This window comes from Phasianus colchicus, chromosome 2, assembly GCF_987193195.1.
Source record: "Phasianus colchicus chromosome 2, bPhaCol1.hap1.1, whole genome shotgun sequence".
NCBI lineage: Eukaryota > Metazoa > Chordata > Aves > Galliformes > Phasianidae > Phasianus > Phasianus colchicus.
The window spans coordinates 70,951,732-71,219,580 of NC_143437.1; the positions used below are offsets into that span (position 1 = coordinate 70,951,732).

The 267,849-nt window shown below is 41.2% G+C and overlaps 7 protein-coding genes and 1 long non-coding RNA gene across 20 annotated transcripts; 5 read left to right on the forward strand and 3 right to left on the reverse strand.

Annotated features, from left to right (window-relative positions):
- Window positions 1–70,309: 70,309 nt before the first annotated feature.
- On the reverse strand, window positions 70,310–75,935 carry PRDM13 (PR/SET domain 13). The gene is made up of 4 exons (XM_031610807.2): window positions 75,592–75,935; window positions 74,334–74,465; window positions 74,133–74,253; window positions 70,310–71,766 (listed from the first exon to the last, which is right to left on the reverse strand). The coding sequence occupies exons 1-4, from the start codon at window positions 75,730–75,732 to the stop codon at window positions 70,310–70,312; spliced, it is 1,851 nt and encodes a 616-aa protein (XP_031466667.1). The 5' UTR covers window positions 75,733–75,935.
- A 7,631-nt stretch (window positions 75,936–83,566) lies between these two features.
- Window positions 83,567–87,347, reverse strand: LOC149919100 (uncharacterized). Its single transcript, XR_016464764.1, has 4 exons — window positions 87,090–87,347; window positions 84,965–85,100; window positions 84,133–84,491; window positions 83,567–84,012 (listed from the first exon to the last, which is right to left on the reverse strand). It is a non-coding gene; the product is annotated as an uncharacterized LOC149919100 (long non-coding RNA).
- A 43-nt stretch (window positions 87,348–87,390) lies between these two features.
- CCNC (cyclin C) lies at window positions 87,391–106,039 on the forward strand. 2 transcript variants are annotated; one of them, XM_031611054.2, is made up of 12 exons: window positions 87,391–87,523; window positions 88,169–88,275; window positions 93,709–93,793; window positions 94,024–94,093; window positions 95,602–95,653; window positions 98,399–98,454; window positions 99,736–99,771; window positions 101,003–101,094; window positions 101,779–101,846; window positions 102,153–102,232; window positions 104,094–104,212; window positions 104,721–106,039. In XM_031611054.2, exons 1-12 carry the CDS (start codon window positions 87,492–87,494, stop codon window positions 104,773–104,775), a joined length of 852 nt encoding a protein of 283 aa, XP_031466914.1. In that variant the 5' UTR covers window positions 87,391–87,491; the 3' UTR covers window positions 104,776–106,039. The 2 variants fall into 2 exon arrangements, with proteins under 2 accessions (XP_031466914.1, XP_089992093.1); XM_090135967.1 differs by lacking the exons at window positions 87,391–87,523; window positions 93,709–93,793 and adding an exon at window positions 87,690–87,706.
- Window positions 106,040–108,516: 2,477 nt separating this feature from the next.
- TSTD1 (thiosulfate sulfurtransferase like domain containing 1) lies at window positions 108,517–111,505 on the reverse strand. Its single transcript, XM_031611057.2, has 4 exons — window positions 111,314–111,505; window positions 110,977–111,147; window positions 110,176–110,335; window positions 108,517–108,900 (listed from the first exon to the last, which is right to left on the reverse strand). The coding sequence occupies exons 1-4, from the start codon at window positions 111,402–111,404 to the stop codon at window positions 108,837–108,839; spliced, it is 486 nt and encodes a 161-aa protein (XP_031466917.2). The 5' UTR covers window positions 111,405–111,505; the 3' UTR covers window positions 108,517–108,836.
- Window positions 111,506–111,544: 39 nt separating this feature from the next.
- Window positions 111,545–164,209, forward strand: USP45 (ubiquitin specific peptidase 45). Of its 7 annotated transcripts, none has more exons than XM_090135960.1 (19): window positions 113,401–118,511; window positions 119,314–119,524; window positions 120,599–120,708; window positions 121,732–121,901; window positions 123,493–123,596; window positions 124,358–124,458; window positions 133,016–133,161; window positions 134,288–134,383; window positions 136,539–136,669; window positions 148,712–148,799; window positions 152,399–152,480; window positions 153,484–153,575; window positions 155,632–155,688; window positions 156,413–156,556; window positions 159,343–160,006; window positions 160,986–161,083; window positions 161,442–161,528; window positions 161,990–162,143; window positions 163,079–164,209. In XM_090135960.1, the coding sequence occupies exons 3-19, from the start codon at window positions 120,609–120,611 to the stop codon at window positions 163,210–163,212; spliced, it is 2,448 nt and encodes an 815-aa protein (XP_089992086.1). In that variant the 5' UTR covers window positions 113,401–118,511; window positions 119,314–119,524; window positions 120,599–120,608; the 3' UTR covers window positions 163,213–164,209. The 7 variants fall into 7 exon arrangements, with proteins under 7 accessions (XP_089992090.1, XP_031466908.2, XP_089992092.1 ...); XM_090135962.1 differs by lacking the exon at window positions 119,314–119,524 and having other exon boundaries at window positions 113,401–115,862; window positions 118,358–118,511; XM_090135964.1 differs by lacking the exons at window positions 113,401–118,511; window positions 119,314–119,524 and adding an exon at window positions 111,545–111,807.
- A 4,426-nt stretch (window positions 164,210–168,635) lies between these two features.
- PNISR (PNN interacting serine and arginine rich protein) lies at window positions 168,636–193,578 on the forward strand. 2 transcript variants are annotated; one of them, XM_031611109.2, is made up of 12 exons: window positions 168,636–168,772; window positions 179,792–179,901; window positions 181,159–181,344; window positions 182,977–183,200; window positions 184,851–185,037; window positions 185,332–185,522; window positions 186,002–186,139; window positions 187,134–187,233; window positions 187,915–187,968; window positions 189,228–189,398; window positions 191,882–192,986; window positions 193,232–193,578. In XM_031611109.2, the coding sequence occupies exons 2-12, from the start codon at window positions 179,823–179,825 to the stop codon at window positions 193,260–193,262; spliced, it is 2,466 nt and encodes an 821-aa protein (XP_031466969.1). In that variant the 5' UTR covers window positions 168,636–168,772; window positions 179,792–179,822; the 3' UTR covers window positions 193,263–193,578. The 2 variants fall into 2 exon arrangements, with proteins under 2 accessions (XP_031466969.1, XP_089992085.1); XM_090135959.1 differs by lacking the exon at window positions 168,636–168,772 and adding an exon at window positions 169,113–169,278.
- A 2,792-nt stretch (window positions 193,579–196,370) lies between these two features.
- On the forward strand, window positions 196,371–201,800 carry COQ3 (coenzyme Q3, methyltransferase). Its single transcript, XM_031611111.2, has 7 exons — window positions 196,371–196,491; window positions 196,976–197,078; window positions 197,275–197,457; window positions 197,574–197,673; window positions 198,781–199,023; window positions 200,034–200,193; window positions 201,516–201,800. The coding sequence occupies exons 1-7, from the start codon at window positions 196,425–196,427 to the stop codon at window positions 201,710–201,712; spliced, it is 1,053 nt and encodes a 350-aa protein (XP_031466971.2). The 5' UTR covers window positions 196,371–196,424; the 3' UTR covers window positions 201,713–201,800.
- A 6,591-nt stretch (window positions 201,801–208,391) lies between these two features.
- On the forward strand, window positions 208,392–231,102 carry FAXC (failed axon connections homolog, metaxin like GST domain containing). 5 transcript variants are annotated; one of them, XR_004169308.2, is made up of 7 exons: window positions 208,392–208,759; window positions 209,434–209,569; window positions 212,950–213,146; window positions 219,365–219,582; window positions 222,372–222,488; window positions 224,098–227,931; window positions 228,071–231,102. XR_004169308.2 is itself a non-coding variant. In XM_031610861.2 (6 exons), exons 1-6 carry the CDS (start codon window positions 208,485–208,487, stop codon window positions 224,379–224,381), a joined length of 1,227 nt encoding a protein of 408 aa, XP_031466721.1. In that variant the 5' UTR covers window positions 208,392–208,484; the 3' UTR covers window positions 224,382–231,102. The 5 variants fall into 5 exon arrangements, 2 of the variants coding, with proteins under 2 accessions (XP_031466721.1, XP_089992095.1); XR_016464436.1 differs by having other exon boundaries at window positions 224,098–224,569; window positions 224,739–231,102; XR_004169307.2 differs by having other exon boundaries at window positions 224,098–224,463; window positions 224,739–231,102.
- Window positions 231,103–267,849: the final 36,747 nt, after the last annotated feature.

A 267,849-nucleotide genomic window follows, 5' to 3' on the forward strand; every position in this document is an offset into this window, starting at 1 on the left:
CTAGCAAATAAAAAACAAAATAAAATTAAGCCCTTTTCATTGCCTAGTATTTTAATTACTCATATGGTATAAAGTCAATATTAGTGTTCATGTCACATTCAATTATTTCCCTACTATGTCCCCCCCCATTTGCTTTTCCATGTGTTGGTTCATCACACAATGCTAATTAGGTCACTTCAAATGGACCATAATTGACAATGGCACTTTTGCAGGTTTTTATTTTCACACAGAAAATCTGAGAATAAATTAATGACCAGCAATTTTGACAATTACGGTCAATTAAATTTGTCAACATCACAATTGACAAAATTAATCTATATTTAATATTGAAAACTTGACATTAAGAATGCAGCCTTAGAAAGGAAGTCCAAAATAACCAGATTTAAGTGACAAATACATAACAACGCATCAATTTTTCAATCTCATATTTAAATATTAATATATTTTAGGTCTAATACTCTAGGAGTAGGCAGTTACCAAGCTCAGGTATACAAATTAGAGAAAAAAAGTTGTACATTGTACTATATTCTGGAGGGGGCTTAGGGGTGGCCTTATCACTCTCTACAAAGGAGGCTGTAGTGAGGTGGGGGAAGGCTTCTTCTCTCATGTAACTGGTAATAGGACTAGAGGGAATGGCCTCAAGTTGCTCCAGGGGAGATTCAACTTGGATGTTTGGCAATACTACTCCCTGAGCAGCCCATTCCAGTGCCTAACCACTCTCTTGAAGAAAATGTTGGATTCAGTGCCCCTGGAGGTGTTCAAGAAACATTTAGATGTTGTACTGAGGGATGTGCTTTAGTGGGAAATACTGGTGATAGGTGAACGGTTGGACGGGATGATCTTGGAGGTCTTTTCCAAGCTTGATGATTCTATGATTCTGTTACAATGTAGGTATAGAAAATTCCTATATTGCATTTTCAGTGCTTTAACCGTATGTATATTTCATCTGAAACTTTATCTACTATAACAAAGATCTCCATGATGTGCCTTTTCTCATTCCTAGCTTGATTACAAACAGCTGTAGTCAGACTGCAGGATGCCTTGGCAATTAGTACTGACAATGTTGAACTTTAATGTTATACTTCTGGTGCCATGCACTAGAATCACAGATTTTGTTTGCTTTCTGTGCAAGATAGGTACACTGATAGTAATCCTTCCTTCAGGCTGCATTTCCTCTACAGTCATAACCAAAAATAAACCAGAATTAATTAAATGCAAAAATAATTAAATCAGAGTTTAAACATCAGAATTAAGGTGAACCCATAAAATACAGTGCCATCAACAGAGCTTGTGATATACGCATGCAAGAACCAAATGCACTGCAAAGTGTTCTTTCTCAGGAAGCTGTGGAAAGAAAACTGTACCAAACCAAAACCAAAATTTCCACCGCTGGATTTGGAAATAAATCAAAAAGTAGTTTAATAGTACTTCATGTCAGAAAAAAAAAAAAAAATTGCTATCCAAAATCCTGTTTATTGTTACTACCATTTGCTTGACTACATTTTGCCCCAGGGATATACACAGGTCAAACAGTTACATTAATGCAATTCAGACAGGCTTTTTGAAATTAATCCCCCACACTTTGCAACATCCAGGAAGACTTCTGTCTTCTGTGGTCATTTGGAACTCATTAGTCAAGCTAAACAGCCATGAAAAGCATTGATGGGACATCTTAGTAAAGCAGACAAAAAATCCTTATTATCCAAGATGTATTAACTATATGTTTAACATGGAGCTAGTGTTTTATCAACTGTAAAGCAAGATGGCTTGACAGGCATTGATATAGTTGGAACTGTATTATCATAGTCAAATGCAAATTGAGGATAATAGCTTGCAAATCTGAGAATAGACTTCATTAGCTTCCTGGGCATGTGCTTGTCTCATATTCAATGAATATTCCCACATTCATTTTTACCTAAAGTAGCTAAGTTGGTACTAAAAAAAAAAAAAAAATGTAACAATTCATTAAAGCACTAAGTTTCCCAGTTGAAGTATGATGTCTGAGTTACTATTTTCACAACTTAGGCCTGCAAGGAGGACCAAAGTAAATGTAAGTGGAAATTTGAGTTAAAAGAGGTTGAATTCCTACATGTTTCTCCTTGTATTTCTTAAAATATAAGGCAGTATGTGACAACTACCATGATGTCAGAGCAATACCTACTATTTGAAGAGTTTTGTAGGAAATGCTTTCATCTTTCTCTACCTAAACAATTGTACTGGATAGAGAAAGTCATCATGCCTTAAGGATAAAAATTCAAGGACTTCAGTTTTAATATTAGTATTTACATTTCTAGAGTATTGAAGTAGTTCAAGCAGAGATAGTGCTCTGGATGAGGTAGTATTATGCCAGAATGGAAATAATCACAGAATGGCCAGGGATCGTGAATCTCCAACCCCCCCTGCCAGATGCAGGGCCACCAACCTCCCCATTTAATACTAGACCAGGCTGTCCAGGGCCCCATCCAATCTGACCTTGAACACCTCCAGGGACGGGGCATCCACAACCTCTCTGGGCAGCCTGTTCCAGTACCTCACCACTCTCTCTGTAAAGAACTTAAAATAAGATTTTTTAAAATCTATTTTAAAGCATCTTTAAGAAAAGACAGCTGGAAAGAAAGATAACAAGCAAAGAGAGTAAATTAAAACCTGTTACAGGCAGAAATAAACATACGAAAACCAGACGTTCAGAAGAGCTTCACATGCTGTGTCCCACATTTGGGTACCAACACAAACTGATGGATATTCCTCAGTCTTGAACACTTCTGACAATCTGTTTTCTTCAGTCAGGTATTTCTTCTTGCCTGTTCTGATTAAGTCAGATCAACTGGAACACAGAATTCTTCTGTCTATATCTGCATCATGGCTTTTGACAAATCAACAGTGGTAACTGCATGATGTCAACTCATTCCCTAAATAAAATGCAAGAGCACAATCACTGCAAACTAAAAAGTGAAATATTGTAAATATTTCAGTGATAGTAGAGGTTTCACAATGAACTATGCAACAAGAGTGTGACAGACTTCCAGCATTAACTGAGACCTTAAACCCAACGTTTTTTCAAAAAATTGTTTGGTTTTTGTTGTTTTGTTTTTTTTTTTTTTTTTTAAACAAAGTACAGAATCCATCCAAAATGAGGGAGGCTTGTCTAAGTCTCCAAAAAATCCACTTGACTCTTTCCACATACAAGCCTCCACATACAGAAAGTAGGAGCAAATATCAAAGAATTTCATAGGCTGCTTAAAAAGAAGCAAACATCAGAGGCTGCCACTGGGGACCCAGCTAGGTAGGCTAGCTTAGACACTGGCTTTCAGATAATTCAATTTAGTGGTCTTTTATTCCATCTTGATTTTTCAATAGAGCATGCCAATTTTATTTATTTGCCATTTATGTGTGATGTTTTGCATTGTGTTAACAGATATCTGCAGCAACCTGGCAGTGACCTGAGGGCCAGTGAAACATGAAGTACATGGAGTCATGACCACAGGACCCATATGGCATCTGATGTTACCAGTTGCAGAGGACAATATATCTGACATTGGACTTCCCTGCTGAGGAACGTATCTCCCTATATTAACTTTAGGGCAATACCAGCCTTTCCAAGATAATCTTTGTTTCTCCAAATAATTTCAATATTATCACATGTTCCTATTATTTCTCAGAAATACAGGATAAAGGAAGGATCTTTACGCAGCTGAAATACAAAATACACAGTCAGAGCAATGAGGTTCTGTTCCAACAATTTTGGTGTGACACTGCATCACTTTCTCAGTGATAAATCCTCAGTAACACCCACATCTGATTTGGGGTTCTGTAGCGTTGTTAGTCTTTGGAATCAGGTTTGGTCATCAGCTGAATCAGCATAGCTGTTTTGGCAGAAAACTTATATTTCCAGGAGTCCTTTCCAAATGCTCCTTTTAGAAAAATCAGCTCTGGCAACACTTCACTGAAAATGATTATATTCAATCCAGTTCATCAATGTTTGTGAGGTTATGTTAAACACTGAAATAGAAGCTGCAATCAAGAAGTACAAATAAGATGTTTTTACCTGAATTCATAAAGAATCATTTAACTGCTATATAAGAGTATGTATTCATTTATTTTTTAAACAAGAGACTGCAAATGAATAAACTCATGATACCATGAAAAGTGTAATATCTATGCCAAGGGATGAGGGGGAAGCTTTGAAGTTGTTGCCACAATTATACAAAAGACTCCTCAGTACCTCCGTGAAGTTGTACAAAGGATGAAACTGAATATGCTTTCATATAGATAATGTTTCTTCTGATAGAAAAGAGCACTTTGTAGACAGTGTCAATAAGATATAAATACAGCCTCTTGAGCGACACAAACATATAGACGAAAATTACAGAGAACTGAGACCTTTAAGGAAAGGTCTACATCCGATGTTTTTACTGCACGGTTGATGCAGCTCAGCCATTTTATTTTCCAAAGAGTCCTTTTCTTTTGCTGTTAAGAGCCTTAGAGAGCACAGAGCAATTCTCTATCATTCCCACATGGTTGGCAGGAACAGGAATTCCGTCAGCAGACCCACATGCTTTGAACTGCCCTCACCAGCTGAGCTTTTCTTTTTGTGCTCCTACTTAGAAGCAAGCAGCAACAGAAAGATTCAAACAGCGAGGGGCCCAGGAAAAGTAAGTACACATCAACTGTACAGACAGCTCAGAGGTGACTCAAGCTGCTACCTGTATACACTGTGTTTACTACCACAGGCACAGAGCCTGTGTGAGGGGAAAGAAAAATCTTGCTTTGCTGGTAAGACTCGTTTTAGAAGGGCAGTAGCAACTGCCCTATGATTCTATGATTCTAACTGGATGTACTGGCAGAAGAGATGCTTTCCCAAATAGCATTCTCATTCTTTTTGTTCACTAGTCTTAAACATACTGACTCTTGCCCAGTTCAGGAAAAAGGACATTTTATTATTCTTTCTTGCTACTTTCTCTGTTCTTCTCTACTAGATGTTTATGATATGACAAAAACATAGCAAGCAAAAATAGTTTACCTAAACATTTCAGTGACATAGAACCATGCTTATCTGAAGTTGCAAGCAGATATAAGCTATAATAACCAGCTAGAAAGGCAGGACAGAAAGCAGAAAGGATTCACTTCCAACCACAACATAAATCCTACTCCTACATTTTTTAAGTGAGCACCCTCACAAGTCATAGTTTTTCCCCAAATTCAGCTGTCCATACCACATACATACATTGCAGAAACAACAGCTATAATGTTGGTCCTCTTAAGCAGTAAAATTGCTTCTGAAAAGTTCCTTACAGCACCAGGCAAAACGTCATTCAGAATATCGGTAACCCCATACAGGAAAAAAGTTACCTCACCCAGCTGGTGATAGGGTCTCTAGCTATAGAACACTCCCCCTCAGAAAAAGACCTTTGTCCAGGAAACACTTCCCACGTGAAAACTAGCCTTTAAATGAGCCCAGATCTTAGGCCCTCCCCTTTTGGTAACGTGGGAAGCACAGACGAATCACTTGCACCTATGCTTCCCAGGCCAGCCACCCATTCCTTCACCAGATGGTCAATCATCAGTTCACACTGTGACATAACAGTTGCCCTGTGTATAGGAATTCTGTAGGCAGGTGTAGATACTTACACGCTTAAAAAAGTTATAACAAAAGATAACAGAATGAAGCTTGGCTTTCTTGATTAAAGAAATACAAATCTGGAAGGCTTCTTATAGTTTCCCCTAGTTTTTCCTCTTTTAATTTGAAAAAATTCTTGAAAGAAATTTGGGCTGCTCATATTTCAGTTCAGTAGAAGTAATTGCACCCAGTAGCACACACACAGAAATCACGGACTAGACCTTCAACAGTATGTGAGTAAAATGAGATGAGCAGGTTATAGTAATTTTTAATTCTACCTCTGTTTCTGAGGTATTTAAATACTCCTGAGGATTTCAGGTTATTTTTCATTTTTCTTTCTCCTCCAAAGCATTGTATGGGACAGACTTCCAACAAAGGCCCCAGACTTGTTGATATGGGAGTTGACGGCTGTCAGGTTTTTCATATGTAGACATGCAATAAGACATCAGATCAGAAAGCTTCTCTGATGTCTTAGAAATTCTGATCTTTTCTCCCACCTTGTTGAGTTCTACTGGATATAGGATTGCAGGAGACTGAAACCATTGGACATACAGGAAAAATCATCAAAGTCTGCATGTTTTGCTCATTCTTTCCTTCTCAAGCAACAAATGAAATATGCCAAATAGCATAGGAGAGATGTTGAGGATATGAGTGAATTCTGGATTTTCTTGGGACTACTCAGATGGTGTGAGCTTGTCACAGTGCAGTGGGAAGGGGCACAGTTTTCTTCTGTTTGGCCCATATGGCCTCACTGAAATCAGAAAGTTTCTTTAAAATGATGTTCAAACAAGAACTGAAAGATATGACAAACTAACATCAACTATGAACTGTTCTTGCATCCTACTTCCCCATTCTGAATTTTGAATATTAACTTTGCCACATGGAACTTTTCCTTTAACTTGCCTGTATTAATGTTATTCAAATAAGAGAGGTTTACTGCATAGCTCAAAGGAGGAAAAGCTCCTTTCTACAGCTATGAGTTTTAAAATCTTAATTTGGAGATGATTCCATGATGTAGTTTCAACTTTGCCCATGAATTTTCTTAAATTATACTTACAGCTCTTTGCTGTAGTCTCAGATTGGTGGGAGGACAAAATTTTGTCTTTCCTTACAATACATAAATAAACACTGTTAATTAACATATTTTTTTTAATTGAGATGTCTTACTCAGTATTTTAGTAGTCATAACTATTAGCATTTGTTACATCATGGCCTCCACAAATACACAGTTTAACTGTAGCTTATATCTTTTATTAAAAAACACTTTACTCTGAAATACAGTTCACAGGACTTCACTTAAGAAAAAAGAAAGAAAGCAGTAAATATATAAGAGAAAAAAAAAACATAATTTTAATGTGCATAGCTGTTTCTCCAAACTCATTACTAAACCATTCATATCATTTAAAAACATGCAGAAATAAGGTCAGCTTCTGGTAGATCATGTGATTCTGACTTCACTGAACCACTGTTCTGTGATCAGCTCCGTATGTGTCATCCTTCTGCTGTGTAATTTTGCTTTCAAAGTCTAAAAATGTCATTAAAGTGACATGTCTGCGGACCACTATAAAAGACCAAACACTTTGCAGTTGAAGATAAAGCAAATCACAGATCTGTTAACCATTAACTATTGCTTTGTAATTACTATTTTATCATCAGAAACAACCTCTCCCTTGAGAGAATAAAGTTTCCAGGAAGATACACTGTACACACAAGAAAACACAAGAATAAAGCAGACATAGAGCTTCAGGTTTACCTTAAGTTTTCCCACAGCTCTCAAGTTTTCCATGCTTTTCTTTTTTCTTGGTATATTCTTCATTCAAACACCTTGCCTTCTAATTTCATAAAAGAAAACTAGGTACAATGGTTTTCAAATCACTGTCCATTGTAACGCAAGGAAATGAACTACTTTTAGAAATGTAGAATACAGGTTATTCAGACAATACCATAAACTTGTAAATTTTGAGTTAAGTTTCTCAGATTTGAAAATTACAGTAAATTTTTAAAAATAAATTATTAATCTCCTAGGAATTATGAAAAAATTAAAAGTGCTTGATACTCTCCTTTACTGCAAAAAATCTTAATTTAAAATATATGTTATGAAAAGAAATATTTACATTAGAGATTATACTTCTATAATTCAGTATATATTAGTATATAAAGTAGTAACTGGATTCTTGGCTCATAATTTAGTGTGTTCAAAAAGCATTGTTGAATGAACAAATTCGAAATGAAGAGTTTCAATTTTGCATCCAGCCTTTAAAAATTTAGATCAAAATAGTAATTTAGGGAAGGTGATAAGTGGAGATCGTCTGGAAACCATCCAGGAGATAATTTCAGCTAGTACTGCCACTGTGTTTAAAACAAAGTTCAATATCATGTTGTTAGTATATTCAGATATGATATTAAAAAAAAGGGCAATTCTGATGTGACAGTGTTTACTGAATGACAAAGGTGTTTAGGAGTGTAAAAGAGAGTTTTGACTGTGCAGGTGTTATGATAGTTAGCGACTGGAAAATAAAATGGAAGGAAGGTTCTGTTTAAGTCAAAAGGAACCTGGGGGAAAATATCTAGCCTTATTTATAAAGCAATGAGCTACAATCTGGCTAATAACTCTTAAAGCAAAGTCTTTGCACTATAGCAGATAGTTCTATGGGAAAAGAAGTGTAATGCTGAGTATGGTTCAAACAAGGGAGTCTGAGAGGAGGGAAATATTAAAAGAGGATTAGAAAACAGAACACAGGTGATCACGCTTCTAAATAAATGGTGTCCCAGGCTGAAAGAGCATAGAAGGACAAGTGAAGGGACAGAAGGGGATTAAACATGAAGATAAACATATAGATGGATCTTCCTTCTCAAAAAGAGAAAATAGAAAAGAAATAAGACTGACGTATTAAAAATTACAAACAGTCTAAGTGACTGTAGCAGTGTTTCTTTCTCTTTCTTTGAAACTAAAAGTAGTAGATTCAAAACTAACTAAATAACTAAATAAGGCTGTAATACACAATGTTCCTTTAAGCTGTGGAAATCTGTGCTGCAAGATTTTTTAATTAAGAAAAATAAAAATCATCCAGAAAAATCCAGGAATAAAATAAGTTTAGAGCTATTAATATTTATTTTTAAATGTTATTCCCATATTTCTGGAATTCTCTGGACCACAAATCATTGCAGAAAGAATACCCTAGGGCAGTATTGCTATATCCTTTGTTCTCATCCTCTCAGCTAGGCACAATCTGACTGTAGTAAACAGTGTTAAATGGATACTTGCTCGGATCTGATGGAGAATTGTTATGCTCTGAAAGGCAGATGAGTTGAGATATACATTACAGATTTGCAGCTCAGATAGCAAGTTGTTTTGAGGCTCCACTGCTTTGCACAAGGAAGTTTTGGAGCTGCTATGATTTCACAGCAGCCCCTTGACCACCTTGGTGTGCAGTACTGGGTGTTCAGAGTTCAATTCAGAGCCTGCATGGAAAACCAGAACCAAAGAGTTCAGCCAGCATCTGCTACAGGCATTGAAGTCAGTGCAAATGCTGAAGCAGAAGTTTCCCTGTAGTTTGAGCCATGCAGAAGGGAGGAAGCCACTTCTGGTCTCTCCAGGATTTGTGCCTTGTCTTCGTATTAAGCTTTAGATGCAGTTGGAATAATCCAGCCCTGTGATAACAGATACTGCTATATCTAAAGTAGAGAAGATTGCACAACATCTACTAGCTTGCAGTCAGAAAAAAGGAGGGTCTTCATCTGCTTCCTGAAGCCGAGAGAACATTTGGGGAAAAGCATCACACTGTACTTACACTCTTCCTGTTGTCCCTGCTCTTGGTTACTCCCATAAACAGGATGCTGACTAAAGAAACACAACTGCTCTCATGTGGAGTTTTCCATTTTATCTGGTCACATTTAACAAATTGTCAAACATGCTTCACACAAAAGTGTGTTAAAAATAAAAATTGAAAATTAAAGAAACTGTTAAAAAGCTAAGGACTGAGGCACAGCTTATTCTTCAGAGCACTTCTCTCTACTACTAACCAGCATGGCTTCATCAGTCCAACTGAGCCATTTGTTTTCCACCTAACAATTGCTTTCTTATGGATGCTGCTCTTTTGCCCATGGCAGCAGTTGCATTAGCGATGAATGAATTTTACAGGCATGCTACAGATGGTACCTAGATTGTGATTCCTACCTAGATTGTAGTTCCTGTTTTGTTTTGTTTTGTTTCTGAGATGGCGAAGAAACAACAATATAAAACAAATCTCTGCAGAAATCTCAAGATAAGAGCCTTCAAAAAGAAGAGGCAGGGACATATAGTTAGTCCTCAACCACCTGGTCCCATGATGTCCTTTAGACAGTTACTTCCTTAATAAATCTCATTTTAAAAGATGAAACCTTTTAATACAAGATGAAAGTCCATCTACATTACACTTCTTTTTTATTATTATTATTTTTTAATCAGGATGTTGTTAAAAGGTTCGCATTAACCTGGGCTAAGTTTCACAGTAGAACTTCTTGTCCATGGGCTTTCTTAGTCACATCATTCTGTCCCACTCGTGGCCCATGGTACCTCAAGTTTAGTAATATTCAAGATCTGCAATTCAGAGTCTATACTTTGTTTTTTGGTGTAGGAGATTGAATAAGGAATTTTAGCAAGACTGAGCCATGGGACTGAGTACTAATGTACTCATTTTAACATCCATAAACATCCAACTGTTTTATGCCCTCCATACATACAAAGCAGAAGATAAAAAAAAGTGTTATCAGCACGTGAAATAGTTTTCAGTGAATACTGATTCAATACAAATGCGGAAACCTGAATATTTTTCTTATTTTTGCACAAAAAAAAAGTGTTTGTGTAGGCAGCTGGAAGCTAGCAGATAAATTGAGATAAATATCTGGCTGCTGATTATTCCAAGCAGCTTTATGAGAAGCATAATGAGGCAGTTGATAAATCTGGATTAAAATCTACCTCTAGGAGATTTTTAATTTAAAATTAATAAAAGTACTTAGTAATGTATGATAAATCTGCAGAAATGTGTCCTTACTTTCAGCAACCACTATTATCTGGCTATTTGAGTTCTATTTCAAATATTATCTCTCTCACTTTTATTTTATACATTTGATTTTATTTTACTATAATGGTCTCCCTTCAGCTAACAGCAATCTTTTTTTTTTTTTTTTTTTTTTTTCTGAGTGTATTTAAGCTGTCAGGTAGCATTTGCTGTGATATATTTTTTGTTAACTCTTCATTAAAAGCATATTTTCAGTAATTACTTGAAAGAAATATATATATCTCATGATTGCATCTAATTTCCTGACCTTCAGAGTGTCAAAATGTGTAATTAGTACATTTATAATTGGTAGTTCATATTTTAGGGACAATAAGATAACATTCAAAAAATTGCGTATAAAATTTTGCTTATGATTTATCTATCTGTACTGGCTTTATACATTTTATTATAATTATTTACCACCAAAATATGTATGTATACTTACAGGAGAGTACTTTCATTTCATTCCATATTTCAGGTAACCCATCAAAAACTGCATTTCCCTGTGGTATAAATTCATGCTATCTTATAATGAATTTTTCTTTGAAAATACTTAAGGAGAGTTAAAGTGTAATAATATTTCTCTTCTATAGAAATCTGTAGAAAATGTTTTCCTAATTTATTAATATTTTTTTAAAAACCTGAAATAAATTGAAAAATTACATACTTGCATTCACATACACTTGAAAATGTTATCACTTGACCTAAAACACATAGTAATGCTAAATTGGGACAAGTGAATGCGTTAACCAAATGAAAAACAGAAATTTCTCTACTCTTAAGCTTACAAATAAAATGAATTAATCATCTTTATTCTTAGTATTAGAAAATTTTAGAAATATTGATTTGAAAAGCAGCGTAGTAAAACTTCTTTAGAAATGCTTTGAAAGAAAAATAAAACATGAATGTCTCAAAAGCTCTTATTTGAGCAGCAGTGTTCCTCTAACTTTGAGTAAACAGCTATGGATAGATGAGAAAGAATTGATATATCCCAAATCTACCACTATACAAATGTGATTATTTTTTAATGCAATAGATATATTTTAATGCTTCTTTAAATAACAGCAAGTTTTAACAGTCTTTGTCCTATATTTAATACTTTTATGAGTCTAATATGTTCTAAATTCCGTCAGTCAAATATTTATTAATGTGTTTTCTTATAATACTGAAACACATGGTAACTAATAGTTCTCATTTATGCTAAATAACTGATAACACTTTTCAATAAATTTCACTTATTTAATATCATCAGCTAAATAATATTTGTATTTAAAAGATAATTTAATCTCAATCATAATGATATGCTAATGTGAAACTTCAGATAACATTCTTAAATACACACAAAAACATGAAAAATAATTATTGGTCACAGAGTTGCAGCATGGAATTTTGAATATGTCTACCATTCTTTTTAATCAGTCTTTAGAAAGAAATACTTTGAGCTTTCACTCAGGTATGTTATCAAGAAACCACTAAGGTTCTGTTTCATTAGTTCCATAAATGACAACAATCAGAGTAGAGGAGTAACGCTATACTATAGAGGTAAAAAAAGTCTGTTTTTATCCCAGTAGAATGTAAATTATACCTAGCTTAAGAAAGGTAGAGGGACATACCATAAATGTTATTAGAATCAAAATATTATATTTAATATGAAATATTTCTAGTTCCTTAACTGAATCTGAAGTTTTAAAGCAAATAATTCAAAATATCTGACATTTGAGTACATTGCTTACAATTACCCAGTTAATTATTTCCTGTTCAATCATAACCAAAGTATTCCTTATCTCCATAAACAAATATGTCTTCTTAGCAAAGAACGCAACGCAGTACCCAAACAAGTACTTTGCAAAGCAACAAAAAATTGCATTGATTTAGCTTTACTGAGTCCTTTCTTTTTTTTTTTTTTGGCTTACCTCTGAAATGAGCCCTCCAGTTCATGTTCTTCTCAGATGCTTTTGTAGTACACTTCAACTCAGCTAAGACCATACATACATATGCCCTGGCTTTATTTATATCATTCATACGGGAATACATTGTATTAAAGACCCTCAGCATAGCAGCGTAAGAAAATTGTGATGGTAATGAGAACACCATGTTCCTGAAGAGCTTCATAAAGCATAAGTTATTAAGTGAGCACCGTCTTGAACCCAAATTCAGCTAAATAAAGATGAAAGCCTGTCAAAAAGTAGAAATGATACCCTAACAAATTGACAAAATTAATATATTATTATAATCCATGAATAGTTTAACCATAAAATTAAATGGGCAGATGTACTGCTGTTCTCACTTCAATAGAATTTAAAAGTCTCTCTATTGCAGGCACAGATGTGTAATCATATTTTCATAAATAATTGTTTAAATGACAATCTAAAGATTCAAATACTGTTAATATATAAAATGCATTCATTGATGTGGTGCTGTAGTGTAAAACAAAAAAATATAAATGCTGTCATAGGTAATTATTAGTCATTTAGCTGTCAGTTAGTCAAATCAACTAAAAGACCAATTACTCTGATGATACACATGTTGAAAGGCTGGTTAAAGTAGAGTTCATTGTTGGCATTAGGTCATGTTTGGCAAATTCTGATTTACAACAGGTTTTCTGTTTTGTTTATGCCTTTTTTTTTTTTCCTGTGAATTATTGTAATAAGGATATTTTGCATTTGAATTCATATACAGTAACTTGTCCTCTAATCTCTTAATCTGTTTAAACCCTCAAATACAAAATGCACACTTTCTATATTGGACATTCTTTGTAACATTAATCTTACTAGGAAAAATACAAGGTTTAAATAAAGGTGCAGATAACGACACAAAATGTTTCTCACAAATCTCTCTTTGTTTTGTACATGACTACAGAGAGCTGAGTAGGTCACATAAGAAATTCTGACTCCGAAAGACAATGAATTGCTCTTAAAACTTCTACATCCTGAGTACAGTCATACCTATCATCATGGAAGATGCTTCCCGTCAGAAACATCTACTCTGAGATGCTATTTCAGATGAATGGAAGTAGTCTGGGAGAATATATCAGTCAGCTGAAAAGCCTGATATTATCTTCCGTTCTTGATTTGCTTACAGAGGACAGTCACCATAACATATATTATTTCTCAAGACCCATATTAACTAACCTCTTTACATTATTTTTTTTTAAGTGTTTCATGGGTTGTCGTGGTTTTTTTCTAACATCCATCATTAATCTATCGAAATGAATTAGAGAACAATGGCAGGGTTTCAAAAATATCTCCCTGTTCACTCTAAAGAATAATTTCAATTTATTATCATCTGCGCATACTATGCACAAAACCAGAGTACCTTAAGAAATCTCAGGTCTTACTCTTTTCAGAACTTCCTGAAGGTTTGATTTGGGAGTATTTGTATTGGGTCTTTGTCTTGTTTTGTTTTTTTGTTGCTTGTTTTCTTAGGGTACACTGCTACAGAAAAAAATACTTCTACTTAGTTTCTAAAGAAACATTATACAACTTCTGAAGAACTGAACTAAAGAAACATCATACAACTTCACTATTATATACTGCTGAGAAGATAAATTAGACTGGCTTCTAAAACACTGAGAGAAAAGGAATCTGAATGTTTTGAACCAAATTTAAGTATTTAGCACCACATTTCTATATCCTTACTCGGGGTACCTCCACCAATGATCCTCCCTCCTTAAAAACAAGTAGCACTATCAGTTAGTTCACATTTAGTAATCTTATTTCTGCTACAAAAGATTTAGAAAAATCAAATATCTACTCATAATTGGTAAGAAGAAAAATAAATTATTTTTAATTCAGTGAGATTCTGCATCTATCAAAAAAGAAATAATGACTGTGTGAATTCCACAGCACTTTAAACTTTCTGTCAGAATACAACCGAGACTATATGGAAAACAGTAAAATTAATATGTTCATAAGTACCAAATAAATCAGAGACAGTGATTCATGCTTGGATGCTATGTATGTATATAAACAATAAAAAACTCTTAAAGAAAATGCCTCTTGTACACAATAATTGGCAAAATTACACTTTCTTCTATTACAAACTGTAAACACTTGCAGTTTCCCTTGTCCATCACTAACTTCCTGAATTGCAAATTAAAAGCATCATTATTTAGCATCTCTATTTGCTAATTTTAGTAGAGTACATGAGTTTTAAGCATCCAATATGTTAATATATTTTGCTTATAATGTCTCTGACTACTGGCCTCCTTAAGACTGAAAATCTTTTCATCAGAATATGATTGGATTGTAATAGAAAACTAAAATTGTCCTAATTTATAATGAAACATCGTTACCACTGACGGAGCACTCCATGATGTGATTTGACTTAAAATACAAGCTTAGATTAACTAGTACTTGCAGTTATACAATAGCAGAAATTTTATTTGGTTCAATTTATTACATTAGAATTATTTACATACAAATGTACATTACAAAGATAATGCTGAGATATACTTCCACCTCATTTTATGTCAGGAAGATAAACACTACAGCTTCAAACTGTTTCACCATAATAATAACCAAAAAGATCAGTATGAAATTTGAAATCAGAAACTACTAGTAATGTAATTTATTTAAATGGGGAGAAAACTTAAATAGTAGCTGCTTAATTATCGCATGGGTGATGTTCTGCTGAGTATTGCAATTAAAAATAAAACATTAACATTCCACATCATTTTCCAGTAAAATAAATAAGTATGGGATATATCTTTTTATAACAATCCTCATGACAATTATCCCTTATGGGATGAAATTGTATTAAATAATTATATTATTTTTAAAGCACAAGGATTATTTCAAAGTGATTACACAAAGGGAAAATATATTTTTTAAAAATCCATAGCTACATGATCCAGGATTAGCAGATTCCAGGCATTACTATATTTCCTTAGACTGCAGACCCTCAGGAGGATTAAGCAAATATATATATATATTTTTACTGTTTCAGGATACAGTCTCTTCCGGGAAAAAAATTACTAAGCCTTTTTCTCCTAACATTTTATACCAAAAAAATAATTGGCAAATAAGAAGAATTTAAATTCTGAGAAATGAATAGTAATGAACTGATAACTAAAATATTGCTTAAAGGTTCAAGTGCAGAAAGATTGCAATAATAATACTATTCTGTTAAGCTATGTATACTTCATCGAAGCCAGCGGAAAGGAAAACATACCATATCACCACCATACCGCAGGCATTTTCAAACAACCTAGTGCAAATTCAAAGCTTTCTACGGCTGTGCCCAGTAAAACAGCCACAACTATTTTTAAATACATCAGGAGTCCATGACCCCATAAGTAGTAACTTCCCTTTCTTGATGGAGCGCGCATCTCACTTTTGTAAGTGTCAACGGTTTCTGGCTGGCTGGCTAGATACCACGGCGCACTCTGCTTTTCTCCCAAAAAGGCCATGTCATTCTTATACAACTTAATCAGTGACTACATACAGGAAAGCAACACTGCAGCCTTTCTGATCATTTTAATGAGGACCCCTGGCTATTCAGTCATTGAAATATAATTGACTCGCTCTTCTCTTATTTTCATAATAGACACTCCAACCTAGACCACATTTATTTTGCTATAAGAAATGTCAAGAAAGATTGGAAGTTTTCTGAGTGTCCCCATTAAAACTGAAAACATGCCACCCTGTCTTTTGCATTAGCTGCAATCATTTTGTGTAGAACTCATTATGCAGATAGAAGATGCAAATGTTTCATCTATCTCACATCTAACCAAACTGCAAGTGCCAAGAAAATAAGCACAAGGAAAATAATTTTCTCTTCTTATGTATGTGCGTGCGCCTGTGGTGTTTGCACTGGGTCACAGTGCCAGTACTCATGCGTGCATGTGCACATATGTGCTCACAGGGAACATATACGCAGCTCCAAGACCTAATATTTTATTTCAGGTAAAATCAAAATCAAGAGGTTGTGTAGTACATGATCATCACAGGTGAGAAAGAACATTTTCCTCAGCTGAGAATTGTTCTATATAACAATAGCTATCACTTTAAAATCAAGTGAGTAGCAGAAACCAATGAAATGCAAAGATATCTTGCATTGGAATGCATTCAGTGTTGTATATTAACTAGAATAATGTATGTCTACATTTCAGATGTGTTATTTTGAATAAATCCTAGTCACTCAGTATGACCACTCAGTTCACTCAATAAAATACTATCTTGCCCTGTGCTAAGTTCCACTCATATCTGGCTAGACCGTGACAAACTCATTTCCCATTTTAATACATTATTACATAGGATACTTAGCATGAGAACTCATTCATTGTCAGCTTAAATATGCAATTTTCATTGCAGAGCAGAAGATATCTTTACCCATCGATCATTAATATACACAGCATCTCAGTGTATATATCCCACCAGTAAGTACTATACTTATTACTGTATTTCACTTTTCCATATTTTTAAACACGTGACTACACAGGTATCATTTCTTAGCACATTACAAGTCCCTTTGAATATGATTCTGTCACGCCTCACTTTCCTTGATTTTCTGGTTAGGTTTTCAGGCATCTATATTCCAAAACCTTCATAGTTTCAATTAATCATGGCATCGGCTTAACAATGAAAAAGATAATTAATATAATTATAACATTTGTGATCTGTATTTGAATAGGGAAAGAGGATTATTTTTTCAAGACATAGACAATTCTGTTCCGTCATATTATACAGTGTTCCAGGGGGGACAAAAAATCATGCTTTACCTCGAAGAAACAGTGTAGTAAAATAACAGAAAGGGGAGGCAAAACCAATATTTTAAGTCAATATTTGATGTCATGCGTTATAACCTTTCCTCACATGACAATTCCCTTGCCCATTTCCAGAACAAAACCATGAAAATATCATTATTTCTGGCATATTTTTCACAGATGTGCTTACACACAGGGATGGAGAAGGAGCATTTCTGGGTCCCACATTAACAGGGTGCTGTGCACCAACCAACCACGGCCACAGTGCAATGGGGCAGTGCTCTTTCCATCTGCCCCATGCTGTCTTCCCCTACAACTCAAAGACACTGCTGCACAGCACCTTCAGGAAAAAAAAGCTTTCTAAGCATCATGCAAGCTATCTATTTGCATGTACAGCCTGTCACCAAGCCATGGCCCCCACGCTCTTGCACAGATTACTCTAGGCCTGGCAGAAATAATCAGCATACAAGAGGGAAGAGAAGAAGCCCTAGGCTTCCACTGGATCAAAATCACTGCACACGTTACTGCTACTTCAGCAACATATGGTTGTACCTCACCAAGTACATTATGCACAGCAGCAGTGTTTGGAGTCTAGTAAATAAAGATTTTTGTAATGAAGGCATAAAAATGAAGTATTAATACATTGGAATAATGTTATATAACTTAAATGCCTTAAAACGGCATTATTGAAATTATGTTTTTTTTTTTCCTTCTAGCTCAAGCTGCTCTTGAGGTTTTACATAGAAAATCTCCATACATTAAAATTTCCACCAAAATTATTTTTTATGGAAATTCTTTAAAACTTCTATCAGTTTTATCATGATAATTTCATCTTTAAATCAGAACTGTTGAAAAAAATATATATAAATGTTTGTTTCTAGCCTTGCTAAATATTCAATCAGGACTATAGTAAAAGAATGAAAAAAAAGCAAAGTTTTCCTTTCCTGCCACATTGGTCAGAAAGCACCAACCTTCACAAGCATTTTGCTTGAATCATCTCAAGTAAAGATTATTCACACAGAGAAGGCAGAAGTCACCCACACATGGAAAAGGCCAACTTCGGGAATTGTGGGTTTGATTCTGTTTCTGGATTGTTTTCTCCTGTGTCCTGGGGAAGAAAAAGACAGTCAGCTTCCTTATGTCTTGGTATAACAAAGCAACCTTCAGTCAGATCTACTCAAGACAGTTCTCCTTCAGATGATGAAATTTAAGGACCATATCTGCTTCCCAGTGCTGGAAGTTCGTGTTGTATTCCACAGGGAGTACAATTTGGAAAGGCTATTGTGCCAACATGGACAATACATGCTTCCCAAGACAAAGACAAAAGCACAGTGACATTCCCCTCTTGCCTTTCATCACCAAAGCTCTCAAACAGACTAATGGAAAGGAGAAATTATATTGCAGCCGAAGCATAAATAAGGAACATATCACTTAGACAGTCTCTGCTGAGTGTCCAAAAGATTGAATGGATTCTAACAGGAATTATGCATCACATTACTACTGTGAATCTGAGTCCTACCATTCATTTGACAGTATTTTTAATAAAAAGCCAGCAAAGGCTTCAAGAAGGTTTCAATAAGATTGTTAAAAACAAATTTGGAGGCTGGAAACAGAGATAGCCACGTGGTCAAGATACAGTGACATATTAATCCTTCTTTCTCTGTTCCATAATTTACCAATGGGAGAGATAAGACCCATTAAACATGCCTCCCTAAGCTTCAGTATTTGTCCATGATTAATTGGAATTGCTGGCCTCAAACAATAATACATTGTCCTTCTTATCTTTTGTAATGTGTTTAGAAATTGGAAATATCTGTATGCAAATATATGTATACAGATACACATACATACACAGATGTATGTGCAAGCATCAAAGACCATTGTAGCAATGATACAGTATGGTCAATATCAAATAGAAATTGTTATTTTTGCCTTACAAGTGGAAAATATAGTTCTTGATAAAAGGATCATCCAAAAGTGCTGCTTTTGAGGAATTTTCAATCAATCCATAAATTTGAATTGTTTTGTTTTGTTTTGTTTCAATCTAAAAAAAAGCCTCTTTCTAGTTTTTGAGGCAATTTTTGTGGTTTTTTTATACTTTGTAGTATTTTGGAGCTGCACTCTGTCTTGACTGATGTTTTTTGTTTTTCCTCATTTGAACAGGGAAAGCCTAGGGCAGTGAATGTCACTGGGAGTCAAGGTGCCACACAGACAGACATGCCTGCCTCCAGCTAGTCTACAGATCTGGTCCCTGGCAACTCTTTGTATATCCAAGGAAAAGTGGCAACTAAAAAAAGCATTCTGAGTATCCACATTACTGATGTATAAACACTTACATCCTTCTGCAGCCTTTAATGCCCTCACACAGGATTCTTGTTTAAGTATCTACAGTGTGAACATCTAAGCTCATCTCTCTAAACTTTTTTTTGCTATCAATGGCACTTTAAGAAAGAGATTCATCTGATATAATTTTGATATCTCAAGCAAGACAAAATAAATTATATCTAGAAGTTCATGTCTCTCCACTGGCTCTGAAAAGTGTAGGGTGACTATCTGGGATTTGAAAAACTAAACTGTACGTGTCTATGTTTTCTTAGATGAATCCCATAGCCTGTTGCTCATTCAGTTGGGAATTTTTGCATGCTCTATCCCTGTGGGGATAGTGATCACAAATACATCATAAATACATAAATTAATCAGTGATTCTGAAACAATGACATTTCAGATACTGTGGGAAAACATGCTCCTTAAGTACGGTTGTGTTAAAATACAAATGAAAGTATCTTCCAGATAGTTGTAGGCAAAAGGATTTCCTGTGAAACATATGGCACAAATACAGGTCCACAGTCCAAGTTAATGGCTCACTATTAGGATCTCAGGAATTTTGGCTGCCTGAATACAGCCCCTCTGACTTGCCCCTGGTATTCATGTTCAGTAACACTTTTCTTTGCCACTTGTCACACAGAAGGCACTGTTGGAAGATGGCCCTTAACATCCACAGTTCCTAAAAATACAGAAATGCAAAAAAGAGACAAGAATGCAGAAGCAAGTTTCCTTACTGAAGGTATTGTGAGTGTCTCTTTATGAAACTAAGGTCAAAGACACATACCAATATGGTTTGGGTTTTCAAGTATAATCAAGTTGACATCTATCTACACTGATTACCCTTCAGAAGGGGAAATTCTGGAGGTGGGAGAGAGGTTTTTTGCTCTCTGGTGGCCTCAGATGTATCCTCCACAGTGAAGTTTGTGCCTTTGGGCACAGCCCTGAGAAATAGGTGATGCAAGAGAAAACATTCTGGAGGCCTTATGCCTCAGAGATGCTCTTCCCTACCCTTGCTTGCTCCTCAGGGAAATAATTTGTTGCTGGTCTATACCAGCAGCAAATTACAGCAACCCCCTTGCCAATTCAACTTGCATCTGGGAGCTGGAAGAGGCAGGAGAGTGAGGGACAGAGGGCTCTGGCCTTTGCCTGACCATCTGCCTGGTGAAGTACTGGTACTATTTAGTCAGCTCTCCAGCCATTTCCCAGTACATGATGCAGGGGGAGCCACAGCTGCTCTGAAGCTTCATAGCCCTGACTGTGCTGTCTGTCAGGCATGCCTCAATCTGCCCTCTTATTCTGACTTTTACACAATTCACACCTTTACGAGAATTTACAAAAACACAGGGGCAAGACCCCTGTCCCCAAAAACCCATTTTGTGTTTGAGGAGCTTTTTATGGCTCTGCTCTAAGTCCTTGGAAAGCCAATCAGGCCAATCAGAGAAGAAATGCAGACCACCATTTATGTAGTTTCCCAATGGGTAAATAAGATTTTTCTTTATTCTTGTTATGTCTTTATTACATTACTCTTCAAAGGACACTGCTATGGTAAGATACATCAAGCAAGGCTGACAAGTTACTAGGAAACCTTAATATAGATTGCACTTTTGTTTTCCATTTGTGGTGGTGATTTATCCAGATCCTCATTTTCGACACTATGTGTGATAATTCAGCTGTTTTACGCTGCTGTTTGGTTATCAAAGGGGTTTAAAATCATTGTTACAAACACAACTCTGTTCTCATTGCTGAAGGCATTAAATAAAGATCATCTTATTAAGAGGAGGAGCGCAAAGAAATTGCTCTTGTTTTACTGGTATGTACCCAAGGCAAAATCCAGAGAACCAGGAAACCAGGCTCTATAAATTATGTGCAAGTGGTACCCTCTGACCTTGAATACACCTCCTCAAAGACTGTTTCCCCTGTCCGCCTCCCTAATTTTGCCAGTGGTGTTAGAAAAGGGAGTGATGTCTCATTTTTTAACATGTTAATTCACACAGCACAGCTACATTGCTGATCTAAACCACATAGAAAAAACTTCTCACATCTTTCTATTTCTACTTTCCTGGTCTCGGTAAAGAAATTTGTTTTGATCTTTGCCTTGTACTTGCATGTGAATAAGAGATTAGTAGGAGACATTTGGACGTTTCTGTCTGGGAATCCTGCCGTCAGCTATCACACTTGATGCAGAGCTAGTGCATGGTCTCTTGGCTGACTTCATTCACCCCCATCTGTTCAGCTGGCTGTGTGCCTGCTCACAAGTCAGTCAGCCTGCTTCACTAGGACACAGGTGCCAGCAAGGATGGACAGCACATGCAGTATTGCAACATGACATGCCTTCTTTAAAGGAAAACTGTGATTTGTTGCACTAATGTTCTTGGAATTTCATCTCACATTGCACCTCTGTTTTCAGGTAAGTCACTGAAAAGGAAAACTTATCATCCACAGACTAACAGAGAAACTTCCGCATGCATCTCTCTTCATCACCCATAATTGAAATCCTTCTCTCAGTTTCTCATTTGAAAGAGAAGGTGGTATGTAGCAATTTTTCTATTTTCTTCATGCTGGCTTTAGTGTATCCACAGAGCATCCTTGTATGACAAATTAGAAGGAGCCAGTAAATCTGACATTCTTGCCTGAATATCCTTATTCAGGCTTAGAGTCATAGAATCACAGAATCACAGAATGGCTTGGGTTGAAAAGGACCACTATGATCACCTAGGTTCAACCCCTTGCTATGTTCAGGGTCGCCAACCACCAGACCAGGCTGCCCAGGGCCACATCCAGCCTGGCCTTGAATGTCTGCAGGGATGGGGCATCCACAACCTCCTTGGGCAGCCTGTTCCAGTGTGTCACCACCCTCTGTGTGAAAAAATTCCTCCTAATATCTATCCTAAACCTCCTATCTTATTTTAAAACCATTCCCCCTTTCATTTCTTCAGTGCACCAAGAAGAGATTTGGATAATAAATTGTAAAATAATTTTGTACTATGAAGTTATATGCAGCAGAATGTTTTAAAAAATATTTTTTTTCCATGGCTATGAGCTAAAAGCTATCCACTTAAGGCACAGTTTATTAGATGACTAACTGATCAGTAGTCTACACCAGTTAGATAACAACCTAACACCTTTTTTTTTGGTCTTGCATTCCAGATTAGAATTTTATTTGTGGCTGCTGGTGAGCTGAGCAGCTTCTCTTGATGCCTGACATCTGGTGTCCAGCTGCTTTCTCTTTTCCTAGAGCATGCCTATGTGGTCATGTGCAACAATCATGGTCCTTTTCCCCAGAATGACCACTTCACATGTTTTGATTGCAATTTGCACTTTATATGACACAAAACTTTAGTTAGAGGCTCCATAAAATTAGAGGAGAAAAAGTAATGAGCATAATAATCTGTATTTTTGCATACTTAAATTATTATACTTACCCACCAGAGTGTTCACACTTTTGGGTATCAAAGTGGCACATATCCATGGCAATTTATTGTTCTTATGCCAAACCACATTACTCACCTTTGGTCCCTTCATTCACGCATGAATATAACTTTTAGCTGTGTTGCACCGAAATTTTAATTCAACCAGTTTTACTTAGTCATTGCAGACATATACAGAGAAACAGAACAGTGACAATATCACCCAGATGAGTTACAGGCTGGAGACATTAATGATCAAGTAAAGCCCAGTTTTGCACTTATACTGTAGAACTCAGTTGGAATCCTCGATTACTTAAATAGAAAAATACAAAAACAACTATTTTATATTGTCATACATCACCTCTGATCTCTATTAAATAACAATCTCTCTGAAAATATATTATTCTGTTTCAACATCATAAGCTAAATTCTTTCATCTTTAGTCAGATGAGACTCCGCATTGGTGAATTTGGTGTTATTAGTCATAAAAGTACTGTGAATGGTACAGAGCTTGTCTTTTTGGAGAGTTTTTAATCCAATGGTTGTGGTAAGCTAGGACAGAACTCTATGCAAAACAAATTGACTGTAACGGTCAGACTACAATCTATTAAGACATAGTTGTTGATATGAAGGGCTCCTTCTCTTCCGTGAGGTCAGGGCAGAAGGAAAACAGGATTTCAGTCAGCTAAATGGCAGAAGAAAGTTGATCTTCCCCTCCTTCCTATTCCCCTACCTCAAGGACATGAGCAAACTGTAGTGTCAGCTCCACACTTCTGCAGAGACCAGAGCTGCTGCCATCCACGACTGATGTGTCTGACAGACACACAGCAACATCAGCAAGCTGGCCAAAGCCATGCCCAGCAGTAGACAAAACTGAAAATCTTTCTCTCTCCCAGAAGAGTGTCTTCACATAAGAGAACTTTCAAGTTTCAAAGTAAGATAGGCAAGTTCTGCAGCTTGTGTCAGTGCAGACAGAATTCATTTGGTACATTACTGTGGCCAAGATTCAGGCACAAGTTGGGGAAAAATGGTATTAAGCTACCTTACAAAATTCTGTGGCAACCAGTTGAACTGCATCTCTTTATAACTGTGCTTTGCTCCTAAGATATTAAAAGGTAAGAACAGAAATATCTCCTTGAATAAATGAAGAGGACTAGGCACAGAGAAAAAAAAAATGTATCTAACAAGTGAAATAGCTTTTATAGAATAATTTCCAAGTTACTAAACCAATGGAGCGGAATTAAGTTAGAGGATGAATCTTGGGTTATACTACAAAAATGGTGGTAAAACAGTCATACCTTTTCATGACAGTTTGGAAACTGGCAACTTTCAACTCCACATTCCCAATTATTTTGTGAAAACTTGCAGCAGTCCTTCTCAGACCCTGTTTTATTGTCTGTTACTATGTTTGCATTCATGGACGAGTAAGCACTCCGAAGCTGTGAAAAACTTTAACAGCTACTTTTCCCAAATGTCTATTGAACATCAGCACCAAAAGATGAGAGTTCCCATTTGCTATGACCTCTCTGTAATTTAGCCATGATGATCTGTGTATTTTAGCCACCTATAGGACATAGGGATATGCTGTCTTCTGGGAAATATATTTAATGTTACATATATATATATATATATATATATAAATACATGTTATTGGTACACATACATACAGAAAATCAGCTGCTCTGTTCAAACTGGCAAGTGGCTTCCCAAGTCTCCTATGTATTTATACTGAGAGCTCTAGAAACATAAGCATTTCCAAGCAGCACGTGGAAGAAGCCAGCAAAAAAAATTATTTTCTTTTTTCCCCTGCAATTAGAATTCTGTTTAGATACAAATGACCAGGGAAGTAGTATCTGAAAATTCACACCCGCAAAAAAACAAAAACAAAAAAACAAGACAAAAAAAAAAAAAAAAAAAAACACAAAAAACCCAGAACTGAGAAGAGTTTTACACCCTCTTGAGAAAAGGAAATCAAGTAGACAAGCTTTTGTGTTACAGTTCATTCTGACATAATTTGTAACAGCCAGGAAATTAACTCTAAACAATGATGCTCATAATGAAAACATTGTGAGAGAGAACATTAACATAATACAGAGATCCTTGCTGCTGGTCTACCCACAGCTAAGATCCAACCCCCATACACAGGATGCTCAAGTTAGAAAAAACAGGCCAGGTTTCTCACTACTAATCATTGTTGAAAGAAGTGCAGTGTGCAGTAGCAGAAGAAAAAGATGAGATTAAATTGAATATTGCACTAATGAGCATGCTTTCTCTGATGAAAGATTTTAATGTAGTCTGTAAATCCCTTTCTCTCTTCCACATGCTTATCACAAATGTCTCTGTTTGGTAAACTCAGTAGCTGAATTACATGAGTAGATGCCAATAGACATGTATTTAGAGCTGTAACTAAAAAGGATTGAAGCGCTTTGGCTCCAAATCCTACAATACTCAGCTTCAAAGCACCTGCCCCTTGAAATTATTTCCAATCCCTGTGCCCATCTACAGGATAAGCAGGCCCTGTTAGCCAGTGTCTATATTAGCAAGTAGTTCTGCCCAATGGAAGCCGACCTGCAACTCAGAATTGTTGATGCTAGAAACCCAGCAGAGCATGAACATAGGGGGATTTACTTCAAAGCATCTCAGTCTGCAATAGACTGAATACTCCAGTACCAGAACATGCCAGCAGGATGCTCCAGGAACTCAGCTTCAGATTTTGTTTCTTGCAAAAGAAAACAGACAGACCACCCTGACAATTCTCTGCAAATGCTTAACAAGGACTAGGAATGAGGCATGAGTAAGAGAATCAGCTCAAGAATACACTCCTGATCCAAATGAAAACATTAATGCAAATGAGGAAGGCTCTTCTTAGTGCTGCCCAGTACCTGGACAAGAGAAACAGGTGCAAACTGGAACACAGGATGTTTCCTCAAGCAGCACTTATGTGTTATGCAAGTAACAGAGCCCTGGCACAGACTGCCCAGAGGAGCTGCAGAATCTCTTCTTCAGAAAACTTCAAATGACACCCAAATATGGGCCAGGGCATTTTTCTCTGGGTGTTTCCACTTGGTCAAGGTTTGGGCCAGAGGGCCCTTCCCATCTTAAGCCTTCTGTGAAACATCATTGCATGCCCCAGAGAAGGGCATACAAAAAAATCTGCACCACAAGCAAAGAACTGTGAGGAGCTACACAGCACAGCAAGCAGAAAACATCAGAGTACCTTACATCTATCCATCTTTAGAGATTATGTGTATGACTGACAGCCAAGTCAATGCTTCTAACCTAATTCAAAGCCAGGAGCTTCCAAAAAGCATGGTGCTTCATTCTGATGGAAAGTGCAGCTGAATCACTTCAACCCCTTTATTCAGTGAATCTTTAAGGCAGAGAATCAGCATCTAGATACCATCAGTGCACACCTGCACAATCACACTCACTGACAAGCTGAAGGATTTAACAGACAGCTTGTGACCTATTTTCCATGTTCTCTCAAGGTACCAGTAGATGTACTCATTGGTAGAACAGGGCTCTGAGTCTTCCACTGTTCTGTGGGCTGCCCAGGCCCATGTCTTACAACCTCTACCTATGAGAAGATACAATTTCCTATGAAGTTATTCTGATATATATATTAAAAGAGTTCAAAATGTGTTGAGGTTTAAAAAAGCAAACAAAAAAAATAAAGGATAGACAATAGCCTGTAGGTCAGCTACCTTTATAAACTTTTTGGGAAAAGCATAACAAAGCAGGATTAAGCAGAAGCAAGAAGACAGCACCAACAAGAAACAGAAATCCCATAGCAGATTTTCATAGATGTGGTGAGTAGATTTGCACTACCCAGAATGATCTCTGGAGTGCTGATTGTTCTGTAGGAGAAAAAGGAGAAGAAACTGAACCTAGTCCCTCTCTGCTCTGCCTGAGCATCCTGCAAGACTGAGCACTTCTGCCTAAGGGAGAACTGTGATTTCTCTTTGCTGTGCTTTAAAGCCAGATGTTGGTGGCTTCGAGTGGAATTCATTACGTGGGTACTGTTGGCCATGCCCTGGGAAGGCTCAGCGAGCTCTTGTTGCTAAGGTTGTGGAGGCAATGGACCACCTGGAGATCCCTGGAAGGCTTAGGAATGAAGTGAGATTGAAGAGAGAATTCTCTATGGTCTGCAATTCAATGTTGGAGAAAAAAATCTATGAATTCAAGTAGTCTTCAAAAGACTTTAAGGGCTGCAAGTTTTAGACAAAAGACAAGAGGTCAAAACTGCAGCACTACTGAAGAGATTTTTATAAGTTAAATTGGATGTTGATTTATTTTTCAAATTAAAGCATTCATATATACCATAAAATTATTGTCCTCTGAAGATGTAATTTTAGCATCTATATCCTGCTTATTTCTGTCTTAATTGTATTTAGCGATAACTCTACAAAGACTACTAAGCATTCTGCATTCATTAATCTTTTCAACAGCTTGCCAAGAAAGCCTGAGATTCTCTTGGTGAGTCTGAGAAAGGGGAAAAATAAGACAGCAATTAGTCAGCAGCTATGTTTCTATCTTTCTTGATCCCACTAAGAGGAAAAAAAGAAAGCAGCTGTGAGTAACAAGGGAGATATTTGGTCCCAGCATGATTTACAAGTGGGTAGAAGTTGCTGTAATTCCCCAAGATGCACTCTGCTAACTAACACGAGATTTATTGTGCCTTACAAGAGGCAAGTGACTCTGCACCTTTATTGCACCAGCAGCAGTTAGCAAGTTCCAGCTTGGAAACAATTAAGAAGTGACATCTCAAATGCTATTTGGCTCCATAGGCCAATTTTTGTTCCTCTTATACTCTTTCAGTACCATACAGCATCTAACCTACTGAAGTTTTATCCAAATTGGAAAGTACTGATGTAAAACTGGATGAAGTTACAAATTCTGAACTAGAGAGAGCAGGTAGCAATGGAATAGCAACTTCTGTTTTTGAACTAGAAACCTCAAGATCTTTTTCTATTCCATTTTTCTACATATATAATAAATACTCCAAAAAATAACAATTCTAAGCTTCCTACTGTCATCTCTGCTACAAAATTATTTTGTTTACAGATTCTGTAATAAACAGTGGACTTTGGCCATGTCAAAAATAGCAATTAATTGACTCTTATTTTGAACCACATGGTAGTTTACAGATAAAATTGTGAGGCTGTGTGACAAAAAATAATGATAAATAAAAATAATACACAAAGGAATTGATGCAACTAGATATCTAGCATTCTGTACAAAGAATCAGGAAAACTATAAGATCATTGTGTTAGAAGAGCTACATAAAATGCCATCTGCAGTTGGCAAGCACTAAGGAAAATATTTTTGCAACCACAGTCACCAAAACAATGCTACTTATCTGAACCAGCCCTGAAGACTGAGTGCAAACATGAAGAAAAACAGACATTGCTTGTATGCTCAATCCCAATGTTGATGTAATTGACAAAGATATTAAAGAGTATATCAGTCCTGTACAGACCCCTGAAGGACAGCACTTGTCACTGATTTCCATCCAGACACTGAGCCATTCACTGCTACTCTCTGGATATGATGTTGCAACAAGCTTCTCATCCATTGAACAGTTCACTCATCAAATTCAAATCTTTCCAATTTGGGGAGAAGGATGTTATGGAGAACCGTGTCAAAGGCCTTACTGAAGTCCAGATGGATGACATCAGTGGCTCTTTCCTTATCTACTGATGCAGTTACTCCATCATAGAAAGCAACAAGGTTTGTCAGACAGGACTTGCCCTTGGTGAAGCTGTGTTCTTCCTTTTTTTTTTCCCCCCAGCCTATTCTACACATGAGAGAGTTTGTTAAATCAAGTTTCTTGCTGGAGAATGGTATCATTTATTCTGCTGGCTGTAACACCTTTAATGCTGTTAGTAGCTTTAGCAGGTTTATATTAACATTCATTGTAATAATAAATTTTCTCTAATCACAGCAACAGTGCAGGATTTCAGGGAAAACTTGAATAGGAGCCAGGAACCGTACCCACTTTTCTGCCCAACTATAATACCTCCCCTCTACATGATATCTCTTCCCACATTTTGTAGCAGTGCTCTCAGCTTGCTGGCACTGGTCGGAGATAATTGGAAGAGGCAAGCCTGCCTCTTGCTGTGACTCCTTCAAGCAGCCCTCCAGGTCCCTTCTCCCTGTATCTGCTCCACTCTAGCCCTCCCTACCTCCCCAGTTGCTGCCTTCTCTGCCATACAGACAGAACTGCTTGGCTAAATGAGATCTGGTCAATGTTCCCATCCCAAACAAAGCAACACAACAACAACAACAAAAAATCTTCCTTCTCTCAAGTGCTGGGGGGTTAAATAACCTCATTGGCAGATCCAGCTGAGAGCCTGGCTGCGGAAACAATGCCAGGAGCTGTACTGAGGGAGGAGGGTGAGAACACACAGCTGGGAGAGGCGGAAAAAGAGGTGGAAAGCCCTTCAGCCAGCCCTGCCTGCAAAGGAAACATAAGGGAGAATTGCAGGTGTATTTTAGGGGCTGAGAGATACAAGTTAAATTCTATTAGTAGGCAGGTCAATTTAAATTAAGAGCGAGTGATAGAGAAAACAATGTAACAATAGATGAATAGGAGATGTGGGGCAAGTGTTTTCTTGGATTGGTTCAGTAGATGAATTATTTTCTGGCAGAAATACAAGAGAGGGGTTTAATTTCATATGGTTTCTTGTTCTGAGTAACTACATGCCCGATGTGGGTAAAATAAGAAATAAAATATATTATCCTTCTTTTTTGTTCTTTCTTCCAACTTTGTCCAGTAGTCTGTCCTTTTTTCTTACTGGAAAACTAAGAAGCAGATGAAGACAGCCCATGTAAAATTGGGTGTTGACAACCAAGTGAAGCTGAATACTTTTTACAAAATACAAATACAGTTACAAATTATATTGAATAGGAATAAAATATATTTGTGTCACAATCTTATTCTTGTTTTTTAATTAGAACTTTAGTTTGCATGTTCTCTGTACTGTGATCTCCACTACCCCTTTTTTTTTTTTTTAATGCAAACCAAACACTGTGTTAGCAACAGAAATCAACACCACCGCCCCCAAACAGCTTTTAAGCAAGCACATGAAAAAGCAACAAATGTGGTATGTTTGACTGAAATTTAGAGTAAGTTGAAGGAGGGATAGGGCAGGAGAAGTGTGCTAACATTACGTGGTGGCTACTTACAGCTACTCACAGGCAAAATCAGTGCAGGGCAAAGAAGAATGCTCATTAGAATAGTGAAAGCACTGTGCAGTTCGGGATTACAGAGGCCTCAGAGGTGAGAACAAATTGTGAAAATAGCCACAGGAGCTTTAGCCCAAAAACATTTTTCACATGGCCAGTTAGCTTATACCAAGTACGAGGAAGAAGACTGAAAAACAACTCTGTAAACATCAACCAGCTGCCTCCTACCTCTACCCAGCAGCCCACAAGACAAAACATGCACACCTGTAGGTAACCATAAGAGTTGCTTCCAACAAAATATTTATTTTACCACATGGCTAGAGTAGTTTTGTCGATCAATCTGCAAGAAGATTTAAACTGTGCGTTGTATTTCCTCTTTCAAACAAAGAGTGAAGCTGCTTGCTATTGACATAAAAAAACGACTATGGCTCTGTCACAGAGCAAAACTGCTCCAATAAACAAGCGTTAATTATGCACATTATGCACTAGATAATACATGTGAGCCTGTCAGCCGGCACACAGCTCCATCTTTGAATAAGATCCTTTTCCAAATTAGGAGAACCAAATTACACAAGCTGACAGCTGTTTGCTGACCCAACTAAAACAATTTGGTGGTCTCAGCTCAGCTCCACACGAACAGGTGCCTGCCTCCCAGAAAACATCAGCCCCATCTGCAGCAGGGCCAGGCAGCCTCAGCAGGTGGACAGAGCTGCCCTTCAAAAGCTTCTCCCAGCCCTGGGACTGATCTCCCCACTGCAGGCTGCAAGGGCAGGCTGGGCTGCCTGGCATGGCATGGCTGTCAGCAGCCACCCAGGGGCTCCACTAAGGATGCGAATTTCCTGTCGCCCCATTCTAGCACACTTTGGCTAATATAATAGAAATCACTAATCACCAAACTGATGGACTTTTAGAGTGTTTGGGATGTCATAGCCCTTCTTAGTGCTAGCCTAGGTTTTGTCTGGCCAGAAATCCCTTTCTAGATTCACCATCCCTGGAAGTGTTCAAGAGTTGTGTGGATGTGGCACTGAGGGATGTGGTTAGTGGGCATGGTGGGGATTGCTGACAGTTGGACTAAGTGGTATTTTCCAATCTTAATGATTCTCTGATTCAGAGATAATGGGCTTGATTCTCCATGCATTCCCAGTATATTCATGCAATGCATGAGTAAGAAATAAAGATCTCACCATTTGCTTGAGGTTTTCATTATGCTCTAGAACAATGACTTGCACTATGCTAGGGAATTAAGCCAGCTACTTTATTTATTCTGCATGCAAGAAAACTTGTGCAGAAAGTGCTTAAGTATTCAGCAGAATCCAACTATGTATTATGTATAACTAGTATAGAGACAGAACTGAGATATCTCAAGCAACAGAGTCTATACTTAAAGCAGTAATGTAAAAATTCAACCATTTTCCACACTGTATTTTAAGATGTCAGAGCATCTTTCTTCACAATGAATTTCAGAAAATTTACTTTTTTCTCTAGCTTAGGACAGAATACATAAAAGAAAGACTCACAATATTTCTGGAATAGATTCTCAATTCTCAGTCTTTTCACTAGCTGGCAAAAAGGAGCATTAGGACCACTGACACTCTGAAATGATACCTTGTCTGGAGAATCAGTAATTAAGGAAGCAGCTTTGAAGGCATTAGTATAAAATCTTGTTTGAATAAAATTACTTGTTTGAATGCTGCCCTATGCACTTTACTGGTGTCACTACCACCTCTCCTTGCTTCAGAAACTCTGAAATTGAATGGCAGGAGCTTTTGTTTCTGATGCATCTGTAAATAATTAGCATTTCTTTGTTGAACACTAATTGTGTCTGCCATGCAGCTGTGCCAGCAAAAGTCTCAAAATAGATGTCACAAACAGCCACAGACCAAATTGTCTCCTTATTCCCAGCTGACCCCAGCACACTGGTGCTGTAAGTTAAAGAGCAGCGTGGCCTCAGGGGCCAAATTCACCTCTGGGTGAATATCTACTATTTGGTTTTATGAGTGGTACATTAATTAATCAGCCTTGCACAGTGAGAAGCTGCTGTTTGTCAGGACCACTCATGATAGCTGGTAACCTCTTCACCCAGCCCTAGTTTTACCATGTGACTTACCACAAATATGATGAGCCTCGCAGCACTTGCTCAGCAATAGCATCATATTGAGTTTCTCTTCCGAAAAAGAGGACACTTGTGGATCTCACTGCAATGCTCCTTTCATTTTCAGCACTCTGGATATTCTAATTCTCTCCTCTGTCAAGCTCATACTCCCTATGTACCATAGTGAATACTTCAGCACCAGTAAAAGAACATTCACCACACCTGTTACTGTCTCTGTCACTATGTAACTCCAAGTGTTTCCAAGATTTTACAGCTTCCAAAGCCTCTAGCTGTCCTATCAATATCAGCTTTCACTCTTGCTCTTATATTCTCCTTCCTTCATTTGCCTCGGGTTTGCTCTTCAATTACTTTCCAGCTTCCCAAACTATCAACAATGTATGTCTACAACACCACCCACCTCACCTGCACTCCTCCCACATACCACACACACACAGCCACTATCTTTCCTCCCTCTCCGATTTCAATTCCCTCTAATATGAAATCTTGCATTCAGGTGAGACAGATTATTTTTGGTTCTAATCTAGCAAAAAATTAACACAATCAACCTCTTCCATCAGCTTTTGAGATTACAGAATGGTAAGAACATGAAGCGTTCGAGACATTTGTTGTTATTATGTTATTATGTTCTAAATACCTTCTCATGTTTTTTGTTTGGTTGGTTTTTATTTATTTGTTTGAAATGACTGTTAATTCATGGATACTGAGGTCATTCCTCAACTCAATATTTCCTTGAGAAATCATCTTTGAAAGAAAACAAAAAGGAGTCCTTTATCTTCTAGTGTTCTTTTCCTGGCCAATCTCTGGACATGAAACTCTCTCCTAAGCTACCAGCACTTCTACTTCCTCAACCTCTGATTTCCCTCAAGCTTTCAAACACATCTTCTTTTGCTTCACCTTCCAAACTAGCTGTTACTGGATCATCTCATCTGTTGAATCCCTTTATTTCTTCCTCAGCCCATTAAATTCCCCTCAAGGTTTTATTGATCTTTTGCTTTATTTTCCTCTTTTCTCCAGCAAATCATCACCATATGCTTGCTCTATTGCTGTTCATTTTTCCCAAGTGACATCTTTTGGCTGTTGGTCCAACCAATATACTTGGCTAGGTCTGACTCAGTATGGCCTTTCTCATGTTAATTTCAATTGAAAGTACAGCCTGACTCTCCACATCTGTTTCCGTGCAGTACAATATCCTACCTTGTTGCTGTGGAATTCTATCCACGGTATTTTTGTTCTCTGTCCTAAGTTTAACAGAATCAAAGCTGAATTCCTGCACACAAGCTCTGAACCACAACTTTACAGTGCAGAGATAAACCATGTCCAGGCTTTAGATCTCATTCAGACTCTCATTTTAATAATTATATTAAATGCCTTCAACTTGTGAAAAACAGTGCAACTGAAATGATTCATTCTCTATCACTTCGACTGTCATTCCCATGCATTAACTTGCTGCTGCTACTCCTCCTGTCATGTGAAGCCTCATACTTAGCCCTTCATTCTTGTCTTCAGGAACTCAGATAATTTTACTTCTTTCAGTATCCCCATGCCTCTTTCTTAATAATGCCAGGGAAGAGAGAGGACAGTGCTGATGGTTTTCACACCCCTTTGTTCCATCTAATCTGTTGTTGGCACGATTGGTCCTATCAATGATACTGCCTCACCTGATTAAACTTAACTCTTTTCATAATGCTCACTTTCAAAAGTTCATACTGTTCATATTTGGAGAGAAGTATGCATAGGAGAGGAGTGCTGAAACTAATTGCTGCAGTGCAGTGGAATTTTGGTATTGAAGCAAGATTGACCAATGAATGGAGGTGGCTTAGCTAACATTGTTTAAAATGAGGGGCAGGGTGGGCACCACATGAGCTCACTGTTGAGTACTGAGATGAAGCCTGATGTAATACCTTCCTTCAATTTGTGGATTCTTTTTTAGACTTAAGAGGAGAGAGCGTGCTATACCTACAGGTAACCATGCAGCTGACAACCTGGCTATAGCATTTATTTAGAAAAGATGCAGTCATGCTAGTACATAAACAAAGAATGCTGTGTAATTGGGACCCTCAATGGATTTTGTGATAGCTGTCCTGAAGTGGCCTGTCTTCTCACAGCCACAGTAACTGATTGCTGCTGGCCCTACACCACTTGTGGATACTGTGGAGTCTGTATGACCTGGAGCCCTGGCCAGCCTTTCCTCTTCTGGAGTTTGAGTCATGCCTACTCAGCAGCAACTTCTGGATACAACTTGAGGAGAGCTAATAATGCAGCTCAAGCAGAAGTTCTCTATCTGCAGCAATTAGATACTAACATAAGGCAACATTGTTGGATGAGTTTTAATTTAAAAGATTTTTTTTAAGTAGTGAAGACAGGAGCTAGAGAAGGTAGAGAGATGCATAAGTGAGGAATAATCATGCAACATTAGAAAAACAAAACATTCTTTGTAGTAATAACTTGAGGACAACTAGTATCTTTAAGAGCCTACACAGCATAGAACTAGCTAAGCACTTACCAGTTTAGAAAAATGAGTACCACTGGAAAAGTTGATTTGCTAGACAACAGGTTGTATTTTCTACTTAACCCAGGTGAACCAACTAGGAAGAGAAAAGCCCAAGAGCACTTTCCTGCTCATAGTTAATATTCCCATTCTCAGTTATTTCACAGATCTGAAATGTTCAGCTGCTCTTCATTATTCTTATTCCATTTTTATTTTTATTCCTGCTCATTCCCACATTATTGAACTACAAATTAGATTTATTTAGCTTTGAGACAAGTGTTCCTATGTTGGCAACGTAAGCATTTTCTGACACATTGTACATAAAACAGGATAAATACTCTATGTATTTATACTTCTGTATATATATATATATATATATATATATATATATTTTTTTTTTTTTTTTTAATAGCCAAATGTAACCATGAATACTAATTCATGCTACTTTCTTTCCATGTCAGATTTTCCTCCAAACATTTCCTGAATTCTTCCTTATATCTGAGTCAGGAGTCTGATTTTTAAGTAACACTTTACAATCCAAGTGACTAATGAATGAGCCTATCACAGCTCCCTGACTGCTTGTGTCAGGAAGTTGTCATCAATGCATCCTGAAAACATGGCTCTGGGCAGCTTGGTCTAGTGGCTGGTGACCCTACCCATGGCAGGATACAAATAGAATGGCAGAAGTACAAATAAAGCTTTTAAAAAGCCCCAAAGAACATTTAATTATGAGCAATTTTTTTTTTTTTTTTTTTTTTTTTTTTTTTTTGGTAGCAGACATCAACCAATTAGTGATCAATTTAACAAATGATGCCCTACAAAAAATTACTTTCATGAAGTGGTGAATAATATTAATAGGAAAAGAATATGATGGAAAGAAAGAGTAAAACTGGGATATGGCCGAAGTCTAGACCTTCTTGGCCTTTGCTATGTAGTCTATAAAGTGGTTGGGGCTTCATGATTTATGAAATGTTTATGCTTACATATAAATCAATGCAACAATTAATACAACAGTGACTATATGATATGCAAATAAGATTTCTATAGATTACATGAAGAAATGAAATATTTGATCTCCCACCTGCAACTGTGAAAAAATGTAAAGTAACCATTGAAGCTGTTGCCTTATGAGTGGTTGAAACCACTCATAAAGCAAATAACTCACCAACCAGAATATTAAATGCCAAATATTTTTTTAGTCAGGAAAATTTGTTTGCGTGGTTAAGTGAATTCCAGGGAAATTCCAAAGCCTAAGGGAAGGAACTCACAAATGGACTCACAAATGGAAAACTTACTTATAGGAGAAGACCACTCACTAATTATACAGCAGAATTTTAATATCTGTTTTAGGCAGAACCATGAGGAGACAAGTATGGAAGTTAATCAGCGTAAAAAGGAACATAAGTAATGATAATCGATAAGATTTTGTGAGAAGGTGGGTCTCAACACCTGTAAGTACACTAGTGTTTTTTATGTAAGATGTTTTTTGAGTTTTCCTACAAGCTAACTTGTTCCAACATAACATTTTGATTACATAAAAAAAATAGATTAATCTGCAAAGTGGACAAAAAGCTAGTAATACAACATAAAAAATATTTGTTAACAGGAAATCATGATCTAGAGAGAATATTTATTTTCGTGTACTGCAGGGATTTATTCTTAAAAGTAGCTAAAATCATAAGGAGAAATAATAAAATAACCAATGATAAACTTTGCAAAGTGAATATTACTTAGACAACTCACATATACATTACTGGTTTGCTTGCTATAATGAAATAATACTCAGGGAAGGAATTTGTGGTAGGATGCAGTTCCTTCATGGAACAGATCAAGGTACAGTGAAATATTACAACTCAAATCAGAATTAGGGAGGAAATTTTTAACAGCAAAAGATGCCAAGCCCTGAAACAGCCAAACGTCGTTAAATTTCATCCCTTGAGGTCCTCAAACTAGAACTGTATTTCTTTTACAGACATAAGTCATAGCTCAAGCAGGTATTACAGGATTATTTACAGACTACTGGTTGAGGATTTCTGCATGAAGTACACAGTATGTCAAACCATGCTATTACCACCAGATTTTAAGACCACAGAGACAAAATGTTAGTGATTTACACAGCTGAACACATAGAATGAAGATATTTCCTTGTAACTGTGATTTCTCACCAATTTATTTGTTGTGCATTTTATACTCACACATATTATTATGGAAATACCCTATGATATTGCTTCTGGAGGAAAGGATAATTAGATTTTCTTAGGTTTTCAGCTGGTGACCAGACTTGTAACAGAGCCACTAACTGTCACTGGATCATATACATGGATTTTCCCAAAAGAATCCAAGAATGTCTTTCTCTCATTCTGAACTGCAAGAAAACTACATATTTTTAGATCAGGTCCATACAGTACTGTACCCATACATCCATATGTACTAGATTCATATTAAAAAGCAGCAGAGGCCACATGATTGATGTTTTCTATATGTAAATATTTTCATGATCACAGGCTAGCAGCAACTCTTTACTGGCATCAGTGTACAATACGTTTGCACAGAATACCAGACTCAAAGTTGAGTATTTCAGTTGCTGGACAAGATTTCAGATCAATATGTTGTATCTGTGGAACATATGCTGCCCCATCAAAAATGCAGGTAATTCTTATTCAGACATCAACATCTTACGTCTGAAAATAAAAAATATCTAATATCATTAAGTAGCAGATAAGATGTAATCCATCATAAACAAAAACAAGCTGGAAGAAATACTTCTGGTTGCCACAAACATGGTCCAGTGCATGAAGGGTGATAATTCACTGGAAAGCTGCAGGATCAGAGGTCTGCTCTGCACAGAACTCAAAGAAGATCACTTAAGTATAATCTACCATCCATGTGGCACCCCAAATCATGCGCATGTTCCCATAAATCCATCAGACCTATATCTTAGATAAGCAAAAGAGTATTTCCTGGATGACTTATCTTGGTCAACATTCTTTTCTGGAAATGTCCCATGTGCAAATAGACTTTTATGAAACTGCATTTGACTGCCACTTGAACAGACTTATTTCTAAAACATGGAATGTAATTCCATCTTTCCTCATATTTGATTTTTTTTAATTTATAAAATGTTTTCTCACATAAAGACTTGAAGTAGAATTAAAATACATTAAATCTTCTTGCAGAGTGTTGATGCATTTTTTAACTATTTACATTAGAACATGTGCGTTTTGTTTTTTCTGAGACTTGATTCTGAGAAACTGTAGTTTTAATCCTTCACAAGAAAAAAAAAAAAAAAAAAATCCCTACTGATACCAACCATGGGGACGATTCTTCTGTAACAACCTGTGGCTTGTCTGCAGACCGTAATTAGTTAGAGAGATCATGATATAGAGCCTCTCCAAAGAGGATAAGAGTGGTAGTTCTCTATGGAGAAATAGAGCAACCTTTTGTACCTGGTAATTTAAGGAACAGCAACAGGCTAATATGCAGACAACGCCGGGTGTAGCATGTGGTGTGGTTCTCAGCAGAACAGCAGGCCCCTAATGAGGTCTAGTAGTGGATAGCAGCTGGTAAACTCGGTGCTCAAGCAGGAGGCTCAGAGAGCCTTTATTTGCTAACAAAAGGCTGCAAATTGCTCAAAGGCCTGAGTAGGCAATGAGAACATGCTCATATGGTCAGCCAGTATATAAATTTTGAAAACAAATATTACAATATATGTATTTTCACTGCAGTGATTTGTGGTGGAGTTTCTGGGTTCTGGAAGGTTCAGCTATAATTCAGACACAGGATTATTGCTAAATTTTGTCCCCCTAGAAAGTGAAGCAGTTCTTCTCTCCACTTTGCAATGACTGGACTACACACACACACATTAATGTATTTGCTCTTAGTTTCCAGCACACAATAATTTCAGGTGAGCACTGCACAGATTTGTAAATCAACAAATATTTTACTGTATTCCCCTGCCACTAGAGTCTGAGATCTTCTGAAGTGTAACGGTTGGGGAAAGATGAATTACAAACTAGTCAAAGAGCTTTGGCAGAAGATTTCATAACCCTTAAGTTCAAAGATCAAGTGTTTGAACAAGATCAGAAGTTGAAACTTGCTTAGATTTAGTTATGCATCTGACTTTAACCTCTGTTCTCTTTATAGAGTTAGTATAATTCCATTTATACAAAATGTTGTTTAATTACATGTTATAAGCGTGTTCCAAAACTATCCAAAGATACCAGAAGATTAGTCATTACTGCCAACAAAGGGCTCGCTGAAACTCAGCCCATTGCTGGAACATGAAGGCTGCTTTCCCTCATCACAACAAATTCTGATATAATTGATTGGTTGTTTCCTGAAAGTTACATAGTAGGAAACAAAATCAGCTTGTGATTAAAAAAAAGAAAGAATTGTATTCCTCATTATCATAAGAAAAATACCAACAACATTATAGGTAAGTGACCTTAACTGCTCTGATGGTAACAGAAAGCCTGCAGACAAAATGCACTCAGAGGAATCTGGTCTTTAGCTTCCCATCTGCCATGAATAAGGCTGAGGTTCTATGTTAGAACCTTAATTATGCCAAACAAATGTCTTCAAGACACTTAGCTCATCAAGCTTTGGCTCAAAACTTGAGCTCAATCTTTTCTTGGTTTGTGAGATTGAAAATTACTTCAAACATAGCCTGAGAGTTTCTTTTGCATTGTTCCTATTAGTTAAAATCTGGAAAGCACCATAAAGTTCCTGAGCCTTGAAAATGAGATGAAATGATTTCCAAGCAATACATCAAATACAATCACACCAAGATGGTACAATCTATTTCTCCATTAAATCCTGGACTTTCTGGTTTCCCATCAGCTTCAGCAGAAGCAAAGGCTGTTTTCCTCTCTGTACTGCAAAGTAGTTCACATGCCATGTGCTGGGAAAAAGGGGGTGAATGGGGCTCCCTCAGAACTCCCCTAGATATATAAGGTATATAAGATATATAGATATATAAGGTGGGCTGCAGCTAGACTGTCCCTCTTAGTCACTTTTAGCAGGTACATTGTAGGCACTAAAGGAATCAGTTGATACAAAACAGAAGTAGCTTATTTCTATCTAATAAGTATGGCAGTTTGCTTGGTTTTTTTTTAAAGTACAATCTCCTAAACAGGATCACAACATAATATTCTATAATCATCATAGTGTAAGAAAAGGAAACCCAAGGCAGAGCATAATTTAACTAATTCTTTTGCAGGAAATTATGATTATCAGAACTCATTGAAGTTAGACCAGTGTGTAATCATCCGCAGCTTTCAGAAAAAGGGTGCTACTTTAACTTTGATGAACTTAATTAAATAGCACACCTTCTGAATATGTTCTCATTTGTGAGTATTCATTACATATTCAAAGAGCTTTTGGTGCAAACCAGAATTTCAGGGCTGCTGATCCTGACTTTTAATAATGTATTAACAAAGGCAAGGTGTTTGTCATGGTTTCCTTCTTATCTCTGTATTTAAAAGCAGAAAATTGAAAGATTTTATGTTGTCTTTAACAATAATGTAAAGCAATTGATAAATATGAAAAACAAATACTCAAGAATGTCTAGATATGAAGAAAATGATAAGTTGGGTGTGTATTTTTGAGTTAGAGGATTTGTAGACCTAGGAGCAGATTTCTAAAAATAAAAAAAAGAAGATTGCATTGCCAGATTACATCAACATCCATTCAGAAATATGGGTACCCCAATTTAAAATGAAAAGCTGGCCCACAGAGACCTTTCAGTGAAGACTTCTGCAGGTGTATGCATACTTGCTCCTGCACCATGGAAGTATATATATTAGGATTTTGCTGATGATTACATTGAGGTCAAAATTAAGTCCTTAAAGGTTATGTAGAAAGGAATAAAGTAGCTCAAGCTTGCTTTGGTAAAAACACTTATTATTAACTACTGTGTTACTTGAGATATAAAATGCTGAAAGATGTATAGTCATATAGATCTGTATTTTATATGCAAAATAAGTTGTTAACTTCAGTTTAGTTACTGAAATAATGGAAGCAGAATTTAATCCAAAAATATGTGTGAAAAAGATGGAAGTAAAATCAGTCACTTTTAAAATTCACATTTGTGAATTTTACATCTGTAGGAATATAAAGATCCGCAGCTTACTTCATAATTTCAATGTGTAAGAAAAATGTTTAAAAATCATATGCCTTTTATTTATATCGAAATCTGGTATGAAAGATTATTGTATTACTGTAAAGGGGCACAACTTATGAATAACTGCACTATAATCTTCTTATTTCCAAAATGAATCATGGGTGATATTTTCATAATAAGTGAAAACAATTTCAGTCATCTCATACTTAAGAACTACTGAATCACTACTGAAAGTCTTCAAATTCCACAGAAAAATAAATAGAAATTACAAGGTCATTTTAGCCTTTTAACTGTATTAATCAACTTTATTGTTTCTTGTGAGTAATCTGTCTCATTCAAATAAACATTTTGCAGCACTGCATGGCAACTGGGATATAATTCAAAGGCAATGGCTCCCTGGAGGAAAGTTTGAGATGGGGCCAATTGCCAGAGAAAGCCCAGGATGAATAACAGGGGTGAAATCCTGGCCCTATTGACATTACTCCCAATTACTTTAATACGACAAGATTTCAACCCTGGGGAGAGAGAACAATTGCCATCATTGTAGTAAAAGATACACTTTACTGCTTGTTTTATCCCTTCTTCCAAAAAAGAAAATATTATTTAGTCTCAGTGAGGTGTCCTCAGTGCCACTGCTTTTCAGTGCAATACGAGACTCTTATAAATAGAAGAAGTATTGTGCACTTTATGTATTTATTTTCCCTCCCCAAAACCTTTCTCTGAAAGGCTGTTGAATCAGAAGCACTGCAGCAGACTACTGATGATCTCATATGTTTGCAGTTTGGTTTTTGGGGTTGTTGTTTAGGTTTTTTGGTTCTTTTGTTTTGTTTTTGTTTTTGTTTTTTTTGTTGGTTTTGTTTGGGTTTGCTTGGGTTTTTTTTGCCTTTTCAATCGATAAACCGGTTTCAGATCATCTGATGTCAACTGTGAGCAGCTTTTTTGTTTGGTTGGCTGGCTTTGCTGGAGGCTAGTCCTAAGGACCTGGCTGTATAAAAGCATCTCACACTCAGAAGGAGCCTCTCAGCCCTGTTGTGGCAATGGCATCTGCTTTGTGTGCGAGGATGTGCAGAGAAGCTTAAGTAAGTGTGGGAAAACAGCAACTGCAGATCAGGATTTGCCATAAGGCAAGACCTAACACATAGCTCTTTCTGGTTCACCACAAACAGATGGAAAAGCATATAATAGGCTTCAGCTAAAAGTCTTCTGTTCTATTCTGTTTCTTATGAATATACCACTGAGGAATTGGCAAACTTGTTCAAGAACTCAAGAACACTCATAGAGAAAGTAGCTGCAGACCTGCAAAGCCTCTTTCTATTATAATTTTCATATAGATATAGGAGATTCAATGATTTAAAGGGAATTTTGTAGTTCACAGTGAGAACATTCATTTTTACATGCTCCAATTTGTAATCAACACAGTAATTTTTAACAGCAAAAAGCAAAGTTAGACTCCTCAAATTCACATCCTAAGAACTCAAATGCAGGAAGGGGGAGGGGAGAGGGTGTTCTTCTGTAGAACAGAGCTCCTTCCACCCCCATTTAGTTTTCCCCAATATTACATTATGGAAAGGGAAGCAAAACAAGTAGCAGCAAGAGACTGTCTATAACTTGTGGTTGCTCAATGAGTCTCAGGTAAACTCCTTACAGATAAATACCAGCCTATAGGACTCCTCTTTCCAGCTGACTGATAAGGGACTTTTCCTTCTGCCAAAATCAGTAGTTTAATTTGCTGAGGCTGATCTCAAATTCTCCTGCATGTACTGTTTCCTGTGGGCAGTGCACATTTTTTGGGATGTTGGGGAAGGAACAGATGATAACAAACAGAGTTCTTCCTGTAGTAAACTGTGCAGGGTGGGCTGTTGTGTTGGTTTACTCCTCCTATGGTCCCCTAGCATTTGGAGAACCCGGGGGAGGGAGAGGGATCTGAGAAATAGGCTCAGAGAATATACAGCAAGACAACTGTCTACAACAAATGTTGACAACACACAGGAGCCAAATCTCCTTTAGCTCCCAAACCATAGAGATAGGAGGGGGGAGAATCAAAATATCCAGGAGGATGCAGTTAGGCACCTTAGCCTAATTTCATGTCACCTAACCTGAGACCTCTACAACTTTAAACACCTACATCTCAGTTAGTCACCCAAACTGTATAACTCACAGTCATAAGTAGGCACTTCCACATTACATCTCAGCTTAGCATAGACAATAGATTTCAGGACTATATTCTAAGAGACCTATTTCTCTTTCTATCAGTTGTGAAGGAAGTCTATTGCAGCTAACTCAAACACAGATATCTCAATAGGTATTGTCTCCATTCTCCCCACCAGTGCTGTTGTATCCCTGCACATATCTGGACAATTTGAGAAATACTGTGTGCTCTTTCTGCCAGAGGTACCTTGTGTTTAGTCTGCAGTGGAGCACTCAGTAGCAACCTACATACATCTTCCTCCTTGATTAGCCCAGGAGCATTCTGCTTGCCCCCACATGGGGATCGAAGGCATACTCACTATTAAATGCCAACTGTGCTGCATTCTGTATCACTAGGGTACAATGCAAGCAGCAATCAAGTTAAAGAATTTCCCCTCATTTTGTCTTTCCCAGTGTGTCTGGAGAAATGAAGTACACACTGATGCTTGCATGCAGACAGATGAGGAGCCTGAACATCCTTCTTCTTACATCTACCTGAAGCCACTGGAGCCAGAGGAGTTGCTATGACTTTCATGAAATGAAAGAGAATTTGGCCCATTGGTAGTTTCTCAAAGCTGTAGTAAAGTAATCAGCTTTCAGAGGCAAGCTGGCCTCTAGAGGCAGTTGTAGAGGAGCAGAGAGATCTGTCTGCCTGTCCTGGTGCCTAGCAAGAGAGCACAGACGGAAATTTTAAGTTTGGTGCCAAATGGCAACTGTTCACTTATTCACGTGTGTGCTTATTATCCTGCATGGGAAGAAATTAAAGGAAACCTACCATGGGAGTGCTGCAGTTGTGGCACAACTGAGTGCCAAGCAGTGGGAGTAACAGCAATGGCTGAGCCATCTACTGCTGAGCTACAGAAAGCGCTGTGCTTGGCCTGCTTTTGCCCGAGGAAAGGTCTGGCGAGCAGATGGAGAGATGGGTTTATGCTCTGCCACGTTCTGTATTATGGCAGCAGCCTCACTCTATGTGGTGTCTAGCCACTGTCAGAGGCTTTGAGAGCCACACTACAACCCAGGGAGGGAGCCCAGCCAACCCAAACAAGAACCACTGCAGGAGTCAAATTGCTAAGGTCTGAGTGCTATAAAAGCAGAACAGTAAGGTAATGCAATTCCCTAGTAAAAAGGCAGAGTAAAAGAGCAAATAGCAACTTCCAAGCTTCAGTATTAGAGAGGATCAACCTGAACTCCATAAAAGCTACAGGTAAAAAGAGCCCTCAACCCAGACTCCCAGGGACAGGTAGCCCATGAGGTAAAGCCTTCTGGTTTCAGCCACACACTCCCCTAGAGCACAGGCTTAACCACAGGTGGGCACAGCTAGAAGATTGAGCACAGCCAGTGGCATGATCACAGCTGGCTTCCCACCCTGCCCCTTGTAGCACAGCTGGATGGCAGGGACTCATGCTCTGAGCTTTATGAAGTGCACCCACTGCCCTCCCACCACATAGATGTTACAAAAAGCATTTCTGTATGCAGCAGAGCAGGTGAGTTGCCCAGATATTAGCACCCCATGTCTGGCAGCTCAGCTGAAGCTCTGCTAGCCATAGGCAATGGGAGCAGCCCTTTCTCAAGCAGGATCCCTGGTGCCCAGAAACACATAGGATTATTCTTCAGCTTCTTCCCATCAGAAATGTTCTCTCCTGTTCCATTCTCTGTTTCCACAGATTACTCAGGAATTTAGATATATACCCATCCAGCAAAATTTGTCTACCATCACTTAATGGGTTTAAAACTCATGGGGGAGAAGGTCTATGCAAATGTGCTCACATGATTGTATAAATATTTTTCCCATGTATAGCACTGTCAGGACATGGGAAAGTATGAAAGAGTTTTCTTTCATGGAACCAGGTGATAAACTCTTTGTTACAGTGAACTCTTTCTTCAGAGGAAACAAAAATATGTTTTATATACTAGAGTATCCACTGGCATGTTCTTATCTATACCATTTCCTTTTGTCTAATTGCAAATCTCTAAGCAATTTTTATTTAGCTGATCTTGATCTTCATATTTTAATTATATAACAATATAAAATTAACTAGCTAATACCTTAAATTAGTGTTGTGGGTTTTCAGATACTTACATGGAAAATATACAGGGCTGTCTCCAAGAAAAAGCTGTGCTAAAGTATAGTAATCCAGTTCTCCATGGAGCATGTAAGAGGCTTGTAACGTGTTCTTTCTTATATTCTCTCTTAATGTTCCTAAAGATAATTACACGCATTTACAAAGAAAGCACATAAACTCCTTGAAATAATATGAATTTTAAGTCTAAAAATATGGTTCAGGAAAAAATTAATGACTGATCATACAACTGCTGAATATCCTTAAGCCCTTGTTTCCCAAGAGGCTGATAGAGTTTAATGAAAATAAATAACATGCTGTTCTAATTAAGCAGCAATTAATAACTGAAATTCTATTTAACAAAAGATAATCTTGTTTTTGCTAAGCAGTCATACTTGTTTCAGCAGCTTATAAATAGACATTAAGACATAATCTTTTTTTCTTAGTTATTGCATAACCAATATGCTAATTTCTAATTATGTCTTAGTTTCAGCTGGGACAAAGTCGTTTTCTTCAGAGTATCTGATATAATGCTATGTTTTGATTCTAGGAGAAAAGCAATGTCAGTAACACACTGCTGTTTAGTTGCAGTTCAGCACTGTTGTACGGAGCCAAGGTTATACACAGCAAAGCACTCAAGAAACTGGGGGGGGGGAACAGAATTAGGACTGCTGACTTAAACTGGGCAAACAAATATTCCATACCATAAGACACGCAGGAGTTTTGAAGGGAGTAGGAGCTCATCTCTTCTCTTCCACTGCTCAGGAGTCTAGCTGGGCATCGATCGGGAATGGTGAGCAATTACTTGTGCGTCACTTGTTACGTACATTCACACATATGTATACACATATATGTAGTCATCACTATTATCCTTATCCTTTTCTCTGTCTTAGTAAATAGTTTGATCTCAACACAAATAATCATTGTGCCCTACATTTTTTTCCAATTCTATCCCCCATCCCACCAGGAAGGTGGGGAGTAAGTGAACGGCTATGCGGTGTTTAGACAGCTGCTGTGTTAAACCACAACATGGTTAAAGTTCATATTTCCTTGCACGCTCATTTTGTCTTAATTGAAGATCAGCAAGGGATCTATAGAGTTCTTATTCTCATTTCTCCTTCTACTTTGGCATGTGTGGCAAATCAATAAAAAGAAGACCTGGATTTGGCTGACGTTTTCAGAAGTGCAAGGTAGAAGAGACCCATCTGTACACAGGCAGGCATGGGGAAATTCTGTTCTACAGAGGCTCAAGGTGTTATTGTAGGTATTTCTTTTTAATTTACTATTGAAATGTGCTATTAAAACTCAGCCATAACCATAAGACAGGTCTTTCAGTAAGGATTAAAAGGAAGATGCATCAGAAACAATGAGCACTGTTGCTTCTTGTGTTTATTTCCCCATTCCTCCCGACTGTAGGTTCATAAAGTCAAGCACCAGCTTCCTTGAGCAATTTGCACACAAGCAGAAATCTGCCAGTTTTCATCAAACCTTCCTGTACAAATACAGAGGTGCATGCAGGTCCATGTAGATCTACTTGTCACAGCATAATATATTTTAACTCTTCCTTCTCAGCAAGATTGTAAACCTGCAGTACGTGGGCACTGCATTTCCAAGAATCAACATCATTCACAAGAAGCGCCACACCTTTCTGTGACTGGAGAGACAATAATGTTTTGTTTGAGCAGCAGAAAATTCATTTTCAGTAACATCCTGTGACCACCAAAACCTCAATAGGAATTAGTTAAATATTTTTAATACAGATTAACTAGAAATATGGTCTGTGAATTTTTAAATTTTCTTTTACAAATTAAAATGTTAATGCAAATGCGCCAGGTTCTTTTCAGCAGTGCCCAGTGCCTGGAAGAGAGTAATGGACACAAACTGGAACATGGGACATTCCTACTGAACACCAGGCAGCACTTCTGTGCTGTGATGGAGCACTGGTACAAGCTTCCCAGGGGCTGTGGGGTCTCCTTGGAGATCTCCAAAAGCTGCCTGGACATGGGCCTGGGCACTCTGCTCTAGGTGTTCTTGTTGGAACAGAAGTTGGGCCAGATGAGCCCAGAAGTGCCTTTCAAACTCAACCATACTGTGATTCTGTCACATTTACAACTATAGCAAGCAAAGTAGAAAATCCTAATTTGGATTAATTTGCCACAGGATGTGGCAACAAGAATTCATACAGGCAAATGAACTTGAGCAACTTCTAACTTCTGTCTGCCAAAAGCTTTAAGTGCAAATATAACTTCACTGAAGAGTCAAATTTGCCTTAATTTGAGAAAACATCAGGTTGTGTTGCAGTTCTGCTAAAAAGCTCAAAACTCTAGGGCTGTAAGCGGGTTTTACAATGTTACCCTCAATGTTATGTTATGCTGACCATCTAAAACTTGAGTCCCAGCAAAGATAGTCAGCAGTATGGATAATAATAATTGATGTGGGAACTTCTAAAAAATGGAAATGAAGTGCTTATTTCCCCTTTCAGTAACTTGTTTTTGTCTCTTCAGCACTCCAAGATTCCTTTTAGAGGTGTCTTCAGCAAAATGAATTTGTTAAGTTCTCTAAGGTATTACAGCATAACTTTATTTTGAGTTTGAGCTGTATGAGATCTCACAAATCTCCTTGTAAAGCACAAATTTTTGTGAGTAATATCTTCATATGCTACAGTGAACAGTTTAACAAAGTGCCCTGAATACAATCAACAGTTTTTAATACATCTTAGCACAAGAGCCTTTACTAGAACTTTGTACTTAAAGATGCTCCATTTCTTGAAAGCTTGTTTTGGTTTTATTTTAACCTTGCTACATATCAAAGTACAAGGATGAAGCTTTGTTCCCGCTGTCAAGACAACCACAGCCTCTTCAGCAGAAAACAAAAAAAAATCAAAGACTTGTAGAATGCCAGTTGAGTTTGAATCTGAAGGCCACAGTCTCTGAGCACACCTGGTACTCCCCACAAGAGCAGGATACTCAAGAAAATTGAGGCTTCAAATGAGCTTCTATCTAACAACCTATAATTTCTCTTTAGGGAGTGGGGAAAATGTTGAAGGAATATTTATCATGACAGTCCATTTGCTAAAGCGTGAGGAGCAGTTCAAGATGATCTTCAAAATGCTGCAAGACAAAAGCCTCATTACACATAATTACTGCTTACCAGTACCCCAGGCTGATAACAAGTTTCTTCTGCCAATTTTACTCTATCATTATATGAAGAGGTGACTAAATTATGTGACAAATCAACTTTTCTGTGCAATTTGGAGTTTTTGACCTCAGGTAGAACAGAGCAGGGTTAAACAGTGAAGTGGCACTGTAACTTTAAAATTGCAATATCCATCCAAAAAATTAGCTATAGAAGGTAGGAAATATTCAAGGTAATCACTGAGCTGGTATGTATTTGAAAACAAACAAATGTACATTGTGGCAGTAGAAGGTGTGCCACATCCCACAGCCAGTGAGTTTCCTCCTTCTCCCTCCCAGGTAGAAGAGCATTCCCAGATTCGATTGTTCCTGATCTTCCACATGTCCTCAAAGTAGCCCAGCGTGCTGATGAATCTCAGGAGTCTGCTCAGACTGATCAAGACTGCCCAGGTGATTGACAGTGGGTTCCTCAGAAGAAAGCTGCTTTGCCCCTCTCAAGGCATCTGCTACAAGGCAGCACTCGTGGGCTAGAGATGCAGAAGCTGGCTGTGTACCCTGCTCCTGTTTGGTTTGCTGATGCAGACATTGTGAATTTCTTACACCTCATCATTTCAAAAGACTTTTTTTCCTGTAATCAGGATGTTGTCATTGCCTGCTTACCCATTTTTTTTTCTTCCGAGTAGCAGATGGGTTATGTCAGTCACTTAATTTTTCTTGCTGGAAACCTTTGCAATGTCAAATTTTGCAACAGAAAAATTTGACAGAATGAAAGAGTTGCCTGAGTGAGACTACCTGAATTTTCTTTGTTAAAACATTTCTACTCAAGTGAGTGTAACTAAGAACTACTTAGGTTGCCCAAAATGTAATGCCTCCTATTTGTTTCCATGAAAACTACAACAGATACAAAGTGTACAATAACAGAATTTGATAGTGCAAATTCTCAGCTACAAAACACTATTATTCAACACAATCACCACCATTACCTATGAATTTTCACCAACAATGAACAAAAGCCTGCATGCTGCATTTATAAAAATCTGCACCAGTGGAGGTGACCCACTGTTTCACAGCTGCTATAATGGCATTATTGCTAGGAGAATGTTGCTCATTTTCATCAGCCCAAACAGGTGGAAGTCAGAAGGTGCCAAATTCAGAATATCTTTTCCTATCATAAGACTGTGCACATCACTTTACCCACTGAGCACTGCATTTTTAGCTTTTTCTTCAATGGAGAATTCATGTCATCACTCCATGGGCTGCTGTTTTGACTCCAACTCATGGTGACACTACATCTCATCACTGGTAATGATGCGATCCAAGAAACTGTCACCTTCAGCCATTTTTTTACTCATTAGGTCCTGACAAACCTGTTCTTTCTATTCCTTTGTGAACATTCATCAGACCTACCTACTGCAAACCTTGCGATATTCCAACATTCCCACCATGTACTGAAGCTGATATTCAGTTCTGTACCATCTCCATATTCATAATCCGCCAATTCACACAGATGAGCTGATCAAGGTGGTCTTCATTTTGTAGTGTGAGAGCTGTGCATGGCTGACTGAAACACTGCTGTTGCCACTGCTGAAACACACCACCCACAACCTCACTGTGCTCACATACACTGTTTGGTCTCCATAAATATTCACCAAGTGTCAATGAACGTCAGTGGGTATAACTTTTTCTGCATAGAGGAATTCAGTTCCACTCCATTGCTTCATACACACTTTCCTGTCAGACACCATTGTGTCAGACTGCCCCTCTGCTGCCATCTGTCACATGGCAACAATTTGTAACACAATATTGACAAGAAGGTTCCACCTCTGCTGCCATAAAACCAGCATCCTCTTCTGATGTCGTGGACCAACATACTAAAATAAGAAGAATTACTTACAGGCCCTCGTATAATAATCAGTATCTGAAGATTAAGAATTGCACGTAGCTCCATACATACAGTTCAATATGTTTTAAAAATTTGGTCAAAACTCTTGCCACCCTTAAGAAAAAAAAATAAATGACTGAGAACCCATAAGTGAAGGGGACAATTGGATATCGAGCAAGTTCCCAGATGATGATGAATACAGACAGTATTGCAAAAAAGTACTGCCAGATTCTGTTGTGGTTATGGTGTCCTTTGTTGTTAGTCTGTGCTTCAGAAGCTGAATACGTTCGTTTGTTTTTTGCATTTTCCTTCTGTTTCGTTAATCAGCAAGTCTGATTAATGTTACGTTCTTCTACATGCTAGGTGCTAGAAGAAAGAAGGAGATTTTTGCATGCAAACCTTAATCCGCAACATCCAAACATCTATCTTTTTTTTTTTTTTTTTTTTTTTTTTTTTTTTTTTTTTTTTTTTTTTGAGCTGCTTTTACTCTGGGCATTCCTGTACAATGTTGTAAGAAGAGGGGAACTTGCTTGCAGGACAATGGACAGCTCCTGTCCAGGCACCAGGCTGCAGGCTTGACAATCCACCAGTGGTTTATTCAGAGTTGAGATGCTGGTGAAGTGAAAATAAGGCCACACATGAAAGTCACATCAGGTAAGAAGCCCAACTTTCTATAAAGTCACCAGAAGGCACTGTTTCAGGCATGGCTTCTACACGACACTGGTGTGCATTACTGAAAGAAACAAACTGCCTGAGTATGAACTAGCAGTTTGGGGGGGCTTAAGGCAGGAAAAAGCAAAGGTCAGACAGATGGACAAGTGCTGTGACAGTGTCCTAAACTAAACTGCATAAACTACCCAGCACAACCTTATCTGAGGCACTGTTACCTCCACAATCAAAGGAACACATGGCCCTAACTACAAAGCTGCTCAACAGATCAAGCTGCCACTTCCTTCCACTACACGATATCCTCCCAAGCACCCACACTGCCTCTTCCACTTTGTCCTTCACCTCAGCTGGTGAGCAACCACCACCTCATAGAGGTAGACCTTGTAAAGAAAATCATACTTTTCCTGACTCATTTGCAAGAACTCTTGGCCAGCCAAAACAAAACTGCTATCCAAAGCAGGTGTTGGCAATAATTGGCTCTTTCTAAAACCCCTGGGTTGAGTGTGAAATGGTACTATGGATGCTAATTTCTCTAATATGTGCATGAACTATTCTCTTCTAAATCCTTTATTTTGCCACATGAGTGCTTTGTATTGAAAATCCCACGCTGTGCAGTTTCACACAGGCTCTGCTGTGCTCTCCTCTGTACTGTGATTCAGTGCTGGTGCTTCCCACCACTTTTTATTTGCATTGCCATAACCAATCTACGACTGTACATGTGTACATTATAAAAGCAGATTTTGGAAAGCACTGTTCACTAGCAGCTTTTTAAAAACACACTGCTGAACTAGAATGTCCTGATTTGCTTACTGGTTTTATCTAAACTATTCGTCTCAACTATATAAAGTATAAATTGTATTACTCACTTGCTCTAAAGCATGGTTCAGCAATTAGATAGGTTACATGGGAATCTTTCTTATTTCTTTTCTCTTCCCTTATTTAAAAAGGTACCAGAAAAGAGTCAGATTTTATAGAAAAATTCTAATTCTACCCATAAGCTGCCTAACACTAATCTTTTGCAAGTGGCAAATATGTACTACCATGCACATGATCCTGCCTGTCAGAGGCTACCAAGCTCATTTTCTCTCTTGTTGCTAACATTACCACTCTGATCCAAGGGTAGAAACTAACATTGTCTACTTATCTAACTACTTAAAAGTGTTAAGTTAAATTTAGGCAAGTTGTTCTCTAACATTCTTAGCTATTTGTGTTTCTAGAATGCACACCAACAGTTTTCATCACTTGCAACTTTTTCATTCTCTCCAACTCCGTACACTGCAGTATTACCTTGTTCTACAATTGTAGTTTCTATCATGTTTATGATGTCTGGAATCCAACAGAAAAAAAAACATATATTCATTTTCAGGTTTATGTTTTGAAAGTATTGCATAGATCTTCATTGAAAAGTAGGACTAAAATGTCAAATATGCAATTATTGTTTCATGAACAATGTCCCTCCTTAGTAACTCGGCTTTCTTCAGCATTCTGTATTAACAAATTCCTATTTGTAGAGATTGCTTGATTTCATTAAAATAATTTCTGTTGAAGTATTTGGCATACTGGATAGGAATGTTATATGAGTAATGCACACACATGGTGAGACGCATTTACCATGGTAGTTGGAGAAATAAACCCTGCACACATGTAATTCTTGTTTTGGATTGCAAGGTTGTGCCATGACAGGTTCACTCAGTACTTGCTGGGTTGTAGGAAGTTTGTTCTTGATGACAAGTTTGGTGAGAATAGATGTGCCAAAGCTGATGGAGGAGAGGTTGAGAAAATATATTTCAATCTATAATCTTCTTGGAGTACAGGCTGTTCTTGGGCAAATGATTTTCAATACATATCCCATATTCGTAGGAATATATGACTTAAGGAAGAGTGCTTTTTATGATCCTGTTACTATGTTGTGTATAGGTCGCACTGTTAGAGACCCAAATTCTTCATCTGGAGGTATCCGTTTAGGGTGACTTGTGCTTTTTAGTCTTATGAGATGAAAAACTTTTTCAGGACAAATCTAAGGCCTTCACAATGTCTCTGAGAATTCAGCTGTAAATTAGAATTTTGCATATTTTAAGAGAACTTTGATTCTATGGGATTAAGTTTGTTACATTTTTTTAATATGATCATTTATATTCTACCATTTTCTATAATGATCACAATGTTTAGAAAAAGCAATTGGATGTAAGTGCACTCTAGTAAAAGACTGATGAGATTATGACTATGTGATGGTAGAAAACTATGAAGTCTGTATTTTTAGGGATTTACTATGCTCCGATTTCATCCAGAGTGCTACACTTCTACTAAGAAGTGCCTTCAAAGAATGCTTTGAACCTCATCCCAAAGTATCAAGACTTCAAGACTCAGATCTTATTGATTCAGAAGTTTTCAATCAATTGATCAGTTCCAAAAATCTAACAGTTGAATTGCAATCTACTTTTGGCTCTGGCCCTAAGCACCCCATTTATGGCAGAAATGTCTGTGAAACTGAGTTTCCTTCTCCTTTCTACCAACTTCTGATTTCAAATGCTATTTATTTTGTTGTATTCACGTTTTAAGAAGATAATGTGAATAAACTTTTCCAGGTAAGAGCACAGCAGTTCAATACAGTAATCAGAATGTAGGTCAGCCTTTTCTTATTAGTGAGAGAAACATTAATAAGCTCTTGGCATTTAAAGAAACAATCTTTTCCCTTTCTTTCCCTTTTTCTTTTTTTTTTCTTTTTTTTTTTCTTTTTTTCAAGTTTATTTGAACTTTTTTTTCAGCTTTCAACTTGTATAAGAAAAAACCTTGGAAGAAAATTAAAATTTCTTTTTTAAACACACTACAATTTCTTTATATTTTCAAGCTTTTCAGTATAACTGCATTCACACACTGAATGTGTGTGCTGTTTAATATTAAACAATTGTTTTAATGCCATTTCAAGTGTCTGGCTGCTAATTAAATGTTTTATGAAAAAAAAATGACAGCCCAAATTGTGTAAAACTTCATCTACATCTGCTTTTCCTATGAAAAGGTGTCCTTGGAATATCTCCAGTATATTAAATAGAAAACTGTTTATTACAAATAAGACAGTCATTTACCTGCAGGCTTTATCATGAGTTACTGTGTGTTATATTCACCATTCACTTGCTATTTAAGGTAAATAATGTGATAAAAAGAAGGTATTATTTGAACTCTACTTAGAGGTGTTATTTCCTGGTGGTTTTGATGATTGGTGATAGACCAATACTTCTGTTGCATGTTTAAAGGATTCAGAATGAACCAAAAAGTTGCCACGTGTCCTACCCACATTCAGCAGAGGGTCATCACAAGTGGCAACATCTGCAAGTTTCTTCAAGCCAAAGATCATTCTTCCATACTCAGCATCATCCTGATAAAGTCTCCGAGGGAGGTGGTGAGACAAGGTTCTGTAAGCACCAAAAGAAGGCAGACAATAGTAATATTTTCAGATTACCACTTCATATTGTGCATTAACCATTCTGCAGCCTTCTCAACATCTTTAGGGAGAGCATCCTATAGCGGAAAACCAATTTGAGGGTAAAATTATTAATATTTCATGTCGGAGAAGTCCGTCCGAGAAGTGTGTCCTAAATAAAAGAACTTCCCTTTCATTGAAAAGATAACAGCCTGATGATAGTTAATAATGCATCTGTCTGACCTGTTCTAAACTTACTTCCAGTTTACCTGGAGCCTCCCTGTGCTGTAACCTCTATATCTCCCACAGTTTGAAAAAGAGAGAGCAGTCATTTCAATGCTAAAAAGGCCAGATACCCCTGAGAGGGATGGATTCCTTAAGCAGCTTACTCACTGCCATATTTTTAACAAGGAATCAGTGAATGGCATGGCAACATGGAGAGCTGGCTCTTGGTGACACCTAAAGGAGTGGGACACTGCAGCTCAGAAGTGGGGAGTTGGAGACAACCACAGAAGGCTTTGAGTTGAAGGAAATGTTCTTCCAGTTTGTATAAAATTCTCAGACAGACCTCTCAAATCTCAAATAGTAATAGTTTTACCACCACACAAAGGATATAAATAGAAGCAATATGGAGTTGACAGTGTTAAGAGCAGAGAAAGTACTGTGGAAAACCAATCATGTGGAATATCCTTTGCAACAGTGTGATGCACCTGCTAGGAAACTGGAGGGTTTTATGTCTTCTCAAAGCTACAAAAAGCCAAACTGAACCACTTAATAACAGCTTCCCAAACTGGTAATTCTGATGCATTTAAGAAATAAAACTTTATTCTATGCAAAACAAGCCAAGAAAAGAAGTATAGCAGCAAGCATATCATCTCTTCTTTCACAACATTTTATGTACGTTTGCTAAAACTCTGAAACTCTGAACCAAGTGTATGAAGCTTGTAGTGCAAGCAGAAGAATACCTGGCACTGAAAAGACAAGAATAATGCATATATTTATTTTGCTTTGTTAGCTTTCTCTCATTAAGATTCTTTGTTTAAAATATATATATATATAGATTCACAAATGTACTTGTTAATTAAACACCCAGAAGTCCTTTAAGGTAAATTTTTCTCAAAGAGGCTGGAGAAAGGCTAAAAGAAAGCAACTGGAAGACTTCTATTTTTAAGAAATAGAGCTTTAGGAGTCACCAAATAGCTAAGTGTTTGATAGAGGTGACATAGAATGTCAGAAGTGTCACATTTATTCTGACTGATTTTCCTACCATTATTTTTATCCATGTCATTTCTACAGTCAAATTTCTTAGGATACTCAAAGCAAAGCACGATCACAGGAAGCATTGAAAACCTTGCTCCACAAACTGCAATATGCTGCAAGTCTTCCCAGTGTTTCAGGAAAAAAAAAATGCAGAAATTGATGTATGTTTCCACGGGATAAGCTCTTCCAGAGCTGGAATCAGTTTTGTACAAAGTGGGTGAAAAAGGCTGAGACGAAATGCAGTATGATTTCCCCTGAAGATATAAAAGACTTTGTCTACAAAGTTAGAAGAGCAAAGCACAGCACATCTGGCAGTGCTCAGTGAAGACAATTGTCAGCTTTTCTCAAAGGCAAGTCAGAAACATAACTCATGTTGGCATAAATACCCTTTAAGTTTGAATCCATTAAAATGTGATAGCTTCAAAATCTAAAATATTGCCAGAGCTTTTCAAGAATCAGCTAGAGACAGTTGGATTTATATTGAATTTTGGAATAAAGAAAATGTTAAGACTTATTGTAAACATCAAAAGTAAATGTAAATGTTGAGAAGTTTCTTCCAAATGAAGTTGAGTGGCATTTTTGCTGTCACAAGTTCTTGCCTCAAATAATTATTTTTACACATTTATCAAAATAATACATGTAGTTCATTTGGAAGGAGAACATTCTGCTACTTGCATCACAGATTATCACTAGGAATAAATTCTGTCTCACAAATACCCTGATCATTACACAGTTCCACTTCTCAAGCCATAGCCAAATATAAAATGTGGATTGCTGACAACAAAGGAGATTTTCAATTATATATGAGGTGGAAATGTTAAAGTTTTAGTGATTCGATTTTGCAATACTGGTTTTAGTTTTAGCCTCAGTAGAGGTAATTCCATCAGTAGCAGAACAAATAAGCCAATACCACTAGCTGATGTTTCCTTACCTTCCTGCACAAGTCCAGTGTGACAAAAAAAAAAAAAAAAAAAAAAAAAGCCTTTGCACAGTATAGTTCAAATCACTGCTTTAAATTGTTGCATCCCCTCACTGAACTCACTTCAGAGCAGGTATCTGCACACTGGCCTGGACTTAGGGCTCTCACCACCTTCAGGAAAGGTTCAGACAAGGCAGGGGAGAGTTTGTTCCACCTATCAGACCACAGTGCTTCAGGGCAGGGGCTGCCTTTTACCTTTCTGACAGACACCTCAACCAAACAATACAGAACTTTAAAACCTCTAAGTCTGTACCTGCATGGGGACAGATTAGGACCCAGAATCAAATATTCAGTATTACAACGTTCAGAATTAATTGTTTCTTAGGCAACTCAACTTCTACTTATTTCACTCCTCTGGCCTGCCATAACACTAATCTGCACTGATGAAACACTGCCCAGGCTGCTTATCCTTTGGAAAAGCACACTGTACACAATAAAGTTTGGAAAATTCAAAGGGCAAATAAATTTTCAGAGCACAGATTTTGAGAAATTTTCATGAGAACAGCAGAACAGCCAAGTTAAGCTTCAGAAATATTTATTCACTCGTGTTCTTAATTCAAAACATGGGTTATTTACAGCTTGGAGGAAACAACACTGTAGAAAGACTTTTGTTTTCCAGTTGTCCACCTTCTTAGGAATATTTCTGCCAAAGCAGAATCAAATCTGTGAAAACGCCGAAATATGGAAAACATCTTTTTTGTTCCTGTGTTGGGTTTATGTGTCAATGTTTGGTAGCGGGGGGCTGCAGGGATGGGCTTTGTGAGCAGAGCCCAGCGCTGCCCGTGTGAGAGCAGAGCCAGCTCCGGCTGCTCCAAAGGGCCCGCCGCCGCCAGAGCTGAGCCGCGAGCGACGCCGGGTGCGCTCTGCGACAGCAGATGGAAGGAAGGGACGAAGCGCTGCGCGACGGCGGCCGGGAGAGGGGAGCCGAGACGGGAGAGAACGGCCCCGCGGGCGCCGAGGTCGCGCGGGAGGAGCTCCGGGCACACGGCAGCGGCTCCTGCGGCACGGGAGAGGCCCACGGAGGAGCGGGCCGTTCCCCCGCGGCACGCGGTGCTCGAAGGGTTGGCCCAGCGGAACCGAGCCGTGCTGGGGTGGTGCTGGGAGAGCTGCAGGCTGTGGGAATGACAGAATCAGAATCCTCAGAGTTGAAAGGGACTTTTGAAGGCCATCTAGCCTGACTCCCCTGCAATGAACAGGGACACCACAGCTAGATCTGATCCAACCTCACACTGAAAGTCCTCACGGACAGGGCATCCACAACATCACTGGGCAACCTGTGCCTATGCCTCACCATCCTTACTGTGAAAGAGCTTCTTCCCTGAGTCCAATCTAAATCTCCCCTCCTTTAGTTTGAAACCATTTCCCTCATCCTGTCTGTCCTCTTCCTTCTTGTAGTCCCCTTTTAGGTATTGAAAGGCTGCTTCAGGAATCTCTGGAACCTTCTCTTCTCCAGGCTGAACAGCCCCAGCTTTCTCAGCCTATCCTCATAAGAGAGGTGTTCCATCCCTTGGATCATTTTTGTGGCCCTCCTCTGAATTTGCTCCAACAGATCCATGTCTCTCACAGAGTGGCTTTTGCTTCCTTCCCTGTGGAAGTCCTCAAGGCCAGGCTGGATTGGGCTTAGAGCAACCTGGTTAGAGACAGGTGTCTATATCAGGGGCGTTATCTTAATGGTCCCTTCCAGCACAAACCTTTCTACGATTCTATGATTCTATAACTCCATACCTGGACACAGTACTCCAGGTGAGGCCTCACCAGAGCAGAACGGAGGGGCAGGATCACCTTCCTGACCTGCAGGCCATGCTTCTTTTGATGCAGACCAGGATACAGCTGGCTTTCTGGGCTGCAAGGGCACACTGGTGGCTCATGTCCAGTTTCCCATCCACCATTACTCAGTCTTTTTTGTCAGGGCTGTGCTCAGTCTTTCATCCTCCTGCTTGTATTGGTTGCCTCAATTTCCTCAAATGCAGCTGCAAGACCTTGCACTTATTGAACCTCACAAGGTTCACCTGGGCCCACTACTCAAGCCTGTCTAGGTCCCCTGGATGGCATCTCATCCCTCTAGTGTGTCAGCTGCACCACACAGCTTGGTCATCTGCAAACCTGCATTCAACCCCACTATGAGGAGGGTGCACTGACCACACTGAAAGGCCATGTGGGATCAGTTGGAGAAGGATGGTATAGTGGGAGGGGCCCATGTGGAGCAGGAGCAGAGAGTGACTGTGGAGAAACTAACTAATATACTAAATTCTGCAGACATTTGATCTCATTTACAGTTGGGATCATGATAGTCTGATAGATGCAGATGTCTTTTTTGTACCAGTTACTCACTGTGCCTGCATGTCATGCCATCACAAAAGTGATAATAAAGAGATTGCTGTTTCTGGCTGTTCTCACATGTTATGGAGAACAGTTATACAAGTCACAGTTATACAAAATTACCGTAGGCTATGAAGACTGATACCCAGCAGCTCAGCTACCTCCTGCTCAAGCCCAGCCATCTGAGAATCCTCCACCTTGGAATGGTGTGCCAGACTGCTAGTGAACACCAGCTCCCACATCCTCACCAGGTTTATGTTGAGCATCTTCCTTCTGCCTCAGTAATTACAATTTAGGTGCAGTCCATGGCTGTGTCATTTACAGCAACCACCTATAGCAGTACTTTCCCAGTGCAAACAAAATAAAAAAAAACAAAAGTATCATTCTCCTCCAGCAACAACTGAGATACAATCAAACAGGGAGCTACGGTCTTACCCAACCATAGTCTTTTACCTTCTGTCCAAAAAAAACCCATATATTTTGTGTATATAAAAACACATATATAGCATATATATAGAGTATATCTCATTCTGATTATAAATCTTCCTGTTATAGGAAGTTAGTAGTTAATAACTGTAATAACTGAGACTGAAGAGCGAGTCTTGTGTATTTTCTTTTAAAATATTTAATATGCCTTCACAAAAGGACCTCAGAGCATCTCCAGTAGAGTCCAAAGGAAATGTAAAAACAGCACATGCTGCTTTATGTCATCTGCATGCTCTCTATCGTACTACTCTTAAATTGTAGCAGTTACAGTAATTAATAATTGCTCATTTCTATTAACATTAAAAACAACATCAAGAACTGCTCTTTTTAACAGTGGCACATTTCAACTAGCTTGCTGAGAATTCTTGTTTCTATGGCCTGGGCTTGACAGACTGAGAATACACCCAGCTGGTTGTCAAACCAACACTTTCAATAGTCTGAGGAAGGGCTGTGTGACTTGTCATGAAAACAGCTGCCTCTGTCTCCCCAACCAGCCAGGAATAAGCTGAAGAGAACAAAACCTTGAATGAAAACACCTCGACTTTTCATGCAAGGACAAAAGGTGGTCATTACGCATACCAGGAAGGTTCTTTTATAGCTGGTAATTACATATAAATTGGAGAGTTATAATAAAAAAAAAAAAAATTATTTCTCTCCTCATTTACCTAAAATGTGGTTTCTACAGTCATTATATAATTACTGGTATTTTTCAGTAACATTATTATGAACAAATGAGCTAGTGTTTCTGAAATAATCATAAAGATGCAAATAGTGGAAGTTCTTTATTAGAGCTGGTTGTTCAGCACGATGCAAGTGGCAAGAAAAGAATCTTTTCTTGAATACTAAAAACTGAACTTTTTCAACTTCTGTTGAAAGGGATCAATTTTTATCTTTCTACCATCAAGAAATAAATTATCCTTATTATCTCTGACACATTATTTCAAGCTCTCCATTTCTCTCGGTTTCTCATTCGTTCAGAAAATGCCTCCTGACCTCCAGCAGTAAACCTAATATAAGAGGTAGAAGGACCACATAAAAATCCTGAAAGAATAGGAACAGCTCCCTGCTGTCACTGCTGTTCTTTTCCAGAAAAGGCCAGTCCACCATGAAATAAATGTTATTCATTACATTTAGTCAGGTACTCGTCCACATGTGCAACTATCAGATATTTGAGTGTAAGCAACCACAAGCAACATCTCAATAAAAGAATAGAAAAATAAATTATAAATCTTTCTTAGACAATATTTCTCCATGAACGACAGTCCAGAGAGCTTTTAGACAACGTGACATATCTGAAAATGTGGTAAAGCAGAGAGAAATCCACTGTGTGGCTCAATGGCAGTCCTTCAGACTTGTGTCTCCTGTCTCCCAGCCCACACTCTGCCCGCTGTGTGCTTCTGCTCCCGTGGCAGAAGCCATTCCACTTCCAGCAGGAAGCTATAGACTGGGTCCAGAGCTGAGGAGAAGAGATGAAGGTCTCACTTTTGGGGCAAGGCAGTGAGCAAGACACGTATTTTTCAGGACTGGAAACTTCAATTCCAGATCACTTTATAGCAGAGATCAGAAACACTAAATAGAAATGTAACTGTTAAGCAACCCTCACTGAGATTTCTAAAGGTTATAGAAACAGGCTTTAAGTTTTAAAGGGGAAATAGACAATGGGAACAGAAAGACAAAAGGAAGAGAAAGCACTGCCCTGTCCATACACTGCAAAATCCATTGTCTGGTGAAGAAAGTAAGACTGTATCTGACACTAAGGTAAAGTCAGCATCAATATGACTAAGCAGTGCTGAACGCAGAGAGATCATTTCTTTTTGTGATATACTAAAATAAAATCTGGGGTTAGACTAGATGATCTCTAGAGGTCCCTTCCAGCCCCTACAATTCTGTAATTCTGTGTACAGATTCTTGAAAATCCCAAGAATATAGTATTAGTAAGAATTTTAGGAATGTGAGCATTTACTTTCATGCTGCAAATGTACCAGATGTTAAATCCTGGTGGCAATTTTAGTATTATTATGAAGTTGTCCATTTGAGTTGTTCCTGTGAATGCATCCAGGACTCCCAGTCACACTTCTTCATCCATGTTGCCGGGTCCTTTGGCATGTTTGTAGACTCCCAGTCATGTCTGCACTGTCCTTAACATGTCTCACCTGTCCTGAGAGGTCTCGCTGCACACCTGACAAGCCCTCTTCAGAGATTTCCATGGCCCCTGCTGAACCCTGTGAATCCTTCACAGCCCTCCACAGCCTTTACAACGGGTACATCCTTACTTTGTAAACCAGGGGCTAGTATGGAAGAACACAGGAAACGGGGCAGCTCAATGAGTTATCACCCTTTTCTACTCCTTTCCCGTGTTTTGGATTATTGACAAGCATAATACAGTGCACAGAACATCTGCTCTGTAGGACCGGCTCATCTCAGCACAGGAGGAGCCTCCAGGGATGCAGCACACTGTCACATCTCATGTTGTCCTTTGCCATCTCCCCAGCACGTGTCCTCAAGCCTGGGCTTTCTTTCCTTGGAGGCAGCCCGTGAGCCTGGCTCTGCATCGGGAGCGCTTGCTCTTACCCAGGAACACGGCCAAGGCTGGTGGGGAATCAGGGGCCTTCTCTCATGAGTGCATGTGCAGTTGAATCCTGAAGCTAAGGTCCTTCCCCGAGGCATCGTTTCAAGAGACAAGACACACGTCAACAAGTAAGATGTAGGTTGTTGGGTTTATTTTGCTAAAAACCTCTGCCACTGTCCAATATGATAATTTGTCTTCAAAGAGATAGTGGAAAAAGAGCAGGCCCTCTTAACACCCTTTTAATACTCTGCGATTATCTAACTTTTTTCACAGAAGGCGATCTGCCTCTCCATTTAAAATACTCTGAGGTCAGAGTCAGGCTTTGGGCTGAGGACAGGAGACTCAGAGAAAGACAGAGATGTCTCTCAAAGGAGACAGACCCCAAAAAACCCAGCTCTCTCCTCCTGAGACAGTAAGACTGAGGACTAATTATCAAGGTTGGCAGGAAAAAGTCAAGGTGCCTTCTTAAATAATTCTAAAACAAAAAAAAATGATTTTGAGTAAAATATTCCCTGAGACCTTCAGACTGTTTTTTCCAATAGATTCTGTAAAGCAAAATGGGCATCTCTTCATGGAAAGAGGAATGGTCCTGAAGCAAAGTTTGGAGCTGCAAGAGGACCAGAAGACAACTCACTGAAGTACAGAAATGCTTATTACTGTGCACAGTGCCTGACACTTTCAAACACTTTTCTCAGTAAGCTCATTTTGAAGGCATCTGAGAAAAACAGAATTATGACTGAAAAAGTGGCTATAGCACATTGACAGTGAGATTCCTGTCTAAACAAAAGTTGCTGTAACTCCTCTATAACATCCATGCTATCCAACATGAGTGTGCTGTATGTGCTGTTGAAAATTTTACCAGGTAGAGTGCTGTTACTCACACATAGTGCATTCTCTGTATTCAGGTAATGCTGATAGAGAGCACACAGAGCAGGAACACTATAATTTTCTTTCTTTCTTTCTTTTTACACTTTCTAATCTTTTCCACTAAAGAAAATGAGATGTTTGTGGTCCAATGAGACTTTTTAATTATCATCTTGCAAAAGTAAAAAAAAAAAAAAAAGAAGAAGAAGAAAGCCAGGAAAGAAATCAGAAATGGGGACTAGAAACAGGGGGCAGTTTAAGCCAGGCAAAGCAAGCAAGAAATGGACTAGAAGATTGAAAAGAAAGACAGATGGGAGTTAATTTGCACAAGACCTTGAAGGAAAGAATGAAGAGTCTGGACTGTACTGTGTGTGGAACACTAAAATTTGAAGGATTTCTCCATAAGTGTTCACACTGAGGGGGATGACATTTGAAAGCCTTAGCAAGATATGAATTTGGACAGCACTTTTATTGTCTTTCTGAGAGAATGACTCAGGTGATCTAAGCCTGAGGATTGTTCTTCATATTTTTTTCCCTATCTGTGGAGTCACTAAATAATTATGCCATTATTCTGATTGAAATCTCACTTCTGAGGAATTTCAGCAGCACCTGGATATAATGACATTAGGTCTTCAGTGATTAAATTTTCTGTGGCTTCATTAGTAATCAATTCTTTGATAAGATAAAAGAATTCTGCCACAGTCACTCTTCTGACAACCCTCCTGGTCTCTGTTTCACTAAACCTTGATTTAGTTCCTTTGCTCCTCCACACCCATTCTTACCAACGTGCTGACCACCAGACAACAGCACTGATCACAGGATGTGCCAGCTGAGATGACAGTTGAAATGTGTTTGCAAATATTCTCTCAGTTCTCCTCAGTATCTAAACAAGGTTTTTTCTATATTGGAACCAAGGACCCCAAAAGGGTCTTTTCCCATTCCAGAAAGATGGAAAGGTTGGAGTGACACTGCCTCCTTCACTCTGTAGGTCTTGGATGAGGTAAATGAGCTTCACATCTCTCTTGGTCAGTGCTTTCCTAAAAGCTCAATTGTCTTTCCAGGGTTATAAGCTAACTGACTTTAAGGAGGGTTATTGCAATTGGATGTCAAATCAGCCTATTTTGCAAATTATCACATATGGAATTTTCAAAAGGCCCAGAAAAGTTATACACCAAATGTCCATTGTAATCAATCCCTCAAGAGTCAGACATGGAGCTCCTTGAGTAAGGACTCAGCCAGCAGGCTCAGTTATGCTGAAATGTAGCTGATGTAACAAGAGTTGACTGAACTCCAACAACTCATTGTGGATGTGGGCAGGATAGCACAAAGGCAGCATAATGTTAGAAGCCATGTGACAACCTCTGCTTTCCTTTGTATGGATGGCCACATTTGCAGCTCTTCTACCTCCAGCAAGTTTAAGTGCAAGACTGCAAGTGCTCAGGTGAGCCCGTAGACCTATTGACAGGAAGACTGATCACGGGTCTAAGCATGCATTCCCCTATGGATGCTCTTTTTCTTGGAACAGCACCGTATGGCCAAGGTACAAGCAGCAAATTCACGCCAGAGCCCACTGTACACAGGGTCCTGTCACATGCCAGAGGAGTAGAAGGGATTTATAGGCAGCTGGACTCTGGCTTGCTTTTGCAGTGGCATTGTTCTACATGCCAAAACCACATCCAGTGCTGCTGACATACAGACTTGGAGTGGGAAAATCATGATGCTTTATGCATGCTGTAGATGGAGAGTCTATCACAAAAGATACGTAAAATCTGTGTAAATTCCTATTACCTCTGTCTCTGCTACCCATTTTCTTTAGGCAGAAGATATTCTTTGGGACTAAATATAATTGTGCCACTCAGCTCCTCTTTAGTTTTGGCATCTTTCAGAAGCGTTGCAGACAGAGGCAAATCTGACTGTTGGAACAGTGCAGAGGAGACATCAGGCAAAGCAGGCACACCACAGAAGACTGTGCCAAAACAGATGAGTTTATAAAGATCACTTTGCTACATAGTCTATTTGAACATTGTACATGCCATGTCTTTCACCATGCATTCTTCAAACTATAAATAAATCAAATTGACACATATTCAAAATCTAGCACCATCTGCCGCATAAAAGGGGAAGACATTTTAAAAGCATAAGAAGGACCTTTTCCTTTACTTACATAATACAGCTTAATCAGTGAAGTGTTTCTGCTTTTACAAATTCCTAGCTTGACTTTAACATAGCAAGTATTCCACATGAACTATTTCAGGAACCCTTCTAAATGCAGATCCTCATTCACTGCTACTTTCTGCACTTGGATTCTTAATTCATTTACTTCCAAAACACAGGGCTGAGTACAAGCAGCAGGAATGCCTCCTCTGGCAGGTGGTGAATCAGACAGACTTACGTGGAAGGGATGTACATAACCACATATAAGGTTTGTGTTTTAGTCATAAGTTCATCAAATTTAAGATGAACTTTTTATTTGCTAACTGGGACAAAAAGTTCCCTGCATGTTGTACAGAGTTTGTTTCTTCTTTTAATTTATTAATCACATTTTTCCACTGTTTATATATATATATATCTTGACAGTAGGTTATTTTTTTTTTTTATTAGCTATGACAAAAGCATGAGATGTTACTTGAAATACCTTTAATTCAGGAACAAAAGTTATGCATTTTCTTCTGATTTATTGCCCCCAAATAAAGACAAGATTACTAAAATGCTAAGTGTTTTTATCTCACTCTATAGTTCTTGGGCAATCATGACAAATATTCTACAATTAGTACAGGCTGCCCTGAAAAACCAAGCATAAGTGCCTTATTTCCCCCACTTACCACTACAGTTTACTCATTCATCCACTTACCTTTCACTCAAATTCTCCAGCAGCTAAGCTGTCTCATTTGGCTTTAATAAATAGTCTGCTATGGAAATACTGAAATCACTTAATGTGACAAACTTGTTTACCTCTTCTTAATTTTCTTACACTAGCACACTGAAAAATGATTCTGCTTTGTCCAGAAGACATCAGTCTCAGCTACTTGGCTGTCAACAATACAGACTACAGGGATATCAGGATGAGATTCTGTTTTAAAAACAGAAAGGAAGGAAAGCAAAACAGCCCACAACACATCAGTGCGCTGATGTGATGAATTCTGCCCTGTGCAGAGCTGAAGTAGATTTCTATGTAGGCTGTGACCCCTCAGCAGCTCCCACCATGGGCCATGGGGAGCCATGAGCCCCAGCCTCAATCCTGCCTCAGCTCTCAGCACAAGCAGAAGGTGGTCCTCAGTGTTCTTTCTCACCACCAGAAATGTCTGTTTTGCTTATTTCTACAATGAAGGCCTTCTCTATTGATGAAAAAAAAAAGTACAGGCTGTAGGTCAGCCATCATTGCAGAGCTATTTGGCCACAATCTTAAACTGCTGCTTAGCTGCAAATAGGCATTCTTAGGAGGGTTCTTTAGCCCTGTGCAGTAGCTGGCAGGTGAAGTACCTCTGAGAACCCTGAAGTACCCAGCCTCTTCAGCTTTTCAATCAATATACTCAAAAATGCACTGCCTTTTTTTGTTTGGTTGGTTTATTTTGTCTTGTCTTGTTTTGCTTTGTTTTGCTTTGTAAGTTGCTGCGTAGTTTAGAGCAGAGATCTGCAGGACTCAGAGCAAAAATGCATTTTTTTGTACTTCAATTTCTTGACTAGAGCTAAAGCACATTGCTCACACTACAAGAACCAGAGATATGCTTCGACGTGAACCTCCCCAGCAGGTTTTACACCTCACACAGCCGTGTGAGGAGTGCAGAACAGCATCTCTTCCCCAACTCTGCCTCTGCCCTTCCTTCCTAATGCTTTCCCCTTGCAGCTGTTTACTTGTTTGCAGTGAAGCTAAAAAGATGCAAACTGAAGAAAAGGGGAGTTGGGGAAAAGCTATTAATTACTTCTTAGAACACGGAACCAACCGTAATTTGTTGACATTGTTTTTCTAATTCACAATTTCCCCATTTCAAAACAGGACTTCAAATCACCTGGTTCCAAATCGCTCTAATCAGGGGCAAGTAGTCCTTAATTTCTAAAAAAGAATACAGATCCAAGCCCTGACATCATCCTGGAAATAGAATAGTATGTTGTAGAACAAGAAAGATAAATATATGTATATGCAAAACATGAAACATAAAAAATAACATGTTCAGGTGCAGGTTTACAGAAAGAACTTGTGAACTTTGCTCAGTGTTCCATAACATTTCATAATATCAGTGCTAAACGTATCTGAATACACGCCTCAGATCTCGTAATCTATTTCTTCTACTGTGTTTTTCAGTTGCTAAGAATCTTCCACCTCCTGTTTCCTGAAAAATACAAGGTTATAGCATCCGACATGCTGTAGGGAATCATTCCTCATTGGACTGACTTTGAATATACCTGAAAGCATTTTGCTGCTCCCAGATTTTATCTGCTATGGTCCAATAACCCCAGCAAGCTTGAACCTGGCCTTGACATGCTGCTCTTTACCTCCAGGTGATAATTCAGGAGGTAACTTCTCTCAGCCAAGCTTAAGATCATTCTTTTCAGACAGTTTGGAGGAAAATAAGAAGATCACGAACAATCCCTGAGCTTCTCCATTCCCTGACATAAAGTCACGCACATATTTTCTCCCTTCCCCACATCTCCCTGTCACACAGGCAGTCTGAACCCACAGCTTTCTGCTCAGTCCATCAGGTAAGAACTTGAAGACTCTATTAAATATTGGAAATAGAACCTAGAGACAAAGCAACTGGTTCAAAGCACATTTCCAAGCACTCAACTTCCAGTTAAAACAGAAAACAGTTCTGTGGAAACGCGGCCAGCATTTATGTACATAAGTCAACTTAGAGGCTTTTCTGAGCCTATATTTTGTTTCTTGTCCGCTTCAGAGCTACATCTTTGGAAAGACATCCTTAAAAAACATTCGTGTCCTTATACCTGCAACAGCATAAGGCTCAGAGCTTTCTGATCAGATCTTCTCTGTGCAGGTGAATTTAGACATGAGCTTAGCGCAAAGGGCTTTGAAAACACATCCCTCTGTGTGTGCCAAGCTGCTGCCTTGCTCAGAAGTGACTGAGTCTTCCTTGAGAGCTGCACCAGCTCCCAGCCCCACACCTGAACTCATCTGCAGTACAACAGGCTGCATTCACCTCTTTCGTCACTTATACTTTGCCACCCGTATGTCAAAGAGTTCAACAAATCTTAAATGATTTTGGGGAGCACTTAAACGCTGTTTTCTAAAGCATTTATATTCGTTTCTATTTGTGTCTGAATGCCATCCCGGTGTGTGCACCCCTCCTTGCTCACAACATCCAACAAGCACGTCATGTTCCATGATTCACTCAAAAAACAGAGCGTTGCGTTGTTCTTTGTTCGACTGTACTCCGAGAACCTCTGAGCTCTCCCATTGAAAAACAAAACATGGAAGCCCCACAATTAATCTCTGCGGCCCCTGAGCAGACAAATGAGCGATATTCAATCAGTGATATTTTAAAGGAGGATTTTTCTTCGGCCTCACCATCATTCTTTCCGCCTAGACTTGACAAAGAGGGAAACGTTTGGATCAAAATCACGTTTATTTCTCACTTAAAGAGCTCTCTTTTTCCCGTGAACGTGGAGAATTCTTTTCTCCGTATTGGAAGATGCCTCCGACCTGCCTCTCTCCTGCGCGGACTCGCCTCGGGCCGCAGGGGCCGGAGGCACCGCCTGCCGCCTTTGTCTCTTCTCGCCCTTTCACGCAGGATGGTTGCGATTGGTGTTACCGGCTGCGCTCCCGAGCTCGCGAACCGCACCGATTTTTTGCTGGACGGATCCCGTTCGCAGTGTGGGCACTGGGCCACTGCGCTGCTCTGATGTCACCGGTGTGACGTCGCGGCGAGCGTGACGCGTGATCGAAGCCGGGTGCTCCCTTCGCGGGCACGGCAGACACATATCGACACGCAGCCCGGGTCGCCCGAGTGCGGGTGCCGCCGTCGGTGCCATAGCGGGACCGAACTCGGCCGGAGCGGTGGCGGTGGAGGGACCCTGTGCTGCCCGGAGCGCTCGGGGCAGAGCGTCGGTTCGGCGCCCCGGTGGATATATAGCGAATAGGCGAGTGCCCGGCCCAAAAATAAAAATCCTAAATCCTACGGTTTTCCTATCTAAAACCTCTATATGGTTTTAGATAGGAACCCAAGCCCTGCATGTGAGTTTTCATTTCCTATTGCTGTTGGGCATGTTTAGCTCTCTGCGAGCAGAGGGGGAGTCTGACTGCAGCTGGGATTCCCTCACCCGCTGGGAGCAATTCGTGTTTACCATCACCTCAGCCTGGGCTGAAATAAGGCCCGGCGCCAGGAACTCAAGGGTTCATGATGTCCGAATGGGTCGCGAAGGTTCGTCTGCTGCCCGGGGGCAGCGGGATTTACATAGAACGGAGAATTTTTTTAGCTGAGCGCGTTGCCGGATGCCCACCCGAGGGAAGCACAAGTTGACGGATGAGCATACCAACAGCGGTTCTAAGGATTTTTTTTTTCTTTTTTTTTTTTTTCAGTTTTACAAATCACTAATGAGCGAAGCAAACTGATGGCACGGAGCCCTTAGCATCTCCGCACAGACTTTGCTCAAATTATATATATATGTGTGTATTATATACACATATATTCGAGCCGTGGGCATAGAGAAGAGCGAATCGAGCAGGTTTGCTCTTTTGTTTTCCCGGGTGAGAGAACGAAAATATTCGGAGAAAACATTCATGGCCAATTGTGTAACGCCCGACCCAAGGAAGCTGCGTTCGGGGGTTCAGCCGAGCTGCCCCCTCGGGGCGTTACGCAGAAACCTCACTGACAGCACCGACAGTATTTTGCCTGCAACTTTATTTAAAAAAAAAAAAAAATAGAAATAAAAATACTGGCATGACAAACCGGAACCAGAACCGAAATACTGTACATCATTCGTTAAAAAACAAACATACAGCACAGTTGTATTCTACCAAACAGAGAGTGTGTATTTCCTTTGAAATTATATAGTGCGTGCTTTAGATTCATGCTTCTCGATATTTATTTTACATTTGTTCCTCAAATATTATCCTTTATAAATAACTGCCACTCGATCAGATGGTGCACCTGCTACGTACGGACCTCTCCATTGCTGCGAGTGGGGCTTTTTGCCGCCTTTTCTCTCCCTAGTTTTCGATTTCGCTGTTTTTTCCCCAGACAGCAGTCGGTATTTGCCCACCGTAATCGCAGCAGCGCCGCTCCGTCGGGACCCGAGCACCGCGGCGCATCCCACAGCGGCACTGCAGAGCCGGCACCGCGACTCCCGCCGCCGGCACCCGCGGGAGGAGAGGACGCAGAGAAGAGCCGTTCCCCAAAGGCACAATTCCCTCCACGCGCGGCGGGACAGCAGCGAGGGGCGGTGCGCGGCGCTCGGGACGCGCATCGGGGCTGCACCGGGAGCCGGGGCTCGGCCCCGCCCCAGGGCTCCGCGGGCTGTCGGCGCTACTGCTGCCGGGTCCTGCCGCCGCTCTCGGGCTCGCTCTGGTCGTCGGTGAAGCAGACGTCCACGTCGCTCTCGTTGTCAGTCTTTTGGTCGCGCTCGGCGGGCGCGTAGCCAGAGTCACTGCGCTCCTCGGCCGCCTTGCCGAGGCCCTGCCCCGGGTGCCGGGATTTGACGTGCCGCTCCAGGTCGCGGCGCCGCACCAGCACCTTGCCGCAGTACTCGCAGCGATAGGGCGTGTTGCCCTCGGCGTGCAGGCGGATGTGCTTGTTGAGGTTGCTGGGGTCCCCGAAGGGCCGCAGGCACACCTTGCACTTGAGCGGCTTGTAGCCGGTGTGAGTCCGCATGTGGATCTTCAGCCCGTACTTGCGGGAGTACAGCTTGCCGCAGTACAGGCACAGGTGCCCGGCCTTGGCCTTGCCGCCCGCCGTCCCCGCCGCTCCCGCGGGCAGCGCCTCCAGCCGTCCGCGCCCCTTCTCGGCCGCCAGCTCGGAGAGCTGCTGCGTGTGCATGGCGATCTCGCGGTCGATGCCGGCCAGCGAGCCCAGCTCTGCGGCGTGCAGCCCGGCGGCCGGCCCGCCGAAGTAGGGCACGGCCTCGGGGTACTTGAGCAGCCCGCCCAGGTGCAGCTTCAGCGGGTAGTAGGGCGCGGCGCCGTACAGCAGCTCCCCGCCGTACACGGTGAGCGGCATCACGGGCAGTCCGCACTCCCCCGCGTACGCCTTCAGCCCCTCGAAGGGCGGCAGAGCGAACCGCTCCAGCGCGCCGCCGGGCAGCGGCGGGTAGCGGCCGGGCGGCAGCGCGGCGCCGGGCAGCCCGCGCTCCAGGGGCCGGAAGGCCGAGGCCTCTTCCAGCGGCGACAGCAGCGGGAAGGCCCGCAGCCCCCCACCGCACGCCAGCCCCGCCGCGGCGGCCGCGGCGGCGGCGGCGGCCGCCGTCGGGGGTGCGGTCTCGGCCGGCAGCGCCCCGCACTTGGGCGGCGGCTCGGCGGCGGCGCGGCCCGCCTTCAGCCCCCCCAGCAGCTTGGGGAAGCCCGCGGCCGCCCGCGCCTCCTCCCGCAGCGGCCCGGCGGGGCGGAAGGCGGAGCGCGCTCCCGGACACAGCGCCAGCCCGTTGCCGCCCGCCGGCCCCAATAGCGCGCCCGGACCGCGGCCGGCGCCCACGCTCATGTCCAGGGCGCGCTCCTGCTCCTCCTTGCCCGCCGCACGTCGGGGCTTGACCGGCGGCGGGGAGGCGGCGGCGGCCTCTCGTTTGACGGCGTCCCGCGGGCCGCAGCCCGGCGGAGGGGGGCCGGCCGCCCTCGAGGCGAGGCCGAAGGCGGCGGCGGCGGGGCGGCCGTGCTCGGAGTGCAGGAAGGGCCGTCCGTGGCTCAGCGCGCAGTGGAAGTGGACGTGAGCCTTGAGGCTGTTGGGGTACTTGAAGGTCCTCCAGCAGTACCAGCAGATGTAGCGCTCCTCCCCTGCGGAGGGAAAACGCAGCGCCGTCAGCCCGCGGCCCGCAGCCCCGCTCCCGTCCCGATCCCGTCCCGCTCCCTCCCCGCGGCACTGCGCGATGCGGCCCCGGAGCTCTCCGGCCGGGCGCGGGGGGGAGCAGCTGCCGCCGGGGTCGGCTGTCGGGGGTGGGGGCCATCTGTTGGCGCTCGCAGCAGAGGCGGCGTATGGCGGGGAGCCGGCCGCGCCGAACAAAGGCCAATCTAATGATCGTGAGCCCCTCATTACGCGGCGAGACAATATCCGATATGTATGGGCCATATGTAATCGTTCCCTTTCAGAGGACAATGCCCTTTGTGCCCCGGCTCCGAACATTTCGGATCCTCTCAAGCGGAAGAGACCCCGGTGGCCGCGGCTGTTCGCTGCCGGCCCGGCCCGGAGCGCCGCTTCGTTCTGCGCTGCCTGCGGGGGGCATCCGCCGTGCGGACGTCTTCATCTTCTCTGTACGTGTCCTTTCTTCCTGCCTTTCATTCTTCTTTTTTTCGTTCTTTCTTTTTTCCTTCCTTTCTTTCCTTCCTTCCTTCTTTACTTTCTTCTTTTTTTCTCTCTCCTTTCTCTCTTTTTGTCTCTTTCTTTTTCTTTCTTTCTTTCTTTCTTTCTTTCTTTCTTTCTTTCTTTCTTTCTTTCTTTCTTTCTCTTTCCTTCCTTCCTTCCTTCCTTCCTTCCTTCCTTCCTTCCTTCCTTCCTTCCTTCCTTCCTTCCTTCCTTCCTTCCTTCCTTCCTTCTTTCTTTCCTTCTTTCTTTCTTTCCCTCTTTCCCTCTTTCTTTCTTTCTTTCTTTATCTCCCTCTTTCTCTCTTTCTCTCTTTCTCTCTTTCTCTCTTTCTTTTCCCCCTCTCTCTCCCTAAACCTTTCACTTTCTTCTTCTCACTCTCTTTCCCTCCCTTATTCCCCTCCACCACCCATACCCATTTCCCCATCCCTCTACCATCTGAGCTGTCCATCTCCAAACACCGCTCACACATTTTCAACGTCCCCAAAGTTCCCACAACTGCTGCCCGCCCCACACGCTCCCATCCGCTCCTCTCTCAAGGCTCCAAGCACCGCAACGACCAACGAGCGGCCGAGTACCGGACAACCCCTGAAGCCGCCGGGTGCGGGGCAAGACGGCGGCGTCGGGGCGGGCGCGGAGCGGCGCAGCGCTCGGACAACGCTGTGCCCGGCTCCGGACGCGCGTTCCGTTGCCCGCTCCCAATGCGCACTGTTGGCTCTGCGCTCCTCGGCAGCGTGGTTGCGTGCACGGCTGTCCCAGCCCAGAAAGGGAAGGGGATAAAAAAATAAAATTAAAATTAAAAAAAAAAAAAAAAAAGTATATCGAAAAAGAAAGAAAATCGGCTTTATCACATAACGTTAAGATCAGTTCGATTGGGTTTCGTTTGTTCAAGCATTCGAAATTATTAAAAGTAAAATGACAATTTCTTCCACTCTGTGTTTTGGTTGTATTTCTTTTCTTTTTTTTTTTCCCCCAGTTTTCGTTTTCCATCCTTAGCTTAAGAGCTTCAGCATTCGAATTCCGGCCCCGCACCAATCGGGTTGGGAACGGCGGGGCCGTGGGGTCGGCTCCGACGTGAAGATGCGATGGGGTGCGTGGGGAGGGGCGGTCCCGCTGCTGTCCGTTGGGGGGTGCAGAGCCGGGGCTGCCTCTCCGGGTACCGCCTCGGCACAAGGAGCGACGCGAGAGTTCCTGCGCGTGTTCGACGGCAGGCCGTTTTCCAGCGTCAGTTCTAGCGGTTCCGGAGCGTCTGTGGTCGCGTCGGGCGAGGCTCGGGCGGACGCTGAAGTTCTCCAACTTCTTTCCCCCCATTTCGTGCATTACCGCGTTGTCACTGACTCTTCACAGTGTAAAGGTGAGGGGTACAATTCCAGCTGAGAATCGGTTTGCACATTGAAGCGAATGGTCCAGGGCCAATATCCTCCCATTCCGGATGTCCTCGGGCATCTCAGGGCCATTTAGGGCCGATTTGAGCTTCACCGAATGCATCCACGTTCTCACTGACCGCGGTTCTGCCCGCGTTACACCCCGACACGCGTGTGCGAGGCTCCGGCCGGGGCACACGCGAGGGGGAAGCGATATTTCCACCACCCCCCATCCCAGAGGCACTTAAGCCGCAGAGCTGTTTCCTACAGCCCCAACCGAGCGCCCAGCGATATTACATTTCGGGCCGCTGCCGGAGCGCCCCGAGGGGTGGGACCCTACCGTACGCTACCACGGATCGCCCTTCGGAAATCGGCAAGAGAGGTTAGAAGTCCCCGTACCGACATGCTGCTCAGGGGGGGTTACCTCACACCCACCCACCACCCGCTTGCACGTGGGGACCCGGCAACGTGTCCCGTACCTTTCTCGTCGTGCGTGGGGGTGGCGGTGAGCGGGATGTCGAACCACTGCGCCAGGGGGTTGGAGTACCACACGGTGAGCTCCTCTCCGGGCTGCACGTCGCGCAGCGCCCGGTAGAAGATCTGCGTGGGGGCAGAAGGGGCACTCGGTCAGAGAGCCGCGGGGACGGCGCGGGGAGCGGCGAGGGACGGGCGGGGTGTACCTGTCCTCCCGGCAGGTCCGCGACGGCCTCCAAGGTCTGCTCCTGGGCGTTGCGGGCGGCCCGGATTAACCCTATCCACTCCAAAGCGGAGCTGCCGGCTTCGTCCACCAACTCCCCTCTCACCATTCGCACCTGGAACACAGCGTCGCCGCCGTCACTTCCCCCGAACAGGGGCGGAAAGAGCCCAAAGGTGCCCCCCGAGCCTACCGCGGCCCGGCCCCGTTCCTACCCATCGGTGCACCGTCGGTGTTTTCTTTAGCGCCATAGAACCTCTGGGACCGGCCCGGAGCGAGCCCTGAGGATGGCAGAGCCGGGCCTTGCGCTAGTCTGCAGCCGCATGTAGCAGCGCTGCTCTAAATGCCCCCAGGTACGGTGATACCGGATACTCGATACTTTTTCCTTCCCCCCCCCCCCTTTTTTTTTTCCTTTTCCCCTCCTTTTTTAAATTTTCCTTCCCCCCCCCCCCTTTTTTTTTTCTTTTTCTCCCCTTTTTTCCCTTTTTCCCCTTTCTCTTCTTTCTTTTTTTTTTTTTCTTTTTCTTTTTCTTTTTTTTTTTTTTCCTTTTTTTTTAGAATCTGTGCAGCCCCTGGGTCCACACAGAGAGAACGCGCAAGGCACGGGGGCGGGGAAGGGGCAGAGGGAGAGGGGAGCGGGTGCTGCGCAGCGCCGAGGTCCCGGCAGAGCCATCCTTCATAACCTGCTTACCCGTACAAAGGGAAAATAAAGTGCCCATCCGCCGAATGACCGTGCAATAAAAGTCATCGGAACAAAGCGCTCTAGAGCGACGAACTGAGGGAGCCAGATGAGAAATAAATTTGAGCGGGCTGGCAGGGCGTTTAAAAACAATTAAAGGACATTAAAAACCCGAGCGGAACGCGCAGGGGTGGGAGGCGGTCTGGGCTTTCCGCCCGCACCCACAGCCCCGCAGACGAGCATTCCCCGTAGGTCCGAGCTCGGGGCCCGCACCGGGCGGTTCTGAGCGCTGCTGCTGGGCACCTGACCTTCCCCGCTCCCTGCTGTATGCCGTGGGCTCCGGGGAGCGCAGTTCCACGGGACGGGGCGGACACCGAGCGGCTCCGAAGCCGGGTGAGGGCTAAGGGGTAAAGGTGTAAGGAGTAAGGGGTAAGGGGTAAGAGGTAAGGAGTAAGGGGTAAGGGAGTCCGGGCAGCGGAGCGGCAAGCGAGAAGGGAAAGCAGCTTCTTCTCCCAAGCTGAGCGCAAAGCGAGGTCCGGTGGTGCGGCAGACGGGAGGGAAATACCTTTTTCTTGGGTCCCGGCTCCCGGCGGTCGGACAGGTACTTGCCCAGTTTGAAGATGCCCGGCACGGGCCCCAGGCGCAGCCCGGCGGGGATGCAGCTCTCGGCGCTCACGCTGATGGCCGGAGCCCGGCTCGCGTGCATCGCTGCCTGTGGGGCCGAGCGCTGGGGACCCCGAGCACTTAACGGGGCGGCGGGGCCGGGGCCGAGGAGGACGAGCGCGGCGTATCTCCGCCCGCAGAGTGACGCGGCCGCGCGTGCGGGGCGGCTTTTGAATGGGCGCAGGAGGGGGACCCCGCGGCGGGCGGGTGCTGCGGGGCCGCGGTGAGAGAGTCGGCTCCTCGAGCAGCTGCGGGTCCCATCCGCGAGGGTCACATGGAGCCGTTCCCTCACCCTCCCGCATAATCAGGCGCTGTGAATGGGCGGCGAACAATGGGCCGGGCGACCTTCCCATTCCTAAAAATCCAATTTGTCAAGGGCAAAGAAAAGGCGCTGATGAATCAAAGGTCTGGAGGGACCATTAATCCTCAGCATGGGGTATTGTCCCCGCGACAGTTACGATATTTTAAGTGACAAATCCACTGTATAATTTCCCCATAAATTTTGCTTCCTTTTATTGTTCCCCGACAAACCAGTTTTGGAAAATAAGTGACTATTTTAAGTCTACTTGGCTGAGCCCTTTGAGGTTTAATATACTTCAAAGATTTTTAATTCTCTCCCCTCGGCTTTATTGTAAAGGCGATTAAACAAAGAGATGGGGAATGTTTGGAGGACTTGTTAACTTCTATTGATCCCCGGCGTGTGCCATACAGAAGTTGGGCAGGTACTTGATGGGAAAACACCAGAAAATACCTACACTTTTTTTTTTTTCTTTTCTTTTTTTTTTAAGGACGACCATATTACCATTTCAGTGAGTCGGGTTCAGGCCGGTGATCCCTTTAGCTCTGCTTCGATCCTTAAGGGAACGGCACCAAATGTGAGCCCTGTGCAACACGACGCGCTGTTCTGTGGGCACCGTGGGGCTGCGATGGGGAAAGGGCTGCGCCGGGAACAGAGCTGGCATCACCGGGAGGCAGAACCCGGGCCGAGGGCACCGCGGAGCAGCGCACGGCCCGAATGTGCGGCAGCCACAGGTCCCTTCCGCGCTGCGGTGTCCTGCGCCGGCATCGCCTTGGAAGGTGAAACCCGACAAATAGCGGCTGTGAGTACAGCCAGAACGAAGCAGACCGAAAGCCTCCTGCTCTTATCGGGGCTTTAATTAAGATCAAGAGAAGCGCTGGGGTTAGGTGGGATTATGGCTCGGGGCGAGCAAATCGCAGGGATTTCTCAGGAATTGAGGAAAGTGCGCGGGTTTTGCAGTGTTTTAGCGCACACGCAGCCACCCAGGAGTGAGGAATAAAGGGAAAAGTGAGATTTCCCACTCTTTCTCTTTTAGCCCTGCCTAATTCACGGCTGCAAATGTTCTCTCTCCACACTCCCCAAAGGGAAAGTCCTGAGCATTTCTCCTTGAGGAGAAGTCGCTGTCACAGATTTGATCCACTGATTTCTGAAGAAGCTGCAGCAGGTAGAGCTTTTTTTGTTCTTTCCTGCTGTGTTTTTAATAGTCACGCCGAATAAATCTCGAAAGCGAAGGGAAAAAAAAAAAAAAAAAAAAAAAAAAGAAAAGAAAGAAAGAAAGCAGCGTATAGAGGTGTATTCGGCAGTAGGAGCCGGGTAACTGAGCCGGCTCCTCTTAGGTCCTTAGGCTCTCTGCAAGATACAGCCCGGCAAGCTGCTTCCCACAACGCCCATCACGCGGCTTCCATCGGAATTTGCTCACCGCACTCAAGGCTGTCACCTCTCAGAGGCCACAGCTCAACGCAGAAAATTCCCCGAAGCGGAGGGCTGAGCTCACTCTTCTCCTGCCCCACCGAGCCGCCGGACGGGGATGGACGCGGGGCGGTACCGAGCGCTGATCCCTCCGGGCGCTGCCTCCCGTAGCCCCGCGGCAGCAGAGAGCGGGGATCTGGAGGGCACCGGGACAGCACGGGAAGCCCCGGCTCTGCGGAGGGGTTTGCCCGACTGGACGGGATGGGAGAAGATGAGGAAGGATGGGATGCGATGGGATGAGATAGGATGGGTTGGACGGGTTGAAAGGGACGAGGTTGGAACAGTGTGGGACGGGGTTGGACGGGACAGGGTGGGACGGGGCAGAACGAGACGGAGCGGGGCGGGACAGAGCGGAACGGGACGAGACGGGGTGGGGTTGGACGGGACGAGACGAGGTTGGACGAGGCGAGACGAGGAGAAGAGAGACGGGACGGATTGGGACTACGGGACTAGACGGGATGGGGGACGGGACGGGACGGGACGAGGCGACGCGGGACCGAAACGCTGCCACCGCTGCTCCGGGCACTCTATCAACGCGGCCCGTGGGTGTGCGTTTAATAATGCTCCATCTGCGTGCGCACGAGATAAATGTCGCGCCTGTCCCCGGCGGCATTGATGATTATCGATCGCGGCTCGCCGGGACCGTCCCAGGAAAGGGATAGATTCCTTTTCACTGCAGCGGGGATGGACGACGGGGGGAGAGGATGTGGGGAACTGAAGATGACCCCTTTGATCAGCGGCGTGAATGGGGCGAAAAGGATAAACAAGAAGCGGAGGGCGATAAATTTAAGCCATGAACATGTCCCCGTAACCTCTGGCCCAGCGGCTTTGGGATGAGACCCGCGCTGAATCCCGGAGCCGCGGCGGCGGCGGAGGGCTCCGGGCGGCCGAGGGACCCCACTGCTGCGCCTCGGGAGCCGCCGGGCCGGGCCTTAATGAGTCAAAGAGCGTGAACGACACGCGAACAATTTTATCAATAGGACCATGTAAAGGCCGGCTGTGAGGAAAGTTATTTATTAATATAGCCAATTGTGGCTGGTTCCCATCCACTCGGCAAAGAAAAGCCCTCGCTCGGGAAGCATTCACACCAGTTCTCCGATTTTTATTCTGTCCCGTGGCTCAAAGTTGAAGTTCCCCAAGTGAAATAAATTGTCCACAAAAGAGGAAAGGAACCACATTTTCTTTTATTTTTCCTTCCCTAAAAAGGAAGGGTGAAACCGATCTAATGTGCCCACTGGAGCAAGCTGCGGCATGAAAGGCCGGGTGTTAAAAGTAAAGGCAGCCTTTGGAGCAAATGGGATGGAAAATTAAATGAAATTAAATAGCTTGAACGGCCGTATTGTCCCTTATTAAAAAGACACATTAATTACATGGTTTCAGCTTTATTCAAAGACAATGTTTAGACTCAATCAAAACATTCCGCTATCGCTCTTTATATACTCAAACCGGGCTGCCGGAGACGCCGTTAAAGCGAAATCACTTTTGCCCAGAGCCGCGGCGAAAGTTCTTTTCCGCGGCGGCCCTTATTTATGCCCAGTGCTGAACTGCCGGTGCCCCGGCGGAACACTTTGGCACACTGTTCTCCGCCATTTAACAGGTTGCCCCGTAATGAGGCATGAATGTTAAGGAACAACAGTCATCCAAAGAGGCACAGTTGCGGAGAGCAATGTCCCACCAGGGAGCTCCATTCAAACCATCAAACCGCTCCGGCACAGAGAAGGTTCAACACTACATTCAGACCGGAATGAATGCCTGTATACAGGCCCGGCTCATTATGCGGCCGAGCAGCGCGGCGCGGGCTGTAACGAAATGCTGCAAGTTCATTCCGTAGGCGGTGCTTAGGGCCCGCAGCGCCGGTCCCGAGGTGACCTTCGTGCGGGACGGCCGTGCCCGGGCTCCGCTCGGGTGGCTGCGGGGTGGCTGTGCGACGGAGCTGCCGGGACCAGCCCCAGGCCTGGCCGGTCTGAACTTGTTGCTGTTAAGACTTTTCCTCTTGTATCCTTTTTTTCCCCTTCCCTTCCCTTCCCTTCCCTTCCCTTCCCTTCCCTTCCCTTCCCTTCCCTTCCCTTCCCTTCCCTTCCCTTCCCTTCCCTTCCCTTCCCTTCTTCCCCTCTTTTCCCTTCCCCTTCCCCTCCCCCTTCCCCTCCCTCTTCCTCTTCCCCTTCCCTCCATCCCCTCTCCCTCCCTCATTCCCCGCTCCCCCCCAAGCCCTGCCCACCCCACTCCCTCTGGCCCCGTTCCGCCGTTCCTCCCGCACGCGGCTCCCCGCTCCGTGCCGCTCTCGGCCCCAGCCCAGCTGTGCGGTGCAGACGGGATGCGGGTGGGATATTAAAGCAGCTTCTGAATGGTGATTGAGGTTCTATGGGAACCCCGGCAGATGACAGGATCTCAATTTGGTATTCTTATTGTTAATGGCGAGCAGCAGCGGAGATCGGATTCAGACACATTTTGTGCTACTTAAAAATTCCTGCGTAGGGGCCGAGATTTTTGTTTCCTTTCGGCCGGCCTCAATTGGAGGCGCAGATCGCGGCACGGCGCATTCAGCGGCCGTCTGAAGCCGCCTTTTAACCGGGCTCTCCCCCCGCAGCCCCCGGCGCATCTCTCGGTTCTTTCGGTTGACATGGTGCAAATAAAAGTCAGTCAACTTGTTGCTGAATTGCAATGTTTCGGTGTACCTTATAAATTCATACCTTTTCTCCCTCGATCTCCTCAGAATGAGCCCCTGACTCAATTCGATTTTCCTTGCTGCTGGGCACATTTAGGAGAGGGTCTATTTGTGAAGTTCATTTCTAGGCAAATGTATTCAAGAGCTGATTGGGATGAATAGGACCGTGTGTCAGCCGCCCCTAATTGGGATTAAAGCACTTCGGACCATATGCAGAGAGTGACAGAAATTCTCAGGTTTCATTGTGCTCAGACTTCCACCCGCCTGGACACTGCTCCGGGAAAAGCAGCGTTTGTGAGGGCTGCGGAGAGGAACTGGGAATGGGCAGAGAAGGGCAGGGAAGGACAGGGCAGGGTAGGGCAGACAAAGGAAAAGAAGGGAAGGGAAGGGAAGGGAAGGGAAGGGAAGGGAAGGGAAGGGAAGGGAAGGGAAGGGAAGGGAAGGGAAGGGAAGGGAAGGGAAGGGAAGGGAAGGGAAGGGAAGGGAAGGGAAGGGAAGGGAAGGGAAGGGAAGGGAAGGGAAGGGAAGGGAAGGGAAGGGAAGGGAAGGGAAGCACCCTATGCCATGCACTGAAGTTCTAAACTCAGAGATGTCGAAGCCTATGCCCACTCCTCCTCAGCTCCACACAAGTGACCCTGCCGCTAAGTTCCCTTCTGCTGCCTGCAGCCCCAGAAGAAGCAGCAGTGAGGTTTATGAGCAGCCCGCTGTGGGTGCCTTGGACGCGGCATAACTGCATACAGTATCACTCGGGTTAACGACTTAAAAACTCCGACGTCGCTTGTAAAAAATACATATCCTTAATCCCCGAGGAGAGAACCCTAACCAGACGAGAAGCCCGTACCGCCGGCAGGGCCTTTGTTCCCAAGGGCTGCTTAGTCCCGGGGAGGCACAGGGCCGGTAGCAGCTGCCGCCCATCACACCCCTGGGCACAGCGGTGCGGTGCCGCGCAGCGCCTTCGGTCCGCGCTGGGCACGGAGTGTGGAGCTGCGGCTGCCCCGGCGGGGCTTTCTTGCACCGCCTCGGCCCTCCCTCCCGTCCTGCTGCACCGAAACCATCCCCCGGGGCACAACGCGTGGAGACGAGCTCTCGGTCCGTGCGTTTTGGTTAAGGCGGTGGTGGCACCAAACCGATCGCACGGTTCTTTGGCCTTTGGGAAGGCGCTGACCTTTCATTTCAGCATAGGTTATATTATTATTATTATCTTGATTATTATTATGAATTATTATTATTAAAATGGAAGCTCCAAGGAGCTCTGCGGTGCTCACAGAAATCATCGGCAAGGAAGGAAGAGAGAAGGATGAGCTGCTGGGAAGAAGATGTCAGTGCAGCGGCACCAGGGAGCAGGGCAGGGCTGGCTGGTAGCGATGTACGCGAGAGGGAGATCGGCTCTGCCCGTGCAGAGGAGAAGGGCTGCGGGGGGAGCAGGCTTCCTAATGAGGGCATCTAGTGCTCTAAAGGCTTTCGTCATCTTCTGCATTTCGAGATACGACTCCGAGCAGGAAAAATATAGAACTTTAGCAAAAATGTGCCCATCAGAAAGTGTTGGTTACACTCTAATAAACATCCCCTCGTGGTGAAATTGGTGGTGGGGGCGAGAGGCAGAAGAAGATAACTCATCTGCCCCCACGGTGTATTCTAATTAGTGCGTCTGACAGACTGAAAGGTCTTCCCCTGGTGTCTGTTTCAAATGACTTCTTCCCAGTAAAGATATTCGAAAGTATATACAGAGGAGCGGAGCTTAAACTCACGCTCACATGGACTGATTTTAAAACACATCACGAAGTCCTTCCCTTCATTTCGGCACTGTATATTGCAAAGCCGAAATATGCGTCAGCTCTGACAGCTTCAGAGTTATGAAACCAAAGAAACGTATAGGTGTCAGCTGTCGGAAATAATATTTATTCGTTACAGTCTGTGGGTTTATTTTATGTTTTTCCTCTTCATTGTTTGTGCTATTAAAATAAAATCTAAATAAAATTATTCCATATTTCTGCGCCGCTGCCGCTGAGCGCTGCCCTCGGCTCCCTCGGTGTCACCGTCTTTGGGCTGAAAAATCAAGAGTGCGTTTGAGAGAAGGCGATGGATTAACCTCAGAGTTTCTCTCTCGCACTGAAAAAATGGGGCCACACATATACAGAGGGATTGTCTCTTCCCAATCTAGCAGGAAACAAGCTATTTCTATTTGAGTATTTGTATCATGGATTTTTTTTTCTTTTTTTTTCTTTCTTTTTTTTCTTTCTTTTCTTTCTTTTCTTTCTTTCTTTCTTTCTTTCTTTCTTTCTTTCTTTCTTTCTTTCTTTCTTTCTTTTTCTTTTTCTTTTTCTTTTTCTTTTTCTTTTTCTTTTTCTTTTTCTTTTTCTTTTTCTTTTTCTTTTTCTTTTTTTTTAAGGAAAGAGGGGGTCTTTTTAATTAACTAGCCTCTCTAAATCGTTCCCAGAATGAACTCTCCTAAAAAATGGGATTTGATTTAAACCGCAACCAAAATATCAGAGTGAAAGTAACTCCTTGTGTTAAACTGCACAGCTACTTCTGCCCTAGAAAGGGCATTTGTCACCGCTGTGTTTAAATGCGTACCCCGAGGGGTTTGAAGCCAACCTCGGGCGCGCACATTCCGCTGCCTGCAGGGAAGGGTTTCCCGCAACCGCGTTGTCCCGAGCATCCCCGGGGTTTCGGGGCTCGCCCCGGGTGCACGGATACCGCTCTCGGCTGCGTGCCGTGCCCGGAATGGGGGAAGCCCCTGGCACCCACCACGACTCTCCTTGCAGGTTGCACTGTGCCGAGGTTTACCGCTGGTGCAAAAAAGAAAAAAAAAAGGGGGGGGGGGGGGAGGGCGGGGATTGAGAGAGACAGAGAGCACGCTTTTGAAATTCCGGGAGAGCAAAAGTCCCTCTGTCTCGGGGGCTGCGCTCCCGGGAGGGGCGATATCGGGCTTTTCGTCACGGAACACCTGAAGCTGTCACTCCGCACCGCTGTGCGGCGAGCACCGCTCCCCCCGGCCCTCATTTCCTATAAAGATCAACGTGATCGGCACTCAGCCCCGGGGGAAGCCGCCCTCAAGCTGCGCGCAGAGTTGCGCGGAGCCGCTGCGGGCTGCCGGCGGGGAGAGGGGATCGGGCTGCGGGCTGCGGCCGCTCCGTCCCTTCCCTTCCCTCGGCTGGGACCTCGGAGGCGGATAGCGCATCGTCTGGGGCCAGAGGGAGGCAAACGGCTAAGTCCTCATTCAGCGGGTCTGCGTTTGGCGCCGGGAACTTGCTCTTTCCAGGAAGGAAAGCCCTCCTCGACGGGACGGGTGCCCCTGAGAGCGAAGAGCCGATGGGTGCCCAGCCGGCAGCCCGCGCTTGTCGCTCCTAGGGCAGCCCCGGGGACCACGCGAGCCCGGCTCCCGTGTGCGGCCCCGCACCGATCCCCTCGAGCCGCCGGGCCGAGAAGCTGTCCCCAGGCGAGCATCAGTCCGACGTAGGGCTGATGCGATCCTCCGCGCCGCATATGTTTCCTCTGTGTGCGCTTTAGTGAGAGGAGGTGGGGTTAAACGCCGTGCGTTCGTGACCCAGAAATGGAAACCCCCTGCAATAACAGGCTGCTGCTGCTGCTGCCTGGGAGTGCGGGACATTTTTTAAACTGATTTTACACGCAGGTGGCTCCAAAATAGCTGCCTTCGCCAAGGAGCTCTCACCACGAAGCTGAGGGTTTTAATCATGACTGTCTCTTGTTTTTCTTTCCTTGTGTGGCGATCTTTTCATCATCTAATGAATTTATCCTGAATGTCTTCCACACGAAATATCGAATAGTTGCCTTTGCTAGGTCCTCTTTTTCCCCCTCTGTGTCAGCGTGTTGGATGTGAGGGTGCTCCAAATAAAGGAGTCTCCAATATAAATCATTCTCGCCTAAAACTGCCGTTTAAAAAACAAAACGAAACAAAACAGGACACTGATCTTCAGCTATGTGCGTTACTGAGAAGCTGATTTTTTGTTTCACAAATATATATATAAACATTATTCATAGATACTTACTACTGGTTTGACATGGAGTCACATCCAGAGTCAGCACTCCTCAAGTCCACCTCCTTCACTGCAAAACATAGCCTAAAAGACCACCATTATTGGGAAAAATAGCAGACAACTGTCACATTACCTAACTTAGTGAAGTCGTAACAAAGGCTTCCATGAGAAGTGACATAACAGAAGCTGGAAGGGGTTTTCAATTCCACTTACACTTCTTTTGCAGTTTCTCTTTCCTTCCCCGCAATGTCTCACATTCTCGGCTTGTTCTGTGGAAGCTTGATTAAAGTCAGGAAAGCTGAGTACCACTCATTCATTTCCCGAGGGGGTATTAAACAGAAGAGAGCAGGCACGAATGCTTATTGTCAGATCTGTGAGGAGATACAGACTGTTTTCAGTTATTAGATGAATACGTAAACATGTAGAAAATCCTGAAATCCTGAGAGCATTGGTGACAATGTTTTTGTGTGTGTGCAACTAAGGGAAAGTGCTAAAGGAAATGCTGTGCTCTTTTTTTATTATTTTTTTTTTATTTTTTTAAATTTTATTTTATTTATTTATTTTCTTATTGTGCAGGAGGAAGGAGGACCTATAGAATGGAACTATAGAAGGAATCATCCTTCACTCATTTTTATGCTATTTACCACACATGGGTTGGAAGGAGCATGGATTTTGTCAGAAAAGAATGTACCCAACTGTTCTGTGTATTTTTATATCCAGTGATGGACTAGTAAGCATATGCAATGTGTTTGTGATGGGCTTTATTCAGTGGGAAGGCAGGGAACAGATCAGCCAGAGCTGACAGATAATTTCATCTCATAAATACGACAAAGTATAATTTTACCTGCAGGTTCTTGGCTGTGCTTTCTTTCATCCCATGTCTGCCTGTCCCTCAGAGCAGCAGCCAGGTCGGGGGCTGAGCTGGAGACATCAGCACACGCAGCAGCACTGCACGTCTGTTTCATGAAATCTTCGTTTTCCTGTTTTGACAGAAACACACGGAGAGGACATGGTAAATAATGTGATCTCCTAGAAGAGAAAGGCTGCAAAGCATTGTCCTGTCTGCCCCTCGCAATGTCCCTTCCCAGGCATGAACTTCCCAACTGGGCCTCCAGGCACACAAAGCAGTGTCAGCATCTGTCTCCTCCAAGAAACATGGATGGAAAACTGTATATGGCTCTCAAGAGAATCTGCACCATGTTATATGTCCTCACAGCACCCATGTTGCCCTTTTGGGATCCCCTGCACCTTTTGAGAGGGACACACTGGAGGGCTGGGAAGAACACCTTTCAGCACTGGGAATGCTGGGTGCCATGCTTCATTGTGGTGGGATGTCCCTTTGTAGGGCACCAAGAGGGAGGCTGAGTGGGGCTGCTCTCTGGGTCTGTGGGGCAGGGAGGGTTTGCTCCTCCATCCCTCAGTGCTGATGTGGTTTGCTGTAGTGCTGTGAGATGGGGTCAGGCAATATGAAGTCTGTCCTGCTGAGAAAAGAAGATTGGTAGAAGAGCTGGCAAAGTGCTGCAGCACTCCTGTAGCACTGTGCAGCTAGGTACAGAGCAAGCAATGTTGTCCTCTATTCCTTGGGTGCGGCATAGCAGTGATATTTATAGCAGCTGTGGTAAGTCTTCTGCAGTCCCTACTGTTTATTTCCTGCAACACTGCAGCACACAGAAGCACAAATCACCACCATGAAGTGGCAAATCACAGGTATTGGAGCAGAGCAAGAAAAAGGCAGGTAGAAGATGGTGAGACAGAGATGCCTGCTTGATGTGAGAAGCAGCAGCATGAGTTCTGCTGCTATTTTTGTTGCTTTAGTGTGTTGAGTGAAGCAATGGCAGGCTTCCCTCTGTGCTGTTTCCTGGCTGCTGTGAAAGGTAGGCATGATACAGCTGTAGGTGGCTGCAATCAAAAGGCACGTGCTGGTGCTGCCAGTCTGGTTTCCTTCTTTGTAGTTGTGGTGCTGGAACAGTGAAATAAGGGCTTTCCCACTTGCATTTTCACATCCTCAGCAGGATCTACAATGTCTGGCTGGCTTTTTTGAGAAAGGTGTAAAGTCAGAGAGCCTCTATAGAAAGCCTGTGGAGCTCAAGCTTCAGCTTTCCACCACGTCTACTTACACAGTGAAGGGAGAAGTAAGGGAAATATGGCCAGGGTTGTATGCAAATTCTGCTTCCTTACCTAACTCCTCATCTACATTCCTACATTAAACAATATATCAATTTCAGACTCTTTCTGACATATCTAGAAACGTATCTAATTCCCAAGTGAAGCCCAGAATTTGGAAACATCACTGTCCTTGCAGTGACACATGCACTGCCTTTCTCCACTTGGTAGCTCCTCAGGCACCTTCAGTACCTCAGCTATAAACCAGAAACAGAGCAGTGCACAAACTGGTGGGCCTGGGCTTTCAGGAGTACTAGGTCAGTGTAGGGACAAACACTGAATTTGAATGAATAGGACTATCCCCCAGATACTCAGAAACACATTTATTATATTCTCAATGATTTGCACATTGTGAAAAGTTTCTGTTACATTTCATTGAATGAAGCCACTTTCTGAAGAAAGGTGGTGGTACAGAGATGTTCAGCTGTGGCTCTGCAAACAGCTTCTCAGCTCGAGCACGGGGAGATGTTTCAAGAGGTAGATGGAGATGGAAGAGAGTGCTCAGCATGAGGAGAACCCCTATGGTGTGCACACAGCCAAGGCAGACTTAATTTTTTGAACAAATAAGTTTTATCAGACCACACAAAGACAGTCTCCACGTGCTTGTGGGTCCTGACAGCTGTTAGCAGCACAGAAGACCAGCCAGGAGTTCGCCCGCGTTGCTGGGGCCCCTGACAGATGTTCTGCCAGCTTCTGTGGGCGCAGGGACAGGCCGAGGCTGCTGGTGGACCAGGGAGGCTCTCCAGGCTGCTCCCAGCTGCTGTCCGCCTGTCTGGTGTCCAGGCATCCTTCCCCCTTGCACTCACCCTCAGCCCTGGCGCTCGGGCTCGCAGGAGGGACGAGTTTATACTCAGGCACACCCGCACACTGGCTGGGCACAGGAAATAACTCCCCAAACACCTTCCAGGCTCTGAAATCGTCGCTCCCCTCCCCCGCGGCCTCCACCACCGTACCCACGCTCAGGCCCAGGCCCAACCACGCTCCCCACGCCGCCCCGGTGCCGCCGGGCACGTTGGGGCCTCCCAGCGCTGCCCCGCCGGGCGGAACCCGCGTTCGGGGGAACGCTCCGCAGCACCGCGTGTTGCCGCCCGGCGGCGGCGGAGCGGGCACGGGGCGGCAGCGGCCGCCTCCTTCCTGGTGCCGGCGCGGGGGCGGCGGCGCGGCGGGGCCGGGGCAGCGCAGGGCCCGGGCGCCTCCCACGGCTCCTCATGGCCGGGAACTTCTGGCAGAGCTCGCACTAGTGGGTGCCGCGACCGAGGGGCGGGCGGGGAGCTGCGCGGCGCCGCGTTTTGGCCGTTCGTTGCCCCGGCCGGGGGTGCGGGGCCGTTGGGGGCCTGCGGGGCGGGCGGGAGCCCGGAGACGGGCCCGGCTGTTGAGGCGCGGCGGTGGGCCCGGCCTGCGGCTGCGATAGCCTCGGCTGGAGGTGGGGGTGAGGGCGGCCTGGCTGGGTGGCGGTCAGCGAGGGCGGTGTTGGAGCGGTGGTCGGTGCCAGCCACGGGGCAGCTGCAGACGGCGGGTGGGATATATTTATCTTCAGCTGTGGCACGTTGAGGGTTGGGCTGTGACAGAGTACCGCGTTCTGAGTACGCTGGGATTTGAATGGATGCCTGGGGTGGACTAAATATAGCATAAAGCTTTCAAGTAATCAGCAGTGCGTAACTTCTCTCCAGTCGGTTTGATTCTGTACAGCTAAAGGCCGATCTCAGTCCGTGCTGGTGTTTTTGTAGATGCCTAACTTGTAAACCCCTAGGGATTATCTGCTTGAGGAGGTTGCCCACAGCTTGGCTAAAGGTCGCTGGGCCTTAGCTCCCAGCTGCAGTCTGTTGGTGCAGGAGGCAGTGTAGCATTGATAAGCAGTTACTGAAGTTATTTTCCTTCCCTTCAGTTTACAATGGATTTTGGATAAACAAGATCTACTGAAGGAGCGCCAAAAAGACTTGAAATTTCTGACTGAAGAAGAATATTGGAAGCTACAGATATTTTTTACTAATGGTAAAATTGATTTACTGTTATTTGTGCCATATTATTGTATAGTATCTGCTGTGTCCAGATGTAAGTGGCTTAGAGGATGTGGTTTTCTTTAGTACACTGCATATACTTTCACAATGTGTTTTAACAAAGAGTTGGAATGCCCACAGCATTTGTTGTTCAGTTAACTGTGTTAGCTCAGGAGGAATTACATATAACCTGACTGCATATGTAATATGTTAACCTGTGGTAGGGCAAAACACAGTACAGTTCTGATTTTCAGGACATTCTATAAAAAAAACAAAACTAAGAGAAGCAAGGAGAAGCTGCTAAGCTAGCATGTTAAAGGTTGTTGATGAACAGTAATAGTCAAGCTGTGATCTGTGAGTTTCTGGGGGGTTATGTGGTAATTATTTTAGCCAATGTGTGCAGTCCTGTTAAAAAACAAAGCTTGGAATCTTGTTGTGTTCAGTTATACTCTCTGAAACCTGCACGGTAGCCCATGTCTTGGCCCATGTGGCTGATTCCCCAGCAGTGGGTGACTCTCAAATTGCACAGTGTTGTCTGCAGCCTGTTCTCCTAAAGAGTCTGGGGCTTGTCTATGAAGTTATCTAAGACTTGGTCCTGCAAAGCATTTAACCCTATGAATAGCTGCATTGTAGTTTATCAGGTTACACAGACACTTAAACTCTTTCCTATGCAATTGTCTGACATTTAAGAAAGAAAAAATATCTCCTTAGGAGAAGGATATTGCAAAGCACTAGTTTGCTTGCAAACAGCTGTTTGAACACTTTTCATAGCTGTACATAGGAAGTGCAGAATGCTTATCTTTTCAGCTATCTAGTCAGGCATACTTTAGACAGAAAAGTTAAATGACTTTGCCAAAGCTACTGGAAGAACTTACCTATATACTGAATTGTAACTGTGAAAGACACTTAGCCCAGCTTCTTTCTTAGGTTAATGGTTTCTGCGATAATTGAGTATGCTCCAAATCTGATTGCTGTTGATATATTTTCATTATTGCTTATACAGCATCAGAAAGTCAAGCAAACAGTGATTTATCAGTTTGATCAATTCCTGATGTTCCTTGAGGTTAAAACAGTTTCATAGCTTCCTAATGCAAAAAAAAAAAAGAAATAAGATACTGATATTTTTAAAACTGTATTTGTATTAATTTTCACAATCATTAATTATGAAACGTGTCCTCTTTTATGTTCCACTTCAGTGATTTTCACGAGTAAACACTTACAAACTGCATAGGTCATTCTGAAAGTGATACCTCCTATTTATTTCCACAGAAACTGCGACAGATACAAGGAGCACAATAACTCTATTTATAGATAGCTAAGAATTTGCTCTACAAAACATTGTTTTTCAACAGTCACCACTATTAGCTATGCATTTTCACCAATGATCAACTAAAGCTGGATTGTCACACTTGTAAAGATCTGCACCAGCAGAGATGACCCACTGTTTCACAGCTGCTATGATGGCATTGTTGCTAGGAAAAATGTTGCCCATGCAGTCCATCTTTCATCCATTTGAACAGGTGGAAATCAGAAGCTACGAAATCCAGACTATATAGTGACTGTTGTAGGACAGTCAAGGCTGGCAGTATGCTACACAAAACTGGTATGGGACCTAGCATTATGGTGTTGCAAGAAAAAAATTGATTTCTTTGTCCTGGCTATGGAAGTTTGAGCCTTCAGCTTAGTTAGCATCACAGTATAGCAGTCAAAGTTGATGGTTTCTTCAGGCTCCAGGAAATCCATGAGGATCACCCCTTTCCTATCCCAAAAGACAGTGCACATCTCTTTACCTATTGGCACTGCGTCTTGAACTTTGATGGGGATTTTATATGTCACTGCGGGAACTGTTAAGTCATGGCCTGAAGCACTGATTGAGCACCTGGGGAAAGGACTGGTCAGTCCTGGGAGCACAGGTGAAGGCAATTCAGCTGTGTGACCGGAAGGGGTGGAGCCTGGCTGCACCTCTCTTAGACCTCATTTAAGGGCTGACTTCCACTGTGGAGGGACTTCTGATTGGAGATCCCTCCCTTGTGGAGTTTGCCTTGCAAGCCTAGATCTTCAGAGATAGGTGAGCACTTTTCCTTTTTCTTTGTAATGCCATTTCATCATGTTGATCTTTTTGATTGTTACAGTCACCGCTCCATGGATTTTCATATTGACTGTGGCTTGTAGTGGTGATACTACATCTTGTCACCAGTAATGACACAATCCAGGAAATGGATGTACCCTCGGCCTCATGTTGATTCAGTAGGTCCTAAAAAACTTGCATATGGTGCTCTTTCTGCTCGTGTGAGCATTTGTGGGACCTACCTGGTGCTAATTTTGTGATATCACAATGTTGCCACCATTGTTGCCAGTGCTTTGAAGCCAATATTCAGCTTTGCACACCGTTCCCTCTTTGTAATCTGTCAATTCATGTGGGTGTGCTGATAGAGGTGCTTTTTTTTTTTTTTTTTTTTTTTGTGGTGTGACAGCTGTACAAGGCTGTCTGGAGCATGGCTGATCGTAGAATCATAGAATGGCTTGGGTTGGAAGGGACTTCAGATATCATCTAGTTTCCAACCCCCTGCTGTGGGCAGGGCTGCCAGCTGCTAGATCAAGCAGTAGGTCCTACACTGGACCTATCACTGCTGAAATGTACCAGCCACTGCCCACGCTGTGCTCACATCCACTGTTTGTTCTCCATAAATGTTCAGCAAGCATCAGTGAATGTCAGTGGGTGCCATTTTTTCTTCATGGAGGAATTCAGTTCCACATCTTTGCTTCATACGCACTTCTATGTCAGATGCCATTGTGTCAGAGTGCCCCTCTGCTGACATCTGTCACGTGGCAACAACATGTGACAGAATATTGTTGGGACGGTTCAACCTCCGGTATCATATCACTAATATCTACCTTAGATATTACAGGCCAAGGTAATAAAATAGGAGAAGCAGCCCTCATAGATAAGTTAAATCGTTTTGGTCCTCAGAATCTTTTTCCTTGGTTCTCCTTGCCTTCTCTAAAGGAAGGTTCCTGACCCATGGTAGCTGGAAGAAGGCTTTGCTGCTGTCTGTCATGTGCATGTATGAACATGGCATGCCCTGAAGGGGATGGTGATGCTAGGCTGTCACCCCTTCTGTGGCCAAGAGGGATACTTTCACAGAGAGGGCAGTCTGGGGATGTACTGTGCTGATGGGAACTCATACAGCAGTTGCTATATTTGAGCCCTCAGTGTGTGTTGTTTCTTCACCTGCCTCTGAACTGGGGATCCTATTTTAGAGATATTGAGCCTCCCCCCTGTTCTGCATTATCTTGATGTGGCTGTGACATGTTGATTCTGCTTCAGGCGATGGTTGTTTCCCAAAGCAACCTGAAAATTACCTGAAGGGATAATTTCCTGCTGCCTCCCCATTTGAAAACAGTTGCTGTAGATCAGTAACTGATTGTGTGGCCATTAGAGCTATAGAGAGGGAAAACTATCATCTTCTAAGCCAATTCAAACATTAGAAATTAATGTTGACTTCTTTCTTTGGATCACAGAGTTTTAATTGAGTTTTTGGATGAAAAGCCTATTAAATGATTTCTCTTTCTGGTTTGATGCAGAAGCTGTAATGTTTGCATTACTGGCTACTCAAGACTTTTGAATTGAAACCAACATTTTTAACTTAAAAACCAAACAAATAAAAACCCTGAAACTACTTATTTGGTAAACATGAGAGAATAAATAATCTGATAGCTTCCTTCTTTTTTTTTTTTTTTCCCCCAAAATTTATTACAAGTACTGGAATTTTTCCTGGCATATAGAAGCTTCCATTTCATTAAATCTCTCTAGGCTTTTGTCCATTTTTTTCCCTAAGCCTCACTTGATTTTTCTCTGACAGCAGATGGCCTAACTGCTCCAAAAAATCCCATGGGAACAAGAAACATATTTGGAGAATTCTGTTTAGCTTAATGTTTGGATTTCTCTGATGCCCTAGTAGTAGGACAGCTTTGTAGCCCTGTGGTCAAATCAAAGCAAAAAATCCTTTAAGACCTCCCAGGGTGCATTGATAAGTATTTTAATATTTGTACAGGCATTCCGTAGCAGACTTAACTTCCTTTTTGCAGTGTTGCTTGTGAGTCCTACTGTCAGTGGCAAGCTAGTCTCAATTTGGCATTCCTTATTTTTAGGAGAAGAGTGAGATGACAATGAAAGGGACTTAAGTGGCTTTGAGTAATTATGGTGGGTAACAAATTTAATTTTTGTGTTTTTAAAAGAAAAAAGAAACAACAAAAAAAAACCCAAACTATGTTGCCAATAGTCAGTGTTGGTCAGGGTGGTTCTTCCACATTGGTCTGTTTTCTAACCAACAGTGCCCTTGGTATTTGAAATTGCTGTGTTTTAAATTGCTGCAGTGCTCATTAAATGAGAGCGCAGTGTGTACCTGGATATTCCCAAGGAGGAAACAATGGGTGGGGGAAAAAAGGACTTTTAGGAGTTCTTGTATGCTTAAGGGAAGACTAACTGTAGTGTTTATTGATAATGGGATTGTTGCTTTTTCCATCAGTGGTTGCTTCCTGGAAAGATGCTTGCATATACACTTGTATACTTGTATATTACTTGTATACTTAATTGTATATTCAGTGATCTTTTTTTTTTTGTTTTTGGACATTTCTGGTGAGGAAGGAAAACGAGTCTTCACACAGCCAAGCCTTTCTCAGTGTAATGGCTGTGAAAAAATATGGGAAAAATAACAAGTAACAACCTTGTGTTTGTCTGTTTCTCTCTGTCATTCTCTGTATCCAGCCCCAGCTCTTAATCCCAGCTTGATGCATCTAATTTGCTTGGCACCTTTCCTTTGCCTGGGAGGCCAAACAAGAGCTACCTGCACAGATGACACCAGGATTGTTTCTTGGCCAACTGGCAGAGGACCACTATGATGGAGCAGCTGACTGCATCCTCTGGTCTCCCACCCCCTCTCCCTAGACTAAATATGTCATTTCTTTAACACCTGCTGCCTCTGCCAAATTTAATGACCATGTTTGTGTTGGCAGCTCTAGTTGTTTGAAAAACACATCCATTTTGCATGGCCCTGAAAAGCCACAGACTTACATTTCAAGTATTTGGATTTTTTTTGCTATAAAATGAAATACTCAATATTTTACCCTTTTAGATTTGTATTGCCATCTACTTAAAATTCATGCTCACTTTGTATACGATGAAGTCAAGTCACTTTTCCTTTTTTAAAGGTGTCCACAAGCTTCACGATGTGGTAGTACTTCTTCACCTGCAGGTCTGTAGGTTTGCAGCAACATATTGTCTCACCCAAGCAGTGTATCAGAACGCAAAGAGAAGGCTGTGTTGCTGCTCCTTAGAATCCTCAGTACTAGCCATGCTTTGAAATCCTTTGCTGTTTGGTGTCAAATTTTTGTAAAAACACAACTCAAGCTTTTTTTTTCTTTTAAGTTATCCAGGCTTTAGGTGAACATCTTAAATTAAGACAACAAGTTATTGCCACTGCTACAGTCTACTTCAAGAGATTCTATGCCAGGTAGGACTGTTTATTATGATGGTACAGGAATAAAACGTGTCAGGCACATTTTGGTAGCCCTTTTAAATTTTGTATTAAAAAATAGTGCCACTTTTGTTTTCTGGATGGTGTAAAGCTTTTATGCTAGTAAAAGTTAACTTAAGTTTTCAAAAGGAAGTGTGGTGCTCTTAATAGATTAATCGTTCTACGTGTGTGAAACAACATATTATAATTTTGTTGTAACATTTCAGATATTCCCTAAAAAGTATAGATCCAGTATTAATGGCTCCTACGTGTGTGTTTTTGGCATCCAAAGTAGAGGTATGAAGTATTACAATTTTTTAATGTGAAATTATGTGATGTATGAGAGTGAAAAAACATTCAGGACTTGCAGAATTTTTTGTCATTCGTCATGCTGTGGGGGTTAAACCTTCTGGGGATTTTTTTGTATGGATTTCTATCGCAATTTAAGAAAAGGAGACAGAAGGCCTTCAACCATTTTATTTAATATTTGATCTTTCACGTTTTTGTCTGAATTACTAACCCTGAAGAGCCTCTGGAAATTGGAAAGATTACTTTAAATGTGTGTTCTGCTGTCAGTGCTTACATATTTACATACAGTGTATCTTAAATTGCGCAGTTTTTGCTTGAGTCTCCTTTCTCGTGTGCTTTTCCTTCTTATGCTCGCTCAAATTTTAAAACAAATTTGATTTTTTTTCTTCCTAATTATCTTTTTCCTTTTCTTATAGTGAGGGATCTTCAGAGTTTACCACACTTTCATTACTTGAATTAAAAGCATGTTGTAGTTCATGTGTGGTGTTTGAGAAAGAACTGGTCCATTAGGGATAGTGGTGAGAGGGCTTGAGTCTTCCACCAATGGAGGGTAAGGTCCACTTTGAAGGTGGCTAAAAGTTAGCATCAGCTAGGCCCTGTTCCTTGTTTTCTAAGAAATGGGAGAAGCTTTTCAGCAGTTTGAGGAGGGTCTGCATAATGGAAAAAAAAAAAAACAAAACATATTGGCTAACCTGTGCTATATTAGCACTTATGAATTTTACAGGAGGAACCCAAATATCTAGAAGTGGTCCTACTGAACTGATGTTTATGTGTGGTACTGTTATCTGTACAAAAGCTCTGATAGCTTCCAGTGTTTGAAAGAGATAAAGGAAAGGAGAAAGACACAGAACATTGGAGAGAGTATTTTTTTTATGAGCTTGTTGATTAAGCCTTTGAAGTCTACTCGTGTAAGGAAAATCTGTATTACAGCAAGTATTAGAAGGCATTGCAGCCTTCCTGATGCAAAGGCTTCTGCATCTTCAGAAGGCAGATGTAGCAGTAATGATTCTGGCATGTGCATCTCTAAAAGAAAGTTTGAAGTAGAAATTTTTGACTTGCTGTCTGCCTCGGTGAAGAACCAAAGGCTTCATGGAAACATAATTAGAAAAGTTAGTTAATAACACCTTTATAAACGTGGTTTTCTGTCCAATTGGGATAAAACCAGCACACCTTATTGAAGTCTTTTGACTGTTTTATGTGTAGGTTGTTAGCAAACTAATCTTCAGGTATTGTGGCTGTAGTACCTTTCATATACGTTTACTATTCTTCATTCTTCATAACTCAAACAACAAAGTAATAAATGGAAAAAACTTTTTTACCTAGATCATGTAATTTACTCTGTTTACTTTAATTTAAAAAAAAAAAGAAGGGGGTGGGGAAAAAATGAAATACTGTATAAAGAAGCCCATTTTAATAAGAGGTTATTTTAATTTGATAATAGTGTGGATAAACAGTATTTCTGGTGGTTCACCTCATTTAACCCTCTTTTTCTTCAGGAGTTTGGTGTTGTTTCAAATACAAGGTTGATTTCTGCTGCTACTTCTGTGTGTAAGTATTAGTGATTTTCATCATAACATAGTTAGGTATCTCTGTAGGAAGGTTGGACTTTTTTTAATGGTAGCTATTTTTATTAAGTCATGGGTGGTTACACGTTGGCTGCTTGAAGCCATTTAAATCCATTTAGCATAAATAACTTCTGTTTTTAAATATGGAAACAGAAGGCCCTATCCTTTATTAGTTCTTGTTGATTCTGATTGGAGCTTGTAAGAAGCATAAATAAAAATAAAAATTAAATACCGAGGCTTATAAATAAGTCTAGAGTAGTGAATAGACTTCTGAGCTACTCAAAGATAAAACTGGAAACTTAGGTCTTTGTTTATTCTATCAGGTATGTTTCCATGGAAGTACCTGTTTGTAGAAGTTTTGGTAGGCTTCATGCCTCCTATACTTTTTAATCCTTTTTTTCCCCGTCATAAAATAAAATTTCACACAATATTTATTTCTAAATATATTTTATAACTTACATATTGTTCACAAATAAAGATGCAACAAAATCACGCTGTAGTTACTTTATTTTTTCTCCTTCCCGCTTGCCTTATATTTCCCACGTTCTGTAAATGTCATGTCAACCACCAAGGTCTTAAAGCAATGGCTTCCTTAACTGAATGCTGTAATTTGACCCAGAAGGTCCAGCTGCTCTCAAAAGGCAATTCCTCATTATGCTCTTCAAAATGTAGGTCAGTGCTTTCAAAATAGCTCTTAGCTGCTGAGGGGACAGGTGACTGGCTGCATCTGTAGCCTCCACATGCAGTAACTGTATCAATCCATGGGGCTGGCTGTATGACAATTCCACCACCAGAAACTGAAACACGTCTTCAGTGCCAGCCTGACCAAGACCAGTACTAGATTTAGCAAAGTGTTGCTATTTTTACAGCAGAAGCATCTCCAAGCACAGATTTGTGTGGCTATTTTGATGCATGAATGAGGAACGTAGATGGATTTTAGTTGATTTTACTTAGTCTTCTACTGTTCATCTGTGTTGTTTCTGAAAATTCCAAGGCTCAGAGTCCTGTAGAAATTTATCCTCATGGTTCTTCCTTCAGACCTAGAATTCCTGTGTGTCCTGATGGGCACTTGGCATTTCTTGGAAGTGGGGACAAAAAAGCAACAGGCTTTTTCCTTGCATTTTTGTGCTTTTATTCTACCTACTCTTCCTGTACTACAGCTGCTTCATCAGTACAAATCCTTTTTTATTTTTAACAGAAAAGGAGTAAAAAGATGAGAATAGTCAAAGGAAGCTAGCAAAAGGGAAATCAACATAGTTGATGTTGATGTGCTTTTTGTTAGGTAAAAACATTGGAACTAGTAGCATATGCTTCCTTTGTAAGGAAGATATCTCAGATTTCTTGCAAGCTCTTCAAAAGCTTTACCCTCTGTTTATACAGCTGACTGAAAGGACACTTTCATATGGTTGTATCTCCAGCTTGCTGTATGGAAAAAAATGGAAACAAAGTAGTTTATTTTTCACTATTTATTTCTTTAACTTGCATGCTACTTAAGATGTCTGTTTTATTCATTCTTCTGTTATCATGAAATAATGAAAATTTCCAACCAGTGGACTAGTCTTACTGCTCCACAGCAACTTTTCTAGTAAAGTCCACCACAGATCCACATGTTGAACTTTTCCATCCAGAAGACTGATGTTATCTTCCAAAGTGGGTGGCATATGAATTCCCTGGAAGTAGCATCAATTCATAGTTCACTGTCTGTCATTGACATAAGCAGTACTGTCCATTTCCAGAATGCTAAATGTTACTTGATTTCTGTGAAGAACAGGGACTTGAAATCTTTTTTAAGTTTCACTTGTTGAAATCTCAAATCTATGTCTTCAAGAGTACTTAATTTTCTTTGCTTGGTAATCTGATTTTACTCTGTTTTTGCCACTTAACATAATTCTTAATAGTGCACTGAATACCTATTTTTGTAAAATGCATGAGGTTACGTAAGTATCTAAATGATCTAAATTGGGGATCATCATAAGCTAGAACACTGAGGATATAGATGTTATTTGGGCTTGTCTTGCAGGCAAGAGCTTCTTGAATTGTGTCATATGCCTAAATAGCTGCTTTTGTGTGGGGAAAACTCAAGGAGAAAAACATGCTTGAAAAGTGATAGTCCAGTGCCTAAGGCATTTATCTGCAGTGTGTTTAATTGGCGTTTTGATTTGAATTTGAGCCTGTTTTTTGCCTATGAACATCTTTCTACTAGGCGTTTACAAGATCTCTCTTGGCTGGGTTCCTGTTCTCCTTCTTTCTCCATATCCCATCTTACTTTCCTAAGACTCTGTCACGTGGTTTACAATCTTGCTTGTTGAAGGATCAAAAAAATTGTAAAGGGAAATTCCATTTGGATTTAGTCTTGGAGGTGAGATCCAAAAGTGATCTTTAGATTATAGTGACATTGTTGGGCAGGCAGCCCTGTGCGAATGGTAACTTGCAGGAAGTTAGTGAACTCATACACCTAGTAGGTGTAGACCAGAAGATATAGTTGTGCCCAAAACATTACACAAATGTCTGGCTGAGTACCTGTGAAAACGTGGGTTTGAGATCTATTTCTCTTGCCCTTTTAGAACCTTAAAACTTATGACTTAATTTTTATCTTTCAAAACCACGTTTTTTATATTGCAAGCAGCTGTGTTTCCAGGTGGATTTGAAGGGCTCTATGCAGGTGGATTAATAGAATGGGAAAGAAGTTAAAGTGCATCATTTTTAACATGTTTTGTCTTTACTGTAGTGAAAACTAGGTTTTCATATGCCTTCCCGAAGGAGTTTCCTTATAGGATGAACCATGTAAGTATGCTGTACAAACTATCACTTGATCAAAATGAATTAAAAGAGGAGGAACTTACAATTCCTCCTTATTCTTAGGAGGAACTCCTGTCCTTTTAAATTCTGAGAAGGAAATATTTTCACACTAATATATGGAGTTGCTTGTAATTAATTTTGGATAGATTATCAAGAAAGATATTGTAATAAATTCTGTATGACTTCCTTTCTTGAATTTGCTGAAAGAAATGCCATAAAGTGACTGAGTATTTAAAATACCAATGTTATACAGTGTGATGATAAGAGATTTGGTCTTGCCTCCCTGAAATATTCTTGTTTACAAGTACATTGCTCCAGGGAAGATAAATAGTCCTTGCACCTGAGATGCTTCCAAGCCTATATGCAGGAACAGTTGGCTTACAGGAAGCTGTTTTGTTTTTGCCTGTAAAATGTAATGCTTTTTGAAAGATAACTTTTTATCTATTATTCAAAATTTAGATTTACTAGTGGTTTTTGAGGCGTTTTCAGTCTCAGTACTAATGAATTCTATACAGTTTTTCTTGAAACCAGTATTGATTTATGTCATAGTGTTGTGGAAGAAAATACTTCTAATTATTCTTTAGATTAATTGTGACAAATGCTACCTGTTTGTGATTTTGCTTTTCATTCTATTTAGAAAGCCAAATAATGTTTCAGGATATAAAATATTTTAACTGCTTTCAGTAAAACCACATTGTTTTTTTACAGATGAAGGCAAATGGAAATACATTTTGGAATACTGCTTTTCCATAGCAAAAACAGCTCAGTCTTTTGCTCACTATCACTAACTCTTCACTGCCTCTATGGAAAAGGCGTGTTTTTTTTAAATTGCTACAATTGGACAGAATATTTCATATGAAATTAACTATGAAAATCTATGAAAAGGCCATTTGGCATGTTAGTAGCCTGCTGAAGAGACTAATTCTACAACAGGACTACTTGTATTGCTCTTAAGTATTTATAAACTGAACAAATTTCTGCTGTCATGTGTTAAAGCAAGTCAGACAACTATAGTCGTTCACAGTAAACCTGATATGAAACATTCAAATGGATTGTTATTATGAGTGGGGTTCCATTATAATGGCAATGCATAATCATAACTTCATTTTGTTTGCTTTTGTATATCTAACACTCCTGAATGCATTTCATATAAAACTACAGGTGCTGAGAATTCCTTTGCATTCATGATGTTAAACTAGATGCCAGTTAGTTCTTTCTGCTGTCTGAAATATGCTGCTGTTTAATTGTGATTTTACTTCTTTGCAGATATTAGAATGTGAATTCTATCTCTTAGAATTAATGGTAGGTGAGTTTATTTGTCTTCACTGACACCTTGGTTTACTCTTTATTTAAAATGTTTTTAATTTTTTACCATGGAATGTGCATTGTGCTGTCATCTTTTTTTCTTCCCTTTTCTTTTTAGAATGGTGCTCATGCAAGTCTAACATTTATAGCATTCTGATGAAAATGTAATTGCTCAACAGAAATAATGCAGATTGTAGTAGTGGGGATAGGATATGTGTTGCTCACTTTTGGGAAGAATAAAATGTAAATTCTGTTTCCAGAACTGCTTTTTATAGAAGAGAGGTAATTGTATATTATGAAATCCTGGAACAGAGACCAGGATGTTGGTGTCAGTATTTGCCTAGATGAATGGCAAGTCAAGAGCATAGAGTTGTATTCCTACTGTGCCCACTTGCTTGGGGAAAAAAAAAATTATGCAGAAGGTGTGGGCAGTTGCCACTCAGGCTGGTCTATAACTTGGTAATCAGAGTAACCTGCTAGCAAGTCAGATGCAGGTTTGAATGCTGTGAGCAAGAAAATGAATGTAGATCCTCGTGCTTTCTGAGGTGGTGCTGTACCTATTAGTAGAGCAGTGTTTGAAAGGAGTACAACATTACGTTTTCTTGCAGGCACTTTAAAGGAAAGGAGCTATACCTGCTTTTAATAAGGGTTACTGTCCCATTGCTCTGTTTTATGGGAGAGCTGAAAGGATATGGCCCAGACTTAGGGGGCTCAGGTAAAGTAGCACCAAGTTTCCACAGTTGGATTTGAATGCAGCATTTCCCTGTAACGTGTGTACAGTTGGCTGCTTTCAGTGAGGGTTATTCCTTCTTGCATACACCAACATGGGCCCGGAAAGGAGGAATTCAAAGACCTGGAAAATTTTTTTCTGCTTTCCAAACTAGTGTCAATTATTTTGGCATGCTTTCCATGTATGGTATTTAGCGACAGACTGCTTTCTGGCAGTGTTTTGTATTTCCAAGTGGGAATTACGGGTTTGTAAGCAAATGAGGTTTCACTGTGCTGCAGATGTGGCTTTCTGTGTCTCTTGGGGAAAAGACATTGACAGACTGGCATCCGTGCTGTATAATGGTATTCTAGAGAGAGCAGTGCCCTCATTATGGTAGGGTTAGGTGTCATAATGCTGCTTTAAAAGTACGGTAATTGATTTGTAAATCAAATGTTTTTAACGTGAACTGACAACACATTCTGCATTGTAATTTAAGTTTTATCCTGACATTTTCCCTAGGACTGCTGTTTGATAGTGTATCATCCTTATAGACCTTTGCTCCAATATGTGCAAGATATGGGCCAAGAAGACATGCTGCTACCTCTAGCTTGGTAATGAAGACAGCGGTTGATTTTAGTGCTTCCTTTCAGCAAGAAAGCAAGTGTTTAACAGTTATGCCTCAGAGATGGCTAAGCAGGCTAAATAATACAAGGGTATATGAGTTAACCTATGCACGTAAATGTCACTGGCTTAAATTGTTGTTTTTAACACTGTAATGGTTTTTATTTTGAAATGGTCTAGTTCTTATTTTTAGAACAGCTCCAATAGCACAGTTCTTTACACTGCTAGATGATGACTTCGTGTAGACATAGCTATTTTTCTGTTAACATCAGCTTTTGGTAAAAGCAAAAGTTTTGTTTCTTAGATTGGTTTAACAGGACTCCTTAAACATTTTAATTGTTTCTCAAATACAGACAATAAAAATACTGCCTTTATTTTTGCTCTAACTTGCTTATTTATGAAACAGGGATAAGTATTTTATGATGGAGGTAAACACACTGAAAGATTACATTGATGATGTTATAATATAGTGTTTTCAAACAGACTTCTGCTTTGACTACAAAGAAAACAATGGATGTCTTTAATAGACTTGGAAGAGATCTCAGTTTCTCTGTTTTGCCCTGCAGACTCACTGTTCCTACCATTTGGGTAACTGATAAAATGTTCATAAACTGGCAGCAGTTTATGAATCATGTAGTCTTAAAGAGGTATTCTGTTCTCTTTGTTTCGCACAGGAGGATAGTGAATGACACATATAGAACTGATCTTTGTCTGCTGTACCCTCCTTTCATGATAGCTCTAGGTAAGTAACAAAAGTTATGTCTCTGTCACCTTTAAAAAGATGCCTTCTGTACTTTGTCCCAATCATGCAGTCAACAAGCATTCCTTAAAATGCTCTCATAAGCTGCTCCATTTTGTATTTCATACAGTACTGACATTATAACCTTGCAACTTAAATCAGATTTATCTTTTGAATACTGCCTGAGATTGTTTGCAGAGGAAGTGAAGAACTCTGAACTCTATAGAAATTCGCCTGACTGACAAAACTAGTGTTTCTAAATGTATGAAGAGTGAATCATTGAGTGTCTGTGTCACCTGATATTTGCAGCTTGCCTACACGTGGCCTGTGTTGTCCAGCAGAAGGATGCAAGACAATGGTTTGCTGAGCTATCTGTTGATATGGAAAAGGTACTCTCTTTTTACCTCCTGCTCTTTGCTATGGACTGAAATGTTAGCCATGGTTAAAACCTGTTTTGCATGTGTGAGATACTGATTTGAACTTCATTCAGCAATCACCTTATGGACTATTGAAATTAGGTAGGGAAGAGGAAATGTCAGATCATTTGGGTATCACCCTGCACTGAAAGACAAGACTGAATCTCTGCATAAGGGCAGAGTATTGCTGCTGTTGCCATTTTACAGACTGAAATAGAAAACCAGTATCTTGCGGTTTTTTTTTTGCCAGAAGAAAAAGAATTCCCAATATTTATCATTCAAGATCGAACTATATTATAATTTTAAAATTTTAATGCACATAATTTTTTGATTTGCCTTTCAACATTGTGCCTATGTATTTTTCTTCCATTGTATAAAACATTGACACTTTCAGGATGACAGAGACTATGACATTTTTCAGTGTTAAGCACGGGTATTCCAAGATCATTCAGATGAGTTCCCTGACCCTGCAAGTTGCATGCCAAATAGTCCACTTCATAAACTTATCAGATTTTGAAGTGCAGTTGTTCTCATACCAATAATGTTCAAGTTAACTACCTCATTTTAAGTCTTTAGTCGACTTCCTGAATGCATACATCTGTAACCTACGTTTTGCTCATGCAAGAAAACAATACTCAATATATGCTCATTCTCATTCCCCTTATCACACTGTGTCACTGTGTATTTTTCAGTCTAAGTCTACCTTTTTTGATCCTGAGTGTTCAAGATGGAATGGCAAACTTCAGAGAAGGTTTATGATAGCTCTCTGTGCCCTTGGTTATTGCCCTTCATCTCACTGGTGATATCCCAGCTTTGGATTTGTATTCCAGAGTTTGCCTTGTATTTAAGCACAGTGTGAATGCTATGATGAAACAAATTTCTGTGAACTACACTATCAGGCATGCGAAAGCAGAGTGGTAATAGATTGGCAGCACAGGAGAAACAACCTGTGTTTGACATGTAAGGTTACCATAAGCTTGATGTTGAACATGTTTGAATGTTTAAATATCTCTGTTCTCATACCAGTGATTACAATCGAAGTTCAAATTTTAATATTTTTATATTATTATTAACGTTTAATACCATGGGCCCCCTAGCCAAATGTAACTTCTGTTTCAAGGATATATATATATTTTTTGGGTGGTCCTGTATGAAGCTGGAGTTAGACTTGATCCTTGTGGGGCCCTTCCAACTGAGGTTATTCTGTGTTTATCCACCTTCTATGTAAAATATTGCACTGGAAAATTAATGGGAAATTAATATAGCCTCCAAACTGGTAGAGAATATTTATACTTCTGGAAATTGAATTTGAAAATTCAACTTTTCTTATTATAAAGTATTGAGACACTTCTTAGCTCTTGATTTCTTTCTTTCTTCTTTTTTTTGGAAGTAAAGAATTCAGAGCAGTGTTGATTTCATTTGTTTTTAACACTGTGCCCCTGGTCGGTATAGAACACAGGCAATAATCAGTTACTTCATTTGTAATCCATGATCATTTAGCTACAGACATGTTGCCAAGCGTTCTTGTTTTCCCAGTAGCATAAAGTATAAGCAGCTGTTCGACTTCAGGAGGAAAAATGGTTGATACAGTGGGAGGGAAATGGAGTGGGAGAGAGAATGATTCTGTTCAAGCTTCAGTTCAACAGTTAAGCCAAAAAACTCTTTACAGAAATGGTTGACTGGCTGACCAGATATGGGAGGCAGCTCTGTTTCTAATGTGAAAATTGTGCTTCTTAATTTGAAGAATGGTTAATTAACTGTACACTGCAAATGATGAGATAGGTCAATCACAATAGTGATTTTTGTATTTAAAATCTACTTTCTTTCAAATCAGATTTTAGAAATAATCAGGGTTATTCTGAAGCTGTACGAGCAGTGGAAGAACTTTGATGAGAGGAAAGAGATGGCTACTATTCTTAGCAAAATGCCTAAACCAAAACCACCTCCAAACAGGTACTGTACCTCCATTACTTACTGCACCTTTCATATGGAAAAAATAAAATACTATCATATGTATGATGATATGTTTGAGATATAGTGTATGATAGTGCACTGCAGGCTTTTCTGTTGTAAGCACACAGTCTAATTGTTCAGGGGGAGAATATTTATTCTTTCATGGAAAACATTAATGTAATTAGAATCTGATCAATACAGTTTAAAAAGAGCAGTGTTAGGCCTAATGACAGAGCCTGATTCTTTAGAATAGTGCCTGTTTGATGTCATGTTTAATTAATGTGATTAAATATCAGTATTTGGAATGTGCACATGCAAATTCCTATGTACAAGCTTCTGTTATGGGAACTTTGAAATGTTGATTTCAGGAGTAAATTCAGGATGGAGCTGCATTGGAATATTTTGAAATTACTGTTCAAATACACAAATAAATGTTTTTCATTTGCAAAAGACAGAAATGCAGGATGGTGCTGTTGTTTTGAGACATGTCTGTTTTTCTTCCAAACAGTGAAGGAGAACAGGGTCCAAACGGTAGCCAGAACTCTAGTTATAGCCAATCTTAAGACATTCCAAAGAATTTCTTTATGGACCACTTTGACTCAAGATATCCTGGGATCTTTCCTGTGTTCATGAAATGGACAGAGTTTTTTTAATAACATCTTTGACAAAGAACTTGAAGAGTAAATAGCTTGTTTGTGTCAAGCATTTTGGAAGTTTTTTTCTTTAAAACTGCATCATTTTCTCTGACGCTGGAGCAAATGTACTAAGATTTCTCAGTGTAAGGAATCAAATGTTAAACCAAGCTGCAAAAGGGTAACACTATCCACCCAAAACAAATAGTTCATTACTGGTTTGGTTTGCTTTGAGAAAATTGTGGCTTGCCATTAAAAGTGATTTTTTTTTCTTTAAAGAGTGTTCTTGAAACCTAAATGTAACTATATTAATGACCTGTGTTGTCTTCATTTTGTTTGTGACTGAAGGAGGATAGTGCACTGTATGCTAAACCTATTAATTACCTAGGGTTTTGGTGATTTTTTTTCTCCCTAACATCTGGATTTTCTAATAAGTAAAACGGTGCTTCAGGAGCAAAGCACAGAAGAATCTGCAAAAAATGGTGTTAGAGTTTTAATGAAAACTGCAGGGAAGAAATTAAGTTCATTTTTGGGGGTTAGAAAAATGCTTGTTTTACTCAGTAGATGTACTTGGATGTTTTTGCCTTGAAGCCTAGAAACCCAACTTACCAGGAAAGTGCAATATGTATAGTGATTCTGCAGTTTTCCTAAGCATTTCAAGCATTTGGAATTCAAAAAAAAAAAAAAAAACCCAACCAAAAACAAAACACCAACAATGATTTTTTGCCTGTACTGTGTAGTACAATTGGGGTATTTCACAAACAAATACAAATCTGCCTATGATTGGTATTTTTTTTTCGTTTGTATAAAAGATATACACTGTTAGTCTGCCTTCACTGTTAGTGTGAATTTGTGTGGCTCGTTAAAGAGGTTATTTAAGAGGATCAAGCTTTTGGTGAGCTTCATACTGGCTAATTTTAATTGTGATCTTAGGAGCAACTCTTTAGAATAACTGAAATGGGATTCCTTGGTTGACTGCGTGCTGGAGAAAATGAGATTCCTTCAAATAGAAGGCCATATCCTGTGTTCCTTACTCAGGCAGATATCCCACTGAAGTCAGGAATTGGCCTAAGTCAAAAGTAATGATTTTTAGATGACTTCATTTCTAAATAATTTCTGTACAACTTCATTTTGAATAAGAATGTTGATTTGCTCAAGTATAAAAAATTGAACAATAAAATAAAGTGAAGTACCATTGTTGTCCAGCTCCTCCTTTCCTGAAATACCACATCTCACTGGTTTAAAATGCGGGTTCTACAAAAGCTTTTGTGATGTCTTGACTCAAAAAACTGACCCATTAAAAAAAAAAAAAAAAGACTGTTTTTTGTAGTTAATATCCCTCTGCAATTTGCACCTCATTCACTGAAACAGAAGTGTATTTGTATGCAGCCAGCTAGGCTACTTGCATTTAGTACTGTTTTAGTCATTTTTGTAAAAGATTAGGTTAGTAAAATCCAAACCACTTTAAGATGGAAAAAAACACATTGTGGCCTTTGCTACTGCTGTTGCCATTCAACTGTATCTTTATAGACACCTAATTGATGAAGTGGGTTTGGATATTTGGTCTTTGGTGCTTGAAGCCTAAAATGTTCTATTTGTAATGTGCACTTGGCAAGTAAAAATAAATGCAAATTGACTGCTGTATGGAGCTCGTAACTATGAGCTGTTCTTCAGTTAAACATCAGTCTTTTCACATCTATCACGTATTCCTCAAGCATTTATTTATTTATTTAATTGGGAATTCTATACAATTAAGAATGGTGGACAGAGTGATGAAAAGTTTTCTCACTGCTAGAGAGCCTTTGCAAACTTTTCCTCACACCTTTATTATCAATATTTTAGCTCTGAGATTTAGATCATACAGGGCACTTCTTGATGATAACTAGAGGCATCTGAAGTAATTACTGTCAAGGTGACAATGGTATTACCATCTCTGATTCCAGTGTAAGCAGTGAAAGGCAATTGAGTGAGGTCAAAGGATCTGAATTCAGTGATGAGAATTACAAAAGCTGTTTAGACAGCTTGGAAACTGTTAGACTACAGAGAAAAAGGTTGGTAAATCTATTTCAATATCTTAGTTGTATGTTTTCATTGTTTTAAATTGCTTTTAAAAGGTGTTTAACAGTTGAAATACAATCCACTACTAAGCATCAGAAAACTTATGTTAACATTTCTTAATGCACTGCATTAATTAATTCCACAAACCTCCCACTCAGTTTCTCATCATCATCCAATGAGGCTGGATTCTGGGAAAGGCTTTCTTCAGGAGCAAAATGCTTCTGCCCTTTGTGCTCTGTCCCTGCCTGCCACTTAGTGAAGTAACAATGTACTGAAGGACTCCACTGTGCAGCTGCTAAAATGCCAACTGGTCTGTGCCAAAGAATGTGATTTTTTTTTTTTTTCCCCAATTGGTAACAATTCTGCACTTACTAAGTGGTTTGTGTTTCTTTTAGCCTCTCTCTTCTAAAGTTTAATTTCTTAATAGAATATAGTTTTCTAAACCCAGAGAATATAGGATCTCTTGTTATGATTCGTTTGGTCCCCAAACAAAATTTGAAGGTTTTACCATATATGGAATTGTCCAAGAGTATATGAAGAGTCAAAAATACTCAGAATTATTCAGAGATGCCAGCTGAAACTGATCCTCTCATAACAGGCACATGAAAAACTTGGTGGATGGAAGACACCCAAATTTGTCCTCAACAAATTCCCTTCTAGGGGAACAGGATAAATGATGTGGGTGGCAAAATGGTGCTTTGGGAAAGCTGAGTTAGAGTTTAGGTAATGGAAGGGGCCCCTTAACATAGGTGGAGTTCTGGTATAGAACTACATTCAAGTACTACATATGCATGAACGTGTGTTAATGGTTAATGAATCCCTGTGTAACTCTATATTACCAACAGCTTCAGTTGAGTAGCTGAGGCTACTCAGAGTCATACAGAAGAAATTTGTAAACAGATGATGCTACATGAACAAATGTAATTTACCACCATTTAGACACACACCTGCCACAGAGGTGTGACAGTTTGTTGCCTAATTCTCAGAGCAGAACCAGAAATCTTGCTCCTTTTTTCCAGACATCCCACAGAGTCATGGGCTTCTGTAGTTTTCTATAGGCCTGAGTAACTCAGCTTTGCTAGTTTCCTTGAACTGCTAACAGCATTAAAATGACAAACAAAAAAACCCAATCCTTAGAATTATAACTATGCAACTTCATAGGTGGGGGTGGGATTTTTTTTTTTTAAACATTTCAGATATACAAATTAATATACAGAGAAGAAAGCAGGGAGTTAGGTAGCTTCCTTAGACACTTCAAATTTTCCAGCCTAAGATGATTACATCTCTGTAATAACAACTTCAAGTAAATATAGACAAGTTCTCACTTGATGCTGAGCTGCTAAGGGAAAAGAACAAGTTGACTGAGTGCTATTGCATTTTGTGCTCAGAAGAAGACCTGTGTATATAAATGGACATACTTCTAAAATAAGGAATCACACATTTTGAACAGCAAGTCAGTTTCCCATTGTATGCTCTTGATAACGCGGCAAAAACTTAAAAATACAGCTATACATGAAGAATAATACACCTGTGCTTAGGACACTTACACTAAGTGTCCATTAAACTGCAGTTATTCTAAACAAGCTACTCAACAAAGTTATTTGGGAAGGATAATTTTATGCATACTTTCACCATTTATTTAAAGTCATAAAGCAAATCATGCAGAAATCCTAGTAGCCAAAAACATTAAAATTCTTGTCACTTTCTTCCAGCAAATAACGTAGTGCAAATTAAAGGCTGAACAAATTTAACATCATCTGTTCATTTCATAGTCCTTAATTTAAACAAAGCAGTTAATATGCATGGCTAATGAAATGCCCATTTACATGAGGAAAGGGGAAAGGTTTGTATTCTGAAAGTGGAACGTGGGTAGTTTGAATGCTAAAATCTACAAAGCATCTTGAAGGTGGGGCAGGAGCTGGAGGATGTAATCTTCATTTTTTCTCTGGAGATTCATGTTTTGCCCAGTCTTCAAGGCCACCAGCATAGTGCTGAACTCTGAAAGTATGCAGAAGATACATGTCATAAAGGACTCTCCTTTATCAAGGTATGCAGGAAAAGATAGGGAAGAAAAGTCACAGAAAAAAAGCACAAAGAAGTTTATCTTAACTACACTTGTACATTATGCAATGAACCAGCCAGAAATAAGGGAAGTCAAACACTGCCTGCATCTAAACAGTATATTCTGTAAGCCATTTCTTCCAAATAACGCAATGCTGGAGATCAAACATCAAGCAAGCAGCAGCAAATGGATCAATTAAATAGTTTGCCAATGAACTCACTGTAGTGGGACATTATGGGATATTATGCTAATACTTCAGATGTCATGAAATAAAAGCATACAGGTTTTAGTCTCTTGCAATACAGATCTGACATAATCCTGGGAAAAAACAGTCGTGATTAAAAAAGAAACACCATGCAAAACAGTATAGATTCCTTCAGTTAGGCAGTATGAAAAACAGGCGATGAAGGTTATTTTGCACTTATTTAAACAGCAGATTTATAAAACAAGAGCATGGTTCCATACTTTTGACTATAACTGGCAGGGATACTCCAATTCTTGAATTGCTGCTCAGTGAAAACTTGGGCAAATAACCAGTTTTTGACATTTCTGCAGCCTTCAAGTCAGCGAGACACCTTCTGTTGAGACCCTAACAATTCTACCACTCAAATGCTACCCTTTCTTTCACTCTGTCAATCTTGTTGTCTTTTTCACTAGTCCCTTCACTACTTTGTAAACAACACACTGCTTTACTGAAAGCAAAGTCATATTTTATCAGTGGTGAACTGTACAGCACTGTACAGAACTGGAACAGCAGTTTCACAAAGGATATGGTTTCATAAACTGTCTAAGATTTTACTTCTACCAAAATAAAAACTATTCTACCTTTCCAGTCATCCTGCATGTGAAGATTAGTGTTTATGATGCTGTACAAACGGCATCTCAGCAAGGCATAAGTAATAAATAGAAAGTCCTTCCAACACCAGTGTGGTCCTGCAGCACATGGAAACCACCTTCAGCATAAAAGCAGAGTTGCTAGGGGTTGTTTTACAGGACATCTCACTTTGATGTAACACCAAATACAATCTTTCAAGGTTCAGTGGAGACATGAAAAGGTACTGTTTGGCAGTTCTCTACCTCTAAGATTAATCTCTTCATTCATGTTCCATGTCAACATTATTACTCACATCTATTGGAAGTTGAGAGACTTCTACTGTATTTACTGGGAGAGGTCGTAGTAACTTCATCCTTATGCATGATTTCATGCTTACCTGCTGAAACCCAGGGATTCAGCAAAACTCAGTGCTTGTCTACTTCTTGTTCCTGCAAAGCAGGAGAAAACCACATGGTCTGACTTGGCAGGCATCTTCTGATTGTACTGCTCCTTAAAGTCTGCTGGATTCATCTGCAGAGCTTCCACTAATTCATTCACTGGGAAATACAAAAATAAAACAATACAGAAAGTCTCACTTATTCTCTGCCCACCAGTAGACCTACTGGTCTACTAATGTTTCGAATTCCTCTGGGAAGATCTGGGTTCCACTGCTCAAGGAAGATGGGGATTTTCTAGACAGAATCCAGTGGAGGGCCACAAGATAATTATGGGCCTGGAGCACTTCCCTTAGGAGGAAAGGCTGAGAGACCTGGGTCTGTTCAGCCTGGAGAAGACTGAGAGGCAGTCTTATCAATCGTATCAACACTTATAAATATCTTAAGGGCAGCAGTCAAGTGGATGGCACAGGATCTTTTCAGTGGTGCCCAGCACAATTGGCACAAACCAGAACACAGGAAGTTCTATACAAACATGATGAAAAATTCCATAACTGTGAGGGTGACAGCACTGGCACAGGCTGCCCAGAGTGGCTGTGGAGTTTGTTTCTCTGGAGAAATTCAAGACCCACCTGAACTCCTTCCTGTGCCACCTACTGTATGGAACCTGCTTTAATGGGAATGAGACTAGATGATCCAGGTCTCTCCCAAACCCCGGGATTCTGTGATCATGCATTCATAGCCTTGCTCGCCAGCCAAACGGCACCAACAAACATTTCCAGGCAGCAGTGCGAGTATCTTACGTGGTATGTTGATGGACGCCGGGATTTTCCCATCTCTCTCAATCTCCCACTTCTCTCGAACATCGATGTGGAAGACGTTGGCTTTCTTCAGGTCCTTGAGCTCCTGGTAGGACACGCTGCTCTCCCTCTCGGAGCAGAGGCTGGGGGAGGTGACATGTACCGCCCTCGGCTCTGTAAAACCAGCACAGCCCGTGAGCCCACGCCGAGCTCCCCCCGGCTACCGGCAGCAACAAAGCGTGAAACGCTCCCTCAAAGCTCCGCGCCTCGGGTGACCCCGGGCCCGGCCGGTCGCCCCCGCCGCCTCGGTCCGAGCCCCGCGTGCCGCGCCCTGCCTCACCGGGTGCCGCTCCCCGCCGACCCCAGAGGCTGCCGCCCGCCGCCCGCAGGGCCAGCGCCGCCCGGCACCGGCACCAGCCGCAGGCCGCCATACGCCCGAAGATGGCGGCGACGCCGGCCCGCCCTGCCCTGCCCTGCCCTGCCCGCTCCCTAGGGCCCTCCCCGCCGGCGGCCACCGCTTTGGTGTGAAGCGATGAGGGACCCTCTCTCCTTCCACGTGTCTTTGTACGTACAGCCCGTAGCGGTGGTGCCCGTCCTCAGAGGCGGGCGTGCTGATCATCCCCTTTCCTAAAAGAGGGCTGTGTTTTGAGGGCTACAGTCTTCGCTAAGGAGAGTTTTCTTTTTCCAAACGAGAACAAAGTGTTCCTCAGAGCCGGAGAGTGTGACAGATCGAAGCTGGCACAAGAGCTGGTTCCCCAGCCGCCCTTCTGCCGCCTCCCATATGGCCCCGTGACGGGCATTCGCAAATGTCTCTTCGGAGCACGATAGCTATACGTGAGTTAAAGCTTTATGCGCTTTCCGTTTTTAACAGAACACAGGGGGATGGAATGCTTCCTCTTTTGAGTTGTGTTTCATGTGTGTACTTCTAAAACAGCCGCCCAGGTTTCTCTCTGTGAGTTGCAGTTAGGACCGTAGGTACGAGTGGTGGTGCGTCAGAATGGTTTGCGCACGAAACACAAATCCGCATCGGGTTGTATTTGTATGAATTAGTCTGTATGGCGTTAGTGTGACCCAGGATCACAAACACACACACAGAACACACTGCCCTGTGTGCAGCAGCTGGAGCAATCCAGAAGTTGGCTTTTGCAGGGCTCAGCTTGAAGTCAGAGCGGCTGAAGGCAGGCACAGCCCCATGGTTACTGAAGGGACAGGAGAGGGGATAGCAGTAGCCCAGCCAACGCTCCATGCTGTGGTGCTGCATGAATCACCATTTCCAATAACTTTTCCATCTTTTCTTCAAAAGCAGCACATTTATTGTCTTTTCACCTTCATGGTACAGCCATTAGCACGCACCCACCAAACTTACCCACCTTCCCACACTCCTTAGCACCACAATCGTGCTTTACTGTGTGCTCTTGGCGTTCCCTCTCTGCTTTCTCTTTGCTTTTCTCTCTGGCTCTATGGCTGGTGCTGTCCACGTTTCATCCTTCCTCACCCTTGGCCTTTCATTTTCCCTCGCTACATGGTATCTATGACAAGTCTTCCTACCGCACAGCTGTAACTTACCCGTGTTTTTCCTGGGATGGGCATAAAGCCTTCTGACCTCAGTGCACAGAGTTCAGTCTGCGCTTCTCTAACCATCCCCTCAGCCTGGGTGCAACGCAGCCGCTGCAGGTCCTTGTTTTTGAAGAGCCCCACAGCACGCCCCTTCCCCCGGTGCCTCTAGAGCCACATTTCTCGCCCGCCGCCCGCCCCAGGCCGGCTCCTGCCCCGCTCACCGAGCGCCGAGCCCGGCCTCCTCCGGCGCAGGAGGCGGCCGGGCCGGGTCCGGGGGCGGGCCGCGCCGGGCGGAGCGGAGCGGCGGGGCCCTGGCTGCGGCCCAGCTTCCTCCGCCGCTTCCTGCCGCCGCCGTGCCTGCGCGCCCGCCGCTCGGTGAGTGCGGGCCGCGGGGTGGCGGGGAGGCCGCCGGCCGAGCTCAGGAGGGCCGTGCCCGCGAGCGGCTCTTCCTGCCGAGCGGGTGGCGCGGGGCCGCTGCGCGGGTGCGGACCGGGGGAGGCCGGGACCGATCCACTCCGCTCCGCCATGGCGGCGGCCGGCGCCGAGACCGCGGCCTGGGGGAGGGAGAACCGCGGCCCGGGGAGACGGGGCGTCGGGTCCGCGCCGCGGGGCCGGGCCCCAGGGCGGCCGGGCGGAGATCCCCGCTCCCGGGGTTCCGGGCGGCGCTGTTCGGCGCCGCTCTCGCGTAGCGGCGGAACGCGGCTGGTGCGGGCTCGCGGTGCCTCGCCAGCTGCCGGCTGCTGGTGTCCGCCAGCCGTCAGCGGCCCGAACGCGCCGAGCGTGCAAGCGAGGTGAAAATAGCGGCGTCGGGCCGGGCTGCCGAACTGCGGCGAGCTCCTCGGCGAGATGCCTGCGCGGTGAGAGGGAACCAGCCGCCGCGCAGTTGGTCGGGCTTAAGCATAAGCTGCGGTCACTTCGCATTAGGCGAGCGAGCGGGCGCGCTCCGCAAACGCGGCTGTGACACTGCGCTGCGGTCCCGTATCGCGACGCCGTCGGGCGGGCTGTGCGCGGCACTGACGGCGCGGCGTGTGCCGGCCCGGGGGCGGCGGGGAGACGGCCGTGCGCACCGCCCCGGGCCGGGCCGCCTGGGCCGAGGTGGGCGCTGGGGGCCGGGCGGCAGCCTGCCGTGCTGTTCGTTCGTCAGGGTGGGCTGTGGGGCTGCAGACTCTGTGTAGCAGCGGCTCTGCAAGGGCATATTTGGATTCGTATTTCGATTTTTTTTTCTTTTTTTTTTTTTTGATGCGTGGATATTCGCAGAACTTCAGTTCTTTGTTGTCTGTAGGCTTTACTTCAGGATCTAACCTTGTTCTTGTGTGGGAGTGTTGCCACTAGTAGGATGTGCATGTGGCTGCATATTAAGCGCAGAGCACGAGAATAAACGCGTGCAAAGTAGGAGCTAATAGCATTCACTTCAGGTGTACTGTGGCATGTTGTCTTTAGGTACAAGTGAATTCCATTAGACAGACCTTTAGTACGTGAAGACTCAAACATTCCACCCCCCCAATTTTCCAGCATTTTAAATGGAAGGGCGGTGGTGGCACGCACATACACCAGACTGGCAGCAGAGCATGCCTTGTAAAACTGCTCTGAAGCTTACTACGGTTGTAAATATTTTGTCAGATTTCTTCATGAAATATTGAGGAACTTGCATTCTGTAGTTTTGTTTTTGCCTGATTCGCAGAAATGCAGCTGGCATCTCACAGTTCTGCTGTGGTACATCAAGGACAAGTCGTTCTACTTTAGGTGTGTTAGCAAAACAAACTGGGGCAATTTGTATGTAGGAGGGAAGTAGAATGAAATGCTTTGCTCTGTGCAGCAAGACTTTGATTTTCAAAGAGCTCAGACTAGTTTTTCATAGTCCTTTATGCTGTCTATTCTACCACATCAATTAGCTCACTCTCACAACTTCCAAGGTAGATGGAAAGCTTTGCGTGGTCTTTGTCTTCTTGGGATCCATTCCAGCTCAACCCTTGAGGTGAGGAGGCTGCATGGCTCTGTGATACCAAGGCCTCTTAGCTTGCAGTGTGGGCTTCAGTCTGCCCTCTCAGGCAGTGTGCTACAGCCACAGTTCCTTTCTATTATGTGACTTTAAAAAAACCTATTTTTTAATTTTTCTAAGACTCCACAGACATTTTATCACAGTTCACCCTTCATTGGTATTGCCCTTCATTTTTTCTTTATGACATCTTGAACCACTTTTTGCAGTTTTTGTCTCACAGCCCTGCCAGGATGCCACGAGCTCCCTGTTGGTTCTCTGGCTGTTTTGGCAGTTATTCCTCATGTGTTTGTGATGACGACACTGCTCACGTCGCTGCTCACACCACGTGGCTGCTGGGGCTGTCAGCGCTGCCAGCACGCTGTTGCTTCACAGGGGAAGTTCTCTCTGGCAGGCCAGCATAATGACTTAGAAGCTACGGCTCTTGCTATGACACTTATGTATTTTTATTTCTCAAGGATATTCATGGATCTGTTGGAAAATCCATGTTAGGCCCTGAACGTGTCAGCCCAGATGCTTTTCCCTCTTGGTGTATTCATTATGAGGCTGGATATTGGCAGGAATCCCTGATTTTTTTTTTTTTTTTTCCTGTCAGGCACTAGCAAAACTTTTGGTATAAAATGCTAGCAAAAATATGTCATCAAAGAACTGTTCCTTTTACCCACACGATCCTTTTATTTACTTGAGTCATAAACCCAGTTTTGGGCTCTTTCTGTTCCTGTTCCAGGGCACATCTTGTTTCTCTCCATCATTAAAAGCAGGGTTTTTTTTTGGTGGCAGTTAGGTTTCAGTGGTGCATACATGGAGGATTGTGTAGGAGGCAGACATGAACATTGACGGACTATGTTTGGCATGGACAGATGAATAAAAAAGATTAGTAAAAATAAGAAACGCCATGGGATTTTCACTCTCACTTGGGAAGTTGTATCCAGTGGTCAGAAGGCTCTGTCCATCTGATGTGCAAAAAGTACATCTGTGTCTCACTCTGTGAGGACTCCAATCTGGTGTCAGGACTGGCGTTTGAGCTCCAGTGATGGTGTAGGATGTGTGATGTGCCTTTGGGCTAGGAATCTGGGAGATGACACTTTGAGAATTTCAAACGACGTTTTCCAGGGGAAGAAGTGTTGCTGCCACTACCAGTCAGCAGTTCTGGTCCTATTACTGCTCCAGCAGGCAGCGAGGGCTTGTTTGCTGTGAAGGTTTTGGTGGCTGTCAGAATGCACGATGTCCTGGCGGCTGATTGATGGCACTGCCCAGTTGCTGAGCGTGATGGATGCGGTTCTCGCTGCGATTGGGTGACGTTTGATCTAGCAGTGAGTGAGCCAAAATGCCACAGGTAATGCTCTGAACAGACATCCAAAATAGATCAACTTGCAGCTTGCATCAAAACATGTCGCAAATGTGCTCGCAGGGAATCTGGCATTACTGTCCTGGCCAAGTCAGTCATTTTACAGTTAGAAGGAAGCTTGTAAAGTGCCATTTGCAAATGTGCTACAGAGCATCTTGACCTTTTGGCTTAATCTGATCAGCGGCCCCGTGCTTTTGTGATAGGCTGCTGTTGGCAGCTGTGCTATGAAAGCCCTCTGCTGATTTTTGAAATGCTATATTTAGTTCCTTTCCAGTCTAATACAATGTTTTTTTTTTTTTGTGCTAGCAACATAAAATTATATAGTTTTAATTGGTAAGTTTGAGCACAAATGGTGGAGCAGTTGGCATTTAGGATACCTGAGATGAATTGAGGTCCCAGCTCATTTGAATTCAGGTGCTCACTGTTCAGGTAATTCACTGTACTCATTTCACAGTTAATGGCCAGTTCTTCTGGGAGAGTCTTTTCCATATCCAAAATAGTACCTGGAAACCATCTGGAGACTCTTGGTTCTATTTTATAAGTGTGCTTAGATAAGCTGACGGTTATTAAGTCATTTTTATCTTACTGTTTACACTCCAGTAATGCAAGTGTTATTCTCCCAGGTAATCATGAAATAGGAGGAGCGTGGTGATAGGCGTTATGCAGATAAGAACACATAAATACAGCATTGCCTGGAAGAGCTGGCACATTAATTCTAAGATGGGAAAAAACATAGATCTTGATGGATGGAATGGAGCATTGGTATGGGAGCCGGCAGTGTCAGGCTATTGCTGACTTGCTGGTGTGCTTCAGCTTTCTTACAAATGCCATAGTGAAGGTACAGCATAAGAAAATACACTACCAGTGCAGTGAGTTGTAGGAGTTGTGTGTGGGAGGACGTACCAACTGCTAAGTTTGGTGTGCAAGATAAGATAGGAATAAGTTTTGAGGAATATCAGCAACGAAGTTGTTACCTCTGTTACATAAAGGTCTTGTGGAGAGGGGTGAATTGTTTGTTTATTTTTTCCTAAAAGAGAAGTGAAACACTAGCCTGATACCTTCTATTGGTCCTAGCTCTACTGAGTTTCAGTAAAACATAACATTTAAAAAATAATATTTATTTTAGGAATTATATCCAACTCTTTGAAGTTTCTAAATATGTACTTCATTGAAAGGGCTATGCTAAATATAGACTATTTCAGGCATACCTTACATTAAAAATAATCTAGGCATACCTGAGTTTAAGTCAACAAATTTAGCACTGTTACCTTCTGTTGCTTGTTGGCAGTTTATCAAATCTGAAGCTTTTAAAATTAGGCAGGCAGATTGTTCTGCTGCTTTTGAAGTGTTTTGATCTTTCTATAAAGGTGGAAATTAACAGTTAGAGAGAGGTGCTTTTGATCTTCATCAGCTTTTTGTAGGCAGACTGCCATTACGAGTCACTTTAAAAGTAAAAAGTAAACCAAGAATAGCAAGCAGTGATGGTTACGCTTCAAACTCTTGTGTGCTGAGCTCAAAGTGTCCGAGCGAGTTTGGCAAGAACTAGTTCTTAGATTTGTATGGAAGGATTATTTAAATGGAAGTGATTTGGCTCTGTCTGTATTTATTTTTTATTTTTCCATGAAACTGAAATATTTTTATTTAAGAAGGCTGAGTTGGAAAGAGGCAAATTGTGTGGATATTGCCAAGATTTTAATCCTCAGTGTTTCTAGTTCATTTTGTGTTTACTTCCCCTCTGCCTACTTGTCTTGAATGGATTGTGCCTATGATCAAAAGAAACGTGGAGAGTTTCTTTCTTGCTTTCTTCTTAGCTATATTGTATGGTTTTTTTTGAGGGGTTCTGTTTTTCTTCAGGATTTTCACTCCTATTAATTATCAGTCTTTTGTTTCACGTACACGGATACATGTCTGAGGAATAATTTCTGAAGCACCTTACCACTCTTCTATCTCTCAGCTAAATACAATAATCAAATTCCTTGCACAATCACTTTGGTCCAACATTGTTGGTTGTGATTTAAATTGTTAGATTCAATTTTTTTCTTGCAATGTTTTTAGTCCCCAAATGTGTAGGAAGAGGTCAGGCAGTGCTGTGTATGTACTGGGCTACTTGCATCTCAGACACTTGCTGAATGGCTCCCTTTTCTTAGCCCTTCATCCCATTTCTGTGCTATTCAAAAGACAGACACAAGGCCTATGTGGCCAAGTCCTGATATTCTGTGGCTTTTCCAAGAGCTCCAGAGTCAGTAAACATTGCCTGATGGATGCCTGCCTCTCTGTGTGTGTTTGTGAAAGGTGGCTCATCTGCTTGTCCTTGTTACCTTTTGTTCTGCCTGCTCTTACTCAATGAAGGCAGAAGAGTCTCCAGGTTGGTTAGTGGATTGCCAAAATGTGCATTGTCAGTACTTGGATTTTATGTCAGCATTTGTTTCTGATACCACATTGATTATATTTTGTCAGAAGTGCCTCCTTTCCAATTATTCCAGGTTTGATGCTCTTCCTTCCTCACATGTCCCAAAGGCCTGCTGAGAGCAGGTTCCAGCAGCGAGCTGCTCCTGTCTGTTCCATGTCGTGTCCTCCGGCCTGTTGGCCACAGGGATTCAGAGGTGGAAGAGTTGTGCTTGCATTTCAGCTAGTCAGGTGCATAACTGTTCTTTCATGAAAGTATCTGGGGCTTGAAATGGACCAATTTGAGCATGACCATCATTTGGGTGAAATCTGTGGTTTGGGCAGTCTTATACAATCTGTCCAAACAGTTAAAAGAAATTCTCAAGCTGAAACGAAGCAGTAGATAGTTACATCAATGTTGAATAACCTAAGCACAATTGTGTTCCTTTAGGGAGGACATCTTCTTGTCTTCGTTATTGGCTCTTTACATAATGTAGTGTAAAATCAGTTTTCTGACAGCAGCTGGATCAGCCTTACTGTCTGATGAACGTCACAATGAACCTTGTGCTTGGTTAAGCCACACTGCAACAAGTGATGGTGTGCAGTTTCACGTGAAGCTTGTTTGAATATTAGACGATGACAAGGTAGAAATGCACACTTGAAGTTGCTTGTCTTGAAAGCACCTTTCTCTGTTCTGTGACATCATGTGTTGATGTACATCAGGGATTTTAAATTTACTCAAATGTAAGTATTCAAGAGCTGGAATAGTCAGATCTTTCTTACTGCGTGAGCACAAACTGCAAATCTGCCAAGTCAGCAACCTGAATTTAGTAGCACTGCTTACTTGAATGTCTGAGCATTTAAAGTTTTATATTGTTAGGTACAGAAAATTCAGAGTTCTATCATTTAAGGTCTTGATGGCGTAAATTAATTGCTGTTATATATTATATATTGCTGTTATATATTATGGCCAATTACAAAAAAAAAAAAAAAAAAAAAAAAGAAAAAGAAAAAGAAAAAAGAAAGAAAAGGAAAAAAATGTGTGTTTTAACAGGCTGAAGAGATGTGAAGTTACCCGTGCAAGGAAGCAGAGAACAGAGGTTATTCTTACTCCACAGAATCCCAATTCTTCCAAAATACTTCTGTAATTGGTAGTGAGATGTTTCTGCAGGAGATGTCCCAGTTTGTAGGAAGCCTGAAAGAGTAGCTCTAAGGCATACTTTGCTTACTTCACCCCAATGAGTGCTGCTTGCATGCTAACAGTGGTGAGTTCCAGTGGCTTTCAGTGTTGCAGAAGTATAGAGAAGATTTAAAAACTTGATTAGACAGTGGCAAACGTATGTAGTAGATCTATAATGAGATTGTATCTTTTGCTGTCCCTAAATGTAAAGTGTTGCAGAGGTTTATTACACGTCAGTGTGGCAGCACAGCTAAAAAATGTTTGGTATTGGTGGACCAAGTGACTTTATTAACCTGTATGTGGTACCACAACAAGATGTCATTGCTTTTCCAAGCAGAATGCCTCACAGATTTGCTGTGTTTGAGTATTTGACCGTCTCACATTGGTATGCTTTTGTATCTCAAAACATACATTTATTTGTTTTTAAGAAGCACGTCATTAAAAGATGAAATGAAACCTGCAAATGAAACCACAGAAGCTGTGTGATGCACTGCTGTGCTGACTCAGTGAATTAAGATTTGGATTTTGATTAAGTAGCTAGTGCACTGAAATCTCCGATGAATTTATTAGTTTCTAACTCTCTTATTAAATTCTGTGAGTGTTCATTTGTGTGGATTCTCTGATGTTTAACAAGGGGGTCAGCTCACATTGTAGTTGGTCCACACTTACAGTTGATGACAGTTTTGTAAGAATTGGAAGACATTTGTCTTTTATTAAACCATCTGAAATTGCTCAGAATGTTTTCAGGAGCATGCACAGGTAAATGATGACAGAAGCCTTTCTTACAGGAGGTATGTTATGGAAGAGGTATTAAGGAAGGAAGCTTTTCTGATAAGAAGTGGCTGGAACTCTGTAGTAGTTTAAAATGGCAAAAATAAATAAATCTCAGTATCTCAGATATTTAACATTGCTGCCTGGAAACGCATGTCCCCTTTGCTACAGATACAGTTTATAACATTGTGTAATATAACTGATCTTACAGCATTCCTTAGAGTTCATTCCTGACACATTCATATTTTTTTATTACAAAGTAGGTGACATTAGTCAAAGTCTAAAACTATGTTCCTGAGGCTTGAATACATGACGTGTTCACACGCTAATAGAGTTTAAACTTAACGATATATTTAGACAATAGGTAATCCCTTTTTATCCTTCCTAGTAAGTAACAGATGCGGGTGAAAGATCCATCAAGAGCTAACCCTGAGAAGACAAAGAGAAGCAAAAGGCCTAACAGGCCACAGGATGAAGACTCTTCAGATGATATTGCAGGTAAATACATGACGTGATGTTTTGCTCTGAGGTTGAGGGCTAATAATTTCCATGTTGACTGATGAAAACCACAACTCATTGGTACGAGGAAGTACTTTTATTATTTGAATTCATAACAGAGCATCTTCAATCAAGTCTTTACTTTATGGCTGTTACACTGCATGACTGTCCTGAGGGGTTGGTCTTCCATGACAATCATTTCAGAACACAGTGGCGGTCTTTTCCCGTGCACGGAAGATCAGATGCATGGCAGAGGATGTGTGGCTGAGCTGGGAGGCAAAGGTGAAGCACAGAGGAAGTAGAAGGAGGTTGAATTGCAATCTGAGAGGCTTTGATTATGTAGGGATGAGATTGGGTAAGCCTACATTGGTTAGAGTTGAATCTGATGCAGGAAGCAATGGTTGAGAGGGGCTTCTTTCGGTATTGTGACATCAAAATGAAGGCTAAGATGAGTGTGAATGTGCAACTTGAGGGTGCAGAGCACCTAGGGACAAGGGACGTGGAAAAAAGCTGAGGAACCCAATCTCTTCTATGCCTGTCTTCACATGTAACAGTGTCTGCACTCAGTTTCCTCTGGTCCTTGAGCCTAGTGGCAAGCTCTGGATTGAAGTCTTATCTGGAATAGAAGACAATTGAGAGCTGTTTAGCAAATTGGACATATGTGAGTCCATGGGATCGGGTGGAATGCATATGAAGCTGCTGAGAGCTGTGTGATTTTCTTGTGAGGCTGCCCTTATCTTCATAAATATCTTGACAGCAAACTGAGGAGAGGAGTTGATATAATGGAGTGTAGGTTGTCTATTGAGATTGGCTTAGACTGCTGGAGAATTGAGCTGACAGAAACTTCATGGAATTCAGCAAAAACAAGTGGAGGGTCCTGTACCTGGGCCAAAATAATTGCATGCAATTACAGTGTAGGAACCTTTACTGTTGCTGAATTGTTAAAGATTGTGCTCCTTTAATGTACATATGCTATCCTTCCTAACTGTTATTTTCAGTTGCTCAAAGTGTCATTTTCTTTAGGCTTAACCTGCCAGCACGTGAGCCAAGCAGTGGATGTACATCATGTGAAGAGAGCAGTAGCTCAGAGCATTTGGTCAATATGTTCAGAGTGTCTGAAGGAAAGGCGGATGAGTGATGGTGAGCCTGTGGCACCTTCAGACATATGGCTGTGTCTCAAGTGTGGCTCTCAGGTAAGCACCTGTTCTGAAGTCAGGGGTGTATAGGCCCTGATTTTCTAAAGGACATTACAGATACAGATGCTGTTGGCGTGGCATCTCATTACTTTCAGTGAAACAGTGTTACTTAAGTGCTTAGTTGTCAGAATCCATGCTTCAGCTTTTAAAATAGACTGGGATGTAGCCTTGTGTTCTTTGGTATTTTTTGGCAGTATTTTGGGGTAGCTTTATTTAGGTGCAGTTCTGCACCTACAGGTGGTAGTTCCAGCTCTTCTCTGTATTTCATCTGCGTGCTTTTGCCACATATGGAAAATTAGCTCCAGGAACTGTACAGTTGCAAAATACATCAGTTGAGCTGGCTCATCTGGCAGAAGGTACTGCAAATACAAATGAATGAATAAGTGAATTTGCAAATTGCTGAATCAGTTTATGCTACAGGCACTCAATTGCTAGATTTGATTGAACCCAAGAAGAAGGAACTGGGTGGAAGTGAGAGTGTTGCTTTCTGTTAATTTTTGGTTAATGCTGATAGTTTGGATCAGTTACAATGTCACATTGTGGCCTCAGAGTTTAAAAGTGAAGGTCCTGGCCGCAAGAGCTTGTGTAGGTTTCTGGCCTGTGACTGAAGTAAAGGCTGATAGTAAAAAATGGAGTTTACAAGCAATGTCATGCTTAGTTCAGCTGATAGTTGCCTAGAAAGAACATTTTACAATTTTGTTAAACAATCTACAGATCTTTCTCTACAGTAAGGACAAATGCCAGTTTCTACTGGGATTATCTGAATAAGTTTAATTTTGCAAAGAAGCATGCTGTTACTAGGCTTTGGAAGACAGTTAACTAGATCTGAGGAGGACTCACAGATTATCTCTGAAAAATTGTAGCTAAGGAGATCTTTTAAAGGAATTAAATAAATGTGCTTTTTCATGTTTATGCATTCAGTGGCCTCTAAAATTCATGTCTTATTCAGAGACCAGTATTCCTCCTTACTCTTCTAAGTTCCACTCTGTAGATACTTGAAAAACTGCACATTTTCTCTTGAATTTGTTGTACATGAGTGTTTTATTCTGAGTAGTTTTTAGTGGAAAAAAAAAAATGAACAACACAACAATTTATATGCCTTTTGCATTTGTTGTTTGGAATGCACGAGCAATCTTGAGCAGTGAAGGTTACCTTGATATTCCATGGACCAAATGAGCTACACAGTTATTCACTTTTTTTTTTTTTTTGGTAAACCTTTGTAAGTGGCATAATTGGCTTTATACTGACAATACTCCTTCAGAACATAGGAGTTATTTCTCTTAATTCAAAACAAGTTTATAATTTTCCTAAGTAGAAAAGATGAGGTACTATTTTTGTGTTGTAATGAGTTTTCTTGTATTTAAAAAAAAAGAAAGTGGTTTTTTTTTTCCCAAAAATGTTAATTGATGTCTTTGTCTTGCTGGATTATTTTGAATGTTAAACCCTCTCAGTTGTTCAGAATGAATATTTTTATGCATTATAGCTTTCTGCTTGATTTTGAAAAGTAAAGTTTTTATAGTTTATTTAACAAATATACTCTTTTCCCACTTCTCTTTTGTTCTCACTATATTAATGTTTTCATTTTTAGGGATGCAGTAAGAACTCAGAAGGACAGCATTCTTTAAAACACTTTCAAACGGCACGCACAGAACCTCATTGCATTGTTATCAGTCTCAGTACGTGGATCATATGGTAAGAATGAATAAGAAGGTGTTCGTTTATGCTTGCATATAAAGGTTACTCCTAACTAAGAGCAGTGTCTTTTCATTATAAAGAATACTTCTAGAAGATAAAATAAACTGTTTACGTAGGTCTCTGAAGAGCAAAGAGGCAGGTTTTCTGTACAGAAAATTAGTTTGTCCTTAGGTATGTAGAGAGATCACATACCTAAGAGTATGGAAAAGAGTAAAATAGAAAGCAGTTTCGGTAAGCTTCCATCCTGCCTGTCCCATGAGAGCTTCTTTTTATCTTCTTCTTAGTCCAAACACGGGTTTGTTCCTGTCAAGCGGTATTCGGTCACATCACCCACTTTTTCTTGTTTTTGAGAAAATGTCCACTGAGTTTTGGGCTGAGATGTGTTTTTTGCAGTGGGCAGTGTACTTTATTGCCAATGAAGAAGATTACAGCATACTGGCATAGTAGTTTGAGAGTCCATTGTGTTGTGTAGAGAGTTGATTGATTTTAGGAGTTTACCTTTCCTGCTTGTTTCTACCTGGCTACTTGCAGGGCTTTTAACTGACATTAATTAAATTTGTTAATATTGAAGTGAATTAGGGCTGATCTAAAGAAGAGTGTGTATGGGATGAGGGGATTTAATTTTTTCTCCTCTTTTTAGCTCAAAGATTTGAGACCTAGAGCTTAACTAGTTTGTGTAAGATGTTTTTAAAGGTCAGTTAAAACTTGAAAGTGAATGTAGATATCCTGAATTCCAGTGCATTTCCTCTTTTGTTTAGGTGTTATGAATGTGATGAAGAGCTGTCAACACATTGCAACAAAAAGGCTTTGGCTCAGATAGTTGACTTTCTTCAGAAACATGGTTCCAGAGCTGAACCAAGTAAGTATACACAAATAACTGAATCTGGAACATCTGTAATGTACTGTCTCTAAAAATGAATATTTCAAATTTTGAGTCATATTAAACATTTAATTCAAAAAGTATGTATGAGTATGGGAGTATAATGCAGCTTTTAACTGCACGGCTATTTGGGCAAGTTACGCTTATCACTATAGTGGTTTTTATGAACAACTGCATTTTTTTTATTCAGCACAATTAATTTTTTTCAAGTATTTGGGGCACTATAAGATGGTTTTCCCAAGTTTTATCTTTAATGAGGAAGTCCCACTTTGTTGTAGAGAAAATATTATACCTTAAGTAAAAAGCCATATGAATTAATGCACAAAAACTATCTGGAGGAATTAATGAATTGAATTTTTATAGTGTGGATGTGTAATATCTGAATTTTTTTTCTGATTCTGATTTGTTTTCTGTAGTTAATTAAATTTATGTAAGGAGATCTTACAGTACTCTCTTGTTGAACATAGTGCTTTCTGTTCTTTGATGTAATGCTTTTTTCAGTAAATAGAAAATTATGTTAAATTATTTTCTTGCTTTAGGAGCTTCCCTATATTTATCAGTATATATGATTGTAGATGTGTAGATGAAGTTTTTGTATGTGTGGCCCTCAGCTGTCTGCTCTTGAGAATCCCTATTGTTCATCCCTATTGTAATACACACTGGAGCATTTCTGGCTTTTGACTTTTGAGAGACATCAGATTCCAAATTATACACACACACCACCCCCCCTCCCCCCCAGTCAACTGGTTGGAAGTAAGATTGGAAAAGAGTGCCTTACTGGATTGGACTATGTTCTTCTAGCTGCATGTGCACAAATCCTGCTAGTTCTAATAGGTGATAGGTAATTCTTGAGGGGAAAAAAATCTAGGTGTCACTCAGAAATTCATATTTTGTATTTTATCTGGTCACAAGTTCTACACTGAGTAATTTATTTGTAATTTATGAATTGCTCCTTTTTGCATCATTTTGCCTGGAATGATGAAAATGCAGTATGTGATTTCACTTTCATTCATAGCTATAGTTCGAAGCTTTCATGTGGACATAAATTGGTGTTGCAGCTCTCTTGCAGATTAAAATGGAATGTTTGTTTCAGTTAATTTAATGGAAACAATTTCATTCTAGCTTAGAACTTCTGGGTAAGACTTTCAGAAGTGATAGGATTCTTTGTGCTTCGTGCTTTGGAATGTTAATTTATGAAATTTGAAGACATCTAAAGCTTTCAGAGTTGGGGGCTTAGAAGATTACTTTTCTGTGAATTGTCTTAAAGTAAGCAAGCACTATTCCAAACTAGTTCAGAAGAAGTAGGGTTGTCTTAACAATCAGGGGATTGTATTAGAGCAGGGCAGAATGTATTTCCTCTCTGTATGTATTTGCGTTTCATTTTGGTAGAAACATGTATTGTACTAAACATCTACAACATTTACGTCATACATCTAAACATCTACAAATATTTCTACAAAACATCTACATGTTTTGTAGAAACGTATTTCAGTTCAATATCTGCTAGATACAACTGGAAGGAAATAGATTTAAAGGAAATAGATTTAAAGGAAATAGATTTAAAGGAAATAGATTTAAAGGAATCTGTTAAAGGAATAGATTTTTTTTCTAATTTTTTTTCTGTTTGACTTAAACCATTTTTTTTCCAGTTTCCTGAATCAGGGATTGAAATTAAGATCTAGTCTTTGTCCAGCTTCAGTCTTTGGTTACATATGTCGTGACAGGATTGTACGGAGTCCTCCCTGCTTGCTGTAATGCCTTGAAACACAAGGTGCTGTGGCAGTGACTGCTATGTAACTCTAGTAATCAGTATGACTGGTGAGGTCAGGCTGGCTTTTACTGTGAGCACAAGGCAGTGAGCGATTTAGTGCAGTTTTACATCATTGACAGCCTAATGAGTCTGCATTCTTGCTGCATCACACCACGTCCGTGAGGTTCTTGTGTCAGTGCTGCCTCAGAAGCAAGACACCACTGCTTGTTCCTACTCCTCCTTTCCCAGTCTCCTTCACTGGTCCAAGCCTAAAATGGCACAGGGAATTGGTGTAGAAAGCTGAGAGGGTCAGGATTTCTGCTGGCTTTGTTCTGGCCTGGGTCAGTTCCCCGGTGTACCCCTCTGCATGCTCACTTCTGCATCAAAAGGCTGCTCCATGTATGGGGATGGCTGCTGGAGGGTAGTCACGTTGCCTGTGCTGTTCCAGACAGGCTGAGGCTCACCTGCAGTAAGCTAATGCAGAAGTAGGAAAATATGTGCTCTGAGCTGGGACCTTTGCAGCCTTCAGTCAGGAAGCAGCTGTGCCAAGCTGATCAGTTTGAGCTTTGGCAGTACTGGCCCAAAGGTACTTTGTTGGGCTTCCTCAGGCAGCAATTAAAAGAGGAAGAAGCTCTTTAACTGACATAGTTGGTTGTTTTGGTCCCAGCTACCCCTGGAAGATGCTAGGAAACATTGATGCGTGGATGAATAAGTAACAGGTGTGTAAGCAGGAATTTCCTAACAGATCTGATGTTCTAGTTTTACTTCCATAGATTAAACAGCATTCTTTTACGTCACATAGTAACTTGGAAGCACACCAGGTGCTTGCACTAGAGAAATGTAGCTTAAGAGTTATTTTTTTAAAAAGCTAGAATACCTTCACAGAATCACAAATATGTTTTTTAGTAGAATCAGAAATCAAAGCATAATTTGTGCTGTTCAGAAAAACAAAGGACACAGCAGACAGCAGTGAAAATTAACTCTACCATTCATGACTTACCTTTTATTTTGTTTTAGGTTTAGCATTTCATTTCATGTTACAGTGATATTTTCAGTGTAGTTGTTCTTTAAATTCTTTTTGGTTTAGATTTAAAAGATATATATATATATATATAGTATATTAGTCAATACTAAACTACTGATTTTAAACCTGGAAATACAAACTATTGTCAGTTTTACAGTGCTTGTTTCTCACAACTTTTTTTTTTCATTTCTTTAAAATTAATCTTATGCTTCATCCCATTTTTTGGGGTTTTCTGTTTCTGCCTTCAATTAAAAAAAGCTTATAGAACAAATTTACTTGCTTTTCATACCCCAGTGTTGCACTGTAATAAAAATGCATCTTATATCTGGATTTCTGTATATGCTAATGACTGGTTGGCGTGGTGCTTCATTACAATTCAAGTAGCGTTGTGTAGAAAATTCTACAGAAATGCAGTATGAGCATAGATATAAATAACAGATGAAGGTTGTTAGGGTTTTTTCTTTTTTTTTAAATTCTTGAGAGCACGGTAGTCATTTAAAGATAAATTAATCAGCTTCAGTGTGTAAGGGAGGGTTATATAGATTTCTTAATTAATGCAGCCTGGAAAATAAACAAAAGCAAAATGCTTGTCATTTGGTACTAATGTGGTGGAATAGTGTGGCAGCAGGATCCCTGCTTTTCACTCAGCCTCTCATAAAGATTCGACTTCACTTCAGCTGTAAAAATGTGCAAATTACATTACTACTACATGACTGACTTTTGTAATTACATTAAGCGATTGAGATAAATCCCAGTGCTGGGTTCCCAAAAGAATGCTTGCAGCTGTGTGATTTTCGCATCTGATCCTATGGTTTGTTGTACCCAGCCATGCCTGCTATTTTTTTTTTTCCTTTTTTCTTTTTTTTTTTTTTCTCCCCCTCTCTGTAGAGGAGTTTGTTTGGTTAAGAGGTCATGTTGGGCACAAGATGGAAGAATAAAGCAAGATTGCTTTCTAGGGTGTACCACCCAGAAATTTGTTTTGTGGAAAAGGTTAGCAGGCCATGATGATTTTCACAGAAAGGCAGGTGCAGTATTGTCAGTGTGGCACACTTGTGAGCTTCACATGGACATAATGCACATGTAGTACACAGAAACCATGCTGAGACATTGCTAGCTGGGTGCCTGCTCATTTGCTGGAGAAAATAAATTGTTCTGAGGTTTTAAAAATGCATATTTTCCTTTATAAAAGCCAAACTAGACATTGGTGAAGACATAGGATTGCATACTGAATTTCTCTATAAAGCAGTCAATTAAATTTGTTTGTGTGGCAATAGAATGGGAAGGAAGAATATCTGTTCTAAAATTCTGTAGTTAATTTTGTTATTTGGAAGGTAAAGCAGAGGAGTAAGATTTTGCTAGTAAGTTCAGCTGCCCAGCCTTTGCCAAAGGATGAAAGCTGAAAACTTATATTTGTTTTAGTGGATATAACTGATGGAGAAATTAAAAATCTTTAACTTTACAGTACGAGTACTGGGTGTTAACATGCCTGGAAAAACAAATGGTATGAAAAATTTAAATGTAACTAGCAAAATAATGCAGAATATGTTGACTATCCAAATTTGAAGTACACCTCAGCAAAAAGACATTTCTGTTGCCTGTCCTAAATTTTTCACATCTATTTAACTTAATAAATTTTTAGACACTGCCATTTTTAGCCATAGGTTTTTCCCTTTTCTGTCTGTGTGCTTGCTTACTTGTGAGGTGTAGCACCAGCCATCTGAGCATGGAACATCAGCTCTGATGGCTGAGTAGGTTACTCTTTCACTCTATGTGCATGAGTTTTTTGGTTCATAACAACCTGGCAGAATCATAGAAATAAAGTTGGTAGGACAGTAACCCCGCAAGAGGAATCAATCCTTTAGAACATGAATCTAGTGACCATTTATGATTAGTACAATGCTGTTTTTTCTAAGGGTTGGATTCTCATTGTTGTACGGTGTTGGAAAAAAACCAAAATTTTTAAATGAAAAAGGAGTGCCAGACAATTTGGTAGCATTTTGTACAACATGCATGAGGAGAACTTGGTAAAAGAAAAGAAATCTATTAACCTTGCTTTTGCTATGAAGACCTTCAACTGAAGTACTGCAGTTCTATTCAGTGAAAAAGGCTTGACCTTGAAATAAAAGTGCATATTCCTGGAACCCTCATTTTTAATTAAAAAAAAACACAACAACAACGCAGCAAGAGTTATATTGAAAAGATGAGCAAAAATGCTTACTCCCCCAGCTGAAAGAAAAATTGGATGTCATTTACATTTTTGCTTGCATACCATCTGCACCCCTAGGCACATTTCACTTTCAGAAAGAGAGATATAAAAGTCTGCATAGGCTGCAAATGTTTGTAGTGCTGGAGAACAAATATAGGACCACCGATAAGTTTTCTGAACATCTTTTGCAAGTGATTGTGCCAGCACTATGTTGCTTTTGCACCTGGGTTGATGACTTGTTATTCATGAGCTGAACTGTTCTCTGCATCAAAGTAGGGCTTGAGCTCTGTCACATATCTGTAAGGCCAGTGCCGTGCAATTGTGATGTTCCCTTCTCTCAGAGCCTACAAGGTGAGATGTAGATGAGCAGAGGGAGCTAGTAAAGCTGAAGAAAACAGTAGCACAATATTAATTGTCTGCTGTGCTGTAGGAGAGGAGCAACCCCTGATGGCTGCTCGGGGCCAATGCCCACCCTGTCTGAGAAAGGCAAAGAGACTGAGGGGACCTGTGTCAACTCTAAAAGATGTAATAGTGAATCGCATACAAAAATGAGGTGATGAATTTCATTACACGTGTACTTTTCACCCACCTTGCTCTTCGTAAGGCTGGCAGGAGTTCCTCTGTAACAGTTACTGCTGCCCATTCCTGGGTGGATGGCAGTTCTTCCTTTCACAGAATGCAATTCAGCCAGGAGTTGTAAGTCCTTGTGTACAGCAATAGGTTTTTTTGATAGAGTCTGTATCTTAAAATTCTTTTATCTATACTGGCTTAAAAAATCATTTTTCATATCCCAGAGCACTTCTGTGAAAACATTACAGAATTGCAAGATTAGGTCAGGAAGAATCTGAAACAGTTCAGTGCAAATTCACTTTAAAAAATTACGTATTGGTCTTTTGATTAATAACAGGCTTGTAGCCGTGGGTTAATATTGCAGAAGGACCCTCCAGCCCCAAGCTGTAGAAGTACTAGCTATCGCAGGCATCACCAGCATCTTCTATTAAGACTGGCCAACTCATCACATGTCAACTAAACATTCAGCTTTAGGCCTGTCTGTCATCTGTCCTCAAACAAGGGACGCTGAACAGAGTTTAATTAAAAACCGCTGTCCTTCCTCTGGCTCTTCTTATGTCCCTAAAAATGTCTGTATGGAGGGAGCTAGATGGCAGATAGTGATTGTAATGGCAAAGCACTGATTTTTTTCACAGATACAAAAAGCTAGTGAAATACTGTGTGGAATTAGCTTGTAAAATGTACGAAAAATCAAGAGACGATAATTAAAGCCTTCTTAATGAAAGGAGGTGCCTAGATTTCTGTAACAACATACAGGCCTTTTCTTAATTTATTGCTCCTTCTCACCCCTGTGCTAATTATCCAGCTTTGTGACATCGTATGGCTGGTTCTCATGCACTGTGCTTTGCAATTGCGTTTTCTCTCAGCCCTTATCACAAAACTGGATGCTGTTGCTTTGTTTTTCCCCCTTAAATAATTCATATGTGAGATTCAGCAAATGGAGCCTTGCTACTTGTGTGAAGTTTCCATTTAACCATGAAGTGAAATGCTTTTATCGAGTTTGCCCTGCAGATATGGTCCGCTGTGGCAGTGCTGTCCATATTTGGTGGCTGTGCAAGGAGAGCCAGGTGGTGCTGCAAAGCGTAGCACAGTGAAGCGTGGACAGATCTAGGTTTGACATTTGTCATCCTGTACTGCTGAAGGGAAGAGAAAAATCTGCTTTTCCATATGCTTATGCTTTAATTTTTGCCTGCAGTTTTGTCCAGATGGCCTTGTGAACATTGTTTACTTTAAGATGCCGTCCCAGATGTTTTTGAATGCCGATGGATAAATGCAACAACTGTGGTATACTAATACACAAATTATTTACACAATTTTGGCTTTTTTTTTTTTTTTTCTTTTTAACCATCTCTTCTCTCCAGCACTTCTCTGTGTGCACACTTTTCCAAAAGGAAAAGGTCTCCAATAATATTATCAGATTTCTGAGAGTGACGAGTGCCTTCAAGCTGCATATACTCGGGGCTCCCTTTCTCCTGCTAAGATGCTTTTGGAGCTCTTTGTGGATGAAGGAGCATCAGACACTGTAGAATAACCCCTTGCAATGTAAATTAAAAAATGTTACTGCACATAGTCCACGAAGCAGAGACTGTTTTTGGGTGTGCACAGCTCTCAAGCCATTTGTTTTTTACTGCATTCAAAAGCACATTGCTTTTCCAAGGACAATTTAGTCTCTTTCTTTGCCCTTCTCTTGTGGAATGAAGAGTATTTTAAAGCCGTGTAAGCAGTGTTACTAGGAACATTTAAAAATATCTTTAAACAGCGAAGCACCTCTTGCTGCATTTTGACAAACTCAGATGCAATTCAGAGAAATAATTGTGCCTTGATGGCGCTGCAGGGTGCAGGCAGACTGCATCAGAGGCTTGTTGCAGATAAAATATTTTAATGACTTGGTTTTTATTTAATTATATTTTTTCATCTTGTAAGCAAGATACTATGCAGAACCTACATTAAAGAACCTTTTGGCATGAGCATTTCATTAACGTAAATAGGGTGGTTAGTTATTTCCCAAGAACACTTTAATGAGATTTCGATGTGAAACTCATTAGAACAAATATATGAATTCATATGTCAAGGCATAGATTGCAGCATCACAGTTCTTGGCATCTATTAAGTCCATAACTCGTTTACATTGACATGCATTGTTAATCAATATTTAAGACACTGCAGATGTCAGTAATGTTCATATTTAGTCCTGCAACCATGACAATATGAAAGTTGCTAGTAGAATTCCAGGCTAAATATTGTTATCTCAAGTCTTTCCATTACCTCTAGGCTACAAGTTAATGACTGTCTAACTTTGCTGCCCCAATCTATTTAAATAATAAGTGAAATAGGAAAACGCATGGATGTTATGCTGGTAGCATATTCCATTGCAGTTTTATCAAATTCTTGTGGTTTGAAATTAAAATAACGTATCCATTTGGGTTTTACTAGCAACTCCTCAGGCTGTTACAAAGGGAGGTGGGTGGGGGAGCAAACACAGCATTTGAGAAAACTAATAACAACTCAAATTGAACTGCCTTGGCCAAGTTGTACCAGACAATTTAAGGAAAGCGTAAGGATTGGTAAAGATGTGCAGTATTCAGGTGGTAACTTTTGGTTACCTCTCCATAAATGCACCAAAATACAGCCCTTGTGTGGTGTTTCCAGTGCATCTAAAGAACATACATTAAACTTCTTGTTGTTAATAAACTAACAGAACCTATTTTACTTCTTTATTTTTTACATAACGAAGAAGCTAAAGTCTTTGGAGATGTTCTAATTATTGTGAAAGGCACTCATTGGATATATGTAGTTGTGGGAATTTTTTTTCCCAGGGTTTTAACTGCTGATGTCTCATGTTTTTTAAAGACTTTATAAAGTGGCTTAGAGTGCCACTGGGATGTCTTTCAGCTTATATCAAAAATAATAAACATAATCCAAAGAAGGACTGAGTTGTTTTAACTATCCAATTATCAAGTAATGCTAATCTATAGTTTAATTACAGGTTCATCAAAAATCATACGACTCCGTGATGAAAGCAGTGAAACCAGTGAAATTCTGAAAGGGAAAAGTTCTGGTAATGGTACATCAGTTCCAGTTAAAGGAATAAATAATTTAGGAAATACGTGCTTTTTTAATGCTGTCATGCAGGTAAGATGGAATGCTCATACAGTTTTTTCTCTTTATAGACTTCAGAAATGTTAATTTTTATAAACCATGGGCTTTGTGAAAGGTTCTGGAGGTTACCACTTTCTGCTTTCAGGAGGCCCTTTTCAAATTCTGCTCCTTTCTATCTAAGCAATATTTCCTTTTATTAAAAAAAAAAAAAAAAGAGTTCCTGGATCAGTAGCATTTTTCAAGGTATTGAGACAAATGAAAATGTCGTGTGTTACACACTGCATATGTGTGTGGGTTGTACTCCAGCATATGGTTTTATTTGTAGTTCAGCATCAGGCACTCATGAGTAATGCATGGTATTTAACGTACTGGTGGGTGTGAAAAATGGTACCTCATGCATATTTTTATTGATTATAGTTTTTTTTTTTTTCCTGACCAGAATGAACTATCTGAGTAAACTTTTATTGATTTGGATGTATAACGAATCCAACATCCTAAAAATAGCAGCAGCTTTACTAGCATTTATATTGGAACATCTTAATGCCCGCTGGTTGGACAGAGATATGTATATCTGCAGTCAGGAGTAAGCAAATGAAATTAAATTCATTTCATTTCAAAGGTGTTCAGAACTGGCACATTTCACTTAACATTTATGATGGAGGCTATTATAAGTAAATTTTTAAGTGCATAATTACTACAAATTTTTCTCTGAACAGACATAGGGCACTGAGGAAATCTAAGTCATCTGCAGCAAACATTAACCAAAATAAAGGAAAAAAAAAAGCTGTGGCGCTATGAGAAAGGCTGCAAATTTTAACAGAAACAAATGCTTTTTCTTAGTAGTGTACTCGCCATTAAGGAAGCAAAAGCAAAATAAACAAACTAACAAAAATGTTGTTCAACAATAACAATGTTATTAATAGGAAAATACTTGGGAATTGTGAGAACAGAATTAGATACAATTTTAGAAACAGTCTGAGATTAGTGATAGCTCTTTTAAGGGTGATATCTGCTTTTTCTACTGATTTAAACCTCAGTTGCACATTATTAAATATGTCTGGTTTTGTCTAACCCTGAATATAGAATTTGTAACTGAAGAGAGCTGTGGAGTAAAAAAAAATGGGTGTGTTTTCTTGGATTTGTGTATTTTTTCTTTCAGAATTTGGCACAGACTCACATACTAAATGAACTGATGTATGAGATGAAGGAAAAAGGAACAAAGTTAAAAATCTGTCATACTTCAGACTCCCAGTTGGTAAGTATGCAGTGAGAAATACAGATTTGGGCAAGTGTGGGAAGAAACTGGAGCTAGGAAATCACATCTCTGTTAAAGACGAGCTCTTACTCTCCTGTTTCTTTTTGAATTATAGACAAGATCAGGTGTCAGGGTGATATGGCTGTCTTTTAGTAGTTCAGCCAGTTTATGATGTCTGTGAATCAAACCTGTTACAAAACAGGTTCTGCCCTGAAAGAAGGAGAATAGTCACTTCCTTTCATATTTTCTAACACTGAAGTAGCAAATAATGCTTGACCCTAAGAAAGAGTGGCTTATGTTTGTTTCCCGTTTTGTTTCGTCAATATGTGTGTATAATTTCTGGCTCTATAAAGTGTTGATGAAATATTTTTGTTCTGGTCTGCCTCAGCAATACGTTGATTGGGCTTGTAAAATGTAATGTATGCTTCCCAGATGGAGTGTTAAACTGAGGGTAACAGAATTCTAGTGAAGACTAAATGTCTTGTCCTCAGAGGCATATGGGAAAGAAACTATTGTCATTATGATCAACATGCTGTTGTTCCTTGTTGTTTCTTAGAGATGCTCATTTTCATAATATATTGTTGGCAGGTGGAGTAAGGACAGTGTCCCTTTCCCTCTGCTAGTTAAAGAAAGCAGTTTGCAGAGTTTTCTTTCTTTTTTTCTGCTGGTTGCTGGGAGCTTTCTGGTGGTGGTAAGGATTGAGAGGTGGGAATCTTTCAGACACTGCTGAAATTACAAAGATTTCTGTATATTGTTCTCAGTGGTGCTCATAGCTTCTCCAGGCAAGAGCAGTGTGAAATTCATTGCACTGCTATCTTTGTTACCGCTAATGGCAGTTCTGAACAGCAACATGTTTCACCAAGTTATTCCCCAGCCACAACTGAAGTCTGGAGCTTGTTTGTGCCTGGAGGCTTAGAAAAGCAGTGGTATGTTGGCTTATGTGTGATGTGAACCTTACACAGCCATAAGGTTGAAAGATTTATTTTCTCTTTAATGACAATGCTTACAAAGTAAGCAAGCTCTTTGGAGCACAGAATGTATTTTGTGGTCTGTGTATGTCAGCAGAGGATCAGGGGACTCTAGTAGCCTAACTGATTGTAATGGAGAAACTGCTAGCTTTGTGCTTTGGGTATTTTTCAAGTTCTGATAGTGCATGTAATGTGATGCGATTACTTTATGTTTGTCCGTAGAGTTTATGTTTTGTTCAGTTCTGCTTTTAGAAGAGGCACCCTTTCTAGTTGTTTGTCTGGAAATTGTAATCTGTTTTTGTGAGGATCAGGAGGCCAGTAGACACGGGGACCAAGGATGAACCTAGGGGCATGTGAAGGTGTGCCAATGGCCTGCAGATTTCTGAACACAAGTAGCCCCAAAGCAACTCAGAAGCATCTTTTGCTCTAAGACATGGCTGCTGGTCAGTTCTCTGCAGCCCTGGGACCTGCTAGGAGGCGTGAGTCTTAACCTGGAGAAGATGATGCCATGTCCTGCAGGTTGCCTCAAAAATGGCTGGTCAACACTGGTCTGCTGTCAGCATCTTGTGAACTGCAGCCCTGAGCCTTTCTGGTGCTTGATTCCTTGGGGAGCAGGGTGGGTTTCTGTGGCTGCTGGATGTGTGAAAATTTTGGTATGCAGCTCTCAGCTCAGTATATATAGAAAGAAGAGTAAAACAGATAGACCAAGGGGTATATGAGGCAAACTTCCACTTGACATTTATATTCTGAAAAACAGATCGAATAAGTAAGTTTTCATTATGTTTGTTACTAATTAGTTTCAGAGAAAAAATGGGAGAAAGTTCCCTTATGGATAGCTTTGATGAACCATAGCCTGGCAAAAAGACCTCACTGTTTAAGAACTCATTAGTCTGTAAGCACTCTTATATTCCACTTAATTTGGGGAATAATGGACATGCCTGTTTAAAAAAAATTACTGGTTAACAGCCAGTTTGTTTGCTGAGAATTTCTTGGTATTGTTACTACTACGGTTCAGTTAATAAGTTTGCTCTTTCACTGTTTAAATCTTTAGGTGATATCAAGCTTTTTTAAAAAGAGTAAAACCATCTAAGACAAAACGTTACTTTGTTCTTTGTGGTAAAACCTGAAATAAGACTTGTATGTCACTCGTTTTGAAATCTGATACATATTTTGCTTTTACTTCGAAGGATCCTTTGGTTGTAAACCTCTCCAGTCCAGGACCCTTGACTTCAGCGATGTTCTTGTTCCTTCACAGCATGAGAGAGGCTGGAAGAGGTCCTCTTTCTCCCAAAGTATTGTTCAGCCAGCTTTGTCAGAAGTATGTATTGCCAGTATCTTGTCAATATCTGTTTTTTTTTCTTCTCTAAATTTACTAATTTACTGTGATGTGTTTCTAAGTGTACCACTGTCTGTTGTGCTTTCTAGTACGTTCTTAGCTTTTTACTGAGTGGTCCAGAGAATATCATCTTTGTGTTTTAAAGTTGCTGGATACCTTGTTGCACTCCAGGTTGTAATTGCTTTTCATGAAATATATGTCTCAGCCCTTAACTGCTGACATGCAATGGGCTTTCACTGGGGTTTAAAGAAGCAGAAGAGGACTTGCTAAAACCAAAACTAATACCATTATCTTTCAGGTTTTGTTGAAGGTTGTATATTAGATTAAAGTTGTGCTGTGAGAAGTTCATATGCTTTGGGAAAAAAAAAAAAAAGCCAACTTTTAAATGGGAAACCTCTGCTATGATGTCTGTCTTTGGCATCATTTCAAAATTAAAAAGATTCTAACAAGTAAAGATGTAAAGCAGTATACTGAAATGGCTTATGACTCCAGATTGCAAAGAGCTTAGAAGCCCTAAAGAAGCCCCTGTTTCTTGGTGTGGAAAATGCTTACAGCGGTGCTTTGTAGGTATCTTCAATTATGATGCAAAAAGTCTTGCTTTTTAAAACATCTGTTGAGGACCAATTTAAAAGCTTTTGCAAATATTTTAATATTGGCTTTACAAGCAAAATAAGCTGTAAAAACAGCTTAAACATAGCTGTGCAAACATGAGTTTAAAATACGCAACAAAGAAACATTAGCTTTTAGGCTGGAGTGGAGACCATTTAATTCAAAAACAGAAATCACGTAATACACTTAATTTATCCTCCTTAATATCATACGTTTTTTTCTGTTGTACTTAACTTATTTTTGGTTCTTTTGAGTTGTAAAAGGAAGTGTATGTAAAATGTCCTTATAGTGACTTTGAGTCAAATAGTAGTGTTCTCTATTTAGCGTCATCTGCTTGAAAGGAAAATATACAAGGAAGTTAAGATATGTTCTTTGCTCTCATGTTTTGAGGATGACTCAAAAAAGTAATTATAAGTGCAGAACTTGGTAAAGAAGTGGAAGGGAAATTGTTAAATAGGAATAGTAGCTTTTTCTTTGTAAATACTCAGAGTAGAAGAGAAAGGACAATATTAAACATGTTTCAAAGCCCAAGTCAGAAGACTGATTACAAAGTAATAACAATGCAGTGCACTTCAGATGACACTGCACTTTTGAAATCACAGCTGTTTTGTATTTGCCCTCTGTGTTTATATTTATGTAGTCATCAGGTGATGAAACATTATTAAATTTTAGATATCTATTTTTTCTTTTTATTTGATTATATTTTGATCTTTAAGATGAGCATACACTGTGTGGTAAAAGTTCGATGTTTTTTATGTGAGCAGCAGACTTGCTGTTTAGATATCTATGTGTCAGCTTCTGCCATCTCATATTTTTATCCCTACTTCTTACTTTCATTAGCCTTGCAGAACAAACCTAACTGAAATGAGTCCTTTCCTGACTCATGTATCAGTAATGAAGGCCACATCCTGTTAGCACAAAGTTAAGTGTACAGAGACTGTAAGTGCCTGCATGGTTAGGATAGAAGGTTTTGATCTCTTAATTCTTTTGTTGTTGATGGTGAGCAAGAAAGAAAAAAGGGAGAAATTAAGCAAATTCAGCAGTCTGCATTGTTAGTAGCAGAAGAAATGGGAGTCTTTACAAAATGCATACATTTACTGTCTATAACTAAAACAAGATGCATGCAATGTTCTGTCATGCCATTTTTATGAAGTCTTTTTTCATTTTTTGAAGTTTGGCTTTCTACTCCTTAGCAAAGCTGCAGTGAAAGAGATAGGATAGCAAAATGGTGGGAGTCCCAGCTAGGAGGAAGTCTGCATTGCTGCAGCATTCTCCTCAAGGTGTTTTCTGAATCCTGCTAAGACACTGTGTTAACAAAGCAATTTTAAAGACCTGCATTAACACTAACTCTTTTTACCTAACAAGCAACTGTGTGAGCAGCAGTGTTGTCCTCCTGCGTGGATTCTCTGCTGTTTAGAAAGGTTCAACTTGCTAAAGGGATACATTATTTATAGTTTCCCTTATGTTACTAACTAGACTCTTACTTTCATAAACTTTAAAGAAATATTTATAATTGTTATCAGTTTTGCTTGAATTTGTCTATTAGCCTCAAAAGTTACGAAGACCAGGTGAGGGGGGCATACATGTGCATGTTCTCACATGGATCCCCAGTGATGCATGTTAGAAAACCAACTGTGTGGGTGAATGGATTGTCCTTCACTTCCTGCTCCTGACAGAATCCTTAACAATTCTCATTAGAAATATTATTTCTGTTGTTATTTAAATGTAACGCATTTGTCATACAAAACTAAGGACTCAGGGAACACAGACTGGTGTAGTGGTTGGTGACCCTGCACATAGCAGGGGGGTTAAAACTAGATGATCACTGTGGTCCTTTTTAACCCAGGCCATTCTATGATTCTGTGATTCTTTTTGGTCTAGAATTTAGGTTGGACTCTGAACTTTATCTCTCCTCTGACCACTTACACTTCTTATATGGTGACTGCTAGGTGAAATAATTTGAAGACTTCAGTAAGAAGATATTTTTACCTCATTTTTACTTTCTCTCTAAAAAATACCATTATTTGTACTCAGCAGATCTATATAAAAAATTCATGTGTTTCATTTCAACGGAGATTTTTAAAAGTTTTGTCTACTGTATTTCCAGCAAGTTTCCATTTTCAGTTACAATGACCTGTATCTGTACATCCTTAAAATAGGAGCAGGGGTTACATTTTGCATCTGGGAGCTAAAAGCTTCCAGGAAGGTAAAAGCTCAAACAACATCTCTAAAGAGACAAGAGGATGAATGTGAAAAGAGAATAACTGCACTGAAAAAATATATTGATATTTCAGAGAGAGTTTTCAGAGAAAGACACATCAGCTAATGCCAAGGGAGAAGAGCATAAGTGAAGGACATCTAATGCTGTTGTTTTAGTTTTATATATTGCACATAGAAGATTTCTGAGTCCAATTGCAGCTTGGTTTAGTTTTTTTAACTTCTTTCCCCATCAAATATCTCACTGTCACAGTTTCACTATGCAGAATATGACCTTTCTTCAGTAAAGAGTTTATGAAATACATTAAAGAGAGTCTAAGATGCACTTGTCTGTGATAATAGGAGTTGGAGTCAGTGACCGAGGAATTCTCTTTCCAGTCCTGTATTTGTCTTTGCCATGACATTAGTTTGAGAAGTTGCTTATAGTGTACAAAACAGGAAGACACACTGAGTGATTGTGCAGAGTTTAGACTTTTTAGTACGACAGTGATTTTCCATTTTTATCATGTGTTGCAGAAGACTGGTCCTTCAAAAATGATTGCTTTTCCATAGTAGCACAACTTGGATATTTGTAATTATATATAAATTATATATAAACACACTGCTTTATCTAGCTATCTAGATACCTCAGGTAAAGCACTATTGTGCCTGGAAGATTGGAGAAGAAAAGTGTATTTCAAGATTTTTAAACACATCTATATTTATACATATTGAATAAATCTGTTCTGATGGGTTTAGGATTTTTTTTTTTTACACTTTCTTGTTGGATCTATTGATGTGAGATAGAATCATAGAATCCTTAGAGTTGAAAGGGACCTTTGAAGGCCATCTTGTCCAACTGCCCTGCAATGAGCAGGAACACTGCAGCTAGACCAGGTTGCTCAGGGCCTGAGCCAGCCTGGCATTGAAAGTCTCAAGGGGTGAATCATCAACCACATCTCTGGGCAACCTGTGCCAGTGCCTCACCGCCCCCACTGTAAAATACTTTTTCCTTATATCTAACCTAAATCTACTCTCTTTAAGCTTGAAAACATTACCCTTGTTCTATCACAACTTACTAAATAATCTGACCCCTTCTTTTCTGTAGCTCCCCTTCAGATATAGAAGAGGGATAGAAGAGATATAGAAGCTGTATAGTTTAACACCTGACACTTGCCCTCATTTGCAGTTCAATTCCTGAAGAATTTCTGAATTTGATATCCAGAATAGCTTTTTTTATTTTTTATTTTTTTGGGGGGGAGGGGACTTGTCCTTGTAGGATTTCAAGAGTTTGTCTGCTTTAGCTGTTCCAGGATGAGTTTGAATGCCAGCACTTGAGTTGGACATCCTTACCCAAATTATTTGAGATGTTCTCAGCGGGAAAAGACTAAAGAAGCAGGGAAGGAAGGAAGAACATAAAGGAACAGGTGAAGGCACTTAGAAATGAGACTAGATATGGCCAGGGAGCTTGTAAAGAAAGAGAGCAGATGCTGCCTTGTTCAGTTGACAGCCCTGTAATGACACTGAGTGGAATCCCACAGCCCATAAGTGGGAACACGCTGCAAGTGGATGTATATTTTCTGCTCAAAAGAAGAGAACTGGGGACATAGTGCTTTCAGCTGCAAGCTGCGTCTTTAAGAGTCTAGGGAGATCGCAGAGTGAAGTTCATCATCTTGTGTATGGAAGGGTATTCATGGTGCATTTTTTTTAAATAACAAAGGGAAAAAAAAATGATACTGAGTGTTAATTTTGTCAAGTGGTGGGGTAGCCAGGTTGAAGAAGAGGGGAAGAAGAAAAGAAATGGATGAGTCTTTCTATAGCAACTGTTTAGCGTCTGGTACTAATTCTTCCACTGTTAATTCTGTTAGTGTTGCAGCTGTCAGATGTTTTGCTAGGACAGATTGCGAACATAGCTACAGGGCCCTTCTGTTTGTTTTCCACTATTCTGAATATTAGGATTGCAGACTTCTGACTTATCTGGAGACTTAGTGACTAATGCAACATTTATGCATTAAGAGGACATAAATTTTATTTCCCTTATTTGTTATCAATAGGTACTTTTGTTGGTGGATGAAAGCGTAGATTTGTGTAGCAAGTAAATCTTGTAGTATATAAATTAATAGTCTAAGAAGGAGTTACGTAATGTTAGAAAAGCTGCTTCAAATAAAATAGTTATTTATGGTACTGTGGTACTGTATTGCTGCATTAACATTGGGGAAAATATTTTCTTAACAGAGATTTTATTGGTGATGACTAAATCCACAGAAGTTTAGTTTTTAGTTACTTGTTTTTCCTAATGAGTATTAATCATTCCTTCTCATGCACAGAAGATAGAACTCACGGTAGAGGTTTGTATGGAGCTGACAGAGCTGAGATCATAGGATTATTAGGATTATTGATTAGTTTTGAAGAGAAGCCTAATAATGTTTGGAGCATTTCACATTTGTCACTTCTGAACATTTCTGCTCAGAAGAAACAGGTAATTTTGTACCAGACTTAAGAAGTGAAGAAAAGGAGACTTACTAGCTAGAAATCTTTTTGATACTTTTCTTATAATACTGCTGTAGAGAAAAATATTTCTTAAAAAAAAGTGTCCAACTTACTAATTTTTCCCATTTGACCGTTGCCCTTTAAAGGCAGTAGTAGCAGAACACCAGGTTCGTGTTTTCTTGACCAATAGTGAAGAATGACTTTGGGTGCCAGTTTTACCATTGTGTTCCCTGCTGATAGTGCTGCCTCACTTTCTGGGTCTCTCTGACAGAGGAGTCTGCATTGCCTCCTGCAGCAGAATGTGAGAGATTGCACGCTTTCAGTACAGTTTGTTGGTTTCCACAATTTCTGAACACATTAACAAGAGAACATGGATGAGATTTATGACTGCAGCATAGACTAATTGCAGAAATAAGTCGTGTGCATTGGTAGGGTTCATCTGCTTTTGCTCCTCAGTTTTGGGTTTGCTTCTTCTGTTCAAGAGGAAGAGCTGTGCAGCATTTTGAACAGAAGTGTTTGTATCTTGTGAGGTCTTGACGAACTAAGTAAGCACTGTTTGTACATGTAGTAAAGAAGGAAAAGAATAATGCCAGAGGTGTATAAGCAGCTGGAACACCCATGTTAACCAGAACAGAACATTGCAAGATAAGGCCCTTCCAGAGCCTTATGGAGAGGTGACAAAGATAGCAACACTTCATGTGAAGAGGAACTTAAATATCAGGAGGTCAGACAGAAGAGGAAATGAAAAAATGTTGCTGCAAGAGAACACAATAAATGATAGAAGATAAATTAGCGATACTTATTTAACTGCCCTCATAAGAGTTCAAGGAGCTGCATGAAACTGAAAGGCAACAGATTTAGAGCCAGAGGGGGAAAAAAAAAAAGTCTGTGGGTTTTTTTGTTCATTTGTTTTTTAGGTGTTTTTAAAATTATTTTTTGACATTCTGTATAACTAACCTGTACAGTTTGCTATCATGAAATGCTATTAAAAGTATAGTAATTAAAGGAAGAAAGAAGAAGGGGATGTTCATATAAAGAGAACATTTTTGTAAGGTCTTATAACTTTATGCATGGACCTCGTGTATAAAGGCATTTACTTGGCTACCAGCTGGTAGACAAGAAGAAATTTCTACAGAAAAGGAAAAGAAATTTCCATTACTTGGTAAGAGAAACTGAATTTTCTCTCTGGTGGTCAAGTGGGAAATGGATCTGTTCTGACATGTCAGCTATTCCCTCTATTCAAAGATAGCTGTAAGAAGTGCTTTTTGCTCATATATTAGAGTTCTTGGTACACTGTAGTAAGGGAATGATACTGCATTTCCTTTGAGGGGAATGTAAGGCAGAAAAAGATGAAGCAAGTCACATCAGAATGAAAGCTAAATCCTGTCTGTTCATGCCATCAAGATAAGACAGGCACATCTCTTGTTTTTTATCTGGGTTACATGTGCCAAGTCTGTGTTTTTTTCCTGTGCAGCACCTCATGGTAGCAGAATGTTTGCAACTCTGTGTCAGATCTGAGATAATAACTTAATTTCCCTTAGCAAATAGAAGATAGGAATTAAAAGTATAAATATTTAGAGGACTTTTATTTTTCTTTAGCTATGTATGTTATGGTGTAGTTTTTGTTATTAAAAACGTTATAGAAAGTTAGGTCATCATGAAAAATATTGTGGTAAGTGCTAAGCAATTATAACTTGTCTCCAGATGAGTAGTGAGAGGATAGATAAGTAGCGTGTATGCGGATGTCACAGTTGTCCTTCAGCACTTATGGCCATTAGCAGGAGTTCAACCTGTTCTGTCATTATACTGCTGACACTGTACAACAGGTTGTATCGCATTGGCACTGGCTTCCATATGTCAGCACATCTGTGAGCGGTCAACTCAACCAACCATCTTAAAGTCCCCCACTTTTGCCAAGGATCTTGCTTGAAGCATATTTTCAAGGAGACAAGAGTGCACATCTTTTAGTTGTCAGATTTCTATGTATCAACATGGATTAATTCCTTTTTTCTCCCAAATACTAGTTTATAAATGTAGGAATTTTCCAGTAAATGCATTATGTCATATGAAATTCCCTCCTTTATACCTCTTGTTGTTTTGTTTATATTTTGTGGCTTCCTCCTGAAAACAAATTTACTAGCATGAGATGTCTTTCTATGGAACATTGGATATTTAGAATTACATATGTTATGTAGAATTCAACAGACACTAATGACCAATTAGCTATATATCAGTACTAATAATGACATCATTTTTCAGTCAAAATGAAGGACTCATATCTTACATAGCTTCTTCACAATCACTTTCTCTGACATTTAAAGTGTCACATTCCCATCATCCTGTCCCCATTAAAATCCAAGCATGTAGATTTATGTGAGGTTGGATGAGGATTTAGTACAAGCACAGAGGATGTAAATAATCTTGCCCATTACAGATACACTGTGTGCTAATAAAGTGAAAGATTAACTAGTGCTGCTCCATTGAAAACAGCTGTAGTTGGGTTCATTTTTTTCCTTTCATACTAATAAAACTGAATGGAATATACAGATTGACTATTTTCCTTCGAATATCATTGAGGAAAATACTTTTAATCAGAAGTGAGTATTATCTGGTGTTTATGTGTGGAAGGTTATACTGTAAACTGTAAACAATGATAAAAGGCATTTGTGTGGCTTTTTTTTTTACTTTGCAATGTAAAATTAACTTTGTGATGTGTTCCTACAATTAAAAACACCAACAAAAGCTGTCCTGTAGGTGTGATAGAGTTTTTCACTGCTTCTTTATCAAGTAATCATATATTTATCTCTTCGTTTGCTATGTGTTGTAGTCCTGTAGCTCTGATTCTGTGACCAAAAAAAAAAAAAAATCCTATTAGTACAAAGATCTAGTTTGTGTCAGTGCAATAATTTATTCTGTCACTATATACAGGAGCTATTAATATGGATATGTTGGAGGAGATATGCTGAATATGCCTTTTAATTCTCATTGTGTCAGGAAGAGAAGACATTTCTCATAAATAAAAGAAATAATAATAATGTGTATAACCAGGCTTGTCAGACTTGCACCGATCTCTACAAAAGGGTTTTTAAAAAAAGATTCATTGATTTCTGGCTATTTAATGAAAGAAGCAACGAGAAGGCTGTTGTAATCAATTGAAAGGTTAAAAAGTGTGCATGTTCCTTTAAATATGTGTGCAAGTTACTATCTCATTTAATTTTTTTAATGTAAATTGAGTGTTTTATTGGATCCAGTGTAAAGGTTTAGTGCTTTTAGGAATGTTTGACTTCAATAATCAAATTAATTGGAAAGAAAACATTTGATGTGAATAGCAGCAAAAGGCTGCATTTAGTAGTATTAATCCAAAGTGTTTCATTTCTTAGGAGGAGCACTTCAAGTTTGAATTTAGTGATATTTTTGAAAAATTTGGAATTAAATCTTTAGGTTGACCTGCATATGCTTTAAAGATACACCTGCTTTGCTGTGTCCAGCTTTTGTTCTAAACCTCTTCATAAAGCAGTGTCATTAAGTCATTTTAACTATGAGTATTGACAGCCTTGTCTCAAAAAGCAGATACAAATGCAGATATGCTTTTTGTAAATGTGAACGTGTTGTTTTGCTTGTGCAAGACCAGATTTATTGCACTTAATTTTAGGCACTGGCCTTAGGTTCCCAGCCACTGTAGCTCCTTCTCCAGTTACCTCCCACAGTGCTTACAGAGCGCGACTCAGGACTTGGACCCTTCTATCACTGTACTGCATGGACCCTCAGTCTGCTACACTTCTAACATGACATCTTACCCAGATTTAAATTTTACTACTGCAGGCATGTTGCAAGTCTGATGCAGTTTCTTATGGTAGCCTTTAATTTCTGCTACCCACGAGCACGAATTTCCAAAAGCAACCTGAGTATCTGTATTGTATAAGTAGGAAAGAAGCCTCATCTGCAGGAACCCTAGACCAGCTAGAGCATGGCTGCACAAGAAAGATTACTGTGTGTTGAGAAAATGCAGATAGATATTTACAGCTCAGTGCACTCATTAGTCAGAGCATGCAATCTGGGGCTGAACGTGAAAACTGGCTCGAGATGCATTTCATAAAATTGAATAACCGAGTAAGTGGTTGGTTTTTCTGTCCCCTCTGCCAGTTTAAATAAAATTCCTGCTTGAGCTCTGCACAGCCAGTTGTCTCCTGTGCTAGATTTTGGAAGATTTTTAGCACATGGCTCAGCCTACATGTCTTCTTACTGTGCAGCAAGGGACGCAGCTGCCATTTGGTGGCATTACTGGAAATAAAACAAAAAAAAAAACCCACTTCCAAATCCCGTTTTAGATGAATCAATCCAAGACTTTAATGAAAAATCTGAGGATTAACTTGTTTGGAAAGACAGGTGTGGTTTGGCCAGTAAATTATTGTTAATGTAAATAACAGATTATTTATACGGAATATTTGCACAGTCTCATGAGGGATTGCAAGAAGCTAGAGATCCAAATTGCTGCGAAAAACTACTGTCTCAGTACAGGTAACATCTGAAGTGTCTATCCCCATACTCATAAGTGTATTGTATAGTGTTTATGTAATCAATACCTACAAATTGTGGTACTTACAGTGTATTTAAATACTGTGAGCAGTACACAAGGAATCAGCAGTTTTGAATACTGGTGATGTAGACTACTGAATGCCTGTGTCACAAACAGGCACAACATCACCCCGGTGCAGTTGACTGGTGTAAGTGTTAGTAGAGTCTGAAACAGATGCTTTTTCTCTTTTGCTTTATGAGAGCCATGTGGATGCTGCTGGTGGTCTTTTTTTTTACTGGAATTGCCTTTGCTGTGTAGTCTTCAGTTTCCATGTGTCCAGCATAGTGAAGTGTAACAGTAAATAACGGGCAAGTGCCAGTGTTCCTTCTGCGTCCTTGGGCTGACTGGCAGGCTGGCTGGCCTCTGTCAGTGCTGGTGCCAGGCACCATCAAGGAGGACAAGCTGCTCCAAGGGCAGAGGAGGCTGAGGGAGCAAGGGCAGCACCAGATGTATGTTTTCTGGGGCATATAGATCCTTTCTGTCAAGACTTTTACTTTCTAGAGATGAAACATACTGAAGTGTGCTCACCTTTTTTTAAGATGATTTGTTTCTCTTACCTGAGTAGTAAGCTTGTATTATTCTAGAAGGTGGGCAGGACATTTCAGACAGTCAGTATCGTCAGTCCAAAAGGTAGTGGTGTTACTATTTATGGAAAAGCAGAATCTTCATCAATTGCAGCTCTAATGCATTATAGCTAGTGGGGATTTCCAAAACAAAAAATCTTCACTTTGTCCAGCTACAGTGTAGGAAGGAGGGCTATAGCGCAGTTATGCAAGAAGTGCTGTCATGCACCCACAGACAAGATCGCAGGACAGCTGGAGAGTTGAAGCCCTGCAGCCTTCTGCTGTGAGCCCTGCAAATGCTCGGCCTGAGAGGCTGCTTGCTGCTGTGCTGGGGGGTGGCCACAAGGAGCTGCCCTGCAGGAACCAATTCTGGTGGGCTCAAGGCTAGCACATGTGCCATCCATGCTTACAGGTGCAGCATGGGAATGGGCTTTAAGGGGTTTTACCAAGGGTTGTGAAGTACTAGAGGAATGTGTTCCCATTTTCTAAACTTGATTAACAGGAAGATAAAGAGCTTTGTATCATGATTTTCATTTTAATGCCAGCTATTCAGATTAATAAAGGAAACTCTGGGTGATAGGAAATACAGTAGCGTTAATAAATGACAGTAACAGTTTAGATTCTTCATGATTTTCCATGGTTTGTACGTATAACTTCTTTGGTGCACTCAAGAATTGCAAAAGAGCTAAAATTTGTGATGTTTTTGTATTCAGTATGCAATGGGAGCAAAATTCCTGATACACTTGGTTGTTCTGATGGATGCTTAAGAAGGGTTCCTTTGAATTAGTGTAGACTGGTGCAGTTTGAACCTCCGTCATCTCAGTGTTGGTTTGTTTTGTTTTTTTTTTTCTCTCAAAACCAGTTGGGTATACAACTCCTTAAGCAGCTCTGGGGAAAATTATCAGGTGTGTGCACTGGTTTATTGCCTGCTTTAGCAGACCTGATAATTTTTGTTACCTGGACTCAAATTTAACTTTGAAGAGATTGTCCCGTCATTGTCAGGCTTTTTCCATTTTAGGTCTGAAGCTATGCTTTATTTGCTCCTAGTCATGCTGTACATTTTAATGCGAGTTTCAGATATTAAGTATTGCAGTTTATTAGACTATAAAACAGAAGTTTGAATGGCTGTGGTGTAGTTACTATGACATGTGGTTCATGATGTTAAAAGGTCATTGTGAAAACTTACGTGGAGCAAATATAAGAGAAACACAGCTAACTCTTACGCGGGGAGTGTAAGCTACAGATTAATAGTGTGGCTGGCTGTGGAGCTGTTCTGAAGAGATGGCTATAGATACTTTTGTTTAAGAAATTAAGATTTATTTTTTATTTGGATTCTGACTTTTGCTTGTCTGTGTGCAACCTTGTAACTTCCCTTAGATTTCAAGGTAATCTTTTTCCATTTTAGATTATCAGGCTGCTTCTGTTTTGCTGTACACAGACTTCATGCACATCTGCTGTGAGTTTTGAGATGCATGAGATAGCTGGAGTCCAGTAAGGATTGCACCTGTTTGTACCTCAGCATCCAACAAGAACCTAACGTAGCTATTGTCTCTCAGTGTAACTGTAAATTCCTTACTGCTTCTTTTGCAGGGCTCCTCGATTTAAGGGATTCCAGCAGCAGGACAGCCAAGAGCTTCTGCACTATTTGCTGGATGCAATGAGGATTGAAGAAACAAAGGTAACACCTTTGTGTTGTGTTTTTAAAAAAGTCAGGAAATACTTGACTGTACTGTAAACTAATCGTCATTCTTCAGTATTCTTTGTGTTTCCATTGTTCTTCATGTTTTAAAGATGTCCTTTATAATGAATGTGAGGCTATTTTTGTTATCTTGAGAAAAATAATGACTTTTTAGGAAGATGATAGAATCGTGTTCATGTTGGTATCTTAAAATTGCTGATTGGGGTGAAAGTTTCGATGAGCAATAGAAAGAGTGTGGCAAGTAGATCATGATAGCTTTGGGAGTGTGAATTGTTCTTCATTTATTAAGAAACAAAAGAACAAAAAAAGCCCCTTCTGAGGATTCAGGAAAAAATGCCTGTGAGGATAAAGTCTTGGGACAGAAATTAGCAGCTTCAAGAAGTGAGTCAGCCCTCAATTTTCATAGAAGCCTATTTCACTGAAAAAAGTAGAACAAAAATAAAATCTTGCAGAGTTTCTTTTATCTTAAGAAGGTGTTAAAAACTACTTATTTTATAAATAACTTGCTGTGTTCTATTAAAATCTACATCTGAGTATGCTAAGTATATAATTAGTTCTATTAAATGAAAAATATTCCCCTTGTATCTTTTTTCATATTTCTTTCCCTTCATTGTTTCTGCCTCCTGCATACAAGATAGTGTTTTTTTTTGCTTGCTTGACTGTATCTGATTTCATCTGCCTGACTTAGTCTTGGAACCTTCCTTTCAGATGATATTGTGGTAAATAACCTTTTCTGAGTCTAGTCAAAAGAAGGTCCTTAAACATTGTACTGACCAGCGTGCTTCTCTTCCGTCTCATTTGATAACACAGGGAATGTAATGATCCTAAGCTGAATTCTTCTGGAAACAAAATATAAAGCTGTAACAGAGCCCAGTTTGTGACACTAGAGTAACACTGAATGAACCCTGACATCAGTGTACTTAATAATAAGCAGAACTGAACTACAGGGAGAAAGACCTGACCCTTGACATTGCCACGGTTACAGGGCGGTGTGTCGGTATAGGCACACGGTGGAAGCAGGTGACTGCTGCTGCTTTTCCTATTCAGTAAGAGCAGTAGCTGTGCTTTTACAGAAGAGGGAAACTCTTGTTGCTGTTTGTTGATTTTCATGTAATGAAAGATGGAAAGTACATTTGCTTCACAATTGTGGATTTGCATCCACTAAGCTGCTTCTCTAGTCACCGCTCTTTCCCCTGCCATCAGTCTCTTGGCCCATAAGTGAATGTGCCATCGTTACAATAACCTGTGTTTTCAGTTGTCTGCTGAGTTATCTGTTAGAGCTGGACAGCTATTGAAGTTACCATAAAAGGGAAAAGGACATGTTGTGAATTTAAATGATGTTTTAGGCATTAGAGTACGTCTGCCACCCTCAGCACTGTGCACATAAGGGCTGGTCCCACCCTTTCTGCAATTACACCCCTGTTTGCCTGCAGTGGTGCGTTACAGCTAACACTGACTCCATCACCTCGGGCTGCTCACCACGGGTCGTGACTAGTGAAAGCTCTTTTTTTTTTTTTCATCTTGTATTTGGAGTCTGTAGATTGTGTGACACAGAGCGGGTCAGGGCACGTTCTGCTCCGTGCCAGTAGGGAGCGGCATTGTCAGCCCTGGGAACTCTGCAGCTGCCAGCTGCCCGTTGCCCAGCCCCACGCCCCCAGCCCAGTGCTGGGGAAGGCTCACAGCATGCTGCCTGCCACCAGAGCCAGAAGCATGTCCAGCAACTGCCTATTCTCCTGGGCACTGCTTGTAACGCTGTCCTCCAACAGAGGCGTGCATAGGTGGCAGCCCCACTCGCAGCGTGGCAAGAGGTGCTCTGTGCTCCACCTGCCAGAGGCCTGGCTGAGTGCTGCAGGCTGGCCGGTGCCCTGCTGGGAGTCTTGCATTGACTGCCAGAGCTCTGAGGAGAGATGCGTATCGTACAGAGCATGACATGAGTTATAACCACTTACGTAGCTCCCACAAGTCACATCCCACTTTTGCTTTTTATCTGTGTTTTCCTGCTTCATAAAACGGCCTTCTCAGGCCAGTGTTGAACTTTTTCCTGTCCCCATTAGTGTCTGTGTGCACACAAGTGGGTTTTTAAGATAAAAGGCTGTCGATACGACGATAAAAATTACATCCTGACCAGCGTACCCAGCAATGTGGGCTGGAGATTGTTTCACACCAGGGCCCGAAGTAGCTGAACCCTGCTGCTAATTGATTAATGTCTGCTGCCATTGTCGGCAGCACCCTGCCCATTCAAAGACTGTGTTTTTCTTTGACCTAAATAAATGGTTCAACGCACTAATCCCAACAAAAGGGTCGCTTATGGCCCTAGACCCATTTATGGTGTTCAACTTTGTGAATTATCTATTGATTAGCCCTTTTAGTATATTGTTGGCTTTAAGATGAACAAAGCTGAGCTTGGGGCAGCGGGAGTTAATTCACAAGCCAGGTCACATACTCATAAGGTAGGAGTATGACTTACCCTGATGGGTGCCTGAACTGGAAACCAGACCTCTGGGGCTGCCTGCCATCGTCACGCTGTAATCGATGGCTTGAAAGTGCACTTTGCTGTCTGCAAACACAAGTTATTTGTTAGCTTTTTTCTGCTGGTGCACAGGTTTTGTGTTACTCGTGGAACGGTTGGTATCACCATTTGTTCCTGGAAGGGTGCTTTGCTCTCTAGTTGTGACTTCGATACCGTGTTTCATTGTAAATGTCATTTGCACCCTGACATGGGAGGCTGTTAGTGGAGTTTCTGGATTGGAAAGCAAGTACGTTTGCCAGGAGAAGAAAACTGGGATCAGGCATGCTGCAGTGTTCTCTGGTGGTGGAGTTAGCACAGTCCTCTCCTTCCTTCTTCACAGCTCATCACAGGATGGGCAGAAGCACATTTTATATGAGCAGGTGCTAGCAGCATACACATCCAAATGATTCATAAAAATACCGCTTTATCCCAGTTACAAATTCAGAAATATAGGGGAAGACTTCCCTATTTCAAGCTGCAACCACTGCTCACAAGTAAGGATATATTTCTTTCTGATTCTTCTTTAAAAAATGTAACTTTCTGGGATTTTTTTTTAATAGCGTTGCTGAATTTTATATGGATTCATAGAAAGTTTTGTGTATCTTTAAAGATTTTCTGACATATCTTTGAAATGTACAGTGTTAGAAAATAAACAGAAGTAATAAATGGCTGAATAGAGTCACAGAAGTCTGGCAATTGAAAGGCTCTTAGCGGCCCTTAGCTGCCTTGAAGTATTTTGTATCCCAGTCAATCAGTAATAGATTGTTCTTCTGGTAGTACAGTGTTGTTTTTTTTTCCCCTCGCTGTGGAATAAATAAAAAGCATTTATTCACTTAATCTTACTGTGTGTTGATAGCCTCTACAGCTGCTCCTTTTTGTGGAGAGGGAATTTTGAAATGGTTACATACTGAAGCTAATAAGCTTGTGTAGCTTTGACAGTGTTAATGAATAACAGTAGTAAGTTATGCTTCTTTTAATCATATATTAATCGTGTTTAGAATGTTTACACTGTAAGTACTTGTTCATTTTATTTTTTTTTTTAATTCTATTGCTATCCTTTAAATTACAGCGTATACAAACTGGTATCTTAAAAGCATTTAATAATCCAACAACTAAGACAGCAGATGAAGAAACTAGAAGAAAAGTCAAAGGTATGAAACGCTTTATTGAATCACTTTTAAAATGTAGAAGTTTTAAAATACCGTTTTCTTCAAAACTAACTATAGCAAACATGAGTCTCAAAGTACTGTAGTGTTAAAATGTTTTATTATGTATTATTCTAGTGCCACCTAGCGCATATCTAAAGTATAGAGAGCTTTTTATGTACAGACTGTAGCCAGAATAAAAGTTTCCACTGTATTAGTAATGCCTTCTGTAATGCTATATAGAATCTAGTTTTGCTTTCTTAAATAGCCTGCTGTTTGTTTGTTCCATATCCACAGTTACTGTATTGCTCAGAGAGGCCACAACATAAGCAGAAGTTATTTCTATCAGGTGGCTGTTACTGCGAGCGCTCAAAATACGATTACAAAACCAAAATGGGAAGCTGTTTCAAAAGAATGCTTGTTTTTTTTTTAATGAGTTCAAAATTATTTTTCTTTTGTGTATATTCAAAAAGTGTAATAATTTTTGCTTTAATTAAAGCATTAATTAAATAACGATGAAGCTCTTTTGAATGTTGACCTTCCCAAATTTGCAACAGTTGAGACATAGAACTGACGTTCTTCTGTTTTCTTTTTTTCTGTTTTTTATTGGCTTTTCTTTTTTTTTTTTTTTTTTAGTTTTATCATTTTGAAGGCTGTTTAGAAAAATTGACAGCCTGTCTGCCATTGTAGTGTCTATATCAAAACAATACAATACTGTATATATATTAAAACTGAGATTATATTTAAAGGCTTCTTCTTGAGGGATACTATATGATTATTTTGTTATAGTAGGTGGGGAAAGCAAATATGAAGAGAATTGTATCACTGAATAATAGATGTTTTTAAATACTGAAATACAGTATTTGATGGCTTAGTTACTGTGTTGTGTTTAAAAACTTTTGAATATGTTTAATAATTGTGCTTTCGAAATCTTAGAATTTTGTTGTACTTATAGTGTGGCATTGGATCTGTTATTTTTCACATTTAAAAAAAGGCAATGTTTTTTCAGCATATGGAAGAGAGGGTGTGAAGATGAACTTCATAGATAGGATCTTTGTTGGTGAATTGACTAGCACTGTCATGTGTGAGGAATGTGAAAATGTAGGTATTTTGGAATTTGGTTTGATGTGGAATAGATCACATACTGGTTTGATTACATTGTCTTGAAAGTATAAAATTGTATTGCCAATTTTATACTTGCTTGTTTGTCTGTAAAAGCAAGACTATTGACAGTTTCTCATTTATAATAACAACTTACTTACGCTTCCTTAAAGCATTATCCTCTGCAAACCTAAGAAGAGGGATCATTTGAATTCAAAGTGGTTGCAAATAGTGGGCTTCATTTTGTATCTAATTTAAGGCTGGAGGTTCCAAATTCTGTAATTATCTGTGTTACACAAAAATTTTTATTTGATATTCCTAAAATGCTTACGTATCTTAAAATATAAAACCTCCTGCCTAGTCTTGTGGGATATACCTGAAAATTGGGAATTACTTGCTTTGAATTAGTATGAGTGGGGAAATGCTAAAATTACTTTCTTTTCTTTAAGTGTTTTTCAGAATTAACGTAATATCTCTAATGAACAGCATATTCCTTTCATAATTAATATTACTGACATTTCATCATAAATGCTTTCCATTATCCTTATGATTTTCTTTAACTTTGGAAAAGAAAAATCTTACTTGCATGACTTTTTAAAACTGAATATTACATTTGTGTTTGGTTTGGTTTAAAGCATTATATTTAATATTATAGAGATTAAGTAAATCAGTCAATCTGAATACTTGAGCACAGTTCTGCAGTGCCAGGTAAACTTCCCTGTGTGTGATGTGCAGATTAAACTTCAGTGTGCTTCTAGTATCAATGAAGAACTTCAGCTGTGTACCAAATAGGCATCGTCTGTGTTTTGTGTGTACCATTTATTTTTGTTGGGTTCTTATGTTCTGCCTGCACAGGACTCAGGGCTTGGCTAGTGGTAGCTGTATGAGGACAAGCTTAGCAGTTGCTTTCCTTTGCTTGCATTGGCAAATATCTTTCTGACTAGTGCTTGCTCCTGAAAAGTCGGTCTCTAGAGGAACCCTAGTTTGAATATTGCTCAACAGTCAGCAAGTCAACACAGTTAAGACAGTTCTAACCTCATTTATTGTTTTACTGGAATTTAAATCATGCTGAGTCCCTCACACAACGGATAAATGTAAGCTTTTTTTTAAGAGGAGCCTCTGGTCCTTGTGTCACAGATGGAAGATAGGGTCATAGACATCAGAGAAGGGCAACAATGTCAGTAAGTGGAGGTATGACTCTGTTTAGTAATTATGTACACACTGTAATGTTCTTTTTAAAGGCTTTGCTTTTCAGTCTTTCATGAGGTAAGAAAAATTACTTTTGGAAGGAATGTGAGAATGGCAAGGGAGAGAGGGTAAGAAACAGGCTTGGTCTAGATGTTGTAGTCAGAAAGTCGTATTTCCAGTTTCAGCTTAGAATTATGTGGCTTATAGAACGAAAAATAATACTGCAGAACAGACAATAAGGGATTTTGCTGAAAATAAAAGTACTGCTTTTTCCCATTAATTAGCTTTATTTTAATAATTCCTAGTGTATGTTGGAATATGAACATTTCTAATAAAACTTTTGTCTGCAGTCAATAAGCCTGACATCATCTTCCCTGTGAATGCCAGGCTACAACTTGCCACCTAACTGCCATTAACCAGTTCTTGCTGCTGAACAACATACAAGATCAGTGCCTGCACAGAAATGTCCAGGTTCAGGAAACACATAAAAGTTAGTTTTTTTTCTGCTGTCCAGAAAGTTGTGATCCATCTAGAAGAACCACATGAGTTGAAAATCTGTCTAGAGCTCAAAGAATCTGAGCACCACAGTGCTTCTAGGTGTGGCTTGTGCCTAGAGGAATGGCCTTGCCTTTGTGTCTATGTGCTGGAATTCCATGCAGTGTTAGAAAGAAAATAAGAACTATCTTAAAATTCTAAAAGATAGGAAAAAAGCTTGTGGGAAGTTCTTCATTGTAGTTTGATACAGCTTGTAACTGATTAGCTTGTTGTGTAGTTTTGGATGATAATCTGGTTTGAAAAAAAAAAAGGTATGTGCTGAACCTGTGAATAGCTCTTTGCACTCAATATACTTTTTCTCTTTTCCTTCAAGATTTCAACAGTAAAAGAACCTTTCATTGATCTTTCACTTCCTATAATAGAGGAGAGGGTAAGATACAGAATACATAGTAACTTGTTTTCACTGGATTGCTATATGAAGATGTTTCTGTATGCATATGTACAGGTTTGACTTCAAATCTAGAAATGCACGTTCGTCTGTAAACATGTGTGCGTACTGTCTGCTCATTATGTGATTTTTATATACATATTTATAGAGAAAAAATCATTTTTTGATTAGACCAAACTTAGGACGAACGACAGTGTTATTTACAGTATATAGATCTGAGATTAGTTTAATAGTTACTTTTAGCATATAAATTGATTATAAAATTCTTTAGAAAGGTCCCAAAAGATAGATTCTAGCTTACTGGTTTGCAAGTAGGGAGCTGAAGCGCAAGGTTGTAACACACAGGATGTATGAATCGGGGTGAAAATGGATAAACTTTGAAAATATTTGTTCTGGTGTTTTGTCATTTTAGGACATGTACTTTGTGTGGGACTTGGAATTTTTATTTGGGAGTAAGATGATGGATTGAGAATGGTTCTTCCCTGTCTCTTTGCATGTTCACATACATTTAAGGAAGAGTATTTAATGTAATATTTGGTCCTTCATAAAATGTACTTGTTTCCAAACGCCAGTTTGGTTCATAGCAACATAGGTTACTGTTTTCTAATGTACAGAAAACAAACCCACCTACATTAGTCACTTTCGTGCCGTAAAGGAATGAAAAATAGGCATATATCCTTTCCGAAATTCCTGTCTCATTTCTTAGGTTGCAAAACCTGTGCCTTTGGGAAGGACAAATAAAAGTAAAAGTGTGCATGAAGCAGATCTTGGACAATATTCGTGTTCTTCCATCAGTACACTGAATAATCAGCCCAAAATTGTCAAGAAACATGCTTCAACAAAAGATAAGGTAAGAACTTAAATACTCTGACTAGCCAGCCATTTCGAGTTTGTTCTGAAGTTTCTATGGCAACAGGAGAAGGAATATTGACACCTGCAATTGTTTGTTTACCTAGATGTCAACTACTGATGTATGTCAACTACATAGATTAGTTGAAAAATATTTAGATAACTATTAGAAATGTGAGAGAGTATAGTCATTGAGAACCATTAGATTTTCAATTACGGGTTGTATTTGCAAGAAAAAAAAAGATCTGCATGTTAATTTCAGTTGGTGTTGGTTTAGATTTTCTGTTCAGCTTTCCTTTTATTGTCCTACTAATTTGTTTCTGGCTGCAGCCCCATGAATTGTAACGCTAGCTCAGAGGGCAGGCAGGTCTGTACTACAGCCATCAGAGGGATTAACTGCCAACAGGCACAACAAAAATAGTAGCAACTCCAGAGATTCTTGGAGGCTGAGAGTGGGATTTCCATGGAGCATTTGGCCTTCAGTAACCCAAGGGGTTCAGTTCAGCCTCTCAGTACAGTCCTTCCTGATGGCAGCAAAAGGGTTCTGCAAATATGCTAGCTGAACAGAACTGTCTGTTTGTTTTACAGATTAAAATTAACCTGTAGTAAGTATTTACTTACTATGAAAGTAAGTGCACTTTCATTGTTAATGAAAATGGGGAAGGCTTTCAGTGTTTATTAATATTATTTTTTTATAATTTTTTTTTTAGTAAGCCTTATAGTCCATATAAAATTATGGACAAATAGATTCTATACTAGAGGAGACATGGAAAATTCCAAAATAGAATGAATAATAAAGTTAATGTTGTTGCATAAAAACATGATTACGGGATGGCATCCAAAATTAAGATAAAACACAGTTTGGATTCAACAAACTAGGCTATAAAGGAGGAAACAGCTCTGCTTTCAGTAAGAATTGATAAAGTGATCAGTGAGGTGGCTGTCTAATCAGTGATTCTGTTCCCCCATGTTTCTGGACATGTATTTGTCATGACTTTACTCATCTTTTGAATGAATTTTATTGTAATAAAGCATTAAAATTTCTAATCTAAAACAAGCAGTGTTGAATTCAATTAGCGTTTCTTGATATTCTCTGACTTTTGTTAATTGCTCTGTAAGTTTGCTTGTGAAAATCCAGGTGTCCAGTGGGTGTTTGTGCAGGTAACAGAGTATCTGAACATTGGTTGTTATGTTTTCTTCCTGAAGCGAGGCACTTCACAATTTTAAAAGTTGTAAGAGTTGTGTAACCCCCCTGAGCACTATCAGTAATTTCTGACAAGTTTCTCTCCCTCTTCTCTATGAAGAAAGTAACACAGCCAAGACAAGGAGTCCTGGCAGACAATCGTGTTTGGGGGTTTTAATGACTTCTTCATTTGGATTTTGCTAAACATTGCTACTTGTTTTTAAGTATAAGGACTTTTGAATTATGAAGTAGTGTTCAGTGTGACTTTAAGCCCTACTTGGGAAAACGTTTAAAAATATTATTTGCCTTTTATGTTCACTTCATTTGGACTTAGTTTTAAGCTTTAGGGATGAACTTAAGTAACTGCTGAAGATTCGTTGTGAATATATTTAAGGAATAGTCTTAAGATAAAGATCTTATATGGCTTCAAGTTAGGCACTTAACTGTGGTGCCCAGTATGTTGGTACCTGTGACTCAGAGTGGGATCTGAAACTTCAAGATTTACCGATATAGGTAACAAAGACGGTCCAGAAGTCCTCCCTACTAAATTGGAATATACCTGGCAACAGTTTTAAGCTGCAAGAGTCAATTTAGATTGGATATCAGGAAGACATTTTTCACTCAGAAGGCGGTGAGGTGCTGATACAGGCTGCCCAGAGAAGCTGTTGGTGCCCCATTCCTGGAGATATTCAAAGCTGGTTGGTATGGGGCCCTGGGCAACCTGATGGTGGTGATGTCCCTGCCCACAGCAGGGGATTGAAAATGGATGATCTTTAAGATCCCTTCCAACCTGAACGGTTCTGTGATTCAGTGATTCTAAAGATAGTAGGAAATTCTAAACATAAAGTCATGTCTATAATTACATCCTTACTGCTACTTAGGCCCATGACCAAGTGTGCAGAAGGTATTTCTGTCCACTTAGCTTCCCTGTTAAGGAAGCAGACATGAAATTTACTTTCTGTTGTTTGTTCTGTCTATGGAAGGCAGTGGAAGGAAAAATAGTCATTTCTTTAGGAAACAAGCCAAATGAAAGAAAGAATTGCAAATAACTTAAGATTATGGTAGCTTAAAGTACTTTTAAATTTACAGTAGTATTTTTTTGACAGTAAAGCTTTTTCTTCTTGCAGTACAAAAAAAAACACAGCTTCAGATGAAGTAAAATATACAAATAAAGAAAGACATTGCTAGAGATTAACTAATTCTAAGACAAGTGTCTGCAAGGTGAAATGAATTCTCTTCTATAGGTGCTCATCAGCTAAGGCTTCTAGTGGAAGGCCAGCTTAAACATGAGAACCTTTTAGAAGCTTAAGTTAGATTAAAGGAATACTGCTTCACATGTGCCATCCACAGCTGTCACTGTGATTGTAGGAGGTATTGATTTCACAGTAAGTATAATGGTCATAGTTGACTGGTATGGAGGTTTCTAATCCTATATTAGTTTAAACGGATCTTAAGGAGATCAAGTAGCTTAAGCATGTGAAAGATGGAGAAGATAAAATACTAGATTTCATTTGCTTTGAATTTGTCATCTCTTAAAAGTTGTTTTAGATCACAAGTATGTTTTCTGTTTCTCCTGTATTCTACTAAAATGCCATAATTTACAGAATCAGTTGAACCAGGAGAGAAGGCTTGCCAGAAAAGCTTCCTCTAATGAAGAAGAAAGAAGCCCTGTTATTATTCAGGAAAGATCCAAAAAGCCAGAGCTAGAAGATAGCTCTAGTGTGCTGTACTCCAAAGACACAACTGTGGAATCTGCCATGAATGGGAGTCAGACAGAGGGCAGCGAGAAGGAAGCCAGCCGTTCTGAAAGCAGCTTTGATGCAGACAGTGAAGCCTCTGAAAGTGAAAGTGCTTCTAAGCAAACAGCTTTTAGCTCATGCAGCAACACATCTGCTTTGCATGTCAACCACGTCAGTGTTAAAATGCCACACACCAAACCAAGTGACAGTAACGATGAGAAGATTTCCAGTGCCATATCCAAGCTCAGTTTCTGTGATACTATAAACAAAGATGAAAAGTCAAGCTTTGGTGATCCAGGTTTATCAAATAATTCCATGTTCTCAGCAGACAAGTCCTTATTGTCCTCAAACCCTCAAAACGCTTTTCAGACGCTTTCCCAGAGCTATATAACTAGCTCCAAGGAGTGTTCTGTCCAGTCCTGCCTTTACCAATTTACCTCTGTAGAGCTGTTAATGGGGAACAACAAGCTTTTGTGTGAGAGCTGCACAGAAAGGAAACAGAAGTATCAGAAGAAATCCAACTCCTCAGGTAACATGCTTGCATGTGAGCATTTCATGACCAGGATGGATTGGGCCCTGGGCCTGTACCAGATCTGGAGGTTGGTGGGCCTCCCTGTGGCAGGGGGGTTGGAACTTGATGATCTTCGAGGTCCCTTCCAAACCAAGCATTATATATTTCTATGATTCACTGTACAAAATTTTCTGTCAAAACCTGTGCAAGCTCTGATGTTTCATTTTTCCACCATGGGCTTCCGACTTGTGGCTAAGCAGAAAATACAAATATTAGAACATAACTGTAGATGTAATTTAGCATCTATTCTGCAGTTAAAATATTTTACTTCAAGCATGTTAATTATTTTTTCAGGGGAAAAAAAAAGTGCTGGTGACATGTTCTCTTCTTAATCTGTAGCTAACAGCAGAGCTACTTTCCGTAAGAGCCCCCATTCACTTCCCACTGCAGCATAGGCCACAACTGCCAATCCTGTGTGGTCAAGCCAGCAGGTTAGGAGGCATCCTGAAATGGACCTCCTCTCTTCAGACCCTTCTCAAAGATAAGCACAAAGTGCTTTCCATGAAGAATGGAAAAGTAATCTCTAGCTTAGTGGCTAGGACGTTGGCATGGATGAGGAGACCTGTGCTTTGCAGTTATTTTCCCAGTGTCTGTTCATTTCAGGTAAAATGCTTTCCACAGGAAAGTTGTGGGATTATGGCAGCAGATGCTGTATGTCAGTGTACACACTGACCTAGGTACTGAACGTGCTTCTGGATTTTGGTCTGATTTGTGTTAGGCAGATCAAAGTAATGCTCAGGCTTGGTAGGTTTTTATATTGAAAACAAGAAGAATGAGAAAGCATTTTTCTGTTAGTCCACAAAATTTCTGTTGGAGAACATACACATGTACAAAGTCATTGCAACATAGATCTGTTCTTCTGTCAGAAATTAAAAAAAAAAAAAGTTCTGTGTGATTGTCCTCACTTCACAAATTCTTGTGATATTCATAAATACAGAAAAGAAAATGGAAGGTGTCTACACGAATGCTCGGAAACAGCTACTGATTTCTTCAGTTCCTGCTATTCTTATTCTCCATCTGAAAAGATTCCACCAGGTAAAATGCCCAAACCTCTTCTATTCCTCTGCTGTTCTGGTGGATGAGCAACTATTTAAGTGTCATTGTGCATTTTAATGTTTGCTTTTTTTTATGAAGGACTGTTCTGAAACATGCTTGTGGTTTTCTGAATCTCTAGTGCATTTAGCTATTCAGATGTATCCAGGGCAACCTTTTGTGTGTCTGTCATACTTGTGTGTAGCATGCAGTATATTAAAGATATAATGGAGAAAGTTTCAGTAAGTTCAAATCTGATTCTTGGTTTGGTTTATTTTAATAACATAATAATACATATCAGCTTTAAAAAGCTTCCTAGTCAAAGTATTTATCATACAATCTTTTTTTCTCTTTGTTAAAGGCTGGTTTGAGTCTACGGAAAGTAAATAGGCACGTGGATTTCCCACTGATTTTAGACCTAGCACCATTTTGTTCTGCTTCTTGTAAGGTATGCATTTCAATCTCAGTGTTTATTGTGCTTCTAGCAGTTGCTATTTCCCTGAACACAAGTTGACTGGATTGATTATAATGAAGATGATGATGATGATTATTCCTTCCTTTCCCATAGAAATTATAGACAGTGTTTTCAAGCAGTGTACTCAGAATGTTAGCTGACTGAAATTCCATTTATATCAATGTAGTGTGAATGTTAACTAATGCTACTTAAGCTGTGCTGCCCTGATGGTTTTAGTGTCTCTAATGGTGTTAAGGGCAGATACTGCTGCTTCCATGGTAACTGAATTTGGTTAACAGACTCTTGAGTATTTTTAATAGATGTGTTTCGTCACTGGAAATGCTGTAGATGTCTATCTGTTTTTTTAAAGTAATACTGTTGAAGGGTAATGAAGATATTTGTAAAATTTACTGTGAAATAATTCGTTGTTGTTTTCTGTGTTTCTGGGAATACAGAACGTTACAGATGGTGCAAGAGTGCTGTACAGCCTTTATGGAATAGTGGAGCACAGTGGGTCAATGAGGGGTGGTCATTATGCGGCTTATGTGAAAGTCAGAACACCCTCCAAGAAATTACTCGAACATATTTCCTCTACAAAAAACGTTCTAGGTATGTACAACAGAACTTCTTCCTCTATGAGTAAAGCCAAAAGCAACCACTGGCTTCAGCTTCTTTTCATTAAGATTTTGAACTGTTTTACCTCAGAATGTTATTTTTTGGGCCCTACAAATAATTCTGGTTTTTCCTGGTACACACAATGCATGACCTGCTTCTATATCAAACCCACACACAGCTGAGTAAACAACAGAATTTTGGTTCAGTTATTAAATAGAGAATTGATGGAAAATGCTCCTCTTCTTCCTAGTCAAAGCAGTACATTTGGAGGAATAGCACTGCCTTCTAATTTGTAAATATTTGGTAGATTTGGTATTCCTAGTGTAAGAGCCAAATCCACAACAATTTAATTTTTTTTTTTTATATAATTTTTACCCATCTTACCCATCTGTTAAGAATTGGTATTTTTTCATGCTTAAAAATCTGGAATACTCTGATTAAATGTGAGGAGCAAGATATCTTTTCTTGTAAGGTGTCTCGTGCTATTTGGCAAAGAGCATACCAGTTCTTTTTAATGCTTTGGTCATGCAGAGTGAAATAAGATTCTAGCATAGAAACTGTTAGTGAATGATTTGCAGAGGCAATGTTGAGTTATCAGAGTATGTTAAATGTATTTACTGTTTCCCTTCACAAGGGAGCAAGAACCAAGCACACATTTTGTCTATACTGGGTATTACCACTTTGCATTTGAAGCTCATTTCCCAGAAACACAACATTTTAAAATAATTTTTGGAACAAGTCTCCCTCAGTCTGAGGCTTCCCATGTAGTAATTACTAGAACTGATTATGTCTTTTCTGTGTTGTTAGTTTCACACTGATCAGTTTTTGAAATGTGATTTTTTTTTATTGCTTTTTGAAACATCCATTGCATTTGTTCGATGATGATGTGAGAGACAATGAATGTGACTTCCTTCGCTGTTGCATTTCAGGTTTAAAAGAAGCCATGGGAGCATCAGCAGGACAGTGGGTGTATGTTAGCGATGCCCACGTTCAGATGGTTCCAGAATCACGAGTACTAAATGCACAAGCATATCTGCTTTTTTATGAAAGATTACTGATATAATTCTCAACAGTTTAATTAAAAAAAAAAAGTAGTGGTTATTTAGTTTCTCTTATTTAAAGCTGCAGTAGAAAGAGTACCTGTAAATACTGTGCCTTTATCTTGCAGAGAATTTACCATATGTTGACTCTGAAATTCAGTCAAGGTATTTTAAATATCTGAATGGTTCCTTTAAAATATGCACTTTGTCACACATTTTAATTTTACAGTTAGAATGTAAGATGATGTTCTATCCTAGTGAGGTCAGTGGAAACTTTCGTTGTTGATTTTAATGAAGATAAGCTTTCACCCATAGTTCTAGAACAGGTGAGAATAAAAATGCTGATAGTGTTAAGTGCCTGGATTTGCTGCTGTACAGTAACAATATAAAGTACTTGAACTGCTTTTCAATTGAGTCTTTATCCTTCCCATCCCTGGGTTGGATGTCTGCTGTTAGGATTTCTGCAAACATGTACAGGTCAAAGCATGTAGCCTGCAGATGTAGTAATTTGGAAAGCAGCATTTCCAGAACAGAACAACAACAGATGTCTCTGGATAATGCTGCAGTGCACTTTCCCAATATGTTGTTGGAAATAGGTTGGGAAAGTATTAAAATATTGCTTCTGCAATGTGACAGTGTAGATAGTTAACACCTGTTCAGCTGTCTCCAACAAGTGCTGGTATAGCTGTATACTCCTGTTTTAATGTAAATATATACTGTGGTGTGCATGTATATATTCTCTAAGATAAATATATGCATATATATATGCACACCATAAATCCATCAATATATGTTGTCATTTTACCTATTAGGATAGGAAGGAATTGCAAATACTTCTGTATTTAGTAAATTTTCAAATTCATGATTGTGACAGATGTACAGCATATGATGAGCTTGTGTATGAATATGTATGGAGTTTAAGTGTAACTGGATAATTCTGTTACTTTTGGTTCCAAACATTAATTTGTTTATCTGTTCCTGAATATTTTTCTCATGGGGAGTAATAAACTATAAATTATTTTTGCACTGTGTGTGTGAGTTGGACAGTAAATGATGACTTATGCCTTCTGATGCATCCCTGGACTTCCTTGTGCCATCCCTGGAGGGCAGCAGGTTTCCTAGTTGCAGAAATTGATACTGTAGGCTGGCTTGTGTCCATTATTTTGACTGTCCAGTCTGTGATGTTACTTCTTTCAGTAATTTTTCATTTCCATCCGAGCTAGATAACCCTCTAAAGTCAAAATCTGATAATATTGAAGCTATGTAATTATTTATTCAATAAGCTGTTGGTTCTGTAATTATTACATATCTGGTTGAGCTTGCACTTCGGTAGAGAAAAACCTGCATTTATTTCTGCTTACTGTTTTCATTTATAGAAATGCTTTGCTGTGAAAGAGCTTGCTGTTCCTTTCACCATCTCTGCTATGTTTTATCATACTCGCGTATCTTTTCTATTCTCTAGTTCTCTTTCAGAACTGCATCCCACTTGCATTCACCTCTTTGCCCAAGAAGATAACAGATTTGTTCAATCAAAACCGCTGAGGTATATTTTATAACCACAGTGTTTTTTCAGGCATTAAGAGCTAACTGTCCAAACAGACATAGTGAGCTTCTGGTCACGCAGGCTTTCAAAGGAAAAGTTACTCTAGCTAGGTCAAAATTAGGCTGTACATCTTGGTCAACTCAGTCATTTTTTTATCTTTACCAATTAAAATTATCTCAATTTACCCAAAAGAGAAACTAAACAGACAGGTTTAGCTATCTGTATTCCAACTAAACACATGTTAATCAGTGTCTACACTAAGACAGAAAAACAAACAAACAACACAACAAAGTTTAAACTGGAGTTAGTTAAAATGTTCTCTTTTACCTCTCCCTCCACCCACCTTCCCCCTCTTTTCCTAAAGTTGATCGAAACTCAGAAATATTTCTGAGCAAGAATTGCAGCAACTAGAGAATAAGTTTCACTTCTGTGACTCAGTCTTACTTAGAGACCACAGATGGAGTGTATCTTACCCATCTTAAAGCAGAGATCGACTTGATGAGGCCCTGAACTTTGTGGTCTTCCTGACTTCTGACTATGTATAATTACCGAACTTAAATATGTACCTATAGTAATGTCCTATTTTTTAGCCTAGAACTAGTTCCCTAGAGGGCAGAACTAAGACAGAAGCAGAAAAAGGTTTTCTTAGGCTGTGTTTTCCTTTTTAGCATTATTTTTGGGAAGTTCTCATTGAGGCAATCTTTGCCTCCCTTTAACCAAGGTTTACTGCTGTTTGAACTAATGAAATCTTCCCAAGTGATTAGGATGCCAGGAAGTATGCTGACAGGATGATTTCCTCAATAACATCTAGAGAACATTTTCTTTCTGTTAGGATATTTTATAGAACATGGTGGGAAAGAGACCAACCTTCCCTGGTCTAGTATTAAATGGGGAGATTGCTGGCCCTGCCTGTGGCAGGGGTTAGAGATTCATGGTCCTTGAGGTCCCTTTCAACCCTGGCCATTCTGTGATTCTGTGAGACATTAAAAAAATCCAGCACTTAACAAAGATGGCCATCATTCTTGCTGTTGGATGAAGCTTTTTCAGTTGAAGTAAAAAGCACTTTTAGCAACAGCTCTAGTCATTTCAGAGTTGGGAACAAATGTGAAAATATTGTAGAAGAAAACATTCTGTAAAAATAAGTCAGTAGGTTTTAGAATGAAGAATTCATGACTCAAGAGAATGCTAGAGAATAGAAAAGATATGCGAGTTCATGTTCAAGTGTCTGTTAGAGTATCCTTCAAGACTATATGTGCTGGAATTTGGCTGCATAGCAAATGGTTATACATAAATCTGCACTATGAAGACCTGTTACAGTTCTTTCTTAGGAACTGCAGAAGTTCAGAGCTCTCCTGGAAAATGGAGATGGATATCCTATATTTATTAAAATGCTAAACATGATTCTAGAGCATATTTTCAAAGCCTAGGAAACAGTTTCCTAAACCGACAGATGTGTGCACACTACTGAAAAGCCATGGGTTTTCAGAATTTAACTATTCTTCCTTTCATGCAATCTTTTCCTGTTATGAGTCCAAAAAACCTTTTGAAGCCTCCAACATCTGCTCTTCCTGGAGATATACCATACCTTTTTTTTGTTTTGTTTTTTGTTTTTTCCTGGGCACAGCAGCAGCCTGCTTCCTTATTTGGAATAGCTTAGAAAGTTCTTTCTTTTTGTCTCACCCTTCCCTTTGCACCACTGTCTTCATCAGCTTCACTTGTTCTTTATATTTTGGCATTTCAGTTAGCCTCTGCGTCAGTGACTTTTCTTTCATCCACTCTAACCATAAAATAATGCGTCTTTCTCGTCACCTGGATACCTTGAATTAGTAAAACTCCTATTGGAAGAGGTACTCTTAACTGTGATCTTGTTCCTCTCCCTACTGCTATTCTGGCTCTATCTATAGGCAGCAGAGTTATCTGAGATAAGCTGACTCCCAAGCAGCTGACCACTCACACAACACTGCCTTCAAACAGTAAGGAAGAAAGCAAAGTAAGTAACTGCCCATCCTTCAGTAAGAAAACTTAATTTCTGAGAAATATGTGAGTTGTACTTGGAGCAACTGGAGCACCTACAAAAGTTTTTCCAGTGATGAGGCATCAATACAGATGTTGTCTTTGGCTCTGTATGCCATTTATACTGTATTTGGCTAAAGGTGGCAAAAAGAATTACACTAACCTATCTACTACACCAGTACATATACAGACATAATGTCTGTATTAGCCTTTTCTGGGAATGTCCCACAAATACACTTTGAAGAAAAAAGAAAGGATGAGGGGAAAACAAACAAACAAAAAGCCCTATGGTTCTGTGCCCAAGATATGTGCACTGTAATTGTCTTTGTATCCTTGCAGTCTGTCAAACCTCTTTTCCCTATTCCCATCTGCACCTTTCAGTGTGCATCAAGTGTTCTTGCTTGTGGATTTCAAGTAGTAGCAGATGAGACTGGTTTATAAATTCATAAAAAGGCTAAGATGCCTTAACCACCATTTGCTTCTCTTTGGACATCTTTTTTCATACTAATACAAACTGAATCATAAAGGGACATGAAATTCATGCAACTGTTCTAAAGGTAACATGTTAAAAAATTCTCCTTTGAACTTATTGTTAACAAACTGAGAAATTTCTTAGGAGATCATTTAAGATGTACTAAAGACATCTTAAAGGACAAAGCATTAGAATACAACTTCTATGTTAGCAAACATCAGCAAATCAAATTTTAATTAAAAATAAATGATAGCATACTTCACAAGACACTTTTACAGCAGGTTTGCTTTGCTTTGCTTTTTACCGCAGATTTTATATTCCTCAGTTGTCAGTAGCTGTTTTTTGCTAAGCCCTGTACACATATAAGTGTTTGTACAAAGACTTTCATAGAATCATAGAATGGGCTGGGTTGAAAAGGACCATGATGATCATCCAGTTTCAACCCCCTGCTATGTGCAGGGTCGCCAACCACCAGCCCAGGCTGCCCAGAGCCACATCCAGCCTGGCCTTGAATGCCTCCAGGGATGGGGCATCCACAACCTCCTTGGGAACCTGTTCCAGCGTGTCGCCACCCTCTGGGTGAAGAACTTCCTCCTAAGAGGGAAGGAAAGGCAGATGAAGTAGAGGCTATTTGTGTTCAATAGAATCAGTTCAGTCTCAGTATTTTATGATGGATTATCTTTCATCTGTGTCTATCTACCGTGTCTTCAGGTATCACTTTGCCACCTGTGTTAGCTCTTTTTACCTCTCGCTTTGGTGTTTAAATAAACTGCAAAAAATGACAGGAAAGGGATTATTCGAGATGATTTGAAATTATTTTTTCTTTGTAAGGTGAGATTATGAAGTATATTTTCAGACAGTCCGTTACTGCAAGTCAAAATGCTTCTTTGTGCAACATTAAGGTGTCTACACGAATGGCATTTTTGTAATAAACAACTGTAATTTAACTACTTTCAAGCGACTTGGTATCAATTCTGTCTGTATGAAGTGTGAGTACTCCTGTGTTCACAACAGTCATATCAAACCTACATTTTTTGAAGCGTCAAGAGTGTTTCTTACATCCTTTGCAGCCTCTGGTACATTTCTGGTACAAAACGTGAAGACGCAGTACTGCTTTTAGGGAACAAAAGAGCATTTATTCTGAGTGGTCCGTAACCTCTGGAGATCACCCAGCCCAACCCCGAAGCGCCGCTCTGGGGCCCGCCGCCCCGTCACGCAGCAGCACGGAGGAGGCCCCGCCCACCGCCGCGCTGCCATGGAGAACGCCGAGCGGCAGGAAATGGCGCGCTGCCCTCGCTAAAGATGGCGGCGGCGCGGCGTCTCCCGAGGCCCGCCACTGAAAGAGGGCCGCGCCGTTCCGCCTGTCTGCCCTAAGCAAAGATGGCGACGAGCGGAGTTCCCGTGCGCCCGGCACGGGTCAGCGCCGTGACGCGTTCTGCTTCCGGGGCAGCACCAGCGGGCGCCATATTGTCTTGTTCGTGAAGACGAGAAGCGAAAAGAGGGGAGAAAGCGGCGGCGGTGACGGCGGCGCCTGCGGCGGGAGGCGGGGGAGCGCGTAAGTAGCGGGGTGGGCAGCGCTCCCCGCGCTCCGGGGCTGGCGGGTGCCGTGCCGACCCCACCTTCCGCCGCGCACCTCCTCCCCGGGCCGCGCCGCACCGCGCCGAGCATAGGGCGCGGGAGGGCGCCGAGCAGCGCGGCCGGAGCTTCCCCCGCTCTGAGGGGCCGCGGCTCCGCGTCGCCTCCGAGCGGAACCCGCCCGCCGAGCCCCTCACCCCGCGCCCTCCCCCGCCGCCCGGGCGGCCGCCGCGCATGCGCGGAGGGGGAGGGGGACGGGGGGAGCGGGGCCGAGGGGCGGCCGCCGCCGGAGAGCCCGGTTACCCCGTGCCACGCGTGCGTCGCCGCCACGGAGGGTCCCGGGGGCGGCCGGAGCCGGCGTTGGGGCGAACGGGAGGGGCGGCTCCGCGGGCCCGGGCGCTCGGGAAACATGTCCGTGTGGAGCGCCCCGCGCTGGAGGGCCCCAGAGAACTCCCGTTAGCGGTGCCGGTGCACGCAGCGGTGCTGGTAAGGTGCCTGAGCGCAGCCCGGTATCTGGGCGGGCGCTGGGCGCTCCCGAGCGGTGCCCGGTGCTGAGCCCGCAGCGGGTGCTCGCACAGGCAGGCCTCGGGCGCCGCTCCGCACTGCACCGCAGCGCCTGGCGGTGGGCTGAGCGGGGTGGGGAGCCGGGCCTCGGGGCCGGCGGGGCTGCCGTAGCTGGAACGGAGCCGTGCTCTGAGCTAGGGGCAGCCGTCTGCCTTTCTGCTGTAAGAGTCACGCTTGTACGTGGCTGCGTGCAAAGCGCCTTCGCCGAACAGTGAGCTGAGTGCCAGCTGCCTTCCTGTGCTGCCTGGACACCGCTGCTGCTGTTGCCTCTCACCACGTACGTTCTCTGGGAGAGCAGCCCTTCTGCTGTGGGGCTCCGTGGTTTTGCAGAGCTTCACAGTCCCCACAGCACACGGCTTGCCACGTCACCCGCAGTGCTAGAGGACACTTAACTGCGTTTGGCTGGCAGTGAGGCACGGCACTGTGCTGAGGTAGCGCTGGTGCAGCAGTACCCTCCCTGCTTGTCATGTCGGAGGTGTATGGCGGTCAGAAATCTGCCTTTGGCAAGCAGTAACAGTGGCAGTGCATCTGTGGGCAGGGCGTATTGGGTGTCGGTGCTTCCAGCACCAACTGATGCGTTCCCTTGAGCTGCAGTTATAATTTGGGATAAAATCCATTTGTGAGCAGCAGGGAATAGCTGCTTATCTGCTTAGCTCGTGATTTTGTTCATCAGTTGTAGTTGTTGATGCTATTTTTATACGGAATGTACTTAAAGGAAGAAGTTGCAAGTAGACTGTTTTCTTTGGGGGAAAAAAAAAAAGGGCTGTTGCATGGATACCTGGAAGTCTAGCATCAGGACTTGTAGTGGAATATGTGCAAAAAATAATCAGACTTTTTTCCGATCCCAATTTACAGCTCAAAGTGTTTAAGTTGCTTTGGTGTTTCTGTACAGTATTTTAGCAATGGTTTTCCTGCTTGTGATAATCAAGCACGTGTTTGTCCTTATGTCTTCAAAATGCAAAACATAAGTAAATGATACCTGAGCTGCCAATATGTGGTCCTTCTACTTATTTAAAAGGGTTGTCTTCAGTCCAGTGGATATGTGGATTTAAGTTTAAAATAACAGCTTGGAAGCTACACTGCTTGAATGACTCACTGTAGAAGTTCTTGTACAACTTTTGATTTATTTTATTTGGCCTTTGTTCAACTAACCTCATTTTAGTGGTGCTGTAAATGTTAGTCAGACATGCTGATGTGTGAAATGGGCCCTGGAAGACTTTGTAGGTACTGAGCGATCTGGTTTCATAATTCCTTTTGTGGTGTTGTGTCTTGGATCCTGGTGATGTCCTTGGACAGCTTTTGTTCTTTGGACTGAGAAAGAAAAGATCCCGAGTTAAAACTGTAGCAGAGCAAATGAATTGACATCCAGCATTCTCACGATATGCAGCTGTTAATGGGCTAGGAGTATTATGCACATTTTTAACTGGCCATCTTGGCAACAGATCTCAGGAGAAACATTGGGGTAGTTTCTGATTCTCAGGAAGAGAAAAGATGTGTAGTATCTGGCATTAAGTACTTGCAGCAGCTTAGGGTGATGCTGTAGATTATGTCTTTGGCCAACTAAGAGGGGGGGTGAGTGGGTGTAAAAATCAAGACAGTTATTTTAACTCTTTTTCTCATTGCAATCTCAGCTTACTGCTTAAACGTTTCATTTATAACTGGCAGTTGAATATAACATAGTGGCTATTTGTTGTCGCAAACTGGTCTGTTTTTCTTTTTCTCTGAATGATAATACATGTGCTGTTATGAGCTTGTCAACTTGAATGAATAGAACAGACCCTATGTGAGAAAAAGGCTCTAGCACAAAGGATCATCGAGTCATAGAATGGCTTGGGTTGGAAGGGACCTCAAGGATCATGAATCTCCGACCCCCCTGCCACAGGCAACGCTGCCAACCTCCCTATTTAATATTAGACCAGGCTGCCCAGGGCCCATCCAGTCTGGCCTTGAATACCTCTGAGTATGGGGCATCCACAACCTCTCTGTGCAGGACAGTGATCAGGGCATTTGGGCTGCTGTTTTCTGAGACCTGTTTTCTTTTAGGTCCCTCTCCAGAGCCTAAGGCTATATGGGGGATGGGATATCCTTTTTTTTTTTTTTTTTCCTTTTAACCTAGATATGTGACTGATGATTTGAATATCAAAAAGGGTATGTCATCTTTAAGCTCTGCATTCAAAGACTGTATAGTGTAGGGATTCTCAAGGATGCAGCATGACCTGTGGTTTCAGCTCCTTTGCTTATTTAGGAAATGCATACTTCTTGGCTAAAATGCAGTGCCAGCTCAGAAGGCCTGTGGGACCAGGTCTTCAGTCACCAGAAGTTCTGCAGCTACATATTAGAGCTCAGATTGCAAGTAAAACTTGCCAGGCCATCTCATGTCATGTATGAACTTGTCATTCAGGGTTGATGAGTAACATTATCGGAAAGGTGATGCAGCAGCCTCTTTTCTGCATTAGAATGCACTTGATTATTGGGTATGGTTCCATAGGCTCCAGAATCATCTGCCTGTTCATGTTTTGGATGGCATCTGGTGTATGAATTCCTGACCTTGATCTCTTCAACTCATAAAGCAGCGTAAGTTGCCTGGCACTTTCTCCTAAGAATAATCCGAATACTAGGCTGTTTCCTGGTGTCTTGGATTTCAGGTAGTTTTGTCTGTTCTTTAATCTTTTAAGAAATAACCTGTTTGATGTCATATTCCAAAGATCCATTTTTCTCTGCCAAGATACTTCAGTTTGAAGAATGTCCTGGGAGAAGCCATTAAGGGTCTCCAGGTCTCTTTTCCTGCAGAAGCTGCCGATATATAAGGTGTTCTACGTAGTTTGGATGTTGTAATGTTCACATGGGAGAAGAGCATATATTCCCAGTGATGGGAGCCTCTTAGAAGAGGCAAGAAAGAGTCTGCTAAGCATGCTCTTCTGGCCACTGACATGTAGTTATCTTCCTGATATTCTTCTGGAGTGCAGCTAACTTCATAAGCCCAAGTGCTTCACATTTTGGGCTATCTGCAATTCAGACTATCCATTAGCTCTGTTAAATTTTGTTTAGAGACAGGTCTTTCTTATCATGCCATGTAGAAGTTCTTGGTGCTTTCAGTTGCACTGTATCCAGTGTATTAATGTACGCAATGAAGACGACCTATCTGTCAACCTGGAGGTGCTTTGTGTTTTAACATTCATGGGACTGAACCTCACTCCCCAAGACTGCTGCTTTCTTTTGGTCCAAGCAAGGATAACTGTACAAGTGCCCTACAACTGTCAGTTCTGGGTGATGGATTTTATGAAACTTCTAAGGTAGAGAGTTGTCTTAGGGATCTGAGTGAATTTTAGTTCTGTTGATTGCCTTGTTTCAAAAAATGGTCTTTGATGGCCACGGGCAGTTGCCTAGAACACTTCTGGGGCCTTCAGCAAGCACTGTGTCACTGGGAAACCATGCTGCACTCGACACAGTGCAATTCCCACTGGTGGGAAGGTCCCTAGCTTGCTAAAACATATCAGTGTTTTGTGGGGAGTGCTGGGGAGGAGACTCCCAGAGGTAAAAGTGAGCATGAGAGTTATCACTCAGAGCTCTGATTGCTGGTAAGTACCTTCTGTTTGTGTCCAAACACATCACACAAACTGAAAAATAAACACTGTACATTAGATCAGAAAAGCATTATTTTGTGGACAAATAAGCAAGGTGAAGAAGATGCTGTTTTTCTTAAAAGAACAGGTTAACATGTAGGTAGTGCTAAAATTCACGTTGCGATGGAAGAGAGGACTGAAAACATACCTTCCAGAATATCTGTCTTAAGCTAGCTTTTTTTGTTGGATAAAATACAGAAGTGTAATAGAGTATTTGACAGCAGCCTTAAATTTGTTTGCCCTTGAAGGTTACTGCTGCTAGGGATCGAGGTAAGTCCTACATGTACCACTCTGCCAGCTTTTCTTGCTGGAAGAGAGGCTTTCACCAGCAGTACTCAAAGGTGGCACACTTTAGTGCTAGTACTAAAACATCAGCAGGATAAAACTTTGGCTCATTTTCCAGCCTTAGAATAATTTTCTGAACATGCAACAGGACGCATTTTGGACTGTCTGATTTTAAAACCTTTATCAAAATGTTGAGATATCGTATTAATGTTCCATAATCTTTTAAGTACACATGATTGTAATTAAATGTGAATTGACTGGGAATGTTTCTGTCATGTGATCATGTTTCTGTATAAAACAAAAAGAATCCTGAATTGGCTTCTGTTTCTTCATTGGTAAACAGATTCAGGTTCCTGTTCTGTGATCTGACAGCAGGGAACAGTTCTTGGAGCATCAATAAATGTTCTTTTGTTTATTTGTGCTTGCTGGAGAGAGAGGAAGCAGAAGGGCTATATTCAGTTAAATTGTAGACTAAAACAGCTGACTAAAGGAATTTTCATCCATCCTCAGAAAGGAGGACAGTATGCACATTTACCTTCTCAAGTAGGTAGCCATAAAATTGATCCATTCTTTGAGCCTGTTTCCTTTTCAAAACTTGTGTCCACCGTTGACATTGGAACCAGAGTGTCTTAGTGGCTTAGGGGATAGTTTGGTCTATCCCCTCTGTTAGTAGGGAAGTGTTTTGCTAGTGGTTGATTCATCTGCTCATCGGCTTCCCCATTTTCAGCAGAAAACAAGGCTTGTGTTTCAATGCAGTTTGGTTGCTCTGCTCTGTGTTTGGTTTGGTATCATGAGTGGGAAATAGGCTTAGATCTGTCTGTTGCTGTTAGATGAAATCTTTCTTTCAAGCCATACTGATCTGAGGATTCTGTAAGAAATTCATATTTGTTTCAGATTTGTGAGGCAGCATCTTAAGTTAGCTTTGGCAGTGCACATTTTAATTAGATGAGAGAGGATGTTGATCCTCTTTTTTTTTTTTATCCCTCCATTATTGCTGCTTGAGGTGTCTCATGAAAATTGTTTGATTCTTGTCACGTGTGTTTTGATGAATGGTTTAGGCTGTATGAAGCCTTTAAGCTATTGACTTGGTGGAGGGGGAGACTGGTTCCCTCCTGCCTCAGTATTAGTGTTTGATACCTTGCAGTAAACATAAAATTGCTGAGAACAGGTTGTGTTTTCTTAGGTATGTATTGGGAGCTCATTTGGAAGTAGTTTGTGCTGTTTGCAATTTATGGCACTCATGTTTAAGTGTCATTTTTGTTAACTCTGACATCTGATTTTTCTTGTTAAGAGAGGATGTCTTAGTCTGGATAGATATGTTTTTATTTTTGATGTCTTTAAAACATGTCTAGCAAAGGAAAAGGCAAGGGTGATGTGTGAGGCAATAATGAGTGTCTCTGATAGAGTTTGAATTATACTCTTCACAGTAAGTATGCAGGCAGCACACAAAGTAATAACACTTTTATATAAAAATCAGTAACATCAAATAGTCTCTGTGCATGTAACTTCATACATGTGTGCATCTAAGATTTATCTATCTGTCTTTCAGAATCTGATAACTTCCAACAAATAGCTAAAGCTGAGTTCATTTGCCTCTGAAACGTAACAGAAGTAATTACATAAAGGAATACTTGGCAAAACAATTTGCAAAGATGATAAACCACCTTTTAAAATTTCTATAAGTATGCAAGAAAAGTTCTCATCATTTTGATTATCTTGTTTACTCTATGCCAGTAAGTGAAAACCTGGGAGAAGTTAAGGGAACCATGCAGGGAGTAAAAAAGCAGGGAAGTCTTCCAGGAACAATATTAAGTGAAGATATTCTCCTGATTCTGTTTCTTCAGTGGCTGTGAATTGTGCATATTAAAATATAATCACCTTGCTTTAAATGCTCAAGTAATTTTTAGATAATTAAAGGGTTTGAACACATTTGTATTTTCTTTTAACTGATGTATTTAAAGATCAGTTTTATTAAATATAAACGTTTTGAAATGCTGGTTTTTGGCCCTTCAGTCCAATTCCTGTCAGTCAAAAAACGAACAAACAAAGAAACCCAACAACCTGGTGCAAAGAAGATGAGCTGAAATTAATAGAAACAGAAAAATCAGAGATGTTCTTTGGCCAGCTTTCAGGTGATATTTGTGCTTTTGTGTGTGCGTGCACAGATGTGTAAAGAAAGTGGTGCAATTGCTCGAGCATTTGTGTAGTACGTGATTCTGGTTGGTAGAGAAACTTTTATGCTAAATTTGGTAGTGAATGCTTACTTGAAAGCCAGCATGTTTTACAGTTTCCTCTGTATGAAAGTGGACATTTCTCCAGGATAGCACATCAAGTACAAATGCAGTAATGTAATACAGTATAAATAACTTTCAGGTGCAGCTTATAGACTAAAATGAGCAGTCTCAAATATAATTTTAACATCAGTCTACTCTGGTTGATGTCACCTGAATTAAACCAAATACTGAAGTTTTTTGAAGTTACACGCAGATGTTGCTGTCTGGGCTTTCCATTTTGCATCAAAATGCTCTGAGCTCTTGGTGTCTTGCTTTCCACTCCCCTACCTGATTTCTCTCCCCAGCATAGTGGCAGTGGGGTGAAGTAATGTTTCTGAGGAAAGCTGGAAATGCTGGGCCGTGCTAAGTTGTGGAATGATGGAGAAGATGCTGACAGATAAAACCTGCAGCCAGCTCAAGTCACAGAGCTCTAGGGATTGGAAAGGACAGTGGAACTGGAGAACATAAAGTCCAATCTCCCTGTGAAAGCAGGTTCCCTTGGTAGTTGCTGTGGTGGTTGCAGTCAGGAGTTGCTGTGTTGGTGGCAGATTATACAGAGGAGGTAATACGGAGGTATTCATACTTGTAGGAATTTGTTACCTTACGTCATCTTATGCTCCTAACCGGTGTTTCAGTTAGAGTTTAAAAGAAGAAAGAGAATAGTAAACAGCCTCTTCTGTGCAGAATTGATGAGAAAAAGGTGACTGGTAAGTGTTTTAAAAGGTACTTATGTTTATTGCAAACTAGTTCCAAAACCTGCTGTCTGAGATCTTAAGATCACAGAATCATAGAATGGCCTGGGTTGAAAAAGACCACAATGATCAACCAGTTTCAACCCCCTGCTGTATGCAGGGTCGCCAACCACCAGACCAGGCTGCCCAGAGCCACATCCAGCCTGGCCTTGAATGCCTCCAGGGATGGGGCATCCACATCTTCCTTGGGCAGCCTGTTCAGTGTGTCACCACCCTGTGTATGGAAAAACTTCCTCCTAATATCTAACCTAAACTTCTCCTATCTTAGTTTAAAACCATTCGCCCTTGTTCTATCCCTACCCACATAGTGAATAGTGATATCCAAACAGGATAGAGGTATATAGCAGTTCTATGAAAGTAAATCTAGTCTGTTCCTCAAAAGCAAAAACTTTGTGTAGGTGTCTCCAATTCACTTGAACTTGTAGAGGTGTTCTTTATAATAGTGTTGCTGTGCTTCCAAAAGAGAAGTTAATATTTCTTTGGCAGTTGTAAAATTCAGTATTTTTTCCTGCAGTTAGATGCGTACCTCTCTTTTTTTATTTAAAATTATTGATGAAACAATTTAATCTAAATATTTTACTGAATTTATTTTTAGTGAAACCTTATTGTCTTTCTCCAAAGTGGTAACACCAAAATTATTCAAATATTTTGTTGTTGTTACCAGAGTATTTAACAGCTGGGCACAAACAGTAGGGACCCTGAAGCTGCTCAGTTCTTTAAAAACTAGTGGTTAACTTGAGCCACAATTGTTACAACTTAGTTTTGGTGTGTAAACAAGTTCATTTTGAGGATGAAAGCAATCTGGATTCTGTGTGGGAAAATCAGTTAAGAGGAAGAAGAAACTTTTTTTTTTTTTAACTTCAGGATGAGTTACCTTACTTCAGGTATGTGAATTTTCTTCTCATACTCAGTGTATGAAGTGTCTATGTGTGCATACTCCAAGAACTGTGTGTTGCAGCAGCAGCTTAAATATTGCAGTAAGTAGCAGGGTTGTTCCCTTGTTGGCCACTTCTTTGCATTCAACTGGTGTAAGAATGCATGCTCCCTAGGCACAGATCAAAATGTAACAAAAACCAAAATCCAAACAGCTTTCACCTTCTGAAAGTTTGAATGTGATAAAGATGGCACTGAGAAGGAAAAAAAATATATGTTTTAGCATGAAAATATAGGAAAGATGATGGTGTTATTTTGCCTGGTGCTCTCCTCTGGTTTCCGAGCTTGATCTGTTCTCACTTAAAGACCCCCAGAAGGCATTTGCAACTGGTTATGTTTCTAATCCATAGGCATGTAATTTTTATGCTGGCTCAAAACAAAGGTGACATACAGTTTTTCAGATTCAGTGATAACACTTGACAGAAGTATGTAAAATGCCCACCTGCTGCATTCAGCTCAGCACGACCCATCGTTCCACAGTTCTGCCTACAGCTTTTTGTTGCTGTGTATTTTGGAAGCAGTCGCTCCCTTCCTGTGCAGTCACGCAGTTATTTGTGAGTTTTCAACTGCTAAGCACGAGCTATCTTTGCAATAGGATCCCCTGTAATTGCTCTCTTTCTACCTGCTGAAAGCTGGCTCTGTGTGGGGATGTGTGTTTGCGTGGTCAGGGCTGTATTCCTGGCTGGCTGTCCCATGGCATCGGCTACATTGAGCTCATTACTTCTCTGTCCATGTGTTCTTTATCGCACTTGGCTCTGAGCTGTGTCCAGGCCATATGTCCTGCTCCTCTGATCTTGGATTTGTTTTTGTTTTAAGTTTGGAGTGTTTGAAACAGACTATGTTGGTATGCTTCAGAGCTGGAGAGTCTTTGGATGCCCGCTATAGCTCGTGTCTGTGCCTGGTTGAATCTGCCTGTTGTCCAGCTCTGCCCTCCTGCTCAGTCTGGCTTTCCCTCTGATAGAGTTGCCGTGTCCAACTCACATATGGTCTGTGGAATGAGAGACGGGGGGCAGCCCTGTAGAATTTAGTATTACTCTCTGGCAGCCCAAAGGGCCAGCCATGCTCTGGGGTGCATCAGGCTTAGCACTGCCACTGGGTGAGGGGAGGGGTTGTCCTGCTTTGCGCTGTGCGGCCACATCTCCAGCACTGGGTGCAGTTCTGGGTGCCATCAAACAAGAAGGACCAAAGAGTGTCCAAAGGAGGGCTACAAAAAATGGGAGGGGGGCTAGAGGAAAAGATGTATGAGGAACAGCTGAGGTCCCTTGGTTTGCTCAGCACAGAGCAGAGGAGCTGAGGGGAGGCCTGATGGCGGCTGCAGCTCCTCACAGGGAGCGGAGGGGCAGCGCTCAGCTCTGCTCTCTGTGGCAACGACAGGGCCCAAGGGAACGGCATGGAGCTGTGTTGGGGAAGGGGCAGCTGGGGGTTAGGGACAGTGTCTGCATCACAGGGCGTTGGGCATGGAACAGGCTGCCCAGGGCTGTGAGCATGGCCCTGAACTGCTGCTGGAGTTCAAGAAGAGTTGAGACAACGCTCTCAGCATAGGATTTTATTTTTTGGATTGTGCTGAGTGGAGCCAGGGATTGGATTCTGTGATCCTTGTGGATCCCTTCCAAATTGGGATATTCTGTGGTTGTGTGTTGAATGCCCTGTGGAATGGCATGAGGATATACTGATTGAGTAGAAAGCCTGCTGAGAAGTTGTTAACAACATGCATAGGGTGGAGGTGGTGGTGTAGTACTTGCTGCATTTTTGCAGTACTGGGATTTTGGGAACAGGTCATGGACTGAAGGATTCCCAAAACTGTGTTCAAGAAAGCTGTTTGGGGCAGCGTAGGTTGCCACATTTGGTCCTTCACATAAAACAGGTTAGATGTGGGCAGGAGGCACGTGTGAAAGCAACAGGTTTGCCATTGTAGACATCCCTCCCTGGCACACTGCTGGACCTCATCCACTCATACAGATTTCTCCCCTGCTGGATGGGGGCTGGCTGCTTGGGGGCATAGAGCGCTTCTGATCATTTCACGGGCCTGTGGTCAGTATGCGCAGTGAGGCAGTGGTATTGTTTTCCTCTCAGATTTTAAGGCATGTTTTACAATGCATAAAGTGGTTATGGACACCGTCTTGAACCTTTTTAGTTCTCTAGCATAATTAATGACTTTCTTCTACCTCACTTAACAGCCTTGCATGAATTAAACTTGTATACAAAAATACACATTTCCCCCCTCCCCCGCCCCCAAGATTCAGACAAAGATATCATTTAAATAATGTCTTATGTAGTTTCAGTTTCTTTAAATTACATTTACTGACATAGATCTTCTCTGTCATGTCTTTTCTAAAACTTCATTTCATAGTTGATTCTTTTTGAAAATAAAGCGTACTGGTCCTCTGAAGTCTTACCATGATATTTTCAAATGTTACTCTGAAGGGTGAACCATTTTCTCCAGCTTAAAATATTAAGCCAGCATTGCTTCAGCTTGCTTTGCAAGGCTTAAATATATCTGCAATTATGTAAGTTTCAGTTGTGTGATATTTCATGGGCATCTATTTAAACATACAACTGTTATTTTTAGTTGAAATATAGACTATATAAAGACTTAAAAGATGTGGGATCAACCTTGGCAGCAATGGCCTTTGAACCAACAGCAGTGGATGCAGTCATTTCAGCACCAGCAAGATCCAAGTAAGTATAGAGAAAGCTTTGGGGAATAAATTATTTTTATGCTGTAATTTATATTTTTGAATCTTCGTAGCAGAGCATGACTGAAAGATGCTTTTTTAATCTGCTTTCAAGATAATATATTTATGTTGCTTTTCTGAACAACTAGAAAGAATAGCATTCAAACATTCCAAGAGTTTTGATGTCTTTAGTACTTAATATGCACAATACAGGCAAGCGAATTGGATAATCCTGGACAGATTATCAACATTATACCAGTCATACAGATCTACATCTGGGCCTCGCATACTTTTGTGGACATTTATCCCTTCAGTTCTTTAGCCAAGCTAAATCATGACAAATCTTTTTATTTGAGAAATTGCCCTTTTGTCCATTGCCTCTGTGACTGAAGAATTCATGCAGATGTATCCACAGAAAAAAGTGTCACTGCAAAATTAGTATAATACTTGTTTTAGGTTACAGCAGTGATGATCATGATCTGTTGTTTGGATTCCTCCCATTCCCATCCCATTAAAAAAGAGAACACAAAACAAAACCACATTTTAAATAATAAAACATTAATTAGTTTAAATTGAGCACGAGGTGACAGCAGTTAAATATATCCAGAGAAATTCAGCAATGGATATGAAAATACTTAATGCTCTTGGAGATTGACTGGTTTAACACTGTTTTTTTGTCACTTATGTTTCTGCAACTTCACAAGAGAGATTTCTTGACTTGATGATGAGAAGAAGGCAGAATGCTGTCTTCAGACAAGAGTGCTATTTGTTTAACTGCTGGTAGGAGAGATAGCAAGGAAAGAAGGGGGAGAGGACTGTAACGTAAAATAGCATTCCAAAAACATGTTACATAAGAAATATACATTGCAGGATGTATAGAATATATTAGTGCTTAGAATACTCGAATCCTTATGAATTTAGAATTAAGGCTATATACATATCTTTTTGACATCAGTATTATTTCACTTGTGGGGAAAAAAAAGTCTATTACTACCACCTACTCAGTGTTAATGAGAACCTAAAATAATTTGCCTTATTGTATTTTGAATGCGTGGAGGGAAACTACTTCAGCAAGTATGTGCATTTTGACACTTCTTTTGTTTTACTGTACCCTGTAAATTAAGTTTTAATGGTGCTCAGGGTACTTGCTGAAGGTAAACATAACCAGCTTCTCTTGAACAATGACAAGTGTAATTGAGAAACAGGGTTACATTTGAGAGATGTGAATACTAACCTTCTCAACTTCCTCTGTTTATTTTAGGCCAGATTGACTGGGCTGCCTTAGCTCAGGCATGGATTGCTCAGCGGGAAGCCTCAGGGCAACAAAGTGTAGTGGAACAACAAGGAATGATGCCAAATGGACAGGATATTTCGGGAATAGAGTCTGGTTCAAACAATCATAATAATTTTCAGGGGGATCCCAACTTCAACAGAATGTGGCAGCCAGGTTTGCTCTGTTTCCCATTTGTTTCTGCATTCTTCATGTGATGAAATTTTATCTTTGTCAGGCATTTTTGTGTGTGAATATGCCCTTTCTCTCAGATATCACCACCACCACTAGCATCATCTAATTTATTGAGTATCATAGCTGCTGCATCTCAGTCTTCAAAAGAGAAATGGACACGTAATTTTGTGTGTAAAATGTTTTTATTTTGTTTTATATATCAGATTGTCATACATTTTTTTCAGTTATTTTAAAAGTTCATTTGATTAAAAATTTCTGATAATGTTGGTTATATTGAGCTCCTTAGCTCTTTTTCAAAACAATAGTTTTGGCTCACTTTAAAAAAAAAACTCCATAAAACAATAGTGATGATTGGGTATTTTCAGCTAAGACTTTTTCCAAGGTTGTGTTCTGAAAATTATCTGAAGGGTTTTTTAATGTCTCTACAGTATAATATAATTTGAAATTTCTGAACAGTGCAGTTTAGAAGCCTGCACGCATATTTTCTCAGTGGAAACTCCATTTTGTACTTAATTGAGTTAATAATTGAAACATACAAATCTGAATAGTCACAGCCAAAACTGAAAGTATTACTAAGTGCAGGGTTTAGTAGAATTAGACTTAAAATGTCATTGGCAGTTCTATGTGCCCATAACAAAAGGGAGGCAGACATCAGGTTTCACTTAAGTTTAACCTCTCTACTCTGGGCTACATATTACTGTAATTTTAACTTCACTGTGTGATGGTAGAGCATGTTCTAGCTATATTTCTGTGTTTCTGTGTCCTTCTGAGTTTCTCTTGTCAGTTTTGGATCCAAAAGTTTGGGTTTTTTTTTGCATGTTACTTAGGGCCAAATTGGCAATTTGAAAGCCAACTGCGTAACTAGCAGTATGTGTCTTAGATGCCATGCTCCAGGAGGTAGTAAAAAATACAGTCTGTAAGTAGCTTTATAGTGAATATAATTTTAAAACTGATTTCCTAAGAAAATAAAGCTTATAGCCACGCAAGCTATTAATTTCTCAAAACCTCTGAATCTGCAGGGCTCCCAGCATATGCTATGACCATAAGCCTTCAAACTGAAATTAGTCAATTGTGACTGCAGTTGGAAGGCTTAGGGTCGTGGATTGTACATGCTAGGTGTTAGAGAATCTAGGGAGCCATTCATTACCAAGACGGTTGATCTTAGCAGGATTCAGTAGTTCTGCTGCTCATATGTGCTTTCACAGTATGTTTTTCTAGGCCTATTATGCAAAAGAATCAAACAGCTCATTACTTTAAAAGCTGAAATGACGCAAAAGTTGAGAAGTAAGAGCAGTTCTTTTAATAGCTGACACAATTTGTAAGTGCGAGGGTGTACTTGATATTACTGGAAATCTACAGAAATTCACAGTTTCTTCCCTCCCATCTCCACACGTACATGTTCTGGTTCATCTACAGCTGTTTGTTTTTCCTTTGCTTAGTTAAAGAAATTATTGAGACAATATAATACAGGCTATAGATCGATCATTTTCTTCACAACTTTATCCTCTGTGTTACTTTGAGGAAACTTCTGATAAGTAAAAGAACATGGAGAGATTTGTGACTGATACAAATCTTATTAACTTGTTATCAAATTGTATTCTAAATCCTAAACAGAATGGGGAATGCCTCACCAACCCCCTCACCCTCCTCCAGATCAGCAGTGGATGGCTCCAACCACAGGTCAAATGGAAATTGTTCCTCCATCTGAAGACAGCAACAGTCAGGACAGTGGGGAGTTTGCATCTGACAACAGGCATATATTTAACCAGAACAATCACAACTTTGGGGCACCTCCCGATAACTTTGCAATGGGGCCAGTGAACCAGTTTGACTATCAGGTGAAACATATTTGTTGCTCTTATATTGTAGACGTGCAGAGTCCCTTCCATGGATGTGTTCCTCTAATATCATCTAGCGGCGACTTTCATTCTTCAGTTCTACAAACTACAACAGAATCTGTTATCTGCTAAGATAGATTGTTTGTTTGTTGAAGCCAAATAATTCACAGAAAAAGACTTTAGTTTTCTCTACTATTGAGGCCCAAGGTGGTTTTTTTCTAGACTAGTAATGAGAAGTGGCTGTTGACTACAGTATTAAAATGGATCACTGTTTTCCAGCATATGAACTAACACTGAGGTGGTGTTTTGTTTGTTTTCCTAAAAAAAAAAAAAAAAAAAGCTGAAGTATTTACTTAAATATGCTAGATAATGTACCATGGGGAACAGTCTTGTATTTGCAGGGAGATAGACTGGATGATCCATTGATCTTTTCTATACCTACTGTGATTCTTTGAATAAACAATGGTATTTCTTAAAAATCCACATCCAGTTTTTTCATGGTCTGGCATGTAAATTGTGTAGCATAATAAAATTGTAGGTGGTTTTAGCACTAATAATAGAAGGGGGCATTGGACAAATCTTTAAACACAGAGCTTTTGGATCTTTCCCCACATCTCATTTTTTATCTCAGAACTTCTGATATAAAGGAAAGATGTTTCAAAAAAATATAGTTTACCTTTTGTTCATGAACAAACCCAAGGGAAGACTGGCAGAAATGCTTTTGGTCTACTTTTTTCTATAATTCATTTTTTGTGTAGAGCAATACTGATAGGAAGCGAACCATTCACTTTGAAATACACCAGGTTATAATAATTCTATCTGTTAACTACTGTGAAAATAAATCTGAAAATGAGTTTTTTAGATTCTCTAAATACTACAGGAAACTTGTTTTGCAGAGAACAGCACAGGACTGCTCAACCTAAAATTATAGTAGAAGAATTCTGCTATGGACTTTTATAGTCAACAGAATATAATAATAATTTTTAAGAAAATGATATTGTAGCTTTCTTCCTAAACACTACCCTCTTAAATAGTTTCATTAGGCTTTTGTGGGTACCAAATACTTTCAAAACAAAAAAGAAAGTGACAAAGAATCCCATTCATTTATGTCTCAGAACTTGTTACTTTTGGATTGTATACAGCTTGCTCAGAATCCAGGATCTGTACTAAATGCTTACATAAGTGCATTTAATGCTTTAATCTACCATTTTAATAACATCTGTGAATGATTACTGGAAAAACACAGTGCAAAATTATTTTGTAATAAAAACTTGAGCTTTTCAATTTTTTCCTCAGGTTGTAAGTACAGAGATACATTCCTAGCACAGCTAGAGTTTTAAACTGCATGCTCTGATGATAAGTTTGCAAGGAACTGCTGGAGAAAAGTGGTGGTTATAGGGCTTAACGTTTAATACAATATGAAAGGAGACTGAAGTCTTTTCAACTTCACTAGTATACTTTATAAGCCTCAGTTTACTTGTTAAATATTGAAGGAAAATGTGTTTGTTGGGGACCACAGAAAAAGAGGTGGAAGGATCTTGTAGCCTAGCAGTGGTGCTTGCAATCCCCCTTGCATGGATTTCTGTAGACCAGCTTGCGCACGTATACTGTGTTCAATGTGAGGAAAAATAAACTGCATTACTCTTTCAGCATGGGGCTGCTTTTGGTCCGCCTCAAGGTGGATTTCACCCACCTTATTGGCAGCCAGGACCGCCAGGGCCACCAGGTCCACCAGCACCTTCTGCACCTCCTCAGAATCGAAGGGAAAGGCCCTCGTTCAGAGACCGACAGCGTTCTCCTATTGCGATGCCTGTGAAGCAGGAGCCTCCACAGATTGGTACATGTTAACCACTCCTTAATGAACAACATAAGAACCGTGTTAGAAAAAGATCTTTCCAAAATTTGAAGACTTGTTTTATACTTAATAAGGAAGAAAGGGAAAGAAAAAAGCTATTCTATTCTAAATGGTTTTTCCCCACAACCACTTGTGTTGTTTGGCTTGGGGTGGAGGATTTGCTTGTTTGTGAGGTTATGGGTTTTTTGGTGTATTTTCTTCTTTTGTGGTGGGGGGGAAGGTTTCTTTCAGCTTACAGAACTGTAAACTACAGAACTGTAAACCTCACTTATGTAGATGCTGTGAAGCGTAGAACTCTGCCTGCCTGGATTCGGGAGGGTCTGGAAAAGATGGAACGAGAGAAACAGAAAAAATTGGAAAAAGAGAGGATGGAGCAGCAACGCTCACAAATGTCTAAAAAGGAAAAAAAGGAAAACGATGAGGCTGAAGAAGGGGATGGCCCACGGTTGCCTCAGAAAAGCAAATTTGTAAGTAGAAAGATTTGTTTTTTGTCAGGTTTGTATTTACTGGAAGTGTTAACTTTTTGATCTCCTCAAAAGAGAAACTTTGTATTTTGGGAACGTAATGCAGTCTTTGAAGGACATCTGAATTCTAAATAAGTAGTTGAACAAGTTCACATATCTGTATTTGCTAAATTGGGACCATTTAAGAAGCCTTGTGTTGCACTTAGCCTGGCCATTATTTCAGTTGTTTGTAGTTCTGAGCATTGTCTGGTAGTGAACTGATAAGCAAATACTTATTTCTTGTGGGGTGAGAGGCACATGTGTTCATTGCAAGAAGAGAAAAATAATAGGGTTTTACAGTAACTTTAATACAGATTTCAGTGCAAAGAGAAATCAAATTGTTTATCATAAGTAGAAGCTGATGAGCTTTAAATCTGGTTTTTGTTGTTTTTTTTTGTTTCTGTTTTTTCTTCTTCCTGAAATATATGATGCTTTTCTTGTAGGACAGTGATGAGGAAGATGAAGATGCTGAAAACACAGAAGCTGTAAGTGTTGGGAAAATCAGCAGGAGTCCATCCCCTGTTCCTCAAGAGGAGCAAAGCGAACCAGAAATGACAGAAGAAGAAAAGGAGTATCAAATGGTACTAGTGATGGAATTCTCACCAATGTTGGTTGTTTGCTGGTAGTATTTGGGCATAACAAAGTAACATACTTTTTCTCTGCCTGATACTCTTGCATCATACAGTGAAGCAGTGTTAAATCTGTGCGTGTCTTTATAATGCTCACGTAGACAGTATATAGGTTATAAATATTTACTTTTAGAACAGTAGGGAAAGAATATGGTGAATATAGTCTTTACATTGACTGCTTTTAATTCTATAATTTTCCTTAATTGGACACAGTCTTGAAAACTTTGAGTGATTAAATATATCCATCTTAAATCTATGCTTCAGTCACAGTTCATGAGAAAGGGAACTTAAGAAATGTATCCTTGCAAGAAATCTTCTATCAGTGACTGTTTTCTCTGTGTCTGCAAAAATGTGCAGTCGGTGTACAATCATGATTACAAAATACAGCTGAGGCCTTGTTAATGAGGGCCATGGATTCTAAAACAAACTAAAGAAACAACAACAACAAACAACATTTTATCAAGGTGTTTAAATTATTGTAATTTGTTTTGTAAAGCACATGGGCAGACTAAAGACCTTGGAGAACTAGCTACCAACATTTCATCTTTTTATAGCAAATAAAGACTAATGAAGTCCTATGCAAGTGACTTCTGGTGGTTTTTGCAGGATTGGAGGTCAGTGAGGCAGCATACCAGACAGAAATATAACTCTTCTTTTTAGAAGGAATATATGGGATCAGTCTGTACAGTTCTGATTTAAATATTGATTTTTGTATCATCTTTCACATTAGGAACTGGTGCCCTGCATAAGTGTGTTTAATACGTGTGGTTAAGATTTACAATCAAAATATAGACTGTTCTGAAAGTACTAGAGGTTTGAGTCAAACTTAAACTTAAGTTTTTCAGTCATGAATAATAAGAAATATGAAGGAAAGTATTTTCATAGCCATCAAAAGTTATGTGAGGTTTTTGTCCCCATAATTTATTTTTAATACAATTTTCTTCAGATGATGCTGACAAAAATGATGCTGACAGAGATTCTTTTAGATGTCACAAATGAAGAAATTTATTATGTGGCCAAAGATGTACACCGTAAAGCAACTAAAGGTATGCTGATTCTTTTTTTTTAGTTTCTTCTGTGATATTTGCATGTCTAGAGAACATTTAACCTCCATAGCTGTTCCCCAAGAACAATTCCAGTATAATGCATCCGACTTGATAGAGTTCAAATCCAGTAGTCATATACTGTTGTCCTGTGCAGTGTATTGTGAGTTACTTCAGTTATTCCATTTCTTTCATACGATTCATTTATCTATTTAAAATGGTACCTGAGTGTCAATGGCTCTTCACTTGTAGCTGTTTCTTAATGCTATCATTTTTATCTCAAGTTCTTAGCTGTTGAGAAGTGAAAAGAAACAAACTTTGTCCTCAATTAGTAATCCATTTGCTTTCATTATTAACATATTACTGTACTTGCATAATGTATTTTTTAATGTAACTAAATGTGTAACTACTGAAGCTTGAAAATGATGTGCAGATGCTGTAACTTGGAAAGTGATTTATGAGTATATATTTGTTCTTTTTCTCTTCACTAATAATTTGCAGTTGTAAATCTTCGTGGTCAGAAAATCTAGAATTGGTTTTAAATGGATGATACGTTTTTAATGTTTCTTCTCTCCCTCCAAAGAACAGCAATAGTAGTAGATTTAACAATACCATAGACTCATGACTATGAAATCGTGGCTATTTGTGTTAACATGTTGTTCCTGTTGTTGATGTGATACAAAGCTCCTGCAAAACAGCTGGCACAGTCCAGTGCACTGGCTTCTCTCACTGGACTCGGTAAGTGCGTTCCTTATTTTTGAAAGGGCTTGAGGGAGGGGTTTCACTCTTGCCTTGCATTTCTAGAAACTGCATTTTGATACTAGATTTTAATTGCCTGAGAGTATGGGTTGCTTTCCAGTACCTTTATCAGCACCTCTGTTTGTTCCGCAGGTGATCCTAGGATAGGTTTTGGAGTAAAGGCCTAGTCAGTGTGAGTTAGTGTATGGGAATTTTGCTCTGATTTTGAAAAATATGTAAAAACATTACATGAGTTTGCTTTCAAAATATGATTGTTTCAAGAGCACGCTGAAGTCTTCAGAGAGGGGAATACTGTTTTATTCTCTTCCTTGTTTTGATCCATCTGAACGACAAGGGAGAATTGGGAGAACAGTAATACAAATGCTCATATATAAGTGTTACCGATGTTGGAATTTTTATTTAATTGGAAAGCTGTGTAAGCACAGAGGCTCCCATATCATGTATTACCAGAATCAACACAGGAAAAAGAAATTCCATCTTGAAACGCAACAGCAACAGCAGATCTTTCCCAACATGCTTTTATCATCTAAAACATATTATGCTGGTGTCAGTGATCAGTTATGTGCGTGTTACATGGAATTCTGATGAATTTGACTGATTGTTATAATCATGAATGTTCAAACTTAATAACCTCAAGCTGAAAGAAGGTAAAATATCTCCACGTCACACGTTTAAATTGACTTTATATTTCTTATCAGCGCAGTAATTATTAATACCTCAGAGGGAGAAGAAAGTCCATTTCGATTCCATCTCTGTACCTGTCACAGTGCAGTGCTCTGTAAATCAGTGTAGAAAAATTCCATATGATGTTCAAAATTTCTGTAGCTTTGGACTATGGAGGAGGCTGAAGTCATTTCTGTGTTCTCTTCTGGGAAAAAAATCCCAGGCATTTCACTTTTTCCCGTCTGGTTGCTGATAAAAAGGAAGGCAATGTTCCGATCTTCACAGAGAGGTTTTTTGCCCTTCCATACAGTGGAAAAAGTATTGTGGTCACAGTGGTTACGTGATGAAAATAGACGAGGTGTTCCAGAAGGAGTAGAACCAGACAGTAAGCATCAATGCAGATATGGGGGCCTTGGTCACATCAGTCAAACACCGTTGGCACTTAACAGAATAAAGTAACTTCTGCAGAGAGGAGGAAGTGAAGGAAGGGCAATATTACTCTCCTCTTTGCCCAAAGAAATATTAAGAATGAAGCTTAATCTTTCCTTGTGATAGACTGGACTTTATGCACGCAGGTGGACTGGGTGGTTATGGATCAGGAGACAGCGAAGATGAGAGGAGTGACAGAGGCTCTGAATCATCTGATACTGATGATGAGGAACTGCGACACAGAATCAGGCAAAAACAGGAAGCATTTTGGAGAAAAGAGAGAGAACAGCAACTACTACTAGAAAAACAGCTAGAAGGTAAATAACATCATGTCTTCTTATCATACTTGATGTATAGGAGAGAATATGCATTTTAAGCAAAAAAAAAAAAAGCCTAATTTAGAAATAATGTTCTTTAATTAAAATGTATTAAATGTATTAACAAAAGAGACTTTTTTGAGCAATTTAATCAGAATTAGGCTTTCTTTCATACCAAAAAGCTCCCTTCTAGTGTTCTCCATATGAACTCTTTGACCTCAGTGAAAAAAATTATAGATGCATGCTGTGGATATTATATACTACATAAATAATAGTATCTCTTTATAAAATGCACATGTGGGTATTTATTTACACAAACACACACTTAAATCTGTTAGAATCTCAGTTGTGACTGGGGGATAAATTTCACCCCTCTGCACTGGTCTGTGTTTATATAAACTTAATTCCTTAAAGCTAAATGAAGCACATTTAATTTCTACCCCAAAACTTGCTTTTGTTTTATATAAGTGCAGTGTGTCTTTTGCAATGGACAGTTGTAGGCTACAGTTCTTTGAGCAGTGCTCTTAGTTGTAATTATGATTTGTATCCATATGCCATGTCCTCATTACAAGATTTTTGGACCTAGTACTATAAACAGATCAGTGAACCCAGTCAGTTCAGATTTAGCCTCTGAGAAGGTGGCAGGGTTGATTTTAATAAGCAAATAAACCTGTGATTTACCTCTGCTCCTCCCTGTAAGGCAAAGCTCATCCTTAAGAGTAAGCTTATTTTTTAAAAGAGTATTGCAGTCAACTTGCACTGCTGAACAAGCAATCTAGAGAGACAGATGAATAAGTGGTAAGAAATCCACGTAATTCATGTTCTAATTTTAGTTGGAGGAAGAAGAATCTGCTATTGTGATAATTTGTGGTTTATTTATTTATTTAATATGGATGATTTCCTCCTTCTGCTACTTATTTTAAAGGCCTAGAACTAGACATGGATCTCTGTGTTAACTAAACGTTTGGTTTCCTTAATGTTCCTGTCTATCTCTGCATGTCTTAAGAATTATGCATAAAAGGAGTATGGGGTGTGAATGAATTGTGGTCTATGACCTCTGCCTACTTAGTCAAGATGCCAGGTCAGAGACACCTGTGCTGGGCTGCTGACAGAAATCCTAAATCTAGAATGAAAAAGCTGATTCTGTTAAGTCCAGAATAGTGAAGTCAAGGTCCCATTTGTAGAGGCCTCTAGAAAAGACACATTTTTAGTATACGCTGTAGCATCTCCTAGGCTACACTGGTTTTTGCTGCATCCATTGCTTACTATCTTCAGGGACCAGATGGAATTGTTTTCTGGGTTATATTTGACCATGAGTTGCTATTTGTAGTACTCTGTATTTCTGGATGCAGTTTTATTCCCTGAATTAATTATGGAATTTATGGCACACATCAAAACCCATTTTTTGGCTAAGATATGTGTTAGTTGGTTTTTTTTGTGGACTCGATTAAAAACAAGGAGGGGTGGTGAACTTGGATGCTGATGCAAAGATCGTATGTAGAACAGAAATAAGTAGAACTTCCTTAAAGTTGGAAACTTCTGGAAAATATTCTGACAGTCTGAATTTCTTCATTTGCTACATTGAAAATCTTGGCCTGTGTATTCAAGGCCAGGCTGGATGTGGCTCTGGGCAGCCTGCTCTAGTGCTTGGGGACCCTGCTCACAGCAGGGGGTTGAAACTAGAAGATCATTGTGGTCCTTTTTGACTCAGACCATTCTATGATTATGTTACTTTCAAGAAATGTATTTTTACTTCTGCAGTTGTCTCCTTAGCATATTTGCTAACTATTAGGCTTACATATAATTACATCTGGTGTTAACTCCTCCTTTTATAAGAACATTGTCATCTGTCTGTAGTAAATACTCTGGTCTTTACTTCTTAGCTCAGTCTTAAGCAGTTAATTGTCTACAAGTCCCCTTTTTGTATTGTTCCTCCCTTCCTTTGAATTCCTCGGCTAGAAAAATATGAAAACAAGGAAAAAAGCAAGCTGCATGTACTAGTCAACATTTAGAACTGATTCTTCCCCTGATAAAGCCATCACCTGAATGTTTTCTTCCAAAAAAAAAAAAAAAAACAAGCATGCGTTACTACGGCAGAAAGTAGTTTCTCTAAGATCTTTTTTGTTAACAAGGCCCACAAAACATCCAGGCAGGTATGGCTGACACTGTTCTGAGATCCAGGGGCAATGCATGCCCTGTTTGGGAAATACACTTTCTTTAAACTAGTCAGTGATCACTCAGCCCCACATGAACAGTACTGAAAGGGAGGCAGGAGGCTCAGGTGTAGCTAGGGGAGTACTATATGAAGAAGAAAAGGAGATTCTGGTATGTAGAATGGCTGCAGGAGGAACATGTAGGTGTGTATAAATGGATTTGGGAGTTCTCATGGCTGATGGTAGTTATTTGAGAACTTTATCTTAAACCATTGAAATGACATCAAGTACTTCTGAAAGTTCATTTTTTCTTTTGTCTGTTTTTTTTAGAAGAAAGGCTACAAATTGATAAAGTTTCAAAGGAGATGAATGAATATCTGAACAAAGAACAAAACAGCATTTTGACATCACAGGAGGCAAAAGAAATTGAAGCAGATTTGGTTCATGACAAGAAAAGATCTCCAAATGCAATTGCACCCGATATAGAACCCAAAAAAGAGGGTAAAGAAAAAGAGAGGACAGGAAGGAGTAGGTCAAGAACCTCTAGTAGCGGTAGCACTAGCAGCAATAGCAGAAGCAGTAGCAGTAGCAGCACTGTATCTAGTTCATCATATAGCACCAGCTCAGGTAGTAGTCGCAGTTCTTCGCGTTCTTCCTCTCCTAAAAGGAAGAAGAGGCACAGTCGCAGTAGAACACCTTCACACAAAGTTAGGCGCAGCAGAAGCAGGAGCTACTCTCACAGAAATAGAAGAGAGAGGAGTAGAAGCAGGGAAAAAATAAGGGAAAGGAGAAGATCCAGTAGAAATCAGAGTGCTGAGAGAGGGGAGAGGCGGAGAATTCAGAGCCCTTCTCAGGAGAGGAGCTGGGATAGACGTAGGAGTAGTAGTTCAAGAGACAGGAGAGTTGCCCGTGCCAGTCGCAGCAGGAGCAGGGATAGGCGTAAACCTGAAGACCAGCATAGAAGTCCTCCTGGAAATAGGCACAAACACAAAAGTGATGGTAAAGATCAAGAGAGGAAGAAAGAGCATGGTGGAACCGTAGACAAAGACAGAAAAAAGAACAGAGAAAGGGAGAGAGATCAGGAAAAAAGAAAAGATAAGCCTAAAAAGGAGGAAAAAGAAAGCAAGGCTGGTAATCACGATGACAATAGATTGAAGAGAAAAAGAGACAGTGAAAGAATTTTTCCTCGCAGTGAGACAATATCTGTGAAAATAATAAGACAGGATTCAAGACCAGACAGCAAAAAAGTTACTACCAAAGATAGCAGGAAGCAGTCAGGCTCTGAGTCTAGTGCAAGGAGTAGTTCTGAATCACCAGGAAGCAGTAAGGAAAAGAAGGCTAAGAAATCGAAGCATATTCGGTCATGCTCCATGGAGAAATCTCAAAGGTCTGGTAAGAAGGCAAGCCGCAAACACAAGTCTAAGTCACGATCAAGGTAGTATACTTTTTAAGTATTTTGTCTGCTTTTTTATTTTTATTTTTTTTTTTGCTATTCGTCTTCATGTGTACGGCATATGAACTTTTAAAATAAAGTATGGTATTTATTGAATTTTTGTAGGCAAAAGTAACTTTGGAAACTCTTTTAAAGCTATTAATTGTTAAGCCTAAAGTGTGTGTGGGTTTGGGGGTCTTTTATTTTTTCCAGTTAACTTTTTCTCCCTTTTTTCCTCTATTTTTCAGATCAACAACTCCTCCTCGTCGTAAACGCTGAGGAATTAATGGCACCAGTGCTATGATGTTTAAAAATTCCATGAGTTATAAAAGGCTTGTCTCATTATAGAGGCACATTGTGGCTATGTAGGTGAAACCAGAACCCTTTTTTTAATGTGTAAATAGGTGTATTTTTTTCCAAATGCTGCTCTGAATTAAATACCTAATAGGATTTCTTTGTATTACATTTTTTCAAGAACGGTAGTGCTTAATAAGAATATAAAACATACCATTCTCTTTCAGCTGTAATGTTCTTAAAATTACTATTGAATGTACTGTGATGTCAATAAAGCTCTTTAGTTCTTTTTTTGTTTAAAGTTCTTGCACCTGGATTTTGTGTTAAATTGTAGAAAATACTTCAGAAAAAGGCAGCTTTTTTGGTATAACAAATTTTTAAAGTACTTGAGAAAAGATTTTAACTTGTCACAGGATGTTACCCATGGATTCGATGAGATTCATCTGTTGGGTGGGGGATGTGGAAGAACGGAGTGCAGACATCTTCCTTTAGATGTGTAATAGATTTTTAACATCCTTTTTATTTGGACTCTCGAGTAACATATGCTGTGTGTGTGTAAAATATGGGTCACTGTAAAACGAGCGGTATTTAGACTGAGCCCCATTAGGAATGTGTGCAACGAACTGATGTTGTGTGACAGTGCTCTGGAACTCTATTCCTCACCCAATTTCCAGAGAAAACTCTGTGGACGTTCAGGGACATTGCAGGAATGAGACTCGGTGTGTTAGATGTTTGAAATATATTTATAAACGGCACTCAGCATGCATTAGGAAACTGACAATAGATAAACATGACATTTTGGCACATGCTCTAAATGTATAGTGAACATTAAAACTGGTTATTTATGCTATTGTTATGAGAACTGTGGTTCCTATAAAGTGAACACATTGGCTAGACAGCAACTTAACTAAATGTAAGTACAGAAATAGATTTTTTTTATCGTCATAAAGTGAAAGAGATCACTGATCACATCTTTTGGGAAATGAACTACAGCTGTTAGTAACAGGAATGTGAAATCATACTACTTTAAAAACAAAGAAACAAAGCCCACACCACCCCAGGCCTCTGCCTGTTAGAGAAGGCACATCATTTCAGGAAAAGGTTGGAGGTCTGTGCCCAGAAGGTCTGCTCTGATACCGATGGTGGAAAAGATAAAAGGCTCAGCATCAAAGTGAGAGCTCTTTGATGGCTGTGTCTTCTAGGGAAAAAATTGCACCAGTGCAGCAACTCACAAAGCATGTCTTCTTGAACAGATTAATCCGTTTAACTAGAAGTAGAATGCAGCTATGTAACATTTTTGCCAATATATGTTTTTCATAATTAGATGCAGAAGCAAGCTGCTGCACTGCAAAGAATCACATTTTACCTATACATTTATTAAGCAATTTAATGGCTGTTGCGTACACGCATGTTTACCAGAATCCTGTTACAGATAAATAATTAGTTAATTCACTTATAAATAACATGCACTCAAAAATTTATATAGCGTAGAGTAAGCAATCATACCGAGCAGCAAAATAAGGCATAAATTTGTAATGCACTGCTTTTATTGGTATAAATAATAGTACATTGATCCAAGCTCATTACCCTGTTGGCTTTTGGTAGAAGTGAGAGTTTGTGCAGAGTAGGTAGCGTGGCAGACTTGGTATCTTAGGAAGACATGGAGAGAGAGAAGAAAATTAAAAGGAAATTGAAGAAAAGCTACTGAGGAATACAGTTTCCATAGTGCATTGAATTTGATTTTCACTTCAGATTTTCTATTATCTGTCTAACAATAAAAGAAAGACTGTGTGAAAAGGTTGATATATTCTGCCAGCAACTGGAATTCTGTCACTTCCTGTAAATATGAAAACTATTTTTTTGGACACAAAATGCACTTCAATGGGTAGTGACTGTATGCCAATAAAAGAGCATACGATCTCCGAACTGTTGGGGAAACCTTACTGAGCAGCATACCTGGCCTGCCTGTCATTAAACAGCAAATGGCAACACCACAGCCATCAGGCTCCTTCCTGTTTAGTAACTCCCTTATGAGTGTTTTGTCAAGCACCGAGGCAAAATAACATCCGGTCCTAATTCCGTACGGTTGAAGTGTTCTTAAAACATGTAAACATATACTGCGAAAATGGGGATGTGTCGTTCTGGAAAAGACCAGGTTGGATTGTTACTCTATTTTACCTTTCTAAAGCAACCTTTTAAAATGCTTCCATACTTGTGCAGTCTAGGAGATGGAGGCATGCAATTTTGAAAGCCGTGCAGCAACTCTGGGGGGGTTCCCTTGAAATATTTACGAGTCAAGGACAGTGTGGAGTAAAGTGAGAGCTGGTTTCCATGCAAATGCTGCTTTGAAGGCAAATACAACAAAAATGACATGAATATGTACACAAAGGCACCTATTTTACAGTCCAGGAACAGGTTGCTGCTATGGCCAAGCCAAAGAGCACTAAACTAAGAGAGTCTAAAGGTTCAGCAGTTAAAACTTTTTGAATTACGGCATAATTTGTGGTTGGGGAGAAAAATCTGTTGTGCCTTTGAGGGTTTATTTTAAGGGAGAGAGCAGAGACTGGGCTGCTGCTCTTAAATGCTGTTGTCTTAAGATCTCCTGTTAATGATGAATGCAGTAATGGAATGGCTGCCTCCCGTTTAGAACCAGCTTATCCTGTTACGTAAAACACATGCCAGCGTGCGTGTATTTAATTACTTGTTACTATCTTTTACTTTCAATAGAAAATATAAAAGCAATGGCAGCGTGTATATTGGCTCTCTTGTTCCAGACTGTGCCTTTGTTCTGCTAAGCGAATCACAGAGTCATTCAGGTCGGAAGCGATGTCTCAGACACGCAGTGCAGCCGTCAGCCATCAGCTGTGGCCGTGCCCGCCATCCACGCCCCGCGGTGCAGCCGGCTCTACGTGCGGGCAGGCGGCTCTCCCGGGCCTTCCCTCTGTGGAAGGGCTGGAAGACCCCTACAGCTGTCAGAACGGCGAAATCCCCGCACCACGTCGCTGCAGGGGAAGCTCACGGACGTAACCCGACGGGGAGAGCGGAGATGTGGGGGAGGCCGGCCCGGCGGAACGGAAAGCGGCGGAACGCCGCGGCGCCGTCCCCGTTGCCGGCGGACGCGCGGAGCGGGAGGCCCGCAGCGCGGCGATGGTGGGCGGCGGGGGGACGATCCGCGCCTTTGTCCGCGCCCTGAGCGGCCGGCGGGCGGCGGCCGGTGAGAGGGGAAGGGTTGAAGGGGGGCGAGCGGGCGGGGCTCGGCTTGGCGGCAGGGTCTGCGGGGTGTAGCGGTCGGTGTCGCGCGGCCCGAGCTCCTTCGGGGCCGCTGCAGGCGGCAGGCGATTTGAAGAGGGCCGGGCAACGCGGCGGCCTTGGCCAGGCTGCGCCACGCCCGGCCGGGTTGCGCGCAGGCGTTTGTCGGCCGGTGCCCGTGTGCGTGAGCTGCAAAGGGGCGTGCGGCCCTGCAGTGAATCAGGGATGGGAGCCCTGGGGTTGTTTTATCCAGAAGCGTTTTTGTGCAGGCGCGGTCAGAATAAACTGCCTTCCTTTTTTCTAACGTAGCAGTAACCAGTAGGTATTCAAACTGCACGCTGATGAGGCTGTGCGTAGGAGTCCCAGAGCAGCAGGGACAGGCCGGGTTGCTTTCTGCCCGCGAGCTGCAGAGCGGTGTGTGCCGCTCAGTGCCCCCTCTGTGTCCGCAGGTGGCCGCGGCGAGCTGTCCTGCTGCACCGGCGCTCTCCTGAACCGTAATGGCAGTGTTCGGCTGAGTCCCAGCAGCGCTCCAACTGACCTAAACGGCAGCATGTAAGGACTGGGGCTGGACTTACGCTGTGTGACAAGGGATGGCATCGCCCGAAGGCATTTCTAAATACCACAAATACTGAGAGTCTGATGAAGGCTTTTTTTTCTTCTTCTTTTTTTCCTATTCTCTCATTATGAAGAATGTGTTTTCTCACCACGTTTCAGGTATTAGTTTCATGACATGGCTTTCGTTGCTCAGGGTGACCACGAGGAGGCTGCTCAGCACCTCGCAGTCATCGGTGGATCCAAAGGAATTGAGGAAATTCCAGCTCCTGGCACACAGCTGGTGGGATGAGCAAGGAGAGTACTCAGCCCTGCACTCCATGAATGACATCAGAGTGCCGTTTATTAGGTGTGGGTTTGAAGACAGGTGTTTTTATGGGTACTGTTTCTCTGCAACCTCAGAAAACACTGAGAATGTATAACCATTACCAGCACGTAAGTTAACTGCATGTTGCATTTACTGAACCAGCCTGTGTGTTTGCCCTTTTCTGCCAGAGACACTGTGCTGAACATGGGCAGCACCTACCAGCGGGGAAGCCCACTTTCTGGGATCAAGATTCTGGATGTTGGCTGTGGTGGTGGACTGCTGAGTGAGGTGAGAAACGGTGTGCTCCTGTTTTTCCTGTTAAAAAGCACATGTATTTTTTGAGTTAACTGTGATGCTATTCCATTTCTAATCCTCAGAGGAGGAGCTCTTCCAGTAATGCCTTAGTTTTTGCAGTACAGACAGCATGGGCTCCTGAGTGGTCTGCAGAACCTGGGGGCTGAGAGGTGGAACCAAATGGTTGCACAGGCTCTAAGCAGTGCTGCATCTCATCAGTAGACCATGGGTTGTTTGTAGCTTCAGCATTACAGGTGTGGCCGAGTGATCCTGGGAAATTCATCAGCATCTGAAATGAAGTGTTGCAAATAATCTCTCCCCATTTCTTCTTTTTTTTTTTTTTTCCTAATTCATTCTGAGCAAAATCCTGTGGTCTAATGAAAGCTGCTCTCTGACAGGACGTGCAGAACTGGTGTGCTGCCTGGCTCTCTCAGGCTAATAACTGGTGGATTTCGGGTTGGAATAACATACATGTGGTCATGTTCAGCAGCCTGTTTCGGTTTCAGAAGAGGTGATGACTGAGGTGTTAACCTATGAGTAAGAAGACACTGGAGGAGCTTGAGTGACAGCCAAGCGTGCTGCTATCCTAGCAAGCATCAGTGTTCAGTTCTCAGCAGTGAGAAAGCCCCAGATATAATCACGGGTTAAGTAACCATTAAAAAGATATGAGGATTTGCCGTTACAGATGGATGTTGAAGAAAGTAATGACAGTAATTAAATAAGGCATTGTTTTCCCCCTTTACATGCTGTGTTGATTTTCCTCCTTTGTTTTCCCTCTACCTGAGGGTAATGTTGGAGGAAATCTTTATTTGGGGCAACAAAGTGGATTCAGAAGTTTTTCTGAAAAATACTATATATTCTGGTATTTAGCTTTCTGTTGGAGAAAACTATTGCTCCAAGGCAGCTAAAGCTAAGTGTTTTTATTTTCCCTTTAATTAACATTTAAAATAAAACTGCTGGGCCAGAGCTCATCATTTATTGGCATTTGCCTTGTTTCCTGCATCACTTACGGACATTGTGAAATTGAAGGCACCTTTAATTAAAAAAAAAAAAACCACCTCTGCTTTCATGCAGAGAATAAATTACACTTTGTATTCTTAGCCTCTAGGTAGACTGGGAGCTTCGGTTACTGGAATTGATCCTCTGGAAGAAAACATCAGAGTGGCGGATCAGCACAAGTCATTTGATCCAGTTCTGGCCAAGAGAATACAGTACAAGTCTAGCTCACTGGAGGAGATTGTGGAGGAGTCTGTGGAAATGTTTGATGTAATTGTAGCTTCTGAAGTCGTGGAGCATGTGGCTGACCTTGAAATGTTTATCAAGTGTTGCTGTCAGGTGTTAAAGGTAAGAGAGTTCTTGCTTTCGTTACTGGAAATATTCTCTTTTATTATGGAGGTTTTCATTTGAAGGTATGTGAGAATGCCTCCATCTGCATCCCCTTCTCCACCTGGGTGCATGAGTGCTGAGCCATGCTCCAAAGGTGTGAGTACATCTCCCCACCTTCAGGAACCTGAAACTGAAGGATATTTATTTCCCCTGCCCTGCCTTAGGAAAGTGTTAGTGGCATTACCTACTGTTGAGATATAGCTTTGCATCATAAATCTGGTTGCATCCCATTTCATCTAGGTAAAACAAGTCAGTGCTGTTGGTGATGGAGTGCAGTGGCTCAGACTGCCTTTAAACTGACTGTAATCTGGTTCAGAAGAAGTTCCTGAGTTGCTTATAAAGGGTGATAGTGATCCTCAGAGATAATCAGGTGTTGTTTTATTCCTTTTGATATCTTTGCAAAGAAGGATGGTAGACCTGGTGCACAAGCAGCATCTCTCTAATCTCGTGATGTGTCTTTCTGGTCATCAGAAGAAATTGTAGATTATTTGAATGGAATCCTTAACTAATTTTCAGTCATTTGGGGACATAGAAATTATCCTTTTTTTTTTTTTTTTCCTACCAAAAAGTCTCTTAAATACTTAGAATTCATTCCTGCCTTTGGATTTTGTCCCTGTCATCATTAATGCAAGCACTGTGTTCAGCAGTCTGATAAGTTGAGCAGTACTGCATGTTGTACTAAGGCTTCAATTTAAAAACAAACAAAAAAACATAACACATCTTTGTTTTTACTACAGGTATTGTATTGACTATGCCTTTCTTTTATCCATTTCCTGAGTAATATTATAACTGACTTTGTTAGATGGTTTTTGTGCAAGGAAGTGGTTTTCATACCCTTCTGAATATGGTTATGTCACCTTGTAACATATGGGCTTGTAGATAGACAGCTTAAGCTTTAATGAGAGTGAATTTAAAGTGTATTTTCAAATAAATGTTTTTCTGATTTAACATTTTAATATTTTAACTAGCCTGGAGGTTCTTTGTTCGTTACTACAATCAATAAAACTCAGTTGTCCTATATCCTGGGAATTGTGGTTGCAGAAAAAATAGCAGGCATTGTACCAGAAGGAGCACATGACTGGGAGAAGTTTGTTCCCCCAGAGGAGCTGGAGCGCCTCTTGGAAGCGAGTGAGTACTGGGCTGGGTGATGGGAGTATGGGGAGAGACTCAGTGCTTGCTGTAGGAGTGGTGAGAGGATAGGACAGCTAGGGTGATTGCTGTTGGCAGTACACAGCTTTTCCTGTGTGAGTTACTAGATAGGTGTTGAGTACCATTTCTGGGTTAGAGACACTGCTGCTTGCTGGCTACTGTATGAACTAAATGGAGTTGTACGAATGCAGAGATTACTCGAACGACGTTACAGCTGCCCCACTGTTGGACAGCTGAAGCAAGAAGGCCAAGGTTTTCCATCCTGTTCTGGTGGCAGGATGTACACTCTGAAGTGGTTCATATCTTCTAGGTCAGGTTTCAGGAAATAATCGTATTGGCACTCCAGAGCTGCTGTGCTGCACTGCTTTGTTTGTCATCTTACTGCTGGGAGGTGTTTTATTTTTGGTTGTGGCTCCATGTTGTTTATGAATATTATGTTACTAAAAGATTCCTTTAAGATTGTGAAGGTGAAATCTACCACAAGTACAGCAGTCAGTTCTTGAGAAGGAGTGCCATGCTGATTTGATCAAATCAGCTGTGGTTTGATTGCTTTTACAAGAGGAAGAAGTACTGAGCTGGAAAGAACTGTGCTTCATTGTCCTCCTTCTTTAAACATGCTTTAAAACCCTCTCACCAAATATTTCACTCTCCTTTAGTTCACTGTAGGGAACCTGATGTATGAGTATTCTCTTGGTAAGGCCTTTGCATGGCACCTTCCAGAGGTGCCATCAGGACCACGGCCTGACTCAACGTGCTGGTGCTTGTTGCTATTCTCTCCTGAAAAGGAGAAGCAGGTGCAGTGGAGTGATTTGTTTTGACTGGCTGTTTGTTTTCTGCCTTGTCTGCTGCATCCTACTGGGACATGGCAGAGGCATGCAGTGAACTGAGAGCTGCTCAACAGGGAGTGCTAAATCGCTCCTTGCTTGCACCAAGTTTTTGATTGCACTCTTCTGCCTTTCTTATATTTCCTCTTCTTAGGGGGATCTGCAAAGTCCTTCCAAAGACATGCTCACATTTTGATTTTTAAGCATGTGGTGTCAGTCTGAAGGATGTGTCTGTCTATAAAAAAAAAACAACTTTACCATTCGCCCAGATGTGGTTGCTTGTAGTGTATCTCTTTGCAGTGGCTTACCATATAGTGTGGTAATGGTGTGTCACTTCTGCTGGTGGTGTCTGACAAAAGCAGGCTTGTGGTGCACAATTCCACAAGTGGAAGAAGCGTATTTCAGACTTGCTGTTTGAAAGTGTTTGATGTGGCAGTGACTCAGAAAATGTTTCTTTGTGCCTTCTTACTTTTCTAGATGGCTTCTCTGTCAAGACTGTGAATGGGATGCTGTACAACCCCCTCACTGGGTCCTGGAGCTGGATTGAAAGCACAAGCATTAACTATGCCCTGCACGCTGTGAAATCTGGGGGTCAGGCACAGACAAGCCAAACAGAGCCTCTCTCAGAGATGGAAAGTGAACAGTGCTCAGCCACAGCTGGCACCAGCGTGTGACCAGCTGAGATACATGCTGATGGACTGCCACCAGGAACAGAAAAGGTTTTACACAGACAGGCACAATAAAGCCTTTTGTAACAATAAGCTTGCTGTTTGCATTAATAATGTTAGTACCATTTTTGGCCAAATATTTTTGGGCAGTTTCAGGAAAAACAAGTGCCTGTTATCTCAGGAATCCTCTAAGATTGAAATGAGCAAAGCTCTGGAAGAAGTCTTTGTATAAAAAAAAAGTAGTTTCAAATTGTTCCCTCAGTAGCTTTGAGAAGGCTCTTTCTTTGGATGATGATGTTTGTGTCATCTGAGGAAAACTCGTCTCTCCATAGAACGATAGCATAAATGCAGGATGAAAACACAATGTATGAGAAATAAAATGCTTTAGATATTTCAGTTACTCAGTATAAAGTACTTCATGTTAAAATACATTACATTTAAAAACCACAATCATCACTTGTTTCCACACTGTGCCTTCTCCCAGCATGGGGAAGGAGGATGCTGAAAGAAGAGTAACAACCCTTTGCTGTTGGGTTGTGTTATTTCTACAGCTGATCACTGCAGTGGAAGGAGAGTTTATAGCCCAGAGTGCCTCTGCTGTCAGAACTCTCATCACCATGAGCTGACTTTATCTGTTCCTATTTTAACCTTCTCCCTTTACCTGAATAAAAGATGATAAAGCTGTGAGTAGAACTTTACTAAGCAACTAGAGCTTTTTGCTAGATATGCATTGCATTAGTGGTCTGTCCTAGAATCAAAATGCCATACCTAGTTGCTTGTAAAGTTCTTGTGCCAGCATAAGGAAAAGTGTTTGTTGAAATGGGACTTTCTAAATAAAATGTGTCTTTATGGTTGTATCTCTTTCCTTCTCTCCTTCACTTTCCCTTGGCTTATATATAGGCAAAGAGGTGGCTTGGCTGTGTTTTTTAACGTTCATCCCTGCAAACTGAAAATGAAACTTCGGTATTTCACCTGTTGCAGAGGTTCAGTGGGCTAAATTACTATATTACATATTTGTATTCTTGCTGCTTTGCTCTGTGGTACTCAGAATCAAAGTGTTGGATCTGATGATGTATATAAGAATATAGTTAATTACTAAGGGATGCAGTAGTAATTCATAGATATTAAATCGGAAAGGATTCTCTACTGTGAATATTTGTGTGACAATAAATTCTGCTTTGTAATATCTATGCTATAGTTTGGCTTTTGGGAAGAAAAACTATCTTCACGTGAAGAGTTCAGTGATGTAGAATGCAATATATAGTGCTCATGTACCTCGGCATGGGCACCTCATCTACGGTTGCTACACGTGTATAGAAACCCTGTCAAATGTGAGAGCTTAAGTGAGTGGCACGGACCTTGAAGCCTGTTGCTGTGAAAGTGCAGTAGGTGCTATTGAAGTGGACAGAAATTAAGTCAAATAAATTTGCAAGCCTTTGGCTTTTCTGTTGCAAGTTGTTTCTAAGTATGGAGCCATAGTTTGAGGCTTACAAGAGTAGATGTATGTTGTTTCTTATGTTTAACAGTAGGCTGAAAAAAAAGAAATGTTACAGCAGCAGGTAAGCAGCTGGGACTAGGGGTGAGGCAAGAGTGATTCTTGCCTTGAGATTGGGAAAAAAGATCTTTTTTTTTTTTTTCCAGCATTTATTTTTATTTGTTATCCCTTGAACCTCCTGTTCCCAGCCATCTGTTCCTGCAACACAGCAAATCAGAGCAAAGATCTGTTCTGTCTAAAAGGTGCAACAGAGCAAACTCTGTTGTTCTGGCCAGTCTCAGCTGTTAGCTCTGATTTAGGCTCCTGATGTCTGAGCTCTCCCACCCTGGTCCATGCACTACATTACCGAGTCTGAAGCTTGTCCAAGTTGTTTGCACTCTGATTCTGCTTACTTGCCCAATAAATAATTGTTTTCTCAGTTCTTTTTTGGGGGGGCAGTGGTTGTGTTGTTCTGGAGATGAATTTTCCCACTGCTGAGGACTTACAGCAGCCACATGGAGAGATAAGGGTGGGGCAGGATGGCCCCTCAAGGGGCAGGATGCTTCCAGCAAGATGAACTTCCCTCGTAAAACTGCCCTTTCAGATAATAATTCGGATGTTAATTGCTCTCTAGCCTAATATGTATGAGATCCTCAGAAAAGATTTACACATAATTTTGTTTTAAAATAAAAACAGAACTTGAAGTTTCCCTGATGTTTTATGCAGTTGAGAGGTTCAAAGGCCAAAGGGCCCAGCTTCTGTAATTAACCGGTCTGATGAAGAAGGCTGGAGGAGAATGAGTGAAACAAAAAGATGAACCACCATCAAAGCATTGATTATGTGGCTGCAGTGCTTTAAGAGGATCTCAGCTCCACCTGAGTCTTCTCATATTAACCCTAGTGCCTTGGTTCAAATTCCTGCCCCATCACCAAGCTCCTGGGAAGGAAAGTTGGGCTCCTCTGGCTTCAAATTGAACATTGGTCACTCATGAGAAGCTGCTAGATCCTCGCTTATGTTGTTTCTTATGTTTAACAGTCTTGTACTCTGATGCTTCCAGGTAGAATCCCACAGTAGATTCTTGTGGCCATATCCCTTTTATTGCAAACATACACTGTCACAATACTTCTTTGCTGTGTATTCCAAGATGGTGAAGGCTCCAAAGGGGATGATGTATAAGGGGGTAGCTGAGATCCCTTGGTTTGCTCAACCCAGAGCAGAGGAGCTGAGGGGAGGCCTGATGGCAGCTGCAGCTCCTCACAGGGAGTGGAGGAGCAGCGCTGAGCTCTGCTCTCTGTGACAGTGACAGAGCTGTGCTGAGGCAGGGCTCTCTGCTCTGACCTCCAGAACCCTCTGCCAGGCTTTGTTGAGCCCTCAGAGATAGTAACACTTAGCACACAGCTTCCCATCAGCATCTCAAAAGAAGGTTTTGTGGTTTATTTCTTCACTGCCTTGGAATAACTTTCTACTTTTTCTGCCCACTGTGGATTTTATTGTACTGTCTCCTGCTTCATGATGGGATGAGTGACCAAAAAATTGTTCCTGTTATGTAATGCACATCTTGCCATCATAATCACATATTTTTCCCCAGCTCCAATATAACCTTTTTAAAATCAATTAATATTGCTTAGGCTGAATGCTACCATAAATTTCAACAAAAATAAAATTCTTTTCAGATTATTTTTTTGTGATAAAAATCAACCTGTATTTTCGCTTTGTTCCTGCAGGCTACAGGATAAATCTCTAACTATTTAATCTTCTCACCAACCTTTGTATCACAGTGATTGTTGTATCACCACACATCACCATTTTCTTGAATGATGTCATGTTTGACTCTAGCTAGAATGGGTGGGTTTTTGTCTGGGATGTAAAACCACCCGACCTGTCATGACTTTCACACATTGCACAGCCACCTCTCTTGATACCATCAGTGCATTAGGACCTCGGAATATATATTTGATTTGCATTTTATTGTGCTTTTATTCCCACATGGAGTCACTCCAGTGATGTAATCAATATTCACTGTCTCTAAAAAACACATTATTTTTTCTTCTTAAAAGGATTGTGAAGACCATTACTGTTCCATTAATAAATTTGAAACCTCTTGTGTCCTCTTGAGTTGGACCAACTGAAAAAACAAACCTGAAATAGCTGAAATTAAAATGTAAATATGGCCTTAAAATAAAGCAGCTGTATTATATACACTTGTAAGAGAAGTTATAGGAAAAGATTTGAGGTGTTCAGTCTCCTGAATGTGAATATGCACATACTGAGGTCACAGAAGCGTGAGTCTGAATTCCTCTGATGGGAGGATGCTGTTGCCAGTCGATACCTGAAAAGGAGGGAAGGTCCTGAGCAGCTGGGTTTCTGGAACTGTTCTGCTCTGGGAAAGCTTCAGATGAAAGATCCGACCACAGAAGCGTGCAACTTGCCAACTGTCCAGAAAGCTCACATCATAATACAATTAAAAATGACTGAGGGAACCACGAGACTGGTCTGCCAACTAGGGTTTTTTTTTCAGTTTACCTAGTTCATAAAACAGAATCATGGAATCATTAAGGTTGGAAAAGACCACTAAGATCATACAGTCCAACCAATATAAATAACTTATGAACGTGGCCAGCTTAGCACTGAGCTGCCAGCCAGAGCACTGCCATTTGCAGAAAGCAGGAGGCTTATTGCATAGTCTTTCTTTTTTTTCTTTCTTTTTTTTTTTTTTTTGTGCAGAAGGAAGGAACACTGAGCTATTTTCATCATTTGGGGCGCTCTCATGGTGTGAGTCACCTCTGAAAGTGGCCTTGTTTATCAGAAGGTGCGAGGTAAACTGGGACCTACATAGAGGTCCTTCCATACAGAAGAGAAGCATTTTAGACTCTGGCTGTTCTACATTTTCCATGTATCTTTAGGCTTGTATTTAATCAAAGTATTCACCAACTCCTTTTCTGCATACAAACTGAAAAGCAGCATGAATGCTTTACAGCTATACCTTGGCTATTTTTATCTGAATAATTAAAGAGTTGTGTATATGAAACCCAAGCTGCCCAGAGAGATAATTAATATTACAACAAAACAAACCCTGGCAGCAACCAGTGACTGTTTCAAAAGGAACTTGCAGAGCCTGCTGGCTATGATGAGCTTTTTTTCACATTCTCAAACTCAATCAAATGAGGTCTTCTGCAAGCAAAGGCTCAGTAAATTCGAGCTGTTTCAAGCAGAAGAAAAACATTTCTGTGCCCCCCCCCAAGCCTTCCCAGAAGATGCTCTGCCAGCACACAACGTGGGATCCTACCTGAGTGGCAGTGTCACTGGGGCTGGCAGATCTCCACACATTGGCACTGCAGGGTGGTTTCTCTTTGGACAGAGCACCTCTGGGCAGTGCTTACAGGAGAGTTTCTTCTAAGCATCCAGAGAGAAGAAGGATCGCTTAATGCCATGTTGCACTGGGACTAAGCAGGAAACAATCTGTATCAACTAATGGAGTTGTTAAAGGATTACTTTGCCCAAACTCTGGCCGCTTGGAAGGAGGAGACAGCAGGAGCTGTGGGGTGGTGAGATCAGCAGCAAATGAGTGGTCCTTTTTCTTGAAGATCTGCTCTCCAAAACCAACCAACAACAGCAGAGGAAAGCAAACCTCAGGTGAGGCAGTCACTTGGGTTGCCCAGAGAGGCTGTGGATGCCCCATCCCTGGAGGTGTTCAAGGCCAGATTGGATGGGCCCTGGGCAGCTTGGTCTAGCATTAAATGGGGAGATTGGTGGCCCTGCATGTAGCAGGGGGGTTGGAGATTTATGATCCTTGAGGTCCCTTCCAACCCTGGCCATTCTGTGATTCTGTGATACCCAACTCAAAAGTCTGATGAGGTCTCAGGCCCCGACATAATGTAGTTAAAGTACAGACACATAGATGTACCACTACTTGTTCTGATGTTCCTTGCCCCAAGAAGTGAGATGAGGTGGATAACATCCAGCTGAGGGCCAAGCTTTGATTTTTCCTCCCATAAATGAGAGAGCAAGGCAGATCTTGTGGCCTTCTTCCAGTCTGTGCACCATCTCAATGCCAACAAGGGCACAAGCTGGAATGTCGGCACAGAGCACTGACTTTCTGAGCATGAACTGCTTCCTTCATAGCAACAGTTTTACTCACCTCATGCAGGGCAGTGCTGAGGTGAAAGATTTAATGCCTGCTTCCTGCTCTCCTCTCCCACACAGCTTGTCACTGTGTGTGGTGGAAATGATTCGAAGCACAGATTTTAAGAGAGCTCATTTGCCTCTGCAAATGTGGCAGCTGCCATGCGGATGCCCAGGGCCTCTCCTTGCCCTCCCAGAAGCTCATCTGTAATTGGATCACTCTTATCTGTAGCACAGGACCCTTGTGGCAGCAAATGCTGAGATCGGCCACCAAGCAGCAGCAGCCCAGATTTATTGGGCTGTCTGCACTGAAGCAGATCTTAACCTGAGATTTGCAGGTGTTGGTGCAAAGAACTTTTCTTCGTCTTATTTGCTGCCCTAGTGCAATATTTAGCAGAACCTCATCATGACACTGCTGCCGGTCTCCCTTCCTGCCTGTACTTTGCTGTTTGCGTGCTGCCTATAGCATGGAATGGCCCCAGCTCCATGAAGGAGCTGTGCCAGCAGCTCACTAAGGGAGAGCAGCAGGGCTTGGAGGGAGCAACCTGTGTGTGCAGTGGGGGTTGCTGGGACCTCTCAGGTCAGCATCTGAGATCCGGCTGCCAGGCTGCTCCGTGCGCTGTGCCCTGGGCCCCAGGAGCTGAGTGCAGGCTGCAGCACACAGTGCTCCCACCCCATGCACCTGCCTCACAGGTCGAGGTACATGCTTTAAAGCCTTTCTACTCCTGGAGGTGCTGCTCCCTTCTGCTGCTGACCTTGTCAAGCTTCAGAATAACAGAGCAAAATAAGCGCTCTGTCTCAAGGGTTTGGAAGAGGGCCTTGCTGTTTCGTGCTGTGTGTATGCGACGGCAGATGTCCTTCACCTCAGCCACGGGCTAGCACGCGAGGCCCCGCTCCTCGCTGAGGAGCACAGCAGCGCATCCCCTCTCGCAGCGCCGCGAGGATCGCCCCCAGCCGCAGCCTCGGGGCACGGCTCGGCCGGGCAGACGCGTCCCCGCGCTCAGGGCGGCGGGCGCCCCCCTCAGGCCGCTCTGCGCACCGCCGCCAGCCCCGCGCAGCCGCGCCGCGAGGGCGGGAGGGGGCCGGCAGCCGGCGGAGCCGCCCGGCCGGGCAGGGCTGCGCGGTGCCGGGCCGGAGGGAGCGGAGCGGAGAGGAGCGGGGGATGCGGGGCCCGGGCGCAGCATGCTGTGGGGAGTCGGGCTGGCGGCGCCTCGCTCCTGCGTGGCGGACTTGAGCCGCAACCGCAGCCTGTCGCTGGGCTGGTGCGCGGGGCCCGAGGAGCCGCCGCCCGCGCTCTATGGGGGCGAGCTGGTCGCCTTCCCGCTGGCGGGCGCGGGGGCGGGCGGCACCATGGCGGCGCTGGGCTCCGACTCGTGGTGGAAGAAGACGCTGTACCTGACGGGCGGCGCGCTGCTGGCCGCCGCCGCCTACCTGCTGCACGAACTGCTGGCCATCCGGTGAGCGGGACGCGGGATGCGGTGCCTCGGCGCCCCGTTCCGCCCCGCGGCCATTTCGCGTCGCCTGGCGCAGGGGCGCGGTGCGTCCCGGGGACCCGGCGGGGAAGAGACGAGCGGGGGCGTCGGGTGGCGGCGCCGTGCGCTCTGCGGCGATGGCGGGCGGCGGCTGCCCCGGCGGGGGGGGGGGAGCGGGAAAGCGGGAACGGGGGCCGAGGGTTGCGCGGAGGAGCCCGGAGCGGGGCTGAGGGGCGGCGAGCCGGCTGGTGCCGGGCCGGAACGAAGCCCGGCCCGATCACGCCGGAAACGGCCGGTGGCCGCTTCGGCGCGGCTGGAGCGGCGCTCACCTGGACGGGAAGGTGGCGAGGCCCGGCGTTGCAGCCCTGCGGCGGGACGGGGCCGCGGGGCCTGGGCCTCATCGCTGCGCCTCTTTCGGGCGGCCGCGGCGGCTTCGCGCGGTACCCAGCGTGGGAGCAGCCGGGCTGCCGCAGCAGCGACAGTGCGTTGTAGCGGCCCTCCGTCTGACGAATAAAACATTGCGGTCATACGAGAAGGGAGGATGCGTGTTTGGCCTCAGCTGGGATTTTTCCTTTGTGTGTTTGAAACGCTGGTTTATGATGCGTTCTTTGTTTTGTTTTGTTTTTTTCCCCTCCTTAATTTGTTCCGTTTTCTGGCAGGAAAGAGCAGGAGATTGATTCAAAAGATGCTATCATACTGCATCAGTTTTCGAGGCCCAACAACGGCGTTCCGAGTCTGTCACCTTTCTGTCTGAAAATGGAAACATACCTAAGGATGGCTGACCTCCCCTACCAGGTACATCCATACAGTTCTCCTTCACACCACAGCTCACTGTAGTTGCTTGAAATAGGCATCCCCCCAGTCTTTCTCATGCAGAGAGATGTAAATATGTAGGTACAACTGTCCGGCTAGGTGACAGCTCTTTTGTCTCTGGCAAAATTTGGTGTATAATCTTTAAAGTTACCACTTGAATGTGGTTGATCTAGAACAGCTCTAGGTTTAACAGGTAAACCAAAACGGATGATGGAAGTTAACTTGTCTAAAAATGCTAGGAGAATAGCCTGCAGTTCATGGAATAATACCGTAAAACTGAAGGACGGTGTTACATGGTCTTTGAATTTGTCCATGCTGAAGAGAATGAGGTGAGGCAGCTGCAGCTTCTTGTTTTCCAGAGGGTTTCACCCTGGTGCCCTCCTGGGAAGATGTGCCTCTCTTCTGCTTTGCCTGGTGTCACTGGGGTCTCCCATGTGGGAAAACAGGGTTGCTCTGCAGGCCCGTTCAGCTGCGATGCTTTGAGCGTGGTGCGTGCTGTCTGGTGGTGTCACCAGGCAGGTTGTGCAGAAAACAAAATCTTTGAGACACGAAATGAGTCTTCCTGCTGTTTGTATAAAGCATTGAGGTCACTGCAGATGTCATATTTGTTGTTACTGTTGTACTGAGAATTTTAGGTGGAAGAAGTCTCTTTTCCCTCAACTTAAATAAGTCTGAGCTCTTACTTCGCCTCAGATGATCTGAGCTGTGGCTGAGTCGCATGCTCACCTTGGTTGGGTTCAAGTCTTCTGCTGCACTTCCAGGTATTATGAAGAATGTTTTGATTGCATCTGGTCTTTTGCAGAGGAAGAAAAACCTGAGAACTTGATTTTGTATTTATGATTGATACTCATCCACATTTGTATGTGATTAAGCTCCTTTATTTTGGATGTGAAAGAAGGCCTAATTAGTACACTGGGTTTAAGCATTTAAAAGCATACGTTTTAATGTTTCTTATATTAAGATTTAATGGCACTTGAAGAAGGTACTTCAGAGCATTTAGCAGGGAGTTGGACCAGATGGCCTCTTGGAGGTCCCTTCCAACCTCTGCCTTCTATGGTTCTGTGAGAACAGCCTGAGGGATGCAGCTGGAGACATACTGTGGGTCATCACCTTCCTGGGCAGGGGCTGCTTAGAAGAGGGAGGGTGAAATGAGGTGTGTTTTCAGAATGTTTGATGCTTTTCTTCATAAAGCTTATATTAAAGGAGCCCATTGTGGGTGTTTGTGGAAGCCTTTTGGTTGTTCCTTGATTTCCTTATGACTATTAAGATTTGGTTATTTCCATAATCTAACGAGTGTTTGTGCAGCAGCAATGTGCTGTTTTCATACCAGCTCTGTGAAAATGGCAGAGATGGCAGTCTCTGTGAGAAGAAACATGAGGAAAAGTAAAGCGTAAGCTACAGTAATTGAAAATGTAGAGCCTAATTTCTTCTGGAGAATACTATAAAATTACCCCCGAAGAGCCCTGTGCTGTGTGGCTTATAATTTCCTCTATAAGTGAGGTTCTCAGGAGCTTTGTAGCCTGCAGTTCAGGTTAAAGTACTATGAGGCATGAGGGTGTTTTTTTTAATGACGCTACCATAGCTTTCCTGCTTTGCAGCTGGACCAGTTTTCAAGTGGAAAATTGGTAAATATTTGATGGCAATTAGTAGCAGCCGTAAGAATACTGAGGTTTCAAGCCTAAAATCATCCACTTGAGAACAGCAGATAAAGGAACTGTAGAACTGAAATTTGTCCCTAGATAAAGGTTTTTTCAGGTCATTGAAAGACATTTCCTGATTTGTTTGATAAACTGTATGCAATGAAACATGAAAATCCTGCAACAGTTTTTTGGTTGTTATTTTTCTCCCAGGTTTACCCAAATTGACTCTCCTAAAAGAACTTCACCCATCATTTGCATTTTTTAAAATTGTGATATTAATGCAGCATTAGCACAACATTTTACACAATGTATTTATGTGTGTGTATGTGGATGAATAATAAGAATCTGCTCTGTCTGGGTTGCAAATGACACAGACTGCAGTAACATGTAATAAGCACATGTTCAAGTCCAGCAGCTTCTGCAGAACATCAGTATTTGTGCACAGGAAGGTAAATCATAATGAAGGTGCTGTGGACTTCATGCTCTCTATTTGGTTTCAGGTGTTGGGCAGTTTTGGTGTTTCTGCCATTGATCAGAGCAGTCACCTGCATGTGCAGGTGGTGTGGATTCTGCTGCTCTGTTCATCTAGGCTTGGATGCAGTAGATCAGAGGTTACATAATCCAATATTCCTGCTGTAAGATTCTTGCTTGGGCAGAAGTCCCAGAGAAGACTGAGACCAGAAGGTTTTGTTTTCTCAGCAGCGTTACCCATTCCTTCTGTTTTGATCTGAAAGGGTTGGGCTTCTGGGAGTGGCCACGCATGGGTAGTGGTTGTTCACTCATGTTTTAAGCAATAGCCAGGAGGATGTGCATTCAGGCTAAGCTGGAGCTGCTGGTGCGTGGTGACCCTCTCCATCTTCAATGAAAAAATATGGAGAAAATAATGTTATTACTGCTGTATAAGAAGATGCCCATGTTCAGCAGCTGGCTAGTAATGTGCTGGGCAGCAGGGCTGTGCCTTCAGAAGTCCAATTGGAAGTGTGTCTGAAGCTATAGGAGATTTCTAAGTTACAAAACTGCTGAAGTGCGTGTAAGCAGAGATTTCCCTCCTGCCTGGTGAGGGAACGATATGTCTTTGAACTGTGGGCTCATGATTGTGTTTTACCTTCAGAGACTATACAGCTATCTGATACAGGCAGTGAATTTGGATGTCCTGTCCCTGAAGGCATTCAAGGCCAGGTTGGATGGGGCCCTGGCCAGCCTGATCTAGTGGGTAGCAGCCCTACCCATGGCAGGGGACTTGGAACTCGATGATCTTTAGGATCACTTCCAACCTGAGCCGTTCTATGATTCTGTGAAGAAGCATTTATAACGTACTTCTAACATGAAAAGTGCTGCTCTGTGTGAGAGCCAAATTAAGGCATGATTCCTGTGATTAAAAACTTGTTTAGAATGATGGACCCAATCTTCCGGGAGATCTGAGTGTCCCTATCCCCTTAAATAACCCAGGTCCTTAAATAATATTAAATCACATGGCATCTAATATAAAAATGTGCAATACATTGCAGGACCTGGAAATAATTATTTGGGGTTTTTCATATTGCACAGAGCTGTTGTTCCAATTGAATAGCTGCAGTTATCCTGGAGTGTTAATTAAGAAATAATGTTGCTTTTAAAAACACGGAAAGTTATATAAAAAAGCTTTATTCTTATTGAAATGGAATCTGAAGTGCCTTTTTTTTTGTCTGTATGTTTGTTTGTTTACTTGCTTTTTTTTCTTAGAACTATTTTGATGGAAAACTTTCCCCTCAAGGAAAAATGCCTTGGATTGAATACAATCACAAAAAAGTGTCTGGCACTGAGTTCATTATTGACTTTTTGGAAGAGAAACTTGGAGTGAATTTAAATAAAAATCTTGGTCCACGAGAAAGAGCTGTTTCCAGAGCAGTGACAAAGATGGTGGAGGAGCATTTCTATTGGTAAGCTTGCATGAAAAGGCTGGCTGTGTTCTGCTGTCAGACCTATACTGTTTGTCTAGAAGTGAATACTTATTTTGTCTTGGATACCCAACTATTAATTTCACAGCTTTTTTCACTGTGGAAAATTGCTGCTCCTTTCTGCTTGTGCTGGAATGAGTCAGGAGTAACTCCCCCGAGAGCTGCAGTGATGTGTGGGCAAGGTAAGGAGTTGGCGTTGCAGAAAGGAACAGCAGTGTGCTGTCTGTCTGTCCTCTTCCTATGACCTCCATGCAGAAGCAGCCTCGTTAATGAGGAGCAAAACCCAAGATGGCTGAAAAGATTGGAGGTGTAAGAGGGGAAACAAACAAAATCTAGCGTATGGAGTGAGTCTGAAATATTATGGATATTCTTACAGTTACTGGTTTTAATTACCTGTATGTGTGATTACAGTATGGATTACTGTCTCATTATTCCTGTTAGTAAGTATTGTTGGCATTGGTGCCAGTTGATATGATACTGTACTAGTTGTGGTAACCCAAGTAGATCAAAAATGGATGTGAATGGAAAACCTTTGCTGATACTTCATGCGTTTTACTGATACCTTTGAATATAGTGTCTGTGATTTTTATTTTTTATGCTTCCTGTTCCCCACTCCAACTTTTCAGTCCTTTTTTTCTAAGTGTCCTTTCCTGACTGGATCCATAGAAGTAGCAGGTGGACATAGCATTTTGGGCATGGCATTGGATACCTTGGCAGGCTTAAGGCTTTTTCCCAACAGTTTGCTTTCTTGCATGCATTTAAAGTTCTTGCTGGACTGAGCCTTGCATTCAGACATAACTTTTTTTTTTCCTCTAGAAAAACTGTGTGATATAACTAGAATGCATTTACCTTTCTTCCTTTCATCTTCTTATTGAAGATCAGCAGCAACACGTGCACGCATAGTATTTTGAATCATTTGTAGTATTTCCTGGGAACAGTCATAGAATTGAGTAGTTTAAATGATATGATTTAAGAATGTAATCCTTAGCTTCCCAAAAGTATGACTTTCACTAGTGAGGCCTATCTGCAGTGTCTTCTCAGAAATCTGACTGCAGCTCTCAAACTGCAGTAGTCTGCAAGTATGATTTCTTCATTTTGTTGTTCCTTTTTTCTCCCATAGTTGTAGCTGCCTGGGGGAAGATGCGGCCTTTAGATCCCTTAATGCTCCATCTCCTTACCTAAGTGTATTGATTGTTTCATGGTCCATAGGCTTAACTGCTTTTAATGTAACATTACTGATGACAAACTTGCACAGCTCTTGTGTTTCTGAATTAGAGATTGCTCTTTCCTTGGTGAAGCCATTGGCTGTCCATCCGTGTTCCCACTGAGCTCATTCAGCGCTGCTGGGCATGAAATAGGAGAGCATGGGACACAGGTACTGGGGGATTCAGTTGTTGAACTGGGGCACTGAAGTAGGTGGACAAAGCAAGAAGTGGGAAAAAATAGGCACGTGCCTCATTGTGTATCCCTCTTTCCTTTTCTCTTTAGTCATGCAGGTGAGTTTCCCAAGGGCAAATACTTTTTTACTGCAGAATAGAAAGACCCAGCTTTAAGTTTTGTTGTATGACCTCGCTGTGAGGGTGTGTGAGAGGGCTGCTGTGCTGGTGAGACCACACTGTGCTGGTTCCCTATACTAGGCCTGAGCCAGAGCTGTGGGGCTTCACGCTGCTGTAATTCCTGAATAACAGCTCTGACCATCCTGTAGTTAACCATGATAAAATCAGGCAGTAGCTTTGCAGAGCTTTGCACTGGTGCTGAGCCTTCTCATTTCCCACCAGGAGCAGAGGGTCTGTTTGTGATGTCCTCAAGTGCCCTGGGGGGAAACTTGTCACAGTCATGGCCTTTCTGCAGAAAATTTATGAAATCAAGCCTCCAAAGCAGTGATATAAAATGTGATTAATACAGCCTCATTGCCAGCAGATGCAAAGTAATTTCATCATAAATAAGTAATGCTGTATTACATCAATTGAATGAACAAGCAAAGAACATCCTGTGGATTAGCTCTGTGGATGGAGCTAATCTGGGTAGGTGCTCAGCATCCTCCTGAAATGTTTAGCCTCTGCTGAACTGACTGCTTATCTTTGGCTGCAGTTCTGATTGCTTAGTACCCCTTAAAGGTGGAAACTGCTGCTCTGGCTGGAGCTGAGGGCGATGTAGGACTGTTGTGAACCTCTGCCCTAGGCTGTGGTGTCTGGCAGAACGCCAGTGAGTGATTGAACATGCCTATTTTAGAGCTGGGATTAGAGCTTGTCTCGAAGATGCATAAGACTGGTGCTGGAGCTTCTGTCCCTGGAGGAAGCTATAATTGTCAGGCTTTTGCTATGTTTAAATTGGCAAAAGAAAAAAACCTTTTAGCCTAGGTGGGGGTGAGGTTGAGTCAGTAGGGAAGAAATGGAAGAGCGGGCTGGTTCTGTGCTTCAGGGACCAGGCCTGAGGTCCTGGTTGTGTGCAGGCCTCTGTCATCTCCCCATAGCTTTTGCTGGGTTACCTCCACTGTCTGCAGTGACTGCCAGGGGCTCTTGAAAACCAGTTAAAGGCATTACATTGGTTGCCCTTATTGTCAAACACAAGTGATTTGTCAATGTATACGCACACACATAAATACATTCATTTCTTACTTTTTCTTTAAGAGGACAGTGAAAACATCGCTAATGTATTGCATGTTTGAAGGACAGGAGGAGCATGGTATGATAATGCAAATGACTGACAGGTATTCAAACTTGCTGTGTATTAAACAATACATGTTGAACATCAAGCCAATTATAAGAGTGACATCTCTCCTGCTATTGAGGATGATGACGCTTGCATACCACTGGTGGCTTAAAAGCTATTCTACTCTGAGAAGTAGCACAGCAGGTAAGGTAAGATTTGTGGAAGGAAATTATTAGAATCCTTTTCTTCCACTCTGCACAAGATTTAGATGAGCAAAATAGCTTCCAGTTTGCATCCTTTTGAGCACCCTCCCCCCCCCTTTTTTTTTATTTGCCTCTTGAGATACTTGGGGGATAATCAAGCAAGCTGTTCCTGATGAGTCACTTTCTCTATCTCTTCTGATTTATGTATTGAGGCCAGAGCTGCTGTTACATGTATGCTTCAGATTTGCTTCACCCCTGTAGTGTTTCTTTAATGCATTATGGTTTTATTTATACTCTTAGGAATTCACATATATTCTGGCACAAATGGAGGTGCTAATATTTCCCAAAATGACATAAAATAATAATATCATCACATACGTTCTGAACTACAGTTAGTTTTTATAGTTAGTATTTATAATTATGCTGAATTAGGTTATATAGACAGCATGATTTCTGGCTTTTCTTAATTTTTGTTATTTTTATAATACTCTGCTAATACAGTCTAAGCAGAGGAATGATAGTTGGAATTAAGCACAGAGGAGCATGTTTTGGTGAAAAGCACAGATTAAATCAATCCTTGAATATAATTATTTTAACAAAGTGCTTGTAAAGCTAGTTTTAAAAAGATGTTTAGCTGTCCCTCTAAATCCGACTACCTTTTTCTTTGCTTTTGCATGTTCAGAAGCCTAACATTTTTGGCATAAACTGAGTGGTTGTCTGTTTACCTGTCTTTGTTGCTCACGTAAATTTGAGATTTGGGACATGCAGCAGCTTTACTCCTCAGAGTGACAGGCACACATCTAAGATTGGGCTTGATGGCATAACCGAGGCAGGGTTACCTAAATCTGGTCCTGTTTGTTAAATCTTACCTGGCTTCAGCCTCTTCCAGACCCAATGACTTACTCCTCCAGAATGAGCAAGTGAGCATTATGGAAATGTACTTCTGTTTTACAGCACAGGCTAATTAGCTTTGTGGGAAACCTTTGTGCTGTCTCATGGAATTACAGTTGTCCCAGACGTGGTTGATGGCTCGGTGCAATGCCAGCTCACTGGTGGAGTCAGAGTGAATAAAAGTCATGGCAGGTCTAGAGGGTCTGCTGGTCGTGTGTGACTGGGATGATTTTTCAAAAATGCTCCAGCAGTCTCCTTTCTGCTTCTTTGTTTTGTCATGCCTTGTTTTTCTCGCTACCCCTCTATGGTGACTCCTGTTGTGCTAAAGCAATTACAATAGTGCTGCAGAATGACCAGTGGGTGAAGCTGATGAGATCCTTGCTGGGGGATGAGGGTCTTCATAGCGACACGCACAGCTGTGCTATTAAAGAGCAGGTTCTTGCAGTTTACTCGAGTAAATAGTATGAATAATAGCTGGCATACACAGATAATAGTTGTAATTATTTCCTATGGTTCACATCCAGACCAGATTCCTTCTTCAAAGCTGTATTTGTCCAAGGGACTTTGTCCTCAAAAGTTGATGGTTTTGATATTTCAGTACCCTCTGCTTCCTGGCTTTGTGTTCTACTTTCCTGTTGGCGCTCTTTTCTAAATCCAGTCCTGTTTCAAACTCTGCAGAAACCAGCCCAAAAACTTTAGTTGGTTCATACAGTTTGAATGCTATTCAAACGAGATTATGCAACATCTCCATTCAAAACATCAGTGAGATGCTGCTGTCATACTAATACAGTAGAAGATGTTTTTTGGAGAAACTTGGTGAGAATAAAAGAAGTCCGAAACAACGCAGGTGCATTTCTGTTCTTTATTGTTCATGCAGTTGCACTGAAACCTGCATGTGCCTCACTGTTGCTGAATATAATGAAACCAGTCTGAGCAGAAGATATCATCCTGCAGGGGACAATTTTAAAGGGAATTAAAATGCCTTTTATCCTCTCAGAGAGAACATAGTACATTTGAGTTTTAAGTGGCTTCTTTTCAGCTGTTATGCCAAATATGTTCTTTTTACCTTGTGTTATTAGTAATTCAAATAAGGAGTGTGTGGAAATGTAAAGATTAGAGCATTTTCACGGTGTTAAAGTAGTTGCTTACTGATGATAATTCTAAATTCAGCTTCTGGTCATGGTATACCAGAGTTTGAAAAAGTATATGTGTGAAAAAATATGCAGGAAGTCTCTTTTTTCCCTCTTATATTGAATTAGATAATCCATATAGGCATAAAGAGAGTGCAATTTGAAATATGGGCAAAGATAAAACTTAAGTTACGAATTAAAAAAACTAATTTCCAGCCATAGTGGAAATGGAAGCATTTAATTATTAAACACCATTCAATATTTTACATACGTGCATTTGCAACTTCTGATATTCCAACTTTTCTATCAAGCTTCATTAGTCTATAGACTAATGATTCTACGGAATCACTAAAGTTGGAAAAGACCTACAAGATCATGCAGTCCAACTGCCCACCTGTCACCAGTAGTTCTCACTAAACATGTCCCTCAGCACAACATCTAAACATATTCTGGACACCTCCAGGGTTGGTGACTCCACCACCTCCCTGGGCAGCCCTTTCCACTGCCTGACCTCTCTTTTGGAAAAGTGGTATTTCCTAACGTCCAGCCTAAATCTCCCCTGGTGGAAACTCAAATCCTCATGAACCTTTTTTTCATACAGTTCAAGTGTGTGAGCTTACTTCTACATTTTTCAGTTTGGAAATACAAAATGGAACATGGCTATAAATTCCCAATGTTTCTTAGACCCATGGCTTCTTGCATTTGTCTCATCTACTTAAAGATGTCTTCCGCTCTTCTTCCAGTATTCCTTAAACCAGTGACAGAAGTTGTATGGTCTCTCCTTTCTTCAGAATGCCTTATGTCAGAAGGTGCTATGTATCAGAAAAGTTAATGTAGCAACAGCAACAAAGGACCTTTGCCTACAGTATTAGTAAAGGATGAAAAGTATTATGTAGCTGGTAAGACAAATTTTGATGAAAAGATCTTTTGAAATAATACTTTGGCCATTTAATGAAGTTGAAATCCAGCCTGAAATACAGTGGAAGCCTTCAGAAAGGTATCTTGTGTAAGATCAACATCTTCATTAAGGGAAAGAAAATTCAGATGAGAGCTAATCTGATAGGTACCATCTCTGCAGCTTTCTTTTTTTCTTGTAAAGATTATGTCATGGTTAATCTATGAAGAGAGCAGAGATCTTTTTGAAGAATGACTGCTACAATATTTATGTTGGTGCAAAGTACTGCTGAAACTTAGCCAAGCAGTAATAGAGTGCATGGAGAACAGGCTGGTGGGAAAGGCTGCTCTCTCCATTTTCCTCTGTTTTCCCTAGCTCCATGCTCTCTGGGCACTGCGCTGTTATGACTTGGTGTTTGCATCCTTGTAGGACTCTAGCTTATTGCCAATGGGTGGAAAACCTTCACGAGACGCAAAAGATGATTTCAGTTTACGGCCCTCTCAGTGATTTGCTGAAGTGGATTCTCTGCCATCTGACCAAAGGGATCGTGAAGCGGGAGATGTACGGTCATGGAATTGGCCGCTTCTCTGAGGAGGAGATGTACACACTGATGGAGAAGGACATGAGGACTCTAGCAAGTCTCCTGGGTAATGTACCACAAACCACTCACCTCCTCGTGCCTCAGCGTGAAATGGCCATATGTCAGCCCGGTCACAGGCACAAATAATCTCACTGCTGTCAGGTGGTGTTCACACTGCTGCTGTTCCCCAATGCCACTCTTGCGGGGGTGGGTTTCTTTCCTCCCTCTTTGTTACCAAACTGCCTTTCTAGGAGGGTAAACAGGTTGCTTCTCTGGGCACTGTGTATCTGGAGGAGCAGAATGTGGCCTTTTGAAAGTCCTTAGCAAATGCTACTTTCAGCTAGATGTTGCTGCATTTGGTTGGTGTTAGAAGCTTCATTTAAAGCTGCTGGTAGGAGATGGGTCTGTGTTGTCAAAATGGATGGTTTTAGACATGCTGGCTGTTGTGGGTAGACAATGCAGAGATTGTCTTAAGGTTGACCTCAGCCAGAACCGTGCAAGCCTCATTTCTGTAGTGTAGCTCAGGCTGAAGTCTGAACTAAAACTGTCTGCACTGTGCTTTTCACTTTCAGCCTGCCAAGAGCTAGCTGTACTATGCTTTTGTGTAAAAATGTGTATTTTGAGGAGTTCATCTGGGGCACGTTATCCCTTACTTTGAGCTTGTCCCTCCCTTGGTCCAGAATCCAAGAGGTGGTGCTGATGTAGTTTGTGTTCCCTGTTATGATCCTTTAAGTGGTGGCTGGGCAAGAGGGGTCCTCCCTGCCCAGTCCTGGCTTCTGCACTCATCCTGTGCTCAGGAAAGAGAACAGAACACGTGCTTGAATTGTGGGATGGACAGGAGGAAAGGTAGCCAAGTAGAAGGCAAAAACTGAGGGCTTGCTAAGCAATGGAGGGATGTGAGATGCTTTTGTTCTTCCAGGGTGTTTGGGGAAAAAAAGAAAATTGCAAAGGAACTAGAGGGAGCTGTGCAAGTTTTCTGAAATGCAGAGAGGTGCTGGGTTGGGAGCAAAGTGAAAAAGGAGTTACGATCATGGACAGTGGGTGAGGGAGAGATTTGTTGGCACTTCTTTCTCTGTCGGCTCTTTCTCATGATGTGTTTTGTTGTTTAAGGTTGTTTAAGAAAAATCAGAGATTTTCTTTTGAAGAAGCACTATTTTTGGAGGCCAGAGGTCAAAAGATTTCAGAAGGTGAAGATACAGCTACTTTCATTAGTTATTAGGTGGCAGGTGTTCATCACCATCAAAATGTGTTCAAAATTTGTCCAGTTTCAAATTGGAGGATGCATGCTCTCAGCCTTCAGGCAGATGTTCCTTCTAGTCCTTCCTGCCCTTCCTGCCTGTGCCATCTCCTGTGAAGATAAATGCTGTGATCAAACCATTTATTTCATTTTTGTTTTTGCTTGGAGAATTGGCTGGAAATCCTCAGACTTCTCTGTAAGATTCATTTTTCATTGGTTGGAAATAATTCTTCCATTCTCTGGATAGACCTCCTCCCTGCTCCTGCACCTCCATATGTGTTTTCACAGTATGTGTTGCTTGTGGAGGCAAAAAATGTGAAGGGCAGTCACAGAGCTGGCAAACTGGGCGACATCTGCTTTTTTTACTGGTGCACGTTACCAGCAGGGGTTTTATTGATTATTGATGAGAAGGTTGTGCCTCGTGTTTTAAAAAGTCTTGATGGGCACTTGCTGTGTTATGGTTACTTTACTACATTACTAGCTGAATATTGTACATTTAATTTTTATCTTCCCTTCTGAAATGAATGTTGTATTAGTCACTATGTTACTATGTTTGCCATTGTGATTATTGGTGCATTTCCCTGCTCTTTGGTAATTGCCCTGACTTGCCATTAACACCAGCTTTCTTGAGCTGTTTGTGGCTGGGTCTATGTACCCTTGGCCTCGGGTCATATTCTGAGCTGGGGACAGGAGGTGAGTGAGACACTGGATGGGGCAACCTGGTCTAGAGGGAGGTGTCCCTGCTTATAGCAGAGGGTTGGAACTGGAAAGATCCCTTCTAAATCAAACCATTCTGTGATTCTGTGACTTCCAGCCTGACTTGGAGGCTCTCCTCATTCACAGGGTTGATTTGCAACCTGCTGTTATTCTAGTGGAGTTGCTTCCCAGAGTAACATTGTTATGGATTGAGACTCAGACCCAGCTGAGCAGTCCTAAATTTATAGTGTTGTCAGGTGAAATGGGATTTTACACAACATATTACTGTGGTTTGGGGACCTGTTTTTGAGCTGTGTTTGAGATCAATGACTGCAGAACAACACATAAATACAGAATGTACACAACATTTACCCAGTACATAGTCGTCAGAGAATAGATTGGTGCAGTTCTGAAAGAGCTGGGGAGAGTTAACTCCATTTCTGTATCATATTTGACATGCTGTGGGAAGTTATTATTTGTTATTTCTGTGTATTGCATTGCTACATCATAGTGCAGATGGATAACAGCCTTCATTGTGTTGTATTTTAGAATTTGCTGCATTTTACTGCTGGACAGTTTTTCTAAACTCATTTAATAACCCTAACATTTAATAACCTGCTGGATTACAGGCAGCTTCTGGCATACAGGGGAAGAATGTCCTGGGGAGATGGGGTAACTGGATTTGGAGAATTCAATTACATACAACATTTCACAGGGTTTATAGCACTTTGGGCAAAGGCAGGGACAATGCAGCCATCTAAGCTGACCTCTGAAATGCCACATGATTCACTTGCTCTGCTTTCTTTGCTCCAAGTCTAATGCCTATGCTGGGGAAGCAGGCAATACTTCTTCTCTGTCTTCTTTATCTTGTAGAGGAGAGGAGGACATGTCCCCATTAAAATGCCTTGCTGTTTTATTTACAGGTGACAAAAAGTACATTATGGGACCAAACCTGTCCACTGTTGATGCCACAGTTTTTGGTCATCTGGCACAGGCAATGTGGACACTGCCAGGGACTAGACCAGAGAGACTAATCAAAGGTAAGCAGTTTAAAGTGATCTATGACAGAAAACAAAAACAAAAACAAACTTTCGGTGGCATTTGCTGTCTTTAAGTATGGAACATTTTGTAGGATTTTCATAGGATTGCAGGAGTACTTCAGCTATATCATTAGCTGTTTTCATGTTTAATATAGCATTTCTATTCTGTGATTTTTTTTTTTCTGGTGAAGTTCTTGTTTGTTCTCATTTTAATGTTTTGAATGGTAGTTGTTTCCATTCCTGTGTTTGATCTTTTCCCTGTTTGACATAGCAAAAGCTGAGTGCTTATAAGGGATGAATGCTGAGTAAAGTATTAGAAGCTGTGAGCCAAATTCCGCTGAGCTAAATAGTTTCATTGACAGTAGAACTGCAAATACTGTTGTCCCACTGAAATTTAAGCTTTTGCTGTTATTAAGGACACTGGGCAAGGAGAAGAATCCAGTCTGGCTTGGGAGTAAAATGAATTAGAAACCAGTGTATCATATCTCCTTCCTCCCATCTCTGAATTTTGTTATTCCTCGTGGAGAGGTATTGGCACGTGAGAGTCTGATGGAAGATCTTGGCCTCACTTTGTAGAATAAACATAGTGTGAAAAATGGAAAGAACTGAGGAGGAAAAGGGTGTGGAATAGCTGTAAAAGCAATGAACCTGATCCATAGACCTACTCTGCATAAGAGGTAGCTACTGAGGCAACAGTTTGGATTTTCTCATTATTAAAGCTTTGATTTGAGGAAAAAATCCGTGCCATCAAGGGTTTGTGACTTGAGGGTCATAAGTAGTCTGTACAGTAAAACCCTTGATGTCTGAAGAGTCACAGATAAAATTCTGAAGGGTTGATTGGTTTCAAGAAAAAGTATGATGATTGTTGAACTACTTTGTGTCTGACAAAAATGAACAGAAGGTAATAGATGCGAGTACATAAGCAGTATGGATGATGCTCCATACCTATCCAGCTACTCATGCTGTGATATGCTGAGTGCAGGTTTCATGTGCATGTTCATTTTCTACTTAATACGCTGTTATTTCTTTTTTGTTTGAAGTTTTTTAGTAATTTCTTCTCTCTAAGCACATGTGTATGTATCTACACATGGCTTAACACACCTGCTGAGGCTATGAATACTGGAGGTGAATCAGAAAGAAAAACAAACCCATAAATTTATCTTGCGGGCAATGCTGCCATCTGGTGGTGCAGATACAAAACATCCAAATTTGCAGTATTTTAACAAATGAGTGAGCTGTGCACATAGAGTTGAGTTCAGTCCTGTCTTTATAAACTACAGCAAATAAGCAAGAGTTTTGCTAGAACAACTTATGGTATTACTTGTCTTGGTTTATTTCTGTTGAGGTTGAATTTGGGACGGTTATTTCACTACATGCATATATGTTCCTTTCTTATTGTACGTAGGTTAATAGTATTTGTATTAAGTTATGTGAAAATTGTAAACAGCCACCCGGAGGGTTGACTGGAGCTTGACGTTTTCAGACAAGTCTCTGATTCCTCTTTGAAAGGAACCTGCATAAATTGTTTCCAAACAATGCCAAATCAGCTGATAGGTTAAAGTTTTATTGACTGAATGTACTTACTGGAATGTGTTGTGCTGTGTTTCAGGTGAACTCATTAACCTTGCTATGTATTGTGAAAGAATAAGGAGGAAATTCTGGCCAGAATGGCATCACGATGACGATAACACTCTGTATGAATCTGAGGAAAGCAGTGACACAAGCAAGACTCACTCCCCCTTGCAGGACTTCAGTTTTTATTCAAGGACAGAAACATTTGATGAGGAAGGGAACAGTATTTCTCATACTCCTGACACAGATTACACTGGACACTCCCTTTTTGATTCAGATGTGGACATGGATGACTACAGAGATCACGAACAATGCAAATGATGCATACAAGCATCTCTTGTTTTGCAGACAAGCTGTTTCTTGGGATCAGTTGGATTTATTTTTTGCTCCAGGTTGGGAGAAGGTTGGTACCACCTCCAAGAGACCATTGCGCTTGACTTGGCTGTCACATGCTACCTGGACTATCTCAACCTTATTTCATTTTGTGTAATTGTTCAGGTGGAACCAAGGTAAACAGTTATTTAAAACACACTGTGGGCAGATGTGTGTCCAGATGACAACAGAAACTTTCAATCTACGTTCTTGCTTCCATTGCAAAACAGATCCCACAGTTGAGTGGGAGAAAACTCCAGGAGGTGGAGCATTTGTAATAGCTGGTTTCTGTTGATATCTTTACAGGTATGGGTCAAGGACAAAAGAGGAAGAGGTGTTACTGGCACACGTTTCTCACGTGGAAGAAAATTATTGATGCTGATTTGGTGCAGTTTCAGGAAAGTTTTGATAGCTACCTGCAGTCTGGGTGATCACAATGTGTCTGCAGGAATCAACTGCTCCTGGTTCTTTCAGAGACAGACAAGGAAGGCAGAAGGAAAATGTGTTTCTACAGAAGGGAACACTTTAGCATTTCTTGTTCTTTGCAGAAGGTTGAATATTTTTATTCAAAAGAAGAATGTCAGTTTTAATGTATAATCACCCACATGCTAATCTGGAAAGTGTGTTGGCCGAAGTCTGGCTTCAGGCCTTTAAATCTCTTCTATGTTTTTGAATTATTAGATGTTTGTACTTCCTGCCACCAGCTGCTACTGATTTAGAGAAATGGGATTCATTACTGAAAGCCTGGAGCATCTCAGCAGTGGGTGGTTTGTGTTCTTTATGGAAAGACACATCAAACCTTTAAAGTTTGCAAAGGAACTTGAAGTGTTTTTAGGTGTGAGGTGCTGTGTAAATATAAGGTGTAATCCTGCAATCATATGCTTTAGAGCTGGCTGGGACGGTGGGCGGTTGCTGGCTTATAATGCACAGTTCCTAAAGGCAGTGTGTGGGAGCAAGCTGTGAGAAGACAGTGGTGTCACAGCATATTCTGTGAGGATTTCCAGGAGCTGAAATAGTGACTAGGGTTGATCATAAGGCCTCTTTGGTGCCATACTTGTGAATCTGGAGAACCAAAGCAAGAATAGCTGCACAGGTACCGATGTGTTCTGGTGTCGGTGTGAAGGTAAGAATGGATCCACTGGGTTGGCCCACCTGTTTGAAGTTAAGCATCTACACCTGTGTTGCTTGATAGTGAGTGGTTGATTTTAATTAAAAAGCATATGGAAATTACAGATGACCCTGGTCTTTGTAGAAGTGTAGAAAATCGAGTTTTATCTGCATAAGTTGGTGGTAGCCTGTTGAAATTACTTTCATCGGGACTTTCTCATTGAGTTACATTTCCATGAATCACGACCTCTCAGCAGAAATTTTGTCATATGTTGATTCTAAGAATAGGCAGGACACAAGTACGTTATGATGTTAGTTGCTGATGGTCCTAGTAGTCTGGAGATTGAACTAACTCCAGCTTTCAAAGAACGTATCCCTTTCCTGCACTATAGATTGTCTTTGACAGGAAGAAGCTTGTTGCAGGGAACACCCAGCTAGCCATGGCTCTGCAAGCAGAGGGGACAAAGTTGCAGTGAATTCCTGTGTCTCTTCCAAGTCTGAGAGCTACTGCAGTGAGAGCAGGCAGTTTGGTCTGAGGTGAGCACAAACTTGCATCTATTTCCTAAATTCCCAACACATTTGCTTGAAGCTGTGCTCCAGCCTTGTAATCATGGGCAAGTCTCTATTGTCATGTTTGCAAAAGCAAAATGAACCAAAACTGAGGAGGGGGAAGGTATGATCCAGTTACCTGGGACCCTTTTTAGGAAACTAAGCACAGGAACAGGTCACAAGGACATGAGTCTTGGGCTTGGAAGCACAAGGGGCAATGGTCTGACATGCCTGTGAAACTTTGCAGGTAAGTCAGGGCAGGTGCAAACATTTAGATACTGTTATTCTGGATAAAAAGCATGTACATCAAGAAGCTCCTCTTAAAAAATACTCATGATTTTGGAATTCTGGTCAAGACATTCTCATTTCTTTATCCATCTTTTCAGCATTAGGAGAGTGTGTTTCCAGGTATGGAGCCCCTGCTGGCTCCAGATGAATCCCAGCAGTGAGTCATGGTTATTAAAAGACCAGCCTGAGTTCATTGGACAGAGTCATATTTATAATTTTCCTGGGCTGACAAGTCTGTCAGTGGCAGCGATGCTTGGGGCATCCCAAAAGGCAAACTGTCCAGAAGCCAGTGATGTAATTTTGCCCTGTCATATGTAAGCATTTGGATATCACGTGACGATATGTGGCAGTGGGCACAGAAATTGGCATCACTGCCATGGTACAGAGCTGGTGTCATGTTGTGGTCTTCTATATCTGAAAGTTTTCTTGGTGAGTGCCCAGTGCTTTGTTCCTAGAATTGCTTCTGTGATGCATCTGATATTGTACATCGTAGGGCACGTGTATGCATTTATATATATACACACATACATATGCTATTAAAAATATGTGTGTGCATATATAAGAATATGTGAGTGAATATATGTATGTGTAAGTTTTGGTGCCAAAAGAAGCCGTATGGTGAGAAATAATCTGGGGATTCATCCTCAGCAGAGCCTTGACTTCGCTTTGGTAAGTGTGGTGATGGGCTTTCTTGCAGAAAAGTGAAACACAGTGGATCTGAAGGGGCTGTGGAGGGGGAAGGAACTTTTTGTTGTCAGCTGATATTTTTTTCAGTGATGTAATCAGTTGGGTGAATGTATTTTGTAGCATGTCACATGCCTTCCATTTCTTAGGAACTACTCAGGTTATTTTAGAGAAGTTACTCAATAAGTAGCTTTCTCCTTATGACGGCTATTCTAGGTACTGTGTTTCTGTGTTTGGCTGTGTTTCAAACTAGAGGTGAAATTAGAAAACAGCATTTATTTAGGAATTGGTGTGTGTAGTATTTTGTCAAGGTCTGGTAGTAAATCCTTGAGTTAATTTATCCTTTCCAGAAACAAATATTGACTGTTAGACCTGTGTTAAGGATTTAATCCAAGAGTTTCTCTTTTGGAAGCTGGCCTTGGCAAAATATTTATGGGGAAAAGATATTTAGAAAAAGAAATTGCTTTATTAACATCCATGAAAAAGTGTTAGATAGTCTTGGTTTACATGGAGGAAGAGTGGACAAGAATTGTCCTCAACAAAAATGAAACACAGTTAAGTTTTCAACATTTTGCTAAAAGGGCAATGTTTCCTTAGTCCTGCAAAGGTGTTCTCCCCTTGCTCATTTCTTTTTTTTTATCTCCATGCTTGAGGGGCTCTGCAAACCCTACAAACTGTCTGAAAGCATCTTAGAGTCACATGGTTGGAAGGGACCCAAGGGGATCACCAAGTCCAACTCCTGGCTCCACACAGCACCTCCCAGAATTCAAACCCCATGGCTGAGAGCATTTTCCAAATGCTTCCTGAACTCCGGCAGCCTGGGACCGTACCCATTGCCCTGGGCAGCCTGTTCCATGCCCACTGCTCTGTGGTGAGGAACCTTTCCCTAATGCCCACCCTGATCCTCCCCCGATGCAGCTCCATGACTCTTTATTTTCCTTGGGCTCTTTCATTTTTTTCCTCTGCTTTTTTTCTCCCTCACTCTCCCCTGATCAAAACCGCAATGGAAGTTTGCTGCAAGCACCCCGCAGGCCCTGACCGTGGTGCTGCAGGGGCCAGGAAACCAGGTGTCACCGCAGTGCTGAAACCCAGGACAGCCCAGGAGCACCGACTGCCTGCTGTGTGAGGTATGAAGGCCTTTTGAAGCTGAAGGGTGAAAGTGACCACGATTTTGTGCCTGAGGTGATGCTGACCCTGCAAGGGTTTTTTAGTGACTGGGGACTTCTTGTAGGGCAGCATTAGAAAGGGTTCAGGAGCCTGTGTCATGAGAGCCAAGTGCATGGGAGGTGCTGGAGAGCAGACCTGGTGGTGGTCCCAGCCATGACTGCAGGCTGACCTGGGGAAGCAGCAGGATGGGCATGGGAGCAGGCAGTGTGTGTGAAGGGCCTCGTTCGTGAGTAGGGAGAGGCTCTTTGACTTCACTGTGGGACAGTGTGGTTGCACCATTTTTTAATTCTGAACACTGCCAAATACTGAGTATTGTATTTATTTTATATTTCCGTAATACTTCTGTGAGGGAATGATAATTGGTCTTCTCTCCCTCATTTGGCAAATGGGAATTAAAAAAATACTCTGTGTTCCCACTGTAGTTAAATTTAAGGCAGCCTGGTTTGTGGGTTTTTAATTTTTTTTTTTGAGCTGTGGATTGCAGTGTTTGATTGTGTAACGCTGTCATGTCAGGATGGATTTGTGTGTCAGTGTCAGCATTGCTGGCTCTGTCAGCAGAGCTCACTGTTACCAAGTGGGGAGATAGATGCTGGGCTGTATAAGTCCTACAGAAATTGTACAAATGTGGTGCTTGATTTAAGAACCAAACCAAACCTGATGTTTCAGATCTGGAGGACTGTTTCCATCCAATTACAACACTGCAAGTCACACATTTTGATCTTTAAAACCTTGGCAATGTCCCTCCAGATCTGTATTCTCTTTGAAAAAATATTGCCTGAAATATTTCTGCAGCAATAGTTCAGGCACAAATTTCTTTTTGTCAGTGATGTCTGCTCAAGTAATCATGACAGCTTCATACTGTTTTCATTGAAAGGGTTGTATCTGTCAGATACTCAGCCGTACAAAATACTGCCTTCTGGAAAAGTGTGTTATGTGCAGATTTATGCAGGGCAGCTCACCAAGCAAAATTTCTGTGGCAGGGGATGAATTCAAGTGGTTCTTGTCCTCAGATGTTTGAAGAATTTGAATCTGTTTCCTGACAAGTAGCTACTTAATCTAACCCCTCCATCACCAAATACTGCAAAATTATAAATCAGGCCTATCATCAAAATAAAGCAAATTATGGTCTTTAAATGTAGAGTTATGTTGAACAGCCCTGTAGCTGGTATATGGAAATGGATATACGTAGTGTAGGGGTGAGTCATTCCCATACCTGTCAGTGGCTGTGATCTGGAGGAACATCCAAGCTGCACTGTCTGATCTGTGGACAAGGAGGATTAGAGGTACCCTTGAATGACCACAGTGATTCTCAGCAGCATATTAGTGCTTCTGTATCTGTGTATGCTGCACTGTGCCTCAGCTGCTTGTTACCACTGAGGACGTGGTGGAGGGGCTTCCTTAATGCTGCTGCTCAGGTGGGGCTGCTGCTTTGCTGTTGTCCTGTACCGATGCTGTGTTCTGTGTCCATGTGATAAAGGAGAAGAATCCCTTTTGGTCTGGCTCCTTTACATGGCAGTGGCTGTGGCTTCCTTCTGATGATGCCCAGTGGTGTGTGTGGGCCATTGTGACCCACTGGTGTCCTGTCAAGGGGAGACCTTCTCCATCATCCCATACTGTGTCGGCCTCCTGTGTGACGGTGAAATGGTTGCGTGGAGTTTCAGGCTAGTGACCTCAATCTTTACAGCTTCGCTGTAGGTGGGAAAAGCATTGCAGCACGGATCAGCTCTGTCTCAGCAATTTTGGGTAGTGCTCTGTGATGGCCATTGTGAAGAGCTTTTTTTGCACGCCTTCCCTTACGTGCTAACATGAAGAACTTCTCAGCAGAGATTTTCACAGGTTCCTGAGGTGTTTGGAAAGAAACGGGATGTGTGTGTGCAGTATGGGAATCTTAATCAATGAAAACGTTCAGTGAGTCACTGCGGTGCTGAGCTGTGAGTACTGTATTCTGTTTGCCCTGCTGGCAGATTTTGAGGCCAGAGATAGTTGTGGACATTGAGTGTGACTCATACATAAAAAGGACCATAGAATTTCATCTTAACGATATCCACATCCAGCTCAACAAACTTAAGCAGAAACAGAGCATCTGCTTCCAAAAGGCATTCAGCTTCTGCAGAATGGCAAGATCCTGCCCCTTTGAAGTCACTGGCAGGAGTGCCATTGGCTTCAGAAAGGCCAGAGGTTTCCAACTGGGCTTCCAAGTGACCCAGAATTTATCACTTCTCTCAGTCCTTTGTCTGAGTCACTTGGAAGCCCTCATGTAGAAATTTATGTTACCAGGGCTGTTCACTAGAGGAAGGCAAACAAGAAACTGGTTGGTTGTTTTTTAAACTCTTAAAAAAAAAGACTTTAAAAAAAAAAACCTTTTTAAGCTTCACTTGTTGTGATGATATTGTCACTGGGCACGGTGTATGCTCTTCCCTTGCTTTTTAATTTGTTCTTAAGAGTGGTCGTCTTTTGACTGTACAGGTTTTTATTTTTCAGAATACTTGAAGAATGCGGGCCCCAAAGTTTTAACCTTCAGGGTGCAAAATCAGCCAAGAACAAAGCATATATGGGTGGGTATGGGGGAGGGATGTATCCAGCTCTGTACAGTGTACAAGGTTTTCCTAACAAAGTGGAGTAACACATTGCTAAATGAGGACTTTAATGCTGTAGCTGCGTTGTGTTGTTTGTTGATGAATTCACAAGACATACATTATTTTAGCACTGTTATTACTACTAGTTTACAAAGCCATATTTAAAATTGTACACTTAATTGTAACATAACTTTAAATTGTGTACTGTGTTGATTCCTGTATGTATATATGAAAATCTGTATATTTTGTCTTTATGCCACATGTCATTGGTGTATAAATTACAAGTAATGGATCTAAAATACCTTTCTGGTTCATGTCCTTTTTATGAATGTCTCTGCTTTCTGCAGGCCTGTGCACTGACTGTGACTAAGTGTGAAAGTGTGTGAAGCTGTAATGACCAGTGAGTTAAACCCACGTCTCCTCAGGCAAATACCTTAGCCGCCATCATGATGTGGGTCAGTTACTGTCACTGTTCCTCTGTCCCCTTGGCAATGCAGGAATATTTCCAGGTCAAGCTCAGGAGAAAGGACTGCACTTAGCCTTGGGTGTGAGGAGGAGTCTCTGCTCCTTTCTCTTTACTCTGGGCTAATGCCACCAGCATGAATATAAATAATTCTGAGAATGTCAGAGGAGTGTATTTTAAGATCATTGCCCAAAGCACTGCTGGCTTGTTTCATTATACAATATTTTGGAAAAAATTTAGCATTTTAAAGTTCTTAGCCAAACTGAGCTTGTGGCCCAGAGCGCAGTGTGGGGATGGAATGGCGGTGATGAAGGTGCCAGACTGTGTTTACAGGTGCACTCACACCATCAAATTCACGTCAAATCCTGCCTCATGACTGCCTCATGACTGATGACATCAGTGCTGCAGGCATATACATGTAAGTTCAGGTTGGATTTATGGGCGTTTTACCCAACTTTCAGTTTTGAGACTGGGGGAGAGGACAGGTAAGTCAACTTCACTGACCTGAACGTTTTAAAAATAACAAGTCAGGCCAAACCCTACCGTTCTGAATAAGTATTTTAACTCCTGTTGCATTATAGTTTTATGGCTTCTGAAGTGGGTGTTCATAGACTTCTCCACAAAGACTAGAAATGGCAGTGCATTTGAGAAACAGTAAGTTTAAAAAAAAAAAAAAGGTATCTACCTAGGTTGAAATAGAGGATTTGAATCATCAATATTGTAAGCTCGGAAGAGCTGGTAATACAAACTGCCCGTCCCAGATGAGGTCTTAGTTCCAGTGAGCTTCTTTGTTGTTGAAAAACTCTTGTGTCCAAATCCCAAAGCTTTAAATTGTGTACAGGAAATATTTTGGATGTTCATTCCCTGAATGTTGTTCTTTTGAGTAGTTGAATAGGAAAAAGTCTGTGGTAAAGCAGTTTTTGAGTTCTTGTGCACTGACCATTTAACAGCCAACGACCCACTGCAATTGTCAGCTGAAGATGTTCACTTAAAACTCAATAAAAGAGATTTAAGCTCATGTGTTTTACCTCTGCTAGTTCTGGGCTATGACTGCATATGCAGCTGCTTTCTGCAGCTGCACTCATTAAATTATACTAAGTGGTGGTAAGCCTGATCCTGCCTTCAGAGGGCATTTCTGAAAGGGTGAACACCCTTGAGTTCATGATGTGAGGAGGCCGAGGTCAATGAGCTTGGGGTGCCCCAGGATGAAAATGCTCCATGGCCTGGGGAACTCCATACTGAAGTTTCTCAAGCAGTTGTTCTGTCACCAGCCAGATCCTGAGTGAGAATATTCCTCCTTTTTCAGTGAAGTTGTTAATTAAACCCAGCTGATCAGAAGTGTGCTGTCTTCATCCAGATGTCGCCATGAGGTTTGTTTCACTTCCCCAAAGTGCTGGTATCCCATACATCCTGAGATGTCCAGGTCGGGCACTGCCGAACTGGCATTGCCCAGAGCTGGAGTATTTATGCAGAGCACAAGGGCAGGCTGCAACCAGGAATGGCACCAGGACCGGATAGTCTGTTTTAGGGCATCACAAACAGCTGAATGCCTGTGTTGAGGTGACTGGATCCCACCCTGAATAACTGCTTCAAAAGAAAATAGTGTTGGTAGTGCCATCAATAAAATTCAATGTTTATGTCATGAAAGACTCAGATAGACTCAGAAAGACTGACAATGGGCCCATGTAGAAGCTTATGAGCTCTGAGAGAGGCTTTGGTTATATACAGTGAGGTTTACAATCCAAGGAAAAAGTGATACACCGAGTGTGAAAAGAGAGCAGTCAAGTGACTGCTGTCTCAGTATTTGGCCATCTATGTTTATATTAAGGCATTGCTAGGCAATTCTGGGTGCACGCATTGCTGCCACTCATGGAGATTGATCCAAGTGGTCATCACAGCCAAGGGCTCCTCAGCCAGGGCAGGAGTGAGCACTTGCTCTCCTGGTGGGCTTGGCCCCTCCTGCTGGGGACTGTGCAGCCAAACTCTCTGGCTGACATTTAACTCACAATTGTACCCCACAGCCAGACATCAAGATTAACACCTCAGACTCAACCTCAATCCCACACTAATATGTGTTATAACCTGAGACCCCAGCCATCAGCAATATTTGAACACTTTTTCTGAGTAATGATGTACCATTGTAGATGCAAGAAATTCAACAAAACTTTAGGCTGTAATGCTGAGCATCTGACAGTTAGGAAATACCAGGGTTAAATTGCCATATAGTTTTAATGTCATCTCTTTTTGCATGAGCATTGAGTTGCAGGTTTTGGTTCTTTCTATCTCTTACTACTTTTTCCTTAAGACTCTGCCTCATCTGGTGCACTGGGTAGAGCCTAGTGAAGTAACGATGAGATGTTGGTTATTTCATTTGAAGTGTGACTCCCAAATCTTATTTGCTGCACAGTATTCAAGCCTGACAGTGGAAAGAAAATGACTAATTTCCTCATCAACTTTTTTGTGGCTGTCATTACCATCATTTCTGGATGCTTCAAAAATATTAACAAGCTTATTTTCAGAACATTGCTGTCCAAATGCTGTAATGGACAAAACTAGAAAGAGTAGTTAAGAGCCTTGATACTAACTGAAATAAACTGGAATGCAATCCAGGAAGAGCCAGTGGATGGGCTCAAAGAAAGGGAAGATACAAGCAAGTAATTGGCATCCAAGACACTCTTAGCAAATGCACTTTATGTGGGTTAGAGGGCCTTGGAGAAATGCTGATTGCTATAGGCCGAAAGATGTGGGTCTGTACTACAGCTTTGTTTGTCAAAACATAAAGGAAATTATTTAAGGAAGAAATGTGACACAGAATAATAAGATTTGGAAAGAGGAGTTGTGGGCTGACACCCAACAGATGCTCTTTTTGGTCTTCACAGAAACCCTGCTGCAATTGAGTGTGCTGGGAAAGATACTTAACCTTCCCTGTCCGGGCATGGAGACTTGGAGACTGGGCTGCACTTCGCCATCATTTTGATGGCAGCATTCATTTGGGATCCGCCTGAAGCACAGTTATTATCTGATAAGAAGCTTAGTTTTGTTGAAGGGCAGGATCTAGACCAACATGCCAGCTCCGTCTACACATTCAGAAATTGCCACAATTTCACATAACGTGATTGACTGTGACAAAGAAACCTATAATTATTCAGCGGGCAATCTCCACTGCATGCTAACACGGCTTTTGTCACCATGACTTCTGACACCCCTAAAGTGTGAATACGCTCTTGCAGGAGCATCCAGCAAGACAGGGAGACCAGGCTGCTCCCAAAGAGATCAGAAGTGCTTGGAGGAGGAGCAAGGTGCTTGGACGCCTGGGGCTGAGGGCAGAAAAGGCTCCCTCACAGCAGCCTCTTGGCTCCCGAGCCTATTTTTGGTTCTGCAGCTGTAGAGCATCAGTGATTCACTGTCACACAACAGTTTGAAATGGGAAAATGCAAAGGGTTTCTGATGAAGAAAGTGTCGCCATGAGTGCAGTTGGCTCCCAGATGTGTGCATCTTTTGTTCCTGTAAAATCAGAGTGTGAAGTTTGTGCCTCCTATCTACAGAATCGCTGTGTGAGTTGTGAAAAGCTTTTCCTCTCAGAACTCTGGAAAATTCTGCTGTATTATTTCAGCTATAAAATACCATTGTGCATTTTAAAGGTAAGAGTGCATCTATTCTGTGTTCGCAGGCTTACTGCGATCTGAGCAATGAATGTTCTCCAAGCTATCTTCTGAAAGTCAATGCCATTCCCTGTAAACAAATTCCTTGTTATTCCCATTACAATAATTCAGAAGATTATATTTAATGTATAAGTAACAACAAATGTGAATTGGGAAGTGCCTGGATTTCACTGCACCTCTTAAGAGCTACTAAAAACCCAGAGATTACCAGGGGATTGTAAGAGTGCGAGGATGCTATGGGAACTTTCTTGCTGCTATAACTATTGTTAATTTATTTGTTTTCTGCTATGAGGCCAAAAGCAAATCTTAACCAAAGGGGAAAAAGTGACAACATCTGAGACACAACTTATATAGCTCTGCACATTTCTGGAAACTACTCAGAGAATCAGAGAGAAGAGCATTCTTTGTAGAGGCTGTTTCATGAAATGGTTCACAAGACCGAATCTCTTAGACAAGTCATTAAAGAGGCCTTCAGACTCATTGAAAGGTGTGAACTTATTCGTACTTCTACAATGAGCCTAAAGATACAACAAATGAGAATGAGTAGTATGACTGCTAACTAATCTCTCCATGTTTTCAGAGCAGGCTAACAAGTTGGACAGAAGTCAAGTACTGCGTAATGATTTGCCTTCTCTGCTGTTGTGTATTTTGTAATCCTTAGATTTCAGAGAGCTTTGGGAACATGCATCACCTGAGCCTGGCAGCACTAGGAAAATGTCAGAAAGGACCATATATATATTAAGTGTTGGCAAATAGCCACGGTTGGTGGGGAAGAAAGAGCAAACATTTAAACAAATGGGTTAAAAAAGACACTAACGATAGGAGGAGGATGCAGAAGACAAGCAATCATTTTGCGAATTCAGACCTAATGGTTGTTACGTGAAGTTTTATAATTCCACCTAGCAATGAGCTTTCCTTTCTGCGTAATGAGGGTGATTTAATGCTGCTTACCAGAACTCACCTTCAGAGGCACAGGGCTTGGAGCCTTTCCAGGAGAGGAGGTCTCTCCCTGGGTACCTTTAGAAATGGATAGCAGTATTTCATTGTTTCTTCTCTTTCACAGACAGAGCAGGCACATCCATGTTGTCCTCAGTATGCTCCCAGTGCATGCAACTGTGTTTAATTGTCCTCTATCAGCAGATCCCCTCCTTACAGGCACTAGGAAAATTTCTTCACCAGGGGCAACAGATGACTTTTCTTTGCAGGATTCCAATCTGCCTTTATGGAGGCAGAGCAGGGATGAGTTTTGGTTGGAGATGAGGCCTGGTCCCCCACTGTCCTTTTGGAATGACCTCAGATATCTGCCACATCTGGAGTCTCCTACACTAGTGAAACCTCAGTCTCTCCAGTCCTACAAACAACCCCACAGATTTAGACTTTCTCTATTTTACTTTGGTGGTGAGATAGATGAGGTCCAAAGAGCCCTGTCTCCTCAGTGTTTAAAACTGTGATACCCAATGACAGGGATCTGTTGGCTGCAGCATGTGGGCTCCTGCTCAGTTTCTAGGAAACAGATTGCTCTGTTGTAGTGATGGTTGGGTCACTCTCTTATGGAGGCTGATGCCAGCCAAGAGCCTATGTAAATTCTGTGTTAAGCTTTTTACCAGTCTGAAAGCAGATTCCTAGGTGGAATGTTTGAAGGCTCTGGAATGATTTCTAACATATTATCTTGAAACTCAGTATTTCTGCTTGTACATCTGAATAAACTTTCCTATTTCCATCCAGATTCAAGATAGAAGAATACTTCAAAATGAGAATGTTTATTTGGAAAATATTTCATTGGGGTTGCTCTGGCTCGAAGGCCAGCCTACATCACATCTCTGATCTGATTCCTTCTTGGAAGGTGCCAAGGCCAGTTATTAATTGCACATTGTCACAGATCTGCACCACGGTTAAAATGACAACGTGGACGTCAATCACCCTGATTTTGATCTGTTATAACAAAGCCCCGAATGAGGAAAGGCCCACCAAAGTCCTGGTTTAGCTGGTTTTTCATTCTCACTCTGTGTGTAATCTCTGTTGAACAGAAGTGCCATTTTTAACTGTAATCTAATCCTATTTGCTGCTGTACTGGCACTGAGGGTAGCTCATGTCATCAGGCCACTGCAAACATAAGCAAACGAGGCTTTGTTAGGTAAGTAAATATTTTCTCTGCTTGACGCATGAATGAAACGAAACAGATATGAGTGATTGACTGACACCAGAGATGGCAGCCCAGGGATGCCCCCGCCTGCCCTACTGTAGTCAGCATTCTGCCCATACATACAAGATACAATTATTTTTTGCTGATGCAAAGCTTTAAATGAGAGAATGATTTAAAGTGCTGTTCCTTCAACTCCTCTAACCTCTCCATCTGAAACAGGGTACAGACAGCTAGTCAACGTGCAAGCCAGGTGAGTCCTGTCACTGACTTTCAGCCATGTACTCACGTCATCAGAAGCCATACACGAAGAAGCAGAAACAGATTTTTGTTTTAGCAAAACTACTTCTTGAAAGACTGAAGTGGAGTTTGTACCTTGTTTGCCTTCCTTCTGCTTTTGCAGCTCAGCCTCCAACAGCTGTGGCTGCTCACCTCCTGGTTTTATAAGCCTGCACCTTGGTAGGTGGGGCTCCAGCAGTGAACATTTCAGCCATTAATTTTCCTGCTTTCTCCCCCTGGGAAAACTGTAAGAGGCTCTGAAGGGGTTGGAAGATGCTCCAAATATTCCCTGACATCTTTATTTAAAAGGTTGCCCGTGCAGCACTGTTGTTGATTTTACGTAGGTTGCTCTGAAAGTAATGCCATCCGTTTATTTCCATGGAAACCACAACAGATACAAAGAGCACAATAACTATTTGATAGAACAAATTCTCAGCTACAAAACACTGTTTTTCAACATAGTAATTTCCCATTAACTATGCATTTTCACCAGTGATGCACAAGAGCCTACGTGCTGCACTTGTAAAAATCTGCACCAGTGGAAGTGAACCCCTGTTTCACAGCTGCTATGACAGCATTGTTGCTCGGGAAATATTGACCACAGAGTTCATCTTTCAGTGGCCCAAACATCTTTCAGTGACACAGAAAGTGCCAAATCCAGACTATATGGTGAGTATGGTAGGACAATTCAGCAAAGATTGGCAATGTGCTCCATGATCTTCAAACTAGTGTGGGGCCTGGCATTATCATATTGCAAGAGAAAGACTGTCTTCTTCTCTGGAATTTTGAGCCTTCAGCTTAGTCAGCATTGCCAGGTATTTAGCAGTCAGAGATGGTTTCTTCGGATTCCAGGAAATCCAGAAGGATCGCCCCTTTCCTATCCCAAAAGACGTTGCACATCACATTATTTGCTGAGTAATAGGAAATTCATGTGTTGCCATTCCATGGGCTGCCGTAGTGACTCTGACTTGAAGTAGTGACACCACATCTTGTCACCAGTAATGATGCGATTCAGGACACGGTCACCCTCAGCCTTGTATTGGTTCAATAAGTCCTGACAAACTTGCATATGGTGTTCTTTCTTCTCCTGTGTGAGCGCAAAATTTGCAATATTCCCATGATGCGATATTCCAATATTGCCACCATCATTTGCATCACTTTAATGCCCACACTCAGCTCTGTACGCAGTTCCCTGCTCATAATCTCCCAGTTTGTATGGATAAGCTGATTGAGATGCTCTTCATCTCTTGGTGTGATAGCTGAGCATGGCCATTCAGAACATGACCTGTCTTTCACATCGCTGTCAACACTGCTGAAACACACCACTCGCCACCTCACTGTCTCACATCCACTGTTTGGTCTCCAGAAATGTTCAGCAAGCATTAATGAATAATGGGTGCAATTTTTCCTGTATGGAGGAATTCAGTTCCACACCTTTGCTTCACGCACACTTCTATGTCAGGTGCCATTGTGTCAGACTGCCCCTCTGCTGCCATCTGTCACATGGCAACAACATGTCATGGAATATTGGCGGGAAGGCTCAGCCTCTGCCACCACACCACAACATCAACATCTGCCTCTGACGCTGTATGCAACATAATAAAATAGAAGGCATTACTTTTGGTGCAGCCCTTGTGATTATGTCTTATAACAAGATGAGAGGTATGAGATGTCCCATTCGATCTTGCTGTGTTTATATGTCAGGAAGACATGCGTAACTCTATTATCCATGCCCTTTTCTTCTTTTGCAGGCTCCTCACTGATGATTGTTTGCTGTCAGCTGCAGGGAGTGTCCCCGCTCTTTCCTAATTCATTCTCCCACATTCCCCTGCTGCCCTTGACTTGATGGGTGTCTGGTGGTAGCTTGGTACTGCTGGCAAGCTCAGGTGATTTCCCAGATTCCATCCTGGTGACAAACGTTCCTATTAGTTTCTCTTTTGTTTCCAGTTCCTGACCATCTTGCCTTCCTTTTGTGGTGCCTTTTGTGGATGCAGCTGCTGAGCACACTTGCTTTCTGGAGATGAACATCTTATACCTCAATCTTATGTGTTGACAACAAATACACTGCATGCCAAAAAACACTGTTGGATCAAAACCCACAGAATGATGCTTCCAACAAGCTCAGCAATTCCAATCCTACCCCTTTGGCAATGGCATGGGAAAATGAATGGGACTTTGTAATCCTGGCTGTGCCTAATCCAGTGATTTTTCAGAGTCTCTTGTGTTATATTCAGGAATTATAGAGGGTTAATCTCAGAGAATAATACCATTATACCAAGGGTTTACATTGATTTTTTTTCCATAAGAAAGCTCTAAAAATCATAGAGAAGCAGGAATACATTGCATTTTCCCACGGATTTTAAATTCTACGCTTGATATGCACTCTATTTGTTTTGATTAATTGCCGTTATTTAAGTTAGAAATGATCTTTCAGCCGACAGCCGAACACGAAGGGAAGGAAGACACCGTAAAAGCAGCCCGCTGTTTTTTGGGGCGCCGGGCAGCAGCCCCTCGGAGGAGGCCGTTCCCCGAAGCCAAAGCTGTGCAGGTGCTTCGCCCGCAGCCACTGGAGGGCAGTAAATGACCTGAATATGCTTTTCTGCTTTTATCTGTTTTTTTAATCGTTTCGTTTCCTTTCCACTGAGCTCCTATCTTGTCAAGAAATAAAAATTTGACGCTGATGCGAGAAAGGGGATTTGATTTTCATTTCCCTCTGCGGGTTTGGCACATTTTCTTCATATTCTTGTTAGTTCAGCTTATCATCAGCGTGTGGAGAGTTTGTGATACCATCCCTTGTACCGCACACAGGGCAAGAGGGGAGCGGGGGGAACTGTTTGTACAACTTCTATGTTTACACAACTTTCAAGGTCAGCTTTCCTTCCCTAGCTAAAAACTAATAGGGAGCCCACAAACAGTTGAATAGTTATCTGCAGGGCCCACCAATTGTCCTAAATGCGCTCGGAATCCTTCCCTCTTGATTTAAAGAGCTCGCATTCTGCACAGCTTTCTGTCAACAAACAGCTTAATAAAACCACAGCTCCAGGCTCTCCTGTGGCTTGTAGATTTGCTAATGGGCAGTGTAGCTTTTTGCCACTGTGATATGTGTTCAAATCCAGCTCCAGCTAGCAGTGAGTAAAAGCTGTAATTACAATCAGAATTAGATATTACTGGTACAAAGAAAAGAAGATAGTTCTCCTCGTGGTCACTGTTTGTGCCCAAAAGGTCTCTGTGACAAAGACAACGAGTGCAAGATCAGGATGAGCTCTCCAGCTGACCCTGTACTCCAGTCAGACATAGAGAAGTTGGCAAATACTCAAGATCACAGGAAGACTGGTCTAGCAGTGAGCAAAACCAGCTATATACTGGACGGACAAATAGTCCTTAGAGACCAAATACGGGTTTTACAGTTCACAGCAGAAGTGATGCTTGAAATATTTGGAGCAAGTTTGAGAGAACAAAGACTGTTTCTGTGGCATGCTGAGTACGGGGAGGATAGGAGAGCACCCACAGTGTGCCAAGGAGCTATGAAATATATGCCTGTGTCTCAGTACGCCAGAAGCTTCTGGGCTTTATTCCCAGAACTCCTACTGACTTGTATGACCTTGTGCCAGTCATCCACACTTGCCATGCCTTGGTTTCTCTATCACAAAGTGGGGACAAAGCTGAATTTGTCATTCTTTGATACCGGGGTGAGAGTCTCTGTTTGCATTTAGGCAGTATCATCTCTCAGGCACTTTGGTGTTCTTTGATACTGCAGTAGAGAAGCCAGTCTTTGTGTTGATGCATTCTTTGTGCTGAGGCACTGCAGAAGAGAGAATGTCACAGCAGAGGCAAAATTCACGTTGCTCCCTAGTACAAGCTCCACTGGCTGCTTCTCGAATATCCTGTCGTAGCTGGCAAAGTGGGAGCTCTGGGACTTGTGCTGAAGTAGTTTTGACTCTGTAACAGAGATAGGTAGTACACAGATAAAGTGGCCAGAAGCAGAGCAGTAGGGCACTGACCCATGATTTCAGTTGGTTGGCTCGTCACCAGCTCTTGAGGCAAGGTTCAGTGGGCCCAGACTGACAGAAGACACTCAGATGGTGCTGAAAAAGCAACAGGAACCCAGCCATTAGTTGTGAAGGGCAGATGAGGAACCAGTGAACATCTCATGGAAATCTCTATTTGCCAGCCTGATGCTTGCTGGATCAGGCTCCACATGCCCACCGTGAATGGGTTGGACTTAAAGTGTAGGTATGTATGTGATTTATCTCTGTGCTGTTTTACACAGGTTTACAAGTCTGGCTTATTTTGTAAGGGACTCCCAGATCTGTTGCTGGCCTTGGGTTGCTGCACATTTCTTTTAGCTGTAGGCTTGGATTACAGTATATGCATAATTGCATGTACACTCACAGAAGCAGGATTTCTTCATACTTGCATTGCTCTCACCATTTACCAATATCAAACTGAGCCTCCAGGCTCATACCTGGTGCACGTGAGCAAACGCACACACAGCCACCAATAACAGATTTCTGGGGGAGGCAGGGAAAACATTTATTAAATTCTCGTTCCCTTTTCGGATTGGTTTCCTCAATATTCAGAGCAATAAGGTTGTGGTGGAAACATCTCCCGATAAAGTAAGTTCTAAATGAATTTTGTAACATAACAGGAAGGAATTCAGACACCATATCTGCAGAGATACTTGTTTGTGCAACCCTGTACTACGTTCACGTGATGGGCTTTTAGGTAGTGGGGGGCTGCAGGGTTGGGGTCTGTGAGCAGAGCCTGGCGCTGCCCATGTGAGAGCAGAGCCAGCTCCAGCTGCTCCAAAGGGCCCGCCGCCGCCAGAGCTGAGCCGCGAGCGACGCCGGGTGCGCTCTGCGAGAGCAGATGGTCCCACTGTATGGAACTGTGTTGGAGCAGTGCTTGGAGAGCTGCAGCCTGTGGGAAACCCACATAGAAGCAGTTTGGGAAGGATGACATTCCATGGGAGAAACACACGTGGAGCAGGGACAGAGAGTGACTGTGGAAGAGCAGCAGAGACAGAACATTGTGGAATGACCACATGACCACAGCCACATTCCTTGTTCTCTGCTGCTTGAAGGAGGAGGTAAAAGAGGGTGGATGAGAGGAAGGTGGTTTTAGTTTGCTTTTAGCTCTCCATTGCTCTACGCTGTTAGCAATAGGCAATAAATTATATTAACCTGCTTATGTTGAATCTATTTTGCTCATGACAGTAATTGATAAGCTATTTCCCATATCCTTATCTCAACTCTATTCCATTGTATTTTCTCTTCCTCTTCCTCTTCCTTTCAGGAAGGGATGTGAGAGAATGGTGTGATGTTTAGCTGTCCATCATTTGAACCACCACAAACCTGTAAAAGCAATGTAGCATGGGGTCAGTAGCGATTCCAGTTGTTTCAGCTGCTGAATATTGCACACTGTCAGATGATTCCTTGTGATTTATCTAACTAATAAAAAGAATTTCTGCCTTCCTCCCTTCCTTCCTCCCTTCCTTCCTCCCTTCCTTCCTTCCTTCCTTCCTTCCTTCCTTCCTTCCTTCCTTCCTTCCTTCCTTCCTTCCTTCCTTCCTTCCTTCCTTCCTTCCTTCCTTCCTTCCTTCCTTCCTTCCTTCCTTCCTTCCTTCCTTCCTTCCTTCCTTCCTTCCTCCCTTCCTTCCTCCCTTCCTTCCTCCCTTCCTTCCTCCCTTCCTTCCTCCCTTCCTTCCTTCCTCCCTTCCTTCCTCCCTCCCTTCCTCCCTCCCTTCCTTCCTTCCTCCCTTCCTTCCTCCCTTCCTTCCTTCCTCCCTTCCTTCCAGATCTTCTCACCTGACTTAGGACTGTCACTTGGGTTGGAGGAGATGGTACTTCAAATTCCTCTAGTTCAAAGCAGCACGATCTGATCCACAGTTTTTCACTCAACTGTTGTATTCTCTGCACTAATGTGTTCCAAGTTTCTTCTGCTTTACATCAGTGTTCCAAAGGTCCATAAAGCATGAGAGACAGAGAGATGTAGTCTCTCTCGTCCCTTCCACAACAACTTTCCATCAAGCAGATCAGCTTAAGAATGAAGGGTCCAAGAGAGTTCTTGTCTGAGTATATGGACATCTCTCTGTCCTGAGGAACTCATTCTACTCAAAATGAGTGTGCTGGTTGTATAACATGGAGACTTGCCTGGAGGGTGGAAGAGGCCAAGTGGCCCACTCAGTAAGCATGGACACCATTATCCTGTGATGGGGATTTAGGCCATTCTTCTGAACGGTGAAGGTCTTCACTGCTGCTCTCTGCTCTCACTAAGGCATGGAATTCCTCATAGCGACACATCCATCTCAGTGCCTTTAGCACCAGGGCACAATGCTCTCCCCATTGCAACCTCCCTTCATGGGAGATATTTTGTGATGGGTTCCCACCATAGTGAGCTAGTCTTCGGTAAAAATGACCACAACTACAGCCTAAATTAAGCTGGGATGCTGGAAAATTTGTTGATCTGGATCAATCTGGAGGAACAATTTAGTTTGAGGACTGTCTCTTTTGCCCACAGAGCTGAAAGCCAAATGCTTTTTTCAGGCTGAGAAGGAATGGTGGAAGAGTAGAGAGGGATGAGGGGTTACCAGGATCAGCTCTGTCTGTACTGAGCAAGTTCTGAGAGAAGTCTGGTTTTATTGCTGTTATTTTTAAGCCACTAAATAAACAAGAAATATTAATGACATCAGTAATCCCTCCTGGACATATGCCTGGTCATTAATTTTCCTAAGCAAAAGCAACAGCATCACATTGTGTTGATGTGTTTTCAAGAAAATATCACTAGCAAATAATCCTCTTAAGGAAGTGCAACTGGCTGGAGGCAATGCTTAGGGCTAAAAAACATAAAGTGGGCTCAGACCGAAACAACTGCTACCCTCCATGCTACTCTGCTGCTGGGCCACCACCAGAATACTAATACAAGGTGGTCTGGCTAGCCAGGCACTGACTCACAGAACAGAAGATTTTGACCCCCTTTGGTAGAAAAAAGCTATGTTTGATCAATGAACAATGCCACGTATTATAAAGGGTGGAGGATAAATCAGGTAGCAGATAATTACAGTGTCAAAACAGTAGATCAAGTTCATCCCTGGTGCACGCCAGTGGAATTCTGATACATTTGGCCAAGTTTATTCAGTTCAGCTTTTACCTGCTGGGCCCATTGTAGGTGTTGCTAGCTCATTCCCAGCTGGCTTTCAAAGATTTTTCCAAATGTTACAAAATCTGATTGCTCTACATAAGTACCATTTTAATGGAGTAAGTTTAGAAGGCTGATGAAAGCTCTGTGCATTGCAGTCTCATTTTTTTTGCATCTGAAGAGGGCTGTGAGGACTATCTTTGTGCAGAAATAGACTCTGCGGACTATTATAACTTCCTGAACAGTCACGGATGCATTTCAAGAGCCTGATAATAAGCTTGGAGGTGAAAGTTGCAGAGGAACAGTAGAATGGACAAGGTTTTCTATTATCTTGAATTGATATTCCTCACCAAACACATTTCAAATGAAGATTGCTTTTAACCTTCTTGTTTTTAACCACTTTTGTTTATGTGTATGTATCTTTTTCCTTTGCTTATCAAACCCATCCTCCACTCTCTTGAATCCTCTTTTTCGCTTTCTTTTCAGGAAGATGAATGCATAATACACTTAATTCTAGGAAAGGTTACAAAGACTTCTATAAATGTAGTTCAAAACTGCTAAAGTTTTTTAATCTTGTGATCTTCATTTTTGCCATTGTTTCTACTCTAATTCAGTTAACTTTTTCTACTTTTTTTTTTTTTTTCCTTTTTTCTTTTTTAACCATTGCTGCTGGGAAATGAAAACCTCAGGGAAGCCAGCACTGTGGGTTGGCTGGTTAGTAGCATCTGAAGGGTTGGATTTTGCCCCAGTCAGATATTTTGGACAACACTAAACAAATAATTGAGATGACTATATATTCAAAAGTATCTACACCGTGTGGTCAAATCTTAAGGCTGTCTAACACGAATTCCTCAGGCCCTGGTTCTCAGAGCAGCAACTCACAGCAGTGAGTGCTGTACACAGAAGCCCACGTACATGGACCCTGATACCCCAGGGAAGGCTTGGTACATGCATGCAGAGAGTTCCAGAAGTATCAATGGTGTGCTCAGCAAAAGTGTGGCATAGACTACTTGTTTTCTAGGGCATTAAACCCAGCTGCCAAACCAGCTCCTGGGATACCGTGCATATATGCAATGAACCTCACACTTGAGGACATATGTTGGATCTAGCCTATGAGTGTGGGGCACTCACTGTGTGGTCTGTAGCTACACTGATATAAGTGATGGGCAGAAAAACTTGGGTACTATGTTAGAAAATTATAGGGAGAAAACAGCAATTAACCAGCATGTGTATACATTTACCTTGGGTACTAAAGGAAAGAGAAAAAAATAATGGTAATGCAGTTAAGAACTGTATCATAAGACAAACGCATGACAGCTTTAAAGTTACATTAATTTCGCCAATTCCTACCCTCAGAATGATTAATTAATGATTTATTAATATAATAATTGCATTAAAGGCATGGTCTTAGATACCTGTCAGATGTCTCCTGCTCTCTTTCCATGCTGCTGGGGCACTGAAACACTCAGCTAGCAATCATGACAACATGATAGAAAGTGCTCTCTGGAGTGGGCAGTGTGGTGACGTGGAGTAGATGTTCTGTAGGCCTTCTGAACGGCATATCACTTGAAGTGCAGGAGGAAGGATGGTGTTTGTGCACAGCTTTGGTCTGCTGATGAGGTCTGACTGCAAAAGAAGCCCAGTGGAAGTGAACAGATGGGGTCGTATTGTATTTTCAAGGTGGAATCAGATTTCTTTATTTATTCTGTTTTCTGCTTTTTTCTTACTTTTCCTGGTTATCATAAAAGTCACACCCACCCAGCTCTTTTGCCTATGCTAGGTCTGTATAGATTCTCTACCAGAATAGAATTTGATCTGGGTTTTCCAGCCCGTGTATAAATTTATCAGGCAACAATAAAGCTGGTGGGGCAGACTATGTCCATTTCCTTTGTTTGTTCACTGAGGGAGCAACCAGTTCTTATGTATCATGAAGAGTTCTCTGCTTAGAGATCTCTCCAGTGTAGAGTTTTGTAACAGCTTTGTAAGCCTGGATCTTCAGAGATGGATGTGTACTTTTCCTTTCTCTTTGTAACACCTTTCTATTGTGCTCATTCCCTTGTTATTATATCTCCTGTAACACCATTCAATTGCACTGATCTTTCTGATTGTTACAGCACGCAACTTTGATTCTTTGTGGTGAATGCAGTGCATGAGCTGTTAGCCTGAGTCTTCCTGTTATTAACAGCAGATGATAGAACTCCTTATTTGCTAGAGTGTTCTTAGCTAAGAAAGCATCTAGCTAAGCTCACTTCTAGTGAAGCTGCTGCTGAGGTTTGGGCCGCTACACTACTGGATGCTGCAGGGTCCTGCTGTGCTTGGCATCTCTGTGGTTCCATTGCTCTTTGGCTGCTTGGGGCAACTGCATACTAAGACCACTGTTTGGGTCTTCTGGAAAGGCATTAAACAACAGGAGATCTGGGTTAAATACATCCAACCTAATTCAGCTGCCTTGAAGTTAGATGTCTGAATGATAGCTGGCTCCCTTGTGGCTCTTGGATTTCTACACTGGAATCAGATCATGATCCCTTTGGAATCCTTTGTATAGTACAGGTATCTCCAGAGAGTATTTTGTATCATCTTAGGTAGATGCCTACAACAGGTGGCAATGAATCATCACTGGCAACTTCTGTAACCTTTCAGTAATAATTAAAAATCCATGAAGGAACAAGGTGAGGCTTTGCCACCTTTTCAGCACTGCAAGTTAGGGCAGATGGATCCTTTTGTCACTGCTATGTTCCCAGATTTCATCCCGTCTTTCAAAATCTTGGTCTTTCCTTGTTACATAATTATATCCTGTCTTTTGATACTGGCTAGGCTGCACTTTTTCTGTCATGGAAATGGGCTGGGAATATTATTTTATTGTTAAGATCTTTGGGGCCAAGCATAATTGCGCACTTCTCTCCTGTGTGCCTGTAGTTAAAATCAGTTTACACTCTGGAATAGTCAGACTTAAGACGTGTTTATGAACAGCTTAATGCAAAGACTATGGTGTCTATGATTATAAAATCAAAATGAGAAATCCTTCCAGCTTCTGCAGGGGATTTGTTATAGTCAACCTTAGGTATAACAGCAGGTCATGCTTCTCTCTGCTGTTCTTCTTTGGTGAGAATGTTAGAATTTATTCTCTTTTGCATTGCTTTAATCTTAAAGCAAAAGAAATCAGACTTAAAGTATATTTTTGGTCTTTGTGTTTGCAGAAAACAAAAAGATTGACCTGATGGACTACTAGTTTTAGGTACATGTTATGCTGGGAGAATGACAGCAAAAACAGCTTCAACACTCAAGTACCAGGATAAATATGCATAATCAAGCATAAATCTGTAACCTTTTCCTTGTTTGCATGTAAATTTTCAGCATGTGGAGAGAGATCAGTTGCACTGTTTTTTGCCCAGAAAGAGTGCAGAAAGGTGTACTTGAAGGCTTGGGCATAGAGCAGAGCTGGGGTAAAAAGGACGTGGTGTGGGGGCTCACCGAACCCTATGACCAAAGAGAAAGAATGTTCTGGGAGAAGAGACTATACCAAAACTAAGGGGTTGACAGTTAGGTCTTGAAAAGAGGGTTTAAAAAAATAAAATAATAGATTGTGTCACGAAAAGTGAAGGTTTTTGTTAGTGAATGCAAAGTAGCTTAAATTATTCCTTCTAATAGAGTTGATCGGAAGGAATAATTTAAGCTACTCGTAAATATTGTTGGAAGCTCAGTTCAGCAAAACTACTTGGGATAGTCTAACAGCTCATTGAAAGTGGCTGATCTGCGTGTGGCTATAGGTTAAAGGACATAAAGGGGATGAATACTGAGCATATCTGATGTGTCAGGAAGACGGAAATGATAAAATAAATATCATCCAGAATTCTGATCTAAGTCCTGCTTCCTTTGTCTCAAAAAGAAGCGTGAGAACAGAAGCTGCTACCTGGGTTGCAAAAGAGCTTATAAGAATAGAATGTGCTTCCATCTGACTTACAGTTAAAATGACTGAGGCTGCTCAGTTTGGAAAGAAGATGAGGAAGAACGAACATACTGGCAGGGAGGAAAATACCAAAAATGGAAGAAATAAATAGATCACATATTCTTTCTATTAATAGCAGATGAAATTAACATCCGAACTGAAAGGCTTTGCTACTACCTAAGCTGCGAAGAAGTACTCTTTTAACAGTGCAAAATAAACTTGTGAAACTCATGATGGCCAACTATCATAGAGCTCTAGGGCAGACAGCTAAGTAGGCAATTCGTTGTAGGGTCTTTCTCTTTTTTTTTTTTTAAAGAGATCTTGCTGATAGCATTAAAGGTGATGAGGAAGGGAAACATGCTCTGCATTTGGAGCAGAGGAGAGTTAGCAGTGGTTCATCACTCCTGTGAGAATTCTGTCTGCTACCACAGACCGGCCCGTGAGAATATTTCTGCAGAGATGAACTTTATCTAACAATAAAAAGTCCATTGACCTGCTCTCATGCTGCAGTTCCTCCAGCATGAATTATCGCACCCTCTTGTATAATTGGCAACATTAAGAGTGCTAAGTGAAATAATTAGGAAAGAATCAGATTTCATGAGCACACCATGCTCTCACTTTGAGGATTTTATTCATACCTCTTCCCCTCTTCTGGATAGGCACCACTCGGCCATGCTTCTGCTGGGAGATGTGGCAAGCATCTGCCTCGGCTGCCATTGCCAGTCTGCTCCTGGCAGGGTATCAGCAAAGCCCTCAGGATAATGCATGACATCTTCAGTGAATCTGGCCTTCAGCTTCCCAGCAAATGTGAAGTGAGACTTGAGCCAGGGGCACGGAGTTTTGCACCAGGTGTCTCTGGTACCACGATTGGGGTTTTCCAGGGCTGGGGGCAGTGCCTAGGCACTGAGTGGACTAATTGTTTTGTAACTGCAAGATCTGTATCCCAAGTTAATGAAGATTGATATTGCTTCCCCAGATCTCTACAAAAGCAAGGGTAACTGATCTCTGGGAGAGCAGCCATTCAGAGCCATCCGAGTGTAAACTCAGAGTTCTGAATGGGTCATGTAGAGTTGGTGGGAGCGTGCCATCTTTGCTGGGTCAGTTTAAAAACTAAAAGAGAAAATCCTCAACCATCTGGCAGAATGCAGCTGGCACCTGTGCTGATTTGAGGTCTTTCAGCTGGTTGCAGGGCAAGAGAGAACTCACCATAGAGCAGTGTACTCAGTTCACATGCAGCCCTGGGGAAAAATCTCCAGTGATGTACTCCAGCTTTGAATAGGACTGATCCTTACAGATAACACAAAATTATTATTTGACAACCACCTATTCTCTTAAGTGAAAAAAAAGGGAAGAGAAAAAGAGAAGGAAATTCAGAGAGAGAAAGGAAATATGAAATGCTAAGATGTAACTTAGGACAAGACAAATGTGAAATGTAGTATGCTGCCTAGTCAGTCACATTGATGGGTGGAAATCTGGCATACTGACTCATGGAGGCTAGAAGGACGCTGTCACATTCATTGGGTCATGCCAGAGATGTGTCCCTACATATGCTGGTTGGCAGGGCAGAGGAGCAGGGCCCTGTACAAGACACTGTCCTCAGGGTCCTGCGCAAGCTTTTCCCCAGCAGCCATGTGTGACTGGCATGAGGGGTCATGAACACCTAGGGTGGGGATCAGTGTTGGTGCAGCATCTGTGCCTCCACACAGAAAACATCAAACTGTGAACACAAGACATGGAAATGGGGAAGGTGGCTGGGAGTAGGGAGTAGACCCTGCAACGCCATCTGTGGGTTCGTAATCTTTGCTGCTTTATGGTCAACTCAGAATATCTGGTGTAATTTGGGAAAGGTCAGGAAACAAGTGGTAGTGGCCAGCTGCCTTCAGGCCTGTCTCAAGCATATTGTCCCTTTTCTTTTGCGCGTGTCTCCAAAACACTTGCATTTCTCAGAGACAGTACCTCTTTTTCCTATCCCCCTTCCTTAGCTTGCTGGGCAAACCCACAGCCCTGTTCCTTGTCATGACCCCCCACATTACACTGGGATTGGCCTTGCCAGCTTGCTCAGCCTCACCTTTTGACATGCTCTTACACCTCATTGTGTGGCAGCAGTGGCCTGGAATTTGCTTTTTTGGGCTTTGGGAAAGAGGTGTGAAGGTAGGGTCATTAGTGAGAATGGACAAATATACGTGGAAATGATGAGTGGCAGAACAGATCTGAAATGGGGACTGATGTCATGGTGCTTCACAGGCTGCTAGACTGAAGCTATAAGTAGTCCATATCCCTCTTCAGAGCATCTACTGGGAAAATACTGCAAAGCAGGTCCCAGCCCCTCTTTGTTATGCCTGCTATTCCTGCAACCCAGTCAAAATACAGATGTCTTTTTCCCTTGTGATCATTAATTTCCATACATCAACATAAACAATAAGAAAGATTAAGAAAAAGAAGTAGTTTATAGTCAGCTGAAATACAAAGGGAGGGGGAATTAATATAAAGAGGAGGTTCCAAGACATGAAGGCATCAGGCTGCCTACCGGGAACAGAAGAAGCAAACACGGCTGCAGATGAAGATTTATAGGAAGATTTCTAACCGTGCTCAGTTGAAGCCATTTCAGAAAAAGAACTGATCCAGTCATTTAAGCTAGGCTTTAAGCTGGATTCTCCCTGCCTTAGCACTCTTTTATTTTGGCAATTATAACATTTGTGTTTATCCGCACTTCTCAGACTTCAAGTAATCTGAAGAGTTTGCAGTAGCACGTAGTATGGAAGATTCAGATGCTAGAAACAGCTTATGTAGCGAGATTGAGAAGAGAGATACTTAGCATTTTTGTCACATTCTTTTCAAAATGTCACAAACAAATAATTTCTGTATTATTATTGCATCTACCAGTAACAGTCGAAGTAGTATCATTGTGCTCAACATCTTTTCTGATTTTTGCTGTTCTTATACAGAAGAGAGGGATCAAAATGGTGGGAATCACAGACAGACAAGTGATGTCTTACCCATATTCCAAACAGTCCTCTGGTAATTATACAATTATTTCTAGCAGTAACGGATGATGCCAATTAAACCACACAACTCATAATTTTGATTCTGCTTAACTGATGTTAAACTCATGTGTAACTCATTATTAAAAATTAGAGACATGTCAGTCATTCAGAACGTCATGAACTTGCTGGTATTTGGAACTTACGGCTCGGCTGTCCCACCTTACAATCCAATGGACACCCATTTCTGCACAGAGAAATTCACCGTGTCCAGGCTGTAGGAGCTGGGCTCAATGGTGCATAAAAGGACTCAGAAATTAGGAGTGCGGAATGAGGGAATCAGTTTGTGGTGGCTAGGACTGTTAAGAAACTTGCTGTCAAATCTGTTTTCTTCAAATAAGAAATTGGTATTTTGATGGAAAAAAAAAGGCATTTTCATAGAAACTGTTCCTTGTAAAATAAAATATCTGAACTATTTTCTCTTTTGACAGATGGCTGGAAAAAAAAGTTTTTAGATTCTCAGCAAAATTTTGGAATTCTTGAAGAAAAGCCTTTTCTAATCAACTCCCCATGCACCTGCCCCTCTGACTTCTGGAGCAGCTCCAAGAGGACAGCTCAGGCAGGTCAAGCAGGACAGCTCAGTAGAGGTCGTGCTTTGAAATGCCCTCTTTCATCTGTGTGTACAATATAAAGTCTGACAAGTTGTGCTGTCTAAACTTCCATATTGCTTTTTTTTTTTCTTTTTTTTGCCATGTCACACTCACGCCTTGGTCAAATGCTGCCTGCTTAAGTTATTAGCATTGTAAACTCCTATTATGTTTCACATGCACTTCATATGTCATTGGCCTCCAGCTGTTGGTGCTAGAAGAGGAGAACAGGGCTTGACCCAAGAAGGGGGAGGAGGAGTGCTGGAGGAGACCCTGGGAGTGAGACAGGTTGGGAAGCTGTCCAAGGGTATGCTTGTGTAAGGAGAGGCTGTGGAAGGCAGGAGCTGCACACAGAACCATGACCTATCACTCAGATGAGCAATTTCCTTATAATTTCACACTTTTGTATAATATCAGCCACATCTGATCTGGCACAATAAGATAGCTCCTGTATGAGCATTTGCTCTTGTGTGATACGGGCACTTTCTGAACAAAACCAGACAGTGTGATGGTTGAAGGGCTAACAGCCAGGCCAATTGGTGTGCCTCACAGTGAGGGACACACTTTTTAGAAAAATAGTGCTTAGGACAGCCCACTTCTCCAGGGGAAAAGGAGTTTGGATGCCTCAGTTGCAGCAGAATTGTCAAAGCATTTTATGTGGAAGAGATGACTTAGATGGGAGTCATTAGAGACTATGGAAATTTTGATGGAGGAAATCTACATGGAAAGAACAGGAAAACATAGCTCCAAAAGTTACCTTGACAGAAAGAGAAAGTAAATGCATCCCTGGAGGCAGAAGGTAGAGAGAGAAGGAAGATGGGATTAGCAGAAGAGTCAGGAGATGCTGAATGGCTTTGTTCAAGGTGAAGTGGAAAAAAAAAATGGCAGGAGAGAGAAAGCAGTGCATGAAGAAGTAGATAGGAGAGTGATAAGGGGATACAAGATCCACTCCTGTGACATTTCCCGTGAGTGCTGAGGCAGAGAGGCGGTTCTTTTCCATTGTAACTCTCACACAGCCTTTCTGGAGCAGGCTGACTCCACAGAGCTGCCCTCTCTGCCGTAGAGGCAAGACAGTTGTATGTGATTCAGCCACTGGGTAATGAATAGCTTAAAGGGGATGGAAGGTGGGAGTGCTGCTGCCGCTAGTAAGGCAGTCTGACTCTGCAGCTGGGACCTATAGCAGAGAGGGAAAGACATGTTTTGAGTTCTTCCTAGCATTGAAATACAGCTGTACATGACTTGTTGTGAACACTTTATTACTAGCTTTCTTTCCACCTCTTTTGATTTGGCAGATGTGTATTTAGAGCTATTTTTACAATCTTTCTAGGCTCACCATGGAGGCAGAGCTTGGCCATTATGGGAAAGTTTTGAGAACATTCCTTTCCAAAATGCTTTTTAGTGGGAAAACAGAAAGCCAGTCACATGAATTTGTGTGGAAAGCTTGCACTGAAAGATACTGATAGCATTTCTTGTGATGTACACTCATTCACATATATGCCCCCAAATTTGTACATTCCTGTATATTTGTAAAATTCAGGCATACATATAATCTTAAGCGTACAGAATTTAGTTTTAGGATTATTATTTCTAGGAAAAACCTGGCCACGCTGACTGCACCCTCTCAATGAAACGTGATCAAAACAGGACAAATGAGCCCCAAAGCCATCACAATTTGGGAACCACACTTCAGCCTGCCACCCACCGTGTGCCGGAGAGCTGGAAGAGAGGCTGGCCCAGCTTCCAGAGCAGGCTGATGGAGGGCTGCATGAGGCCTCCCCATCCCCAGGGTGGGGGGACAGAATGGAGGCCAGGTGCAGCCCCCACTGGGGCTGGTGGTGGCCAGGACCGTGGCTCTGAGCGCTGCTCAATTGCACAATGCAGCAGAAAGCGACGCGATTGAAAAGGCTACAGATAAAATTGAGCGCGAGGGAAGGATGAGAACGAGTCCTTTCTTCTAGCAATGACTATTTTGTTGTGTCTGTTATCTAACCCCGTAATTAGGATGGCATTCAGAAAATGCGAACATAGTTGGTATTCTTTTCATAACCCCCAAATCTTTGCATTGCTGCATGAAACTTTTGGCTTCAGCTTTTCCCTGTTCATTAACCATGCCAAAATTTTTAATCTAACACCACTGTTAAAGAGTGGCAGGCTTCCAGGGAAATATATCAGCCAGGCTTATTAATTTCATGCCAAGTGCTGGAGGCGTGAATGTAGAGAACGCTGTTTGACTTTGGATAATAGGAATCAGGCAGCTTAAAGGCAGGGGATAAAGATCAGGAGCCCTGTGTCTCCAGAGGAGGAGCAGGTGCAGGCTTCAAGCAAGGCCTTCAGGCCCAAAGGGGCAGCCAATGCTTAAAACAATCTGCAGTGCTTTTTTTTTTTTTCCCTTTTTTTTTTTTTTTTTTTTAATTTGGCATGTGCCTCTCACAGCTTAACAGACCGCTGCTCCACAAAGAGTGGTAAACAGAGAAAGGGAAATTAAAAAGGGAAGTCCCTTGATAGACAAAAACAAATTAGGGCAAACAAATTACACAGAGTCAACAAATAAACAAGGGAACATCTGTGAATATATTTCCTGGATTTTCTGATTCTAAAAGCAACCTGAGAAACAGTAGAGGGATGTATAAAATTTAATCTGGGAGCCGACCCCCCTGGTCCCTCCTTCCTGGGGAAGGTGATGCTGTAGCCGGGGCACCTGCGGCATTGCCCCTCTGCTCAGCACTGCTGGGGACCTGCACTGGGGCTGTCCCCATCCTGCACTCTATGACGTCCCCATCCTGCCATGGCCACACCAGCACATGAGCAGCTTCTCTGCACCAGCCACAGCCCCTGAGGCTGTGCTGCCCATGGGGGTCTGAGTTCTGTTCTCTGGATCCTTGACACATCTCTTGTACATCTGTATATACACGTATACGCCTTTATACACCTACATAGAGATGTAAATCTGAGTGTAGATATAGTAAATACACATAAGCCTAAATGTATACATGTATATAGAGATACACATATGTGTCTATCTATATATGTATAAAAAAAGAAATGCATTAATAGATACAGAGATATAGAGACATATCCTAAACATGCGGGCTTTCTCTTCTGCGAAGTGTGTTGGGATGCCTCAGAATCAGAGATAATATCATTAAGAACCCAAAGCTGAGTAGAAATCCTGAGACAAGTTCAGGAATGAATCGGGTAGATCAACTTGATCCCAACAGCTGTATTGACTTTGTGTATGTATGCCATCAGAATAAGCCTTTTACTCGCCATTGTGGGGATGAAAAAAAGAAAATGGAGGAAACTTGAATTTAGCAAACTTGATGCCTATTTTGACTTTTAGAAATGAGGAGATTTTTTTCCATCTTTAGGAATGTTCAGAGAATTCCCTGCAAGGAGTCTTGATCTACTCCTTGGAGTCCACCTGAAAGCATAAAACAAGCGTTTCATCTCTGCCCAGTTCTTTACTTGGTTCTGAATAATTTTGTTTCTTCCTTTTATATCTATTACATTAAAAGTTACTTTCAAAGGAAATTGTTGCATCAACAAGCACTCAGAAAACATGAATCAACTGTGTTCTCTTTGCAGCCCTTGATTTACCTCCTGCACAACAAGCTTTATTCACAGTGTTGCACAATGTATTTCCCACGGTGCTGTGGCCCTTATTCTGCACGTGGAAAGGGCAACACTTAACAGGCCACTATTCAGCACTTTGGTTTGACTTGTTCTGTGTGTGGTCTCTGCATACTATTCAAACTCAGCAACCAAAAGTTGTTAATTTTCTTTGGGTTTTGCTGTATTGTCCATCACAATGGTTCACGGTGCTTTGGAAACCTTGTTGTACAGTCACAGCTCTAGAGGGCTGGTGGTGATTGTGGCAGTGCTGTTGCCTTACAGATGAGGAGCACAGCAGTGAGGAGTTGCATTTGAACTTCTTTTGGATGTTCAGTTTGCAATGCTTGGGACCTGGGCTTTATTTTCCTCAAGTACTTGTAATTATATACAAAGCGATGCAGTCACTGTTGGCAGTTCTTGTGAACCTCTCAGGTGGTTTCTCACTACTTGATCAGTTCCACTTGTTTTGTTTTCCAGTCTTGGTCTTCACATCTAGTCTTCATATGCCTGTTGTTATGGCCTGTTTTCCTTCCTAACTCTTAGTCTCTCTTTTCTTGATTCTCTGACATAATTTACTGTCTCCACTGTATTTAATAGAGGTGGCAGCTGCTTCTTCTATGCCCTTGGAGTATTACACAGGAACATCACAGAAAGAATGGGAAAAACAATCCTTCTCTTTCTGTAGACACCAGGCATGACTCTGCAATTACATTAATTGATCAGCAGCCCTCTGAGCATTTGGAGGCACCTTAAACTGTCCTGACTACAACAAGAAAAAAAAAATAAAATAAAATTCAAGACTAACAAAAGTCTGGAAAAAAAAAAAAAAAAGGCACAGGGCATGGATAAAGCACATCTGCCTTACAGAGTGATGCTGGAACTTTTACCATATATTTGGATGCTTAGCTGCTCAACTTTCAAGAGCAATTTCTAAATGCAAAATCTGGGAGAGAAGTTAGAATCCAACTTGCTCTGAGTAGAAAGCATTTATCTGAAAGGAAAATCACATTTTTGAAGTGCAATTTCTGCCTCACAGCTTTCATGTGGTTCGGTATGCAGATCAAACCAAGTAGGTGCTGGATAAACACGATCAGTAGAAGTTCATATCAGACCAATGCACACCATCCTGGTGGCTTCCAGCATTATCCAGGCTGGTTATGTCATGCAGAGAGAGGAAAGGAGATGAGACAGTGAGCACTGTTGCTTTCTGTTGGTGGCCAGCTGCTGTGACAGAAATGCTGAAGAAGTTGAAGAAACTTTTCTTATCCAAAATTGGTTAAGGAAGGGAGGGAGCCACAGAAGGAATGGTTACAAGGGAGCTTGTGCATACTGACATTCCCCAGTCACCCATTTTTCTGCAGTCCTGAATGAAAGAACGGGATGTTTCATCAGGAAAATAAAAGGAGCCATCCAGAAGCTTAGTGTCAGCTTCCAATGGAAAGCTTTAAACGGCAGGGTTTGTACTAACGACATTAGTTAATAAAAACCTTGGCTAAGGTCCTTCTAACTTATTTTTATTTTGCTGCCATCCTTCCATGTGGTTGCAGACAAACATAGCCCCGAATCTTGATGAGTTTTGCAAGATGACCTACACTAGTCTAAGTGGAGGACAGGAACCCAGGGTGAATTTGCCTGTAAGGAGCTTTGTGCCTAGAATTTATCCACACAGAACATGAATTCTCTCTCAGGACTGCTATAGGAAACATTTCCTTTGCAAGGGCTGCTGCAACTCTAACTCAGACAGACCACTGTATGGCTTGATAAGAGAGAAGTCTGTGTCTAATACATATTTTCTGTTAAGTTCATTTGCAGCATTAGACAATGTAAATAATTTGAACTTCAGCTCTGGTTATTTTTCTCTGAGGAGCACATAGCTCACCTGAGGCATCCTGGCAAGATGACTCAAGAGTGAACAGGCAGAAGGTACTCTGCCTCTGTTACAACAGGAGCTATAAGTACTGGGCACACACATTCAGAATCTTGTCTAAATAATTCATCCAATTTCAGGAGGTGTCTATCAACTATGTTTTTGCCTCCTAAAGAAGTGGGTTCACTGTGCCAAAGCCACACTTAAAGTATATTGCCTTGCCTCTGAGGCTGAAATTTTTGACCCTATCAGCTAAAACTGGAAGATTCAAATGCTGACATTTAAATGCTTTAGTGTTATCAGTATGACGCTTGTTTCAACATCTTTCCTTTCTGTCCATCCCCAAAGTATTGGAATGCATTTTGTTCAAATTTCTTCTCTTTCCCTTAACTTCTGGATGATTTCAGAGACTCCAAGAGCTAAATAACACATGCTACAAACAAGTTCCACATTCCCTAAGGATGATTTCAACTTGAGTCATTTGTGGTTTTACAAGTCTACCAAGCATTGTGGTGCAAGCCGCAGTGGGTGGAGGTGGAGGCATTACCTGCACTTGGGGAGCATAAAGCCTCCAGTGGTACCAAAGGAGATGGCAAAAATCACAAGTCTGTCTGTCAGAATGCCTGTGAAAATCTGGCATACAGTAGAGTGACAGGAGGTGGGAAAGCAACTTCAAACACCTGGCATCTCCAAAATCTGCCTTTCCAACCCATGGCTGGGAATGAATGCCACCTGCACCAGCCTGTGTATTCTCATAACTGTACCACAGTGGTCTGCATTGCACTTTGCATTTCTCCAGCTCATCTTGTCTTCTCTAGGCATCAGTGGCAGGAGAGAATGTGGGTGGGAAAGGAAGGGCAGTGGCAGAGAGCCTAGAATTGTTGTGATGCATTTCAAGAGCTTCAGACTGAAGAAGAGAAACATGTTCTAGCATAACACAACTGTTTTTTTTTGTTGTTGTTGTTTTTGTTTTGTTTTGTTTTCTTGATCTCGCTGCTGGTGCAGGATAGTTTTTGTTGGCTCTTTGCAAAAATTATTGTTTAGTATTTATCATCCCATTCAATCTAAGGGATTTGATAAAGGTGCATGTGTCTATATAATGTAGGTATGTAGTAGGTAGACAAATACATGAGCTCACGTATTTCTACAATGATTGTGATGGACTTACTACCTTGCTTAGGTATTTCAGCCAGGTGGGCTCAGTGGGCTCACAATCTTACTTTGCTGTACAACCAAATTTTTTCCATACTCCCTTTCTTCTCAGTCAGAAAGGATACTCAGAGAGTAAGAAGTTAGTGTCAGTCAAGAAGAAGGTTGGACCTTGCTCTTGGCAATTCCTGTTTACAGTAAATACCACCTCAAAAGTGAATCCTTAGTATGCTCTTTACAACTTGGAGTAGTAGTACTCCACCCCCCCACCTTTACTTTTGCATTTCAGAAACACATACAAGAAATGATTGCAAGTTCAGTGTACACTGAAAAATACTGTTACTTACAAGTATGTGATTAAATTAAACTTTGAGAATTTGCATGGTCTGAAAATAACTTTTTTTTGAGAGAGAGTTCTTTCTCATATTGCTTGTTTACAGAATAATATCTCTAGTCAGAAGTGCAGGAAGGTTGGTTGCATTGCTATAGATGACTAAGCTTTTGTCTGCTCATAATATAATGCAACTGAGCCAGAACACTTGTTATTTTAGATTAACTGAGTGTATTAGAGAACAGAAGAGCATTTGCTAGCATTCAGAGATCCAGTTACTATCAAATGCTGGTCAATTCAGCCCTGTGTTTGGAAACCTTGAAGGCAGAAGGCCAATGAGAAGAAACTATTTCCATCCCAGACCATTATTCCACAGATTGGGATTTTTTCACCTCGCACAGCAGCTCTTCATTTGAACAGGAAGAGAATCTCTTCTATAAGACTGACAAAGAGCAGAAACCTACTCCTTAAAAAATAAAAAAAGAAAAAGACCTTTTATTGGCAGCTTTCAGAAAGATTAGAAGGCATCCTGTCAATTCATTAAAGAAGAATAACTTGTGTCAGGAAAGTGGCCACAAAGACAGTTCACCTGATTCTTAAGTATTAAAAAAATAACCAGGACAAAAGATTATTCTTAAATTAAATGGGTGGGAAAAATAATTGCCCAAGATGAAATGACACATAACTGGGGCTAATAAGGCCTGAATAATTCTGGTTTGATTCATTAAGTTGCTGAAGTGAATGTCAGCAAGCTTTTTTTCTATACTCAGTGTTAAATTCCAGTATCAAGTATAGTCTTTTCAAGAAAGCTGTTTTACTTGGAAATTAATTTACAAATCTAGATTGACAGGTGTGTATTTTTGTGAAACAGACCCTGAGCTAAATATCAGACTTTGGTAAAACTTAAGCCATATGGACACAGCCATTTTCTTTAATTCATAGTTTGATTAGGTTAAGAAGAAAGATTAAAACAGGGATGAATGGTTGTGTTAATGAAAGCTGATAGGTCTTGGAATGGGCTAAGTTACAGTGTTGTTCTCAGTGTCTTCAGGATATAGTATTATAAATGAGAAGAAGTTTTCTTTTGTGCACAGATTTTTTTCCCCCAAACTCTTTTGATTATTAGGTTACACTACAAGTTTGATCAATAGAATGTATTAGTAGAAAACAGATGAAAAAACAAACAAGCCAGTCCTTTCTGAAATAATTGCAGTAATTATTTCCTCTTCAGCCCATTCTTTACCCCATAAAGTGCTGGTTAAATTCAAAGATTTTACCAGAACTGATTATGGACCACAGATTAGGGTCTGTAGGCTATTTCTTTCTGTCCATGAGCTTCATAACTTGAAAACACTTTCTTAGAGACTCTGGCTGGAACTGTATGGCCAGAGGAAACTCAACAACCATCTTGTGAGAACTCCCTGAGGATACAAGCCAGGTCCTTCCACGTTCCTACACCCAGGCAGCTTCTACACCTTTAGAAACACAGCCATTTCTGGAATGTAAGCACTGCAAGATACATGGAATGACACATTTTGATTTCTTTAGGTGTTAATAATGATCTTTTAAAAAAATCTGTTTCCACAACTTTACTGAAGTTTTGGCTTCTAACTTCCTGCAACATCCTCATCACTCCCTCATGAAGGTGCTTGATGACAATAGTCAATCATTTCTTTGATCTTCTTTTTTTTTTTTTTTGTCACAATATTATAAATAATCTTCTGGTGTCCTTTACTATGTGACTGATTTTCTGATGTGTACTGTGACATGAATTTATTCCTGGTGTTTCAGAGCTTTGGAACCTGCAAACCCCATCTTCTTGCTTTGCAGCTACACACAGCAGTGCTTCCAGGGACATTGTAGCTCAAGGCAGGAGAACGACTGAAAACCACTGATCTAACTATAATTGAATTTCTTCTGAGAGCAGCTAGGCAACACACTAATGAAAGAAAGAGACAAAGTCAGGATACACTATGCACCTTATTCACTGCACACGTGTTCCAGCTGTTGAGGTGGAAAAGAGCATTCTGCCAAAATGGCCATCCCATTTCAAAGCAAGCATCATTTTGGAAGCTCAGCCTGGGTTAAATATAAAACAGGGAGGAATATCTAGAGGTATTTCAGTTACGTTGGTCCTATAATAGTTTATTTAGAAACATCACTACTCAGGAGTTCAACACCTGAAGTGGAATCTTGCCACATTTGAAAAAGTTTTATTTTGTATTATGTTTCCCATTCCTGCATAGGCTGTGCAATATGACTGCCGTTAAAACATCAAAGTCTTCTTACCTTTGAGAATTTCCCCTTTCTCTCTCTTCTTGTTGCTTCAAGGATTGCTACGGTTAAAAAATTAAAATCTGGATCTTTTTTCATTACAATAGAGTTGGTAAATTCCAGCTAGGCATTTCTCAATTTGTATTTGCATTCGTCATCCTTTAAGCTCATTTTGCAGTGCTGCAAATCTACTTTAAATACTGTTTGAAGGCCTACACTGAACTCTTCTTAATACAACTTAAAATAGCCTTCCTGTAGTTTTCTACCTCAGTCTGACCAGTGACCATCACGCAAGGCCAAAAAAGGGGTAAAACAATAGCTTTATTTGTATGCACAAAAAATATCATCAAACTCCTTAAGATATGTGATTTGGAAATCTTCAAATTTTTATTTTTATTTTTTTAAAAAGTAGAGTTAAGCAAAAGTTGGAAGAAGTGAGATGAAAGTGGGTAAATTCACAAATTTCCCCATTTTTCATTCATCTGCAGCGATTAAACAGAAAACCCTTTAGCAACCAAGTTACATTTTCACTTTAAAATATCTTCAGCAAAATATAACCTTGCAGCTGTAAACATATGTCTGAATAATTATTCTGGCTTTATATCAAAAAACCCACCTCTGCCAGAGCAGACAGATTTTAATTTAGCATTCCCCCCAGAGCTCTGGAGGGCAAGGTGGATGATTGAGAGGGCAAGGTGACTTGGCTTCAAGGGCTATCTTTATTTGCATGAATGAGTAACCGTAAAGCACAGAAAATATCTTTAAGTAAATTCTGCCTGTCACTGACAGTGATCTAAATGGAATTATAGTTGCATGAAACTCTCTTTTGCTAATATATATATGTATTTTTCTGAGAAATATCTCCCCCTCACATTTTAAAATCACGTAAAAAAGATGTGAGAACAAAACAAGCATTATCAAAGAGGAACCAAAGAACATGATTAACACAGTGACAAACCCTTCAGACAAATGGAATTTTTCCTCTTCTAAACTGTGCTGGATAAGAGGCGTTGCACATGCAAGGCTCCCATTTAAATCCCAAGCAGAAATGGCAGAGTCCACTGGTCCACTGCTCCTGAACCTTCTGATGTACCTCTAAGGCAACCTGAGAGGCCCTGTCCCAGGTGAGCATCTAGTGCAGCCTAATTTTTTTTAAGACTGGGATTTGAAGTTGATGAGAAGCCTTTTGTAAGAAATAGAGCTGGGACTGTTCAGCCTGGAGAAGAAAATGGGGAGGATTTTATTAATGTCTGTATATACTCACTCAAAGGAGCGTGCAAAAAGACAGAACTAGGCTCTTTTCAGTGCTCAGTGTTAGGACAAGAGTCAATGGGCACAAACTGGAGCACAGGAGATTCCCTCTGAACACCAGGGATACTTCTGTGCTGTGCTAGTGATGGAGCACTGACAAAGGCTGCCCTGAGGCTGTTGGAGTTCTGAAAAATAGCCTAGATGTGGGCCTGGGCACCCTGCTCTGAGCATCCCTGCTCAAGGAGGGGTATTGAACTGGATGATCTTCAGAGGTGCTCCCAACCTCAACAAATCTGTGATTGTATGGATATTTATTTCTTCAGTCTATTTCTTTATTCCAGTGAAGGTTATTAGCATTTCCAATAACTATACTCTTTCAGACATGCAAAATACTCAATTAAAAATAAAAACCTAAACCAAAAACCATTTGTAAATGTGGCCTACCCCAACACAACACAAGAGAAAGCATGTTAGAAAAAGCCAATCCAGAGCCTACTAGCTTAAGTTCTGTGCTTGGACAACAGAACTATATCCATGTCATTGCTCCTAGGATGTAAGGCAGACTGGGGTATTTTCTAGAAAAAAAAAAAATTAAGCTGCAGTGTTCTGAAGTAGATTGTTATGCACTTCTGCAATGTGCATAAGTGGTTACTCCACTACAGCTCTATAATTAGTCTTGTGAGCTTTCTCTCATGCAGAAAGATCCATGTGTAGCAAGCAATATAGCATCATCACAGTATTAGTATTTATTTATCATTCTGGCAAATTTCTAGTTTTTTGGGGGGATTATTCTAGTATTGAAAAGTTTTGCTAATGAGCAGATCCCCAAGATTTTTTCATCCTTTGGTGCATGATTAACTTATGATGGAGATCTTCTGCTTCCTCTGTATATATGTATATTAGTTGAGAACCTTAAGGAGTATGATGCTTTGGCCATTTGGCTTCTGATAGCTGCAGAAAAAGGAAAAAAGTATTGTTGTAATTCTGGGTATTTGCTGTTGAGCAAATGTGAGAGCTAACACATTCTTCCTAAAAGTAGATGAGGAAAAACTACCACTGGACTGTCAATGCAAAGCCACTCTCAGCTTTACTTGCTGCCTCCTCAGTCTTTTTGCACTTGGTTCTGGGGGAGAAAATGATTAGATATTTTCAGAGCCCTTCCCTAGCTTCCCAACACAATTTGATAGCCATGGTTTTTGCAGAGACACAGAAGTCAGATGGAAGGGTGACAGGCTGGCAAGAGTGGAGAAACAGCCCAGTATTTAGAAACAGGTATGATTATGGTAATTACTAAAGGCCAATTCCCAGAAAAAAGATATGCATAGTTGGCATTAATCACCACAGGAATTAGTAAGACTAGGGTCTCCATATACTAAAACTGTAACCTTGTAGGTATTTTGCTGTGAGATTTGTTAGCATGGCGGTCTCACTTTGACCGGAATAATTTTTTTTTGTGTGACAGTTCCTGGTTTTTCTTTGTTTGGTCTGCTGTATTTAATAGCTACTTAATTCCACTAGATTAATACAAGAAAGATGTATTTAAAATCTAAAATCATTCGTATTCAAAGTCTCTGCTTTTTCACAATTTTGCCACGCTCCATCACGGTTTAGGGTCATTTCAATGTTATTCTTCTCAGCTCTGTGAAATGTCACTCACAATGGGAGAACACTAGGGAATACTGCTAAGGACTTGTCTACACGGGGAAATTTACTGGCAGAGTGATGCTGGTATAATATGAAAGTGGTATTTCATTGGCATTCACCATGTCACTACTGATCCAGGATATTTAAATGACGTGGTAACTTTGAAAAACCTCTATTTGATTATGTTACAGAAAGCAATTGCATTTTTCTTTTGTGTGCACCTATTAAAATAAAAATGATTTTTAGAAGGTGTTTACTGAGTTAAGTGGAAATGCAGCAAGGAAAGTTAATTACAGAGGACACAAGATTCTGAGAATATACTGGTGGGAACAGGCAGACCAGAAAAAACATCAGTCCAGTTCTCTGAGGTAAGGAAAAGCCAACAAGGATGAAATGAAGAAGGGCAAAGTTTTCAGTATTTCCTTGCATTTCATGAAGGATTGAGTGAGATGGCTGAAAAGGTGCTGGCAACTGAATGCTAAGGACTTAGGCTACAATCAAGAAGAAAATGTTATAGCTTATTTGAAAAGTGTTATCTTACATCAGTTGGACATGACAAGGCTGAATTTGCCTGAAACAGAACTTTGGAAAAGATGTGAGAACAGCTTGGGGGTCTGTCTTTTCTTTGAAGGAAAAGAAGGGTGGCCCCCAGGAATTAAAGACCCATTTAAACTCATTTCTTGGACATAGATGGTAATACATCATTGATCTGTAATACCAAAAAATAAAACAGAATACCAAACAGCCATAAATAGCCTCATCAAGAATAAAAGATATCAAGCCAAGGTAATGGACTTGTGGTTAACAGAAGAAATGGATGAAGGAAGAATGATTTGCAGGATAGATCTAGATTCCTAATAGATTCTTACACCATCTCACAGGGCAGTCTCATGGGCACATTAGGAGAAGATAACATGCTCAGCTGAGTGGCCAGCCAGGGGAACCAGCAAGGTCGCACTACGTTTTGCTTTGGGCAGTCTCAGATTTACTATAATAGCAATACAGAAACACTCCATGTGTGTTGGTGGGCAGGGATAGACTTTAGAACTATGCTGAAGATTTGAGGAGTTTGTCTGAAATTGGGATGGATTTTGATAAGTACAATCTCCTATACTTTTGTAGCATAATTGACTACAGAAATGCAAGAAAGGGAACAACTGCCTGGGGAGCAGTTCGGCAAGAAAAGAGTAGGAGGTTACAGTGATGAATGTACATCCACAGTGTTACATAAGAATAATTAAAACTAAGTATTGGACGTTAGTATGCACATATTCAAATAGTGTGGTGGGTGCTTGGCAGCAGAGACCACTTTGAGCACTGCATTTCAAGGGAGATGAGGGCCAGGAAAGGGCTGAAGGAGCAGTCAGCAGCAAACACAGCTTTTGGAGGAAAAAAATCAGGGTTGGCTTTGCTTAATCTGAAGAAGTAAAGTGAAAATATAGACCAGTTTTAATGCATGCTAAGATAAGAAGATGGTGTTTATGTGATCTGCGTGTCCTTCTGAGATCAGAAGACGAGTAATGGAATGTTGGATAGACACTGGACAAAGCTGTTTCTGACTGCAGGAGTGGCAAAGCACTGGGGCAAGGCCCTTGGTGAGGTGTAAGAGAGTGGCCTGCGAGCCCTCCATCTCCTTCCATTCACAGTATGGTAAATGAGTGCAGTGAGGGTAACAAACAATCACTGCCTCACTGCTTTGTGTTTCAGAAATGGTCTCCTTCGCCTTGGAACAGGATTCTCTCAATGGTCTGTTGACATTTTTTGGTCCTTTCCTTTGGAAATTAAATTCCTGAATTTCTTTTAAATATTTTCCACTTTACTCACATGAATAGTACACCAAAACCTGTATTGCACATAGTTGCAACACACTAATAGAAATAATCAGTTTTTGCTGCTTAGCTGGGACTGAAAGCTCCTCTTATAGATGTACACCCACTCTGTGTGTGCACTTCAGTAAAAGTGTTTTAAATTGTTTTATTTATTCCCAAAATAGCTTAATTAAGGATTTTTAGGCCAAGAGAAGAAAATGGAAAGTACCTGTTCTCACTCACACATCGTGTGTTTGTTGTGTTAGACTAGCCTCTTTAATTAATTTGTGCTTTTATGTGAATCTGCCATTAAGCTAATAATTAAAATGTGCATTTATTTTCTGACCATGTAAATATGCAATACAGTAAGTAAAGATTTGTTTTTAAATGAAATTAAAATAGATACTAAGCAAAATTCTTACATTAAAAATGCTGATTTTTTTAAGAGTAAATCTTGCTGAACAGGCAATGGGTTCGCTGCAGCTATTTGCAACCAAAACAACCTCTTCCTAGGCAATAAATTTTCTGACCATTTCTGCTTCTAGTGGAGGTGAGTCATACGTATCCAGAGTCAGCCCTTTGTACCTTTTAATAACAAACCCCGCATTTTAAACATATCCTTTTTATTCTTGCATAGATTAAATGGATATATACTGTATTTTAGAAGACCCAAGTGACTGTTTTCATTTATTCTGTAGCTTCCTGGAATTGCTGAATACTCATTTGTACAGTCTGTTTCACTTAAATGTTCATAATGATTAATTATTCTGAAATTATAGGCTGGGCACAATTTCATAAATGAAAGGCACACAAGCTATGTGAAATTGGGCTGTTTGCATATTTTTTTCTTTCTCTGCATGTATATACAGATGTAGGAGTTCAGAAACACAAAAGAGAGCTCTTTTTAGCTGTTAGATATATCTGATATGACAAAAACTGAAGAAAAGAGTTCTACAGGGATCAGAAGATGAAATCTGGATCCTTCAGGGTCTTAAGTCTTACTGCATAGTATCTCAGCAGTTTGCCTGTGCTGCAAAGTACCTCCCAGGGAAGTACAGCTGTTCAGCATTCTCTGAATGCTGTATTTTCTTGCACTACCAACTTCTGCTGGTTGGGAAATTGAGAGCGGAGATGAAGATGGGATGGGGTAGAATGAGAGCAGAAGGCTGCCTGAGTGACAGCACTAGGGAATACATTTCTCATTTGCCAGAAATACCTCCATTCCATCATCAGTCCTGAATAAGGAGCAAAATGTAGCCAGGAGCACTGCTTCCTTGTAGCATGCTTCTGAGTTGCCTTACAAGGGAATGTGCCATTTGCTTGCAGGAAACGTCAGGGCATGGAAAGCTAATGAATTCCACTGAGGACCTTTCCAGGAGTCCTGGCACAAGCTGACCAGAGGGAGCACAGTGTGTGGGGGTCACGTCCAGGGTACAGTTGGAATAATCCTGGTTTTCCCCAGTCTCTCAGTGAAATGTCAGTGAAGTTTGGCACATCTATTGCAAGAAATTAAATCTGTGGTTCCAGTACCTAGAATAAATTGTTCCCAAATCAAAGCTGAGTGACTTCAAGTGGATTGGTCTCCTTGAAAAAAAAAGAAAAAAAAAAGAAATCCAGTATTCTGCTTCTTTTGCAATTTATGGTTCTGCTGAAAGGCATGGCAAGCAATCCTTACCAGGAGACTTCTCTGGACCTTTGACTTTCTATTCCATTCGAGTTCTTCAGTGGAAACCCTCTGGTTTTCATTTTGCACTCTCTCAATCATTGGCTCTGAGGAACAATATTATGTAGATGATGCCTATCTTAGGAACTATGTTAGTAGAAATATGCAAAAATTATGTGATACATCTTGTTG

Coding starts and splice junctions, on each gene's coding strand:
- USP45 (XM_090135964.1), top strand. CDS start 120,609: ATGCGGGTGAAAGATCCATCAAGAGCTAACCCTGAGAAGACAAAGAGA. Junction 160,007..160,985: donor GAAGAAATCCAACTCCTCAG/GTAACATGCTTG, acceptor TCATAAATACAG/AAAAGAAAATGGAAGGTGTC. Junction 161,084..161,441: donor ATCTGAAAAGATTCCACCAG/GTAAAATGCCCA, acceptor TCTTTGTTAAAG/GCTGGTTTGAGTCTACGGAA.
- FAXC (XM_031610861.2), top strand. CDS start 208,485: ATGCTGTGGGGAGTCGGGCTGGCGGCGCCTCGCTCCTGCGTGGCGGAC. Junction 209,570..212,949: donor TGGCTGACCTCCCCTACCAG/GTACATCCATAC, acceptor TTTTTTTCTTAG/AACTATTTTGATGGAAAACT. Junction 222,489..224,097: donor ACCAGAGAGACTAATCAAAG/GTAAGCAGTTTA, acceptor GCTGTGTTTCAG/GTGAACTCATTAACCTTGCT.
- CCNC (XM_031611054.2), top strand. CDS start 87,492: ATGGCCGGGAACTTCTGGCAGAGCTCGCACTA. Junction 93,794..94,023: donor TTCAAGAGATTCTATGCCAG/GTAGGACTGTTT, acceptor GTAACATTTCAG/ATATTCCCTAAAAAGTATAG. Junction 101,095..101,778: donor ATGCTGCTACCTCTAGCTTG/GTAATGAAGACA, acceptor TGTTTCGCACAG/GAGGATAGTGAATGACACAT.
- PNISR (XM_031611109.2), top strand. CDS start 179,823: ATGTGGGATCAACCTTGGCAGCAATGGCCTTTGAACCAACAGCAGTGG. Junction 181,345..182,976: donor CAACAGAATGTGGCAGCCAG/GTTTGCTCTGTT, acceptor AATCCTAAACAG/AATGGGGAATGCCTCACCAA. Junction 186,140..187,133: donor AAGAAAAGGAGTATCAAATG/GTACTAGTGATG, acceptor AATTTTCTTCAG/ATGATGCTGACAAAAATGAT.
- COQ3 (XM_031611111.2), top strand. CDS start 196,425: ATGGTGGGCGGCGGGGGGACGATCCGCGCCTTTGTCCGCGCCCTGAGC. Junction 197,079..197,274: donor ACTGACCTAAACGGCAGCAT/GTAAGGACTGGG, acceptor TTCGTTGCTCAG/GGTGACCACGAGGAGGCTGC. Junction 200,194..201,515: donor GGAGCGCCTCTTGGAAGCGA/GTGAGTACTGGG, acceptor TTACTTTTCTAG/ATGGCTTCTCTGTCAAGACT.
- PRDM13 (XM_031610807.2), bottom strand. CDS start 75,732: ATGCACGCGAGCCGGGCTCCGGCCATCAGCGTGAGCGCCGAGAGCTGC. Junction 74,466..75,591: donor AGCCGGGACCCAAGAAAAAG/GTATTTCCCTCC, acceptor GCTGTGTTCCAG/GTGCGAATGGTGAGAGGGGA. Junction 71,767..74,132: donor CCCCACGCACGACGAGAAAG/GTACGGGACACG, acceptor TTCCCTCCGCAG/GGGAGGAGCGCTACATCTGC.
- TSTD1 (XM_031611057.2), bottom strand. CDS start 111,404: ATGGCGGCCTGCGGCTGGTGCCGGTGCCGGGCGGCGCTGGCCCTGCGG. Junction 110,336..110,976: donor GGCGTCCATCAACATACCAC/GTAAGATACTCG, acceptor TGTATTTCCCAG/TGAATGAATTAGTGGAAGCT. Junction 108,901..110,175: donor GAATCCCTGGGTTTCAGCAG/GTAAGCATGAAA, acceptor GCATACTTTCAG/AGTTCAGCACTATGCTGGTG.